The following is a 288,358-nucleotide window of genomic DNA, read 5'->3' as shown; positions in this document are numbered from 1 at the left end:
CTGTTTAATCAAATGAATGTTTCAATCATTTCCTTTCTTCATTGATATTCTCTTTTATAATTAAAAGGTGCACAAATATGGCTATTGTACAACATATTACTATATATTAGACAGGTTTTGTTCATATTCTAGCACTCTTTCCTTCCAGGAAAATAAGACACTAAAGTAGTTTCCCTTGCAAGTTCCCCTACAACCCAGGGAAGGGGAAGCTGTGTAGGAAACAGTGTACAATTGAAAAGTAAGTGAAATAAGAGCATCCCAAGACAAACCTGCCAGGTGGAATAAATATGAGGGAAAGGGAGAAAGCTCATGAGTGAGGAAGCTGCTATGGGGGCACAATCAAACATGTTGAGCCCATGAATATCTCTGCAGGGTGTACTATAGGGAAACTTTAACAAGGCCATTTTTTGCAGGAACCAGTGTCAGCTAAACCTATGTTGCCATGGTTGTGCAGGAGGTTTCAATTAATGTTTATTTTCTTGTTTGGACAGTAATTGAAAAGCCTTCAGACGAAAGGTCAGCTCCAATAAAGATATTCCTGTTTCTATAATCTCCAATGAAAACAAAAAGCAACCCCTTCTTCTTGCCTGAACTATTAACTGTCTTGTTACAAAAACCAACTAAGGGGGTGACTGAGCTTTTGGGGGACTGTTTACACACTGAGCCATGGTCAACCCTCCAAGGGATCATAAGTAAATGTGGAAATGGCTGGAGTGTAAAAGCTGGAGTGGCAAATGAAATTCAAGGACAAATTTGTGGGTAATGAGGGGTCACAAGAACCTTTAGGCATCACGACAGGTGCTAATAAGAGTAGTCAGATTTTTTAAATTATTATTTTAAAGGATAAACAGGAGAGTTGACAGCTGTAAAAAAAAAAAAAACCTTTAGGGATCATGGCACCACAGCAGGAGACCTATAGGAACCATCAATTTTTTTTTCTTCAAGTGACAAATGAGGGGTATTAGTAGACCACAAAAAAAACCTCTTGGGCTAACCACCTCTGAACTAGGGTATGGAAACTGGTAATTTGCTGAGAATTCACTACAACTCAACATTTCCCTTGATCTTAAAGCTTCCTATGAGTATTCCTTGCTTTTCTGCTGAACATACGAAGTTACACTACTGGGACAGGTATGCAGGAGCCCAGCAGACCCAATCAAATTTCCACCAATATATTCTGTTGTGGTTAAAAAAAATAATCATATTTGTGTGATGTAAATTAGGAAATTGCAAAGGCCTGCCCATGGCTAAACCTAAATAAGGAGCCCAGATCACTGAATCTATTCCATTTAATTAAAACAACAAATTAGTTACATGGAATAAAAATTGAATTATTACTTTATATTCCCCTAGCACTAATTAATAACTATGAGGGAAAAGCTTGTCAGAGAACTGCATAGGCTCCAATGTAGATAATTAAAAAAGATACATAAGTTCTTATTTATCAGTACAGAAGAAAAAGGCCTGAATAAAATGCATCTAAGACAAGACACAGTTTCTCTCAATTGTATATGTCTGTCCTACTGAATTCATTGAACTGGTGAGGATACAACTGGGTTCACTATTGCAGTCTTAAATGAAATAGCTACTGCTGTCACAAATGCTATCAACCTACTGTGCCATATGTTTCTATTTCTCAGCTTACTATTCCCATTTAGGAACTTTGCAGAGTAACAACATAGTGCCAGAGGTATGCTTGAATTGTAAATCAAGCTATTTAAAGTTTCTCATCTGATAGAATATCAGATCCTGTCCCATTACTTCACAATTACTGGTTTCACTATATACTATAGTGCCCCACAAATAGAAACCCAGGCTGCATCTAGACACATCAAAAAAGCAATTCAGTTAAACGTGTTGTAAACTTCATATAAGGAAAACTAGTTGGCATATGTTATAACGCATATAAAGCGCTTTATCTTTACAAATGTAGCTGAGTCCCCAAATTGAACTGAGAAGCTGCTTAGCCCTTTCAAAATCAGAAACGCATGGTGCATGCAGACCAACAGTTTTTCATGCACTCTGTTGTTCAGAAGATGGGCTAAAGCTCACACACATTTTGGTTTATGCCACTGTACAACCTTCCTCAATTTTTCCCTATAAAAAATATCATGCCTTTCATTAAAGAATCCATGGTTTTAAGCAGCTAGTCTGGATAGAACCATTGTGCTGTTTCTCCCCTAGCCAATGACTTCCCCTGTCCACCCAGGTTATTTCAAAGCCTGTAACATTGAAATTATGTACCAAACCATCTATACACTTTCTTAATTTATCACTGTAGGATCCCATTTGCTTTTCTTCTCAGCAAGGTGTATTTAGATCTAAGCAGGCACAAGTGCAAAATTCCATAGTCTGCATTTCTTAAAGAAACAGAAACCTGTAACTGTCAAAAAAACGAAAACACATATGCATAGTAATACATAACAATTAGGCATCGGAAATGAGGGACAAAATGAATTCTGATCGAAGCGAATGTACCTTAGAAATATTCTCAAGAAAGCCATCTTTGTCTGACAATACAGACAAATATGCTGCCTAAACGCATTACGACTGTTATGAAATCAAGTGTATTTCAATTAATTTTGACATAGGTGACCTGTATCTAATAAATGAGGGCTTTTTCTGCCAAAGAAAGGCAGAAAAAGGCCTCTCTGTCATTAACCAAATGCAGTATGCTGGAAGAAAAATTGATTCATTTTAGTCTGATAAACCTTTGGACTCCAGGTTGAGGAAATATTGTTGTGGTATCTTGTGCTTTTCTGAACCCTATAAACCTGCCTTTATTGTTTGCCTATCCCTCATAGCAGCATGTTTTAAAAATGGGGTGGATTTATTGTCAATTTAGGTTTGATTTAATCTCATGGTTTGGATCTGTCCGTTAATTTTTTTAAAAAAAAAATAGCCAAACAATCCTTCTAGGGACGCGGGTGGCGCTGTGGGTAAAACCTCAGTGCCTAGGACTTGCCGATCGCATGGTCGGCGGTTCGAATCCCTGCGGCGGGGTGAGTTCCCGTCGTTCGGTCCCAGCTCCTGCCCACCTAGCAGTTCGAAAGCACAATTAAGTGCAAGTAGATAAATAGGTACCGCTTCTAGCGGGCAGGTAAATGGCGTTCCATGTGCTGCTCTGGTGCTGGTTTGCCGGAGCAGCTTCGTCACGCTGGCCACGTGACCCGGAAGTGTCTGCAGACAGCGCTGGCTCCTGGCCTCTAGAGTGAGATGAGTGCACAACCCTAGAGTCTGTCAAGACTGGCCCCTACGGGCAGGGGTACCTTTACCTTTTTAAGCAATCCTTCTGTCAGTGTCAAAACTTTTAGCACCATTTTAAATTCAAGAAAAGCTAACATATGAGCGCTGTTAACTAGGGCTGCCACCCCACATGCTTCACTTGGCAACCCAGCCTACCCAACAACTCTTTTGCCAACTTCCCTTCTCCCACACCTAGCCAACCCCTCCTCACTTTGAACTTTGAATCTGACCCAAAACCAGCAACCTTCCCTTTATACCTCACCCATTCCTCCCCTCACAACTCACCCCAACCACTAGTCCCTTTTAAGAGAGGGAAGGCACTTTAGAGAGGGGTTTGCCAAACTACTCTTTGAAGTGACTCCCCTCTCCTCCATTAAACATCACTTGAGTCCTGGGAGGATTAAACATGGCTACTCCCAGATTTGGAACTCCCTTCCTTGAGAAGCTAGACTGGGTCTCTCCTTGCTCTCCTTCCACCAGCAAGTGAATACTTTCTTGTTCAAACTGCTTTTAATGAAAGTGCTGATGCTGTGCAGTTTTTATTGTAATTATCTGTCCAGTTTTAATACGGGTGGGGGAAGGATGTATGTAGATAGGTGGTTTTAATTCTATCAATGTTTAATTGTTTCTTAATGATTGGGGTTTTTCCTAAATTTTAGCTGCTCTTATCCGCCTTGAGTCCCTGTCAGGGGAAAGGTTTAAGTGTAGCTTGTGTTTATAGAAGACTAAAACGAGAATTCTGACCAAATGCAGCCCAGGAACTAAATTAATTAAAATGTATTTTTGCTCCCTGATAGAAAAACAGGTGGGAGTAACAGAAGATACATTAACTGATCAAACAGGGAGTTGATCATCCTACCATACTCGTCAGAGATATGATTGTAATAGAGCTTTGCAATGGAGCTGCATTTCCATTTTGTGTGTTATTATTATTTATTAAATGCATACAGCTGTCCATCATTAAACATTCCCTGGGTGACTTACAGCAAAATTATTAAAATATACAGCTATAATCAAAACCAACCATGAGTAATAACGGACAGCAAAGAAACTTCCTTGAATAGAGACAGCATAAAATAATTTTTAAAACAATAACTAAAGGAGCAATCACTGTTACGTATCATTCTATAACTGAGCCTCGAATAATTTAGGGTTCACATATTTTAAACTGCCCAAACCTTTCTCATGCCATCCTGGTATTTCTTGTCAGCTCTGAAGTGGGATCCATTAAACTTGTGTTCAGTTAAATAAGCATGTGGAAATGGGGCTTGTTTTTTTTAATTATTCCCTGAAATCTATTTTCACTTTTCTTGATGAGAAGAGTACTAATTGCGGGGGGCCACCAGGTGGCGCATTGGAAGATAACATCTCTCCGACCCACACGAGGTAATTAAGAGGCTGCTATGGGAAGTATGCAGTCTTCCTGACCCCCCAAGGAGATGGGGGAGACAGCCTTGCCAGCGGTGTCCACAATGCACCCCCGGATTTGTAAGAAAGGGGTGCCGGTCACTTGGCACAGCCCTCGGTGAGGTCGGCTCTTCCCAGACGCCGTCTCCAATCAGCGCGTGCTGGTTCGCTTTAGCTCGAAAATATAACTGGAAACATATAATTGGAAAAGAAGCTAAAGCACATGCATCAAGTGAAGTTCGGGTGATAAGACTGCTGATTAATGGATCTCTGTGACCGGAGCAACGAACAAGATAAATAAATCAAGTGAGGAATTACCATCAAGACACTGGTACGTTTGGACTGAAATGGAAGGGGGGTGGAGGAAAAAACTTTTCTTTTCTTTGCCTTATGTGATTATTAATAACCCTCCACCCCAGAAAGAAGTTTGTTGCATTTGCTAACCATAAGCAGGAATCTAAGAACTGTGTGGAATGAATTTCAAAGAAATTGGTAAACATTGGAGAACAAAGGAAAGATTTTATGACGCAGTTTAAAGTGGTGTTTCACTAAGACAGGCTTGTCTAAGAAAGACGGGAGGCGGAGGACCAGTACCATCGGAATGTGAATGATTGGAATGTGATCTGACTGGCAGAGCCTTTTGTGAGATACTTGGCAAGCCTGCGAAAATTAAAGGACAGACAGAGGATAATTTTTTTACGGAAGGTGGAATGGCGTCTGTCCCTATGTGATATGACTTTTGGGAGAGTCTAAAACCCACACAGAGGAATTTGTTTTCCAACCTGCTTGTGAGGATTATCAGAGATCACAAAGAAAGGATATATGATAACAACAAGAAGATGAAGAAAGTAATAAAGAGACTATCTGGACAGATCGGGATAGAATTTTCTAATTAAAGCAGCAATATAAGCGATGTTTGGATCACCGTTCAGAGCTTGATGTATGGGTACCCCCAACAAAATTTAAAAATTTGGCTGTATGATTTGGAATTAATGTGATTTGGAAATAATGTGATTTGATTGGCCTGTTAATAAAAATCATTTTTTTAAAAAAGAGAAGAGTACTAATTGCATTCCCTCTCTATGGATTTTTTAAACCACCAATTTATATAGCACTTCTATTTATATTCAGCAACTCAGAAAAACACTTAACTATCGCTTCCATTTTAAATATAGGGAACAGATAACATGAGATAGCAGCTTAAACAAGCTGGAACATGAACATTCAGTCCACCAAATTCCAATTTATCATCATTTAACCTTGCTGGCTCAGAAATGCTGACCTGGCCTGTCCTTTTTCTCCCCTTGAGGTAAAGAGGAGCATGCCATCTCCTGCTCCCCCTGCCACAGCCCACCACAGCTTCTGCCGCCATTAGAATGTCTCCCTTGCTGAAAGCTGGAACATTCCTCAAAGCATTGTTGCTTGTCTTCTCTGCCCTGGGGCAGGAAAGACAAGTGAGAATGACACACACAGGAATGCCCCTTCTAGCTGAACTCGGAGGAGAGGCAGAGCGTTTCCAAAATGAGAGGCATGTTCCAGCAGTAATGGAAGTGGTGGGAAGGGCAGGACGCCACCTCTTGCATTTTTGTTCCCTGTAGCAGTTGCTTCAATCTGCCTCATTGGTGTTTCCAACACTCTTTAATCAGTGTCATACTAACCAACACAAGTCCCAATTATAACACCTTTTATTGTAATCTTTAGCAGACCTATCATGGCCAATTTCAATCTGGCTGTTTGCCCAGGTTTAGCACTGAGATGGCTTTGCTCACTCTGGTTGATTACCTGTTCTGGGAAACAGGCAGGGGTAGTGCAATGTATTGTTTTTAAGGATGATTTTTGTTTTGCTGTTGCACAATGCCCTGGTGTTTGATGATATTATCAGTGAACAAATCTGCAAATGATACTGTACTCGGCTCTATTTTTCCACACCATCTGAACCAGATGAAGCTGTTTTGGCAAAGAAGTAGGACCTGTGGATAGTAAATGGGTTGAATGAGGACCAATACACGGAAACAGAATCTTGGCAAGACAGAGGCACTATGTTCCTATGTCACAGATTTGGGTGAATGGTCTGTTCTGCATGAAGCCACACTCACTCTGAAGGACTAGGTTCATAGTCCAGGGCAGGCTTCCTCAACCTCGGCCCTCCAGATGTTTTTGGCCTACAACTCCCATGACCCCTAGCTAGCAGGCCCAGTGGTCAGGCATGCTGGAAATTGTAGTCTCAAAACATCTGGAGGGTCGAGGTTGAGGAAGCCTGGTCTAGGGATACTCAGCACTGTTTCTTGAGGCCTAGCTAGTTTCAGTGGTGAGTAGTGTCTATTTCCAAATTCAGCTGGCATGCCAGCTATGCCTATTTCTGGAAGAAAAAAAGACTGGCCACAGTAAAGCATGCTCTGGTAATCTTCTGTTTAGATTACTGAAATGTGCTATATGCTGGACTTCCCTCAAAACTGAAGATGATGCAGAATGCAGCTACAAGAGCAAAGCCCGATGTCTGTCTGATGTCTGCCTATCATAACTATTTAGTGGAGTCTGAACTAGGCACATATATGGATCAAATTCAAGGTGATACAACTGATTAATAAAGCCCTGCATGGCCTGGGACTTCTCTCCCTATATCATCAAATCCAAAAATTGGGATCAGAAGAGATCCTTTTTAATGTCTAATTTTCAGCTGTTGCATTCAGGACCACAATGCAGGTCTGGGCTTTCTCTGCAATAGTTCCCCAGCTGTGGAATTCTTTCCACCTGAAGGTGAATAATATACACCAACACTAATGTGTTTTGACCTGTTTCTGGAATCCTATTTGTTCTCCTGAGCATTTGATGATTGAGGTTTAGGCTGTAATAGGTTTTAGAATACTGGTGATGGTCTTATAACCAATGGATGGTGGTGGTGGTGGTGGTGATTTTCCAGTGTGTTTTCTAATATTCTGGTAATCATTCTTTGACTCTTTGTAATGAAGTTTGGTCTAAAAATTCCATTAATAAATAAATGAGTTTAATTAATCTCATTAGAGTAGGATGTGGAAAGTGAAATAAAAAATATCTCTATGTTCTTGCAAAACATATTTTCTCCCCCCCCCCCGATAGTGACTCTTCTCCAGCTCCAAACACAGTGACACATAATCATTATTCTCACTCTAGATTCCATATAAAGTGACAGAGGAGCTGCTAGAGTATTCTCTCTCTGGTCTCTCTCTTTCTCTCTGCATTAGTAACCCCTTAGGCAAGCCCCAGGTACAATGGGCAACAGAAAAATGAGAAGAAAATTAAAATGACACTTCTATTCTCAATAAACGAAAGTATCAAAAATACCAATTCCACAAGCCTTTGGCTAAAGTAAGCTTTATTCACTTCAGTGGGCCGCCTTACTGTGAAGCCCATGTAGGATCAGGCTCAATTTTCAAGAAAAGTATTTGCAAAATCCACCATGTATCTTCTTAATCTACACTGTTGTTGACGCTCGCTGTTATAGAACAACCACTCAAAACAAGAACTAAGATTTCCATTCATGCTTATGGTCTAAAAGGATGTTACATTTAGATTTGGGAACGGGGTCATAAGAAGTTCCCGTATTCTAGTACTTTGGCAATGGCTTCCAAGATCTTGGGCAAAGTCTCTTCCAAGATCCCAGCTCTTCTAGTTAAGGTCCTTCTCAACTGGAAATACTGGGAATTGAACCCAATATGCAAAGCAGGTGATTTACCATGTGCTTTAACCATAACAGATTTAATAACAGATTGAACAGATTTAAGTCCTCAAACAGTTTTAACTAAATATAGCAAGGAAGTATAATGAAGGCTTTTGAGTAACCAAGACTGCAACCTGTACAGCTTTAAAAAAATGGCTAAAGCTGCAATCCTATACTTACCTGGAATTAAGCCCTACTGAACTCAATGGGACTTACTTCTGAGGACAAGTATATAGGATTGCACTGTTAGTATTCCAGCCTATGAATTTCTTTGCTTGGTCTGTGGGACTGTCCTCGGGAAGTGGCACAATGAATAATGCTCCATGATCCACGGATTCCATGAGGGGAATATGCTCAAATGTGAGCCCCAAATGAAGACAAGCTTGGCAAAAGCCTAGCTTTATTAGACTTTGGTCAATCTCACACTTACTTCCCCAGGCAATACAGTCCCAAATTCCCAGAGCATAGCAGAGCAATAACAGTTCCTTCTACTTTACTTTTTTCATGCTGGCATTTTACCCAGTGACATCAGCTATAGACAAGTGATCAGTCTGGTCTCAATGCACTTGGTTGCTAATAAGAGTCTCCCCACCTCATGGGGCCTGTGACATAGCCCCTTTCTTAGAGTTACGGGGCTTAGGGAGTGATAAGTGCAGCAGTTCTCTTGCCGGTTCCTTCTCAGAACACCCTAGGGTTACACCAAGTGGCCCAGTCCACAGTATCCTGTCAAGACCATCTCTTCCCCCTCCTTCATAAAATTTACCTTCTTTGCTCTTCTCCATGCTCTCCTGAAGGGACAGTCAAACATTCATCCATGTGACCATGTAACAACCGCAGTACATCACCTCCTATCAGGTAACCTATAATTGGGCGGGGGGGGGGAGGCAAACATTATGTGTTTTAGGATTAATCCAAGTGCAAAATCTGCAAATATCTACTTCCATTCAATTTCAAAGAATCTTGATAGTACTGGTTTTAAATCTGCACCCCTGTCTCCTAGTTTTTTTAGTTTTATTTGGTGTTAAAAGGGCTATAGTAAGAATAGAAGTAATGGATTCACTACTTACTAAGCCTGTGGGTGCCCTGTGCACATGCAAGGTTTTGCAGGCACTATCTGAAGTCATGTCTAGAATAATAAGTGCAGTAAGTGATCTGTTAAAAGATAGCATTCAGCGGTCTATGTGTCAAAAGTCAGACTTCCTGCTTTTTAACAAGGCTACTGGGGAAAGTAGCCATCTTTTAACGGCACTAATCAAGGTTTAAGCCTTGCATACTCTTGGAGAGAATAATCTGAAACACTATTGTGTTTACATTACATTATTGAAATGGAAATGTATGATAAAATCTATAAAGATTATTTGCTTTCAATAAAAGCTACTACCAGATCACGAACAAAAGAAAAATAAGAGTTTTTAACAGCATAATTATGATTCAGTGCAGACTTCATTAAATATAATCATAGTAAAAGCTATCTGACAAACCAGGAATCCATGGTTTCCCCAAGGTATTTTTACACACCAGTGAAATCAGATATATTGTAAGTCAGCACTAATGTGCACTCCCCCAGTACTGATTTTTGTGACATGTAAAAAAGCAGACACTAAGCAAGATGACGAACGAGTTGGGAGTGGGTGGCTAACAGAATGCCAGAAAAATCAAAAGCCAAGACGACCACCTGCCTATCATCCAGCGCATTCCCTCTCATTATTTATTCATTTTGCACATTATAAAATCAAGTGTCCTTGAGTAGGACTGATTTTATGACATGCAGCAGCACCATCTGTCTCACTTTCCTCCAATCCCTAAATAAAATAATATAAAGGTCCTGAAATACTTGTTCAATACAGCAATTATCTGCAGGCCATTATTATTGAAACAGCTAACTGATAGTACAATTAGCATTAGCATTATTATGTTATCAATATTACCTTGAGCTGCTTCACTTCCTGAACTGATGGGGGCTACACTCCACAGTGTCTGCTGGAAGGCTGCGTCAACTCGCAAGCTGCCATTACCATAAGACAAATGCTGCAAACATAGGAGAAAGAGAGAGCTAATTATTAAACTATACTACAAGAATATACAAGAACCTGTATTTATCAAATATCATGCGAGTAGATTTCAACATGTGCAACAAGACTTCCCCTTCCTCTCTTCTCCCTACCCATCTTGGTCACCACCCTCTGCACATGTTCCAGCTTCTCAATATCCTTCTTAAATTGTGGCACTCAGACTTAAAAGCCAAACCCTAGGGGCCAAAGTCCCTTCATCCCCCCCCATAAAATACTTGAGGGGACAGGGCCCCCCAGTTGATGAGAATTGCTGTTCAAATGGTGTGCATGCACCTTGTCATGTGATCAATTATCCAGGGCGGGGCTTACCTGGCCCCCACCCCCAGTATTTTGTGGTCTACTAAGCCCACAGTGGAAGACAGGAGTGCCTGGCGTGCTCTGGTCCATGAGGTCACGAAGAGTCGGACACGACTAAACAACTAAACAACAACAACTAAGCCCACTATTAATAATAATAATAATAATTTATTATTTGTACCCCGCCCACCTGGCTGGGTTTCCCCAGCCACTCTGGGCGGCTTCCATAGAAACCAAAAGATCACTTTCACATGTATTACTGGCAAGCCAGGTGTTCTCCATCTTATATTTGTGCATCTGGTTCTTCCTGCCTCAGGGGAGAACCTTACATTTGTTCCTATTGAAATTTATTTTGTTAGTTTGGGTCCAGTTCTCCAATCTGTTAAAGTCATATTGAATTCTGATTCTGAATTCTGCGGCATTGGCTACCCCTCCCAGTTTGGTGTCATCTGCAAATTTTATGAGCGTCCCCTCAATTCCTTCATCCAAACCACTTACAAAGATGTTGACCCTCCAGTTTGCAACTCTTGATACTGCTTTATTATTTTTATTACTGTGAATTTTATCTCACTATTCATATGCAGAAAGAAAAAAGCAGACTGTGAAATTAATAACAAACTGAAATTGATGAAAAAATCATTGGGGTTCCAATTAACCATGAACACATCAACAGTGCTATACAGTTCTCTACACTACTAGACAATCCTCTGCACAGGGAAGTTTCCTTACATATTGATAAGAACTGAACAATCCTGCTCACAAGGAGCTGTGTATAAACACCACAATCCCTCTCTGCATCCACACTGGAGTTTCTAAATTGAACCAACAACCTATGAAGCCAAAAGTCACTCAAATGTCTCTGCAGCAGCAAGTCACCTGCATTCAAGCTCAAACCTAATTTTCTTCAGCTCTCTGGCTTGATGCAACTGTCAGTGAATCAGAAAATACTGAGTAATCACTGAATTCATGCTGCAAGTAATAGCTTTCTGACGGCATTTTTCTTTGAAGCTGGGGTTACATGAATCAAAATTTCTGCTAAAAGACATGCTTTGCCCTAGGGAACTGATAGGAAGCACCAGATTCAGATTAATATTACTTCTCAACCATCCTCTGTTGATGCTAACTCTGTACACTTAGTGATGTGCAGGACTGACACACAAACTAACTGTGCCACTTATATCTTTCTGGCAACGAGGAATCAGCAATGTGTTTATTTTCCAGTTCAGAGGTCTTGATCAGCATTCAAAGTGCCAGCTCCCTGTCCTCTGTCTTACTGATGTCACTTCCATTTCCATGCCATGTCGGAAAGAAGTCAGGGTTCTTCCCTAGAAAAGCTGTCATAGTATGGTGCACCAAGTCGTTGAATATCAATCCAGTCTTGCCCATCATAACTCATGAGGCCCCCAGAAGTATAAGCAGACACCACTTGGAGCCCCTAGTGTTTTTCTGTATAGCCAGAAGCCAATTATCTTTCAATTTACCAGGGTGTACTATATTATTATTATTAATGGATGGCGGCTAACAGATTGAGGTTGAATCCTGACAAGACAGAAGTACTGTTTTTGGGGGACAGGGAGCGGGTTGGTGTGGGGGATTCCCTGGTCTTGAATGGGGTAACTGTGCCCCTGAAGGACCAGGTGCACAGCCTGGGAGTCATTTTGGACTCACAGCTGTCCATGGAGGCGCAGGTTAATTCTGTGTCCAGGGCAGCTGTCTACCAGCTCCACCTGGTACGCAGGCTAAGACCCTACCTGCCCGCGAACTGTCTCGCCAGAGTGGTGCATGCTCTAGTTATCTCACGCTTGGACTACTGCAACGCGCTCTACATGGGGCTACCTTTGAAGGTGACCCGGAAACTGCAATTAATCCAGAATGCAGCAGCTAGACTGGTGACCGGGAGTGGCCGCCGGGACCACATAACACCGGTTCTGAGAGATCTGCATTGGCTCCCAGTACGTTTCCGAGCACGATTCAAAGTGTTGGTGCTGACCTTTAAAGCCCTAAACGGCCTCGGTCCTGTATACCTGAAGGAGCGTCTCCACCCCCATCATTCAGCCCGGACACTGAGATCCAGCGCCGAGGGCCTTCTGGCGGTTCCCTCATTGCGAGAAGTGAGGCTACGGGGAACCAGACAGAGGGCCTTCTCGGTAGTGGCGCCCGCCCTGTGGAATGGCCTCCCATCAGATGTCAAAGAGATAAATAATTACCTGACATTCAGAAGACATCTTAAGGCAGCCCTGTTCAGGGAAGTTTTTAATATGTAACGCTGTACTGTTTTTAATACTGACTGGGAGCTGCCCAGAGTGGCTGGGGAAACTCAGCCAGATGGGCGGGGTATAAATAATAAATTATTATTATTATTATTATTATTATTATTATTATTATTATTAATAATAATAATAATATCATTGTCATCATCATCGTCATCGTCATCATCAATTGTCTACTCTTCAGTCTAAAGTCCCAGGTCGGGTTACAACAATTTAACAATTTAAATACAATGGTAAAAACAGTTTAAAACAAATTACAATACAAGAAATATGGTGGGTGGGTGGGTATGTATGTATGTATGTGTGTGTGTGTGTATGTATTTATGTATATGTGCAGATATAAGCCAGGACTATGCCTTTGCAACCTTCATTACTACTAAAATAGGCAACAGCTTTAAGCAGCTAGTATTTTGTACTAAAATCAGAATTCAGTGTAAATACTGATGAGACATTCTGAGTGCATTGTGAGAAGAATTTACTTCCTGTCCCATATGTTCCTGTTACACCCCCACCCCCTATGTAAAATAAACTCATGATCTGATTGGTGCGCAGAGACAAGGCTGGAGAATATATGTTTGTTTATAAATAAACCATGCTGTTTTAGCATCTGACCTAATGGTAATAGGTAACTGCATTATTTTCATCTGCCGTTGTGTTCTTTACTAAGAAGACAAGAGCCCCATTGGATCTGGCCAAAGGGCCACCTAGTGCAGCGTCCTGTTGTCACAGTGACAAACCACATGCCCATGGGAAACTGACAAGCAGGACATGAGTGCAGCAGTGTTCTCTGCACCTGCCATTCCCAGCAATGGGTATTTTAGAGGCATACCACCTCAAACATTGAAGGCAGAACACAGCAATGACGACCAGCAGCCGTTGATAACCTGAATCTTCATGAATTTGCCTAATCCTCTTTTAAAACCACCCAAGTTGGTGGTAACCACTATACACTGTTAAAGTGAATTCCATGGTTTAACTATGTGGTTTATGAAGAAGTGCTTTCTTTTGTCTGTCTTGAATCTTTCAACATTCAGCTTCATTGAATGTTCATGAGTTCTAGTGTTATGAGAGAGGGTGAAGAACTTCTACTTGCTCTGCACCACACATGTTGTAACCTTTCTCTATCAGGGAGTTCTTCATCTCCTTGATCATTTTGTTGGACTTTTATGGACCTTTTTCATCTCCACAATATCTTTTGAGGTGAGGTGACCAGAACTGTTTCTGTATATGGCACGATAGTGAGCTCCTCGCTAAGAGCCCACACATTTTCATGCCATATGAACCAGGTCAATGACTAACACGTCATAATAATAATTTTGATTATTTGTACTCCTCCCATCTGGCTGGGTTGCCCCAGCCACTGGGTGGCTTCCAGCATATACAAAAACACAATAAAACATTAAACATGTATGTATTGACTTTCAGATCCAATCACACATCAGAAACATGGTCTAAAAATTAGAGTCTGTCTCACTAAGCTTTGTTAAGTACCATGCAATTATTATACTCAAAACATACTTCACTTACCAAGTACCTTTCTGATGAGACACTAACTAGGATGAGATCATCCCCAACACGTACTTTCTCTCCTTCAGAACGCTGTTTGGAAGCTGGGTGTATTGTCCACCAGCATGCCTCACCTGCATTACCAGCAATTAATGGAAAAGATGAGCAGAAGAATGTAAAAAAACCACCTTGATATACATTGTTTCTATTTTTGCATCTAATTGTGGTTTTGGGATGCAGTGACTTGTTGTCATGATTTGGACATACTTTGCTGAAGAATGAACAAGGGATCGCAATTTTGTACTAATAAATATTATTTTAGTTCAATAGCTCCCCAAAAGTAAATGGCTAGCCTGCTGACAGTTTTAGTTATTTAAGTACATTTGTATCCTGCCTTTTTCCATCATGGAATCCAAGGCAGTATAACCGTGGTTCCCAGGTAATGATCAATCCAGGCACTGACCAGATGCAGACCTGCTCAGCTTCAGCAAGGTGTTGGTCTACTACACCTTTAGACCATACCCTGAGAAAAGTTCATATTAAAGACTCCATTGCTCCTCCACAGTTATTTTTCAGCTGTTACAATAACAATTAATTTTTGTCTCTGACCTCCTTTTAAAATTGTATTTTTGAGAATATGGAATACGGAGCCAGTTCTATGAAATGGTTAGGATGGGACTTCTATTCTATACTTGGTGGTAGTCCACACCATTTAAAGATTGCAGAAGTGTGATATCTGCATATAATCAAATGATTCCACATCTCCTGTCAACAAAAGAAGAGTCTGCAAAGCAAAAAATAGCAACTGCCACACTGTGAGTGTTAAATAAGAGTGTTAAACGAATAGTTCTAGAAAAGTTGCTGTTAAAATCAAACTGTGATAGGCACACACTCTCCTTTTCTGTAGAATGGATATAGTCTTTAAAATATGCATTCTCACAAAGCTGATAATAAGAAACATGCAACTAAATTCACCTTGGAGAGATGGTCTCCACTGCCCTATAAAATATTGAATGAATTAGCTTTAAAATTGCAAGCAGAACACTATCTGAACAGAAGAAAGTCAAAACCAGTCTCAGTTGAAAGATTCACTAGGGATTCCAAATAATAAATAACTTACAGTGTTTGTATGTTCACATATATTTTTAACAGGAAAGGAACTAGGCATTTGTGAGGTAAAAAAAAAGGGAACATAGAATATTCTAAAGTCTATTGGAACATACAAACAAATGCTGTCAGTTGTATAATACTGTAAGTTTCTGTTGGAAATTTAAACCCATTTCAACTTGCTGACATATAAAAGAATGTGCAGGTTTTTGCAAAACTTTTATTTACCTGTGGTATCTTCTTGCAAGCCTACATCAAATGCCAGTTTGTCCATTGATGTTCTTGAGGTGGAGAGACAACACAGGTACTAAGAAAGAAGGAAAAGAAAAACTAGTTTTATGCTCCTTATTCAATTTAGACATATAATTACTTTACTATATAATACTGTGAGGGAGATGGAGCAGCTGTAGATATGGGCTTGCCAGAAGGGAGCAAGGGCTATTCTAAGGGGACGTTTTTACATATGGAGTGCCAGCATAAACAGAGAGATAGACTCAGGACTCAAGACTGCTGTGTGTGAATAACAACTGCTATATGTGAGAGACATGGCAAAACCACAAAGCTTGAAAGCAGGAGAAAGTAGGAGAAAGAATGCTGCAAGAAAGCCCAAATGTGAGAAGACATTGCGTTTTTCTGAAGGAAGGGAACATGCTGCATTCTGAGGAAAACCCTTGTAAATTCCAGTTTAAAGGAAAACGCAAATGCTTACTTTCACAGTGTCAACTTGTTAAATAAAATAAGGCAACAACATTACACGTTACAAAAAAGGGAGATAGAGGCTGGCAATAAGAACAGAGCTGGTCCATCATCTTGCTCAAAGTGTTCCAACTGAGGTGACCTCTCTCTCTTCCTCCTAGGGCTACCTAAAACCACCTTGCACTGAGGGGAGGAGCTTGCAGTTTGCCTTGCTGTTTTTCTTCAACCATCTCAATTGATGCTTACTGTTTTAACATTTTTAATGTTTGCCTGCCTGAAAAGCAGCATATAAATATCAGAGATGTTATCCATGCATCCCCAAATTTCTAAGGTTGAGTACAGACTACAGATGAAGTATAATAGATTCCAAAGAAATAAACGATAGGAGTGAAATCTGATACCGTACTATTACAAATGTTCCATTTGCACAAGCGCATTAGCTTGCCAAATAAAATTATCCCCCCATCCCGTTCCCTCACCCCAGAGTTAATTTTGGGAGCACACCAAGGGAACAACCCCATTGCAAAAGTAGAAGACCTTGTGCATGGCTTCCACCAATAGGGTTCGTCAGGTGAATCTCATCCTCTGTATTTGTTATTTTTATTTACAAAAAAAAATATTGTATACCACTATTTCATTAAAAAATATCCATGTGGTTTACAACAATGAAACTATTATTGAAAGTGACTTGGTAACAACTGTGATAATCTCTTGGATGCAATTCTTCAGGATTTGATTTGTGCAGGTTTTTACTGACTTATTTAAAATATTTATCGATAGCCTACAATCACGTATCTCTACGTGATTTACAACAAAATAAAATACAGGATCTGTATCATACATAAAATAGTTGACTATCAAAAAGTGACGTGATAAAAAACCCCAGCATTCACAGGATGCTTGTTGAAATGAAAATATCTTCACAGCATGCTGAAATTCATACGCTGATATCTGCCTCACTTCCTCTGGGAATGTATTCATAATGCAGGGGGCATAATATCCAACACAGATGACTGCACTGGAACGGAATAGCCGCAGAATTCCCTGCTACCACACATACGGAGTATAATCTCTATGACAATTGCATATAGTTTTCCCCATCAACCATCAACTGCAGCCCTCTAATTTTGATGCCTTAAAAGAAGACGTTAACATCAGCATACATACCATACCACTGTATGAATGGCGCAGCAATATTGCATGTCCATAGAGGAGCGTTCGATGGCCACCACCTTGAGCAGTCTGCATGAATAAGAGGGATTCATTAGCATGTTGGCATGAAATTGTTATTTTCTATTATAAGGAAATCTTGATTCGCCCATTGCCCCTATTGTGGGGGGTCAAAATAGGTGTGTGTGTGTGTGTTAGGAACACACAAACATAGGATGTTGCCTTATACCAAATCATAGCATTGGTCTGTGTAGCTGAATATTCCCTACACTGATTGGCAGCAGCTCCCAGGGTTTCAGACAGAGGTCATTCTCAGCCATACCTGGAGACACTAAGTGTTGAAGCTGGGGTCTTCTGCATGCAGAACACATGCTCTACAACTTACAGCAAATGACTTGTAAAAAAAATAGATTTATCAAGCATTCAATATAAATTTTCTTAAATTTAGATTGTAAGATAGATGATAGATAGATAGACAGATAGACAGACAGACAGACAGACAGACAGACAGACAGAGATAGGGGTTTGTGTGGGTGTGTGACAGTATTGGCTCCATCTATTAAGATGTAAATATAATTGCCAGAAAATAACAGACAACAGCAAAGCCTGTTAGGCAAGAGACCTCCTTGCCAGTCTGTGTTCTTACTAAATTGTAGCACAACCATTCCACCCTTCTGGTAGGCTAGAATATGTAACAATTCTTGATGCACGATGGGCTTCTGAAGCAGCTGCTCTTCCATGACCTGACTACGCTATTCCATTACCATTTGTGCAACCGGAATGCCTATGCAGTCCACTGGACTGTAGTTCATTGTGTTGAAAGCCAAGAGTCAAACACCTATTTTTCATTTCCCCTACCCTCAGGTTTTGTATTGCGCATAGCCAGTGCTTTTTTTCTTAAAAACGTTTAGGGCTACTCTAATTTTCCTACTCATATTTAAATACTTCCCCTCAATGAGGCCAAACTTAGATTCACAAAATGTTTAGGGGTATGTTCACCCCTGCAACCCCCCAGAAAAAAGCACTGGGCATGGCACAATAACACACCCACGTTTGTGTGCTGCCCTAGTCACATTTAGGAGAGCGCAAGTAACTTTTAAAAAAAAAACTTATGGGAACCTCATTTCAGCAATATTTTATGATCTCTGCAATAAGCCCACAAAGGCAATGTACTTTTACAATGAAATGGCCTAGCCTTGGAATTTGCTGAACATCTCTTACCTAACATAGAAAAAAAAAATCCAGAATCCTATCAGTGCATGCCATAGAATGTCTACCCCATACATATACCTATACAGTATAAACAAACACACAACCATCTCAAGTAAAATAATTCAACACAGGGGGCAATAATTTAAAGCAATTTTGCGCTGGGCATCAGGATTCAGGATACTTTAAAAGTTGGTGATAAACGGACTTGTTCTCTCTGCTAAGATAACATTTAATAGGAGATGGAACTCTCAACAGTGGGTGACAGACAGTGTAAAAGCTAGGATGTATATGGAATCTGTCACCATCAACTATACATGCAAAACCAGGTGAGGGGAGAGGAAGAAGGGGGAACTGCTTTATAACTGTAGCTCATGCAAGCAAAATAAAGGCAAGGGAGGCCTTGAATAAATCATCTAAATGAGATGTCTGCATACATTTAATTAATAAGGGGATATTTTATAGCCTCTATTCCAGAGACTGAATTCATTGATAATCATCTCACAATCATTTATGGCAACACAATGATAAATGCTCCTGATTTTAAAGCTATTGATTTGCTGGCGAATGACTGAACATATAGCTAGAAGCATACTGTCAGGGAACTGCCATCGGAGCATCAGGTGGTGGAGGGACTCAGGGAGGAAGAAAGAGACTCAACAGCTGAAGCAGGGACCAGCAGGGGGAGGAGTGGGTCTCTGAGGGAATGCGAGCAGGAGGGAGGGCTCAGGGAAGCTTCCAGCGAGAACAGTGGGGAGGTATCTGAGTCTCCCATAGGGAGACCCACACCTCGCCGGAAACTGTCACGCCGTGAGTCCAGGAGACGCGTTTCCGTTAAGGAGCTCCTTTGCTGGAAACGCTTCCGCAGACAGCCACTGTCGGACTCTACTAGTGACTAGAGCAGACATGTCTGAGGAGCTCCGTCACACACGGAGGTTTGTGGGGTCGCACAAACTCTGAGGGAGCACATTTTTACGCACAAGCAGCTAATCAATCCCTAACAGCAGTCCGACAGTCTCTGTACGCTGCCTGTGCAAGAGAAAGCATCATGAGCGAACCAACCGGAACCGGAGGAGCGGGGGCTGGAGCTGGTCCAAGCTTGGAAGATAGATACCGAGCGTTGGAGGTCCAACTGGCGCTGCAGACGGCGAGGCTGGAGGAGAGAAGGGCTCAGGATGCAGACAAGAAGGGGAGAGCCACTCAATTCCCCAGAAAGGTACCAGGATTGGTGCAAAAATTTGGGGGGGACCCCAAGGATTACCATGCCTTTAGGACAGAGATGCAATATGCCATTAATGTGCAGTTCGATGAGTTCCCTGATGAGGAATCGCGAGTTGCTTTTGTAATTGGGCATCTTGAGAAAGGGGCGAGAGACTGGGTTCGACCCCTAATGGCAACGCACAATGACATACTAAAGGACACGAGGAAGTTCTTTCGTGCAATGGATATCATGTTTTCCAGCGATATTGAGGAAGGGGCGGTGCGCAGACAGCTAATGGCTTGTAAGCAGGGAAGTCGATCTGTCCGTGAGTACTGGACTGAGTTTACCATGCTGATTCACAGACTGAGTTGGGATTTATCGGCGGCACCCATTCAAATGCTATTTGAAGAAGGTCTTTCTTCGGCGGTGAAAGACGAGCTGTCACGGAGCCCCAGGGCGGAGTCTATGGATCAGCTGACCAAATCTGCGCTGACCATAGGAGCGCGGCAGGAGGCAAGAGCCTTGGAGAGGCGGGAAGGGAGAGGGGAACGTTGGAAGGAGTTCCGCATTCCAGACATTCCTGAGCCAGCTTTCCCGCCGGCAGAGCCGATGGAAATCGGAACAGCGCGCGCGCGCGCATTTTCAAAAACCAGCGAGGGGGCTAAGAAGGAGGGAAAGGGCCCCCGGAAATGCTATCTCTGCCAACAGCCAGGCCACTTTGCCAGAGTCTGCCCCCAGAGGAAGGAATGGCAAGGGATGGTGGGAGCTGTTGAGGGGGGAGAACAGGGGGGAACAGAGCAGGTAAAAGCCAACGCCTGGTTGCCACAATCGGGGCACTGCAGCCAGGCCAAAGAGCAGTGAAAGTGCCCGTGCCAGAAGCTCCTCGACCTGCTCTAGTGATTGAAGTGTCGCTAGAGCTGCAAAATGGGCACCCCCTAAAAATAAAGGCGCTATTGGACTCAGGCAGCTCCTGCAATTTTATGAGCAAGGAGTTTGCTGCTGAACACCAGATACAGACTATCCCTTTAAGCAACCCCCTGCAGGTGACCACGATTGATGGCAGGGAGTTGTTGGGAGGAGGAGTCAGCTTGCAGACTGTCCCAATGATAATGAGGGTGGCAAGGCACACAGAACTGATAGCGTTTAATGTGGCCACCCTGGGAGGCGCTCCCATTATTTTGGGAATGAGCTGGCTAGCTCTACATGATCCGCTGGTTGGCTGGCATCAAAGAGTGGTGTCCTTTGGTTCAGCACATTGCTTAGAACACTGCAAAGGGGAAAAGGGTTCAGCAGGGGCCCAAGCCACCCTAGCAGGGACTGAAGTAATGGAGAAGGTGAAGGTACCACCACAGTATGCAGATCTCAGCGACGTGTTCAGCGAGAAGGAAGCTGACCAACTACCACCTCATAGACCCTTTGATTGCCAGATCAATTTACTCCCTGGAGCACAGCTTCCCGTGGGCAAGTTGTATGCCATGTCAGACAGAGAAATGCAGGAGTTGCGAGGGTTTATTGACAAGAACCTGAAGAGAGGCTTCATCAGAGAGTCCAAAGCAGCAGGGGGTAGCCCAGTGTTCTTTGTGGACAAAAAAAAACGCGGACAAGCCGAGACTTGTATGCGATTTTAGGAGGTTAAATGCAGTGACTGAACCGGTGGCTTTCCCTATGCCCAGAATTGATGATATTTTGACCAGGGTGAGGAAGGGAAAGATTTTTACAAAGCTGGATCTAAGGGGGGGCGTACAACCTGATACGCATAAGGAAAGGGGATGAATGGAAAACCACCATGTTTACCCCTTTGGGGGCATTTGAATACCTCGTTATGCCATTTGGATTACAAGCAGGCTCAGCGTGTTTTCAATCTTTTATGAACCACGTACTGGGCCCTTTGCTCTACAAGAATTGCGTTGCTTTCCTAGATGATGTGTTGGTGTATTCGGAGAATGAGGAGCAACATGTGAGAGACGTCAGAGAAGTGTTGAGCAGACTGCAAGCCAACAGGCTGTGGGTCAAACTGGAGAAGTGTCGGTTCCATACCAAGGAGGTGGAATTCCTGGGGTACCGCCTGTCAGACAAGGGATTGGCCATGGATCCCGGCAAGGTACAGGCAGTGCTGGAATGGAAAACACCCAAAACCAAGAAGGATGTGCAGAGGTTCCTAGGGTTTGGAAACTTTTATCGTAAGTTCATCCGCAACTTCGCCCATCTGACGGCGCCCATCACTGACTGTCTCAGCAGTAAAAAGAAGTTTGTATGGACGGCGGAGGCGGAGCGAGCGTTTGAGGAGCTGAAAAGGGCCTTCGCCTCTGAAGAACAACTTCTGCATGTGGATTTACGAAAGAAGCTAAGGGTTGAAACAGACGCATCTGACAGAGCCATAGGGGCGGTGCTTCTTCTGCAGCCGGGGAAGGAGGAGTCAGAGTGGCGACCGTGTGCCTTCTTTTCGCGAAAGCTGAACAAATCCGAGAGGAACTACACGGTGTACGACCGAGAACTTCTTGCTATTCATGAGGCGTTCCGGAGATGGAGGCATCTGCTAGTTGGTGCACAACATAAGGTGCAAGTGTGCACGGACCATAAAAATCTAGAGTATTGGAGAACTGCGCGAGTGCTCAACCAAAGGCAGTTGAGATGGGCCCAGGAGTTCTCCAAATTTAACTTTGAGATTTGTTACGTGCCAGGCCCAGAGAATGTTAGGGCGGACGCTCTCTCACGCAAACCTGAATATTTGGAGGGGGAGGGAGCACCCGAAGAAACCCATATCATTCCAGAGGACCGCTGGGTGTGTGGGGCGACTTTGGTGGGGCAAAGGGAATTGGTAGAGGGTACGGTGCAGGATGCATACGCCCAGGACAAACTCAGGGATCTCAGGAGGGAGGAAGACAAATCCGGTGGTTTTGAGGAGAGAAACGGGGCATTGTATTATAAGGGAGCGTTATATATACCTGAAGGGGAATTGAGGGAGAAGGTACTCAAGCAGCTGCACGATAGCCCCACAGCAGGGCATTTTGGGCAACACAAGACCATGTGGCTGGTTACCAGGGAATTTTGGTGGCCCAAGGTCAGGGAAGATGTGCGGGAGTATGTGAGAGGGTGTGAACAATGCCAAAGAGCCAAGGGGGAGAGGCGGGCGCCGGCTGGTTTATTAGAACCACTGCCCACACCTGAAAGACCGTGGGAAGCAGTGGCAATAGATTTCATGACTGATCTGCCAAGGTCTAGAGGGAAAACAGCCATCATGGTTGTAGTAGACCTGTTAACTAAAATGGCCCACTTTATAGCCTGCTCACATGCGGTCACAGCAGAAGAAACAGCCAAATTGTTTGTAGAGAATGTGTTTCGGTTGCATGGCGCCCCCTTGAGGGTGGTTTCAGACCGAGGGAAACAATTTACTTCCAGGTTCTGGAGGAAGCTCATGAGCTTACTGCATGTAGAGGTTAATTTTTCAACGGCCCGTCATCCAGAAACCAACGGGCAGGCGGAAAGAGCAAATGGGGTTCTCCAACAATATTTGAGGTGTTATGTTAATGACAGAGAGAATGATTGGGTGGAGAAGCTGGCGTTGGCAGAATTTGCCTACAACAATGCAGAGAACGTGTCCACGGGGATGAGCCCCTTTTTGGCTAATCACGGGTGCCATCCCAGAGCCTTCCCAGGGGGGGAGGGGGAGAACTGGAGCGTTCCAGCTGCAGAACAGTTCGTTGAAGAAATGGAAGCGATCCATCGCCAGCTCCAACTCAACTTAAACAGGGCTAAGGAGGAATATAAGAGGCAGGCAGACAAAAACCGAAGGGAAGGTGAAAGCATCAGGGTGGGGGACCAGGTGTGGCTGTCAACCCAAGGGTTGCCGTTCAAAGGAGGTTGTAAGAAATTAAGACCCAAAAGGCTGGGTCCGTTTGAAGTCATGCAGCAGGTCAATCCAGTGGCTTTCAGGCTCTGGTTACCGAACCACATGAAGCTGCACCCAGTTTTTCACAGGTCGTTGCTGTCACCGTATAGAGGAGACAGTGAAGGGAGGGTCACTAGGGGACCAGCAATGGAGGAGAAGGAACACAGCTACCATGTAGCGGAGATCCTCGATTCCAGGTGGAAGGGAGATCAAGTAGAGTATTTGGTAATGTGGGAAGGGGAACCGGAGTCGGAAAACACCTGGGTTAGGGCAGAGGATGTCAATGACGAAGTTTTAATAGAGACTTTTCATCAGAGGTTCCCACGTAAACCTCAGCCTGTAGCGAGGTTCCGAAGGGAATACTTTGCCACCACCGACGAGGAAGAGGAGTTGGAGGGGTTCCCAGATTCTGAAGAGGAAGAGGATTCAGCGAGCCAGGACGACGATCGATGGAGGGAATTGTTCGAGACGTCGGAAGATGAGGAAGATTCGTTTCGGGGTTTTAGCCCTTCACCTCCCAGGGGAGAGGAAATGGGAGGGGGTGAGGGGGGCCCTGGAGGGGAGGTGGATGTCAGGGAACTGCCATCGGAGCATCAGGTGGTGGAGGGACTCAGGGAGGAAGAAAGAGACTCAACAGCTGAAGCAGGGACCAGCAGGGGGAGGAGTGGGTCTCTGAGGGAATGCGAGCAGGAGGGAGGGCTCAGGGAAGCTTCCAGCGAGAACAGTGGGGAGGTATCTGAGTCTCCCATAGGGAGACCCACACCTCGCCGGAAACTGTCACGCCGTGAGTCCAGGAGACGCGTTTCCGTTAAGGAGCTCCTTTGCTGGAAACGCTTCCGCAGACAGCCACTGTCGGACTCTACTAGTGACTAGAGCAGACATGTCTGAGGAGCTCCGTCACACACGGAGGTTTGTGGGGTCGCACAAACTCTGAGGGAGCACATTTTTACGCACAAGCAGCTAATCAATCCCTAACACATACTGAAGATGATAAATCAGGTATCTTGATTAACATATTCAACACAAAATATATGGTCTACTTTCCCAGCAACAGATAGCTTAGCATATATGCATTTTTTTTTAAAAAAAACCAGCAATTCCTCAATAAATTGGTAATACATTCCTGCATTGATACTGACAGTGTAGCCTTGAATATAAAATATAAATATTTATCTTTGCTGCTGAGACAGCATTTCTATCATCAACTGCTCTTTTCCATCACTTGCAAAAAATAAAAAAGTACAGTATTGGGCTTAATGGGGAGTGGGAATCATGCGATCAGGTGTAAAACATACAATGGAAGGTTTATAAAACATGTGATTTTAAAAGAACTCTCATCTACTTTCTTTCTTGCATTAACTACATTCGCTCTTGAACAGAGATTGCAGAAGGGACCCTCAAAGGCACTTAGTGTCTGCCTCCCATATCACCTTCATGATGTCACTTCTCTTGCTGACTTCAAATCCTTCTTCAAAACAAACCCTTTTCATGAAGCCTTTGGAACAACTTCCTTGTCCCCATGCCCTCCAGCAACTAAGCCTAAATACTGAAAAAAACAATATAGTATTCCCTTGCCTTCATTTACTTCCCCTTGCTATGATGCCTCCCCTATATCTGTTATCTAGATAGTAAGACCCTCAGGGTACAGACTTGCTCTTCATTCTTTTTCAAGCAGCATGTACATGGAGGGCACTATGCAAGTAACAAACTGTTTACCTATTCATTTAGTGCCATTCATGTGTATGGTACAAGAGACAGGTCCATAACAAAAACAACACCTGGAGGTGAAATATCCAGAGAGGCTGGACTGAGAGAAAAATCATGAAATGTTTCAAAAGTATTATTAGTCAGTGCTGATTTTGTCCTACAAAGCTTGATATAATCTGAGCACCCATATTACCAGGACTAACACTCTGAACAGAATTTTTCATGTCTGCTAAGATTCTGTGGAGAAGCCTTGGTCAAAGTCTCCTTCATAATGCACTAAATCAGGTCTGGTTAACTTTCCTCGGCCCAAACGCCACAATGAGTTGACCACCACTCCATAATCTGCATATCAGCAGAAGGCATGGCCAATACACTCCATTCACATGCGCGCGCACACATTCAACACACACACAAGCAGGCAGACACGCACACACACTCAACGGGAAGAGATAAACAAGCGTGTATGTGTGTGCATGCACACACACAATCGATAGGTAGAGAGGGAATGGGTCCTCTACACTGCACTACACTGAGCTACAAAGAGGGCTGACTAGATGACGAGGAGTGGTGGGAGGTACCAGCTGGGGAACCCCCAAGGGAACCCCCAAAAGAGAAAGGCTCAGAGCCCAAGGACTGGTGGTGGGACACCAAGGAGAAGTCAGGGGGAGAACGTAGGGAGGAATGGTTGGGTGCTGAAGAAGCAACAGGCTTTAGTGAGCAAGGAGAGCGTGTGACAGGGAGCAGCTCAGACTCAGAGGCTGAAGAAGATGAGAGGGGCACGAGGCTAGAGGAGAATCCCAGGAGTCTGCCCTCCTCCTGTGACAAGCTCGCCTCCCCACTTGACTCCAAGGACATGCAGGGTGATGCATAGGGCGAAACAGAGATTACAGGTGCCCGATATAGTTTGAGGCTGCGTGGGAAAGAGACCTACAGGTAGCAGAATGCAGGCACCATCAGTCCTGACGGGAAGTATTGCTGAGCTGCATGCCATTTTCTTGAAATAAAGAATCAACTGCACTGCCAAACTCTGCGTCTTGTGTGCTGACCTGCATCTGAACCAGCTCTGACAGGTATTCACTTCCAGAAGTAGCATCACAGGGAACATGCCAATTTTGAATACATTTGTATTTAATTTGCCTAAATTGCACATTGGCTACAAATTCATCTTCATCTTAGAAACCAGTCGCAAACAGGACACTCCCTCTGGCTGCATCACTGCTGCATAGTGGGACAAAGAGGGCAAAACACCAGAGGTGCAAATGTGCCCTCCACCAGGATGCTGGCACTGAACTGGCCTCACAACTGCCTCACCCCTCACTCTCAGTACACAGCAGAACACAGCCAGAAGGGTCTGGTGAACAGCACAGCCCCACCACACTGTCAGCTACTGTTAGATATGTGCTGAATTGCCACCAAGGTGGAATCTAGACACATATAAAAACTGTTCTGAAAATGCTTTGTTTTAAAAGCCTTTTTAAAAATACATTGAATTTTCCATAAGGCTCACCATTGCCATCTAGTGTCACCTTGTATATTGCACTTAAAACACACTTAAAATGTTTTATTTGCAGCTGTATAGCTGAGTCCCAAGAATGCCCTGTCTCAAACTTACGCAAACTGACTGTTGGAAGTGCAATGATTTTAAGGACATTATACAAAAAAATAGATAAATGCTGCTTATACAGCAAAATTAATGCATTAAACAAATAATGATTAAACATTAAACAAATAAACTTAACTGACAACACTGCACTTCTAATAGCTGGATGGAATTTAGAAAAGAGCACTCCAGGCAATCATCTCAGACGTAGCAAAAATGAAGTTAATCCTCCAAGATCCAATCAACATCTCACACAACACAGTAACAGATAGCAGTTTAATAAACCCTGTTAAAAACTAGACAACTTACATGGGTTACCGCATATTGAAAAGGCAAATCCTCAGATATTTTGGTGAAAAAAATAAACCACTAAAAGGCATGAATACTGAAGCTTAACAACAGAATGAGGAAAGTTATGACAAAGTTGAGGGACAGAAAAAAATCCCGAAAACTTTTGTAAAGTATCCAGTGGCATTTGGTACAGTTTAGTACCTCGAATGCATTACAGAATTTTATAGACATTATAGCCAGGTTCCATGTATTTGAGCTAAATTTCATAATTTTACCATAATATGAATAATTATTAAATCTGATCCTTAGCCACTATATAAACATGTTTGGCCAGGAAGAACAGTATAAATCTTCTTACAAATTTCCTTTGTGAATGCTGGGTGATCGGTATGTTATAGAAAGGCTATTTAACCAATTGGCTTTTTACAACTGTCTGGTTAATATATTTTTTTTTAATTGACTATTTAATTGACTTTTACTGTGATACAGAGTTTTGTATCTCTTCTGAACTGTTCTTGGTCGAGAAGAGATAAATTAATTAAACAACAGTTTTCAAGCTTACCTTCATCATAAATTTCTGGAGTACCATGAGGAAGAGGGAAAAGAGGAAAAACATTAAATATTATTGCTCATCAGCACTTCTGCAATAGGTTATTTTTTTCTCATTCTAAAAACAACTTTGGAAAGTAGCATTTCTAGCACTATACTGAGTACTAGGGGAAAATATTGACTTTTCAAATTTACCTGAACAGGAATGTCTTCCACAGTATCAAAGATATTAAAATCACACATACATACAATGATTAATATCATGGAAAGACAAATGCACAAAAATGCAGTGATCCAGAACACTAGTAGTTGGTCTGAACAGATTGTAAATATGCAAAAACAAAAGTAAGGAGATTTTAAAACGAATCACTAATAACTCATGCACAACAATTCCAAAAAAATTTATCAGTGCACACATGCAGCTCTCCAGTGGAGTTGTGTGTATCCTGAAAAATCTATTTTTTCATCTAGATTTTAAATATCACTGTATCAGAACATGTAAAATATTCTAAATTATTTGCAAAAATTCCGTAACTGATTTCTGTGAGTTATCATAGGAACCAGTGCATAAAATTAATTTACAGTGGTGCCCCGCAAGACGAATGCCTCGCAAGACGAAAAACTTGCTAGACGAAAGGGTTTTTCGGTTTTGCGTTGCTTCGCTAGACGAATTTCCCTATGGGCTTGCTTCGCAAGATGAAAACGTCTTGCGCTTTTTTCTTAAAGCCGCTTGAAGAGGCGCAGTTGCGACGGACCGTGCTTTGCAAGACAAAAAACATCGCAAGACGAAAAGACTCGCGGAACGAATTATTTTCGTCTTGCGAGGCACCACTGTATTTCAGAAGGTTTGTAAATATTCCTCGGCTCGTGGCTGCCACAAAACAGCAAACACAAGTCAGTGGACCTATTTTATTTTATAATTCATTGGTAATGTAATGATTGTGACACTCAACGGCCTGCCAAATTGCTTCCTATGATCAATGGGACATAATCATAAAATGAAAGAGGTGACCATCAAACTTATTTTGTTGCTTATCTAATACTTCTGATGCCAACAAAATAACACAGATAAAAATGTGCACTTACCCGTGAGGTTTGGATCTATCCTTTCCACAGGGCATGATCCAGCAGATGGCGCAAACTCAGCTGAGTCCTGCAGGCAGGACATCCAAAGCTGACTCACACCTTTTCCTTAACTAGGATAGGTTCCAAGCACTTGCCAGTATCCTCAGGTAGGAAGACAACTGGGAAATTGGGAGTATGAACCTCCCACTAGACCAGAGGTTCTCGATAATAAACTTTTGAAGTCCTGCCTACGGCATCCATCTGATAAGACACCTTTACTCTGTTGAACCATACACCTGGGGAGAGGATATGATAACTATTTTTGTATATGAAAGAATGTGACATGCTTAAAATAAGGAGGGAGGGGGTTCACCAAATACTATAAATTATGCTAATTCAAAAGCCATTGGGAGTTCAAGGAGAACCAACAAAGTCACACTATGCCTGTTTCTCTCCCTTGATCAAAGTTATCAGGGCTTTTTCGCTACTAAAACCTAGCCTGAAACAAGTCTAGATTAAGGTTACCAGATTTTTTCAATGAATCCGGGGACACTTTTCAACTTTGGTTGAAGGGGATGGATTTGGTCAGGGGACTGACCTGTAAACCTGGGGACTGTCCCCGGGAAATGGGGACATCTGGTAACCTTAGTCTAGATAGGCTGCTTCCTACGGCACACCTGCAGCTGATTAGCTACCACTGTCTTGATTACCTTGTGCAAAAAGGGAATAACAGAGATTGGACTGTTATTTTCTAAAAATTTCTGGACCCAGGGAAGACATATTTAAGAGTGGCTGCATCTCTTTCAAAGCAGCTAGTGTAACTTTCCTTATGTAGTGAAGCATTAACCATTCCCTGCACCCATATAGTCAATCCCTTCATCCTAGATTTTATCAGCCATGAAGGGCACAGATCTAAAGGACACAAATTAGCCTCACTGCTACAAAGGCCGTGTCCATATCCACAGGCTGCAACAATGTGAACTTATTCCACAGGCCATTACTAGATGATGCTTCAGGAACCTCTAACAGACCTGAACTAATTGTAGCATAAAGTTTGACACAACTGCCATTGGACCTGCCACAAGGAAAAGAATCTGTTTTTTCTCCACTCCCCCTGCCAGTTCTGTCACAGGTGAACTAAACTAAATGACACCTACATACATCAACACAAGGCCTGCTCCAGGAACAAAATAAAGGAACTTGGAAAATCCATTAAACTACTCAAAGAATCACACGCTCCATAACAACTCCAGAAAAATATGGAATACGGCTTATGTAGATGCTTTCGTATGTTTTACACCTCCCACCTTCCTGTAGTAAAGCCTAACAATACATGTGGCCACCTTATGTTATGGATGCTACAGCTGGCAGAAGGCACTGTTTTGTTACACTGCTTGCTCCCTTGATAACCAGATGAGACGTAAACAGCACAAAACACTGGTTGGAAGACCTGCATATGTATTTTGTTCTACACTTGGCACTCTCTCATTTGGACCTGCCAATGCTAAAGTTTTAGCAAGATTATTAAGGGCAGTCATCCTAAATTAGATGCAAATATGAAATGAGAAATGTTACGTAGGGATAAGAGGGTGCAGAGACAGTATGTAATTTGTTCTTTTAATTCTATATGTTTACAGTATCTAGAAAACACAGTTTTTCATTTCAATATTGTTGAACAATATAACTGTAGACTGCTCAGATCTCAAGCATATGGAAACATTTCAAAGAAATACCTATCATTGTGTTAATTTAATATTCACTGAATTAATGTACACAATAGTCATAAAATACAATATTAGAAATCAGAATATAGTCCTTTTCCAAAGAGAAGTTAATACCATTAAGAAGTATTTGGGTTCTGTCTAACTTAGTCCCATTGAGAGCAGACCCATTTAAATTGATGAATCTAAGTTAGTCTTGTCTATTATCACCAGGGGGTCTATTTAGGCCTAGCACTGGATACAACCCTAGGTTTCTAAATGAAAAGGAATTCAGTTGGGTATATAAGAGCCCGATACTCCTGCTACCTAATTTACACTGTGTAGTAAACAAGTTTTCTGGGTTGGATTACAGTGTGATCCTTATTTTGCTAGTCCATGACTTAGGACAGTTTAATTTTTAGTTACTCAAGTTTCTGAAAAGGGATACAAATATTTGGGGGGACATTTTTACCATATGGCTGGCAAAGCCACAGCTAAGGTGTTGAAATGTGTGAAATATAGTATAGTTCTTTCTTGAATTCTTGTAAAATCATATTATACTAATGCATTTACTTTTAAAATATGGGTTTATAACTCATTATAGAGAAGACAACGAAAGTAATTTGAGGGAAGAAACTAAAGACACAGCAATCCACACAATTAGCAAATAAAAATTAGAATCATGTAAACATGCAAACATAGACTTTTCAAAAGTAGATACCTCTGGAATAATGCAAATAGACTTTGAGTGCCAACATCTCACTATACAAAATCAAGTTAGACATGCTCAAGAGATTCTATACAAAGAAAATACATTACTTGCATGCCTAGATTTCTACATACAAATACGATATTAACACACACAAATGGAAGACATGTTGTCAAAGGTTTCCAACCCCAATAGCTCGCAGAAATTCATTACATATCAATGCACAGATTTAATTCAGAATTAGAAGAATAAAATGAGATTGGGCAAGATATATGTAGTGATTTGTTTTCTATAAATTCTCTGACATCTGTTCATTACCTTGAAAAGCTTAATACACACTATTTTATTAATAAAATATATCAGTTATAAACACAGAGGAAAAATTATGGTATTCACATGCATTATTCACTTAAGACATGTTCAGACAAATGTCACAAATAATGACAGATTTAAAGGACATACATTTACAGGATGAAATTGCAAGGCTCAAAACGACAAGGGAGAATCGCTTAAAAAAAAATTTTACTAAACAAGGATAAATTAGAATGTATTTTATTAGTCGTATTTTCAGAAGTTTGGGAACTATTTCAAGAACTCAACAGTCCCAGCTATCATTATTAAAGAAGTTTTTTAAAAAATGTTTTGAGCTAAGCAAATTAGTGTTGTGGTACAGACAGAATACAAAAAAACAGACAATTTAGACTCTGTGATAGACAAAGGATTATTTTGGGTCAAGAGACTCAAGCACATACCCATTTTTCCACATCAACTAGCTGTAAGGAGAAAAAACAAAACAAAACAAAAATGAGTTCCTTACTAAATATGGTATTTTGCAATTTAGCACTCACATTTTGATAGAAATACGATTAATTAATGGCATGGTTTCCAAACCCATTTCTCACAAATGCTTGTGGGGGGAATTAAACATTGCACTGAGATGATCATTCTGTCAGGGCAAATATTTTGACTTGCCAAGCAGGGTGATCACCCTTCCTCCTCCACACTCTGTTCCGGAGGGTTCTTCCAATCCCTCCAAAGCCAGGTTGAGGGCAGGAAAGGGGGCAAAGCCCCAGTGAAGAAGCAGAAGTCCTTCCACTCACAGACCCCTCATTAGTTTAATCCTGCCCAACATACATGCCAGAATACATATATTATTTGTACTGAAATTAAATGCATGTTCTTTTTCATTCTTTTATTTTAATAATTTACATGTTGATTAATATAACAAAATCTCTAAGCGCTTCCTACAAATCACAAGCAAAAAATCACAAGCAAAAAAGTCAGGACATGATTTCAAAATTCAATAAAAATCCAGCAAAACATTAAGCAAACATTTTTGCATCACTATCATCACTAAGCAGACTGGTTTGGTCAGTAATTGGTAACACAGTATAAACATAATATCAGTCCAGGCTGTGTCTTGTTGCGTTGTTGTTGTTGTTGCTGTTGTTGTTCTGGTTGTTGTTAAGTTTTAGTCAGAACTCTTTCTGCAAAAATTGGATCCACTTAAGGTTCAGACTTCATTATTAGTTGCATTCATTAGCTGTCACTCCATTGCAGTTCTGCAAATCTGTTTTAGCAGTAAGAAATATATTCTAAACTGTACACACTAAGCTGAACTCAAAATTCCTATTTTTTAAAAAATAGCGGTACTTAAAGTACTTTTGCCCACACACGCACCCAATTTTTCTTCTCACAATAAAGTTTGCATTCAAGAGGCCAAAGGAAATCCACACAGAAATGAGACTCTGAATGCAGTTTTGGCAGTATACAGCAGGAGCAGTGATATTTTTCAACCTGAGGTCTGCATTCCCTCATGAGGGGGCTGATTATCAGTGGTGGGCAGGGCCAGAGGCAAATGTGTCAAAAGGTTTCTAAACACACCCCTCAATTCTTTTTTCAGACATGCACTGTATCATCACAGTTAAAGGGCATATTCCTCTCAGATGCCACAGTATACAAATGCCTCAACGTTCAATGCATCTATCTAAACTGCCCTGATAGAACAATTATATTTTGGCTTTGCAATCATTTTTGCATGGCTTGTGTAGTAATCTTGCTCTCAAAGGGCTGCTCTAGCCTCCAACAGGTAATGCTCAGGACACTTTCACAGCAGTTTAATTTTGACAAGGAGGCACAACAAAGTAGCATTCCAGATCCGAGCAGTGCATATGCCCTAGAAGCTGCATCCTAAAATAGCCTTCCCATAGTCCATAACACTGCTGGGACGATAGCTACACAGGGGGCAGGGTGTACCTGCCTTTTCCAAGGATGCTTGGATACAGGTGTCACCCCTTCCCCATTAAGAAACTTCATGGCACAATAATGGCAACAACAGAATAGAACTTGATTTTCCCACCCCTAGAGTAAATATTTCATGTGTATACATACCAGGCTTATATATTTTCACTTTTTTTATTCATTTCCTATTATCTATTACAGATGCAATCTCAGGTGTAAAACCAAGTCTGGCAGCAAATTTTATATTGCAACTGAAAGATGTAGATCTGTTTACATAGCCTGAGGTTTTATTTTCTGTAATAGAGGCATGAAATTTATCTTTCCATTTATAAATAAAGTTCAGATCCAGCCATATTAAGATAGAGCCTATATTTTGCTTACAAAATATCCTAAAGACTCAGAAAGCTGCACATACTTTTTCAGCATCATATCCCACATACGAGGCACAGAAAAAGTTCTTGTCACCCTACAGCTTATTTTCCAAAACTTTAAGCATCATATATTATTTCCTTTGTTCAGTTCCTTCCATTATAACTCTTCCTCTCTTGAAAAACTGGCACTTCTTACAGGATAGTGGCTGAACCACAAAAAACAAAGGTGGGGATTGAGGAAACAAGACAAGGGACAATACTCTGTGTACTAATAAACCCTAAAAATGGGGTGGGTGAAGAGGAGACAAAGCTTCCAGCAGGAAATTGGACAAGGACATGGTTTCTTGCTTACTCTAATTAATAGTATTATTTATGATAGATTTGAAAAGGAAAGTGTCTTCATGGATTGTGCACATAAGCCATTTGCATTTAATCCTTTATATTAACTGAAGAATGCTTCTACAGCTGTGTGCAGTGTATTTTAGTACTTTATGTCAGCTTTGATCTAAACAAGGCCAGACGGTTGGATATACAAGCAACATGCTAAGGACAAGATTCTGGAACAAATCACAGAAGAACAGATTTATATAATTAAGTATGACAGGGTTTATGGCCAATCCATCATACAAATCTTTTCTGATTACATTTTGGTTATAAGATATTAAACAGAAACTATTTAGACTCCAAAATATTAGTTTAAAGAAAGATGAGATGATGCAGTTGCTGTCATGTGGTAGTTCACATGAGACAGAACAAGCGCAGGACTTTAAAGAGGTAACATTCCCATTTGCTTCTGCTGCAGCTGAGGAAATCCATCTTTTATCACAATTAGTATTAGAACACAGGGACGAGCTCTGAGCATGCTACACAAAGACACCCAAGACACTGTAGTAACCAGGACATCATAGTAAAAACAAACTGACAACTTGCTTTTCTATAACTGCATCTCAAAATCTGCAATTATATTTTTTTCTTTAAAAAAACAACAACAATGAACAAATAAGCCACCAATGGTAAAATAACAAAATCTTCCTGAAATATTTGAATCCCCTCCCCCAAACATGTGCTGCCTGCAAATGGGGTAGCAATGTGGGGAGGTCATATTTAATTAGCCCCATAGCAAAGTGCCTAGTGAAACTAGACACATATTCTCATCCTGTAATAGGCTCTCTGACTTTCACCATGAAGTCCTCCAAGCATCAGAATCTTAGCTCTTTCATACTTCTATTAATTTTCCTGGAGCGACTTTATTTTATTTTATTGAGGCACTTGTGATCTTTGTTCTCAATCCAGCTTTTAGATCAGTTTTAACAGATACTGAGTTATTATAATTAGGGATATCACTGAAGTTTGCCATGTGCAGTCCTAAAAGTTGGGCACTCCTATTGGCAGTGGGAGGGAGAAACATTCAAAACAGGATCCTCAAATATGTAAGCATCCTTCTTCAAATAACTACAAGAAGACTCTAGAATGGCACAGTTCATATCAAGCACGTCCTTTTACCTTTGTCTTGTAAGGTGGTTTTGTACATACACACACCTCTCTCTCTTCCATTCATGCAAACAAGAAGCATTATTAGGGTTTAACGGCACATTCTAGCCAAGCACAAACACTCAAGGGGTATGTGAAGAAGGTATTGGAGCAAGTATGACCTGAGCAAAGTCCCAAGGGTCAGATAGACAGCATTTGCACCCCAGAACTGTGGTTCTCCACCACTAAGATAAGGCAAATTCAGGCAAACAAAGTAGCACCCTGGACAGCTCAAGGTAAATATCAGACTAGTTAAGAGGCTAGAGCAGCTTCGAAATCGCCATGACACAGAGCTCCACAAGACCCATAGCTGATTGTGAAGCTTTGGGTCAGCTGTTCACCAAAGCTTTGCCCACACAGTTTGATTTAATTGATTTCAAGGCAAGTAAGGAACATTGACAACAAGTTAGATTTTATTTATAAACGATCTAAACAATTCTACCTATTTCAGCTATGAACTGTTCCTATAGGCACATACAGTGGTATCTCGGGTTAAGAACGTAATTCATTCTGGAGGTCTTTTCTTAACCTGAAACTGTTCGTAACCTGAAGCACTACTTTAGCTAATGGGGCCTCCTGCTGCCGCTGCGCTGCTCCATGATTTCTGTTCTCATCCTGAAGCAAGATTCTTAACCCGAGGTAATATTTCTGGGTTAGCGGAGTCTGTAACCTGAAGCGTCTGTAACCCGAAGCATTTGTAACCCAAGGTACCACTGTATTTCCTTCCTACTGCTTTTAATCTTACCTAGCATCCCCTAATTGGTTTTCATTTATGGCCACGTTCAATAAAGTGCTTATTTATTTATTGGGGACTCCTGAACAATGTTACCAGGAATTCAAGGTAGTTGTGACACTGCAAGAACTGAACTGCAGAAATTAATCAGACATCTGTACAAGAGGGTAAGTTTGAATAATACAATTCTTGTTGCAGAAGCAGGTTATTTCTTCTTGAAACCGAAGAAGATGAAATAGAAAGGAAGAAAGGCAAAAGCAGAAATCTATCAAGCACCAGCTAGCTTTATTATTGTGAAAGAATATATGTAAAACATCATTTAAAAAGTAGTTTAATACCATCATTATGCGGTACAGGAAAACCAGACTATATTTTGTATAATACACTAACTAATGTGTATTTTTTAAAAAAAAAAAATTAAAGTTATATATACTTCTAGATACAAACACCATATTGATTATATAACATTTATAAAATACAAAATGAGAAGACTAAAGATCAATATTCATTAGAAACTGATAAATGCATGATTAAAACTAGACATAAAGCACTCAAATTATATAAGCATATGCCTATCTGGTTTCCAAGACTGATATATACTCCATATTTTGTAATGGTCATGTGGAAAGTATTATGAAAACAAAATATTCATACATTTTTCTGGTTTGCAAGGATAATGACAGCTGGGGAAAACATTTTCATGTTTGGTTTTAAGTTTTCCATGGCTTTTGGTCATTCAAGTTTTCTGAGAATGTAAACTTCAATAAAATAAGGAGTGTAATAGGATTCCAAAAGCTGAGGTGTTAATAAAAAGCATCAAGGATAACAAGACACTTTATAGAATCCCAAAGCAATTACAAATTAATTAAAGGCGAAGACATTGCTGCTCACCCCTTCTGCTTTCTCCTCAGTGTTGGCCAGCATTTCCTGGAGGGCTCGCACGGACAAGGACTGTTCCAGCACAAAAGTGCAGATGGAGAGATCCGGAGGAACATTCTAGTTGAAAAAACACGATGAAGACAGCATTCAGCGAAGCACTGCTTATTATTTAGTTGTTGACAGATCATTCCTTACTTACAGGGCAATCCTAAGTGTGTTAACAGAAAAATAATTTCCTCTAAATTCAATGAGACTTACCCTCTAGAGTCTAGTAAATGTGTTTAGGATTGCAGCCTTAATTAACCCAAAGAGCCATCTGAAGAAAGGCAGGGGGAGCACATGAAAACTAATTTACTCAAATAAGCTATTCTAGGAAATTCACATTAATTAAATGAATCTGGGTAAAGATGGGATGGTGGCGACCTTACTAGTAGGAATGCATGTATACATGTAGAAAAAAGAGCCCCTACCAAGTAGTAAAGAAACCAGCCACCAGAACTTTGCTATTCAAGAGAGTAACAGATTGTCAATCACAATCAGGATTATACTGTAACATTATTTGAGATAAAATTCTACGGGCAGGAGAAGTCGTGACTGCATTTGACAGCAGAGTTGCAAAGTAAAATATAATGATTTTCAGTTTACAGCAGTGCTCCCACTATTATTTGATGTCTAGCACTCACTGGCTATGTTTGGATATATGTTATGCCATAGTTTATAATTATGGGAACAAGCTTTTGTGAGTCTCAGGTTTGCATGCTCTCTCTCCTCACCTCTTCTCGCACAGCCACGAGAAGACTAGAAACAGACAGCACCAGCTTATGAAGTGTTTCTGCCCCGGCTAACAAAGTGTCAAGGCAAGTTAAACAGCCAAATGAGTTTGGCATCAGGGCAAGAAGTCCAGGGTACACTGCTCTGCTCCTCCTTTCCTTGATCTAAACAAAACCCAAGCTTCCAATAAAGTAACTCAATAAACTACAAAAACAGTTACGCAGACAGAAAGTCAGAAGACACATGGGAGCTTTCCAGTGTATTGCGCAATCTGTCACATGTACAACTATCTGGCTGCCAGGCAGAACTTGTGGTTGTGTCTTCAGTGCAATGAGCTCTTGGATCTCCACAAACAATTTCATTTCCTTGAAGCCAAGGTGGCTGACTTGGAAAACCTGAGAGAGGAAGAGAGGTTTGTGGATGAGGTCTTCAGGGATGTTAGAGCTGTATTCCACTCACAGGATGACAGCTCCAATGTGCATACACGAGGGGAATTTCCTGCCTAGCATGATGGTTGCAAGTGTTGCCCCTCATCTAGATAGCCTAGGAGATAGTGCTGGGGTGGGGTCAATAGCCACAGTGCACATTGACATTAATGACATGGGGTAATGTAGCTGTAGGTCCTGGGAGCAAAATGGCATCAACCTGAGTGAGAGGTCTCAAATAACTCAAGCGTGAAATTATGAAGGACAATAGGATCACATGCCTAATTGTGATAAGTGAAGATTATCGACATAGAATAAAGATATCAAGAGTGACAGCAGAGGAACTTATGCAGGACAAAGGGAACAAATCTTCTGTGGCATAAAAATCACAGAGGAATAAAGTAGAAGTGAATTCACTCACATTCACATTCACATTCACACTCACACACACACTGATATATATATATATATATATATATATATATATATATATATATATATATATCAATTTACAAGTCATATATAAGCATGATAAATCACATTTTCTGGCTAACATGCATCTGGCCATCAAACAGACACGTGTATAATGTATTACTGTGATTAAATAGATTAGTGAAGGAAGCAACTCTTAAAAGCCAATAGAACTGCTAACCTAACAACTGTCTGCACAATCTTCATTGTTTTATATTGTTAGCTTTGCCTATTTTTAAGATTCCAGTTAATTAGTGTAAGTCTGTGTGTGTGTGCACCATAAAATTATACCTCAAAAATTGCGGTGGCTTAATGTTCCACTACAGTATACAAAGCCTAAGAACCAAGATTACCTAGAACCAAACATTCACATTCAAGAATCCAAAACCATAATCAGTACACAATCAACCCAACACTTCTGCCGTAAAGTTTTGCTTTTGAGAAGAATTTTGCTTTATTTAAATCTGGTTCAGAAAGGGATCTGATATATTTCCTTCTGCTATATAGAACAGAGAGAGAAATTTCTTCTGTCCATGCACTCACCATTCAGTTACTCATTTTCCAAAACCCAAAGATATGGAAATTTAGCTATCCTTTTAAAATCAAAACTAGGTGCTGAAATTTACTTGTCACATAAGTGACAGCAACCCAGAATGGTTTTTATAATGGAACATCTTTATGCTCCTTACCAGTCTGTTGGGGTGTGTTTTTTTTACTTAAAATGATTTGATATTTCTTTTATAGGATATGCAACATATTTATCTAACAGTTGCAGTTTTAAAGAAATAGTAAAAATCAGCCTCCCCCTGAACAGCAAATAATATTCACACTACTTTGCATAATAATGTACACATTATAAAGAAGCCAGCAACCATGACTGCATGACTTCACTGTTATCTGCTTGTGCTGCTAAATGCATTTTCCTGACATACCCACACCTCTCCTTTTCCTAACTGCAGCTCCTTGTTTTTCTTGGACTTGCAGTTAGATTCACAATTTAGATTCATAAAGCTTTTAACAAATATTATTATCCACTTTTGTGCTTTTACATTTTCTATCACAGTATTTTATTTATTGATGGAGCAGTTAAAATAGTATCAACTATAAAACTCTTGGGGAAACCAGTTCATTTATTTAGGACACACTCCTTTGTCTCTGGGAGACGAGGATTTGAATAAACAGCCATTATTGTTCTTATAATAAATTTAATTTAACTCCTTTCCTTCTACGTAAACCAGAGCCTCTAGGAATAAAGTATTTTTTTAACTATAGACAAATTGTTTCGAAATGTTTCACTGATTCTGTTTGTGATACTGTGTGCTTCACACTTGAAAAGGATCATTGCACCGAGTACAGAAGCTTCAATCAGCTAAATGATAAACAGCCCAAATGAGCTATTATAGGCAATTGAGTAATCTGAAGTAGTTTAAGGAAGCTGCAATTGCATATATACACACACAACAGCCTGAAGGATATTATGGTCGTGTTTATCATCTAATGCAAAAATAGGCCAGCTCTGGTGGTAAGTCACTGCTATCTTTTATCTTGTTTTTGACACCACACAAAAACTTTAAAGAAAAACTCCCAAGGGGATCGAATGTTTAATGTATTTCATGCTGGATTATGAAAACTGTATAGATCTTGACTGTAATGCTATTTTTATTCTGAATAGCTGCAGAAAAATTGTATTTGTTTTATTTATTGTATTTGATCTTATATAATATCTTATCTCTTTTCCTCCAAGGAGCTCAAAGTAGCACTCATGGTTCTCTCCCCCCCCCCCCAGTAACCACCCAACAACCCTGTGGCACCAGTTAGACTGAGAGTCAGTGGGAGGAATTCAATGTTGCGCTCTTCTGATTGTTGCATCAGTGCAAGTATTTTGGCTTGCAAATAGAACAAGCCCTACCTCTCCCTTCTCTATTTTCCAGGGTTTCTCCGAAGCCCCCTAAACCAATTTCAGGGGCATGGAAGGAGGTGGGGCAAAGAGAGGGGGAAAGACCCACAGCTGAATCCTGCCCAGTGATTGACCCAAGGTCACACAATGAGCTTCATGACAGAGTAATTTTAACCCTGGTCTTTCAGGTCCTAGTCTATATATCCCTCAACCTTATTCCACTTACTGGAAAGTAAAAAATGAATAAGCTGGAGGAGGGGGAATGACTCCCAAATGCATGGAAGCCCTTGTTAGCAGCCCTGTGTAGAACCTTTTAAGACTAAGGCTGCAATCCTGTACACATGGGACACGGGTGGTGCTGTGGGTTAAACCACAGAGCCTAGGACTTGCTGATCAGAAGGTCGGTGGTTCGAATCCCCACAACGGGGTGAGCTCCTGTTGCTCGGTCCCTGCTCCTGCCAACCTAGTTCGAAAGCATGTCAAAGTGCAAGTAGATAAATAGGTACCACACCAGCGGGAAGTGAAACAGCGTTTTCATGCGCTGCTCTGGTTCGCCAGAAGCAGCTTAGTCATGCTGGCCACATGACCTGGAAGCTGTACACCGGCTCCCTCAGCAAATAAAGCGAGATGAGCGCCACAACCCCAGAGTCGGCCACGACTGGACCTAATGGTCAGGGATCCCTTTACCTTTACCTAGGGCTTACTTCTATATGTGGTTATTGTACCACACCAGCCCATATAATAAGTGCTTATATGTTTAAGGTTAAGGTCAAGTGCTTATATGTTTAAGTATTTGCACAACTACAATGTTAAGCAGCAATGTTCTTTGTTGGGGGGGGGGAGAATGAGGGAGAGAACCACAACATGTGGAAGCCATACAACTCTTTGCCCGCCAGAGAGGCAATTGTAAGTACTTCTTGGTTTAATTAGGTGCTAAGTATTTGTACAACTGCAATACCTCAGTGTCCACAATATTGTTGCAAGGGAGGAGGATGGAGAGCAAATCAGAAGTTGTCCCCACACACATGATATCCTCAGGCCCTAAGATGTCTTACCAGGGCTGGATCTAGACACATCAAAGAAGTGTTTCAGTTCAACACGTTGTAAACTCATAAAAGGAAATCCGATTGGGAAAGACAGGACTCCACAGCGCCATCTGGTGTCACAGTGTTATACTGCATATACAATGCATTTAAAACACTTTTTCTTTACGAGTCCCAGGTCCAGAGTCCATCAGTCGCCGTGTGTGCCAGCTGCAGTTTACATGACTCAACCCAAATTAAAGCCCAAGACTTACTGCTCACCTGCCCCAGTTGCTCACTCTGCAAGATTATTTCTCCAGTAGTGCAGTGACTATGAAACCACTGCGACTTGTGAAGCATGAACAGCAGCAAGTCTCCATACAAGCAATGAAGCATTCCCTTCACAAAAAAGTATTCTCATCTTCTGCTTTTTTCTTCGGATAAAACGGCCTTGCTTGTCTTGGGTTGATATCTACCCAGTTTCCTTCTCCTTGTCATTTCTTTTATAAAGTCCTAGCTCCTATCCTCATTGTGCTTGTCCTTTAGCTCCTTTAGTTTTTGCATCTGACTTATGTGATAAAGCAGTTTCCATGCACTCTTCTTCCTCACCATCATCTTCTCCATTTTTACCCTACCCATCTTTTTGTTTTAACTCCATTGTCACTGTTTCTTTTCACTTCCTTTTCTCTCAGTGAGACCCCTTATACATGCTTTAAAAAGACTGCTCTTTCTTCAACCTTCCCTTTTTCTTATGCTTTCCCTTTCTACTGGGATAATCCCACCACTGAGGGCTAAAGCCAGACATACTGGAAAGAGCTGTAAATTATTGGCAGAAAAAACCCATAATGTCTCCACTTTATGTTGTACTTCTGAACTTAGAATTGGTTAGATCTGTCACCTGTTCTTTCCTATATTAATTTTTTACTAAATGCATCTTAGTTTTCTAGATGCCTGAGAAGCACCTGCTATTCTTAAATCTTTTAAAAGAAACCAACTAAAGAAAAAGAAATGGAAATATGATTACATGGACATCTTATTTATGGACCAACAGTGAAGTACTGGGGAGGATACATTTGCAGTTTAATTAAAATTTATTTGCTAAATAATATTTTATAAAACTATAGAATACTGAAGTTACCTATCCTTACATATTTTATTACTGGGAATTATTCAGTTACAAGTGAGCAGGACAGATGAAATCCTCAGAACCACTGCTATTATAATGAATCATTAATATTCCAATTAATTTTTTATAATGATGAATAATACATTCAAAATGATGACTGACTGAAAGTAAAACATTAGTCTGCACCACAGTGGAGATAATAAATTTAATTAAGGTTGTGCTGAAGGAATCTGTAGGCAGAAAAAAATAATAAAGGCCTTATATGCAAGATTATTTTAGTATATTTCCTTTACTTGCCAAAATTTAAAAATTTTATTCAAAACTAAATAAATAATGAACAACAGCCCACAGATAACTACTGCTGCTTACTTCCTTTTAACAAATTAAATTGTCAGAATTCACTGAATCCTTTTTTTGCCTCAACTGATTCCTATAATGCAGGGCTATCCAAGAGGTCGATCGTGATCTACTGGTGAATCGCGGGGTGCCCCTGCCAATGGCTTCCTTGAGAAAAGCTCAACAACTTTGATGAAGCTTTCCCAAAAATAGCTCAACAACTCTGGTCAGTCCAATGGATAGATCACTGCCAGTCTTTTTATAGTGGTTGTAGATTGTAGTCTCTTGGAAGATGGACAGCCCTGCTATAGTGGAACACAAAACATTTTAGGTACAAAATGTTTTTCTTCAAGAATCTTTGTCTGGCAGACTCCCATTTGATAGCACAGATCATGAAGATAGCCATGTGAGGAAAGGTGATTTCTGATAAGTCTCTGCTGTGTAGATCCTGGATCCATTTTCACCTACGACTGTCTCAAGAGCATGGGGATAGGGACCCTGATGTAGGTAGCACTTGCTTCAAGTACAGCTTGTGAAGATTGGAGGGTAACATCAGCACCAATGAGATTGACAATAGTCAGAAAAGGATTCTGCAGACAATTTAAAGACATACAAATCTCCATGATGCTTTGCACTAGTACCAACTGACTGGCAATGGCTGTCATATTAGCTGTTAATATGCTATGAAACTTGAAAAGGACAAATGTCACTTGGAAAAGATGTTATTTATTTAACCTCACTCTCCACACTGAACAACTTGCACTAGAAAATTTAAATTAGCATTCTTCCGAAAAAGGAAAGGCGGCAAATTAATCTAATTCATGTATTTTCTCCACATGCCCATCAATAAGACAACAATACACAAGCAATCTGTAATACATGGGCTGAAATCAACATCACATGAGCAAACTTCCACCTACAGCCCCTCCATCCTCAAAATTAGCTCTGGAGAGTCCAAAGTAGATTTTGGAGAAGTGGGGAAGAGCTGTAGGGTGAAGGAGAAGAAGGTCACACAGCCTTCCTCAAAGGTTTTTGTATGATAGTTGTTCAGGATTTAGTTTGTCATTATGTATATTAACATCAGGTTTATTTTGCTGGGTATAATATGTTGTGAATTATATAAGAAAAACATAACGTGCTGGAATGCAACTCAACTCTGCCTGCTGTAACACTTACTCTGCATCACAGAGGACAACATTTCAACAAGAAGAAAAGGTCTGTTATGTCGGTAATGTTCAACACTGCATTAGAACAAGACAGTTTACGGTACCTTAGAATTTGAAGTGGATTCCAAGAAGCAGAGCCTGTTGCCAAATCCTTCTGCGGCAAGGCACAATTTCTGTTGTTCTTTGTGAACAGTAGCAGTGCACTGCAGAACCACTTCATCATCCTATTGAAGGACAGAGACAAAAAAAAAAGAACATTGTTAGAACTCTTATGCTACAAAAACTTTGGGATGCATTTCCAAATACACACTGGTCAAGCGTGGACAGCAAAAATAAATGCCAGAGTAGTTTTTATTCATTTCATTGAGAGCATGGATGATTCAAAAGGAAAATCAGCAGCAATGTAGCGAAGTATTGTCCATGCCGAAAACCAATTCCCAAACCTAACTACTCCCGCAAGCCAAAACACTACGGAGTGATTATGTTGGTAACTCTTTCCATCTCACAATTCTAAAGCAAGACCAGAGCCTCCATAGAAGCAGAAGTCATGGCAACTGGAATGTTCACCCAGAGCATCCAGAATTCCTTTAAATCTCCAAGGGTAGACCAGCTCAGTGGGTCCCTTGGAGGTTTTTAAGCAGAGGTTGGATGGCCATCTGTCATGTATGATCTAGCTAAGATTCTTGCATTGCAGGGGGTTGGACTAGATGATCCTCGGGATCCCTTCCAACTCTACAATTCTATTATTCTATTACCTAATTTGGAAATGGCTGTTCCCACAGCACTTATTTTATTAATCTGTTTAGAGATTGTTGGTGCTGTGCAATAGGCTCTGTCTGGGAGCACTTACATACTATGGCTTAACTGATCATAGGGAATAAAGTTTAATTAATTTAAATATATTGAGACAAATGGAAAACTGAATTCTGAACACAGAGGATATTAGAGGGTTTAGATTTGTAATACAGATTAAAACCTTTATGTATATAGCAGCCCTGAGCTTGTCAAACATAAAGACATGTGGCTAAGGCATAAAATCATTACTATCATTTTGATCAAGAACAAGGTTACACAACAGCACAGAGATAATATAGGCTATGTGCATCAACATTGCACAAAATCGCCAAGTCTTGCCATTAATCTCATCTTTGCTGTCCTGATTCCGGAGTTGCCAGATTGAAATGAAGCACTGAGAGAATATTAATGTGCTCAGCAATGACAGCTTGGTATCAAAACCGTCTTTTGCATAGTCAGCAGAGCACTTCTACTTCAATCATGCAACTGAGTTAAAACTGACTATGCATTTATCTGCAATCATAACTGTAACCCTCAATTTGTTAAGTGACTTCCATGAATCCACAGTCTTTAGCAATACTTGAAAAGTGGATGGAAAGGTTTGTGGATGTGCCTCATATTATTGCTGTTTCTCACTTACCGTCTTAAATTCTCTATTGTGCCAAGTCACTATGAAACAATGTCAAATCGCTTTTAGCAGACAGTGGCATTAAGTATGTGCTCTTGATTGATTCCTAATAAAAAATGTTCATGCAACTGATCATATTTTCATTAGGGATGACTCATACTAATATTGTTGCTGATGTGTTTTTGAAGTTATAAGACCAAAAAAATCAAGTTGAGCTGTCAGATATGAACAGTAATTGCAGTATCTGCTTGAGGTATTGCTTAACAAGAGCAAGCCTGGTGGTTCTGAGTGGAGCTGCTCAGACTCTGATTCACTCTGAAGCTGGTTTAGCCCCACACACACAGAGTAGCTGTCAAAACCACATCTACCTAAGAGGGGGTGCTAGAAAGACCCTTACCATATGCTTTATCCCTGTTGTTCATCTATAGTATCTGAAGGTTAACATGAAACATCCCTAGTGACATATGTCCTCCAGATGTTACTAGATACAGTTCCCATCAACCCCAGGAAGCACAGCCAACGATTCGGAATGATAGTCACACTAGAAGTTTCAATAGATGGAGAACAATCCATAAAAGAACATTCTAATGCAGGACAATACTGGCCATAAACCAAAATACTACCCACAACTGAAATAAGCACCTCATGGTCTTAGGCAAGACACAACATTGTTACCTCAGCCTCAGGTCATCAAATAGAACACAGAGATGATGCTGAACTACTTTACGGAGCCATTGTAAAGATTACATATTAATGTGGCTTGATTTGAACACTCCAAAGCCTGCTGCAGAACAGGCAACATTTGCTGCTATCAACAACTGCAAACTCATTGATGGCTTGTGTCACCCAGCACAGGAAAGAGGTCGCAGGCTAACTACAGAGTGGTTATCCACTCGGAGGGCAAGGTTACTCAACTGAGCAGGTCCATCAGAGAGTTGTCATATCCAACCAAGAGCCTGTAGCTGTAGTGTGCACATTTTGATGGACTCGGGTGGTTAGAGTGTAGTGCTGATAATGCCAATGTCATGGGTTTGATCCTCATAAGGTTCATTTGCCTATTCCTGCATTGCAGTGGGAAGGACTAGATGACTCTCAGGGTCCCTTCCAACTCTACAATTCTATGGTTCTACGAATGTCATCCAAGTCCAGATTCATCATTTGTTTGCTCCAGACAAACCACAAGCTATAAGCCATAGAACAAACCATAATTACAGGTCGTGGTTTGTGTGGAGTGAAGCAAACTATGAGCTCAGCTTCAGATGGCAGTCTCTGCCATTCCACGGCTTAGCTCAGAGCAGCGCTGCTGCAGCAGGGCCAGAGAAGGAATGAAGCAGCTACAGCCTCCTCTCTGGGAACTCAAACGCTCATACATTCATGCTAAGTCATCGTTTGGTTTAGCATTACATTCAAACCAGGTCACTGCAGTATGGCTAATAACATAGAGTGATTTGTTTATGCACACATAAATTACTTGGAACATTAGGGTTATCACTACTGCAGATCATTCCGCCTGACCTGGCCACCTTCACTAGTGCTACAGTAAAGTATTTGGAGAATGCCACTTTAAAAGTGAAAAAGTTGATTTAAATTAAAAGTACATGATGAAATACAAATCTTCCGAGAATCTGGGTTGATGTGTTGCCTGCTTTCCTGGAAGAAACAATGTGGCTTTCATAAATGACATGGAATGGAAAACGGCCCAACATATTGAAACAATAGGGAGTCTTTCAAAATATATTACAGTACTATAAATTTCACTGGCACTCATTTATAATCCACATGATTACGTACAGGCTTAAATTCAAACTCTAATCATGTACGAGCAGAAAATTTGCCATCTATTTTTATAACACTTCAAAGGAAAATACTGCAGTGTATATATTCTACTCAGCTGCATCTACTAGCTTCAAAACTGTCATGTTTGAGCACATAACTCAAAACTTGCATATTGTCACGAGTGCCATGGAGGTGTTGTGGAGGGGGGGGGAGTGAGACCCTAAGAAGGTATAAGAGGATCTTGGAGAGTTAAAAGGGTCCCAGTGGTATGGGAGTAATGGATTCCAAACCCCAATAAATGCTAGATCCAGGAGAGGGTCCCAGGATAGCTGTCAACCTTCCCTTTTATTGCGGGAAATTCCCTTATTTTAGAGCTGTTTCCCGCTGCTTCCCGCTGCTATCCCGGATTGTTAGATATCCCGTAGACTGTCTCCGGGACAGGTAAGGCTGCTGATCCCTTCTTTTCAAATCTGAAAGTTGACAGCTATGCTGCTGATCCCTTCTTTTTGAGGCTGCTGATCCCTTATTTTCAAAACTGAAAGTTGACAGCTATGGGTCCCAGTGGGTTAGCGGGTGGAAATTTGCCCTCCAAAGAAGATTCAGGCAAACCCTCAGAAGGGCCTCCCATTAACTCCCTCCAAGAGATGCCTCCCTTAGCTTCTTCAGCCAAGGACCTGCCTGTTAAACAGGAGTCTCCCTGTTCATGGGACGCAGCTGGGAGTAAATCCAATGCTGATCTGGCTTGCCAGCACCAGCATGCAAAAACCTCACCTAGCCAGCCCACATTTGCAGTCAGCCTCAGGACTCCAGCCACATGCTGTGCCTGCCCCATCCTTCAGAAGGAAAGCATAGGGAATACAGTGGTAGCTCGGGTTACAAACGCTTCAGGTTACAGACTCCGTTAACCCAGAAATAGTACCTCGGGTTAAGAACTTTGCTTCAGGATGAGAACCCTGGCTCAGTCAAAGAACCCTGGCTCAGTCAAAGATAAGACAGCATAACTTGCTTATCCTGGCTCAGCGTTCCAGGGGATATTCTAAGGGCAGGACCAGAGCAGGAAGATTAGGCTAGATCCTAAGCCAGGCACAGGCAAACTCCGGCCCTCTAGATGTTTGGGACTACAATTCCCATCATCCCTAGCTAATAGGACTAGTGGTCAGGGATGATGGGAATTGTAGTCCCAAACATCTGGAGGGCCGGAGTTTGCCTATGCCTGTCTTAAGTCCATTCAGTGTGATCACGTAACCTGACAACCTGATGCCGGGCAATACTGAAAGGCTTGTTTTCCTTTGCTAGGCTTAGGTAGAGCAGCAGCTGAACAGGCTTTGGATCTGTTGTACCTTTATGGAAGCCTAATTTACACTGGCTTGCTTCTTGTACACAGGATTGCTCACCAAGTGATCAATGCTAGTAATAAGTGTGTGTGTTTAATTTTACCCACACTGGGAAACTGATTGGTGACTGTTTTCCAGTCGGTGTACATACATTTGTTACATATTACCATACATGCAGATTTTAAGCTTTATGCTGTGTGGATCGTTTTCTGTGCAGAAAAAGCACTGTTTGAGAGAAAGGTCTGAGATTACAACAAATGATGTGATAAAGTAGTTTTACACTGAATCAGAAATTGACAGCTAACACACCAACTACTACTGTATCACAGTAATTTGTTTTTAACAACAAAAACACCCTCCCTTACTTAAAAAAAATCCAAATCCTTAGCAGTTCCTGTTATATAAAGAAGGAAACGACAGCAAGCCTGAGATAATAAGACCTACATATTACTTACTGCAGTTATTAAAAATATATTTAATTTGGCTGATGGTTTTTCCCAAATTGCATGTTTAGAAATAACCAGCAAGTCAGTAAAACGAGAGGAGCTGCTTCATGTCCTTGCAGCCTGGAAGTGTCTGGGGAAATGTTGACAAACTAATTCTAAACACTAACAGGCGACACAGATTGAACCTTTGACCTAGTTGCCAAAGCATTTTGAGAAATGCAGCAATTTACTTACATCAGTGTTACTGCTGTTGCTAGCTCAATTATCAGGCCATGGAAGTATAAGAGCATTTTTTAGTAGCTCATTTATGGCATTTTTAAATCATATGTATCTTTAACCAAGATTAAGAACATTCTTCTGCACAAGCTAGTTTGGCTTCCAAGCCTATATTAAAATCTTCAATAGATTTTGACTCTAAATATATACTTCACTGTTAACATTTTCTCCTTGAATAGTCTCTATTGGTTCAAAATATTTTGACAGGTTTAAAAGAACTTTGTAACATTGCACAATATTGTATTTCGGTTTACTTGGATCTGTCATGTACTTATAGAATCTGAAGAAACATTGTGTTTTTGTGTAAGGTTTTTTGCATTAAAAAAAAATACCTGTTTCAAGTTGTTCCATGCAGCTACAATTTCTCTTTTCTCTAATCAGATCTCATAGCGCTATACTCCCGACACAAGAATGTTCAACCCCATTTTCTTTTCTGCCAGGTCTATTAAGCCTTCACACTCTCTATCTGTCATTTGCCCTATCTCTAACATAGCTTCCTTCAATAGTGAGTAAGATAATGTGGCAGATTCAAGAAGCCTCAGGGCATAAAGTCCCTTGGCTTTCCATCTCCTGGGACCTCTTCTGATTCAGCTTTAGTGTTCATTTCCTTAACTGCCCACACAACTCCTATTTTCCCTAGGGCCTGTGTGAGGGTTCACCCCAGGCAAATTGACCTTACACTTCTCTCTCAGATGCCTGCTTGTTTTCAGATAGTCCATTGTTCATGAATTCAGCTTCCTGTTAGAATTTTCATTAACATTTCATGAAACCACAGCAGTTTGGCTGCTCACTTCTATAAGCTTCATCATCACCACACCACACCACCATATCATTACTACTTTGAAACGTAGACTACAGGCATGCCGCCAAATATTTTAACTTTCAGCCTTCCTTTGCTTTGCAGCTCCTGGCTGTGCAAACATCTCCCTTTTGGCAATTCTATCTCCCAGTTTTCCTATGCCTTTCAGAATCTGCTTTTTTGGCCTTCTCCTGCATTCCATTAAATAAATCTAAGAAATACTGGAGGGTATGTAGCAAATATACAAACCACTTTCCAAATATACAGTAGATGTAGGGGGAAGTGACCATTCTGGGGGATTTCTTAAAACTACCATTTTAAGAAATTGTCCAATAGCACCTTAGAGACCAGCTAAGTAGTTCTGGGTATAAGCTATCATGTGCATGCACACTTCTTCAGAAGCACTGAAACAGAAGTCACCAGACCCTTATATATAGTGGGAGGGTGGGGTGCGTTATTTCTCAGAATATATATAAGGGTACATATATCAGAACTATATATAAGTGTCTGGTGACTTCTGTTTCAGTGTATCTGAAGAAGTGTGAATGCACACAAAAACTTATACCCGGAACTATATAGTTGGTCTCTAAGGTGCTATTGGACAATTTTTTAATTTATTTCGACTGCGTCAGACCTACCTGAATCTAGTACCATTTTAATGTGGAGCTTAAAAATCCTGTTCATGAGCACAGCAGTCTCTCATACTGCGCTGTATCTTGGCCCATGGATATTGTAATAATTTTGAAAGAGACGTGTCATTCAGTATTTTCTGCTACCTTCTCTAATTCACAATAGATTTTGAATAATGGTGTACACAGATGTAGAGTTGGTCCACAGGTGCCCTTCTAATTGGGGAGAGCACTGCAGGCACTGTCACTCCTCCCACGATCACCTCCAACCATACTAGCAATGGATTGTCATTGGCATGTAAAGGTAAAGGGACCCTTGACCATTAGGTCCAGTCGTGGACAACTCTGGGGTTGCGGCACTCATCTCGCTTTATTGGCCGAGGGAGCCGGCGTACAGCTTCCGGGTCATGTGGCCAGCATGACTAAGCCACTTCTGGTGAACCAGAGCAGTGCACGGAAACACCGTTTATCTTCCCAGCAGAGCGGTACCTATTTATCTACTTGCACTCTGACGTGCTTTCGAACTGCTAGGTTGGCAGGAGCAGGGTCCGAAAAACAGGAGCTCACCCTGTCACAGGGATTCAAACCACCGACCTTCTGATCGGCAAGCCCTAAGCTCTGTGGTTTAACCCACAGCACCACTCGTTGTTAAGGTCATTGGCATGAACTACTAACAAATAAGGAAAAATCATAGTATAGCTGGATTTGTTTGTGTGAAACCGGCAAAATTTTCACTTTAAGAATAAAGTCATGGACCTCAGAAAAGCTAATTAAAAATGTACCCTATAATAATGTTGGACTATATTTGTTAAGCATAACCTAAAACTTCATAAGGTATTTAAAACATTAATCTAAGCATATGTTATAGTTTAGGCAATTAATCTGCAGCTTCAGTTAGCCATTAATCTTAAAAATCAAGATTGTCTGGTGGCTGGATACATGTTGAATTTAATTTAAAACACATAATTCAAGGTGTGGGGGTGAGGGACTTAACCAAAATGATACATCAATTTAAAAAAAAATAATTTTATTTTATTTTTGCATAATAAAACTTCAGCTTCTAAAATAATTACAATGCATTTTCTTTGTGAATTCAAGGACCACTGACAGGCAGCCATAAATAATGCATAATTGATATAGCAAATATATATATAAAGAAAGAAATAATGAAATAAGGATTATATAACAATGCAGTCAAATCAGCTGTGCAGCACTGTACACAGAAGTTTGATTACCTAAATCCAAGCTGAATAAAGGACACTTATGAAAACTGGATTTTATTTTCTATACTTTCAGAATTGTTGATATTTCCAGCTACATTAAGATATATCATGAGAATGTTACGCTCCAGGAACATCAAACAGGTTATATTAATAACAAAAGTCATAAAATTAACTGCTACTAAGAAACCTTGAGGAAGCCACATATTTGCTCTTAGAAATGCCACATCTAGGTGTTTTATTTTACTCAGGAATATGGTTAGTTGGCAGCATCTGGGAAGCTTTAATTATATTCATGGATTTGCGTAAGTTATCTTCTAGAGCAGTGGTTTCCAACTAATGGTCTGTGGATCCCAGGGGGTCTGCATAACCCACAAAGGAGGTCTGTAGCACCATTCATGTAACAAAAATGACTGTACAAATATCAACATTTCCAAAAGTAAGGGGTCAATAGCTTGACTTTTAAAAAACAGGGGGTCTGCAGTACTTAAGCTAACTGGGAACCACTGTTCCAGAAATGATTGCTAAGTGTCTTCAAACACCACCAAGTTCAGTTACACTTCCTGGATATATTGAAACTGAAACTGATCAGCATTTTATGATGTCCCCACCACAGACAAGAAACGAACCAGAGCACGGCGAATTAAAATTTCAGTTGTCCCAGAAAATCTCTAAGATGCTGAGAAACCCTTCCTTGATCTCTGTGTGCAAGGGCTGCAACTCTGTTCTTACATTTGGGACTGTGCATTTTACTTATGAAAGTTGTGATATATTTTGGTTCGGGGGTTTTTAAACAAATATTTCAATATCCATATACTTGAAACATTGTAGTTATGTGTTTAGTACAGTAGGCAAAATTATTATTCTTATTGCATTTATATACCACCCTTCTTCTAAAGATCACAGGGCAATAAACTACATAAAAACACAAAATGCATAGCATAATAATAATATAAAAAACCATTTCCTTCCCCAGCCTGGCACAGTCACGTTTAAAAGGCCTTAGACTGTTTAATTAGCCAAAGGCCCAGTTGAAGGGGAAAGATTTTGCCTGGCAACTAAAGATATGTAACAAAGGTACCAGGCGAGCCTCCCTGGGGAGAGCATTCCACAATGGGGAGCCACCGCAGAAAAGGCCCATTCTCATGCTGCCACCCTCAGGCCTCTCATGGAGGACGGCCTCAGATGATGATCTCTGAGTTCTTGTAGGTTCATATGGGGAGAGGTGGTCCTTGAGATATTGTGGTCCTGAGCTGTTTAAGGCTTTAAACCCTAACCCTGAGCTGTTTAAGGCATTAAAACACAGCACTTTGAGCTGGACCTGGAAACTGATTGGCCAGGATTGGTGTTATATGCTCTAACCGTCTTGCCCCAGTGAGCACCCAAGCCAGCTGAAGTTTACAAACCATCTTTAGTGGTAGCCCCATGTATTGACTACCCATATCTTACTGGTCTCTGGGAAGGTCATGCAAGGCATATCCTTACCTTCCCAGAGCTCAGTAAGCAAGGTTGGAGGGCTTAAAAATTCTTTCTGTAACAGGAAAGCCTGGTGCAGAAAGAGCATTTTGTTTCCTGGGCTCTGGGAAGATCTTGTGGGACCTTCACGAGATCTGTCCACACAAGGTACTGGGTACAACCAAAAGAAATTCAAGACCAATGTGGGCTGGTTACACATCTTATTTAAATAAGAAAAAATGTGCCTTCAAAGGAACACTCACTGTTATCTCATGCAGTTTTATTTATAGAGTAGGTACAGCCAGAAGCAAAGCAGCTGGTAAGAATGGATTGTCTGCAGGCCGAGTGGCAAAAATTCCATAGATTTCCATGAAGCTCTGTGCTTATTCTACTCTAGTATACCACTTATGTTCATTTCCCTGGAACAAATACAGTACACACAAACCGCACAATAGTTCATCAGTTCATCGTGACTCCCCCAACCCAAATTACAAATGGCAGTGAAAGTAGAACTAGCATCACTTGTCAGAAATTTCCCAATTGAAGGTCTTCAGATCACATGGGGTCTGAAAAGGAGGGTCGGATAGCAGAGGGGCAAAGTAACCATGAACCACCTTAGATTCCTCTGGTCTGGTTACACCTGTACTCTCTATACAACAATGCAGCACCAATTCTTCCCCCAACATCTTGCTGCGCATACTATACAGTGGTACCTCGGTTTTTGAACAGCTTAGTTCATGAACAACTTGGAAATCAAACACCGCAAACCCGGAAGTAGGTGTTCCGGATTGTGAACTTTTTTCAGAATCCAAACTATTCCGTTTTTAGTGTTAAGCTTCCTTTTTCAGTGCCACACTTCCGTTTTGAGTGCCCCTGCTCCTGCTTGCACAGGAGTAGGAGCTGGATCGGGGCAGCTCAGCTGGGGAGCGCCTCTGCTTCCCAAATGAGAGATCCCCACCCCACTGCTGCTTGCATACAAAATACAAAACTACATGTTAATCAGTTGTGGGTGTAACCGCTATGCAATGAAAATACTGTAAGTGGTCCGGTTTGAAAAATCAAACAGCACCTCCTTGGCTTAAACCCCATATCAAAAACGCTTTGCAGTGATGGATATTCTGTCCAACAATAATCTGTGTAGGAAGTCATTGTGATAATACTTGTGATAATACCAAGAGTTCAAAAGCTATCAGTTTCTCCAGTTACCAGTGGCATTCCTTATTTCTGTGATCTATAATCTCTCTTCATTACATAGTTCTAAATGGAATGTTAATCCTATTAGGTAGCAGGAAACATCCAAACAAACACTACGGAGCTTACTAATTTACTTAAATGACACTTTGTCATACTAAAATCTAGTTTACGTCACGAACTAAAACTGATGGGTTTATAAGCAACAGTCTTAAATCTATCACTAGGGTCATAATTTTGTTCTTTTTTCCCATTCCAGCTCATTAATTTGGCAAGTCCAAGCACCAATTTTCAAACAAGAATAGAAATACTCTATAGCAGCTGTGTTCTCTTCTGGAAAAGGTACAAAGAGTTCTTCTTTGGCATGTTAAAAACTATAGTGAATGTGTAACATGAAGTGTCATTTACATCAATTAGGCAAAGTTTTTAGGTCTGCACATAGATAACCCTGCTTATAATGGGTTGGATTCCAAGGTGCCATTACTGGAATTCCACTCATGGCCCCATAGACACCACTGGAACCTGCTAATGGGAGAGAGAATTCTCACCAATTCTCCCTCCTCTATGCTTCTCTACATCTGCAGTGAATGATATCTGAAGCTATTAAAACAACTTAGTAAAAACTGAGCAAACCGTAACAATCAATTAAGGTTTACACATCTTCAACCAACCTTGAGGCACCTTACTAACAATTAAGCATCTTTACATGTTTTTTTCTGTTCTTGCCTACATGTGTCTGCCATACTGATCTCTGTGGTGGAGATGGAACCATTCTCTCTACTTCCTGAAAACCACTTTTTCTATAAAGACTTTCCTCAACTGCCTCACTTGTTCTACTGCAGCTAATGTTAGTAGTCATTGAAGCAATAGTACTTACATAGAAAGGCTCAGATAGAAGGTACATCTGTACTTCTATACTGTTATTTCATTTCAATGGCAAACCTTCTGAACTGAGACAATGTTGTTTATGCAATACAGTATTAACCTGCAAATTGTTTTTCCAAAGTAGCAATAACAATAATAAAAGGTTAGGATATAATTACTGAAGATTTAATACTGTAATATAAAACAAAATAGCAGTGATGAAAATTCTTTCTTTATTCAGACAAACCTTCCTGTAATGTTGCAACAGAACATTTTATTTATCATTGTCACGTGGTATATTTTTTCAGAGAAATAAATAAATTGGTAACTATTTCATTAGAAAAGGGGGGGGGGGGAATCCACAACTCTAGCTCATTCTTTCTATTATGATATCCTCCACAAAATCACTTTGAGATTTTTCTTTGTTTTTAGTCCGATGCACTACTGCACCTCTAATCCTACCTGCATTGGACATATAGTATATGTTCAGATATAATGCTAAATCATATTTTGGCATTATAAAAACAAGTGGAAGCTGTGGTTGAGTATAGAAAAGGAAGCCATTTAAAGTCTGACATTTGCTTTAGTTTTCAACTGTAGAATAATTTAAAACTCTTGAGTTCCAAAAAAGGGAGGGAAAGCCAAACTGAGATAATTAAAAGTTAATATAAACCATAGTCTTCATATTATCAACATATAAGCAAGACAGTTTATATGAATTACGTAAGCACAGGTATGGCATCACAAATTATATACAAGTCCTCAGATTCCATAAAGATGCATTTTTCTGCATGATTTCTTCTTTGAACTGCTGCAATTGAATTACACTCACCAACTGAGCAGAACATTCTGGAGTGTGACCCAAGAATTCAGGCTGCATCATCTACACGCCATTATCACTGCAACCTCTTGACACAAAGGCATTTAGATGCCAAACACTCACAGCATGCTTTGAAGGCAGTCACTAGACACTGCATAATACAAACTGGAGAGTGAGAATGAGGTTATATAAAGGAACAATTAGGAAAGCATGAACCAGGGAAGAGTACTACAGGAAATAAAGTAAACTGTCATTGTTACAACATATTACTTGGTATGTGTATCAGCTAGATTTAAGGTAATGTAGCAAACTGTACATTAATATAAGCTGCTTCATCCAATAGGCTTATGGTTGAAAAATAAATTTTCTTAAGCAATAACTCTACTTGTGAGTCCACAAGTAAAGATTAACATTAAGTTCTACTATTATGCCCTTTTTATTATCATAGTTAGCTGTCAGTAACTTATTGAACCAGCAACAAGAGTCATTGTATAATAGATTCAGTTGTCTTCATGGAGGCTATAAATTTACTGTTTCTGCTTTTGTTTAATGCACGTTGCAATGATAATGTTGATTAACTATATACTGCTTTTTGTCCCAAAGGTCCCAAAAGCAGTGATTATCATATTAATACCAAAAAATATGATAAAATCACGAAATACCAACACATACAGTGAATACATAACCATGAGCAGCATTCTTGCTTACACTAAATGCTTCTCCCCAACATTCCATCTTTCCCTTGAAAGCCAGATTAACTGTCACATGTGCACAAGTCCATCCACAATAAAGGGATAGTTGCCTCTGGTGTCTCTGCCCCTTCAGGGCTGCCCCACTGGAACTGCCCCACTGGCAGCAATCCCCCATCAACGGCTGCCTTCAAATAAACCTGTTTCTGTTTGGAAATCAGCTGCAGCCGTGGCTATATCAAAATGATTTTTTAAAAATCCAAAATACTGCACTACTTTAAACAGTTGCATGGGCCTTCCAGGCTCATTTTGAAGCGGTCAAAATGTTTAGTTTGCCATTACCCATGATTAGCACACTTATTGGACACTTCTGTCAAAGGACTTCCACATAGGTCATATATTTGTGAGGAAACTGCAAGAATGAAGGAAGAGTTGGATGGTATTTATTTAAGTTTATACTTTGCTTTTTCTAGATGTTCAAGCCAGCTCACAATGTAAGTTAAAACAACTGTCAAAACGTATACAAAGTTGTTGTTTCCATTTGGTTTATTAGCTGATGCCCTCTTTTATTTTATTTTTTTTAAAGGCAGATGATATTTCTCTCACTTTCAATTACTGCTGGTTCAGTAATTACAGTTTTACATGCTGGTCAAAAATTAATTAAACCACACAGAGCTAGCCCTACAGGGCATAAGTCTAACTGGATTGCAGTCTCTCTGTGTAGCATTTCAAATTTGGAACTAGAATTATATATAACCAAGTAGCTCCTAATAAAAAAATTCCTTCCTGTAGCACCTTAAAGACCAACTAAGTTAGTTCTTGGTATAAGCTTTCGTGTGCATGCACACTTCTTCAGATACACTGAAACAGAAGTTGCCAGATCCTTCTATATATAGAGAAGGTGGGGAGGGGTATTACTCAGAAGGGTGGTGGGAATCGGAGATTGGCAGATAGCTGAGATGAGCCTGATGAGCCTGTTGACGACTCTTAACGACTGTAATAGGTCTTACAGGAAAAGGCAAGGGGTGAGAAGGTGAGAAATGGCTTAGTCATGTATAATGAGATAAGAATCCAATGTCTCTGTTCAGACCAGGTCTCTCCATTGTTTTAAGTTTGGTAATGAGTTGCAATTCAGCAGCTTCTCTTTCCAGTCTATTTCTGAAATTCCTTTGTAGTAAAACAGCTACTTTGAGATCTTGTATAGAATGTCCTGGGAGATTGAAGTGTTCTCCTACTGGTTTCTCTGTTTTGTGATTCTTGATGTCAGATTTATGTCCGTTTATTCTTTGGCGTAAGGTTTGGCCTGTTTGTCCAATATAGAGAGCTGAAGGACACTGTTGGCATTTGATGGCATACACAATGTTAGACGATGAGCAATTAAATAGTCCCGAGATGGTATGTGTGATGTTGTTGGGGCCAGTAATGGTGTTGTCCGGGTGTATGTGGCAGCAAAGTTGGCATCTGGGTTTATTGCAGGCTCTGGTGCCAGTGTCCGTGTTAAGTCTGGTTGTAGTATTATTGTGGGTTAGGAGTTGTTTAAGATTGGGTGGCTGTCTGTAGGCAATGAAAGGTCTTCCTCCCAGAGCTTGAGAAAGAGAACTGTCATTGTAGCTCCTGTGTGAGGATTCTCAAAAGGTTTCCACCTACTTCTTTTTTACAACATTTGACCACATGTAATATAAGATGATAGTTAATTTCTAAGTATGTGTGAAACAGAATATAAGGTATAGCCAGTGCTTTTTTTCTGGGGGTACACAGGGGTACACATACCCCTAAACATTTTGTGAAACTAACTTTGGCCTCATTGAGGGACAGTATTTCAATATGAGTAGGAAATGAGAGTACCCTTAAATATTTTTTTAGGGAAAAAAGCACTCGGTATAGCCACTAGTTATGTGGACCAGTAATACCAGGGGGGAAATGAATATCTGCTTAAGGCTGTGCTCATTTAATCAACACTTCACAGACTGAATTCTGCCCAATGTTTTGACATGAATAAGGGAAGCACTCTTCATACAAACCTCCATGAGAGTAAGTACCTTGAAGCTTTGGATCATGACATGAACAGTTTAATTATGAAATGTTTAAACCATTTCCCCACGAGATCATAGCCCAAGTGGTTCATGAAAAGCAAATAAAATTGCTGAGGCTTGAAAACAGCCAAGCACAACAGAACACTTTAAAGCACAGAAACAGCCAAATCCACACATTCTTCATTTGCTGCAAGAAATTTAAAACAAAACAGTTTCAGTATTTTCACACAGTAATTTGAGAGCTTTAAGAAGCTATCAGATCAATCCTATGCCGACTATACACTGAGACCACAAATATGCTACCACTATGTCAGTGGAAAAGCTGCAGTGTTGTGCCTCTGAATACCAGTTTCTCTCTTCTGCAGTGACCAAAGGCAGATTCTCACATACTCCATATCAAGCCCATTTGTGTGCCGGCAACCAAGGAGTACCTGATTCAATGGACCACATTCTTTAGATTGCTCTTTACACAGCAGACCTCGCCTACTGATGCTGAGCAAAAGTTGGACCTCCACCTACAAATCCGAGAAGTCAAATGAGGTTTCTCCTGGCAGATTGGGACAAAGATATCACTGCCTTAGTAACTTCCTTTTTAGCCACAATTTCACCTGAAAGGTTTCCCAACGAACCATCCTTTTGGGGGACAGACATGGCGAAGCAGAATATCTAAGTGCACACGATCACAGTGTGACCTTATTACCCTGGACAGCTTCACCCTCGTCCTTTTAATTATCCCAGTGACTTGAAATGTTTTATATTGTGATGCCAATAAAGGTATTCAATTTGATCTGAATACCAGTTTCTGGAAATCGGAGGTGGGCAGAATGCTGTTGCACTCCTGTCCAGCTTGCAGGCTTCTGGTAAGCCACTGTGAGAACAGGACGCTCGACTAGATGGGCCAATGTATCTCAATTTAACAATTTCCGGAGGTGCCATCACAGACATAAACTGGTTCACTGCAACCCCAGTAAGATCCATAGCATGAAAACAAAATATAAGGATTCAATACTTAGACTAGTTATTTTCTTCAAAGTAGGTCAGTGCCCACTTAAATGGTAATAAAGCTTTTCAGACAGATTTGGTGCAAGCAGCTCCATTAAAAATGCCCCCAGGATTCCTAGCTCTGTACAAATTTTGGATACGAACTTCTTTGTAGATTAGGTATCTTGGTCTCAAACCTGACTTGAGAATTTACATTGGAAGAGAGGGCCAAGGATGCAGGCCATATATTAGTAAAGTGAAGAGGGGGTAATGTGTCAGGAGTCACCAGAGTTCGTAATAAAATGCACACAATTTACTATTTCAAAAGCTTGTTTATAATATCAGGATACACAATGGATTCTAAATCAGAATCAGTGCAGTATTCATGCAGTATGTTAATATGAGTGACCAATGCTCCTAGCCACTGTATTTTATAATATACGGTACTGCTCTTGGACCACAATTTTCATGTAGTTGTTAAGTACTAACTGTAACAGCCTGACCAAACTGCGGGAGGCAGTGGAAGACAGGAGTGCCTGGCGTGCTCTGGTCCATGGGGTCACGAAGAGTCGGACACGACTAAACGACTAAACAACAACAACAACTGTAACAGGGGCTTGTCCTGTACCCACTTATCTCTTTAAAATTGCTTGGTCTCCCCAGTCATCCATCATCTGTACCTAAGGAATTAAGTCCTTTTTTCTGCCAGAAGCTGAGGAAAGCCTGTATTTTGCAGCTTGACAGCTTCCATCTCTGGCCTACTACCACTTTGTTTCCAGTCTCTAGTCCCTGGGCACTTTCCTGGCTACACGACTGTCTTACGAGTGGCTTGTTAATTTCAACATGTCAATCAATGCTCACTTGGGTCCTGGTCTGTAAAGTTGGACTGTTGCCAAAAAGTCCTTTGTCCCTCAGCATCCCTCTTTTCTAGTTTGACCATCTATGTTCCTACGTGATGTGTGAGAAACCCTGAAGCCGATTGTAAGTAGCTGTAATAAGATACTTGTGGCTAAGATCGAGTGTAGTAAGTAGAAATAATAAGATAGACAGATGTGAACTAAAATGTTCTCTTTAAAAGTTTCTTGAAGCAACACCCTGCCTCATGGGTTGTCCTCTTACCATCATTTCTATTCTTAATAACTTCGTAAAACTGGTGTTGTGGTCTTGAGGGCTTCCCTGCCTCCTCCACCCAGTATGTGAACATTTTGAAAATACTGCTAATGCAAATGCAAACATCATCCTTCATTCATATATCCATATTGCCAGTGGGTGGGGTATTTAGTGTTTGGGGGGGGCTGTCAAATTCTACATGTGTTTGAGGGAAGTAGGCAGCGTTTACTCTCAAATCTCAGTCATGCAAAGAACACAAGTACCTTGGACAGCTCCAATGGACCCTGTTTCAATACCTACAGGAGAAGTTGTCTCTGCTGTGAGTCATAGACAAATGAAGCCTTATGTAACCAGGCCTGAGGTGCGGTAGGCTCTGCCTCCCTAGGAGGAGCTGGCTGGCTGGGTAAAGCCCCTTGCCTTATTTTATAACCTTTGGCTTCTATGAATCAGGGAAGACAAAGCTACTGTAAGGGATTCATTCTCCAAGTTAGGGTGGTAGGGCTGTGTCGAAATGGGATAAACCCATGTGTGATACAGTATATAATCTACATAGCTGCAGAAAGAGCTATTATTGATTAACTTACAGTGATATAGAGCTCTTAACACTTTAAAAATGCAATGGGGTAGCATTAGCATGCTGGAGTGAGGCAACTGGAATAAAACTATTGTTTTTGGCACAGTCACAATTTCTAATAAAACTGGAAATGCACAATCAAATTATTGTGATTAAAAGACCAAACTAAATCCCTATAATTTGTTTGATTTCCTGAAGCAGCAGCGGATCTATGGCCATTTTAATCAAACTAGCATAACTGCAGTGCTTAGTGAGTTTGGCTTGGGTCCTAAATTGCTCCCACAGGCAGGAGTATCCTATATCAATCTGAGAATCTCTCTTCATGATTCAGTGGCAAACCATCACCTTTCTTTTAATGCCAGTTACGTTATTTGACTTATTCGCAACTCACACCATTGACAAAGGAAAATTCCCAGGGCAGCATTTTCTTCTGTGCTAGTGATAGAAATGCACTACTCTTCCGTGTACTTTGTCTAATGACAGAGCTTTATTGGGCTGAAAAGGCTAGTACTGCAGATAACTGAGCAAGTAACCTTTTTTCTAAAGGAAAAGGACACTGAATGGAACAGTCATCTGGATCTCATGTTTCCATTTCAGAATACAAGAACTTGGCTGTTATAATTCTAAAGAAAGTCTTCAAAATGTGAGCCAACTAATCAAAGCACAGCTGCCTGCAGAATTCTACATTAGGTCATGAACTTACTTTTACAATGAATGCTTTACCAAGACACTCATTCCAACAGCAAAACATTTCATTATTTACCCCCTCCATGTCTGATACCCTCCTTAAATAAATTGAGTTGGATCCAAAGAAGCATGAGCCAACCAATTAAGCCATGTTCTTCTGCAAATTTGCACAGCCAATAAGTAGAACACTTTGTGCAACAAACTTCATCATGGCAGATGAAGGGATAGTGCAACTATATATCTGCATAGGACATGCATGTGGTTCCCCATTGCAAAGCCAAAACAGAAGACAGCAGGCACCCAAGCCATTAGGACTTACTTTACACATGTGTATAAAGATATAAACTATAAATGCCACATCCCACCCATTTTTGGCTCTGTCTCCACTCACCACTAGCTTGTGGCTCAGTACATCCATTTTAAAAAGTTGAACCAAAACCTGCTGCAACCACTTCATGCAAATATGCTTCAGTGCAGTAGAGCCGGACAATATCTGATTTTCAACTTCATGGTATATCACCAGCTAAATTATCACAGTATCTCAATATATCACTATATATCTACTGCAACGGAGGGCCTTACCGAGCCTCCTCACGGCAGCAGAGGTCCCGCCGTACCTCCCCGTGGCAGTGAAGGGTGCATCACACTTCCCCACAGCGGCAGAGGGTCCCGCCGTACCCACACACAAACAGTGGCGGATGCACCATGGTTCCCCGCAGCAGCAGAGGGCTTTGCCATGTTTCCCACGGCTGCAGAGGGTCCCACCGTACCTCCCCGCGGTAACAAGCCAAAAGATAGTCTCCTTTAAATAAATTAAACTAATTTTTAAAAACCCTTCCTTTTTGATATGGAGGAAAGCTATTTAGGGGAAACTAACAACATAAAAACCCTTCCTCCTGTTTTTTTCACGGGTGGGGGTGAGTGTGAGAAAAGAAATGAGCTTTCAAATTCTTTGTTTACCTTCTTTCTTTACTTTGCTGGTGGATCTTTGATTGTCCAGCCTGGGGGGGGGGGTTCCTCCTGGACTGTTAGCAGGCTCTGCATAATTAGCTGAGCCCTAAGTGGAAGGATACTGGTAAAGAGTTTGCTGGTTTGTGTAAGGGCTTATCATCACTTCTTATTGGTTAGGAGGGAAAACAAAGCTGAAGACACCATGCTTGCAAATTATCTGCAAAGTATCTGTAAAGTATCTGGTCAGCTGAGCGACCCCCTGGGAAACTGTTAAGTATCCACCTTTTGTTTACCTTGTTGAAACACTTTATCACAATGTTATTTCAAAACAGGTATTCAATGGTATGGCGATTTATCACACAGCCCTACAGTGTAATTCAGCTTTTCAGCAGGTTGTTGTTGTTGTGTCCGACTCTTCGTGACCTCATGGACCAGAGCACGCCAGGCACTTCTGTCTTCCACTGCCTCCCGCAGTTTGGTCAAACTCATGCTGGTAGATTCAAGAACACTATCCAACCATCACGTCCTCTGTCGTCCCCTTCTCCTTGTGCCCTCCATCTTTCCCAACATCAGGGTCTTTTCCAGGGAGTCTTCTCTTCTCATGAGGTGGCCAAAGTATTGGAGCCTCAGCTTCATGATCTGTCCTTCCAGTGAGCAGCAGGTACCATGTTACAAAAATTACATGTGAATAGGGTCAGGGCAGCAACTATTTTATCAGTCGGAATTTATAAGAATCTTAGATTATGGGATATCTAAAATGTTCTATGGCAATAAATATTATGGCATGGCCTCGAAGGAGGACTTTCAAACCCAAATATGCACATGTGAAAGTTAATCCTTATCCTTGTCATTATGCAATAAAGAAAGCAAGGTCATTATTTGTCATGCTTTTTAAATCAGTTAACAAGCCTGACAGAATTAAAAATTTGTCTGTAATCACCTTTTCATTTGCCCCAATGTCATAAACCATTGAGACAAGCTCCTTTCTAAATGCTGCTGAAAAATTAAGCATTCTGTGATACAAAAGGTCCAACTCCTCCATCTTAGCTAAATGTTAGTTAACTTAAAATAAAGCAAGCTAAAAAAAAGTGCAATTGCACAATTTATTTCTTTTACTTATAGCATGCCTGCTGTTACACATTCTTCTCAGCCAGCACTATGAAAACTACCAAAAGCCCACCTAATTCTTTCCATGTGTCAGAATTTAAATTTATATATTAATATGCAAGTGTCAGGTCACCCACACTATTTCATGATAAAACTGCAACCTAAAGGTTTTATCAGATGGTTGTTGTTGTTTTTCCAGCTCTTGACTGCACTGATTCGAGGTCAACACAGATCATGGTGAATCACCTCTAATCTAGATCACAGACTATGGGCATCATGATGTCCAAATAAGTGGTACAGTCATTACAGGGGAAGGATACAAAACCCCTACAAGTGCCACTTAATTTCTCATCCTTCTGTTAAGATAATCATAAACTGTACTGTAAGTAGTAACAGCAGATTATGATTCTCCTGAAACCAATAAAAACCCCCACATACATTACTATGATAGCCCAACACCTTTCATGTAGTAGCATCAGCTGTTATGTACTAGTTACTGTAAACACACAGTACAAAGTAACACTCTTCTCTCTATATCTTTTCCTGTCCCCCACAAGATTTTAATCAAGACCATCTTCAACGATTTAATTTACTGAGTGCTATTAAGGACTATTTTAGAAAACGTTTGTGCCACTATGACATATTTTGGATTAAACAGCGATACAGAATTCAGCTTGCCTTTTATCAGACGCTTGCTACCTTCTTTTCCTTGTAAATGACATTCAATGCACCTTCAACAGACTATTATTCTATTACCTTTTGTTGTTGCTGCGGGATTCTCTCTCATTAGTCATTTTGACTTCTAGCACACCACTGTCATGGAAAGTTCACTTAACAACTGAGATAACATTTCACAGCATATGTAGATAATGTCTTTTCTATCTGACAGCCTGGAAGCTGTCCAGAAGAGCTCTTGTTCTTTTTAAACACTGTTTAGATAATAGTGGGTATAAGATGGCAAAGCTATTAAGTTACCCGAGGAGTCTTTCCAGACTATTGCTTCCCTGTGCAATAAGTACACAGTTATTACCCAGTTGCTGATCGAGTGCCAAAAGTCTTTACCCAACCTAGTGCATCTATTATTGAAGTATTGTTTTTATCCAGCACTCAGTGCAACATTTTATATAAGATGCTTTTATTCCTAATGCATCAAAGAGTGCAATATTTTGTTTGAGGAACAATGCAGTTTCCCCATTCCAGTATAGCAGAGATTGCAAAAACAAGTGTTGTGTACTATGTTGTACACAGATAAGGCTATCAACGGTTATTAGCCATGATAGTTGCATACTACCTCCACTGTTGGAGGCAGTATGCTTCTGAATACCAGTTGCTTGGGAACACGAGGGGGAGAGTGGTGTTCTGCTCATTTCCTGCTTGCAGAGTTCCCATAGGCATCTGGTTGGCTTTTGTGGGAACAAGATGCTGGACTAAATGGGCCTCTGGTCTAATGTAGCGGGGCTCTTTTTCTTCTTCTTATGTACATCACTGTGGAATCTTCCAATGAAGGTGGTTAAGAAATGTTTTAAATAAGTAAATAAAATGTATCACTGTAAGTTAACCCTGAATCTCTTAACAACTAGAATCCCAAGTCTCCCTGGTATCTCCAGCAAAATAACCCTTTTGTGCTACCCCACATAGCTACAGACACACTTCTCTGCCCTCCATTATCATTACTGAAGTTTAGTACAGTGGTCTTGAAACTTATGTGATGGTTTGGTACTCAGGGTCCACGCACAAAAGCAAGAAACACATCCTATTATATCCTCTAATTTAATCCACTACTCAGTACTATACTTGGCAAGAGATAAAACCCACATGCGTTAAGCCAAACAGGTAAGCAGTTAATGGGCAACAGTTCTGAATGCACATTTGCAAACCAAACACAGAACCATGAAGGAAGGCTGTTATTCATGTGAGAGGCCGGGATTGAATAAACTGTCCAGCTATCTCAGTACTGTCAACACTCATTGGTTGTTCTTCTCTAGGGTTGCACGTTGGAGATTTTACCAGCCATACCAGGATCTTTGCATGCAAAGCATGTGCTCTTCCACTGACTTACAACCCTTCCCCTACTACCAAACAATGCATGGGAAAATGGGAGCATGCCAGCTGGTCCCACTAGGTACTTTAAGCATGCAGCATATTGTACAAGCATAGGCTCTGTATGTGCAGCCAGGGACCCTGGTCTCCCTGACCTCTAGAACACAGCTACAGTTTCGCACATGTGTAGGGTGTTTTTTTTCCAGAAGTGATGCTGTACAAGCCTTTGTGCAATTAAGAACACACAAAAATACATGAGAGCAGTTTAATTTCATACACATTTCTGGGTAGCAGACACCATAAATACAATTGATACTGCACTTTACGACCGCAAAACATGAATTATAGCAGAGCACAATGCCCCAAGGTCATCAACTGAAGCACTAAGAGCACTTGGCAAAGATGGAGCCACAATCAAATATTCTGCACTCATTTGTAATGGCAACCTTCATTTTGCTGATCTCGCTATGGTCTGTGAATAATCAAGAGTTTGTTTTGTTTTCTCATTTACCAATGAGATAGCTTGAGGACACATGTTTTCAGTTCCCAACACTCTTTCTACTACTCCTCTCACAAGGAAAACAGAAATCTGAGCAGAGTTATAGGTATCATTTGAATTTTGTACAATGCATTTTTGTAGAAACAATGCTCCAACAAGCATTTCCCTCTGAAGTGATGACTTCCTTATTTCACCCAAGCAACTTTTTCCACACAAACAACCCCCCCACACACACACAAATATGTGGTGCTAAAATCACAGAAAGCATTCTCCAACCCCAAAATGAAGCCATCAAGAATGAGCCCAATTCAGCCTCAACATTGTGTACAATGGAAAAGCCGCTTTCCTTTGCCTGTGTTCAAGCAAGACTGTAAAATCACAAAATACATCCATTTAATACAACAATGAATAATAAAACCACAAATTAAAAATCTTGAACCTCTGAGAAGTGCAGCCCTCCACCTAGCTCCTTCCATCCCACATAGTTATTAAATTTTCCACCCCAGATACAGTTGTTAAATCCAGGCCACACATCACAAATATTGAGGGAACAGAGTGGAACAGAGAGGCAGCTGTTAAATTGCTGCATACCTGTCCTGGAGAGAGGAGGTGGGGAGGGAAGGAAAATAATGGCTGTCAAATATGTTATAGCATTAAATTATCCCAAGCAGCAGGGCCCTTGCGTAATAGTGCTATACTTCAGAGATTACTCCCATTTCACTAGTAGATTGAGCTAAGTTTTTGTTATATGCTAGTTTGAGCCATTATTATGTACCGAGCTCATCACTCTAAGTCAAATCCTAGCCTGCTTTAAGACATTTAATGAAATAGCAGGGTTTCTCATGTGCTGCTCTGGAGGAGACCGAATTCTAAAGGGGTCATTTTCTTCCTTTTACTATTTAATGCTTATTTCCCTCTCCCACTCTAGATCTCACCAGAATTTCAACTGCTGCAATCCCCCAAAAAGGCAGCCTACTCAATACTGCCAGCAGTGATTCAGCTGGAACTGTACTGCAGTGATCTGCAGTCTGTTTCATCAAATATTCAATAAAAGCAAGCTCTCAAAGCCAAATACAGATCTTATTTGATTTGAAGCTCCCCCCCTCCCCCGCACACATATACACCGGCTATCTCCCATTTCTTTATTCGTAATATCAACTTAAAATTCCAGTACTAGTTTTCTTTTAAGCCAGGGGACAGGTGGAGACAACACCTGTAAACACACATTTTTGTAACTAAAGCTATATCCCACTGCAAGCCAGTTTTCATTCAACCCCATCAGACAGAATAAAGTCTGGACGTGAGAAACTCAAAAACTTTAATTCACTAGTGATTCCTTACTGCAAAACAGAAAAGCAGCAGAATTTGTATGAGCTAATGCTTGCTTCTGCATTGCAGCTGAATTCAGCTGATATTGGCCTTAGTGAAGATTTATTAGGGGGATGCTGCCTGGAATAATAAACCAAAAAAGCAAACAGTATCAAATTTAGTCTGACTTAATAATTGACACATTTAGGTTGTGAAAAAGAGAAAGCAAGTATTTAAAGTTGTGGGCAGCAATGCCTTCACCCAATGATTTCTTACCCCATGCTGATCTCCAAGGCAGTGAAGCCATCATCTGCATACAAACATGAGAACGGGCCTTTTCTGTGGTGGCTCCTGCTCTTCCCAGGGAGGCTCATCTGGCACCTTCATTACATATATTTAGGCACAAGGCAGAAACATTCCTCTTCTCCCACGTCTTAGGCTAATTAAAAAATCTATGGCCTTTTAAACTTCGGGGGGGGAGTAGTATTGATTTTGTTTGTTACTATGGTATGTATTTTCATGCTTTTATATTGTAAACCACCCCATGATCCTTGGACTGATGATGATGATGATGATGATAATAATAATAATAATAATAATAATAATAATAATAATAATAATACAAACAGCAGCAGCTTCTGCACAAAAGCTGCCTGAACTATTTCTGCCACAAAAGAACCATGGCTTCTGATTGCAAATCACAAGCTGGTTTGAGAAAAGCTCATCAAAGAGGAGTAATTTCATGTGAACCTGGCTTTAAAAAACCAATAGTGGGAGTGTGCAGGAGAACTAAGAGAAATATAAATCTCAGAGTAATAACCCATGTTTGTACTTCTCTTTTCAGTTTACGGCTCATAATGATACATATTCAGCATTCTGGATAGAACATTTTTCCATAAAATGGTTTTAATTTCTATAAATGCATTGTTTCATAAATTTGAGTAGTAACATAGAGGCCACATTCAAACACATTGCTAAAAAGCCCCTCAATGGGTGAAGGAAGTGCCTGACCCCCACCAAAAAAATAAAAAATCATTATTGTCACAGCCGCTCTCACCTTCTCATCTTGCATTTTTTGACACCAACTCAAAAACAAATTAATTCAGTCTGCCAGTTTAACACTGAGAATTGCTAAAGCAAAGGGGAGGGAGCCCAGAAAACATCCATACTACTGGCTGTTCTGCATCTCAGCCCAAAAGTGTATAATGTAATGCAGTGTTTCCATTCTGTTAATTATAGGCTCAAGCATATTATTAATTACTCTCAGTTTTTCTGGACTTGGTCTATAGAACCTGGACAAAACTACACCCCAACCAACAAAGCTTTCCTCCCCCTGCCTTTTCAGTTTAAGGATTTCGTGGACTCGTAGGTTCCTGTACTGGTAGCACACATCTTGGGCAACACCGAAAACCAGACTCCAACATGCATACTAAACAGCTTGGAACCAGTTTACTTAATTAACACCTTCAAACCATTTACTTACAAGATTGCCTTCCTCATATGTGCCCACTTAAATATTTCAATCTGTGGAACTGGCACTGCTGGAGGTGCCACATGATGCTCGTTCCGCACTTGTAAGAAATCAAGTCTTTTGTGTGGCAGTGCCTACACTTTGGAACTCCCTGCCTATTAACACCAGGCAGGTGCCTTCATTGTAACCTTTTCAGTGGCTGCTTAAAACACTTTCGCATAAGCAAGTCTATTCAGAACCTAAGCAGAGCCTGCTGGATCAGACCAATGGCCCATCTAGTCCAGCATCCTGTTCTCACAGTAGCAAACCATATGCCTGTGGGAAACCCACAAGCAAGACCTAAGCAGTTTCCAGCAACCTGCATTCAGAAACATTATGTCACCATAGCTAGTAGCCATTGATAGCCTTATCCTCCATGAACGTTAACGAGCTTTGATCTCTTTCCTCCTGCAGATTCCAGCAACTCTGTGTTGGGATACTGCCAGGGAGATAAAGTCCATCATGGCCCCAAGCTGGCTGCCGGACGATCCATCGACCTCCCGTAGACACGCAGTATCAGCAATTAGCGACATGAGCTCCAGAGCATTCTAGAGCCGATGCACACTCTTTATCAGCAGATAATGCACAGCCAAAAGTTGCACTCAGGAGAGCATTATTTACAAGTTTTATTCAGCGTTGATCAGAACAAAGAAAGCCATGACTGCCTGCATCAGTGTCTCCGACACAGAGAGAGACAAAAGCAAAGACACAACAGAAACATCCTGTGAAAACAGGAAATACGCAGACTCTGTGACTCACAGCCTGCTCCCTTTTAAGGTGGAACGGAAATATCCTAACACTCTGACCCCTTCAGCAGAAGCTTCTGCTTTTGTAGCTGGAGTAAGTCAGCACACACCCACACCCCAATATTGAGGGGGTAAAATCTATGGGGGAAACTCTCCAAAACAGCCCGAAGAGGATAAGCATGCTCAGTGGGTACTCATTTATTGAAATGTGAACTGCTACTACCAAAAGTAGGTAAAATTACTGCAACGCTGTCTCTTTGTCACCCTGACAACTGTGCAAGCCTGGCTAGAGCAGAGAAAGTATTGCATGGCCCACCCTGACCTACTGTTTTGCCTCCTCCCTTGGAGAGAGCTGCTTTGTGATGCAGACAATGAATTCCCATCTGACACATCTAAGGTCCCAGATTCTCTATACCAGCCTTTATCAACCTGTGGGTCCCCAGATGTTGCTGAACTACAACTCTCATCACCCCTAGTTAGCAAGGCCAGAGCTCAGGGATGATGGGAGTTGTAGTCTAACAACATCTGGGTACCCACAGGTTGAGAACCGCTGCGAGTCTAGACAAACCGTGGGCTTGAATCCTGACATCTATGAATGTCCAGCCATAATCCTATCCAGCTGGTTGCCTTATAAAATGGTAATTTTTGCTCGTATGGTACTTGTGTTAAGATCTGACTGCTGCTTCTTTGTGGTGTCGCTCAGTAGGAGTAAGTACTGCCTCCAATGTCAGAGGCAGTGTATTGGGTATCAATTGTGGGGAGAATGCCATTGTGCTCATAGCAGGCTTGCAGGCTGCCCATGAGCATCAGGTTGGCCACTGTGGGACAGAATGCTGACCTGGAAGTGGCTTTGGTCTGATCCAGCATAGTTCTTAAGTTCTCAAAGCAGGCCTGTATTGTCCATTTTTTAGAATGCAATGTAAACTGTGCCACTGCTGAGTAACGGGGGAGGGGGAGAGGATGGAGACATTTACACTTTATATCACACATAATTTGTATGTGCATGTTTTCCACTTTCGTTTCTTACTTCCATAATGAAAAGTGACGTTTAATTTCTGTATTATCTAGCTTCGCATGGCAAAAGCCCATCTCTTCAATCCATGGAAGTCAGCTGATTAAATAACTCAACTATATTTCCTCTATTTATGATGCTTTGATCACACTGAGACTTCATTATCAATAGGCAACTTCTGGGAATGAAATCTACAAGTGCAAATCCTGAGGGGGGAGGGAATAGTTGAAGTTTGTGCTTTGTTTTATTCGGAGGCAAATTAAATAAGCTTCAAAACAAAGATGGTAAGATGCATTCTGTAAAATTTAAGGAGCAAACCTGACACGCTAATATATAAGGTGAAACCCCAACATTCTCCATTTGTGAAAAGCACCCTGAGGAGCCTACAGTTTCTGAGCAAAACAATAGCAGGGAGAAGGATGCTTAATCCTACAAAATCCCTACAAAATCTCCCCATTTCTCTAAATATCACGGTGTCCCAAAATTGTAATTACTTTCTAGAACATCATCAACAGAAGAGTAGAAGCTGTTGAGGCTTTGTTACATGCCTGTGTGTCCTACATGTAGTTAGGCTCTTTAAGAGGAAGCAAACATTGCCTTCCCTCCTCAGGAAGGAAAATTGGAAGATAAAACTCTCAAGTATGTTTTCATAAACATTTACATACATTTCAACTTCAATATTTCAATCATCCACACTGTAACTTTGTTATGCAATGTTGTAGCACAATTAGAAAACACGTGTTGCTCTTAATACGGTGGCAGATGAGGACAGTAGCAGGCACCTCCCTGTTCCAGCTGGACGACCCATTCTTCCACCACAGGGCCACCCAACATCAACTGCCCTGTGAGTGCTCCTGCCCTACAGGATCTCTTTTGTGTGTGTGTATTTTAAGTGCATGGTTCTTAGAGCATCTGTTGTTTGTTATCCTGCTAGCCGCTTTGAAACTGCAGTCTGAAAAGCAGAATACAAATCTACTCAATAAATATATGATACACACAACTGACCAAACACAGAACTGACCAAAATGGAAAAAGCTTTCTTTCTGTTTTGCTCCTTCCTAAGCTCTAAAGTGCGACTTTGTAACATATTCATTATATATATTCATATATTCATTCATTCAATCAGTTCGTTCGTTGTTTCTAGTCTGAATATGCTTGACCCTAATACTTTGCTTCACATTGCTTCCACTTTGCCTTTTCTAAAATGCTGGAGAGCTGTCACCAGTCAATGAGGTCAATACACTGCAGATGTTGTTGGCCAACTTTTATCAACCCTGACCAATGGCCATGCTAGCTGGGGCTGATGGGATTTATTTTTTAAAAAAAAAATGATAGGGAAGCATAAATGTTGCTGCCATCTCATAACTGAAAATTTTGTATTTTTAAATGGTGTGGTTCACAATTTGTAATTCACCAAGCCAAAAACATTCTACCAGCAAGGTACTAGAGACCACAGTAGACATTCTGTTTTTCCTACCAGAGTCAAGTGCTTGGCAAGGCATAATACAAGACTGGTACGCTGTGTGCAACATGTTGGATCATATGTTGTAAAGGTCTGCTGTATGCTAATCATTTTGTCTGCTTCTTTAGAAGCAGTAAACCTCTCACTCACTCACACACACACACACACACACACACACACACACTAGCCCAGACAGCTTTTAAGATAGGATTTTATTATTGAGCTCATGAAATTCTAGCAAGTGGTAGGTGGTCACTTGAAATTCAAGGCAAAAAGTTCAGTCAATTGGAGATACCAAAGTGAAAAACCAAACAGACGTGAGAGATCCATACTCAGATCTCTAGACACATGCACACATTTGGAAGCAGCAAATCAATGCGTCCACTTTTGGTAGCTATCAAGGACTCCACTATTTACTCAGTGAAATCCCCTCAGAAACACAAACATACACAAATGCTCTTAGTCCTGGAAAAAGACATCAAGTGAGCAATCATTTATCCCAGCAGAGCTAATTGTTTTTAAGAAGAGGACTTCTATCAGAGAAATGACATGGAGAAACAGGTCAAACAGCCTGTCCTCTAGCACTGGTGTGACAATCAAAATTAGACATGCCATCCTACAAGCTATTTAAAAGTGGAGAGGGGGGATGCTAACTATTTTGGCCATGAAATATGTACATACGAAGTTACATAATAGTCCTCCTTGCCCGCTAGGGAGATATAATAGATGTACTAAATGGCCTTTAGATGTACTAAATGGCCATTAGTTTCCTTAACACTGTCCTTTATGTAAGTTACACATAATATTGCAATAAGGTTTTAAAACAGACTGTAGATAATATTGTTTTAGACTAAATCAGTGAATTCTTGCTAAAAACACATGGTTAAGGTAACTGTAGCCTATTCCACTTTACACATGAAACACGTTGACAGACAGTGCTTATTATAAAGTCTCTATATAACAACCCTATGAAAAGCCAGCTTTTGACTGAAAACAAATGCAGTGTCTGGGAGCAGCAAGCAAGGACTCTTAACGAGAGACATCAAAAGTAGAAAGATTTGTTATTTGTTTGTTCCACTGTGCCCAAGGGCACTTGCAAACTGTCACTATTTCTGAGTGGGATTCAATCATATACTGGCAAATTCAGGTTGCACAATTAAAGCTGGATTGGAGCTCTGGAGCAAGAAACTCACTACAACAAAAGAGCAGACTTTTTGCAATAAGGAAAGTGAGAAGAAAATACACTGGGAGGTGTGGAAGAATATTTGCGGGGTTGCAAATATGTTAAAATAATATATAGAAAACATGGAAGTCAGCTTTAGCTGACAAAAATGGGAGGAGATTCACAAAATTGTACTGAAGGACAGAGGTGATCAAACTCTGCTAAGCATTCCCATCTCCCAGAGAAGAAGGCATAACAGACCCACCTGCCAATCTGTTCTCTACTGCTTATCTCAGTACTTTGTAAATTTGCAATTGACTTTCCCTGGATGTTCATCGTACAATTTTCCATCCACACAAGTGGGCATACAGCATCTGAGCAGGATTAGGAGTAAAAAATTCTGAGCAAGCCTTTAAAACATGTTAAGTAATTTATTCAGTGCTAAGCATTTCTTTAAGCAGGATTGTCTGTCACTACCCATCTCTCTCTCTCTCTCTCTCTATATATATATATATTTGGATGGAAAGTATAGGTTGAAAGTATTTAATCAGAAAAAACACAGATACATTTTCTAAAATCTTTTTTGTAGCCTATTTAAGATGTTTCTCTTCCAAAAAGCATCCCAAATAGATATATTTATCTCGGCTGGTATCTGCACTAGATTTCAATTAATTTTAAGAGCGTAAGAAAAGCCTGCTGGATCAGGCCAATGGCCCAGCACCCTGATCTCACAGGGGGCAACCAGGTGCCTGTGGGAGACCCACAAGCAGGACTGAAGCACAAGAGTGCTCTCCCTGCCCTGGCATTCCCTGCCTCTGGGTCGAGGTAGAACATAGCCATCATGGCCAGGAGCCATTAATAACTTTATCCTCCATGAATTTGTCTAATCTGCTGTTCACAGAATTGTAGAGTTGTAAGGGGACCACAAGGGTCATCTAATTCAACCCCCTGCAATGCAAGAATCTTTTGCCCAGCACGAGGCTCAAACACATGACCCTGAGATTAAGAGTCTCATGCTCTACCAACTGATCTATCCAGCTCAGTCATCCAAATTGGTTGCCATCACACCACTGGGATTGAGTTCCATAGTTTAACCATATGTTGTGTGAACAAGTGCTTATTTTTACCTGTCCCAAATCTACCAACCTCCAACTTCATTGGCTGCCCACTTCTTCTGGTGTTATCTTCTCTTATGCACTTTCTCCATGCAATGCATAATTCCATGAACTTCTATCATGTCACCTCTTACTTGCCCCTAATGCTGCGATCTTTCTTCATAGGGGACTTGTTCTATCCCGTTGATCATTTTGGCTGACATCTACTGAACCTTTCCCAACTCTACAACATCCGTTTTGAGGTGAGGCAACCAAAACTGAACACAGCATTCCAAATGTGGTCATAGATTTGTATAATGGCATTATGATACCAGCAGATTTGTGTATGTACTGTTGTTGTTTTAAACTGTTTTAATATCTACAACTCTGTATCATGTATGTATGTTGTAAATTATTTCAGGTTTCCTCATGGGAAGCAACAACCACAGTGCCTGGAAACAGTCAATCTGTGTATCCACAGCAGTGACCAGAGGAGAAATGACCAGTGGGAGGAGCAGAGAGACAGAAACCACTATGGTGCACATGTAGTAGCAAAACTGGATGCCTTCATTTGCCCCAGCTGCAATAAAACATGTCTCTCCCATATTGGTCTCTACAGCCACAGCAGGCACTGTAACTCTCCAGTGGTTTGACTTTATTCTTCCATTGTCACTCAAGACAGATGGATGCTAACAACATATATGCAACTCTGCATCATGCCTGTATGTTGGGAATCACTTTGGGATGCCTCATGGAATAATAATAGCATCAAATTTGGCAACTGAGAAGGGGGTTTTTGTTTGGGTGTTTTCAGACAGATATTGCAAACAGTTGCAGGGGGTTTTTACTTACTGGATTTTTCCTGGAAAAGGTAAGTCTAGATTAAATGGGGAGGGGAAGGAATGCAGCCTGGTATTTTGAGGCCAGCTATGTCAGGTGAATGCTGCAATAGGTTTGCATGCACAAGGACCACTCATCCCACAAAAAGTACCTGTTTTGAAATACCTAATATTTTTTGAAAAATTACATGATAGCACTAGTTTTCTAAAAATTAGATAAAAGATAGCCACAAAGGTATTTGGGGTTTTTTTAAATTAAAAAATATGGTTATAAAATGGTGCTCATAGTAAATGTGTACTGATCTGTAATAGGTTGTCCTACCAAAGCACGCCACCTAAAAAAGGCAGAAGACTAGCACTAAGACTTTCTACGCATATGGAGATTATGCAACTCTGACCTCAGAAAAGTTGGATTTACTATGGTAAGAAAAATGAGGGAAGCAGTACTAAGAAACACGAGAGGATTACAAATGGATGGCATCACGTGGAACACTTGTAGCATGTGAGCAAATGAAGCATGGTGTTTCCACACTAAAATTCTGTTTGAAGGCCATCCATTATCTGCAATCCAATGAACTAGGAGGCAAGTGGCTTTGAACATCAGGGAACTTACTTGTAAACAAACATGCATGAAACTGCACTGTTGAATACCTTTAATCCACCAGAATATCATGAAGTTCATCCTTAACAAGAACTGTAATTACAGATAGGTAGCCATGTTGGTCTGCCATAGTCAAAATAAAAAAATTCCTTAAAGACCAACTAAGTTAGTTCTTGGTATGAGCTTTCGTGTGCATGCACACTTCTTCAGATACACAGAACTGTAATGTTGGCTTCCTTTCAATATGAGCTACCATAAATCATAAAATATGTCCTGATCAAAGCAATAGGTTTTTTGAAACTTATTAAATGTTAAACACACCAGCTGAACGGCTGCTGCAAGTGTTCCACTGAAACATTAACCACCACTTCTGTGAACATGGAAGTAGATCATTAAAGAACAACAGACTGACCTCAAAGAAATCAGTTATTTGCCTGTAAACAACAGCTATTTATAGAAAAGCACAAATGAATGCTATACTTAAGATGGTTCTTATTTTCCTTTCATTCCCTTTAATTACAGTATCAACATTTAAGTTTCCTCTTACAATGAACTTTGAAACCCTTAATTGTTATCCTCCCTGGTAGTTCCAAGGCTCTGGAGTCTGAGGAAGGAATACACTCCTGAAGCAGCTGATTTTTCTTTCCCTTCCAGCCAAGATGCTGGTGGATTGAATGCTTCCTGGCAAAGGACCCTCAGCTGATCTTCACTGAATTTGTAATTGGTGGCTGCACCCATACTGCCCTATCCTTCCAGAAAGACAGCACGGCTCCCCCTCCCCATATTATTTGAATACAAGTAGATCCAATTCCTGAAAAGGAATTGTTTTAAACCTCAAACTCCAATAATAATAATAATAATAATAATAATAATAATAATAATAATAATAATTTATTATTTATACCCCGCCCATCTGGCTGAGTTTCCCCAGCCACTCTGGGCGGCTCCCAATCAGTGTTAAAAACAGTACAGCGTTACATATTAAAAACTTCCCTGAACAGGGCTGCCTTAAGATGTCTTCTGAATGTCAGGTAATTATTTATCTCTTTGACATCTGATGGGAGGGTGTTCCACATGGCGGGTGCCACTACCGAGAAGGCCCTCTGCCTGGTTCCCTGTAGCTTTGCTTCTCGCAATGAGGGAACCGCCAGAAGGCCCTCGGCGCTGGATCTCAGTGTCCGGGCTGAACGATGGGGGTGGAGACGCTCCTTCAGGTATACAGGACCAAGGCCGTTTAGGGCTTTAAAGGTCAGCACCAACACTTTGAATCGTGCTCGGAAACGTACACCATTGCTCCACTTAAAAGAAGTCACCTCTAGACTACTTGCACTTAAAACATGTAAACTAAAAAGTAAAAAGCTTTCTTGCACAAACAAACATGTACACCAACAATAACTCTTCCCTGTCAGTTCCTGAAGATTTGAAAATTACATGCAGTATTAACCGTATTATCATACAGGATTAGAGAGTTTACAAACACAGATGCCTCTAATCACCAGGGGACATAAATCTTCCCACCTATATGCTGTGTAGTTCTTCTCCAGTCAGTAATAGTTATAATAAACTTTTTAAAATACACAAAATATATCACAATGGTATGGGCATTTACTGAAATCTAGCCTACTGGGATTCATCATCCCCACCAGTAATATTTTAAAGTGACTGAATAAACAGTATAAATACATAAATATAGGGAATTAGCTACCATGTTTGTTTAATTGATGAAGCAAGGAAGGTCTACAAAACAAATGAATAAAAATTTAGGGTTCAGAAATATAAACATCATTATTTTATTAATTTATGAATCATCTTCCATACCAGCCTCATGGCAATTTACATAAAGACAATTACAAATAGCTTTAAAGAAGTAAAAAAAAAAGAGAGAGAACATAAAATAGGTTTAAAAACAGTGCAAAATACCACCAAAGGAAACCTGGCTGAGAAAGCTTGCAGAAACAAGGTCTTCAATTGTTCCTGGAAAGTATAAATTGTGAGCACCAGTCCTATCTTGACAGAGATGCTGTTTCACTAAACAGGGGCAGCCATAGTGAAGTCCCTGCTCGGAGTTACTGTAGAGCAGACTTCTAATAGTCTAGGGCAGGCTTCCTCAACCCTCCAGATGTTTTTGGCCTACAACTCCCATTGGCGGTTCGAATCCCCACGACAGAGTGAGTTCCCGTTGCTCGGTCCCAGCTCCTGCCAACCTAGCAGTTCTCAAGCACGTCAAAGTGCAAGTAGATAATTAGGTACCGCTCCGGTGGGAAGGTAAACGGCATTTCCGTGCGCTGCTCTGGTTCGCCAGAAGCGGCTTAGTCATGCTGGCCACATGACCCGGAAGCTGTCTGCAGACAAACGCCGTCTCCCTCGGCCTATAGAGCAAGATGAGCGTGAAAACCCCAGAGTCATTCACAACTGGACTTAACTGTCAGGGGTCCTTTACCTTTATTATGAAGGCAGAGTTTACATCCCGAGAAGAGCTTGCCCTCCCCAGCAGTGCAGCACTGGATTCGGAGACATCCTAAGCATCATCCCCATCTGTCTGTCTCTGTAACAGCTTCTCCAGCCAGCAAGTGTGGGCTGCCCTTCAGTCCCCACATGGGGTTCTGCCCACTTCCTGCTCCTTCTTTCCACAAATCCTTGCTCCCAAAACCTCTGTTGTAAGAGGACACCCTCTCTTCCTGTGGTGACATCACGCCTCTCTGTTACCCTGGCAACCTCACTGGGCCTGGCGGAGCCTTGTGCCTGGTTGATGACTTCCATTGAGGGGCTAATGACTGGCCATCAGCACCATTGTTTCTTCAACAACCCACCAACACAATTTCTGTTCCTTGAATAAGCCATGGCTTTTGTTTTCAGATACAAACAATTACAAACAACCAAAACTATATTTTAAAGAAAACATATTATAAAAATACTGTGAACTAAGACACACTCCTCCATGGACTGCTGGGAGTAATAAACACATCCCAATGCAAAAATCAATGCATTTCTGCAGTATGTTATTCCTCAGGTTTTTGGGTTCCGGAAGGAAGATGGTAAGTGGTAACTGGCTAAAATTTGGGAACATAGTACAGGTGACAATTTGTGACAATGTACTAGAAGGACCAACTTCTAGGTGTACCTGTATGAAAAGTGCACAATGAAAAGTTTTTCACCCCAGAAAACTGGATGAAGGTTAAGGTTAACACAGCTAGAAGGTGTTTTTGTTTTGCTTTTTAATGAACCTTAATTCTCAAATTCTTACACAAACAGGAATAAATAAATAAGGGTTCTATGAGGTCATAGCAGTTTCTCAGCTAATGTTTTCTTTTCTACTGCACAAGCTAAGTTGGACACACTATTTACCAAGTGGCAAACCCAGTTATTTTACATTTTTACATCAATAACAGTTTAAGATAACCCAACTCTCTGGGCTACAGTCTGATATTTAAACTTCAACAATATACAAAGAAACAATTTAGATTTATCTTCCACATGGCCGGAATCAAAGTAAAATGCACCTTAGGACAGTTCACTTTCTCCAGCATCGCTGTACTAGGAGATCATCAGATAAACCACATAGATAATCCCTTCAGCAGTGTCACAGTAAAGGGCACACTATATTGGCAGCTTGAGGGTCTTTCCAAAGATTTGTGCAGTATTTTCCAGAAGGTTACATTTAGAGAATAATAAGTACCCACAAGCACAAGCTTTGCTTGTAAATTAGCCTGTAGGCAGCTTTTCATATGTAGCAGAACCTCACTACCTCATACCAATAGAAATATATACCACTAATTTTACAAAATGGAAGGCAACATAAACCTTACACTGAATTATTGGAGGACATTGGCTGCTTTTTATTAGTTGAGGAAGGGGTTTTGTTGTTGTTTTGTATAAGTATACTAGATGTGAATCCTGCATCTGCTATGAGAAAACAAATCTTTGGATGCTGTGGGGCTAGAGTATCATTTCCTTCCCCTGTACTCTTATCAAAAGAAACTCAGCTATTCAACAAATTAAACGGAATATAGTGCAGTTCTATATATGTCTACACAGAAGCAAATTCAATGAAATTCAATGGGCGCCAGGATTTCAGCCTCCAAGTTACACCTTACCGATGAATGGAAATTTACAATGTATAAGCATAAAGAAAATTCCATACAGATATAGCCATTCGAATCATGTTCCCAAAACAAGTCAAAAATGGAAAAGCCTCTGCTTTAAGAATGAGAGAACACATTTTTATAAAATTCACGCAGCCAGTTTATATAAGACATGGCTTCCTGCAATCTTGTTCAAAACATACCAAGCAAGCACACTAAAAAAAACCCCAAAACGTATGAGTAGAAATGTTTATAATGTAGAGAAAAGAGTATAGAAAAAACATGCTTAGGAAGGAGGTGTTATTGCTTAATAGATTGCCCCATTTATTTCAATAGAATTCACTTCTATATAATCTTGTAGCCTCAGTCATTTCAAAACATTCTAAAAATGATAGTCCTATAAAATATAAATTACAATGATCTAAATTAGAAAAATTTCACTGCAACTCAAGCTAACACATTTTTATTCGTAAGATTTATTCACAAATGATAGTTTCGAATCATAAGCAAAATACAGGGCATCCCATGTATGACCTGTTACATCATGACACCATTTTATCCTTTTGACATGGAGGCTTTTCTGAATTTCCCCCTCAAATGTTTCAGTCCAAATAGGTCTGGCTCTCCAGATAACTCTCCAGATATGTTTATACAGAACAGAAGATTAGCAGGGTGTACTTTTTAGTTTTGTCTGCTAAGTTCAATGAGCTTGTTAAATGAGATTTCCATCAATTTAGGGAAGGGATTCCCAAACTCTTATTCATGGGCCACCAGTGGCCTACAACTTTCATTCCAGTATTCCATGAAGATGGGCACATCCATCACACAGAATATTCATACTGATTCCTAATTTTGTTCTGATTGCTTGTTTTATTTATTATTTATATTGTATTACACACTGGTTTCTATGGAACTACAATTGCTATGACAGGCAGGAAAAAAAATCATTAAGTGGTCCACCAAGACACTCAGCCATTTTCAAGTGGTCATGAGGGGCAGAGAGTTTGAGAACCACTGATTCCAGGTATTTTCCCTGGAGATTTTTGGAGAATTTCTCCTCAAAATCCCCCCTCCCCCCCCAAAAAATGAGATTCAAATATTCTGGAAACCCCTTATCACTGACATGTTTCGATGTAATGCTTGAACCACGGTTTAGCATCACAAGAACAAGCCATTGCCACCACTAGGCCTGTAAGCTCCACCCGTCTTCTTCCAGGGTGACTGCAAAGAAGAGACTGCAGTTTGGGACACATCCAAAGCCACACAGTGAATCAACAGGTGAGATGGCATTTAAACCCAGGATCATTAACCATAACTATGCTGAAGGTATAAAAAAAATGCATCTGGAACAGCTTGAAAAATTATACAATAGGATTTACGTCATAGGAAAATGTGTTTATGCCATTGCAGTGCTGCTACGTGCCATTTTAATACTACTAGAGCATCATGGCACAACAAATGTGTTATTTTCGTGCTGTAGTTAAACTGATCCATGGCACAAACAAATAAATAGTGAGATTAAAGAAGGGAACAAAGGGAGCCCTCATTTTCTATTAGGAATTCACATTTTACCCAGGCCTCTGGGAATCCTACATTAAAATCTTCCTACTGCTTGTATTTGTCCCCTTGAAGGTCATTAATGTTACCAATGAAACATTCTGAGGATTTTAAAAAGATAATCCCTGGCTGGGATTTCCAGATCTTTAGTTCCAGCTCAACACATATAACCAGAAGAGTGGTTTTACGTAATGCGCTTTTGCTGTCAAGTGCTGTTGCTTGAACATTACTTTATATGTCCATAGACATAAGCATGCACGTTACTAGTTTCTCCCTGTTAAGTATTCAACTCCATGGTTTTCACTCAGGTTTAAACCTGCAACAAACCTGTAATTGCATAAGCCTTCCAGAATATTTGGGCCAATGAGAACAGTGGGAAATAAAACACCATCCCCTACGTAAATCCTTTATTTGTTTTTGATTACTAAGCTTTCATCAAGTATCTTATAAACAGACATGTTTAGAAAACAAAAAGTTTCTTGTTTTATTTTTGCACCGTCAACATTCATAATAACTAAACTGATGGTGCTGGAACATAAATATTCATTTACAGAACAGGCGTGCAAGGAATCCCTCAATGAGGATATACCAAAACAAAAAATTCCAAATCAGCACCTCTAATTTCTGTAACATTGTGAGAGCCAGAACAAAATATCAGTAACATGGGTTGCATCTCCTTATTTTTCACAGTTTCGCGCATGCCACTGTTTTCAATACCAACCAGATTATATAAAAATGAAACCAATGCAACATTGCACCCTTTCCAATGTCTGTAAATATCTAGAACTAAATCAGGTTATTCCCAAAACTATATAAATGCATTTGCAAAAGCATCTATTTGCAAAAACCCTGCTTAGGCTTGTGTGCCTAAAAATCACTTGGGACATCTTAGCAAAAACAGTTATTATCCAGAGACCTATTCGCACACCCAAAAAACAACAACCCATAACTGCAGTCTTAACACAAGACCATATACAGGAAAGTAATGGTTCAGCAGTTTGAAATGCTTTCAATTTAAGAACATGGGCTGCTGCCACCAACACATGATCACTAACAATTCTTCAGAGACAAGAGCTGGATGCCTCTCCAGTCCATCCATCCCTCCCTCCTGCCCGCCCCTCTCGCTTGCTTTTGCCAGGAAATAATACTGTTGCAGCTTTCTGGCTGAGCAACGTTGCTTGGTGGCATATCTGCAGTACCCAGAAGCAGATCAGAGGGAGGGAGGGAGGAACGAGTGTGGGCAGGGCAAGGGGGGGAGAGAAGGGTGTTCACTCGGGAGTCCCCATAACCTGCCCCTGATCACTTGCTAGCAGCAGATCATACCCAAGGGGAGGGTTCCTCATGCCCAAGGGGTGAGTGGGGGGGCGGGAGAGAGAAAGAAAGAGACAAACACACCAAAAGCGCCTGACTACGACTCATTCCCTCGTCACCGCAGAGTAAGCACGGGGGGGGACCTTGCTCCCCGTCCGCCCCAAACAGCACCCTGCTCGCCACCCCGACAGGCCCACACATAGGTCGGTGGGGCACATTTCCACGGCCACCCGAGCCGTCACCTCAGCCTACTGCTCCTCTTGTAGGAAAGAGGGCAGTAAACCGGGGCTATCCCTCATTCCAGAACCCACAGACTTCTCCTTGATGAAACTTCCCACGAAACACCCCCCCCCCCGCAGAACGCAGGTGCTGCGGCAGGTTTATTTGCTGAAAAACTGCCCCGAGACGACACCCCCACCCAGCCCAGGCACAGGTGAGGCGGGCGAAACTCCTCCGCCCGGTTCCCGCCACAGCCCCCTCCCACCTCCGAGACAGGCGCGAGGGGAGGGGGCGCCCTCAGGTACTCGGGATGCCCGTCACGCAAAGCTTGTCTACTCGCGAAACGCCTGTCCGTGGGTCCTCCCTCCCTCCCGCCGGACCCCACCATTCTCTCCCCCCCCGCCCCCGTCGCAGCCCCACGAGGCTCCCGCCTCGACGCCCTCCCGCCGCCCTGAGGTGAGGGTGGGGGAAGGCAAGGCAAGCGAGGCGCTTACAGTTCGCAGGAACTGGATCTCGTCCTCGCCTTCGCCCGCTTCAGCCATAGCGCTCCGCCGCCGCCGCTCTCGCTCGCCTTCCGGGCGCTGCTGCCTCCGTTGCCCGGGGTCGGCAGGTGGTGCGACGGCAGTAGCAGGAGGCGGCGGCACTGCCGCGGGGGAAGGAGGGAGAAGGGCTGCCAACTGAGCAAGAAGAGGCTCCCACGCCGAGCTGGTGCTGGAGAGGGGGGGAAGGAAAGTGAGACGGGACCGCCCGGAGCCCAGCCGGCGCCGCTTCTGACGACCGGGCGCCGCTTTTCTCTCTGCAGCAGATGGGCAGCTCAGCCTCAGTTCCCTTCCGCGCGAGCGCGTGGAGGGGAGAAGGGGGGGGGAGCTGTGATTAACAGGGGCAGCGGGGGAGGAGCTCCTCGGCGGCTCCCCCGCTACTGCAGGTGATGCTGCAGCCGGCTGGCTCCCTCCGCAAAGGAAACCTGAGGCGCAGCGCCGCCCTCTGGCGGCCCGCGCGCGCAGCCAGGCAAGCAATCAAGGGGCGGGCGGCCGGGCGCGTTCCCGCGGCCTCTCCCTCCTCCACCCCGTGCGCGGGGGAGGCGGGGAGGACGGGCCCGCCCGGCGCAGAGAAGAGCTGCATGTCGACGTGCAGCAGCAGCGAGCGAGAGGGACAAGCAGGCGGCAAGCGGGGCTTGTTAGAACCAGGGAAGCCCAGTTAGCGGGGAAAGGAGACAGATGCATGTATGTCTGTGTATGCGCGCGCGTGCACGCCTGGCTACCCGGCTTTCCCGCTCTCCCTGCTTCTGTCGGGGCGCCTGCGTCTTCCGCAGGCAGAAAACCAGCAGGAGAGGCTGCACTGGTTGCAGTGGGGCCAGCCTGTTGTTTGTTTGGCTTCTGAGCACGCCGCTCTTAAATGCACAAAAGGTCGTCTTCGGGGAATCTTGCCAGGCAGGGGAGGGAAGAGCCGTCTCAAGAAGTCTAGGGTGTGTTGTACGCGCCGACTGCATGGTCATGTACATTCAGTGCTGGGTGCACGCGCCTTTTGGGCGTGCTGTAAGCTGGACGTCCTCCTTGCCCGACGCTGTTTGTCACAGCCGATGTGCATCCTGCAGGAACGACTTTTTGTGCGGAGAATGCCCTTCTCAAGTACTTGCTGCATACACGTGTACACAGAGAGCGCTTTCCCGTTTGGCGCAGGCCGGCTGACGTTCCAGGGCTGTGCCACTCCCCCTCGCCGTCCTTGTCTATGAATGAAGGAGGCAAAACAGGCAGCGGCACAGGAACTTAGCCGCCTCTGCAAGCTGATATAAATATCCTCTGTATACCAGTGTATCAACACACCCGTTTGCAACACCTCTAGAAAGATTGCATCACACACATACATGCATTGGGAGAATTTCTCCCACTGGCTCCTGTCTATAAGAGGAAACTGAAGTTTTGTTCTGAGTTTTACTCATTTTCAAAGTGGTGGAAATCACTACCACCATTTCAAATAGGACAGGGATATGGGACCTGTGGCCAGATGTTGGATTCCAACTCTCATCAGTCCTGGAGCAAAGGTTCGCAGATGGTGAGAGTTGTAGTCCAGGAACATCTGGAGATACACAAGTTTCTCCATCCCTTAAATCAGGGGATTGCAAATGGGTGGAGGAATTAATATGAAGTGGGTGGGGAGACCAAAGAAAGGATCTCACACCCCCTCCATCAATTATATCATTCATATTTGTTTTTCTGTCCAGTGTAACATACGCACATGTGAATGCAAGCATGCATGAATATGTGTCAGAAGTTAAGTGTCTGAGAGAACAGGTGCCAGTTGTTCACAGTCTCCACTTCTGCTTCTCCACCACAATTGGTCCGATATCTCCACTTGTAAACTTGAACTTGTATCCACAGTCAACAGAAACTGCAGGAATTTACAACAAAGTGCTATGCAGAGTTCAACAGAACAATGAATGTTTGTGTTATCCACGTTTGTAGAGCTGCTTGAAATGTAATTGCTAAATGCTATTAGTATTATGTGGCTGCAATCCTATACCTACTTACCTGGAATTAAGGCCCACTGAAATCACCAGGACTTGCTTCTGAGAAAATATGTACATAGCTGTGCTGGGTAAAACCTGCTATGTTTCATGTTGCACATTCAAGGGCATTTGGGGGGCAGGGATTAGACGTCCATCTGCTGAAACCAGTGAAACATCATCAGTTCACGTCAGGGATGGACAACCTGTTCAGCCTCAAGAGACACCTTGGAAACGTGTCATGAACCAGATGGCTGCTGCAGTAAGAAGGTTTGTGTTTGTTTTAAAGTCATATAATTAACTTAATGTGCATGTATTCACCTTCACACATACAAGTTCAAAAGTTTCTACTTTCAGTTTTAAACTTCTCAGTTCCATGATACGTTTGACTTCAAGCAGCTGTGGTTTGTTCTGTGGTTAGTTAAAAACAAGCCAGGATATTAAATTCGATAGAGTTTGATTCAAAAGTGAAAGTGTAATCTCTTGATCTTTCCCCCTTTTCCTTCATATGAGGACTGGGCATGTTTGCCCAAGGCTTGGGAATATTTGTTTGCATAATGACAAATCATGGGTTTATCATTTACATCTTAAGCCAGCTTACTGGAGCTCAGACATCTAGCTTTTTTCTTGTTTTTGTGTTTGCTCTTTATCAACCTTGTAATTTGCTATAACAATATATGCCTAATTCTCTTGTGTGCCTTTATTGCTCTATGTGAATCTTTGTCTGTTCCACACATTTAACTGCTTTTAATCTCATTAGATTTCTGTTTGTTTGGGGGGATGGGAGAGGCATTATAATTCTCATGGGAAATTAATTATAAGGAATCACTGGAGGCTGATTCTGACCTTAGTACTTATTTCTTCATTTGTTACCAATTCTATTAAACCAATAGGATATGCTGTGGTGTAAAATCCAAGCAGCACTTCATGCTTAGCCCTTGTTATTTAAAAACTCTCTGTATTTATTTTCAGTTGTTTCTATAGCTATCCTACACCATTTCTCAGATTCATTTTCAGCTATTTTAAACTATTTGACTAAAAAATAAAATATGAAGGAGATGTAGGAGATCAGGTGTAATTTAGTTATGTGTAATGGTTTCGTTTTACACTTCTTGGCTGAAGTAATCTTGATTGGTTCCGGGGGATTTTCTAAAGGAAACACAGTGAGGATGTAATGTTGCTGTCTGCTAAGATGAGACAACTAACCAGCAATTGAGATGTGGGAGTAAAATAAAGTGCTAGAATGCAGACAAACATAGTCACCCTGATTCAACCATATATTCTCTGTGGGAGTAGCAACATTTGAGTGGAGTAGCCCAATCTTTGATGGCTTTCCTATTAATTTAAATTAAGGAAACCAGTCCGTTCACACATTTCTTTAATTATGCAGTGATATGATACTTGCTGTCATCATCTTCCCCCTGTACATCTAGGAAGAGCTATTCTTGGGCAGCAGTGACCGGTCAGAAAGGGAGACCACTCGTACCCATTAGGGTTGCAGAAAATGTAAACCCTACAGTGGTAGCACAATCCTATGCATGTTGATTCAGAAGTCTATTCCTGGTAAACAGGACAAACACACAAGGCTATGGCAGACTTAGGATCCTGCTTTAGCCATAGCAGCACAGTCTTTGGCTTCCCCCTTGAGAGAAAAAAATGATTTATTCCATTAAGCTGCAGTGCATCCTTAGGCACTTAAATGGCACTTAGTTCAGCCGAAATTAATGAAGCTTATATAAGGCCTTTTTCAGCTCTTACCACAAGGAAGGGTGTGTGTGTATGTGGCTAAAATTGCCTGAATTACCTGGGAACCACTTCACACAAAAGGCTTTCCACATGGGACAGTATTCATGCAGTTTTCCTTCCCCAGCTGCCAGTGCAATATATGTACTAAAATCAGGCCTTACCTCCAAGTAACTTGTTCTGGAATTGAATGTGTAAGGCTATGGAGCTAGGAAATTTGTTACAGCGTAAGATTTCCTGGACCTCAAACTACTTCATAAGATGCATCTGGATGAAACAGGCTTCCACAAAAAAATATGCCAAAATAAAATAGGTACCACAAGACTCGTTGTTGTTGTTGCAACAGACCAAACACAGTTACCATGGAGTGTTTAGGATTGTGATGCATCCTTTTCCCACTTGAAATGTAAATCATTTATCTTTGATACAGATTATAAGTGGGCAAATGTAAAACCCACAAATTTGTAGCACTACCCAAACCAAGTCCCACTATCATTTAACCGAATGGGAGTTTTGTCAGTCTTCAAGAGGGTTCTCTAAAATTATCTGATGTTTGTTGACTGTGATCATGCTCTTTCAGAATCTGCTAGACCTATTAAACGGTACTCACATGAATAAGAACACATTTATTTAATGAACAGCAGCATTTCAATCACATTATCAGCCTCTCTGTTTTTCCATCAGCTGTTTTACATATTGAAGCTTCTGATTTTTTATTTTTTTTACAAACCCAAAACTCCCACTAAAATCATTAGTTTTCCACTCTAAAGGAAATTATATTTACTTTACTGATGATGCAATTTTTTGTTACACAGAAATATTTATAGCACAATTCTGTGCATGTTTACTTAGGAGTAAGTCCTGCTGAGCACGTCACAGGGTATGCGGACATCATGTGCACCTGGCGTATGGCACCGTCCCCCTCAATTGTGCACGAGTAATGATTCCAATTACCGTATTTTTCGCTCTATAACACGCACCCGACCATAACACGCCACTCGTAGGCATTCCCTCCATAACACGCACAGACATTTCCCCTTACTTTTTAGTGAGTGTTATGGTGCAAAAAATACGGTATGCTAAATAGGTAGGTGCATACTGTTCTCCCAATGTTGCTGAACTACAACTCCCATCAACCCTAGTAAGCATGGCCAGTGGTCAAGGATGATGGCAACTGTAGTTCAGCAACATTTTGCTAGCCAAAGGCTCCCTATACTTGCTGTATTGGATTGCAGTCTTAGCAGCTTCATAGAAGTAGAATGAAATAAAAGTTTATCATTTGTAGTACAGTATAAGGCTTTCCTATTTGATCATTGGATTCAGTTTAATATTTCTTCCTATGTGCTATTGACTAATGCCTTGAAAATCGCATCTATGCTTAGTAATCTCAATATAAAGTTTTAAATTTTTGGTAACATTAAAAGTTTATAAACTCGATAAAGTATGCAGACCTTGGGGCTCAGCTAAATAGGTTCTAGATAGAACGTAGTTGTGTAACTTCTGACTGCTGAGATTTCTGCAAAGAACAGTAAGATCAAAATTAAAAATAAATCTTTTATGAAGTATGCGCATTTTAAGGATTCCGCCTCTGGCAGACGTTCCCATTGTGTCACACCCACATATCATAGTAAAGGACATCAAAGTTTTGATGACAGAAGACTTCTTTTATGAAAATTCCAGAAATTCTGGTATGAATTTCTAAAAATGTTAGTCGGAATCCATAATTTTGACCCATTGTAATACTGTAAGTTTATTGGTCACTTTGGTAGCAATATACAAAATAATAAAGTTATTATTATCCGGTGGCGGATAACTCATTCTGAAGCTGACCGGACACAGATTAGAGCTCAATGTCAAGCCTACCAAGTGGCGGTAGCGACGGTGAAGAAGACTTTCTTCACTGCCTCTATTGCATCTGCAGAAAACAGCAGCAGGAGACTCAGGTGGTTCGCAATTTAGCGGAACCACCTGCTACATCGGGGCCCAGTACGGGCCACATGATCTCCTGCAATGATTTTGCAAAGTTTTTTGAAGATGGTCGCTCAGATTCGGGAAGAGGTAGACTCCACCATGGGAGCAGGGCTGGGGTGGGAGAGTGCTAGAGTCCTGTCTAGCCAAATTGCGTGGGATCAATTCCAATCTCTTACCTCCGAGGATGTGGACAGGCTGCTTGGACGAGTGAAGCCAACCACCTGGCTCCTTGATCCTTGCCCATCCTGGCTTATAAAAGCTAGCCGGGAAGGGCTGGGCGATGGGCTTCACAGGGTGGTGAATGCTTCTGTCTGTGAGGGAGCTTTCCCAGACCAGCTGAAAGAGGCAGTTATCAAACCGCTTCTTAAAAAACCATCTTTAGATGCGGCCAGTACAGTGGTACCTCGCAAGACGAATGCCTCGCAAGATGAAAAACGCGCAAGACGAAAGAGTTTTCCATTTTTTGAGCCGTTCCGCAAGACGAATTTCCCTATGGGCATGCTTCGCAAGACGAAACTTCTTGCGAGTTTGTTTCCTTTTTCTTAAAGCCGCTAAGCCGTTAATAGCCGCTAAGCCGCTAATAGCCGTGCTTCGCAAGACGAAGAGACTCACGGAACGGATTAATTTCGTCTTGCGAGGCACCACTGTATGGCCAATTATCGCCCAGTCTCAAATCTTCTATTCTTGGGCAAGGTGATTGAGCGAGTGGTTGCTGAACAACTCCAGGCATGCCTGGAAGAAGTGGACCATTTGGATCCCTTCCAGTCGGGATTCAGGACTCATCATGGGACTGAAACTGCCTTGGTCGCACTGGTCAATGATCTCTGGTGGGCTAGGGACAAAGGTGAGAGCTGTTTCCTAGTTCTGCTGGATCTCTCAGTGGCTTTTGACACCATCGACAATAACATCCTTCTAGACCGTCTATGGGAGCTGGGGGCACTGTTATACAGTGGTTCCGCTCCTTCCTCCTGGGCCGTGTTCAGAAAGTGGGGGGGATGAGTGTTCAGACCCCTGGGCTCTCACTTGTGGGGAGCCTCAGGATTCTGTTCTCTCCCCTATCTCCCCTTTTCAACATCTACATGCAGCCACTGGGAGAAATCATCAGGGAGTTAGGGCTGGGTGTTCATCAGTATGCCGATGATACCCAGCTCTACCTCTCTTTCAAATCAGAACCAGTGAAGGTGATGAAGGTCCTGTGTGAGTGTCTGGAGGTGGTTGGAGGATGGATTGAATCCTGACAAGATTCAGATTGAGGTTGAATCCTGACAAGACAGAAGTACTGTTTTGGGGGGATAGGAGGTGGGCAGCTGTGGAGGATTCCCTGGTCCTGAATGGGGTAACTGTGCCCCTGAAGGACCAGGTGCGCAGCCTGGGAGTCATGTTGGACTCGCAGCTGTCCATAGAGACACAGGTCAGTTCTGTGTCCAGGGCAGCTGTTTACCAGCTCCATCTGGTACGCAGGCTGAGGCCCTATCTGCTTGCGGATTGCCTTGCCAGTGGTGCATGCTCTGGTTATCTCCTGCTTGGACTACTGCAATGCGCTCTACGTGGGGCTACCTTTGAAGGTGACCCGGAAACTACAACTAATACAGAATGCGGCAGCTAGACTGGTGACTGGGAGCGGCCATCGAGACCACATAATACCGGTCTTGAAAGACCTACACTGGCTCCCAGTACATTTCCAAGCACAAATGAAAGTGTTGATGCTGACCTTTAAAGCTCTAAATGGCCTCAGTCCAGTATACCTGAAGGAGCATCTCCACCCCCATTGTTTTGCCCGGACACTAAGGTCCAGCGCAGAGGCCCTTCTGGCGGTTCCCTCGCTGCGAGAAGCCAAGTTACAGGGAACCGGGCAGAGGGCCTTCTCGGTAGTGGCGCCCTCTCTGTGGAACACCCTCCCACCAGATGTCAAAGAGAAAAACAACTACCAGACTTTTAGAAGACATCTGAAGGCAGCCCTGTTTAACGAAGCTTTTAATGTTTAATAGACTATTGTATTTTAATATTCTCTTGAAAGCTGCCCAGAGATGATGATGATGCTGTTGTTGTTGTTGTTGTTGTATTATTATTATCTGCTGCAAACCTTGATTTTCCTAATTGACATTCATAACTCTTCAATGTTGTTACAGAAAAAATAGATAGATGATAGTTTAATTATTATTCATCGGGAGTCTTACCTCATAGAGTTTCAATGTTTATTATTTATGGGATGTGATTAATCACCAAGTACCATTTCTGCTTCCTGTCAAAACCAGAAGGCTGTGTATTGTTAGTAATTGCCTGTAATTCTAAATGAGAATCCAAGTACATGTGCCAAAATTGTCCCTGGAAAAAACTGTTTTCTTCACAAATGTTCAGGAGAACAAAAGCATACATGATAATCCTAGTGGTTTGATATAGTTACTTCAAGACAATGATCAAGAAGGAAACTGTCTCTGCTGATTTAATGGGTGTGTTCTAACATTTTCCTCCCCTCTTTGTAATTTTTGAGAAATTGAAACTAGACCTAAATTACAGTTCTCTTTCAATTTCACCTCGGTGCTCAGCTCTAGCAAACCACTATTCCTCCTATTTTGGAAGTTCAAAGATGAGTATAGATCCTTACACAGCCAAAAAGGCATCATACATACAAGAGGGAGGGGGAGGTATCAGCAGGCTTGGGGGAACCTCAAAGTTTGCAGAAGAACAGGAAAAAAGGGAGAGGACCCAAAGGAGGACAATCTAGTAAGCTTTGCACATGCTTAGAGAGTATGCAATTCTGACTTACTGGGGGTGGGCGGGGGTGGAATGGAGTATTGCGGAGGAAGATAGCGTTGGCTGACCAAAACACTGAACTGCAGCACTCTAGACAGCACTACACATTTTGTTGCAGGTTCCACTTGTTAACAAATAAATGATGGACAAAGAAGATGTTTCCTTGACTCAAAGGTCACAAGATCGTTCAGTTGCTTCCCTCCAACCAAAATAATACTGGACATGCAAAATTCATATATGAACCAAGTTATCTGGTTTACAAACTGCCACTCAAGCCACTTTGGGAACTCTTCTTAGCATAGTCATCTTAGCATTAAGGTGACTGTGCCAGCCTCAAATGGATCAGACTGTACAACTATGGGTTTACAAACATGCCTTGATATAAAGGTAGTATGAATCTTCAAGTATGTTTTGAGCACTGTATGTATCAGTTACCATCATTTTATGTCTTATGGAATTATGGGAAACCTTTGATTCCAGTCAAGAGAAAAGTAATAATTGTTCTTGAATTTGACCCTAATGGAAGAAGTCCCATTGATTTAAATGGACTTTCAGCCTTTAAGCACTCTCTCTGGTTGGAAGTTTCTTTAGGTTTCCATTCTTTTCCACTCATTTTGCCCATCCTGAAGTGATCCCTCTCCCCTGAAGCTTGACAAAGGAGAGGTGAGTAGAGAAGAGAAGAGAAGAAAAGAAAATAAAATAAAATAAAAAAGAGGAGAAGAGAAGAGAAGAGAAGAGTATATATTTCAGATGTCTAGGGACAGAATGTAACTTGCTACTGGTGTTAAGACACTCCTCAGTAAGCATTTCATAATAAAAGTATTTTATTATGGCAGCTCAAATGGAATATCTATGATGTGTTTTAATGACCAGGAAAAATCAGTATTTTAAAACATATTTTTGTTTTTAAGGGTCACTGCTGCCACATGTCCAGACTTTCCATACATGATGGCTTACACTTTAAAAAAAGTTTTTTTTCACTTTAGGGTTCAGAAAATCACCAAAATATTTGGCTATTCTCCATATACAATATTGTTTGCTTCTGTCCCCCTTGTTTGATGTACTCCATCTGACCTTTGAAAATCAAGGGTGACCTTTTCCTCCTCCTTTGCACTGAGTTAAGAGAGCTGTAGTCATTGATAGAACACATGTTTTCTATTTACAACAGCACCTATCTCTGCTATCATTAGCTCAAGAGTGTCTTGGACTATAGGACTAGGAAAGAATGCTACATGACAGCAACTGTCAGAGAGGACTGACAATCCTTAATGAGATGGATTACTCTATAAGGCTGTGGCTAGCAAAATGTAAATTCTTAATGACTTATGCAAGTGGTGTGCATATAGGGAATCTCTGTGCTAATACTACATTAAATGTTTGACAGTCTCACATATTTTAATATAAATGGCATATTTTATTCCTAATTTTCTCCAAATAAATATTTATAGAATGATCATAATGCCTTGATGTTTAAAGCATTAATAACTTGCACTTCAATCCAAATCATAGTTACTCAGAAGTAAGTCCCACTTATGCAATGGGTCTTTTTTTCTAGTAAATGTGTTTAGGATTTCCGCCTTGAGCAACCCAAAATGACAGTATTCAGGTACAAATTGGGCAGCTTTTCTTTTGCATTATCAAGGTTTGCAGTTTGCAGACAGGATTGTTTTTGTGAAATTTACCCATATGCAAGCAGTAGGAGACCAAAAAAAAAAAAAAAGGTACCCAAGCAACCAGCTTCCTGGGTGAGTCTTGCTAGATATTTCAGACAGTCACCCGTGAGTGCTACTCACCCAAAGTTAACCTGGGTTTCTCAGGTGAGTGTGCTTGGAATCATAGAATTGTAGAGTTGGAAGGGGCTCCAAGGATCATCTAGTCTATCTTGGTTAAGATCCTATTGAATGAGAAATGTATCTTTCACAAGCTATACAAAAGTTTATGACTTCAGTAATTAGTGGGTTCCAAAAACAGCACCAACATGATAACATTTTCATACCTCAGGATAATGCCCAAACAGAGATACATACATGGGAATACTGACCTTTACAAGGTGCACTGAAAATTATTGAGATAATTTGTCTGAAACAATTTGAAATGAGTTATATAAATTGTTGTTGCTTTTATACCATTAAGGGACCCCTGACCATTAAGTCCAGTCATAGATGACTCTGGGGTTGTCGTGCTCATCTCGCTTTACTGGCCGAGGGAGCCGGCGTACAGCTTCTGGGTCATGTGGCCAGCATGACTAAGCCGCTTCTGGCGAACCAGAGCAGCACATGGAAACGCCGTTTACCTTCTCGCCGGAGCGGTACCTATTTATGTACTTGCACTTTGACGTGCTTGAGAACTGCTAGGTTGGCAGGAGCTGGGACTGAGCAACAGGAGTTCACCCCGTCGTGGGGATTCAAACCACCACCTTCTGATCGGCAAGCCCTAGGCTCTGTGGTTTAACCCACAGCGCCACCCGCATCCCTTTTATACCATTATAAGCACACAAATATAGATTCCATGGTACTTCTACCTCAGGCATAGGCAAACTCCGGCCCTCCAGATGTTTTGGAACTACAATTCCCATCATCCCTAGCTAACAGGACCAGTGGTCAGGGATGATGGGAATTGTAGTCTCAAAACATCTGGAGGGCCAGAGTTTGCCTATGCCTGTCCTACTTTATTTGCTGCACTAGTATTTTATATGCTGATGGGGCTACCAATTAAAATATTATTGCTACATGCGCACAGAAACTAGTACCAGTTTTTGTTTGAGACAACAGCGCTTCTTAATAGGGTAGCAAATGGAAATGTGCTACATTTGCTAGGCAATATTTGTTGGTACAATCCGGTGTACAAATATGTGAATTACAGCTGACCAATGAGTCTGAAGTGCATAACTCTGTCCTGAGTCTTGGCCATAGATACTATACAGCAAATATATCACATTCCCACTTGATGACCTACTAAGAAGAGCTGTATGTCAGATTACAATTGTTGATGTTTTCTACAGGCATACATTACTACGGCTACTGCTTACATAATCCACTTTTTGTACTGGGCAGAAATCGCATTGTACAGTACTTTACTGAGGATGGTTTGACACTCCTGTATACTTGTATAGCAATGAACAGAGCTACAACAAATTCTAGCTCCAAAGCGGAAAAAGCAGGAAAATCAATGAGGATTATACCCAACAGGAAAAAAGAAACACAATTTAATGGAAGATGGGGATTATATAACCTCAGTAATTACCTTGTCAACCAAAACAGATTGGGTTTTTCCCTACTGAATGATACTTTCCATTGATTATCTCTAATTTAAATGGAATTAGGGTCTTTCAGACAATCAGACTCAGTAGAATTTTGTTCACACCTCAGTGGAAAACAAATCGCCCTAATTAACCAGAGTTCCTTTCTGACTTGAAGTTGTTTTGTCTGTGGTTTTCAGCACACACCAGGATATATAGTGAAAAGATACAAAATCCCAACAGAGCATGTAAATACTTATATATTGTATTATCTATGCACATGAAGTGTATAGCATGCAAAAGTAATACACTTTAGGGCAATTGATTTTCACTATACATTTAAAAAATATCCATGCTTCATAACCTTGATTTTGAAAAATTAATTATGAAAAATTAATATATTCAGTATATTATTCAGCAGAATAATATCAAAGGTATTTGAAGCATGTTGACGCATCCTTCTTAAATTTACATTTATGCATAGAGCTCAAAATAAAAACAGAATATAATACCTTAGCTTTCTCTGGTGAACTGAATGAGGCTTAACAAGGCTTTCAAATTTTAATATTGTATACAATCAAGTACAGGGGAAGATAGGAGACAGAAGTAAGATGCTAATAATTACCATACCTGTCCTAAAGAAGGCAAGCAATCTCCTGAGCTTAACCGTGTCCTGCAGTAGCACAGTTGCAGCTGGGTCTGGGTTTTCTGGAAATGATTCAAAAAGCAGGTGATCGGCCCTTTTTAAATAAACAGAGACAGCTTGCATATTGCCTCTGCTTTCTTGAAGAACATCAAACAGATTCAGTGAGGATAAGATGGATCTCGAGCCAAGTTGAGCTCTCACACTTGATTCCTTAAAACAATTCAGATAAAGTTCCAAAAAACCCCAACATTTCCTTTAATCCGGACTAATTCAAGGAAAATAACAAACACCACTGATATTCAGGGAGATGGGAAGAGGAGGCAAGGAAAGGGGATCTATGAAGGTTGAAGAAGTTTTGCTCCTGCAGGAACCCACAAAGTTGGTGAGCAGCTTCCTGGATGATTCCAAAAAGCTGAATGGTTTGGAGATCTATAAGGTGTCCAGTTACAAGTAAGAAGTTCCTTGTGAGCATAAGTATATGCCCACAAATAGAGAGCTCATTAAGGACAGCACTGGACAGAAATGAAATCCATTGACAGAAGATGCAGGGGAGTGTAAGCAGGTATTGAAATACAGTTTTTCCACTACATGGTGGCATGCATCATGCTCCTGAGCCCATTGGAGCATGATTTCAGGTGACTGGCATGTCCACTGCGGGAAAGGTGGAGATATTTGCTCAGGGAATACAAAAGAGTACATTATCAGTGGAAGGTACTTCCACAGGAAAACCTTCTGAACAAACTAATGGTTATCTAAGGGTGCCCACTTTCATTCGATGTTGTTATATGGCAAAGGTTCTGGGGCCTATGAGACGTGTACTTATATGGTAGTCCATGTGAAGATTTAGTCGCATGCACAACCACTGCAGTGTGACAATAGACAGCTTACACCAACGTCGCTTTTCTGGTGCCTTACAGTGGCCCTGTGCTCATTGCACAGAACACACTTAGAAAAGGCACATGGTTCCAGGGGATCTGCAGCGTTCCACGTGAACTGAGCTCCTTGGTAACAATATCTAATTGGGCAATCGGTTTTAAATAATTCATATTAATAGACTCTTGCATTTTATTCATAAATGTAACATGATGTGTGAAATACTGCTACAATTTTGTCAAGGGAAATACACAATCGAACCTGTTAGAATGTTTACCGCACTCTGCCAGTAAATACAGTTCACTGACTTTTATTTATCTGGCTTTATTGATTTCCCTGTAGTGACAGTTCAGCCCTCTTCATGCTGTTGCTTAGCCCTTTCATATACAGAAAATTTCAACACAGACCTTTGCACAAGAGGTTAAACCCAAGACAGTACTATTGAATGTCTCAGTGGCATAAATGCATTTTTTCCTCTTCACAGGTGCTCATTTTGCATTTGATGCATTTAACATTCAGTAGGAGTGCTAAGCTAATTATACTCTTATTAACATATGTTGACTTGACATTACACCATAAAAATCTGATTTTTGCCACGGCTTCAGTCTCTAGAGACCATTAAATTATAAGGTTTTCTAGTCACTTAAATAAGAAAGTGTAACATCTCAATGTTTAAAATGTCTAGCATAATGCAACAAAGCAAGTTTGTTCTTCATGGGGGGGGGGAGACAGAATCACATGTGACTTATGCCAATTTATGCATACAGCTGTTTTCTGACACACCTTGCACCAGACAAGAGATTGGTAGGTATTACTAGCTACCATAGAAAATCCAAGAGAGGCTGGGGAAATATTAGCTATTCTCAATATTAAAGGGGTGAAGGAAATAAAATAGGTGAAGGGCACATCTTTTGTGAAGCATTTTCACGTTCCACAAAGTGGACTAGAGTGGGGTGTGATCTAAACACAAATGGGCAAAGTTTGATTAGTATGAAACAGCTGGGGAAATAGAATGAAAAGCAGAATGACTTCTTCAAGGCAAAGGAGAGCATCAGATGTCAAAATCTGCCTGGGGCTAGAATTCTAATTTTCCTCCCTGATGGACTGAATGCAACATTTTGAAGTGGGCATATGTGTGTTTCAGAAAAAGTGAAATGAGCTAAGATTTCGAGACCAAATCTTGGGAAGGACTCCACACAGAAACATAGAATTCTGTCACAAGTTATTTGCTGCCACTGTTGCATAGATTTTCTGCAGCATTCATATGTAAAAAGCACTTCAGATAACAACCTGTCACATGACTTTTTGAGCTACCTTGCTGGGGAAAGCACTCTAAATTCTATTAACTAGTCTTATACAAAGTGGTTATCATATACATTAGAGTATTGTGAATTCTAAAATTCACCATTGGAAGGAGAATAGCATTGCATTCCCCCCCCAACCCCCAAAGCAGAAATTTCTCCCAATTATTTGGAGACTTGCAGAAGCCACAACCGGTGGAAAAACAACTAGGGTTGGGTCATGGGAAGAGTAGCAGGGGGAAGTGGTGGCTACATGACAGGTCTTAAGTCCCACCAGCCATTTCCGCCCTGAAAATAATTCTCTTCCAGTATGACTTTGGATTGGAGAAGAGGCTGCTGGAGGCTGGGAAGTGTGACCTGACTGTGTAATGTGCAGTGCCAGCCTAATACATAAAGATGATTTGGGGGGGAAATCTCACCACTAATGGGAAATAAGAAGTGTGCATAATTGCAACAGAGGTAGCGATGAACTATTATGTAAATCATGGAACGTCATGACAATACCCCCAAACTCAAAAGCTTTTTTTTTTAATAAAAAAAATGGAAAATTCTATGACTTTCTAATTGGATGGCTTTTGCTTAGAATCCAGTAAATAGTTAACAGAAAAACGACAATATGTAAGCTTGAAATTCTGGCTGTTGTGTTTGCGTTCAGAAAGAAAAGCCACTCCCTTTATGCTGAAATACTTGTTATGTGTTGAATCAGGAGGCTGCTACACCTTCATCAATCAGGCTGCAGCCCAAATCAATAGCTGTGCTGCTAGGTTTTGTGAGGTGATTACTCTTAATTTTTCTTGAATGCTTTGAAAAGATTGCATCAAGCCATTAGCTGAAAAATCACATCTGTGGCAGACATGATAGGGTAGTATTTTCTGCCAGGAAAAGGGTTACGTACAAGGGGGAGGTATTTATATGTGCTTCATCCTTTGGCTATCATTACACAGAACTGTAGATGTGATGTTCAGCGGCACCATGGAGGCAAAAGAATCAAACTAGATGTGATGTCAGTTGCATTGAAGGAATGACTGTGGCAGAGCCCAAGCAAGATTGGGATTGCAGCAGGCAGGACAGGAGTTAAGACTTTGCTTTGCCATAGTCTTGATGACCACTGCTGGTAAGTCTCAGGAGGGAAGCTTTCGCTCCTTGCATGTCAGAGTTCAAGCTCTGCTTTGGCCCCATCTCTTCCTTTTTATTAGGCATTACTTGGCTAAGAAGAATGGCATGCTAATGCCAATTTGCCCAATACTGACAGCTGTAGACTACTCAATCCATTGTGTTGACTACTGATACAAACAACCAATGGGGCAACCTCTGTCATTTGCAGGTGTTTCAAATACTACACTTGCTGCTGCATTTTGCACTAGCTGTGGAATGTCTTCAAATACAACCCCACATAGAGCGCACCCCAATAGTCTAACCTGTAGGTTACCTGGGAATGTGTAACAGTAGCCAGGCTATCCCCATCCAGGAAAAGCCATAGTTGGTGCATCAGCCAAAGCCACACATGGGAACTCCTAGCCACCAAGTCTACCTGAGCCTCTAGTGACCACGATGGTTTCAGGAATACCCAACTATTTACTTGCTCCTCCAAGGGGAGTGAAATGCTGTCTAGAACAGGGAGTTTTACCAATTCCTATATATGAGAATTGTTCACACACAACAGATTCATCTTGCTTGGATTCAATTTCAATTTATTGGCCCACATTAAGCCCATTACTGCCTGTAACCACTTGTTAAAGATTCGAACTGCATCTCTTGATAGCAATGAAACACAGAGAGAGAGAGGGACAGACAGACTGCATATTGATGATACCGCTACAACTCTTCATATAAGTCTTCATATCAATATTAAACAGCATGGGTAGGTTTGTATAGGATTGCAGTCCAAATCCCTGTGGCTTTCCTAATATATTGTTATCAGCTTTTGGGGTGGGTTAAGCTGAATGCCTGGGTTTTCTTCTAATTCTTGGACTAGCCAGGCTAGTTTCCTAGTGAGGTAATGGGTCATTAAGGGAACAAAGGAAGGGGCTCTGTATGAGACAGCAAATGGGTGGAGCCCCTTCCGGCAATTCACAGGTAATTAGAAAGACAAAGCGGAGAGCAGGGTGTTTTTGGAGTGATGTGAGCTTGAAGCAAAGCAACAAGCTGGGAAGATAGAGCGATGTTTGATTTCTGCTTGACTCCAAGGTTGCAGCTCTGGGGGATGCAAGACCCTCTTGGGGTGTTAATGCTGTAAAGCTGATCAGGTTTTATATATAAACCATAAATGATAAAGACACTGCAGTCTTGGGTAAGCACTTGGAACCCCTGAAATCTCGTACAGCTCAGAGTTTGGGATGGTGTGCAACAATATTGTAACTTTGACCTAAGGGAAAAGAGAGTGGTTAAGTCAGTCTTAGCCCTTGGATGTATGAGGCTTGGACAAGTGCCTTTTGGAGCTATGATCTTTTATGCAGGTTATCCAAACGCAAAGCCAATGTTTCTGACAACCGTCCTCCACTGTGAGAAATACGGGGGGGGGGGAATACTCCATTTGGCCTATGATGGAATGAAACCCATCTAGAACAGAATAATGGTTGCAAAGACTTTTATAGGATTTAAAAGCTTGCCACTTTAGGATTAGTTCTCATTAAACCAGTAAAGCTGTACCTGGGCTCAATAATCCTCCCAACAAGCAACAGAGTTCACACAGATAATAAAAGAAAATAGTCAGGGAGAAAGGTTCTCATACGGAGCCCCTATAGCATCTGGAGGATTTCTTTGCATTGAATTATGAATTGAATTATGTGCATCTCAACTTGTAGTCTGAGGCAGTCCAGTCCAGACAATGGTGTACCACCTAATTCAAAACTAGACCTTTGAGACAAGTTACGTCCTGAATTCCAAACTACTTAGCACAAGCAGTCCTGAAAAGTGCTAGTAAAAGGGCAGCGTAATTTATAATAACTAGAGTACAATTTGTACCAACATGTATCTAAAGCGCAGTTTGTTAAATGAGCCCCGTGATCAATAAGACATCTATCTCAGTGCTTGCTGCCAACCAGCCTCCCCCCCAAATAGCTGATGGATTTTCTCGCAAGGTCACAACTGTCACATAAGTGCATAAAGGGTGTCGACTAGATCAGGTTCATGCTTTTTTTTAATAAAAAAAAACACTGAATAGCAGCATTAGGCTCAAGTACTTTGCAGCTCAAAACAAACTTCAGCATTAGCAACACAGTATCCAACAGATACTGCACATGGTGTCTGCTGAAATGAATCATTTCCTGTATTAAAGCACACACGGAGAGGAATTTTGGTTTAATTCGCAGGGAGATAAACACCGACAGACCACTGCAGAGGTTTGTACAAGACACACTGAAATTCAGCTTAATGGCATAAAGCATTCACAAGCCAGCCCATATGTGAAAAGTGCACCGGGGAAGTCTCCAGAGGAGTAGGAGGCTGCAGTGGCAACCAGCTAGCAGGATGATCAAGAAAGTGGGCGAAAGCAGCTGGAACAATGTGATTTCTGGGAACCTCTGGATCCCCAGGAAGTAGTAGACTTATTGCCACTTGCCAGGCACATGTGCTTCCCTAGGGAACAGGTTACAGATAAGTAACCTGCAAGACCTATTGCAGTCGTTAAGAGTCGTCAACAGGCTCATCTCAGCTAACTGCCAATCACCCATTCCCACCACCCTTCTGAGTAATACCCCTCCCCACCTTCTCACTATATAGAAGAATCTGGCAACTTCTGTTTCAGTGTATCTGAAGAAGTGTGCATGCACATGAAAGCTCATACCAAGAACTAACTTAGTTGGTCTTTAAGGTGCTACTGGAAGGAACTTTTTTATTTTGACTAGGGAACAGGGTTAGCTAAGGTCAGCAGGAAGGAGCTAGTGGTAGACTTGCAAGGGCAAAACCCTATAATACTCTTTATTAGTGCCCAAATTAAAGTTACATAGGGGAGGGACAAATGTGGGAAGGGAAAACTTCTAAGTGATGCTTTGTGGTAATCTTTGCAGCCACACTGTTACCAAAGGACTCACTTCAGTTGGCACTCTGTGAATGCCCTTGAACGTTCAACCTGCAGGCGACACAACTCCCATGAGTGCAGATTCTTTCCAAGCGCAACAGAGAAAGCAAACCTGGGTGTACCCTGGCTGCCCTCATCAGAATGAGACTACTTGCTTCTCTTGGGCTTGAGATATATGCTAATACCTAACTCAGCACCTGATCAATTTATCAACTGCCATGAGCCAAATATGGCATGCTGTCTTGATGGGCTCACGATCCTTACCTTTGCTCCCTGAAAATGCTCGGTCGTACAGTGGTGGGAAAATTGTACTGTTGTACGTCTACAAATTTTTGTCTTGAAGGAAACTTTCCTCTAGCCTCTCCCTCAATATAATTACATATTTTTCCTCAGGTAACCTTACTTTAAACCACCTTCTAAGTCCTTTATGGTTTGTCCCCAAGAAACCACTTTCTAAAATCTTTATGGATCCTCACCCAAACTGTTCCAAGCATTTGCTTACTCAAACCACAAAGCAATTACACATTCAAATTTTAGTTCTGTAAATAAGCATTTTTCTCTTCAAACCCACATCGGTGGTCCTTGCTAATTCCTCAAAATAATTCGGGTAACTGAAGTTACTGTGCAATCTTCATGTGCAACGATTCTGGATAAAAGATCTCAAAATATCTGTCTACAGAATCAACTTCAGGTTATGCGACTCCATAGATGATCTCTCAAAGAACATCAGTTATATGTAAGCAACCTGCTATTTTTCCTTGAGGCCTCTGTGTAGTTACACATATGCAGGACTTGGTAAATGCAACTGTACTTAGGAAAACAGGAAGTGGAAGACTGCCAAATGCCAGCTTTTGTGTGCACAACCAATAGGGACACGGGTGGCGCTGTGGTCTAACCCACTGAGCCTCTTGGGTTTGCAGATCAGAAGGTTGGCGGTTCGAATTCCCGTGATGGGGTGAGCTCCCATTGCTCAGTCCCAGATCCTGCCAACCTAGCAGTTCGAAAGCACGCCAGTGCAAGTAGATAAAGAGGTACCGCTCTGGCAGGAAGGTAAATGGTGTTTCCGTGCACTGCTCTGGTTTCGGTGTTCTGTTGTGCCATAAGCGGCTTAGTCATGCTGGCCATATGACCGGAAAGATGTCTGTGAACAAACGCAGGCTCCCTTGGCCTGAAAGCGAGATGAGCGCCGCAACCCCATAGTCGCCTTTGACTGGACTTAACTGTCCAGGGGTCCTTTACCTTTACCTTGCACAACCAATGCACAATACTTTATGGTGGAAGGGGTGGGTAAAGTTGGAGCGCTGCATTGGTCGGTGATGGAAATACGTATTGAAAGGACAAGGGATGCAGCCTTTTCTCTAGCAGAAGGAAACAAAAAAGGAAAATGTCCCATCATAGTTGAAAGTCAGATCTTTTGGCTGGATTACAGTACAACATTGTCTGTATGCATAAGAAGAAAATATGGATCATCACAGACACCATGTAAGTCACTGGCCTCCATATTGAGAACACAAGACTCCAAACTGGCATAGCTGGTTTTATAGATGGATACAGATTTAACAGAAGGGTTTTTGAGCTCTTGAAGATTCTTGAGATCTAGAAGGGGACCTAAAGAACCAAAGGAGCAAGGATAAAGATAGCCCCTTGCTGATGCTGACCCTGATGCTAAAGGCATCTGGATGGAAGTTTGGAGTAACACGTCGGTATTAACAACAACAAACAACAACAACAACAACAACAACAACAACAACAACAACAACAACAACAACAACAACAAAATCATACCACCATTCACCCAAAGATTACAGTACTCACCTCTTGGAAGATGCCCTTGAGTCAGGGTGGGAAACTCTGGCAGGCCTAAGACCAAAGGCAGCTCACAGCCAGAGGCTCCATGGGTTGATTAGAAGCAATGGCTGGCGATGATACAGTTTCTTTTGGAAGCTGAGGCTGGAATTCCAGCCACCCCCACCTCCATCCATCATAAATAACTCTTGTTGCTTTTTCTTTCAGTCTTACCCCTGAAAACTTACATTCATTTAATAAAAGAGAAACAAAAATGGACAAGGCTATCTTTGACTGAATCAAAATTTAATGGCAAACTTTTGAAACTCAGTCTCAATATGCATTTATAATACAAAACATTATGCAAGTCAGAATAATGTACCGTTACATAAAGCACGCAGACAAGCTTTGACTATTTAAACATCCATTTTCATATTTCCTGCTGCGCTTCACAATGCTCTGAATCTGTTCTATTGTTTGGCAGTTTAATAATCAAAGTTCTTGTTTTTATTGACATCAGCTGCTAAGCAAGTTGCATTGCAGATGCATCAACACCTAAAGGCAGCTTTGCTGGACTAGGTAACTGAAAAACAAACTTTCAGGAAGCAAGCAGCAGATTTTCCATTCACAGGCCTGGTTCACATGTCAAAGAGCCAGACTATGGCTTAGTGTGAACACACAAGCATCAGATTAGATCATTGTGGCTTACTTCTCTGCCATTCTGATGCTCCATTGAGCTAAGTCATGGTTTGGCATGTTTCTCTTAATAGTTTATGGTTAGTGATTGGTCCAGGAGAGCAAAACTATGATCCCCTGACACACTCAGGTAAACAATGGTGTAGCTCAGTGCAGTGGTAGGACTACTGAGGACAAGAAAAATGGCCAAATTCTCTTCTTTGGAAGCCTGTTTATTTGTGCTAAGCCATGTTTTGGCTTAATGTGACAACGGCGTGCAAACCAGGTCACTGTCTTATCTATGCAGCTAGTATAACGTTGATCCTTTTGTGAACTTGTCCTTCTGTAGTCAAAAGAAATCCACCCCGAGATATATTTCTGTTTCCTCTGTGCAAATTGCCCCCCTGATAGCCTTATCTGACTCTCAGTCATATTATAGGCAAGGATTTCGTAAAGGGGATCAACCGGCTGCATTTTGATTTTACCCAAGTGCTTTGGGTAAAATCAGAAGTCCAAGATCATTGGAGGGAGGGAGGGGAATCACAGTAATGCAGCTTTCCATTCCAGCATGGAAACAGGGGCAATGCTCTAGTGCAGTGGTGAGGAACATCCTAGTCCTCCAGATGTTGTTGGATTGCAACTCCCGTCTATCTCAAACAGTATGACCAATGGTCAGAGACAACAGAAGTTTTAATGCAGTAGCACCCGAAAGGCTAAAAGCCCTGGGGCTATCTAAGTTATTCAAGGAGTATGAGAAGAAGCCATGCTGCAGCAGCTTCCATGATACTTGGATAATGGAACCAGGGTACTCAAACAACTTTTCCTCAAGCAGTACTGAATACACTTATTTCAGCTCAGCTCAGCACATCACACGTTGACTGGCAGTCTGAACCACTGGGGACATATCCATATGTCCATTCATCAAGAACAACCTGTTAAGAATTGTCCATCACATTTCAACTGTTCTTGAAAGGATACATTTGACCTTTCAAGAATGTCAAACTTAGTCCTGTTTTTTACCTTGTTTTCTGGAGTCAGCTCTAATCTATTGGTCCTGGGACAGGATCTTGTCAAGTATAACAAAATTAGATGCTTCTTTGTAGCTTAAGAAATGTAAACTGTTTACTTTCACTTTATTGAGGCTCTGAGCAGAACCTATCAAGACCTGTTTATAAATGATATTTATGCTTCTTTGAATAAGAGTGCTATTCTCATGCTACAAGATGAAATGCATAAAATTCTATTGTGGAAGTCTAATCTCTCAAACTGAGAAAATTCAAAGAATTGCACAGGTCTTCAAAAATGCAATTGGGTGGGGAATTTCAGTGGAGATTTCAAGCGACCGACCTTATTATGGCAGCGGGTAAGCTAGTGTGGTGCCACACTTTAAGAAGTAAACACCTAAAGACTTAGAGCCTAATACTGTGGCAAATGTTGGTATATAACAAAAAAGACAGGCAAAGAAACTTTCCCCAGTAGTAACAGAACAAAAAGCTTAACTACCTGTGAATATAAGTAGAAATTAAAAAATTCAAAGAATTACGTGATTTTCCTGAGTCTACCAGATAGTTGAGCTACAGTGAACAATCGGGTAAGCTTATTTAGAAAGACAAAGGCTGAAAAGAGAATTTATTGTGGAAATCAGAATCAAGGCACTTATAATCTCTGTCAGATTTCTGACTCTATTTGCCATTATATATACACACAGTCCAATCAAAGATCAGTGTCCTGTGATTATATTCATATTCCTGGGCAGTGGAACATATCAGTGCAAATATTTGTCTTAACATAATTTTTTATGGCTACAAATAAATAATAATGGCTGTGCTCAACCCAGTAACAATATTCGCACAGGGAGATAATTATGGGTTATGGGCTCTGTGTAGCGTTTCATTAGTGCTCCTCTAACAGCACATTTAAATACTAAACTTTTCTGATTAAAAGCCGCAACATCTTAGCAAGTCAGGAGCATTTCATGTATATATTAATCTCTTTTACATCGGGCCCCAAAAATCAAGTGGGAGGACCTTTTAATTAGAAACATGATACATGCGAACCTGTATCTGTATATTAAATGGTCACCACATGTTGGCCATTTTAACTGATTTTCTATGGTGACCAAAACTAAAAGATTTACTGCATTGCCAAGATTTTTTTAGCTTTTGCTGTGGCAGACACTGTGGCTTGTTGGGGGCGGGGATGAGGTGGTTGCCTCCATATGGTACCTGTTTCTTGTGCATGAGTCGTAAGCTTTGCCTTTTCTTCTCATTTGTATCTCTCAAGACAAAAGCCCTAACGCACCCCCCACCCTCAATGCACATACAGTTATTCTGGATCATATCCAAGAATGGGCCCCAGCCATTTTTCCACGTCTGCCACAGGCATCTTTTTCCTTAAGGCATAATCTTCAACCTGCAGAATGAACCAAGAGAGGGATAATTTAGCATTTTAAGAGCTGAGACTTCAACTTCTCTGTGCAATCAAAGTATCTGAGAAATTAAGTCTCACCACCTCTGCTCTCTACACTTGCATCCTTTTTTATTTAAAAAAAAATGCATTTCTACATATAAAGTATAAAAACACATAAAATAAGACAAAAAACTAGACAAACTACAAAGACTTCCAAACTACTGCAACAAACACAAAACGTTCAAATTAGAATGTCAAAAATTGCAGATCCAAATTGGACATTAAAAAAATGATCCCAATGTATCTGCTTCTCCCCAAATAAACTGACTTGGACTCTGCAATCATCATCTGAGGCCCTTCTTTGTGTGCCTCCTCCATGCGAGGTCTCTCCGCGGAGGGTGGCAGCACAAGAACGGCCTTTTCTGTGGTGGCTTTCCGTCTGTAGAATGCTCTCCCCAGGGAGGCTTCCCTGGCGCCTTCATTACATATCTTTAGGCGCCAGGAAAAAAATGTTTCTCTGTAACCAGGCCCTTGGCTCATTAAACAATCGATGGCCCTTTAAATGTGTTTGTTGGTTCATTCCAGTGAAACAACAGGTCCAGGGCTAGTTGGTGTGACTGCAGTCCTGCTTAACGCGTGTCTGCAGAGGCTGAAATGGAATACAGGGCAACTCATCAGCTTTGCCAAGAGACCAAATCCACTTGGCTCCACCATGCCCTGAACTGTTTCTATTCCACATGGTATTTATAAGTATTGCTATGTAATTTTGAGAGTTTCTTCTTCCCTTCTCATCCCCTTTTTTTAGGCCATAGTATGCCTTTTAGATTGCCATGTCTTTTAGACAGTCCCAGCCCATCAGTTTAACAATCTTGAGTTTTTTTATTCATCTTATGTAAGTTACTCTGAAAGCCTTTTCTGCTAAGGAGCTAGAGAGTGTGGGCCTTTTTTTAAAAAAAAAAAGTGTTTGTGATACTTCTTTTGGGATAGAAATCTTTAAAGACACAAAAGGTCTAAGGGAGTTCATGTCAGAAAGATCTTGTTTACAGATCTAAGAACTATTTTCAAAAGGTTTGTGGTTTTTACAGCACCCATCACATTTAAAAGAAATGGCCCTTATCAGATTGAAATATATAGTACTGGGAAGGCAAGAAAGGATGTCAAACAACTGCTAGAGGTGCTCAGGCCTTACCTGATCTTTCAATATTTTCCCAACAGCAAAGTACTTGGATTCAGGGTTGGAAAAGTAGAGACCTGACACTGCTGAAGCAGGCAGCATGGCTAAGGATTCTGTCAGCTGAATACCTGCAAGCATCAATGGAAAACATTTGTAGTTTATTACTTAGAAGAGTGTGTTGTGGCTGGAGAATGAGCTGTGTGATGTGCTTTGATTCAAATCCCACCTCAGCGAGGAACTCACAGCATGGCAAGCTACAGCGCTAGCCCATGTTACCCAATGTATAATATGGATGTTACGACACTGGCGTGCCTCACCTGAGGGTTAACAAGATAATTAACGTGAATCATTTCAAGCACTTAAAGAGGTACTGCTTTGGAAATAGGTACTTATGCTAATAACCCAATTTAAGGGCCATGGATCAGTGGCCTGTTAGCTGGGGGTTGATGGGAGTTGTAGTACAAAACAGCTGGCAGGCAGCAGGATGGAGGAGGCTGCCCCACAGCATTCTTATACAACATTATTTGGTTATACCTTACTGATTACAAAAAAGTATATTCTGTGAATGAGCTATTGTCATGGACTGGCTGGATGCAGAGAAGTGGTGGGAGGCACCCCCCCCCCCAAAGGGAAGAAGGCTCAGAGCCAGGGGATTGGTGGTGGGATTACAGTGAGTGGTCAGAAGGAGAAGAGGGAGAAGAGTGGGGGGAGGAGGTGTCGGACGCTGAAGAGCTAACAGGGTTTAGTGAGGAGGGAGAGTCCGTGGCAGAGAGCAGTCCAGAATCAGAGGCAGAAGCAGAGGCTGGAGAAGAAGGGGTCAAGAGGCAGAGATAAGGCAGGCTGCTGAAGCCGCCAGGAGGTCCCCGTCCTGCTGCAACCAGGTCTCTTCTGTGGTAAAAATTCGCTTCTACACCACTTGTTTGTAATCCAGGTGAGAGTCCTTCTAACTAGCAGCAGAGCAGTGGGTTGGCAAGGCTGTCCTATTGCAACAGTTTTAATTAACGCTGGGCCGCTCCTGGATGCTGGGCTTGAGTTTACTTCCTTGGTTCCATGTTTTATTTAATGTTCCCTCACCTGAGTATGAGCAAGGTGGTGGTGTAGAAGTTAATTCTTATCACACCTCCCCCCGGTCTCCCAGAACCAAAAGAGGATGGAGTAAAGACAGGCAAGGTGACAGAGTATCAGATTGCTTGGGAAGGACCCAGGGAATGAGGAGACTTAGGGAGGTGCTGGAAGGCCAAAAAAGAGAAAATAATAAATAAAATAATAATAATAATAAATTTTATTTATATCCCGCCCTCCCCAGCCGAAGCCGAGCTCAGGGCGGCTAACAACAATAAAACAGTACAAAAGTACAGCATAAACAACATTCTAAAATCATTCACTATAAAATTAATTATGAATAATGAAAAAGGTTATTTAAAAACAAAAAAAGTAAGTTTAAAATCAGACGTCAGCTAAAGTACCTGTTGCCTCCTCAATGTTTGCAAGTCTCCACATGGTGAGTTTTTCCAGGTGGTCAGGTTGACAGGGATACCCAGGGGCAGGACGAATCCCCTCATATCTGATTCTACGCAGGTCTGAAAATTCCAGCTGTTCACCCTCAGAGTAAGCCCAAAATTCTTTCCGGACCCTTTCATGCAGCTCCTCGGCAAATGCCTTGGAACAAAGCAGAAGCAAGTTGCAGTCTGAATCCAAGTACTTAACACACAGTTATTTTTATCTGTCACTTAAATGTGTTTCAGTATACTTTACCCATGACTTCAATTCATTACAGACAAGAGCGTTGAAGAAACCAGGTTATTTCCTACATCTCCTTATTTATAGTGAAATGTTTACATAAAAATAAGCTGGGCCATTATTTCTACACTTTTAACATATCCTTTAAAAATTCAGAACAGCTAAGCTGTGGAAAGACACAAACCCTGCTCCTTTGGCCTCCTGATATTCATATATTTGGGAGAGTATGAAAAACTATCTCAGCAAATTAGATTTTCCAAAAGCCTGCTGAAACAGGAAAATTGGTATACTTTTATTTATTACTATGTTTATAAGAAATATGACTCCACAGGGACTCTGGAACAATATGCTCTTTTTTTGGCCCTTTCAGATGCATGTAAGTGGCAAGTCGGATGATTCCCTCGCAAAAAAATAAAAATCTTCAAGAAAGTGTACTTATTTGGTTTTTTTCTGTCCATGAAACCAGTTTTAAATTGCTTATCATGTTTGCTTCATTGTTTTCAATTAGAAAAACCTGAATTAAAAATACAATCTTCATTCAAAATTAATAAGATAGGAAAAACTTAAAACAAAAGCTCAAATCCAGGCATTTTTTTAAAAAAAAATCTCACAACACAGCCAGCTCAAATAAAAAAAATTGTCATTGTAACAATCCAGCGAGAATTCTCTTAACTGACAATATAGATCACAAAATTACTAGGAGCGAAGGCAATGTGTGCAAAAGTTGTAAGGTGAAAGGTTTCAGAAACAGGGAGAACTAAGAGGGTTTATGTTGCAAGTTCACAAAATTATGGATGACTATGGTATAGCAATGTTTCCTCAGAGCAATAAAAGCTACCAGCTTAATTGGTCTACCAACAACTAGTAGTCATAATAATAAAGAGGCGGCCCTTCCACATTCTCTCGTGTTCACAGCAACATACCTTGTTGGGGAAATCCCAGTGCGAATTTGATGTCTGATTTGAAATTGGAAGATTTGTTTACCTGCATCCTTCCTTTCTACTTGTTTACCAGACAGAAGTCCAGAACGCCTGGCAACTCCCCATTCAATCTACTCTAAAGAAAACACAGCTTGGGGCTGGACTAGGGCACGCCTCCCACCAGCTCTTTAATCTCTCTTGTCAATTAATTCACCTAGATCTCAGTCGCCTAGAAAACTGTTACATGAAACTTAACAGAAGTATAATTACCTCTGCTAAGCGATCTCCCAGTGCTTTCACCATTATGATATTGTAATCGTCAGACTGCTTCTCATATTCTGTGCATAGCTCATCTACTCCAAAGCATGCCACAGCGAAAAGACCCAAATAGTCAGGTATACCTGACTCCAGAGGGGATATGAAATCAGACAAGCAGTAATAGGGATCAGTAGAAGAAGAGTCTTTCTCAGCCTGCAATAATAAATGAAAGTCTAGTTGTATTTCTCCCCCCAATATGTTCAAACATATATGAAAACTTTTATGAGGTTATATTAAGATGGTGCATAATGCCAAAAGGCTGCACAAGATAAACAGAAACTCACAATTCTTCTTCCAAAATTAAATATATAAAAATAGAACACGTATCAAAAGACTATGATATACCACTTACAGCCATATGAACTATAATAAACTCATCATCCTATATACAATTCAAAAGTTAATTTGATGGTGTTTAAATATTTATTGAAAAGAATTATAAACAGATCTTTAACTTACAAGCCAAGCCAAAGCAAAGCAAAGCAAACACACACACGCACACACGCACACTGAGAACCCCAAGGTCCAACAACCAGATGCAGGTGCAAAATAGTGGCTCAGGCAGGTGTACATACACTAAGAATTAAAGAAAAGGGTCCTCTGAGCACATATTCAGTCCAAGAATGTGTGACCAGTACCAAAAACTAGGAACCAAACTCTCAAGTCCTTTCACATGAAAATCCACTCCAGATTTCCCCTGCCAAGTGCTCCTTTCCAGTAACTTAATTTAGCATGGAGCTTTTTAGTTGTGGCTACTGTTAGAAAACTGGATGTCAAAAACCGTTACAGATATCCTGGCAGATCACCCAGATTTCTACCACTGGGTCCAAATACGTCAACCTCTGGTTTACCTGAATGAACATGAATTATACAAACTCCAAAACTACTTCGGGCACACAAGTCAACATACTTTTGATGTTAAGTAGAAGAGTTTTACATCCTACCTGTTGCCTTAACCCACAGAATTTAGCTATTGGTTCTGAAGACTGCACTTCCTCTTCTGTGGCATATAAATAAATGTCATCTTGAACACTCCGAGCTGGCCAGAATCCAACCAGACCTTTAGCTTTAAATCTGTTTTGCATAATCAAAGTTTTCAGCAAATTCTGCGCATCATTATAAACTTTTTTTGCCTCTTCCCCTAATAAAGGAAAAAGAATCCTTAAGCACATACGAAAAAATTAACTTAAAAAACGGTTGGGTGATCATTTTTCATTGTTTTGCAGCTATATCATAAAGTTCACTTCCTTTATTTTCACTGTTATAGTCTATTAATGACAACACATGGACAAGACTAAATACAGTATGAACCTGGGCTAGCATCAAATGTTTCAGAGCAAAACAAAATTACTGCAAACATAGTAAATGTAAACAGAACAGCATTGTAACCAAGTCTTCCATAAAAGCTACTAGGCCGCAACATTTTATTACACACTAGTCTATCAACACATGCCTGCGTTAATAAAATGTGGCCTTTTTTTAATTAAGTCAAATACTGCCTGGTCTTCTGAAAGTGATTCATAATCACCACAAGCAACTAGCTGAGTTGTTTATTCACAAACCTTTCATAAAATCTATTTGCTTTAAAGCAAGGTTGGGGATCCTTTGGCCTGGGGAGCAAATGAGGCCTGCAAGCCTTGATCCAGCCCTTAAGACTCTTTTTGAGCCATGCCTCCACCTGAACGCCACACCCTTCACTGCTCTATATGTGCTTTAGGCTGTCTGGAACGTGTTCTCCAGGTGGGATAAGAAGCCTTTTTGCTTGTCCGGAAGGAACAACGTGTGTTGGGATATAGAAAGTCACATCCATTGCCCTCCACTTTTGTCCTGCCACCACAGCAGTGTGGCTCCCAGAAGATTTGTCATGTGTCTACCCTAAAATTAATGGGGTATGGGTGGGATGGTGAATTCTTTGCTTTCGCCTGCTCCTGACAGTTTACAGCTGATGTTTCATTAGCTGTCACAATTTTCCTACTGCACCAGCACATTAGTGAGCTTCAAAATGACCGACCAATCTCTCTCTAATTAACATGGCTCTCATGTGTACTGTTGTGCATATTCACACAATTTGAAGATACAGTGGTACCTCGGGTTACAAATGCTTCAGGTTACAGACTCCACTAACCCGGAAGTAGTACCTCGGGTTAAGAACTTTACCTCAGGATGAGAACAGAAATCGTGCAGCAGCAGCAGCGGGAAGCCCCATTAGCTAAAGTGGTACCTCAGGTTAAGAACAGTTTCAGGTTAAGAACGGACCTCTGGAACGTATTAAGTTCTTAACCAGAGGTACCACTGTACTCTATCTACCTTTTAGATTCTCCACCACAGAACACTACTGTGTTACTCACCCACTGTTTTATCGTTGAAGATTTTAGGAAATCCCCGGTTGGGATATTTGCCTCTGAGCTGCCAGACATCAAAAAAGGGCTTCCAGTCAATGTATTCCACCAGCTTCTGCACATCATAATCTTCAAAGACTCTAGTGCCGAGGAACAGCGGTTTAACTGTAAAAAGCGCAATGTGCAGATTTTGTAATTTGGAACATACTATGTGGGCTGCATCCACATCTGATGCACAGTGCATACCACTGCAGGTATTTAAAGCCTTAATACTATGGCAACTAAAATACAATATTGAACTAGACAGGCAGGTTTACAGAAAATGTCTGCCTCTTTGGAAGGATGGAGAAATAAGAGTGTGTGGGATATCCAATGAGTCCAAGTTATAGGACAACCACTGGTTTTAAGTTTGACTCCCTTATACCACTTGATCTGTTTAAATATTACCAGCTAAAATTCCAAGCGTAAGCTGTGCCGCTCTGCAGCAAGGGTGGAAAAACAATTAATTTTATGGAATAATTTGTTTATGATGGCTTGAGATTTTGTAAAAAAGAATTTGCTCCAACAGATGATTAAGCCATTGTTATGTGAAAAATCATGCCAGAATAAAGCCATTGGTCACTTGGGTAGCCCCCCTTACATGCTGTATTCGGCAGTGCTCAACTGCAGACTGTCGTGGAACGTTCCCAATGTGCTAAATAATCATACAAGCCTCTCTACATGTCCATATTTGAAAGGACAATCTTGCTTTGATGCAAGGCTGCTCACAGCTCCCATTTGCTGATTGTCACTTCACCCTGGACCCTGAATCTGCGTTGAGGAGGAAAAATGCAGACTTGGCTCTACAGTATGTCCAAAACTAGTACTATTCCTAAATCAGGTCATACCCTCATGTCAGTATCACACAGCTAAGTTTTCAATAACTATACAGTACATCCAAATCTTCTCTTAAGAAGAAAAGGGGCTCCAGCCTGGAGTTAGCAAAACTGCTCCCTCGATACAGTTATGTACTGTGAAGAAAACCGGACAAAGAGAGACTCAAAACGTCTGCCTTTGCTACAGGTATTCTGTAGTGATATCTAGAATCTACCTGCCAATTGTATCTATAAGGAACTAGAACCATGTTGTCCTTTCTGTTTCATTAACAAATTAGGGACATAAGAAGCTGTCTTATACTGAGTCAGACCACTGGGCCATCTAGCTTGTCTACCGTCATACCTCATGTTACGTCCATTTCATGTTACGTTCTTTCAGGTTCTTCCTGCGGCGACCCGGAAGTACTGGAAAGGGTTACTTCTGGGTTTTGCCGCTCACGCATGCACAGAAGCGCAAAATGACGTTATGCACAGAAGCGGCGAATCACAACCCACGTGTGCACAGACGCGCTGCTGCGGGTTGCGTTCTTTTCATGTTTGGAACGGGCCTCCGGAATGGATTCCGTTTGCAACCAGAGGTACCACTGTACACTATACTACCTACACTGACTGGCAGCAGCTCCCCTGGGTTCAGGCAAGGAATGTTTCCCAGCCTGACTTGGGAGATGCCGGAATTGAACCCGGGACCTTCTTATATGAAAAGCAGATGCTCAAGCACTGAGCTATGGTCCTTACCAAGCGCTCTCTCTGTATGAATAGGCCTAACGTAAGCAAAACTATGTTCTGATGCAAACAGATTTTAATGATTTTTACTTTCCCTTTTCAGCCATTACTGATAAAAGTGTATGGTAAACCTTTAGGGAAGCTGGCACTTAGTAGCTCAATTAGATCTCCAAGCTGAGGAAGTCATCCACTCTTCAAAACATGCAGGAGCCGTACTAGTCTTGAAACTTAGTAGGAGATAGAGTAGGACAGAACTTCTAGCCCAGGAGCGGGGAATCTCGGGCCTGGAAGCTGCTTATGGTACTCCAGGCCTCTCTATGCGATCCCAGGAACTCTCTCTAGGCTCTATTCTGCATCCTCCTAGTGTTTCTTGTCTTGCTGGAATGTGTCCTTGCCTGGCTGGATGATACACAAGGTTATACGGACGTGTGTAGAAACTAGCATATTGTACAAAAGGTAAAATTTACATACATATGACATGTGGCCCCCAGAAAATGGTCCAGAAGGGAATATATAGCCTATAGGCTGAAAAGGGTTCTCCATCTTATCCAAATCACCAAGTGACTCCTTAGGGAGGGAGGATAAGGGGAGGGTAAGGAGAGGGTGAGAACCCTCCAGACGATCCCAGGTTTGTGGCATAGGAATTTGGCTTCCACCCGTAACTTAAAATAATTATTTTTAACATTTTGTGACAAAAAGCTAAAATCCGAAGAAATACTCAGATTAACTGAAGTCAAGATTGGTTTTCAAATCGCTGTTAGTCCTCCTGAAAAGAATAAATCTTCTGTAATCTTATAAGGCAGAAAATGGTTTCTTAAAAGGCAAACTAACCTGGTTTAGATTCAGTTAGCCAATCGTAATAAAAGCCCTTATTCCTCGCCTGCTCTAGTGATAAATATCTCCTTTCCTGTGTAGGGAAAAAAAGACAGGTCTTCAGTTCTGAGCAAGCAACTATATCAGTTGATTTATCTGTTTTTTAAAAAATAAATGGCATGAAAGAAAAGCTAGTAATGACTAATGACTAGTACACTTGACATTAAGAAGGTCTGTTAGTGCTCTTTACCTTGAGAGAATCATAGTGGTCCTGTCTAATGTCTTCATATTCCTCTTGTATTTCTTCAAAGAAGTCATCCTTTAGATTCTCATCTAAAAGCTGAGAGCACTGAAATGAACACAGCATGCTGATTAGACTTGAGGGTGATGTAATGCAACTCAATACCTCTCCATCTCTCTCCGTCAGGCACTTAAATTCCCTCATGAAGTTATCAAGTCCATAAGAATATGGCTAATAACGCCCACCCCCAGCCGAAAAAATAAAAATGGAAGTTAAACTGCCAGGGAAAATATGATTGATTTGAAGTGCTTCTGGGTATGGTTCCTCTTTATCTTTTCTCAAGAGGGCTATTTAACACACAAAGCTTGCATGTGAAGGCGCTGGAGCTCACACAGAGACTTAAAAAATAAACATGTGACTGAGTTCCGACAGTAAGACTGAAAGGGAGGGAGTGGGATGAGGGGGGAGGTTTATCTTTAAGCTTTTTCTACTATAAACTCAAGTTTATATGAAGGCAAAACGTCACTTATTCTTGTCCCATTAAAAAACCTTTAAATAGGCCCAGGTGCCTTCTTACTGCCACTTAAAAAGGACCGAAGGCTATAGATTCCATTTACAGAGCAGTAAGGAGTGTCAATATTTCCCTCCACAGAACTGGAAAACCATTTAACTCTATACAGAGGCAGCAGAAGCCATTTTAAATCCTAGTGACACGGTTTAGAGGACTTGTGTCTCATCTGTAAGAGGGAAGAGTCTGAAAATGCAGTAGCTGAAACATAAGCCTTAGCAAAGCATATCAAATATATTTCCAAGTCACAGGCAAGCCACTTCTGAGATTTCTATTATTCATTAAGCAAGCTGTTATAGTCAGATTTAATTAAACCCTTGACTGCCTTAAGCATTCAAAAACAGCGCCCCAAACAGAAAAACACGGTATGATATACAGAAGTCTTTACAAATGCAGGATTTGTTTGGTAATATCTTACATTTTCTCGTGTAAATTGAGACATTCTTAAAATAGTTATGACCAATTGTATAATAAGAGTTCAGTTTCATGGATACTGCAAGTACCAACTGTTACAAACTAAAACAAAGCTTCAAACCACTGTCTGCCTCAAGAAGGCAAAGGCAGGGGCCTGTATTCAATTGCCCTGTTGGGAAAAAAAATCCCGAAGCATAATGATTTGGTCACTGATGGAAATATAATGCTATACTGAATGAGCTAAATCTGGTCCACTAGAATTAATCTTATCTTTGAAAAATACATTACAAACAGTAACCATTTTGTGTGGGGGTTCCGTTCCTGCCCCCCCTTCCATGTGTCATGTGGGGCGCACATAAGCCTGCATCACCCTACCCTTCCGGGTCCAAAATGACCCGCACATTAGCCATCACACATTAGTTGGACTTGCAGAAAATGTTCACCGCCTATACTAAAGATGGGACTAGAAATCACAACTTACAACCACCACACTCTTGGAGGCATCTAGGACGTGGACAACAGGAGCACTGTATCGTGGAGCAATTTTTACAGCTGTATGTGTCCTGAAATGACAGAAAAGACATATAGAAAAGCAACAGTATGAACACATATAGACTCAGCATCAAGCATTTTTGTGCCCCAATGGGAATGCTATAACATAAATCGCGCAAAACTCTCCCGTTCTCCGTTTAATGGAAATGATAGTCCATCTGCATGGGTAAAGGGGCACACTCCACACTATTTACAAGATCTTCAAGGACCTGTACTGTTTTGCTAATTCCTAACAGGGTACACGGCAATCACAACATGTCAAGATTGGGGAGCAGAGGTTATCTTAAGATGTCCCTATCCCTCTGGCAGGCCTTCAATCCTTAAAAGAGTGTCAGAGTTTCATTTGTGAATATATATATTTTTAAAAACCACTGGTTCTTTCGGAATGATTTTCTTAGGGAGAAGTGTCCGCTGCAAATGAAAGCAATTTTACACTGCTGCATTTCCTCTTTTTTGGCATCATTCTTTAGCTGTGCCTACAGACACTCCAGATTTTACTTAGGGGGTGGAGGTTGCTAAGCTCTACCTTCCCCTCCAGCACATAATGTTGTACTGTGCACGACAATGGAGTGGGAGGGAAAATTTGTGCCTAACTGTTCTCAGCCAACATCTTCAGCTGTCACGTTCATCTAAGTCTCTCTTCTGACAGCATATCCCCTTCAGAGCAACCTTTTTTCCCAGTCTTCTAAATGCATTCCCCTAGGCTTGGATAAAGCTCCTTTTTGACAGTCCATTGAGCCCGTCATGCCAGGATTTAGAATCCTGACATGCAAAATCCTGAGAATGCCAACTTTAATTTATTTTTGAACCATGAATTAATTTCCGTGGCTGCAGCAGCAGCAAGAGTGAATGGCAGCAAGTATTTCTAGCACGGGATTCAGGATAGAATAAGTTGTCCCAACTTCACATTCATAAATTGCTATCTGGACTACAATGCAACTGGAAGAAACTATTTGGAAACTTTGATGCACAGGTATATTTGCTGTTTCCATCAAGCCCAGCTTTCCTCATTCAATAACATATTGGGTAGGATCTAGACTTCACAAACTTCTATTGAAAGAAGGGACAAAGATCCAGTGGAGCCTCCCACTAGAGGAAGGGAAAGAAAACACTTATTGCCTGAATTCCCCTTCTGCCTACAGCACCACCTGCCAGATCCTTCAGAGCAGGTTTTCAAAAATAGCCTCTCATTTTCCTCCAGTAGAGTACCCCATGGGTAGAGTCTGGATCAAGCCCATTATATTGGTTAATAAATTATCTTCTGTTCTTAATGTTTATATTTCATTATTTCTAAATGTATAGGGTGTTTATTTCTTTTAACTGTTTTTGAAGTCTTAATTTTGCTACAGCAAATCTGTACTTCTGAAAAAAGAAAAAAATCACACTATATATCTCATAAGTCCTCCACTTAATCCCCTTGAAACATCAGCTTCAACATTACTTTTTTATTTTAAAAAACCTCACATTTTTCTTTACTTCACTTTAAACACACTAGAGCACTAGTACCTGAATGCATTTTAATTTAAATAATGTTAATTATCCAAAAGTTACATTTAAAAGGTTAAATTAAGAATAATACGGCCTCTATTAGATGCCTAACATTCTGGAGAACAACGTATTGCATATTTACATTTGCTTCTCCGTTGGGCACACCAAAAAGGACCCAACTTACCTGGAAGTAGTTGCTCCTCCAATCAGCAAAGGAATCTTGATTTCTAATCTCTCCATCTCCTTGGCAACAAATATCATCTCATCCAAAGAGGGTGTGATGAGGCCAGACAAACCAATGATATCTAAAAAATAAATGGTTAGAACTACTTTCATCCACAAGGTTCAATAGCCATTTCAGACAACAGCAACAAGAAGCAACCAGCCAACTGTGCGGTGAGCTCATGGCCTTGTCTAGATGTTTCCACTAACATTTCATTGCCCTAGACATAGTTCTAGGACAGTGGTAGGAAAACCACTGTCCCTCCAGATGTTGTAAGAGCCCAACTCCCAACAGGCTTATGCAGGGCTGGAAGAAGGGACTGTGACAATGCCCCCCACTACCCCATCCTACACAGTGGCACACTCCACCTCTTCCTCATCCTGTTCCCCACTGCCTTGGTTTGTTTTTTGCATTGCCACATGATAACATCAGAGGGAGTGTTAGGGCACACCATTTTGCTTTCCCAAACAGTTGAGAAAATTGCTCCATTCCACCTCATGACTGGGCCAGTGCTGACCCCAGCCAGCATGGCCAACAGCCAGGGATTGTGGGAATTGTAGTCCACAATTTATGGAGAGACACACGTTTCCAATCCTGCTCTCAGCACTCTTATTAATCTGTGAAAGGGGTATCAATGAAATATACAACATCCAGAATATCTGCCTGGCACCAGCAATGTTATGCTTTTGCTGCCAAGCAAATATACTTTTATTCCTCCAAGATTTTGATGTAACATGATGTAACTTTCTTGTAACGTTGATTTCTGTACGGTGGTACATAAAACACAACTGTAGTGTGTAACATTTTAGGAGGTAAAAGGATTCAGTACACCTCTGAATTAAAAGGTATTAAGACCAGAAAAAACACAAACTCCAATAGATCCAGATCAACCCATTATTTGTTACTCAAAGTCACAGCACGCCTGTTTTTTCCAACCTCCTAAAGGCATCTTAGTAATTGAAGTTCAAACAAACCAGAGATTGTACTGATCTATCTGCTCAGAATTCCCCAAGATTACTGAAAATTAACCTTTCAAGATGCAAATTCAAGATCATAATTTCAATGTGTGGGTTTTTTGTTTTGTTTTTTAAGATTGATGAATGGTGATGAAGCTCTCATACCTGCTTTGTTCTCAAGAGCAGCTCTGAGTATCTTGTCACATGGCGTCATGACTCCCAAATCAATAACTCTGGAGGGGGAGGGAAAATGGTACTTTGCTAGTCATCATGTGCATGTGCTTAATTAATCCATTTCTGCTATAAGGTATTATGAAGATCACTTATCCTGTTAGGAAGGCCAAAGGGAACAGCATTTGGCTTTTAATCTTTCCAGACAGCTGAGCAGCCAGACATCAGCCTTTCCCCAGCACTTTATTGCCCAACCACTCCATCAACCCCCCTCCCCATTCTGAGCTGCTACCACATTTGCTCAAGCATATCTGGCCTGCATCTGAACCTGATCCCATAGCCTGCAACTTCTTCCCTTGGAAACAACAGATATGACTGGGGAAATACTGTGGTACCAGGGGGAACCAATTCCCTCTGCAACACCTGGTTCTGTTTAGGACAAATTGCTCATCTGTCAAGCACAGCTGACTCAGAGAACTAGCAGCTTAGTCAAAATGTTGTACAACCCACTCGAAGAAGGTGACTCTAATATTGCCAGTGACAATACAAAGCAAGCACGGGGGGCAGGGGACGGGACCCACAAGGGCACGAGGTCTAGTCTAATTACCTGAAATTATTGCATCCCAGAACAACTCCCACAATGTTCTTGCCAATGTCATGCACGTCACCTTTCACAGTAGCTAAAACAATTGTGCCATGGTAGGGGTCCTGCAAGAGTTAAAACAAAATCTGCAGGATTTATGAATATTTCCCATCTGAGCAACCTGCACAGTATAAATGGCTGGTTTATTGAAGCAGCTGTTATTACCAGCTTTTTTAAAGGCAGAAACAAATATTTATGAATCACATAGCATAGTTGTTTTTTTTGTATACAAATATATGTCTTCCTTATGGGCTTCTCATAGGCATCTATTCTAGATGGCCACTCCATCAACAGAATGCTGAACTAAGTAGGCCTTTGGTCTGATACAGCTATTACTGTACTATTACTGTACACATAACTTAACTAATCACAGGATGGAAGGCATAACAGAAAGAATGAGCATGGCTTCAACAAATAACCCATTTGGAGAGCTCCCTCATTGGTCACTGAAAATGTGTTCATTGAGGAGAAGTAGCTGCTAATACTTTATAGCATTCCTGTGGGGTCATCTACAGGGTTCCTTCTTTCTCTACTGTAATATCCGAGGGACAGCCAAGGATGTACCCTCCAGATGTTGTTGGCTACAACTCCCATGGCCCCCAACCATTGGCCTTGCTGGCTAGAGTTTATGCGAGTAGTCCCTACATCTGGAGAACACCGGCACTGACTACTTCTGATTTAGGCTTTCAAAAATCCAATGGTTGGGGGCACAGAGAGGGGTAGGAATTGGGAAGTTCTGACAATGTGGCTTATTTGCCCCATAATCCAGGATGTGCCTGAACCCTTTTTGTTGTGCATCCATTGTGCTTTCCAAATCTGTGCCTCTAGCCCAAGTTTTCTACATGGCTGAAACACACCTGGGCTCAAAACAAACAGATCTGGAGCCATGATGTGCAATCTTGGCCTTCAAAATATTTTACATCACATATAATCTTTAATAAACAAAGAACAGCAACAACAACAGCAACCACAACAATAATCTTTGATGCCTGAGAAACATTGTATTTACTACAATGATTAATCTCCTCTGTCTTCCTAAAATGTAGAGGTTTGGGGAGAATTGAACATTCGAGACTATGCCAAGTGACTGCACCATCCAGGATCATTCTGCACTGTATTCATGAACATTCAAAAGCCTGCACAGCTGGGGCAGAAAGGCACATTCATTTAATCAAGCTGAAAGAAAACAAGTAAGTATAGTGGACTGGTCCAGCAATGATTGCAGATCTAATTGGTGATGGAAATCCTACAAACAAACAGGAACGAAGTGCTGAAGGAGAAGGGGGGAAATCACCCAACCGCAGACAGTGCTGCAATGTGGACCAGGACATGCGTTTGATTTAAAGATGTCTTCTACGTAAAAACAAGACCATTTCAAGCATTAAATGAATTGGAGCATTCTAATACTGGGCAGAGAACCAAATAGCTTTCCTTTTCGATCCTGGCACAAGCCTGCAGGCACAGCCATTCATTCTAAAACATAATAACCAGTGCTCTGTATTTGCTGATGTTCTGGCACTACGGTTACTGCTCTGGGGGTAACTGCACTCCAGAGAGAAGCCATGCCAGCAGATATGTATATTATTTTAATGCAGGACAGCAGTGTTTTCTCATTGTTAATGCACACCATTTAGGGGCTAACAGAAAATCTCTCTCTTATTGTTTGCTAGCAATAGCATCCAGAATTTTCTGTAGCACCAACCAAGCAATAATACAGGATTGGCCAAATTCTGTAAACATATACAATTTCCCCATTTAAATACCAATATGCCTATAAGATAAAGACACACACCCCTGTAGAACTCCTAAGCTAGCTATCGATTGTTTTAAATGTTTCCCAAAGCCTTTTTCTTTTTGGTCTTAGCTCATTCTGGTTTCTTACCCAAATGTCAAAGACAGCATAACTGTCTCAGTTTGTTCCCAAATCCAATACAACCTTCACAACAATTGGAACTACAAGAACAATTGCTGTCATTTAATTTTCACGCTTGTTAGGAATGAAAAATCCTGCTATAGCAACAATCCTCAGGTTCTTTCGAGCCCTATGATTATTTCCAATATGGGAGCAACTAAACACCAGTTTGACATATGCTTCCCAAGGAGTCACAGATCTGTAGGTAAAAACAGGAGGCGTTCCATTCTGGAGAGCATTTCACCATGTTGCTGTCATGTGATCAGTCTCCTCTTGGGAATCAACCTCAAGGGGGGGAAATGGTGCCAGTCCAAGGCAGATGAAGCTGTGCAAATGGCTCGGCCCTTGTGGTGCCAAAAAGCACCCTCCCCACAGTAATTTTTCAGCTTAAAAACAAACAATTGTGCTGTGTGTGTGTGTGTGTGTGTGTTTAATAAATCAGCCTCTTGTAAATTGGTGAATGTGCAATCGTACAAATAGCTCTTCAAAACAACATACGCCATAAAAAGGCAGACACCAACCAGAAGCATAGGAGAACAGGCAAAACGGACAAGGAGATCAGGTTTTGCTATGGGAGGTGTGTGTAGCATTTGAAGAGGAAAGATGGAGGGAAGCTGGGCTCACCCCACTGAGACAAAAAGCCATGCTTTTATATCAGTCTGCACACGCTCCAAGGTATTTGGTGAAAGTGCATGCAATGTCTAGGACAATTAGGTGCAGAGTTTATCATGATGGATCTCTGTGCAGCATTGGCTACCGTTACTTACTGGGCATCTGTTTTTACTGAGGAAAGTGTCAAAAGGCAACTTTTATATGTTACAACCAACCACTTGTTTCCAAAAGCAAATCTACTTGTCTGTTTTAAGAAGAAGAAGAGTTTGGATTTGATATCCCGCCTTTCACTCCCCTTCAGGAGTCTCAAAGCGGCTAACATTCTTCTTTCCCTTCCTCCCCCACAACAAACACTCTGTGAGGTGAGTGGGGCTGAGAGACTTCAAAGAAGTGTGATTGGCCCAAGGTCACCCAGCAGCTGCATGTGGAGGAGCGGAGACATGAACCCGGTTCCCCAGATTACGAGACTACCGCTCTTAACCACTACACCACACTGGCTCTCTGTGATTTACAGTGATTGCTGCAACCAGCATTATATGAATACATGCCTCACAATAAACTTTGCTATAACCTGCAAGGCTCTAACACAACCATGGAAAAAATTCATTAAAGAGAACCAAACAATGTAGTGTGCAAACTTGCCTCTTCTTCTGTGGAACCTGACAATGCACGCATTTCCTCTCTTTCCTTTTCCATGAAGGGAATCAGATGACCAACAGCCTTCTTCATAACACGAGCAGATTTGATAACCTGGATGCCCAGATTCAAGGGAAGAACCAATTACAGCTATGTGTTTAGCTAAGAGTTCATTTTTAAAACAACAACCACCTCGATCCATCATGCAAATTAAACCGGACTATCAATAACCTCCAATTAAAAACACACTTTAGTATCTTCCCTATTCTCTACTGCCTAGATACTCCTGCACTGATCATATTAACATGCCTCCATGCTGCTTAGCCCATTCACAGATCCATCTCTACGGGCTTGTTCAATCATTTGTGTTGGGCTGTTGGCCAAGAAATGTGAATCAATATCTGGATTAATGGAGTGCCACTGGACAACTGTCTGCAAATGTAAGGAGAGCCCACATCAGCTAAACTGGCCCTACTGTGAGGCACAAGTGCTTTTGAGGAACTTGTAGATGAAACTAGAAATAAATAAACAAAAAATAAATAAACAACTCTGTGAACACATTACCACCATACTAAGAGTGAATACCAAGAAAAGGAATAGACAAATTAAAAGAATTATGTTGCAGGCTGGCCTGCCAACATATAGTAGTGGATTACAGCATATCCAGAAAGCTACTAGTCTAGAAGGAATTGTTGCTCATCCTGGAAGGCTGAATATAGGAATGCCCGTAGCTATTAGGGAAGATGAAAACAGCATCCATTTCACTGTTTAGGGTATGCCTAGCTTCTTGAACTGTGGAATGGTGGAGGGACCATTGATCAGTGGTATAGCACACTCTTTGCATGCAGGAGATGCCAAGTTCATTCTCTGGCATCTCTAGTTAAAATGGGCTCAGTTAGCAGGTGACAGGAGAGTCACTGCCAGAAATATAGACAATGCTGTTTTGTTTTACTGCTCCACCCTGGGAGCCACCCAGAGTGGCTGGGGAAACCCAACTAGATGGGTGGGATATAAATAATTCAATTCAATTCAATCAGTGCTTTTTTCTAGGGGGAAACAGGGATACGCATACCCCTAAACATTTTGTGAATCTAAGTTTGGCCTCGTTGAGGGGCAATACAGTGGTACCTTGGGTTAAGAACTTAATTCATTCTGGAGGTCTGTTCTTAACCTGAAACTGTTCTTAACCTGAAGCACCACTTTAGCTAATGGGGCCTCCTGCTGCCGCCACGCAGCCGCCGCGTGATTTCTGTTCTCATCCTGAAGCAAAGTTCTTAACCCGAGGTACTATTTCTGGGTTAGCGGAGTCTGTAACCTGAAACGTATATAACCCAAGGTACCACTGTATTTCAATATGAGTAGGAAAATGCGACTATCCATAAACATTTTTTAAAGAAAATAAGCACTGAATACAATACAATGCAATACAATACTAATACTGATACTAATGATGATGATGTAGTCTGATCTGGTATAAAACAACTTCTGTGTTCTACTGGTACAATTCAGATGAAGCCACTGTCTGAGGCACACCCTAGGTGGAAAAGGCTATTGGTCTGGTAATTAAATTATCTATAAATCATTCATTTTCACAGATAAGTTATTAATGGTTAATAGAAAATTCTCATCATTCTTCTTTACCTGTGGTAGAAACATCTTGCCAGCTCCAAAAAGATCACCAACTGTTTTCATGCCATTCATCAGAGGCCCCTCAATTATATTCAGAGGTCTGGGATACTTTTCTTTGTTTAATCTAGCTTCTTCTGTGTCTTCAATCACATACTTCTCAATACCCTGGGGGCGGGGAGAGAGAGAGACATAGTATTAGTGTGCTCATGCACTGCTAAAATAAGCATAATCATATTACATTAACCAGAGTGGGGAGCTGAAGAGTCTCCAAAAAACGAGGAAAGGACAGGGAAAGCAGAGAGAGGAAAGTCTCCCTCCTCTTTATCTACAGCTGCTTTTTTTGCTGGAAGTCTGCAGGGGGAAGGACTGGGTCTTCACCAGCAGACAAAAACACAGCCCACCTCTATGAAGGAGCGTTACAGAGCGTCACATGGCAGAGAACAAATATAAAGTCAAAGAAAGTCATCAACGAGTAAAACAAATCAGCAACAGAAACCAAACATTATACAAGCAACATCAAATCAAGTTGAAAGCAGCAGAAAACTTTTTCAGGAGTGAGTCTGACAAAACAGGAAATGAGAAGGCCACTCATAGGTATCCCAGGAGCAAGGTGGCCCTGTTCTTAATTGCCTCGGTTCAAAAGCAAGGGAGCACTTCAAGCAAGGCTTCTGAAGGAAGTTTTAAAGAGTGACAGATGGTTCTTCAGTTCTTCTGCTGATACCACATCCCTCTTCACACTTGTAGCCAGAGGTACGCCCAGTAAGGCCAAGTGGGGAAAAAACCAGTTAAGCCAAAATGAGCTTAGTCGGTTGCTTTCAACCTCAGTTTAAAATCTGTACCACTTTCTCTCCTCCTTGAGCATAAGTCTAGATTGATATTTAAGATAATTAAAAATAAAGTTGGGAAATTAGATTTTTGTTATTATAATAATAAATGACTTCTTTAAAAAAGAAAGACAGACATCTGTTACACCTTTGGTGATTTTTCTCATAGACTGATTTATGTTTTAATATCAGCTTTTCATTTTATATGTTATATAGCAAGAGTTGACTTGCGGCTGATACAGCCTTAGAATAACATAATCTGCAAAAACACCCATGGTAGGAGTCAGTAATCAATACATTTACAATCACCATGATTGTAAGTTGTTGCAAGGTTATCTCAGGTGAGCAGATTTTCCAGATTTCATTACCTGTGAATTACAAGGTTGTGTGTCTTGGAAAGCTGGCTTGTGCAGTTTTGTAACGTTGTGAAGTACATGGGTTGCATCTAACATTAGTTCTGCACAGAATGGACCCACTGAAATTAACGGACATGACTAACTCAGGTCTTTTAATTTCAGTGGATCTATCATAGTGTAACTTGGTACAACCCTATGTCTGTAAGAAGTGGCTAATACTCACTCATTTCCATTCATTAAGTCCTGCCAAACACGTTTCTACCTGAATTCTATCTGTATTCCTCCTTCCATCACAAAGAAATCCTGGGAGGATTTAAGTTGGACAGGCTAAGAATATTACACTGACACCTTCCAACAACCTTCTCCTCAAATCATTCTTCAATCAAGGAAATCTACTCTTTAGAGGTTCAAAGTGCTTGGTAATAAGGAAGTATACAAAATTATAATTTAAGTAGAGTCTGTTTGAAGAGAACAGACACTGGCTTTGATATGGAAAAACACATAAAAAATCACCTTGACAAGGGCATACTCCAGTCTTTCCTCCACAGAGCCATTTCTCCATTCATCTGTCTGTACCACTTTCTTTCCTCCTTGAGCATGAGTCTGGATTGATATTTAAGGTAATTAAAAATAAAGTTGGGAAATTAGATTTTTGTTGTTGTGATAATAATAAATAATAATAATAATAATAATAATAATAATAATAATAATAATAATAAATGACTTCTTTTAAAAAGAAAAAGAAAAACTTGAAAGCATTTGCCATTTCGAATCATACAACTTGAATCCCCTCTCAAGTGGAGACTTCTGGCTCAAGAAACGTTACAAACTAAAAGTCTTTTTTTCCAGCATTCCAGATACCTTCTGTAGATGGAAGGCTGATTGGGTGAGGACTTAAGTAGGTGGTGAATGTGCAGTCTTTCATACATTGTTAAATTACAACTCACATCATCCCTGATCATTTGTATGCCATCTTAGCTGTGAGTCCTAGTAGACCTGCTCCCTGCCTTGCGCATCTTTTTCCACCTAGCCCAGGAGGGTGGGGTCCTGACTGACTCCAACTACAAAAACTGAGGCTGCCGAACAAGATTCTTGGGCTGACTACTTTTGTTACTGTTTGCAGTTACCTAATTCTTTTCATGCTGTAAGCCACCTTGAGCATGGCTTGAGCTATGGAAAGGGAGCATACAAATAAAATGATTGATTGTATTTTCATTCAAATGAATCTCAAAGCGGCTTACAAACAAAATAACAACAACATTCTAGAACCTAAAAGATCATAAGTACAGCTGAAAACATATAAAATAATTAACAAATCATCTGTAAAACAATTATAAAACACTATTAACAAAGCAGCAACTAAAACAATAAGCTAAACATCACAACTACAGCAAAAGTCATATGATATTATTAACTAAAGAATGCAGCATTTACAACCCATAAAACAATATTAACATTAGCTAAATACCAACTAAAAAAACCAAGCTAAGCACTGTTTAGTTCATACACACTCCAAGTCCCTAAGACTCATAATAGTTCACTCTATTCCATTCATTGGCTCTGCCCCTGCATGCATTCAGGATAAGGGCTGAAGTGCATACAAACTATACAGTGGTACCTCAGGTTAAGTACTTAATTCGTTCCGGAGGTCCGTACTTAACCTGAAACTATTCTTAACATGAAGCACCACTTTAGCTAATGGGGCTTCCTGCTGCCGCCGCGCCGCTGGAGCCCGATTTCTGTTCTTATCCTGAAGCAAAGTTCTTAACCTGAAGCACTATTTCTGGCTTAGTGGAGTGTGTAACCTGAAGCGTATGTAACCTGAAGCGTATGTAACCCGAGGTACCACTGTATATGCAAGTCTCCATCTGGATGACTGAGAAGGCTCAGAATACGAGTATTCCTGATCACATGCTCAGAGCCAAGGTGCGTAGAGCAGCAAGGAGGAACCTCCAGCCTAGGGGCCAGATCTGGCCTACCAGCCCTCTCCATACGGCTTGCTAGGCCTCTGCTGTCATGCTGTGCCTATTTTGATCCTGAATAAAGCCTTTTCTCTGTGCGTGCTGAAAAAAGACTTCCCTTTCCCAACACCAAAGAGAAAATGCTGCAAATCTGGCTATGTAGGAACCCTCTTGCATGCTCAATTTGCTTAAATGAGAGAAAGAGAACGAGGTGTGCATGTCTGAAAATGTGATGCACGTGAGTGAGAGAGAGGGAGAGGGAATGTGATATCTGTTTATGTGAGAAAGGATTGCATGTTCTGGCTGTGCCCACTTTGTGTTCGAGCACCACCCACTTTGAGCATGTTGTTTCTGACTATTTCCTCTCAAGGAAATGTGACCCTCAGGAAGGTAAAAGGCTTCCCACTCCTAGCATACGGACCCTTTCAGACCTTGCACTGAATGTGTGTGGAGGGTTGGGATCAGCAGGCGAATTATTCAGTTGCCTTATGTGGCTCTCCTATACCTGACACCTGAACAGATGATTCACACACACACACACACACACACACACACACACACACACACACCAGCCAGACACTGGGAAACCTGGATCCCTGCCTTCCAGCCGCTAACTTGTGCTCAGGATATTTTAATGTAGATGTTTTTGAACGCATGTAAACAGACAAGGCTAAAGATTGCTTTACACTAACCATTTGAAGGTATTTCCTTCTGAAGAGGCAAGACATCGAACCATAAGTGGCTCATCAATAGAAAAAGAGATGCCTCAAGGATTGAAATTTTGGATTTTTATTTCTGGGAAGTTAATTTAAATTAACTTTATCCCTGGCCAACCTAACAATTTTATTTCATTAACCTAACAAATTAATTTGGCTTTGCTACAGTTCCTGTTGGCTATAGTTTATGTTCTGTCACGTAATGGATCACTAATGAATCAAAGTCTGTACTTCATCAGCTTAAGAAAGCACCTCATTCTAAATCCCCTTCAACCTCGCATTACCTAAGGCACCTTCAGAGAGAAGCCAGGGAACTTTGGGAGGCTGTTTGGTGCCAGCAAGTACTTCAAACGGGGTGTTGGGGGGAGGCAGGGTACAAGAGAGGGGTATAACCTGTTGTGGCCAGATGGGCCCACGATGACACTCCTCATGGGGGAGTTGCTCCAACCCCCTTAATCACCCTGGTTGCTTGTTGTGAGCCTTTCAAGTTCTGTAATACCCATTACGAGGTGAGGCGAACAGAACGTACACAGTATGCCAAGTGAGGTCCCAACATACTGTAATGCATTATGGTATCAGCCGTTTTATTTTCAATAAGTTTCCTATTTATCCCTAACATGGACGTTTGTGTTTTCACAGCTGCCACACACTGGGTCAACATCTCCATTGAGCTATTCACCGCAACTCCCAAAGCCTCATTGCTGGGCCAGTCATTGCCACTCCAGAGCCCATTAACATATATATTAGAAATCTCTATCAGCCCTCTTAGGCTGGACTGAGGGGAACTGAAACTGTTCCCCTTATAGCCGGCAGAAATTAGGGTCTTTATAGTGTCCAAAACTCCAGGCACATCTCTAACAGGAGAAAAAGCAGCTTGGAAGAAGTCTGAGCTGTTTTCTCATTAAATAGGCTGGGGTTTACCAGCAGTAATTTTATTCCCTCCTTTGAGAGCTTCTAATCATAATTATTCTTGCCTTGGGGGGGAAATGCTCATTTAACAAGGTACAAAATATTTACATCAAAACACACGTTCAGAAGAATCCTATGGTATAGTCTTCCTGAGTCTATACCACTTGAGAATGATGTGGGGAAATTGCATGACTGAATGCTCAAAACCTCCCTGCCTGTGGGTAGCTATACTATCAAGGAAACAGATACTAGTTTAGAAAGTTAGAAGAAAAAGGCATAGTATTACTTAGGGTAATATTCAAATCATACTTGCACACACACACACACACACACACACACACACACACACACACAGCATTCTGAAATTGTATTGTCACTATGGGCTAGACATTGAGATTCTTCAGAATGTGTACCTTGGTTCTTAATAACATTGAATGTACTATAAACAAGCATGTATACACTTGCATATTAAAACAGAATGCTTTAATATAACAACAGTGAGCACAGAACACAGAGACTGCATAACTATCAAATATGGTTTTCTCTAGGTATTTCTTGCTATGCTTATATCTCGCTCTTCCTTTGGAAAAATTTCCACAGGGCTGCCAGACAACTTTCCCTCCAGGCTCAGACCTGCTTATCTTTGACATATAACATTATCATGTGCCCTCAGAATATTCCCTCCACCCCCACCTCCCAAAGTTATTTTGCATCTTGGCAGAAAAAATGCACCACTCACCAAGGAAGACAAATACATAAAGCATTTTTTTAAATCCCCAAGGTTCAATGTTTGAATGCCACAGCTTGCATTTTAAAAAAAGAAAGCAGGCAAAATATAAAAATTACCTGGGCGTAACGCAGAAGCTTCTCTGTGGCCTCTGGATCCTTATTCCAAATCAAATCTTCACACAACTGCAACAGCTCCTTGTGGATATCATCATACACAGGCAAGTTTCCCGCATTCACAATCCCCATGTCCAATCCATACTGACGATACAGGAATAGGAGAGGGAAGATAATGAACACTACAAGATATGCATTCTGATCAGAAGCTGTTTTGTCAAAATGCTCACATTACCTTAATGGCATGGTACAGAAAAACTCCATGCATCGCTTCTCGAATAGCTTCCATTCCCCGAAAGGAAAAAGACAGATTGGAAAGGCCTCCACTTATTTTGGCTCCAGGCAGAGTTTCCTGACGACAATAGGATAAGCAGCAAGCTCATGATAAAAACCTATTTTCATATCAGAGGCCTAAGGGCCATCAGTGAATTAATGAAGCACATCTTTGTGGTCTAAAGGACAGTAAGCTACCCAGGCACACAGCAGTGTCTGGGCACCATAGAAACAGCAGGTGAAAAACAGCTATCACTCCAGGCAAGATTTCTCTCAAAACATAGTCTATCCCACATTCAAGGCTGTGCGTTGTCCCACTTGGATTATTTTAACATTCTATTTGCTATTCCTCATGGATAAGGTGTGAAAATCATGGAAAACAGGAGCTGGTCAGTCTACAGATTACCGTAGATAACTTGCTCATTTATTTCCCTTAAGTTAACCTTACATTCATTAAACTAAGGAATTTCACCTCTGACTTTAAATGGCCATATTAGAGCCAGGTGTATCTGCATGACTATGAGAAATATTAATCCAGTAGATAGAAGACTGTAACTAGACAGTGGAAATATGAGTTAAGAGTCCCATCTCAAGGCTCCTTCACTACAAAATTCCTAAGATGATTAATTCACAGGCTGCAGAGACAGAGGGACAGAGATCCCAACATGCTATCATACACAGATGGAAATCACTGCACATGTGCCTGCAGAGGAGCTGCAATTAGCTTACTAGCACATGCAAACAAAGCTATTTATATGAACATTGACTCCTCACATGTTAAGTTACTGTGTGCGTTTATATTGCAAAGAATTTCTACCCAGCCATTGTTGCTTGTGAAGCACAAGCTGGCCAACCTGAGCTCCTTCAGAAGGAAGGGTGAGATAAATCAAATAAATAATAGTAACAGTGGTTGCCTTTTTGGGAGATCATACTCCTTTGTCCTATATCATGATCTATCAAATCATAATACTGGCCTACCTCACAGGGGTGGTGCAGAGATAAATAAAGGAATTCTTATCCTTGCTTTTACACACACACCCCAGCTTTAGAAAGAAGGTGGGTTATAAATCCACACCAATAAAGATGGTAATAGGTAATTACTATATTTTTGCCCTTTATTTACAGGTAACATACGCACACACAAATTTATAATCAAGTATTTGAAGGAGATCCTGTTCAGAGTACAATCAAACTAGAGACAGAATACACTGCAATAATGGAGCCTGTGCTAATTAAATGAGGCAGCTTTCACATAGCTTGTCAAAGACCTTTTGACTAATCTGCCAACATTTTGCTAAAATTGCCCCATTTAATTACTATAAGTATATTTACACTACAGATAATTGTCTGGGATATTTTTAGACTGATATATAATTTATAATATCTTTGCTATCCGAAGCAGGGCTGAGGAGCTAGTACAGTACAAAAAGAGCTGCATCATTCCACACAGGCCATTGCTTATTTTCTGGTGTGCTCCCCTTCTCCCTCCACCACAATACTAATACTAATAATAATAATAATAATAATAATAATAATAATAATCAAACCCCACCCCACCCCACCCTCCATTAAAGAACTCGCCAGACTCACTTTTATGGTTTTAGTCGCATTGATAAAGTTAATTGCATACAGATTGTGTTCCTCCATTCCAGTACCTATGGTAAGAATGTTGGGATCAAAAATGATATCGTTCGGATTAAAGCCCACTTTGTTCACTAGGAGGTTGTAGGCTCTGGTGCAGATCGCAATTTTTTCATCAGATTCAGTGGCCTGAAAAAGGGGGGGGGGACAAAAAGTGAGAAGGAAAGGCAAGTTTCCTGTCTGCAAGGTTTGACCAGTGAATCTCATATTTTCCATGAGTTACACCAAGGCACCAATGAGCTTATTATCTGAGTGGATGATTATTCTGTTAGTTCCTCATTTCCTGTTGGTTTGATTCCCAGATGGCATACATACCATATATTTAAAGCTCATCACTTCCCCCACTTTCCTGGGAAATGCAGTTTGTTAAGGGTGCTGAGAATTGCAGCTCTGTGAGGAGTAAATGACAGTTCAAATATTTTTCGGGGGAAAGACATGCTCTTTCAGTGTGCAGTAAATGTGTGATGTGTATGCTGCCCCCCCACCCCCCGCTCCTTTACTACTCCGGATTCTGGATATAACAAAAATATTTTGGGACCTTCCTCAAAGCCAGTAAGGTATGTTCAAGTGGTACTGACCTGACCCACTTCATCAAAAGCCATAACCACCACAGCTGCTCCATATCTCTTTATCTTTCTCGCTTTTGCCAGGAAGTCTTCTTCGCCTTCCTTCAAACTGATGCTATTCACTATGCATTTACCTTGGCAGCACTTCAACCCAGCCTCTATCACTGCGAAATTTGAAGAATCGATACAGAGTGGCACCTGATACCGGGGAGTGCAAATTGACAAGTTAGCATAGCTAAGTAGCTACTTTTTTCTTTGTCAACAACTAAAACATCAACAGGAAAATGTCACAACAGTGTTGATGTTTTCTAACCTGTTATGTAGTTATGCATATAAAAATAATGTTAAAAATCCAAAGTTAAAAGAAACACGAAGGAACTTGCAAGCAACTGCCAACAGTGTGGTTTATCATCCCACTTTGTTTCCCCTAAACCAGGGGTCTGCAACCCGCGGCTCCGGAGCCGCATGTGGCTCTTTTACACCTTTGCCGCGGCTCCGGGGCGGATACTAGCGAGGGGAGGAGGCGCATTGTGCGCCCCGACACTCCCCACTGTGGCGGGCGCTATACTGGCTGTGACGTCGCATGGGGGCGGTGTGTGCGTTAGTCACGCACCGTCCCGACGTCACCTTCCCGCCAGCTGTCAGATTAAGGTAAGAAACAATATATGCAGTGTTATATTTGTTTTAAATGTCGCAATGGTTTGGTGGCTCCCAGTTTTTTTTTCTTCGGAAACGGGTCCAAGTGGCTCTTTTTGTCTTAAAGGTTGCAGACCCCTGCCCTAAACCATAGATCAGACTAGCTAGAGTTTCAGGTTTGAATATAACACTTTGCTTTTCATTTATGTAGTACCTTGGATCCCGAATGCCTTGCAAGTCGAACGTTTTGGCTCCTGAACACCACAAACCCGGAAGTGAGTGTTCCAGTTTGCAAACGTTCTTTGGAACCCGAACGTCTGATGGGGCTTCCGATTGGCTGCAGGAGGTTCTTGCAGCCAGTGAGAAGCCACACTTTGGTTTCTGAACGTTTTGGAGGTTGAACAGATTTCCGGAACGAATTCTGTTCAACTTCCTAGGTACGACTGAATCTTCATGGTGAGCCATCTGCATTTCAAACTGTTGCAGTCCTTCAAAAGAAGAAAAGCAATAATCCTCCTCACCATTAATAACCCAGCACTTTGAAATGTTTCCTTGCAATACGGCAGCTGTTTTTCTGCATGGGCTCATCCCACAGCATTACTGCAACATTTAAGTACTCTGCATCACCACATGAGCAGAGCGAATTGCACAGGCTCTGACCACACCATGGTCACCTTGCTAGGATCAGGGGTAACGTTTGAGTGGTTGAGAACCCTTGTACATCTTGGTGGGACCTCTAGCATTACTGCAGTGCCATAGGATGAACTTTCAGGAAAGTGGCAAGTCAGTAGAAACGCAGTCACTAAATACTGTCTGTAGAATTAAAAGATTATTCCTAATACTGTGTACGCCCCTCCCCCAATCTGCAGCTCTATCTGAAAGAACATCTGTTTTAATCTGACATCAGAAGTTGTGCATACAACCTTGGCAATGTCAGGTTCTGAAGCAATGAAGTTGCAGAATCTGGCCATAGCACATGGCCCATCTAGCATCCCGTCGTCCATATTGAGATCCAAAATTTGAGCTCCCATCTCAACCTGGGCCTTGGCTACACTCAGGGCATCCTAAAAAGGGATCACAAAATATATATATATATTTGTAAAAAATATAGTAAATGCCTAAGTTGGGCCTAGCATTAGCGAGTCCTTTTTATATTCCTCTTTGTTGGTGATCATCTCCAATTCTGAATTACATCAAACAGCTCCCCACTCCCTTAAAACAAAACATTAATATAAACATCTCCCATCCTCTCTTGTCTTACGCAGATTCCTCTTCTCTTTGTTAAGGGTTTGGCTTCACACAGCATATTGGACTGAAATTAGTTTCTTGGGCCGAAACAGAGCCCCATTTGCACATAACCATAGGAGTTTGGAAGCTTCTTTCCTGCAACTTATTCCCACACTGCCCTAGTAATGTATCAATTCAGAAACCCTGCAGGCAGAAGCAACAGTGTGGAACCTGTGTGGAAGTCAGGAATTCATGACTCCACTTCTCTCTTTCAGCTGTCCAAGCACAGCTGAAGAAATTCAAATGCTTGAGCACTGTGATGCCTATTAACAAAAATGCTTCCATGCTAGGCCTTTCACCTTTACAAGAGAAGTGCCTCGACACTTTTTTTCATGCTGAACCAAATTAGTACACTTCCACCAACTGCATGGAAAAAAAGTTCCCTGCCAATAACTTATCTACTACAGACTGAATATGCAAACTCTTAAAATATGGTAAGTCAGAGACAAACTAAGTTGAATGCTTACTTCATAATTGCCGGCCATGATGAGTTTGGCAAACCTCCGTGATCCTGCAACATTGCAGCGTTCACCAATGTTCACAAAGTTGGTGTACTGCCCAATCCTGAAGGGTTCCAAGCCTTGAAAGGAAAAAACAACGACAACAATCAACACAGGTTAAAAAGCAGAACATACAACCTACTCTCAATTCACATAAAGCCCCTGTATAGCAGATGTAGCTCATATGCAAAGCCTAATGAGCTATGCTTTAGATTTACAAGAATATACAGGCAACTCCCATTTTCCGAGTGTTTGATGCACATGCAACCATGCACATGCATGCTGTGTTGAGCACCAGAAGAGGGTGGAACAGGGCAGGCTGACACATGCATGGTGACCCAGAATGTAACCCGCACATGAACGGAGGGTTGCCTGAACTCTTCTTTATATTTATGCGACTAATGAAACAACTCTGTCCTCTACATGGATGGGGAAAAGCGCTTATTCCCCTTGCAACTACAGAACACAGTATGACTAGTGTACCAAAGTTTACTATTTATTGATAAAAAATACTTGTAATGTATTTTGATTTTTTTTAAATGAAATAGCGGTATACAACAGTTATATAAAGACCACATAAAAAGTTAAAATCACAGGTCATCTGCTAACTATTACAATGTTTTCATAATTGTCTGCATAACTTGGCAGCATAGAAAGGTTTTCAACAAATAGTTTGAAGACTGAAACAGAAGGTGCCTGTTGAATCGCTATCGACAAAGCACTCCACAGGACTGGGCCAATGGCAATTAGGGCTTCGGTTTTGTGCCAATATCAAATGAGCCTCTCCAACTCAGGGGTCAGAAAATGATGCTCCTACATGTGATCTCAGTGGTCAAGCTGGCATACAAGGGCTCAAGTGGTCCCTATGCTAAGCCCGGCTTGGTAGTAAATGGACAGCCAGAGTTGATGTTCTAACAATGCTGTTGCATGTTGTCAGCCATGTGCCCCCATCAGCAGTTTGGCTGCTGCATTCTGCACAAACAGCAGCTTCCAGAGTAGGTCCAAAGGCAGCCCCACATAGAGTGCATTGAACTAATCCAGCCTTAAGTTTACCAACCCATTGATTACAGTGGTCAGACATTATCTAACTACATCCATCCATCTCTCTCTCTTGGTTTTGTAAACCCTCTCAATTTAATAGCTAGTCTATAATGACATAAATGACATATGCATTCCCAGTAAAATATAGATATCTCAAGGTAAATCAGCAAATAGAGGCATTCTAAAATATACTTTAACAGAATGCAAATCAGGGCAGCTGGATACATCAGTCTTTCTCACCTGAGAGCAGCATGTAGCCTTCTGAAAAAGAGGAGGTAGGAATGCGAGGCTTGCATGTCTTTACTGCTTCAGCTATCGCCCTGCATTACAAAACAGCAAAACACAAAACATCATCATCATCATCATCATTTTTAATAACAGCAGCTCAGGGCTATACAAGTATGGATTATGTTCAACTGGAACATGTTAAGAGACCAATACATATTTGCTTATTGCAGTCCCCTCTCACTTCTCCTCTAAGGAGCTCACAGGAATGTACTAGATTGATAGATAGATAATGCAACTCTTAGTAAAAATAGTAATTAACATACTAACCTTTGAACACCACCCAAGAAATACTGAAGAGTGCCCAAAATTGCCTGTATAATTAATTTTCGTGACAAGAAGGCATTGCTTGCAATACCTGACATGCAGAAGTTAACTGCTCCAGATAAAATGATTATATAAGCTGGCTCTTAATCAGGCAGAAGTTATTAACAATGAAAAGCTATGTGCCCTGCATTAACACCCATTCTCTTCAGTTTTCCACCATATTTTAATTTTATTGACATCCTATGAGAATCCAGGCATACACAGTAATACAAAATGCTTGTGGTCACTTATGACCTCAAGTACTGCCTCACGTACTACCTCCCATTTCCTCATGAAGCCTTAAAATTCAGCTCCATCACTTTTTATTACAAGGGAAAGATGGCTAAACTCTTGCCATCAGGGAAGAAATAGAGAGGTTTTCCAATTAACTTTATAAGGAGATTGCTGAAAAACATTTTACCAAAGTAGCTATAGCTGAACAAATATTTAATTTAATTAACTTAATTAGCAGTGGTTTCATGCATCATTCAATCAACATTTTCTGCAATTGGCGCACAAGTCCTTTAAATCCCGAAGGGGAAAGAAAAAGATTGCTTAGCCTGAAGGACAATGAATGTAAATTTCCCCCAAATGGTTGTCACCACACATCTGCAGCCTGAAACTCCTGGTTCTGGAATATATCTGGGGGCTGTTCCTCTTCTTAGAACATGAATCACGAATGTGTGACCCTCCAGATGTTGTTGGGCTCCAACTCCTATCAGCCCCAGCCAGCATAACCAATGGTCAGCATTGTTGAGAGTTGTAGTCTAACAACATCTAGAGGGCCACACATTCCCTACCCCTAGATCCCTCATACGTTGATGATTTCCCCGGTCCACCCATCAGGTGGACTGCATGAAGAAACCTCAGTGCCTCATGAACCTCCACACAAATTCCAGATTAGCCCAGATCAGGGTAGACACAATGTACAACATTGATCAGAACCAAAGACATGGGCCAGTCCATCAGAAGATTCCTCTGCAAGAGGCCCCATGAAGGAACTTGCTGAGATACATAGTAGTTGCTGTCACCAACACACTTGGCGAATAGCCTTCCAAGGACATGCCTGCTAGCTGTGACTAGTCTCTCCAAGCCACCTTTTTATCAGGGCAACCACAAGGAATGCAGTGACTACTATTGACGAAGTGCTCAGCCAGGGATATCCCAAGGCTGATTTGCCCATAATAAACACACCATTGTGGTGGTTGCTATGTGAGGAAAACAGAATCAGCTTTCCTTCATTTTCCAGCAAACCTGGAATGTGTCTAGGACCCCTAAACTGTGCAGCAACCCACTACCCCACCCTCCAAACAGCTTCTTTGGTTGTCTGCATAGATGGCTGAAGGTGATGTTAATATATCAAGTTACCGGATATGCGCTGGAGTGGTTCCACAGCAGCCACCAACTATGTTCACCAAACCATCTAAGGCAAAATCCTGCAGATAAGGAAAAACAGTATTTCGATATAATTGAAGTAGGGGAGCTGGTGGGGATGAATTAACAGTAATATAAAAATAGCATGTCACATATTACTGGTATGAGCCCAATTAGTGCAGTAGGACCTTCAACTGATTCCTGCTAGCTAACAAGAATATAGCTGGAGCTGCCCACACAACCACATTTGGAAAGAATTTTCTCATCTTCACAGTTTCATTCACCCTTCCCCCCCCCCCCCCAGTGTGTGTTTGAAATATAAATCTATATGATTTCCGGGAAGCCTGCCTCAAGTTCTGCTTGCTTAAGAACTCTACTTCCTTCCTAGTCACCAATGTAGCACTTCAGGATTGGAGATGAATTACTACGCTGGCAACACTATCCTGAACCAAGTCACTCTTTTGCATAGGTACCTCCTTGTCTTTTACACAGCCCATATCCTTCAGCACAATCAAAGCAAAGCCCCACAATGCTATTATAAAGCAGCTGTCTGGGTCATGTGAGGCTCCTATAAACCGTTTCCATCTGTCCTTCTTGTGAGTCCACATGTCTACCAACATGTCTTCCGTAATCTGAGATCAACAGGGACAAACTTGAGATCCTGAGCCAGCAGCCCCATTCCATAAGGCTGCAATCCTATAAAATTTATTTACCTATGAGTAAGCCCCATCAAACACTATATTACTTACTTCTGAGTAGACAAATACAGGCTTTGATTTACATGCAAATATTTCCCCCCTCTACATTTGGAAGAAATACACACACAATAAATATTATCCCCTACCTTTAGGTGCTTGGCAGTCATTTCAGGTGTTTCATCATAACCACCAAAGGTGTTAGGAAGACCTGAAGAAATATAAGAAAGTGCTTGAACCTCACGTGATCTATACGTAACTTTTCACGTGATCTATAGGTAACTATAGGGGAGTTTTGTTTCCATTTATTATTTCAGCTGGATAATACAATTTATAATTTGCTCGATAACACACATCCATATGCATCTGGCACATCCATATACATAAATCTTGGGAAGTTTTTCTTCTGAGAGGTTTGGTAAAAGGTCTTAACTTCTAAAGCTTTGATCTGCTTAGAAAGAAAAAAAACATCACTGCAGCTGTAGTTTTCAATGGGATTAATGAGTATGTGCTACATTGCTAATAAATAAAAAACTCATTAGTCTTTTCTTAATTAGATTTTCCCAGGCAACAACCTGCCTTAGCTTTAAAATATTAGCTTTTCAAGGTTATTTATTATTTCCAGGTTTTCCCTCCCTTTCTTTCTAAAAACAAATGTCCTTTTTTACTAAAACATCAGCAAATGCATTAGCAGAATGGAGAAGCAGTTGTTTCAGTGTTTAAATGGTAGGCACCAATTTAAGTGTCATCCAAAGATTCATTCACATCTTTTTCCACAGAAAATGTTTGCTTACCGCAGAAAATAATAGCATGTAACCACTTATACATCAAAATTAGCGCTTCAAATTTCAAGCATACAGACTTCAGTGGAAGACATCACAATACCAAGGAAGCATTACAAGACCGGGCTCAAAATGTTTATTCATATCAACTCACCTAACCTACCATCAAGAGTTTTTATCAAGGTTCTTTTGATCATAAATCTGCCTCACTTGGAGGTTTAATATCTGTCATGAGCTTCTAGACCGAAGTCACTTCCATTCAGATACTGGCAAGGCGAAGTGGAAATAGGGTCCCTAATCTGAGCAACATTATACTCCATTTTCCAGTTCTGGCTGCTGACATCATACTCTCCAGTGCTCATACACACACAAACATAGAGAAACAAAGATCTTGGATAAACCATATACAAACTGGAGCCAGTATGGGGCAGACTATTTTAATACTGATTGTGCTACCTTGGATATTTTATAAAAAAGCAGGACATAAATCTTGGTTGGCTGATATATTAAAAAGAACCAGCGTGTCAAAATAGAACAGGCAAATCCACACAACCGTGAATTTCACTGGGGAACCACAAAAATGATAGACTACGCAGAATTGGACAGAATGACAGGAAGGATCCGAAACCGGCAAGATCAAAGATTCACAGAAGATTGGGAAAAAATTATTAAATATTTGCAAAAATTAAGTGATAATCAGATTACGTTTGTAAGTTTTAATGAAGCATTGTGATGGGAAATAAGTATTAAAATGGGATAAAGTTCACAGTAATAATATAAACAATAAAATAGAAATGTGTTTAAAGTTAAAATATGAAGGATTCGCAGACAAGTTGAGGGAAGTCGAAAAAAGAGAAATAAGATGTAGCTAAGATGCATGGAGTGTATAATTTTGTTTTGTATTTGAATATATATATATATATATATATATATATATATATATATATATAAAGAATTTCACTGGGGAACCTTGTGCCAGTCACGGTATCCCAGCCTAATCTACAGTGGATACAAGGGCAATGTATAGAAAATCCATTCATAAGTCCTAAATCACATCAGGTCTCTTCTGTAGAAGAAAATTCCTAGAGCTGCCCATCTATGCCCCTGAGCTTGTGTGCAATGCTTATTCAAAAGGATCCAGGATAGTTTTTATAAGGGGATGAACACACATGTAGTAGTGGTGGAAAAGGGGGGGGCATTCCATCAGTTCTGCTTTAAGACCAGCTTCTTCTGTCCCTGAATGGTTTCCATTCCAGTTGGTCATTGCAAAAACCCCCCACAAAACTGTTTAATTTTAAGAACTGGTGCCAGTTTGTTTTGCCCCCTCTTCCCTTTACATCTCTTTCTCCTTTTGTGTCATGTGGTTTGGATTGCAAGTCAGCAGGCAGGGTCTGTCTTTATTTTAAGTAAACTACTCTGGGGATCTCTTCAGCTGAGAAGCAGGGTAAAAAAGACTCTAAAATAAATAAAGAGCAGGGGTAAACAAATTGCAAGGCAAGAGTTTTCACTCTGCGTGAGCTCCGATTTACAACCTTCAAATGTATCACTGTATCCCATTTTGCGCCTTGCCTATAATCTAGATTTCCTAAATGGAAAGATCTATGAAGAATGTGGCTGCATAATGGACAATCTAATAGCACCTAGTCTTCATACAGCTAAGACACAGCCACTGCTCATCTATCCCATCAAGACGTAACCAGACAGTGGAGAGACAGAAAGGTATCAACCAGCAGCTGACAGAGCAGGCCCCCTCCAAGGGTGCTTCCACATGTTCAAACCATAATAATTGTCTTGAATTTGGCAGGGTTTTATCATGCAGCTTCATTTGCATAACAATTAAGTTGACTGTAGATAACATAATTATGAAGTAAGCTGTTGCAGCTGTGTTAGAAATGCACACCATGTTGATTTACAAGATTTATCACTTAATGATAAGCAAAAACAGAAAATTCCCACAGATCTGTCCATACCTGCATTGGGATAGCAAATAACGTAGGCTGTTGTACACTTCCCAATAGTTTCAATGAAGGGCCTCATTTCCACTGCCCCCAAGGCACAGTTTAGTCCGATGCTAGAAAGACCAATATAGATTATAGGTATGTAGGTAGATATATTATTTGTTTTGATTGAGACACACACAAAAAACTCCACTGAAAATACTAGTTTGTTAGCTTGTTACAAACAAACTGCTGTTAAAAAAAAGAACCATTCAGACACCCACAAAGTCCCAGGTTGTGATCTGAGGGCACATGATGCACCCACCTTGCTGAACCTAAGCAGGTCTGTCTGGTCAGTAGCTGGAGGAGACCACTTGAGACCACCACATATATGAGGTCGAAGTCACAAAAGCCTGCTATCAAATCACCTACCTGGTTATTTTCCTGCTTTTGATAATATTTTTAAACCAGGGAAGAACTTGAGTGTACATCTGCCTAGTATGCCTAGGGATAGTGTTAAGATTGTGTAATTGAATTATTCACCTTTGATTCTTTTGAGGCTGATTTATTTTATTTTTTACACAGAAAGAGCCTCAGCAGCCTCTCGCCAGGTTATTAGTGTAAACATCTGCATCAGAAATATGAACAAAGTCAGGTCTTAAGCTCAAATTCTAAGCAGAGGTTCTCTCCTCAGATCTCAAATACAGTTGAATAAAAATATTTTTCCTGTGGTCATTTGTTTCATCCTATCAAACTAAGGAAGCCAACAATTAAGTACCAACACCAGAACTAGAAAAATTCTTAGGCCCCATATGAACTATATGTTTAAAGTAGTATTGTATCACTTTAAACAGTCCTTGCTTCCCCTAAATAATCCTGGTAATTGTAGTTTATTATAGTTGCTGAGAGTTCTTATTAGACCGCTATTCCCCTCACAGAGCTACAGTTTCAGAGTGGTTTAACAATCAATTCCTCTTGCCAGGAAACTCTGAAAAGATTAATGATGAAAACAAGCAGCTCGTAAGTCTGACAAATTGTGCATCTAGCCCATGAGTGGCAATATGTTTGTTTGTTTGTTTGCTTGCTTGCTTGCTTGTTTGTTTATTGAAATGTTTATAAACTACTATTCATTAAAATAATCAGAGCTGTTTACTATTATACATAAGACAGTACAATAAAGTCCATATAAAAAAGTTAAAATCAGAAATCAGCTAAGGTGTATTCTTAATTGCCTGCATAAGCTTAATGGAATAGAAGAGTTTTCAGATTAAAGTAGAAGGGTTACTGGAGACCACAAACTGAGTAATTACTGAATACTTGCTACACAAGATTCTGGAGTTCAAATTCAGGAGTTCAGATAGGCAATATGTAAACTCTTCCACTAACAAGCATCTTTTCTGTTCTGAAAGCCAACAACAACAGCAAAATCCTTCCTGGGGCCACGCTGGAAGGAACCAACAGTAAATAAGAATCCTGAGGTCTGTGTGCCAAATGAATAGCTCTCTGCAGTGTTAGCATACTCATTCCTCTTTCCCAGTAAGGCATTATGATGTCTCTGAGCACCAGAGACCACGTGGTCTAAAGATGCCCAGTGTAGTTCCTTCTCTGAAGCTAGGCACATTTGATCCTGGACCTGGCTAGTACCTACACTGTTAAGGAACCCCTGGCCTACTGCAGAGCAGCTTCTTCTGAAAGCTCTGCAGTAGCTTCTCTGCAATAGGTGGAAGCTTCTTCAGCCCACACTGTCCAAGATAAGAGGATGTATGTGGTTATCAGCTTAGCAAGATCACTAACAACATTTCTGACCTCTTTGGCTTGACCCACAAGCAAACAGCTGACATATTTTAAACTAATCAAATAGTTTAAAAAGTGGTTTTATGCAATTACTTGTAAAATAGGTCTTCACACAGCTCTGCGCGTACACACACACACACACACACACACACTTATAACATTGCTTAGAAAGGCTGTCCAAAAAAAAAGAAAAATGAACAAGAAAGGGAGGCCATTTAAAACAAAAACAAAAACCCCTGAATTTAACTTATAGACCCATTACTCAACAAATGCTGGAGCACAGATAAGGATAGCTAATGCTGTCATCCTTATCAAACCACAGATAAATACCATTTCACTCTATGCTGCTAAGTCATGGTTGATTTATAAGCTTCCGCCTTCTTTCTCTTTGGCTCAGGCTCCTTTTTCACCTTAAGCTGCTGAATTTCTCTCTGCGTCGTTTCACCACCATCTGTCTCTGTCTGTCTCTACAAGCCTCATCTGGTGATCTCCCTGAAGCTCCAGGGTGGCAAGAGTAAGGTAAGGAGGAAGGCAGGCCCCAGAATGACTCAAGAATGCTTATATTCTCACTGTGCATCGTGTACCTAGTCTGCAATTCCCACTGGAAGTTATAAAAGGTTGCACTTAAAAAACAACAACAAATCAGTGCATTGGTCCTGAGCACTGGCGGAAGGAATGAACAAACATTTTGCCCCCAAAGGACACACACGGGGCAGTGGGTGGGCAGTTGGAAGCCCCATGTCAGCAGATGTGGTCAGAGCGGGTCACATACTCACACTCACGTAGGATTTACAAATGGAGAATGACACATGGGAGTGACCTGCCTACACGTTCATCCTCCACAACCATCTCACACTTCCACCTAGCCCAGCAAACAGCTATTTGGCAGGCTGGATGCAGCATGATTTATATGGGGAGAAAGAAGAGTAGGGATGACCCTCCCTGCATGCCGTTCTCCACATCACAATGGCATGACAGGCTAAAAACACTCAGTAGGTGGAGAGATTTGGCAGAGGAGAGGGAAAGGCTGGCTTGACAATCCAAAATGGGATGCACTGAAGGTCGCTGAGGGCCAAAGACTGCCAATATGCAATGACAGCGACAAGTGGACAACTGATTGGCAAGGGCAGGAAATAGGTTGATGCTCTGCCTCCTGCCCATCAAGATGCACACCAGGAGAGAGCTGTGAGTGACTTAGGTCTACATGTCCCTAAGGAGGCTGTCTATACACTTTGAAAATCAGTGCTTTGAAAAGCAGAACAGATGGATACATTAGACTGGGGTCCAAACATTGTCCGCACAATCCTACCGCAACCCCCATTCATCTGAATCGATTTTAGAAAAACTGGCACAGAGCCTATCAATACTGCATAGCTTTATTGTAAGTAAATTTACTTCTCTCACCAAAGTGGGTCACAATGAGATATACTGATGACGAAAGCTTCCCCAGTCTGGCCAGAGAGAGTGCGGCCGCTTTTATCGACAATGGTTCCCGATACCTAAACACCACAAGGGAAGCAGCGAGAGAGAGAGAGACAAAAAAAAAACCCTTGTATGAAGACGGCTGCAACAGCAGATCCGAAATGAACAATGCCTGATTAAAAATTAACAAGAGGCAATCAGAATGATGAAGGTTCTGTGCAACAACCTCTGCAAACAATGTTTTAGCTGTCACAAAGATTGATCTGTAAATGAATAGCTCCCTTCTCCATTTGAAGACAAAGGAAGGGAGGGAGGAAGAAACTTTTATCTGAATTTGCACTTGGGATGTTAGGAAATTGTACAGAGAACACAAATATGCTAAAAAATTAACCAGATTTTTGAGATTCTGCTCAGACGATCAGCTTCCCACCCCTCCTTTAAGAGGAATACTCACCTATTCTGTAACAAGGCAAAGAACGGAAGAAAAAACCTCCTCCCCCTCCCCCATAACCCTATAATTTGGCATTTGAGGCATTCATTTTCACATTCTTTTGAACACCACAGGTCCTCAACCCTTCCCTTATTTAATACTATGCTTCCAACGTTGCCTATAACTAGAATCTGATGGTTCCAATGTTCTCATTATGGAACAAACTCCAAAACCACAAAGGATTTCCATGGAAACAATAATGCATTACACAACTGATGCTAGCAGCAACATAACTGCAAAATACTAGCCTTTTTAATTACACGATGGTCACATCTGCACGTCACAATAACCCAGGGTTGCTGGCTTATTATGGTTTATTGGGTACAAGCAGCATGCTGGTGCACACTCTGCCTGATCATTCCTACTTCGCTCCTCTCCTGGCACAAGTAGGGGGAATAAACTAGGAAGACACAATTAAGCTGAGTTTCCCATGACTACTGAACTGAGGATGGTTTTTCTCCAACAAGCCAAGATTCGTAAGCCAACAATAAGAAATAGTTTATGGCATGCTAGTGATCCTGGCTTATTAGGTAGTAACAAACCACGATTCTGGGTTCAGACTGTGACTTCCTAATTTGTTTCAACCATCCAAGCCAGAAATTATTGTGCACTGTGCCCCAGCATGCTGTTAAAACATAGTAAGCAGGCAAACTAGGATCATGACATATGAATGCAGTCAATAAACCTGTAGTTCAATCAATTATAACTCCTCCATGTTGCAGCCTTAAGATGCTGTAAGTGTGACAGACAAAATACAATGGTACCTCGGGTTACATATGCTTCAGGTTACATACGCTTCAGGTTACAGACTCCACTAACCCAGAAATAGTACCTCGGGTTAAGAACTTTGCTTCAGGATGAGAACAGAAATTGTGCGGTGGTGGTGCAACGGCAGAGGGAGGCCCCATTAGCTAAAGTGATGCTTCAGGTTAAGAACAGTTTCAGGTTAAGAACGGACCTCCGGAACAAATTAAGGCAGCCCTGTTCAGGGAAGTTTTTAATATGTGACATTTTAGTGTATTTTTCATCTTTGTTGGAAGCCGCCCAGAGTGGCTGGGGAAACCCAGCCAGATGGGCGGGGTACAAATAATAAATTATTATTATTATATTATTATTACTTAACCCAAGGTACCACTTATAACCCGAGGTATAAGGTATCTTTTACTGAACCAGGCTGATGCATTTCCTAACACCCTGATCTAATGGAAGCTCTCATGCGTGCTTCTAATGAATAAGAACCGCAGTACAGCTTTTGGTATCTGAGATACTGAGAGACATTAGAGTGAACCAGTATGTTAGATATATATTATTTAAACCACATAAGTAGTGGTAGCTGAACCACATAAGTAGTGGAAGTTAACCCAATGGTCTATCTCAGCTTGGATCTCAAGGGATAGCTGTCCAAAGTGATAAGGCGTTCATGTGACAAGAGAAGCACAATGGTTGTTTCCCACCTTCCTGTCACAGTGGGCAGAAGGCTTCCCACAGGACTCTATGACAAACTTCTTCCCCCCTGCCAGCTGCTCCCATGTGTGCCCTTCTCAGCATGCTGCAATCTGCAGGGTCCATTCAACAGCACATTTTACTGTCCGCTCTTGTCCCAGGCACGCAGGCTTCTCCCAGCAGGAGCAGACAGTTGTGCATGGGGGCCATATGGAAGAGCTGGCAAAAAAATGCTGTTGGTTAAAGACACAGGAGGCCTTCAGCTGCTATTGAAGTATGCCCAGGAGAATCTTAGCACACTTGGAAGAGCAAACGTGACAGCAGATGGCACGGAAAGACAGAGTCCAGTGAGAGTCACTCTGTGAACAGGGAGTGCAGAATTGCACACTAGAAGTTTGCACATTTACATATATACACATACACAGCAGAACCAGAGGGGTTCCTGGCAGTATATTTTGACTAACATATTTTAAACTCAAAGAACAGCCAAATGGGGAAAGGTAGTATAGCTTCTGAAACTACAGCTTTTCGGCTATTGCTGCTGTACTGTGGAAGGCCCTTTTCTCTGCAATATATGAAGAAGCAACCATTAGTTGCTTCAGACATCTTTCAATGACCTCCTTTTTGGCCTCAGCTTTCTCCAGCCGGCAAGATAGGACCCTGCTTTTATTTGTTCACAGTCTCTGAATTCCTATTTTTGTTTTTATAATACTGTTTTACTGGCTCCACGTTGCATTTTTTATTTTAATTACATTGTTGTTGCTTATTTTGTATACCACTGAAGAGACGTTTTAAATATTAAGCGGTTTCTAAATGCCAACGCATATTTATTTATAATTATCATAAGAGGATACCGATGCTCTAGAACATAGGTCGGGAACTTTAATGAAAGGAATCTCGAAGTGCAAGGTAACATACAAGACCGTATAGTTTGTAAAACGAAGTGTTCATTTCTTAGATGGTTAAGCATTAACTAATGAATTACAGAGATGCGGTTACTCTTTCAGTTATTATACTTACAAACAATGGTCTGGGGTCATACTCTTCCTCAAGCAACTTCTGGAGCGCAAAGAGAGCTGCCTGTGCAATGAAAACATCACAAAAATTAAGGGTGGGTGATATGCCTTCCTTCCACTTTGGAGTTTTCAAACATCTTACACATTTTTAGGTTTTGTTTTGTTGTAGGGAGGGAAGGATTAGACCAGCACCAACAGCTTTTTCTTTAGAGGAGACCAATGACCCCCAAAATAAAAACAAGACCAACAACAAAGGAGCCACAATATAGTCTCTCATGTGGCTCTGTGACTGCAGGAAAAGTTGCCCAACAGGAATTTCACAGTGAGAAGAAATCCAGGCCAGACTGCATGAATCTATGGCAGGTGCGGGAAACCTTTTTCAGCCTGAGGTCCACACTGCCTCTAACCTTCCAGTCAGTTCATGTCAGTGGTGGGTGAGGCCCATTCAAAAGGTTGGTGGGAACACCCCACTCTTTCTCATCCACATCCACACACATATATATTCAAACACATCCACACACATATATATTCATACAAACACACGAACATATACGTCCATTCTTGCACAAAGCACACACATAAAACAGCCATGCGTGTGTGTGTATACACTGCCTCTAGAATCAGAGGAAGAATGCTGGTTGCTGGGGATCCCATTGAAGAAAATGCTACCACACTGCTGTCCTTGTTGTGAGTTCCCTAAAAGCATCAGGTTGGCCACTGAGAGAACCAAATGCTGGACTACAGAGGCCTTTAGACTGATCCAGCAGCATTCTTCTTATCTCCAGCCTCTAACTCAGGGCTTCAGCAAGCCTGGAGGAGTCATGTAGTCCTGTTCAGGCTTTACCAAGGGGAAGGAAAGGACACTTCTCTCATTCTACATCCACCCAAAACACTGCCCCTCTGTGCTATGTAATGCTAAAGGGCTCGGATTTGGAGCACTGTTGTTTAATTATCAAGAGAAAGGTCTCCATAAAGTGGGGGAAAGGGCTCGTTTTTCTCCTTTCCTCTTTCCTGAAGCTTCCCCATCCAGTGCAAGGAAGAAGAGATTCTTAGCTTCATGTCATACATGGCATCCCTTTCCAGGAAATTTTAACCATCCCATCCAGAATACTACAAGCTATTAAGGACTCCAGCAGAACAGTTCCAGCGGCCCCCCCCCCCAATCGTTCCTTGTTTAATGCACTTGTACAAAGAGAATCAATATTATCATTTTAAATAAAATGAGTTTTATCTGCTTTTGACTTGTGTCATCTAACTTTGTGATCAATTACATTATAGTTCACATGGGGTGGGGTGGGGTTTGTTTGTTTTTTAAAAAATGGCACTTTCAAGAGTTTGCTTTGAATTCTCACCTTGGCATTGGCTGTATCAAATATGGTTTCAACTAACATGATATCTGCTCCACCATCAAGAAGTCCTTTGGCTTGTTCGGTGTATGCTTCCACGAGCTCATCAAAAGCTGCAACACAATAATAACAGATTCCCTTTTATGCTAGAAGTGACAATGAAACACCTATTCCGACAACAAATGTGGTTCTCATATCCTCCGCAACTGGTGGACATGCAAGAAGGTAACTTTGCACTGAAATTCCTTATCATTTGGTGCAATGTACAGCGGAATGAGATTAGTTATTAGGCTCTCAAATAATTCTAATTAGCTTCCTCAAAGATATTGTGGACACCACTAATATGGAATTAGAAATAGCTTTATGAACCACAACAAAAACATGAACTAGCATCAAAATTGGAAGTCTCTGGACTCACCAAAAAACATGTTAATGGGTCAGCCTATATTATAAAAGTGGTGTTGGTGTTAAAACTGATAGAAACAGAAAAAGCAAAATAAATAATATTTGCCCTCAGTCTTTGGAATAACAATCTAAATACTTACTGACATTTCTGTAATCTGGCTTTTCCACTGAAGGGGAGACAGAAAGGGTCTTGTTTGTGGGACCCATTGCACCAGCAACATATCTTTTCCTTCCTTTACAAAGAAGAGACATAATATTTGAGAAACAGGCTTTGGATGATGGGGTAGAGACACAGCAGTGTTTCATCATGTGCTATCCAGACCAATTGAAAAAAGTACGGCACTGCACTTGGGAACAATTATGAGAGGGGCAAAACCTGCCTGCCATGCCGATGGTGAGTGGCACAATCCGGCAGCAAGGAACTTCAAAGGATCCAGTAGGGGAGAGTTCCAAAGTACCAATATAGGAAATACATTTAAAAAATAATAATACAAAAACTATTTAGCATTGTAGTGATAATACAGTTTAGATGAGCAGGTGTTGTATTTTGGCATAGTTCAGCTGCTCGAGGAATACAACTGTTTGCAGTCCAGCTCCAATGTGGGGAAGGGAAGTAATCATTTTGGCAGGAATCAAAACAGCATCCAGCATATGGATGACAACTGGGAAGAAGTCTCAGAGAAACAAAAGAGCCTAAAGGAAAAGTTAGTGGAGAATATAGCTTGAATTAGGCTAATCAGAGAAGCGGTTCTGACTAAACTTTGTGATGCTATTTGTTATGGGTGGAGAGAAGGAAAAAGTAGATAGACAGGCTGTCAAGAGACAGGGTAGCTAAAGGAAGTGGGAAACAGCAGAAAGTGATCGGAAATGCACAGAACTGAGGAAACAACAGGTGGTGAACAGGCAGAGTTGGGGGAAAAGGAGGAGCCAAAAAGAATATAGGGCTGGACAAAACTATACATAGGGACAAAGGGACTTGTGGGGTATTGGCAGGAAGGGCAAGTAGATAGGCAGATGATACAAGGTAAGCCTCTTCACTCTACGCTTTTCAGCACCTGCTAAAAGCATTATTATTTAGATAAGCCTATCCAGATATGTAGAATGTTGACATGTGTTTCAATCTGTTTTTAGCCTATTGTTGATTTTAATCATTTTTGTGGCTTCTATTGTCACAACAAGCCTCAAGGGGCAACAAGGGCAGAAAGCCCAAATTTCACATATTGACAAACTTAGCAATCAGTGTTTGGCTGAAGGCTTCTAGAATAAGAACCAAGATTCTAATTAGAAAGACTGGTTAGATACTCCAAGATCAAAATGTGCAGTAGATTCTGGAGATTTTTTTTAAATAGTCTCATAGGTGAGCTAAACTGTAGAGATCTCTCTTTAACTATTACTGGTCTCTTCTAGTCTTGATTTTGAGAAAAAAAACACCTTCTCTTTAAAGCTATTAAGAGTCTACATCTCCTTCTTGAAACTAGATATTAGGTTTTTGCTGGAATTTAAGAAAACCATGTTTTCCAGTCAACACTTGAGTTGCCTATTGCTGGAATCGGCAAGAAACTAACGCCAGTTTACTTGCACTTTAGGTAATTTTGTATAAATAAGAAACCAAGTTTGCAAGCTGCAATGTTTTGGGAATAGCACTGACTGACACTAACATCTGGAATCTAAGCAGAATTTGGAACCCACAAGAGCCCCTAATGAATAGTGCCTATTTTATTATGCATTATTATGTTTCACTGAAGGACACCTCCAGCAATTACATCCTCCAGCCTAATGAGAAACAGTGATCCTAGGCTAATGTGTGAACTAATTGGAAGCCAGTAGGTTAGAAATATTGGAATGTTATTTACCTGTCTCAGCAGTGACCTCATCGGCTGCTTTTCGGGCTACCTGTGCTGATATTTTGTTTAACCGATAAGCCTGGGCAGCACAGGGGTAGGAGAAAGTGGAGGAGACATCAAAACAAACAAGCATCCAGAAAAAGACATTATATTCAAAGTTTAACTAACTCTATTTTGAACTGCATTTTAGAGTGTTCATTTGCAATGCATTTTATAGCCAATTCACAAGTCATGGTATAAAAAACATCAACACCCACCACAGCATGTTTCCAAAGAGCTGGCCTCCATTTTGGATCCCTAAACTATCAACTTGGCTCAAAAGTCTCCACCTTGCTAGAAATGTTAGCTGGCAAGGGCTAACACTATGAAAGGATTTTTTTTGCAGCTCTCGTCAACACCCTCTACTGAAATGTGAAAGAGGAAGAACTCTAGAAGACACAAAAGCCTAATCTCACCCCTCCCCACCAAATTCAACCAAGGCAATGCTGTACCAATGGGTTACTGAGAGTGCCCAGTTAGTATGTGATCCTCCAGTCAGGATCAACATACATCCAGCCTGGAGTCAAGCATCCTCCCCTTGGTCATTAGGAAGAATGTACGCTCATCTTCCTTTTTCGTGCACTAGCAGATATTTCTTCCAGTTTTCATTCTGACCTTGTTAGTCTTGTCTTTCTAAGACAGCAGAGAACTTCAGCCTGTGGGTCAACACAGGCCCCTCCAAGATCATCAGAGGCCCTCTTCTGATTGCCCTTTTGACACAAGCTTTAAGGGTAGCAACGAGGGAGAGGTTTTTTTCAGTGGTGCGCCCTCACATTTGGGGAATGCTCTCCCCAAGGACATTTGCCTAGTTGCCTACATCAACACATTTTTGGTACCAAAGACTTTCCTCTTCTCCCATGCATCTAATGATTAACATTTCTGTGGGTGCTTTAGCTGGCTCATTTTTTGATGATCACAATCATGTGCATGTGGTTGGGAAGAGGTGAATGTTTCCATCTGTTGCTTTTAGAATTAAGCCTGTGGTTATTTAAGTGCCCAGTAAAGTGTAAAGTATGGTACTTTTTGTACTGTAAGTTGCCTCAGAATTTTTTTGTAGTAGGCTTCCAACAAATGATTGTTTAGTGTTACGTACAGAAACCTTAGGCTGTGGGCTATCATTTTCTTTTCTTCTGATATTGCCACGTGGAGTAGATTGAAAACTGAAGTAAAAGCTTCCAATTAACCATGGTTTATTGTTGCATCTGAACCTAGAACTGCAGTTAATCTTATGTTTAGGGAAACAAACCAGAATCAGCAACCACAGTTTTGAGTTGGATAGTTTCCCTAAACCATAGTTAAGGTTTAAGGTTGTTTATTTAAAAACAACAACACAGACATCATAGGTAAACAAAGTTAGCTGGAAATTCTCACTTTTGTTTTCAATCTCCTACTAATATTGGAAGGCAGTGGGGAGCTCAGATGTCCTTGTCCATTCACATAAAGCTATGCCACAGTTTAGCTTTATGCCTGAATGTAATCAGTGTTACAAATTTACTTACCTCAAGAACTAGGGAAAGGATTTCAAATGTCACAAGACAGCATAAATCAGTCATGACTATCCACATTTATTAATTTATTTTAAAGTGTGTATTTAGAGCCCAGTTGAAACCGAGCCACAGGATACTAAAAGTGTCACGGTCTTGCTATGAAGCAAGTGTTCTCCATTAGAGAACAATTATTCAAAAAGTACTCGTTTGAGAAATTAATGTCCCTCAAACCCACATTGATAAGTCTAAATAAGCCCCTCATGCCACATTGCACCAATGATGAGGGAACTCCTTTATCCCCTTTAACAGAATAAAAAGAACCGAAGCGAGGCACTCTTGTTTCACTGATCCTTTAAGGATCCTTTGATGAGTAGCCAAACAGTGCATGGGCATGTTTGATTTTGATCCAGAATGTATGCTAACGCAAGAATGCATTACAAGAGATCATCCAGCCTTATAATTAGGCACTGGCTTGGCTGCCTAGTAAAACTGCTTCCAGGGGATCAGGCATGCCCCCTTAACACTACTGCCTGCAAACTTTTCTTCTCTCAGCAGAAACACGGGACTGCAGCTGCTGACCTTGAGTTGCAAACATACAATGGAGTACTGTGGCTGCTAATCCTTGCACGTTCTCTCTCCTACTCATTCAATCTTCATTTGCTAGGCTGGGACTGGGATAATCTTTCATCAGAAAGAAGCAAATAAAAACGTTACCTATAACGTCTCAGACAAATGTTGCCATTTTTAATATAGTGCCATGATTGTACATGGCACAGTGCAGAATAAAATAAGCAAAAGGGGCAGGCATATGCCCCATCTAAATTTCAACAGGGGGTGGCGAGACAGCCACGTGAAGGAGAAGAGTAAATGTGAACAAGCTAGAAAACCCAACCTTGATTAACAAGAAATTCAAAATTCTTACCAGATGTTCAAGGCCATAGTCAGCTTGTGCTATTCTGGTGCTGCTGAAAGTGTTTGTCTCAATGATATCAGCACCAGACATCAAGTATTCCTGCAAGAAAAAGAGAATGATTAGGGGGTTTCTTTGGGGGGGGGGGAGAGAACAAGTTGCTTTTCAAATGCAAGTTAAGCCTCTTTACAAATGTCAAACAAGGAATTTAAGCACTTCTACAGTCCTTCACAGTAGAAGCCCATCTGCTCTCTGTATTTAAAGTAGTGCCATACCGCTTTAAACAGTCCTGACTTCCTCCGAAGAATCCTGGGAACTATAGTTTGTTAAGGGTGCTGAGGGTTGTTCAGAGACCCCTATTCTCTTCACAGAGCTAAAATTCCTCGAGTGGTTTAACAACCAATCCCTTTTCCACACAGAACTCTAGGAACTGTAGTTCTGTGAGGGGAACAGGTTTGCCTACCACTCTCAGTAAGTAACCAGGTGTAAAACAGGGCTTTCTCTCATCACTTTTAATTCTGCAATTAATCTTAAGAGATTAGAGGGAAAGCTTAAAAAGTCCTACCATCTGCAAAGTCAGCTAGTGCCTTTTCATTATTTGAACAGCAGGAGATGAAAATCTACCATATATTATGTAATTAAATTATAATTATAACTGAAAGTGGCAATAGCAGTAATTCCTCTTGGGTACTCACGCTGTTCCCCAAAATGAAGACACTTCAGTTCCTTAAAGAAATGTGCATACTTCTTTCTAGACTTGGAAGTACTGATGTGACTGTTTAGAATATCAATATAATGATGTGGTACGGTTTAAACCCTTGAGATTTTCCTCAGTGAAAAATAAAAATAAATGAGGACAAGGGTAATTAAAGCCAATTATATTTTAATCAAAATGCTAGAAGAGAAATTCCCAGCTCAGATTTTCAAGGAAACTTATTGATAAGTGACAAGGTTTCTCTAGACGCAAACACACTTTTCAAAAACTAAGGTTTAACTTGCATGATTATTTATGACAGGAAATGACACAAAGAGGGTTGGGAGACAGATTGACCTCCCTTCTCTGGTAATAACTTTTTTTCTTTTATTTTTTGCAAATGCATCCCATGCACTTCAATATTTGAACAGATGCTTACCCTACAGCAGATGAAACCTTGCCTGTCAACTGGGAGCCAGTAACATATATAGATTTGCAAGTGGGCCTTGAATTTGCTGCTTGTCTACCCCTTTCCCACCCCTGAGGTGGCTGGATTGTCCAGGTGAGACCACTCTCAGAGGCTTCAGCACACATTTCACATGCAGTGAGAGGGTGCAGAGAACACTATTGTGCAGGGGCAGCACTACATCAAGGCTACACAAGCGGTTACCTGGGAAGCCTAACTTTGGCAGGGTGCCATCATCACCTGCACCAACACACACAAGACAGGAAGCTTCTCTGTCATAGCTTCGAGGTCTCTCTTTTGGATATTCCCCCCGCATTTGCATTGGTTTCTCCTCTGCTGGACTGAATAGTAGCAGCAGACCCCATTCAGTTTCAGCATTTGTCAACAATAGTAGAAGCAGCAAATGAGAGGTAGGGCATGGAGATATTTTTCCATTTTTTCAGTAAGTGATGGTGTCAGAAGGGATGGGGACGATGGGAATTTGATGTTGCAGAGCTTAAGTTTCCTTCTCCCCCCCTTATTGTTTTTTTTTTAAACACAAACACCAAGTTGCACTGTAACATATAACACATTTATCCAACACATATTCCCCCATGTCCTTATCGCAAGTGATTGGAGTGCAGCTGGAGGATGGATGGCGGTTAACAGACTGAGGTTGAATCCTGACAAGTACTGTTTTTGTGGAACAGGGGCCGGGGCAGGTGTGGGGGTCTCTCTGGTCCAGAATGGGGTAACTATGCCCCAGGAGGACTAGGTGTGCAGCCTGGGAGTCATTTTGGACTCACAGCTGTCCATGGAGGCACAGGTCAATTCTGTGTCTAGCGCATCTTCTACCAGATCCATCTGGTACACAGGCTGAGACCCCACCTGCCTGTGCACTGTCTTGCCAGAGTGGTACATGCTCTGGTTATCTCCTGCTTGGACTACTGCAATGCGCTCTACATGGGGCTACCTTTGAAGGTGACCTGGAAACTACAACTAATCCAGAATGCAGCAGCTAGACTGGTAGCCAGGAGTGGCTGTCAGGATCATAGAACTCTGGTCCTAAAGGATCTTCATTGGCTCCCAGTACATTTCCAAGCGCAATTCAAAGTGTTGGTGCTGAGCTTAAAAGCCCTAAACGGCCTTGGCTCAGTATACCTGAAGGAGTGTCTCCACCCCCATCGCTCAGCCTCCATCACTGAGGTCCTCCTCCAAAGGTCTTCTGGAGGTTCCCTCACTGCAAGAAGTGAGGTTACAGGGAACCAGGGACAGGGCCTTCTTGGTAGTGGCACCCTCCCTGTGGAACACCCTTCCTTCAGATGTCAATGAAATAAACAACTATCTGATTTTCAGAAAACATCTGAAGGCCGCCCTGTTTAGGGAAGTTTTTAATATTTGATATTTTATCATGTTTTTACTATGCTGCTGGGAGCCGCCCAAAGTGGCTAGGGAAACCCATCAGATGGGTGGTGTATAAATAATAACATTAGTAGTAGTAGTAGTAGTAGTAGTAGTACTAAACTTAACAGGAAAAATAAATTAACTCTATTCTCAGAGGTGCCATACATTGTTTCCCTATGTTCTTAGCTATTAAGCAGCTCAAATCCCTAGTTTTCAACCTTTTCAGCTTTCCCAATTCACCCCCAACACACATTTTCCCTGCCTTTCAACCTGCCACTGTGCTGCAGATCTTTCCATCACCTGTTTTTTCTTATAATGAGCCAAATCCTCTTTTCTCTTCTCATGTCTGCTTAGCTTCCCCCCTCTACCTAGCGATGCTTCTAAACTGGAGGCTCCTAGCAGTATCCAATCAAGGCTCTTCCATGGTAAACTGCATGTGAAATTGAAACTGAGTGGAGAAGCAGGTACTGCACTTTGTCTGCATGTAAACCTCTCAATATTCCACCCACACAAATGGGCTGACATAAGTGTGTAGGTGGGGGAAATTCAATTCACTCAAGCACGCCATTTCCAAAGCACTTACTCTATCACCTTTTAAAATGTACACTCAAATATTTTTGTATTTACTGCTATTGAACCATTACGTAAGTAGCTTTTTTAGGAGTTGAAAGTATTTTATTGCTAATTATAGAGCAGGGGGGATAAAAAACTGTGCTAAAATGGAAGACAGCATATGTTTCATTTTAATAATCTAAAAACATTACAGGGAACCAGGCAGTGGGTCTTCTTGGTAGTGGCGCCCACCCTGTGGAACGCCCTCCCAGCAGATGTCAAAGAAATAAACAACTATCTTACTTTTAAAAGACATCTGAAGGCAGCCCTGTTTAGGGAAGTTTTTAATGTTTGATGCTTTATGGTGTTTTTAATATACCATTGGGAGCTGTCTAGAGTGGCTGAGGGAACCCAGTCAGATGGGCTGAGTATATAATAATAATAATAATAATAATAATAATAATAATAATAATAATAGACATAAGAAGATCCTGCTGGATCAGGCCAATGGCACATGAAGTCCAGGATCCAACCAGGCAACTGTGGGAAGTCCACAGTGTGCAATAAAATGTTTTGTTTTGTTTTATTAAAGCATCAAATACTTTAAGAATTTCTTTTGAAGGTGAAAAGATTAAGAGAATTTTAAAAAATCAATGAAAAATAAAATAGATACAATGATAGAATGATACCAAGAGACCAGGCAATACTGCAAGTGATTCAAGGTAGAGATGCATGGTAAAAGAGTTATATGCCAAACCACATCTCATTAAAAAAAAAAAAAAAAGACAGAAGGGTACTGCTAAGATGGGTAGCACCTGCAGAAGTTGCACTACCCTATCATTCTTTCCACTGGAAACTTCCAGGCTGAACTACTGCAATGCATTCTACATGGGGCTGCTCTTGAGAAACTCCAGTTGCTGCAAAATGCACTAGCTCAACTGCTTGCCAGGGCAGGGTATTGCAAATATGCTGCCCTGCTGCTGAAAAAATTGCACCGGCTGCCAATTAGCTACTGGACTTAGCTCAAGGTGATGGTTTTGGTGCATAAATACAGCTTGAGACCATGATATTTGAAAAATCATCTCACTCCAACCAATTACACTACTATGTTCTGCAGGTGAGGGCCTCCTCCTGCAGATACCATCTTCATAGGAGGTCTGTTACACACAATATAGGAATTAGGCTTTTAGTGATGTGGCACCTACACTTTGGAATGCTCTCCCCTGGAATATTAGACAGGTGCCATCTCTGTTGTTGTTTTGGTGCCTAGTGTGAAGACCTTACTCTTCCAACACGCATTCCTAGTCTACCTCTGTACTGTAAATGTTTTAAATTGTTTTCTCACTTGTTCTTTGCCACCCAGGGCTCCTTCAGGAGGAAGGGCAGGATATAAATTTATTCAGTAAATAAAAAACAACAAAACAATTCTGTAAAGAATATTCAGTGAAATCACAGTCCATTCAAACTGATAAAAGTTTTTCAGTCCAATGCAGTGGGGTCTTATTGGCTGTTACAATTATCAAGTTTTTACTAAAGAAAGAGAAAGTATGCAACATACTCAGCAATTACCTCTACATACATTATAATTCACACAAGTTTTTCAGCAAAAGGAACCATGATAATTATTGTCATCTAAGTTATCTGCATATGCCTTTGCAAATAATCAGTATTCTCCCAGTGAAATCCTCATAAAACAAACTATACTGACCTTGTGAATTTTGTAGATTATGTCGGGCTGAGTTATGCTTAAAAGATCATTGTTTCCCTTTAGCGGTTTCATATGATCCTTAAATTCTTCACCTTGAAATTGCTCTTCTGTTAAGTTATGTTGCTGGATCATGGTCCCCATGCCTCCATCCAAAACCATAATGCGTTCCCGCAAAACCATTTCAATTTCATCTTTCAGGCTTTTCTTCGTAGCTGTGTTAGGAACAGGGTCAAGTGAGAAATGCATATTCAAAGCCAGGATGGATAAAAATCAATGATTTTAAAATAATAATAATCTTTTTTTTTTTATTTAAATCGGATTTTTAAAATCAGGATTTAAGTTTTTCATGTGTGCTAAAACTGAGTAAGTTTTTTTAAAAAAACAATTGTTTAACCACATCAGTTAACAAACATGGATACATATGATATAACGTTATTGTTTTAGTTCAATAAATTGTTTAAATTGTTATTAAGGAAATGATTGTTTTCCTTCTTCGAATAAAGTACAGCAGAAAAAGTATCCAAATATAAACAATTAACTTATTAAACTTCACAATAATTTCATAATTATCTATCTATGTATTTCTAATAGTATAACCAAATCAGTAATTTTTGATATAACTGTAAAAACTACTCCAAAAATTAATTATTCCAAAAATGAATCCTTCATCTGGTTGTAAATATTAAGGTTGTACCTGCAAGAATGAGTCTTTCTGTAAATAACTGATTAAATCAAGTCTTCTTGACTAGTGATTTAAATCAATTTGATTTAAATCAAATCCACCCTGTTCAAAGCAATCAGCAGTATCCTCTATTGCAAATATCATACCCTCTCCTTTAAAGAATTGTACAGTAGAACCTTGGGTTGCGGAAGTAATCCGTAACGGAGGCACGTCCGCAACCCACAGTGTTCGCATCCTGAAGCGCAGCGTCTGCGCAGGCACAATTTGGCCCATTCCGGTACTTCCGGGTTTCCCATGGTCCACAACCCAAAAACACATAACCTGAAGTGTCTGTAACACTGTATGACTGTATACTATAGAGCTAGATGTAGAACCAGCTCCTAACTCAGCAGCAATGCTTCTCCCTGTGCTCTTGCAAGCCTGTAGATTTTAGGGCTTGTTTGGTTGAAGACTAACAGTGCAGCTCTACCATGCTGTGATATATCCAATGTTAGTCATACTCAGAGTGGACTTTTTGAAGTCATTTTCAATTTCTTTCAATGGGTCTACTTTGAGTATAATCCTCTTTATCACCCATGGAGTGGAAAGAAAGCATAAGTTTCTTATTACAGTAGTAGGTAGGCATTTTTGCACATGCTCTGTCACACTGTCAAGACATTCAGGAGAGATTACCAACAATTGTGAGCTGTTACGGACACGACTAAACAACTAAACAACAACAACAACACACAGCACACAGGCCATGCCTACCCACATGATTTTTAAGCTACACCAGTCCTTCTAAAAAATAAATCAGCTTCCTATTGAGCAAATGGCATTAAGAGGTTAGGTCACCACACAAGAGCAATCACTGATAGCTCTATCCCAACAATGTTCACTCTGAAGTCCCACCAAGTCCCACAGGTAATTTCAGTGAGATAAAACAGTGAGATAAAACAGAAGCTTAGAAAACCACACTGTATCCAAACTGGAATACAGTTTTACCCTGCACCTAGAAAAGATGCTTGGCACATTGTGTCCCATGTTAATTTAAGAGAAGGACAGCACAACTATACAGGGATTTCTTCAGCTCCCATTAAGAAAGCATCACCATAAGACAGAGGTAAAATATGGCACAGAACCTATCACCAGCATTGCACACATTCAAAACAATGCAAAACACGGGGGGAAATGTGATTTTCACTGAACTAACCTTGGTGAGTCTTAAAACATTCAGGGTTTTGAGTCATTTGGGCCCCTTCAAGCGGCAAATTTTAAAGAGAATGAACTTTTACGTATACAAGGAATAAAACATTAAATGCAAAAACCCTACTCACTTTCTTGAACTTACTGAGGGTTACTTCTAAATAAACATGCACACTACAGATTTTTGGACAACCTTCAGTAACACTGTGGACTATTAAGAAACCTTGGGATTCATTTTAATTCCCAAATGTGTATCTCTATGATTACACCTAAGGGGCAAGTTCTATGAACACTTGCAAGCCTGCTCTGTTTTACTCTTTAAGGCGTATATAGATTTAGTGGTATATATGAAGCATGGACCAAAACATTTACATAGCTATGTCCTAAAAGATGTTAAGTCTGCTGGTCCTGCTTTTTTATATTTCTTCCGTGCCTCCCAAAGGTCCTTTAAAATACTGCAAGATAAAATAAAAAAATTCCTTCCAGTAGCACCTTAAAGACCAACTAAGTTAGTTCTTGGTATAAGCTTTCGTGTGCATGCACACTTGACTATGGCAGACCAACACGGCTACCTATCTGCAAGATAAAGTTCTCTTTCGAAACCCAAGTCATGTCAATCTACCACATTTCATTTAAAGAAAATAAAAGCAAGTCGCGACTACAGTACATGTGGTTCCCAAGTGTGTTGATGTATTTTTTCCTGCTGCCAAACACACAGACATATTTAGAAGGCAAGTTACTGTGCCTCTTAATAATGTCTCACAGAGTACTAATGAATACAGAAGATCCATTTATTGCCTACTATCCATTGTCCAGCTCAACACAGCCAAAGGTTATTCAATCCACATACTTCATTGCATCATGTTCTGTCCACCACGACAGCTACTAAAGAGAAGAAAGTTATTTAAAAAAACCACACACACTAATAAGTCTAACTAGGGGGAAAAATTAGGAGTGGAAGGCAACTAACTTTACCCTCCGACACCTACTGAAATGAAGGGACCGAACTTTGTCGCGCTCCTTAATTTCAACAGGTCTGCTATGAGGCAAAGTTAGCTGGAAAGAGTTACCCCCCTAACTTCTTGTTCTGCACCCAGAAACCGCATGAACTATCATCCATTACGTTCTCAGCAAAAAATATCCTCTCTCCCGACACACCGTTAAAGCCTGCCTCAGCGACTACTCTCTTCCCTTAAGTGGGAAATAAAACTTTGCTGCACCAGCTGCAGCGGGACACGCGCGCGCGCGCGCGCGCGCTCCAACCCCCCAGACCCAGCGGGAAGAACGCGAGGCCAGGACCCAAGCTGCGCACCGCGTGACCTGGCGGCTCCCGGCAAACAAACACGCACCGTCCGACTGCTGGCCGCCGGGCTGATGAGGCGGCTCGTGGATGGCGGGCGACATCCCGCTCCGCACTCGCCTTCCGACACCGCAAATGGGAGAAGAGCCCCAATTCGCTGGCTGGGGAGGCCGTAGGCAGGGCAGGGCGGAGAAGGCGCCTGCGCGTCATCCGGGTATTGTACAGGGCTTCCCTTCTTCGCTCGCTGGTGAGCTCCTGTTTTCGCCGCCTCAGCTGTGAGGAGAGGCGGAGCTGAGCGGGTGGACGGCGTCTCTGTGTTTGGTTTCTCTGTCTATTAAAGGCGCCCTCTTTCCCCAATGGCTATTGGTTTTATTCTTCTCTCCCTTCCCCGAAACCACGTACAGTACACAGATTTAATAAATGAATCAGTGCAGGATTTATGTATAAGCTAAACAAGCTATAGCTTAGGGCCCCGCTCTCATGGGGCCCACCAAAAAAATTAAAGGAAAAAATCCCTGGATGTACATTTCCAAAATATAAGAGAAAAAAACAAATAAAATAAAACCTACATACAGCAACAGTGTTTTGTGTTGTGTAGGCTCCTATGGTGTAAGTAATGGGCCCTGCCTGCTAGCCTGCTCCCTAAAATATCACTGGTTTGCTCATTTCTATATACAGTGGTACCTTGGTTCTCAAACTTAATACATTCAGAAGTCTGTTCCATATAGCATATATTCAACACAAAAACAGCGACAATTTGTTGACAGAGGACGGCTGGACATATAAAGGGCCCCATTACCTTCAGTGACTTAGGGCCTCATCAAACCTAAATCCGGCCCTGGTTCAAGGACAGGTTCCCAGAAGAGGCACCATGGCCTCGATCTGAATTAGGGAGGAAGGCAACGCTAGACCTCTTTTGCAAAGGATGCAGAAATGTCGAAAGGGCGCCGTGGCCTAGTTCGGCTTCCAGCACTCGCTCCACACACTGCGCTCCAAAAGAGTGTGCCATGTAGTGGTTAGAGTGTCGGGACAGGACCTGGGCTAGCAGCGTTCAAATTCTAGCCGGCCGTGAAGCTCCCTGGGTGACCCTGAGCCAGTCGCTGCCTCTCAGCCTAAGCTACCCCACTGGGTTGTTGTGGGGTTTAAATGAGGAGGACTGCCTTGAGCTTCTTGGAGGAAAGGTGGGGCACAAAATAAATAAAATGAAGTGTAGCATCTTGCTTACGAAAGCTCATGCCCCCCAAATTTAATATGTTGTAGGGCTGCGTTTTTACACTACTGATAAGTGCATTTTAAAATGTAGAGCTTATACTTAGGTATATAACTCTTGCTGGGCTGAGAATTGCTGTGGTCATTTTCCATCCCATCTACTTACCATTTTTTCTCTTTTGCTTTAGTGCTCTGAATGCTGGATTCTTTTTATTTCTTCCAGGAATTATTTTGTAGAACTGTCCTTGCCAGTTTCCTAATACTGGATGGATGGATGGACTGACTGACAGGTCAGACTGCTGGAAGCAAAGGTGGATCTAGGGAAGCACAACCGTTGGGTTGCACCAGGTGCAGAGCTTCTGGGGTGCTGCAACAGGTGCCACAACTATGAAGTCCAATGGAAGGTGGGGGGGACAGATTTTGGCATTGCACAGGGCACCACTGAACTTTGAGATGCCATGGTCCACCACTCCTGGAAGATGGGAGCCAGTTTGCTTCGTACTAAGCAGCTGTACTGCCTGCACATTTCCCCCTACACCTCTGTGCATAAAAGTTTAGGTAAGCAAGAAGCATCTCAGTTCAAGGACACATTCCAGCCTGCCAGAAACACTCAAGGGGAATACAAAGCAGGGCTGGTAAGTGGTGTGGAAAGTCCCAAGGGCAAGATATCTCACATCCCTGGTTTAAACTAATGTGCAAAGCGGGCCTAATTCAGTTTCATGTCCTGTGCATATCTACTGTAAGATGCATGACAACTCAAGCAGGCCTCTTGTTCGTAAGTCAACACAATCTCTTAATAAATTAAGTAAGTTTGCTGGAAGGCTGTCATTTGATGAGTAGCAAATTGAGAGAGTCATTAGCTCTCCCATGTAAAATCTTGGCTTCTTGCATTCACTGTGAACTTGTATCATGGTTCTGGTTAACCTATCTGTTAATTATGAAAGTATCAAGTTGTTATTTACTCTGAAGAGCAAGATCTTTCTTGGCACACCCCCAGACCTCACCCCAGATCACTGAGGCACAACCTACCATATGGGCAGTTTTTGAGAATAAGGGGTAACTGTTCCACAGAAACTCATTTTGTATGTGAATCTCATGTTACTGAGTAATCAGCTACTTGGCAGTGGCTTACAGCTTAAGTAAAGCTTCACAGGTTTCATGACCTGATCTTTGTCACTGATAAGGGTGCATATATTTGAAGCTATTTGAACACTTCTTGATCAATGGGTGGGAGTTTTCACTTATTGGGAGCAAGTCAAACTAAAATTATTACAGGTAGGTAGCTGTGTTGGTCTGATGCAGTCGAAATATATATATATAAATAAAAAAATTGTCCAGTAGCACCTTAGAGATCAATTAAGTTTGTTCTTGGTATAAGTTTTCATGTACATGCACACTTCTTCAGATACGAAGGGGAGATACGGGGAGAGGTATCTGAAGAAGTGTACATGCACACGAAAGCTTATACTAAGAACAAACTTAGTTGGTCTCTAAGGTGCTACTGGAATATATATATATATATATATATATATATATATATATATATATATAATTACATTTATATTTGTTATAATGATTCCATATTCTAATGATATACACACAACACACACACACGTATTTGCAAATTTGGGCCTTCGATGATACAGAAAATAACAATATATTAAAACACTTTGCTAAGGTTAAATGACAAGGAACTCTCCCTAAATAGTATTGGTATTTGGTAACCAAAGATTTATTCACCTACAAAATCATTTATATCTGTTATGAGTTTCGGGGAGAGGGATCCAGCAAGTGTTAAAATATAAGCCAAGCTAGCTTCTGTGTTGAGGTGATAGCCTGGGTGATGAGGCATTAAGGGAAACAAAGGAATGTGGATCCGTGTAAGATGACTGTCTACTGGCTGGTACCGGTAGTTAGAAAAAACAAAGGCAAAAGTTGAGTGGTAGTGGTATGACCTGGAAGTAGAGCAGCAAGCTGGAGAGAGAGATCAGATGCTTGAGAGCAATGTTTTATTCCTGTTGGAATCCAAGGCTGCGATTATGGCAGAAACAAGACTGTTTCTGATGTCCATGCTGTGAGCCCCTCCATCGCAGGCTCAGATTGTATACGTATATGTAAATAAACCATTTATCATAAAGACACCACAATCTCTGCTGTGACTAATTCCCAAAGGAAACATTAACCCAGGGTAAGTGCCTGGAACCCCTGGAATTTCGCACTGTTCAGAGATTGGGGTGGCATGCAACATATCTATATAAGAGAAGGACAAACAACAGGAGATCTTGTAGTAGATAAATATTCTCTTTCAATAAAGGCTTGAGGTTTTCCATTTATTTAGATTCCAAAAGAAATTGTATCAAAGAAAGCACTCAAATCTTATTTATTTCTATGTGATTTTTAAATATAGTAAACTTACAATCTCCAAAACATTAAAAACAGGGCCGGAAAGATTAAAAATGTGGGAGGGCTCTTTTATCTTTTCTCTGCCCCTTAATTTACCACCGCATCTCCTTCCCCTTGCCTTTTATTCTCAGCTGTCTCAGAAGCTGAACATAAGTCTAGGTGAAAGAGAAAAAGGCCTAGAGGAGAGAAAGAATCAGCGTGTGGCAGACTGGTTGAGCATTCTTCTCCTGCCTTCTCATTCGCCTTTGCAGACGTCCTCCCCAGGCAAGTTGAAAGTTATGTCAAAGGAAATATGTGTGTTCGATGGCATCATATGTAGTTTTACAGTAAAAAATATGCAAGACACAGCAAGACGATGAGCATCCCATTGCAGGAGAGAGCGCAGCATTAAATCTCTGCTTGTGTTTTTAGTGTAGAACACCAGCTGTCATTTGCCCTGCAGTCTTCTTTGGGGATTAGAAATCTCCTTCATGGATCAGAAATCACATGTCAAAGGTCGTTTTCTGTTGGTGTTGGCAGGCTTGCCACTTTGGGCGAGGATGTTGGATGGATCAATCATCCTGTGGGAATAATTCCAGGAGAGGGAGGCAGGTAGGCAAAGATCAAGTTACAGGGAACCAGGCAGAGGGCCTTCTCGGTAGTGGCGCCTTCCCTGTGGAACACCCTCCCACCAGATGTCAAAGAGAACAACAACTACCAGGCTTTTAGAAGACATCTGAAGGCAGCCCTGTTTCGGGAAGCTTTTAATGTTTGATGTATTATAGTATCTTAATATTCTTTTGGAAGCCGCCCAGAGTGGCTGGGGAAGCCCAGCCAGATGGGCGGGGTATAAATAATAAATTATTATTATTATTATTATTATTATTATTATTATTATTATTATTAATTATTATTATCACCTCAGGGCTTGCTCTCTGGCCAGACTTTTTTCTCCCCACCCTGAGTGATCTGCCATCAACTGCTCTGGGGAAAGGGTTTTAGTATGTTAAAATTGCTTATTGTGTTTTTAAAATATGCAACTTAATTATAATCTGCCTTGGAAGAATTTGTATCCTGAAAGATGGGATACAAATAATCGTAACAAATAAATGGAAAACGGAAAATCAGTTTGGCAATATCTTCTTCAGGGGGGTAGTTTTTAAAACAAGACAAAACTATCATGGTTTCTGGAGCAACCCTTAGCTCTGAGTAGCTCGCTAGAGTGATGTGGAATGGACAATTTTCCAGTGCTTTATTTTTCCATGGAAACTCTTCCTTAAGTTCATCAGGAATGACAACTGGATGTCAACTGCAAATACAGTATTAGACTAGTTTCAACATTTTTAGCTTCATTAACTAAATACAAGTAAAATAAACTTGCTAAATTAGATAACTGTCTAGAGCAGGGTGGTCCAATGTGCAGCCCAAGGGCCACACACGACCCTCAGTGCCTCTTTTGGCAGCCCTCAGCAACATTTGACACCCCTCCAGCCCTTGTACTGCCTTCTGAAAGCTGAGTAAGCAAAGCACTGGCCTTTGGGAAGGAGGCATGAGGGCTCTAACAGAGTCCTAGAGTCCTTTCACCTCCTTTCCAAAGCCTGGTTAGCGCTTTCCCAACTTTGGGGAGGAGGTGGGAGGGTTCCAGGACCCTGCCAGAGCCTCCCTTAGCAGGCTTTGGGAAGGCAACCCTTTTCCAGAAAACCCACAACAGTAACTCATTATTATGTTAATTAAAAGACATTGAACTGTCTTTGTGTTAACAAGCCCAAGCATGTTTTATGCTTATATGCAGTTGGACAATTCAGTTCTTATGGGCTTAAAAGTTACCAGTTATACACCTGCAAAATGGGAGCCAAATTGATCTTTGTGTCAAGGCTGGGCTGTTATATGCAAATAGTTCATTCTGTAGAACTCCACATATTCCTTTGCAATGGAGGCTAGTGACACTAAATGCAGGTGGTGTGGACAGGGCCCAAAACCTTTTTGAGGGCTGTTGTAATGACTTACCTGTGTCTGCAGAAGGTCTTAAAGGGGAGCTCAAATCCATCCACTCTATAGTGATAATTTTGATTGACTAAGAGCTGGCTCTCACAAAGTAATTTCCACCATGTAATGGATGGTGGTGGACCTGCCACTATGCCATTCTCTGATGGAGACTCTGTGTGTGTAAACTGGTACCTCTGTGTGGTGATCTTTCAAGCAGTGCCAGTTTGTACAGTACCTCACATTTGTCAAATGTGAATAAGTTGTCAATATAGTGTGGATAAGGAACACATACTGTAGTATTTGCCATTGACTGCATACTCAACATGATTCCAAAGATGTAGCCTGAACAGAATAATAATAGGCATAGCATGGTTGAACTTGATATATTTTAACAAATATACTGTCTTCCCAGTTGTTGTTTAGTCGTGTCTGACTCTTCGTGACCCCATGGACCAGAGCACGCCAGGCACTTCTGTCCTCCACTGCCTCCCGCAGTTTGATCAAACTCATGCTGGTAGCTTAAAGAACACCATCCAACCATCTCATCCTCTGTCGTCCCCTTCTCCTTGTGCCCTCTTCCCAGTAGCTACAAGTAAAAACCCCTACCCCACAGCATTCTTTAGAGATGGAGTATTGAGGATGAACTGGAGGCATTTTATTCTAAGCTGGGTGTGAAGAATTTCCTGCTGATAACTGCAGACACCTGTACACTTAGATTGTGTTTCAAACACAAACAGGTGCACCATATCATGTGTGTAACAGATGCTAGACTCAGATACCTCTCTTGGCACCCACCACCCTGCCCTTTTAAACATTTTTAAAATGTCAATGAGTTTTTCCAAATGTGCCCCAACTTCCCAAAACGCTGGAGACCATGTGCTGCTTCATGATAAAAACAATGTGTAGGGTTTACCCAACTCTCCTGAGTCAACACCTTTGTTGAGAAGGAGTTTGCCACCGCTCCTTATGCTCAAATTATTACTTATAAGCATAGTTAACATTTTCTATGTAAAAGAAATAAAAGGTGGTCAAGTGGCTTGCTAAGTAGAGTTCTCCAAAGGAAATCAACTAAATTGGGAGAAAAGTATATCTAGTTGCGCACTGTTTGGAAGGTATACTGAATGAATCTCCATAACTAAATCCATTTTTAAGGTTTGAAAAGCAGGCTTTATTTAACAGGCACATTTTAAGAATACAGGGCTGTATGGTGTTCTTTGCCACTTGCTGATACTTCTAAGTGCTTGCATTGCATCCCCCCCATGACTGCTTCAAGTAAAAAAGTTTATTGCTCTATATAGGCTTCTAAGATGACAAATGGTTACTAATAACCTGCCATACAATTGCTGTACTAAGGTAAAAAAAAACCTGATTAAAAACTGACATTCAGCATTAATCAAGAAAAAATGCAGCAGAACAATGAACACAGCATAAAGAAAAACAGTTTAACACAAACATGTTGAGCTTCTTTATATTATCCTGTTAATTTTGTGCCCTTTCAGCTGCCCAGGTAAAAGCCAGGTATTAGGTGATAACCAATATTAGTCATACTCCAGAGCCATTGAAATAAACAGACTTCCATAACTTGTCTGCTGATTTTAATGGCTGTGCTCTGAATATGACTTAGCTGAATATAATCTATTGCTTTTAAGGTTAAGGCTATAACTTATCATCCATCTATTGACATAGAACTCCTGAGGCTCTGTGACTTTTATGCCAACAGAAAGCCAAACCAAAATTAAAAACAGAGTTACACATTAAAATAAATTAATTAATTAGAGTTCCGTATATTAGGTAGTATGTTCTTGGTTTGATTAATTCCCTTGTTTCTCTCGTATATGCAACTCTCCCTGCAGAAGCGTGCCAAATCTGGTCTCCACAGATGAGAGCACTACTTCAGCATGAAAGTAAAAAAAACAGGCACCTGGAGGGAGACTGTGAAAGACTCGTATAAAACGTGGATAATTCTTAAGGAAAACATTTCATGAATTTTAATGTTTTAATGGGTTAAACTTTCAAAAGGTTTCAATATTTTATCTTTTTCCTGAGGCTTCCTAACTTGACACTGAGAGAAATACTTCCTACAGGCTTTGTTTTTTTACTTTAAATTACAACCAGGTAAGGCGTTAGGCAAATGCAGTGGGTAACTATATAAGGCTGACAAACTACATATGAACGATGTAAAAAACTATCAATGCTGCACACTTTATTTGATATACTGGTTACTCACTGAATGTACCTGCTAAACTTATTTTGAAGTCAGCTTGCCACACTTTTCAATGAGCAAACTGGAGGGTAATACATATATATTCACTTAACATGCCTAAGGTGACTGCTGCTCATTACAGGTCACTTTCGCCATACAATGCTGATGAAAATGAGGTATAATCCAGAGCTCCAGGGACACCACCTGGACCTTTGTAGGCAGGCATTCTTTTGATGCAGTACTGAGCTTGTTCGGGTGGCAGTTCTCGAAGCAGCTCCTCAGCAAGAATATAAGGCTGCAAAGATTTATAAAAAGGAATTTCTTCAGAGGTTTTCCTGTAACTTCTCAACATCAGAAAAAATAATAATATATGAAATATTTATTGTTTGTACCCTACAGTGGCAATTCTATAAGGGCTGGTCAGAAGCCCAGAGAAACTGTGGTATGCCATAAATATATCATACTGCGTTCTCATAGATTTTCCTACCAGTTACGCTAGGGCATTTCTACATATTTTACAGGCCTCTGATACAATTGATTCACACAAGCCACATGACACCCATGTGTAGCTCCTCTGATCCTTGGCATTTTTCACTGCAAGCTAGGATTGTGCAGCAACCTGCCTGGACAAAATTGTGCTTTCCTCATTAGAAAATTTGAGCTTGTGTGTACTTTTTAATTTCAGCTGCAGAATTTGGGGCCTGTAGAATTTGTAAAATTTAGGTCAAGTTTCTTTAGAATTGCCACAAGCAGACTTGTCACTCTGGTTTGCCAAAACCATACTGCTGCTATCCTTTATTTAAGCCATGTGAGTATTATTTAACCTGCTGTTTTTAACCTAGGTTATAGAACGTTTTGTTCAGCTTTTCTAGCATTTGGGTACCTGCATGAGCTGAGGAAAATGGAAAATCCCACCATCTGCAGACAAAAACACTGACCTTATCTGAAGCCAGGATCTTGAAAGAAGCAATAACTTGTTCAGCAGTGTCAGTGTCTGCAGTCTCTCTGGTCATGAAGTCAATAAAAGATTGGAAGGAGACTGTTCCCTGACCGTTGGGATCAACTAAGGACATGATTCGGGCAAACTCAGCTTCACCCTTGGATAGGATTCAAAATCAGTCATGGTAGAGGGAAAAATCAGAAAGAATTATATAAGCAAATATATACAACCTCACAGTTTTGCTTTTTAAAATACAAAATTCACTTGTGTGTCCAAATTGTCATTATTTTTATGTACGCAAAAAATTCTTTTAAGTATTTTCAGATAGGAAGGGGTTATTTCATAGCAATGGGTCACAAAGAGAGGTAAGCAGGCTTAAGCCCACTGAAATCTGGTGCTTTATTCAATTGTGGTCTTGAAGCATAGCACAAATACCAAAGCTAAGCATAATAAACCAGAGGTGGAATCAAAAGTTGTGCTATTACGATAGTTTGGTCAGCACAAGCGTTTCTGCTTGCCATATGGAACAATCTCCCCTCTTCTGGGGGTTCGCCTGACCACCCAAAGCAGGTGGGGGCATGCAGAGGAGGAGACCGGGGAAGTCTCATTGCAACTCATTGTGCTGGCTCCTGTTCACACAAATGTTCAGTTGAATCAGGTCTCATGAAATTTTAAACAATCAGTTTATGGAGCTGCTTGGTTTTATTAAAAAAAATAATTAAAGGATTTACTTTATCCAGAAAAGAAATAGAATATATTCTGGTGTATTTGTATGCCTTTGTGAACATAAAATTTATCTGTGGATAAATAATGTTTAAGTTAATGTCTATGTCCACAAAGGCATACAGATACATTTGTACATGGCTATAGGGGTGAAGAAACAAGTTTCGTAAACTAAGATTTTGAGTAACTTGAGTTTGGCTGTGGGTGTTCTATGAAAGCATCCATAATTATGCTAGGGCACCTGTAGTGTAAAATGCTGTACAGTGGTACCTCGCAAGACGAATGCCTCGCAAGACGAAAAACGTGCAAGACGAAAGAGTTTTCCGTTTTTTGAGTTGTTCCGCAAGACGAATTTCCCTATGGGCTTGCTTCGCAAGACGAAACGTCTTGCGAGTTCTTGCGAGTTTGTTTCCTTTTTCTTAAAGCCGCTAATCCGTTAATAGCCGCTAAGCCGTTAATAGCCGCTAAGCCGCTAATAGCCGTGCTTCGCAAGACGAAAAAACCGCAAGACGAAGAGACTCGCAGAACGGATTAATTTCATCTTGCGAGGCACCACTGTATCTGTAGCTCATGGAACACTTTAACAAATCAACTATATCTTAAAATTCATACCAGATCATAGCCCATGGAAATTAAGCAGGCTCTGAAGTCATCATGGTCCATAAGCCCATTCTTCTTCTGTTGATGGGAAGAAGTACATAGAACATAGCAAGAAAGGTGTCACAAATCACAAGCAAAAAGTTCATCAGGATCCCCATGAAGTTAAAATAACCCCACCATCAATTGCATGATACACAGCGTGTTTTTTTGATGGACCAGTCCAACCATCAGTTGAAGGGAGGAAGAAGTAGATTACATGAAAGCAAATATCACCAGAAATGTCAGAAAAGGGCCAATGAAATGCAGCAAACAGAATAAAAGAAGACAAAGTGGCAATGGGAAAGGAAAGTTTAACACTGGAGTGGTATACATTTAATTGTTTTTAACATTAGTGTTGTAACATCTGTCAAGAATTACAGTGCTTTTAAAGAATGTAATATAGGCATTGTTGGCATGTTCCCCCAAAACTGATTTTTTGAGCAGAAAGTACTTATTTGTGGGACTTGGAATTATTTTATAGCTTTATTTGTTGGAGTGATGGTTTGCTTTGCATCCAATTATTGGATTCCTTTGCCTGGGATCAGGATAAGTGGAACTAAAAAGTTGCATGTTTTACCCTGTGGTGGTTTTTTTAAGCTCCACTGGAAGGCAATTAGATTAATTAAAGTAAGACTATTAACTGCCGAGATCTAACTTTTAAATGAGACATTGATGTGGAGGTTACTTGAACTGATTGCCATAGTTTATTTTACTATTTAGTTTGTTTTCCTGTATTCTTTCCATCTTTCCTAAACTGCAGAAGCAAGCTTTATTCCATGGGAGGGGTAGTAGTAGTAGTAGTAGTAGTAGTAGTAGTAGTAGTAATAATAATAATAATAATAATAATAATAATAATATATTATTATTTACATCCCACCCATCTGGCTGGGTTTCCCCAGCCACTCTGGGCGGCTTCCAACAAAATATTAAAATACAGTAGTTCATCAAACATTAAAAGCTTCCCTAAACAGGGTACCTATGACCTCCAGGTCTTGTTGGACTACAGCTTCTAACATCCCTGACCGTTGGCCAAGCTAGCTGGGGCTGAGTTCAACAACATCTGGAAAGACCCAAATCTCTCATATTTGCTTTAACTGCACTGGTACCCAAGCTGCCAGATTGTCATGTCATGCAGAGGAACCACAGAAGAGAAGAAGGTACACAAAAAATTAATTTGGGCTATTAAATCAGACCACTGATCTATCTAGCTCAGTACTATCAACACTGACTTTCAACAGTGTTTCAGATGCGACATTCCCAGCCCTATCTGAAGATGCCAGGGATTGAACCTGGGATGTTCTGCATGCAAAATGATCCCCTGCCACTGAACTAGAGGCCTTCCTTTACTGACCCAGAGAGAAGTGAGAGCGGTTAACACATTCTGCTTACCAACGGAAATCACTTGCCTCCCCCATAACTGTTCATCCAGAAGGACAAACCTGGGTACCATATAGATAGATGATGGTAGGGGAAGAGGTGTTCCTTGTTATGCTAAGGGCCAGATGGAACACCTGCGGAAGTTCCATCAGGGAAGGACTGAGGTCTCTGACCACCAGTTGCTTATCCCTATCAAATATAAGCATGTAACAAAAATGAACTCAAAACAACTCTACTCTCCAATAGAAGGGTCCAATGGCATCTAGGGAATGGGGAGTTCTGATGCTCATTGCTTCGTGTCACAAGCAATCTATTCCAAAGGGGCTCAAAAAACACAAACAACTTTCCACAAGGTAATTTCAGTTGTAATGGCTGTTGTATGTGGGGAAGAATTAGATTTCTATCCAAATTAGATAGAACTTATTTAACAATCATTAAATTATACACCAATGTCAAAATTATTGCCATAAGAAAAGGTATTTGGACAAATTACTAGCTAACAAAAGCACATTTATTGTCTGAATAAACAATGGTGTGAAAAGGTCTGTTCTCTGCAACAAACACACATGCATCCCTTCCAGCTATTATCACCTAATTTAAGTGGAATAATCCCTAGAAAATCAGATCAAGGACATTAATAATTGGATCCAATATGCGCCAGCATTTAAACCATATTTATCAGGCAGGATCTTAATTTTATGGATCTTTACTGATTGTTCTTCACTGAATTAAACACAGCATTTCCTTTTATTTTTCTGCTTAAGTACATCATCCAATCAAAAGCACTTTTAGAAACAACAGAATTAATTAGCTCAAAAGCAATTTTCTTTTGCAGCTGTTTCTAAACAGGAAGAGTAATACATTCTAGGAGCTGCTTTTTTTTTTTGCCAGGCATGAATAAGCACATGCATAAGAATGTTATAGAACTATGTCTGAGAAATGTGAGCCAGCTAGCCAAACGCCACTTAATAATCTAACCCAGTGGTTTTCAACTAGTTTGTCATGGCACGCTGGGCTGCCTTGAAGGATGGTCAGGGGTGTGCAAGCAACACTGGCCTCTGTTCCTCTTTCCTTCCCTCCCTCTTCTGATGCCCTCTCATGTCTCTGCCTCCCAAAGGCTTGTGTGGCTGTTTGTTGCAGCTACAAGCTCCCCAGGCAAATGGTGCCTCTGGGGATGGCCAGGGAGTGCTGGTTGCCAGGAGCTGAGGTGGCCTCAGAGTAAGCAAGCAAGCAGGTGAGGGAGTCCAGCCAGCCAGTCCGCCAGCCCTTCCTGTTGGGAATGGATAGACAAGTGGGAGGCTGGGCAGGCAGGCAGATGCTGCACTGGCCTTCCTTGGGCTTGCTGTGTGCAAGGCCTGCCTGGGGCTGAAGGGGAGCCTTTCCACCATGCATGCCTGGCAGCGCTCCTTGCTGACACTGCTGCCTACTAAGGTAAGATGCTAGCCTCACGTTCACCTTTGGCCAGTCTCCATTGGGTCACTAAGGCTGGGGGCATCCTCTTCCCAGGCCCTTGTGGGGCAATGTGAGGAGGCACCTCTTTTGGGGGCAGTGGGTGGGAGTTCAGAGAACAGGGGCAGTGGCAGTGGCTGCCCGGAGAACTCCCAAGAAGAGTAGCTGATGGAACACTCCACAAGAGAGGGTGTTCAAGAAAGGGTGAGAGGCTGCTAGCTATACAGGCAAGGGGTGACGTGACAGGGTTCCTGAGCCCCACAGGTGTGTCGCAGAAAGAATGGTGGTTGGTCAAGGAAGCCATGGACTCAAAAAGGTTGAAAACCTCTGATCTAACCTATTAATATGTGCAATTTCTGCTTGATTGGCCTTAGAGACAGGTGTCAATTACTTCAACCATCAATCAATCCCTTGGCATATTTCACATTATGCTTTGTGCAGCACCTAAACATGTGGTTGGTGGAAAGCATAAGTGAAGTCGTACAAAAGGTAATAGGGTGCTGTCTGAAATTATGGATGAGTTCTAGGGGTGGTTGTTGCTGAGTTGTTGGAAGGTATTTAACAGTTCAGGAAGCTGGTATGGAACACTGGAACAGGAAGTACAGGAAATCGATACAGAGAAGACGACCTTTGATTCAACTGGATTACAGACCCAGACCAAGCACTTCAAGGATGGGAATGGATGCTTAGATTATGTCAGATAGATATCTAATATCTGGAAATACCTTAAATCTAAACAGTCTATATTATTGAGGTCACTAGTATTTTGATTAGTTGGAAACTGGGAGTGAAAGTTACTTCCAGTTTCAAAGCCTGCAGAGGACTGGGGCTCTTTTTCAAATACAAATCCCAACATTGTTGTTCCCCGTACTTCTCCTCTGCCTCCCTGACTCAATTTGTATGCATTTTACCAATTTATGCTTCAACATTTCAGCCTTCACTTCTTGATAAGGGAGTATAGGATCACACACACAAAGTATTCATCCACATCCCAAAATACTGAGATATAAAGTGGATTTCTTCAATAATCCTGACTAAACCGGGTCATGCACACCCTTCATTCTTTGGAAGTATGTTTGAAGGTTTTGTGGGGTTATGCTGCATAGACCTGCCCCTGCAGCCACCACATTCTCCAACCATGTTCTGGCCAAGATCATGTGGAAGAACACTATGTACATACATATGTTAGTCTGCATATAGAACCCAGGCCCAGCCCAACCCAAAATACAGCTGGAGGGGACATGACTGGCATGAGCAGGGCTATGCAAAGCAGTCCCACTCACACATTATTTTGATGCACACAAGGGATTTGAATTAACCTTTTTTCACAGAAATGGGGATGAGTGGGGTGGAGAAAGAAGACAGTGACTTGAGTACAAGGACAGGAATACTGCCAGGAAACAGGAGAGACGAGAACTATATCAAGGCTGTGTGGAGACATTTCTGGAATGTTTATGCTTCTCTGGATGAGAAGCTCTGGTTGGCCAGGAGTAAGGTAAAGGTAAAGGGACCCCTGACCATTAGGTCCAGTCGTGGCCGACTCTGGGGTTGCAACGCTCATCTCGCTTTATTGGCCGAGGGAGCCAGCGTACAGCTTCCGGGTTATGTGGCCAGGAGTAAGACATTCCAAATAGATTTGGGGATGCCCTGAGTGGGCACTTTTTGGGTAGAAAAGAAGATGTGAATGGCAGGTAGGGGCTTTGGGGAGGACTAAAGGAAGGCTTAATAAACAAACATTAAGACAGAAGCAGAGAAGCACACACATGCTTTCTGGCACACCAGTTTCAGGTTGAAAAAAGAAAGGAAATGGGCTACTGTACCCTGTCAAAGTGATTAAACGATGCTCTAAATTCATTCATTTGTTGCTGGGTGATTCCTTTGGCATCTCTTGTAAGAATCTGATTCTCAACTTCATTGATAGTTCGGGCAATGGTGGTCAGTAACAGCTCCCATCCAACACGAATATGCTGTGGCAGAGAAACCGGGATGCTTTAAAGACAGCCCAAGAGAAAACCGACTGGCAGATTGATTGAAACTATTGATAAGTAGAACTGCTACCAAATACATAAAAGAATGATAGGTCAGAGGAAACCTACTCACTTAAACCAATTTGTATTCTGGTTTTCTATTTATCTGCATTGTTCAATTAGCAACTGAATTTCAGACAATGTTTTGACAAGCTTATTTATAAAACACCAGTTACTGGCTAATAAATATTGTAGAAATATTGCCGTAAACAACATTTCAGGATGAGGACTAACCTGGCAGATTCGGAAAGGCTATGATGGGTGACTGCTGGAGAGATCCACTGCTAGGAATATTTGGGTTTGACTGTGAATAGACCTGCCTATTATTGTGGTGTAGCAGAAGTGACACAATCCCTAGATTATATGATCAGAGGTGGAGTCAACGGGGGGGGGGGGGCACTACGACAATAACACAGTGACCAAGGCTAATCATGGGGGTATATAAAGCGAGATTCAGCATTTTATAGTATAGGGAGGTACAAGGTGTGCCTCAGGTAAGCAAATCCTCAGCTACAACAAGCCAATCCCCAACTTCATTATCGGTGAAATACAAGCCAGGTGTGCTCTTCCTATGCCTTATTTTCAGCTGCAAGATGGAGGTTGAGGACAGGAGGGTGGGGACAAAGAGGAGGGTGGGAGTCAGAAGTGAAAACAGGCTTGTGTGTGTGTTAAGTGTATGTGTGTTTGTGGTGTGTGCACTGAGGGTGTGCTGTGGGTGTTCATGTGATGTGTATGTGTGCGCACAAGAGAGTATGGGTTACCACAATCGTTTGTTTTGGCCACACCCACTTTTGCTTTGGCCACACCCACTTTTGCTTTGGCCACACACTCCACGAACACGTTGAGGACTGGCCAAGGGACAATGTAGCCCTCAAGCCCTAGTCTAGAAGGAATGGGGCGCCATCCCTGCATTTTTCCAGATCATGGGCAATGCTAGGGACTACTTTTCACAACTTCATTTGGTAAGGAAGCTATGCCTCAGGTTTGGATGTAGCAAATGCCATTCCTCCCATCGCAACTTTTGATATTCCGTCTTGCAGTGTGCCTGAGGTTTTCTAGAAGATGGGAGATGGTACCCAGCTTGGTGCTCATCTACATGATGGAGAAGAGTCTCTGGAAGCAAGTATAGCAGTACTCTAGCATCTGCACTGGTTTCATGTGGCTTTTAGGGAACAATTTAAGAGAACTGGGCGTCCTCCAAATGACTGCTAAGGGGAGAAAGAGAAGTATTCTTAATGGCTGCCTATTTCTCAGCTCTGCTACTGCCTTCCTCTGGGAGTCTGTGACAAAACAGTAGCATCTTCTGAAGGCAGCTAAGCCCATTCTATTTTGCAAGCATTTAGTGGAGATAAATAGAGGGTTATTTTAGCTGTTATTTTTCTACAAGACACAATCTTTTACGATCCCATTTCATAAATCCTGTTTTATTGTTGTTGTTTCCCGACGTGAGCCCTGAGGGATATTGGGTGAGATATAAATCAAATAAACAAATGATTTGTTGGGCTGTCTTTCTATTGTGAAATGCAAGAGCAAGTTCATGGTTCATTTTTTAAAATGCCACCCATTTAAAGAGTGAAGGGGTGAATGCATTCCATTGCTATTTTTCCTGTGCAACTATCTACATTTAAGATCAGAAGATGCCAAGGTACACAGCAACTTAATCTTCTTAAGCGGCTTGCAATAGGACAGATGTCTTATAGCAGAATTAAAAAAACGTAAGGGGCTTTCTATAGCAGAAAGCATTCCATAGCTGAACCAGCTTTAGAACTGAGGCAGCAAAAAAGCTACATGTTAAAGCTATGAGACAGGCATTTGCCATGAACTGACAAGATGGGCTTAGGCTAGGCACACTTCAGTCTCAGGTGTGCAGGATGGTGACAGAGTTGAGCATTTAAATGTAGATCTGCCTCAATTACCAAAAGAGCGGCAGGTGCCTGTTTTTAATAGGGACATGAGTTTGAGAAAAAGGACTGGGGAATAGTAAAGAGGCTGAGAGTTCTTCTCTGGGAGCCCACTCTGGGCTTAGTATGCTGTGTGAACCAAGCCACTATCTGTGAAGCTCACTGAACAGTCTAAAACATTATATAAACACTAAGTATTGTTATATTGCAATGCACATTTTCCTGTTCTAGAACTGAATGAAAACACCCTTGATTTCTCATTTGAATTCACACAAGAATGCACCATAAAGTTGTGACTATCACCTTGAAAATCATGCAAACAGCAGCGATGCTGCATATAGGATCCATAACTAAAGAATGTGCTATATAACTAAATGACATAGAAAGAACTCAGTGGCTACCTCCATTGTATAATTGGTGTGCTTATTATCGAACACCAGGGCTTCTTGAATCAGTTGATGGTCTCCTTCTAGTTTGTCAATATTAAGTTTGTAATTTATGATATTGTGCTCAAACTGCTTTAATTGGTTCATCTGGTCCTCTAATGGCCCTGCTATGTCAACAGAGCTCCGGGCAATTTCCTGCCAAAGGGGAGAGTGAGAGAGAGAGGAAAAAATGTTAGTTTGCAAAATATATTTCTTCATGGTAAATACATTTTAAAGCAGCAGTAAACTTCACTTACAAAATTCGCAAAGGGAGGTAGGAACACTCATATTTGTGCATTGGCATAGATAGGTATCTGTATATAATAATCAGATGTGTGGGGAAATTTTGGTCCTCCAGATGTCATTGGGCGATAGGCCATGCTAGGTGGGCTGATGGGAGTTGGAGTCCAACAACATCTGGAGAGCCACAGGTGCCCCACCCTTGATGCTTGTGGTTGTTACAGAAGATGGCTTACTGCCTAGTTCCTATTAGCTGAAAACCATACTGTCCAACTCAAAGAGGGGAAAGGAAGGATTTGACACTGTGATCATGGTCCTGCTCACCCACTCTAGTAGCAATCAGCATGGAGATCACCCACAGATCTGGAACACAGAACACTTGCAAAACCCTTCATCTGGAAACACCCCAAATTGTGCATGCTCTACTTAGAAAGCAATTCCAAAACGTTTCTCCGCCTGCACCACCTTCTTTGATGGTATGAAAGTGTTCACTTTTTTTTTTACTGTGAGGATGAGTCGTAACACTGTTATGACCTCAAGCGGTGTGTAAAACATATATAGACCTTTCTGCCTCTGTTTGCGCTCCACATCTTCTCTTATGTATCTTGTCATTGTCTCTGTTCTGCATGTCACATCCCCCTTGGTCTCCTTCTTTCAATCCTGTCTCCATGGTCACATCCACACCATGCATTTAAAGCACTCTAAAACCATTTAAACAGGCATGGTTTCCCTCAAAGAATCCTGAGAAGGGTGATTGTAACTGTAGCTCTACAAAGGGTTGCCTAACAACTTTCAGGACCATAAACAAACTACAGTTCCCAGAATTCTTTGAGGGAAGCCACAACTATGTTTGGAACTGTATCCCCACCATTCAGTTGGGCTATGTACCTTTCCTTATGGAGGCGCTCCTCAGTAGCAAAATTGCTCTGCATCAACCACACTAGTATCTTCTTCGCTGGACCTCCAGTACAACAAGATTCTCCCCATAATGCCATTGTCAAATTCCCAGTTTTCTTGCTTTACCCCTCTGACTTACATTGCCAGACTCACCCACCCCTGACAAGGAGTATCCATTTTCTGTTGTGTATTTTCTGGCACTTAAAAAAAGATAGTAAGATATAACTGATAGCGAGATAAAGTAACTGTTCGTTAGTTTAGCACCTGTGGAGTGATGGAGCCTTTGACATTCTGCATACACCTCTAAGGAAACAGTAAAAGCTGCACATCTTAGTCAGAATTACCTCCATCTTGGTTTGGATCCAGGGTCCAATGACATTGGCCTGAGCAGCAAACTGGCGACGCAGGCGTTCATTTGCGTGCTGGCGGGCCAGCTCCTCTTGCAGTGATTGATCCCTTACTGGGACAAGCTGTTTTACCTGCCAATGTGCAAAACTGAGTTGGTATGTAGGAAGTCAGATGCTGAAACATAGGAGGATTAGGGGCAGCAGGAGGCTACAAATGCATGTGGCTGATCGTATTGAAATCGCTGACCTCGCTAAAACCGTATCAATGTCAACCCTGAAATCCTCTTGGTGCTACCCTTTGATCAGTGGTTCCCAACCTGTTTTTGGCCATGCCCCACCCAAGCATCTCTAAAATCCTGATGCCCCCCACCCCCCGTGACATATAATTCTTATTTTTCAAAAAGTGAACTCCTGTTCACGGGGAGGAAGCCTAAAAGGCCATTAACTGTTAACAACTCACTATCGAATCCCCCCCCCCCCGTGGGGCGTGTGCCCCACATTGGGAACCACAGCCTTAGATATTTTCACGCATGAAGAAAGTAGTTTTAAGAAAGAACGGCCCTTTCCACCCTTTCTTTCTTTTTTTTAATGTCATACAGAGAAAAAGGGAAATGGGATTTCTGGAATCTGCTGCCTAAACTGACAGCTTCACCTTGTCTTATCACTTTCACTCCTCCCACTGAATGCTTTGCACCAACTGCAGCCATAGTAGGTGTGGTGGCAGCAGCCTATCGTTGAGGACCATTTAGCACGGTCGATTTTTAATTAAATAAATGCTTCTACCATCTGTTATCCAAGTCCAGAAGTCTGGCTTTCACATTTTGCTTCAGTAGCCCAAATGTAATATTTTACTTCAAGGAAAAAATTTCTACCGTGAGCATATTGCAATTACCATGTGAAATGCAGGTGCAAACAAATATTGGCTTGCATCTACGATATTTTTGGTGACAGCAGTCCAACCTCTCACTACCACTGCTGTTTTGTGAATTCTTACTTTTAATTCCCCCCCTTTTTTTAATTTCCTTAGTGTGTTATTCTCTCAGTATTAGGTTTTTTTAAGTTTTGAAAAGCAGCAAGAGCAGTCTTTGCTCCGATACTTCCCTGCCATTTCAAGCCCTTTTCTTGAGATGTTTTTAAAACCAATATCAGAAACACTAATCGTAATCTGGCTGTGGGTCTCACTGCTGTCCCTCCTTACCTGCAAAGCCATCCCCACAACAGACACCCACAATTATTTAAAAGAGCAAACAGCTTCATACATAGCTATAATACCCACTCCAATCCTTTTTACTAGCTTCAGACCAACACTAAAAGTACAAAATTCCATTTTCAGGGTGGAATATTACCCCACCTGTATGGATCCGTTTGTAAAGTGTTAAAAATAATGGCAAATTCTAGAAAGGAGACATTTTCACTACACTTCCATTAATTGTAAACTAAATTATTTTCCTGCTTACAGTACCTTATCCCATTTGGTACGGATCTCATCCAGAGTGACAGTGGAGTAAGGGTTGTTAGGACTTATCCTGAGGCTGTAACTGTTAATCACTTTTTCCACTTCATTATGGATTGATACAATAGCTTGCCTTTCACCATCTGCCTCAGGCAAAGTGGCCTTAAACTGTTCGTGGGCAGTGATCAAACTCTGAAATCAGAAACAGAGGAGTAAATGAAAGGATACATACAGTTGCATTGCCAGCTGTATGGCCCTGTGTCATATTCCCTCTCCCATCTTAGTATGTATGCAAATATAAGCAAGGTTGCATAGCTGATAAATTCCACAGACTCAATTTAAAGCCACCACTTCATCATTATTGGTAGACAGACAAGAGGAGGCCCAGAGCTGAACACTGAGGGGTTAACTACATGTTACACAGAAATGCATGTAACAGAGTCCTGATTTCTCCCTTGTAAGAGGAAAAGCAGCTTGGAGGAGATTCTGGGTAGAGTTGTTTAAAACACATGTTCTGAACCTTCCAAGGTGAAAATAATTATTGGGAAACTACCTGAAGTAAAAACAAACAACAACAACAAAACAGCAGGCAGGGAAAGTGTTAAGAATCCCTGAAATTGGGAGCACTTCTGTTGAATAGGGTTGTCATATTTCAAACAGTAAAAATCCATACAGAAAAGTTGAGCTTTTCTTAGTTTTGTCCAAATTTGGCAAATTAGCATGTTGTTGAGCTATTTTTAAAGAAAACCACCAAAGACATTGCGATACATCTGGATTTTCCCATATTCTGGCTATGTCTGGGAAACACGTTTGTGCATAACATTTAGTTAGCACATCAGTACACTGGTGTATGGAAACTACTGTATGGGCATGAATTTAAGGGAGTTACTTGTGGCCATGATGGTTTGTTCTAGGCTATTCATCTCAAACTAAGTTCTGCAGAAAATATTTTCAAGGGAAGGTTAACTGACCTACCCAGAGCTCTCAAAAAGATAGACCTAGCAATTAGTAAAAAAAATAATAATAATCACATGATGTGGTGTTTGCCCATTCTTTGGGGATATGTTTGTATTGGGGGAGAGAAAGGGTTAATAGGCTGACCAATAAGAAAGCCCGTAGGCGGAGCCTCCCTGATTTTGAGGCTCAGTTCAGAGGTTTTGACAGTTGGTTCGGGTGGTTCTTTTTTTGGGGGGGGGAGATAGAGGAGTCAGAGTGAGTTAGAGACAGGGACAAGACTGAGAGGGAATAGAGTGACGGCATTTCGAATATATTTTAAAACTTGTTTGTATTTGAAATAAACTTTAATCTTCATTTTTAACTCTACCTGACTGAGACTCAATACTTCACCAGGGAAGCCAGGGGTTTTTTGACAAAATTGGTGGCAGCGGAAGAATAAAGTAGTGGTATACAGGTCAATAGTCCGTGAAACTACCGGGGGCTCTGTACGAACGCCGCACATATCCATTACTGGTAATGGGGGTGGCCTTGTCAGGAAGCTGTAACACCCCACACCCCAGCAGAGGGACCACTGAGACCCAAGAGCCTCTTTCTCCTTGCATGCTGCTTGTGAGCATGCAAGCGGTGGCAAGAATGAGGAGATGGAGCAGTGTCCCACACTGTTCCTCTGAGCATTTGTGTGGATTAGGCCAAAGGGAGAGGGTCAAAAAATGTACAGTGGATGCAGTTTCATTCAGAGAGGGAGGCCGGCTGACGCCCAAAAATCTGGAGCTGGTGTTAGACGGAGTTCTCTCCCAAACGCCGAAAGGCCAGCCAAATGGCACACTTAGCTGATGATTAGGTCTGTGCTGATCTCACAGTCTGTGCTGGCTCCATGCACAGAAGAAAAGAGGACGTCCTGTACTAAACATTATATTGAGGCTTGCCTGATTTCAGAAGCGCTGCATTTACAAATTTGGAAATGGTCCCTCCACTCAGTTTCAATGACCTCCCCCTGGGCAGAGAAGGATGGGGATATATCTGTGCAACATGGGAAATAATGAAATGAGCAGGACTGAATTCAAGTCTCCCTGATCCAAGTCTGGCAGCCTAGTCATTCCAAAATAGTATCTCTTGCCTCTCCGCACCCCATCACCACCATAAGATCCTGAAGATGTACGTGTCAGGATGAATGTGCCTAGTCTTTACACATTTATAAAATTCATGACTCGGGATTTATTTTTTCTTCTAACACACAAATAAGGACAAGCAATATTTGATGTGTCTTTTAATAGGGCTGCAATAGTATAGGCACTTCACAGTGAAAAGGGAACATCTTCACTTCTCTAGGCTCACAATGAAAAATAAGAATAATATTATTACCTGGATCTCCTCTATGCTATGAACAATAAACATGTCTTGCAAGTCTTCCATTGCACCTTCCATCCAGTTGTTGAACGGAGCAGCTCTCTTAGCAAACTCCAGGTGAAGCTGGTCAATTGTTTCCAACAATTTCTCTGTCCTCTGTGAAGTAAACATACAGAAACGGACAAAGTGAGTCTTGCTTTTAGAAGCATGCACTCACTTTGGCTTACAGTTTGGATAGGGTCTGCAACCCTTTAAAAAACGCTACCAAAGTTAAAGGAAGTTCTGAGTGTACACAGGTAAAGGAAAGCAAAAGAGATTCCTGGGGACAGGCACTTGGGAGGTCATTGCTGGCTGTGTCACCACCAGTGCAACTGGATTTGGCTGCGCTGTGTGCTGTGATTCAGAGGTTTGCACTGGAAGCATGTTCACATCATTCTGAGTTCACTGACTCCTTCTACGTATCAGCATTGCCACTTGCCCTTCTCCTCACTGGTGACCTTGGCTATGTTCCCAGAGATGCTGGAGGCATGTCTCTTTCTTTTTAAGGTTTTCTTTTCGTTTGTGTGTTGTGTGCTTTCTCCTCCATTCCTATGCTGAGTAGGCATGGATGTGGCAGCCATTCCCCCACTCCCCCAGCACAAGGGGCATATAGGATTGGGAAGAGCCATAGCTCAGCGGCAGAATACATGTTCTGCTTTGCATGCAAACGGATCCAGTTTCAATCCCCAGCATCTCCTGGTCGGACTGGAAATGGCCCTCTTCTGAAAACCCAGAGAACCACTGTGAGTCAGTGCAGAGAATACAGAGCAAGATGCACCAATTGTCTGACTCGATATATTGAATGACTGAATTTTAGTGTTGGAAGGTACCATATGGGTCATGTAATATGGGGATCTTTTGCCCAACGTGGGGTTCAAACCTACAACCCTGATGTTAATGTTCTCAGGCTCTATCAACTGAGTGGTGACAGCTGCCTGCATTCCTGTACTAATATGCAGTTGATTTTTGAGGCGTGTTGATTCTATGTTTTCATTGTACTCTGAAAATTATCATTAGCAGCTTTGTGATCCAGAAATGGCGGGGGGAAAGGATACAGATTAGTTAAACTAACTCAGTCGTGAATTGTAAAAAGAAATTCGCACCATGCCATGCACCAGCTTTCCAAAGGGTGGTGCTAGAAACATCCCCTCAACTCTAACATCCACTTGCGTATTTTCTTTTGGCAGTAATGCGGGGACAAGTCTTTTATAAGCAAGTCAGCCTTTTTTTTTTTTTTTTTACACATACACAACCAAAGAAGAAGAAGAAGTTAAGGGTAATGGAGCACCATAGAAAATGTTCACTCCGCATCACTCAGCAGTCTGCCACAATCTGTTAAAAACCCTCAGCCAGCCTGAGAAATCCGAGCTGCTCCTTGATGTCAGGTTTACCTCCAATGCTTCTCTCCTCTTCTGAGTGAGTGTTCCCAGCCTGTCCCACTGATCACATATCTTCTGGCACCGATCATTGACACTTGCAGCATCATGGTAGTCCAGTTCACTAAAAGAAAAGGACCGCAGTCATTAGGAACCAACAAAAGTAGGGAATGTGGTGGTGGTGACCACGCACCAAGACATGACCACACATTCTTCTTCTTATCCTTACTACTACTACTACAGTGATACCTTGGTTTACAACCATAATCCATTCCGGAGGTCTGGTTGTAAACCAAAACAGGTTGTAGCCCAAGGTGCGCTTTCACCAATGGGGCCTCCTAAAAAAAATTGGTTGTAATCCAAAAAAAGGGACACACACTTCAGGGTTTGACGTGGTTGTAATCCAAAACGGTTGCAAACCAAGGAACCACTGTACTAATGATTAGATTGATACCCTGCACTTTCCTCCAAAGAAACCCTTGGTGCCATGACATACCACCTGCCACAAGCTTCCACAGAAGCAGTGGACGCAGATGTATAACATGTTACATTTACTTTTCTGGTTTTTCACAGTAGGGAAAACTGGATCAAAGGGGGGGGGACCTGGCATGGGTTGACACTGCAATGATGACGTTAACGTCCAGCGGACGTTGCAAAAAACTTGTGAGCATGAGCAGCACCAGTTCCACCATCATCTCCCGTCTAGAATAGTGCTTTTGAAACCCGTTTGCCTTGGAGGTCTGTCGTTTGAGAAAGTGGGGGAAGAGTCTAAAGCCCCTGGAGCTCATGGAACGAGTTTCATGGTTCCTTGGATCCTACCCCTGATTTCTGAAGTTTGAGACAAGACTTTATCTAGACCAGTTTTCTGCCAGATTAGCTGAGCGATTCTAGTGAGAGCCAATACATGCACTTTATCCTCAAGCTAGTTGACTTTTATGACTGGCTCATCATATGCTGCATTTAGCTTTTGGCTGCTTCCAGCATGCTCTCTGCATGCCATTATCTAACACAGACATTGTTATGGTGTGAGTACATCCATACCAATTTGAAATTTAATCTAACAGGAGAACACCCTTTAAAATCCAGACAAGGAAAGGGGTGTTTGATTTCCTACACCTGAAAGCGGGAATTCTTAAGCTATATTACAATGAGCTTTAAGTCAGGGCAAAGAGTTTCATGTGAATAAACAATAAAAACAAGAACTGGCTGGACTTCTGCTTGTGCAATGGGACTTCACCTTCCTCTCCTACCTCTGTCAGCTCCCCCAAAACTGTGAACCCCAAAAACTTTCTCTGGAAGGTTCCTCAGCCACTTGGATCATATTTTGAGGGTGCACAGAAGGCTGCAGAAGGGGGGAGGGTATAAAGTCCATTGCATGAGCAGAAGTCTATTCTGCTCACATATAGATAGCATTGGATACAACCCATTGTGCCTTGCATTGATTTTTACTGGCATCTTAAAGGGACAGAACTTGTTAAAATAAGTCACTGATTCCCAGTATCATTAATCAAATGAAAGGAGCCACTATTTCACCTGTGTTGAACACACTAATGGAAGACACTACTAGTAGGGGTCAAAGCAAACATTTACCTTCTCTATATGAGAACATTGGACCAGTATAATTTTATTTTGATGTGAGTGGAAAGAGATGTCCTAGCAGTATTCAGAATATGATAAATGTGTAAGCAAATACTATATGAGATAAATTCCAAAGGGAGCATATGCAAACCCTTACAACAAATAAGCAGTGCTTAGGACTATGAGTCAATTGGCTATTAGTATTCAATGTATTAGTATTCAGTTGGTTTAGGTTATAAATGGGGAATCCATTGCTTCATCCCTTCACGATTTTGAATGGCTTTGCATATTTAGTCTTGTCACTCACACACTGTCTACTATTTCTGGGACTATACACTCTGGCAGTCAATAGCGGTTGTGAGTTGAAGCAGTCTTGCTCACATACACATGCATGCAGGATGTAGCCAGACACCCATCGGTCAACAAGCCTTTAAGAACTTTAACCTTTATGCTCTTAGCAGCTCTCAGCTGCTAAGAGAAAATGGTCGAGCTGACACTGAACTGTAACCAGTGTAGCTCAAGGTCACACACTCCAATTGTTCTCCAAAAATAGCAACCCTGCACTGCCAAGAGATGAAGACCAGAAAATATGGAGCTATGCCGACCCAGAAAGCAGAAAGGGAATAATTATCTCTCCAAAGGCCTGATTCAGTAACCAGCAGAGCTAACTGAAAAGCTATAATCAACATCATGTCCCAAGTTTCTTAGACAACCCATCTTTCTAAGGACAATTTCCAGAGAGGAAGACTTACTTTTTATATCTCTAATCTGCTATTCTGTGGAAACTGTTTTGGGAAATGATAAAAAGGCTAGTTTAAGTGGAACTAAATTCTTGTAGCAATGACTGATTTGCCACTGATATTTAGTACTGCTCAACTTACCATCACATGGGGAAAGAAGCGCTAATTCAGGTTGCAATATCATATTCACTTACTTGAAATTAAGACCCACTGAAATCAGCAGCAATGATTAACTCTGATGAATTGTGCTATTCTTCCCAAGTACTATTTGTCTGTTTGTCTATATGCAGATGGAATGAATAAACGATTGAATGGTAACAGGAACCATGGCACAATTCAAAACAACTGTAATGGGTCCATTTCCCTTGAAAAGCATTCAGAATCTTAAATTAGTGCAAAATGCCGGAGCTAGGAGCTTGATGTTTTGAATTCATCGTGATTTGCACTGGCTGCCAATTAGTTTCCAGGCTCAATTCAAGGTGTTGGTCTTAAGCTTTAAAGCCCTTACTGGTTTAGGACCTGGCTATGTTAGGATCTGTCTTTTCCTATATTTTTCTCCCCACACCATCTTATAATCTTGGGCCCTGCCCCAAATCCTCTGACCTCGGGACGTGAAGCTGATGTCAGCTGTGGATCGGGCCTTGTGCCATGAAGTTCACCAGCCCTATCACTAGAATGCTTCAGGCAGTTGATGAAAGGCCTTTGGCTAACTCTGCCATTTTTTCTGCATCGGTTCTATATTACTTATTGTGCTGCTGGAACTGGTTAAAGCAGATTGGATATTGTTTATTTATAAATTTAAATATGCATTGGGATGTTTTAGGGATTGTGGTCGCTTTACTTTGTGTTCATTACCACCTGCAAGTCAACCATCTTCAGTTTCCTTGGAGAAATAGTTGATGCAGACATTTTTAAAATAAAAAAGTGAATTCAACCTTTCTAAGTCCCAGTGACCTTTGAAATCAGAATGTGTTAAAAATGTTTCTTGTTGAAATCAATGGGGCATAACACAAGTGTAACAAGTGATGAAAAAGAGCAAACGAACACAAAAATAAAAATTAATATGCACAACCTGTATTAATGATCAACAAGACCAAAAAAAAAAAAACATGTCCTAATCAAAGAACTCCATTATTAATTTACATAGGTTTGCAGATTGACACTGTAGGTGGTATTCAACTTAGATTTGCTCACAATAGACCACTTTAATTTAATGGACCTCCTATAGTCATGGTCATTATTTTAAATAGGTGTACTCTGAGTAAAATTAAGTTGAATACTTCTCTGTGCTTTTCTGACGACCTTATTGATTTACAGCTCCCTATATCACATCAAAAGTGGCATTTTATATTTGTGCAAGCTTGACGATGACATAGGAGAGAGAAATTTGGGGGTGCCAGGGCCATGGCATTAAAAAGGGCATTGATTATGTCGACAAACCTATTTGACAGCAAGGGATCTCTTTGCAAACAAGACATTATTTTTAAATTTGTATATCTATATTTAACATTGCTACACGCACATAAAGCAACAAACCTCTTTCAAACTTCTGTATGGCTCTTTCTCCCTTTGGCATCCCTCAAGCAAAAAATGTAAAATCAGAAATGACATCTCACATGTCAGAGTTACTGATGAGGAAGAGGACAGAAAAGAAGGTTTGTTATTTGCCTTTGCCCTGCAAAGGCTTTTATTTTTAGTTTGGGAAGAAATAAGAAAGGTTTTCAATGAGGAGGCCAAGATAATAACACTTACAAAGCTATCTGTGGAATTCTTACATTGTACCTATGACACTATCGAATTTATTGGAAAGAGTTTATCGGGTAAATGTCAGCAGCTGCGTGCCTCTAAATGGAACATACTTCAGCTCTTGGGCTATGGCAGCGATCTGTTCCACTCTGTCCTGGTGAGCAGCCAAGTCACTCTCAAAAGCCTCATGTTTCCTCAACAAAGCACGGATCTCTGTCAGAGTCGCAGCTTCATAATCCTTTTGCTGCAGAATCTGCTCTTTGCCTGGCAGGAGGAAAGAAAATCCAAAACCATTTATGTTTCTCATTAGGAAAGCTGATTGCTAATGGCTCAAGTACACAGAGAAGCAGACCTTTGAAATCTGCTCTTCTTTGAATTTTGCAATGCAGTTTTCCAACCAAATAAAGTGTAAATAATGTATATGGGGAAGCTTGCATAAAAATGCATAGATTGGTGAAAATAGCATTAAAAATACATTATATAGTTTGTAAAAATGTGTAATTTAGGGGACATTGTACATAAATCTTCATGAGGGCCATTTCGTTAAAAAATAAATAAATCACAGGCTGATGCAGAAATGTGGAAAACCTAAGAGAAGGAGAAATGAGAAGCTTAAGAGAATCCCAAACTGCTAGATTTCTCCATCTCTATATGTCTTGTGAATGATCCAACTGAACACATCTTACCAGTCATGTTTGAAAAGGTGCTTGATAAACTTTCTGTTTCTCTGGCTTCTACAAAAATCAGGAGGAATATCAAACCAAATATATGCCTAGCAGGCTGCACCCCACCCCCCTTGACAGGTCAAAGTTTTCACAGGCCAGACACACATGGAAATGTTGCCTCACCAGCACCTTTTAACATCTTCCATCCTTAGTTTGGTAGCATCAACTTGCAAAAGTGGGTACTTTCTGCAGACTTGCAAAATAGCTCTTGCTCTCTAGGACTGCTTTGAACATGCAATATATGGAAAAACTGGGGGCTTTGGATAATGTCACTGTTTGTCTAGGAAAAGGTGGGAAGAGGTAAAAAGTCCTGAATTTTAAGGCACACTATTCCAGGATAAGAACATTCACAGTATGAAATTTTCCTGTCCTCTCCCCCACGTCATACAGAAAAGCCTCTCCAAAGGGTTAGCTGAACAATGTGTGATGGGACACCAGGAACCTGTTGAGTGAGGAGGAGATCTGTCCAGTTCTGGGTGTTTCTGAACTCCCCAGGTTGCAGGTATTCCACACAGGATAAAAATGAGAATAGCATAATAACATTTTTAAAATACTGGGATTTCTTCTTGTTGCACATACAAATTATATTTAATTGAAAGGTTTCTTTCAATGCCTATGGAGGCCATATAAATCTCTCTGGCCCATTTAGCCATGTTTTTGACCCCTCCTACCAAAAAAGTTTTAAAACGTTGTAAAACTTATTCCTTCTCAGCAGGGCTATATAAGAACATAAAGAGAGGCCAGTGTGGTGTAGTGGTTAGAGTGTTGGACTAGGACCTGGAAGACCAGGGTTCTAATCTTCACTTGGCCCTAAACCTCACTGGGTGTCCTTGGGCCAGTCACCACCTCTCAGCCTAACCTACCTCACAGGGTTTTTGTGTGGCTTTATTGAGAAAGAAGGGAGAAAACCACGTATGCCACCTTGAGCCCCTTGGAGAAAAAGGTGGTATATAAATGCAATGAAGAAACAAACAAACGAGAAGAAGAAAAAGAGGAGGAGGAGGAGGAGGAGGAGGAGGAGGAGTTTGGATTTGATATCCTGCTTTATCACTACCCTAAGGAGTCTCAAAGTGGCTAACATTACCCTTTCCCTTCCTCTCCCACAACAAACACTCTGTGAGGTGAGTGGGGCTGACAGACTTCAAAGAAGTGTGACTAGCCTAGGGTCACCCAGCAGCTGCATGTGGAGGAGTGGAGACGCGAACCCAGTTCACCAGATTACGAGACTACCGCTCTTAACCACTACACCACACTGGCTCTCAGCAGGCGGCCTACTTTAGACCAGCAATCCATCTAGTCCAGCATCCTTTTCCCCACAGTGGGCAAGCAGCTGCTTCTACAAAACCCACCAACCAGAGCCTGAAGGCAGCCGCCCCCCTCCCTTCTCTAGGAAATGGTATTCAGAAGCATAAAGCTTTCAAAACCAGTAATTCCATACAGCCATCGCATAGGCGCCGACTCCATGGGGCCTGAGGGGGCCCGAGCCCCCTCAAAAATTCGTTTGGGGGGGCTCCGCCCCCCAATAATCTCAGGCGCCCCTCCAGCAGAGCGCCACCGCCACCCCTCCCCCAGCCCAAAATGCACAGGGTCGGGCTGCATGCCTCCTGCCCTCCCTCCCGAGCAAAAGCTCCACCCAATTTCCTTCGGAGCTGATTAATAGGCGCAGCACGCTCTCCCCTATTCGCTCCCGAGGAGGCGGCGCCACTTTATCTGCATATTCATTAGCTTATTTATTATTCATGAGCTTTCGCGGGCTCCCCCAATATTTTTTATAAGTCGGCGCCCCTGAGCCATCGTAACAAGAGGATGTGAAATTGGGTGGATATTGTAGCTAACAACAAGCTTCTAGCTTACCATAAGCCCAGGTTTCATGCGAAGAAGCCTTTTGCCTAAATTTGGCAGCCAAATGTTCAAGTCGCTCAAGCCTTCGAATTTCATTCAGCAACCATTCCTCATAGCCTTTCTCTGCCTGCTCAAGTCTTTGCCAAGCGCTAGCAATGTCCTAGGAGAGGAATGCAAACAGAACACCTTTAATTGGTTAAATTGTGTGTCTCAAGATTTCCTTCTGTGCATCTCCCTTGACTCTACTGTAATTCCCAGTGTAAAAATTTGGATTGCAATATGCTTGGGTCAATCACCTATCTTTTTTGCTATCTTAACTCTGTAAAGCACCATGCATATGCTGTTTCCAGGCTTAATGGACCATTCTAGAACCAACAAGGAAGATTCATAGGCCCCTTTACTTACCGAAACCATCTTCCCTTCTGATGGCATGAAAGCTGGCCTATTGCTGATCCTCAGTTTTGTCTGCAATGTATTGAAATTGATCTCCAGCTGACATTTTTCTTGGACTTTGGGAGGCTTGTGTTTACGGCGATAATCTCTGAAGTCCTCTAACTTCTTCTGCATAGCCGCCATAGTATTCTCTGGGGTCCTGTTTTCCAGCCAAGGAGTTGTGCGACGAATCCATTCTAAAAGCTGTTTTGCACGTACATAAAATTACAAACAAATGATAAAAAAGATAATTAGAAGTGGCTTCTTCTTCTTTGCGTGCTATAGAGAAACATACTGTACTCCCATAGCTTCTGAAATTAGTGCTATTGGAACCCAACAGACAAAGAAGAGTGATTTCTTGATGCCTGAAACAGAATGAAATATTGTTAGCAGGGCTGAGGCTACCTTTAGCTGTAGTTGAGCCAATCTTGGCTTCCACCTATTGTCTGCATGGAGAGGAACAAACCCCATGCCAGGTTCATGCAATACAACAAGTCAGAGTCTAGCTCATTTCTGGTTTGTTTCCTCCATGTATGGAACAGTTGGGAGCAGGAGAAGAGCAAAGCACTTGTGTGTGTTTATCCATAGATTACTTTAAATCAGGCTTCCTCAACCTCGGCCCTCCAGATGTTTTGAGACTACAATTCCCATCATCCCTGACCACTGGTCCTTCCAGCTAGGGATCATGGGAGTTGTAGGCCAGAAACATCTGGAGGGCTGAGGTTGAGGAAGCCTGCTTTAAACCATGTTTTATCATGCTGTCATGAATCCTATTGAGTTGTCTCAGAGGGACCGGTTGTCTCATGAGGAGGAATGGGAGGAACCCAGGCAGTTCCTAGCAAAATGTGGGTGAGTGGAACTGGGATCCCAGAGAGGAGACCAGTAGTCTAGGGACTGGAGAGCTGGACCCAGAGGAAAGACCAAGCAGGTTGGCAGTGCAGAATTCTGCTGCTGTGACACAGGACACCCCTAGGGACACCTCCTGCTGTGGAACCACCCAGCGCCATCTCCTGCCAGTGTGAAGCCTTCTCTGAAGCAGGTAAAGGTAATGGAAAGTAATGTGTATGCTGACCCAGCACCAACCTCACCTCCAACTCCAGGGACACAGAGACGCCAGTGTCAACAAACATCGCAAGCCCAACACACATGAAAGAGTGCCCATTTGCTTGCCCAATCCCAGGACTTGCTAGGTGAAGTGCTATGGCCACCCTGTCCTTCAAAAGGATGGTGAAAGAGATAGGTCACATACTGGATCAGCATTTGAGCTTATACTTAGCTACGAATCTATACCTCCTATGAATCTGATGTACCTTGTAAGCTGCAGCTTGCCTTTGTACTGCTCTGAATTATGGGTATTAAAAACCAGTGGAAACCAAACTGGGAATTAAAGTTCTTCATCCAGCAGTGAGGGGCAGAACAGCTGCAGACAAACCAGGCCATTATCTCCTAGTGGTCTTGATCCTCAAACAGTGTGATGCTGGCTGGCCAGTGGACAGGACATGCTGGAGCAGACTAAATACTGCTTCATTTTGGCCTGCCTCTCAGCCCCTCCACAGATCTAGCTGTGGCCTCTCAGAAGTGATGCCCAAGAGCTATCACTTCCCCGAGAACTCTGAAGTTGTGCTTGGTGGTTTTCCATATGTGAGTGGGATTGCTTGGGATCTCATCACTACCTCAGGCAAGAAATAAAGGCTGTCTTGCCTATATCACTTCCCTATGACTGCAAGAACTCCCTCTCTGTTTGGCCTAGAAACCAAAGCCAAGCCTAGCCTCGTAGTCTGTATCTGCAAATTATTATAATTTAGGAATCATCAGTGTGAGTGACTGAAATCCTAAAGCTCATTCACGATGCGGTAGCAATTGTATATGGAAGCTGCAATCAAGGAAGAACTTCTAGTCCAAATTAAGCTGCAAGCATAGGAAATCTCCACTGCATTTAACATCAAGAACATGCACTTTACAACACTGGATAAAAAGGCAGCAAATATATTTTCAATTAAAATACAGATCATGTTAAATGAAATGGAGCTTTCCTCTCCTCATTTAATGACTATGTTTGAATAAAAAGAGCCTCAGCAGTAGATAACAGCTTTGGGTAAATGTTCTTATTAAATTGCTTATTCAAGCCATCCATGCTTTATTATCAGAATAATTATTTCACTATTGTGTCGGTTTCCTTTACCTCACTTGCTAGCCTTTCATATTCTTCCATCAACTTTTCATTTTCTTGGTTCACAGCAAGTACCTTACAAATCCGATTTGCTGCTGTTTCCGCCTGAAAAACACAGAACATAAACAGTGTGGATATAGCATTGCATTCTTAGACTGACGCAAACTAAAGAATGACCATATATTGGCTTCTGAAAAGTAAAGAGTGGGCATGCCCACTGAAAGGGCTTCAGCCAGAATTGTCATACTGGTTTCAATGAGGGTTAACATAAGGCTAGCTCTGCTGGATCAGGTCCAGCATCCAGTGGGCAACCAGATGCCTGTGATTGCTTACTCTCTAGTAGCTTATACACACTTTCCTTGGAATAAGATCATTTAACTCATTGGGACTCACTTCTTACATAGGCTTGCACTGTGAATTTATTAATCTTAAAGGTGCCTTTCCCTATTAACTTGCTTTTTAACTAATTTATCTTAAACATTAGCAAAAGACTTGTGGGGAACTTGTGGAGTTATTACCTACAACGACACTGCAATATATTTGATGAATTACTCATTTTCTGTAAGGGCTATTTTGGTTTTCATCTGTGTCAAAGTTGATATAGATGATATGTTGGCTCAGCATGCTGTGATAGTCCGACAAGATGATGCTAACTCAAGGTAACTCTAATGATGCTACCATCTGGGCACTGCCAGAAAAATAGTGAAATGTAAGGGAAGGGGATGCAAAAAACAATGACTAACATATTTGTTAAAAAACCCCAAAACAATAGCACAGCGCCAAATTTTTACCTAGGAAAATTGTAGAATAGAAGGGACATAGTGGGGGGGAGGGGGGGAGTTAATGATGGCCCACTTTTAAACTTTTTTGTGCAGTTTTAAGCTGCTCTCTCCTAGTTCCAATCTGCAACTTTAGTGTTGTGGCTTTTTTTGTTTTTTAAAAAACAGCTTCTTCCTGAGGAAATCCTAGTCAGGAATCACTTAGGCAACCTGATGATATGATGTCATCAAATGTCAATCTGATTTGGCTGCCTGATGATATCAGAAGTCGAATCAGGATGCCCTTCATCTGGTCAGACTTCATGTTGATACCACATAACCAATTAGATGGGACAATGCGATGCCATCGCGAAGCCAAAATACAGTGAGGCTAACATTTCTTACCATCTTATCTTCACCAGTGAGGGTCAACTGTCCTGTTTCACAGTTCCCCATACATTTACTGAAATAGAGGTTTATTTCATGCAGAGCAAAGTTCTTCCTAAATGCCCACCATTTCAATCCAACCCTTCAAAAGAGATTTCATTGCTATAGTGTTGTTACCTTCCATCTTTTCACAAATAGACACATGGTTCAATACCATACAGAACAATAATTTAAGTAGCTACATTTAAGTTTATTCCTTCAGTTGTCCCTACCATTTAAGGGAGAGGGGGATCAACCTGTTTCTCTGCCATTTAATAGACGTTTGCAGGCAAAATATGAGATTTTTCCTGGTATAAAGTGGTGTAAGAACTTCACCTACTTACTTTCTAGGTGTCAACTTGCTTTTAAGAATATTAAGACTGGGATAGCATCAATCTGGCAACCTCAGTCCATACTGATTTCAATAGTGCAGTATCCTTTAAACCCAAGTGGTCTCTTAATCAGTTTTTCAAAATGTTTATGTTCAGGGAATTCATTTCCTGTCTAAATTGCCTGCCAATTAACTGTTGTACATATGCCAGGGAACCGCTGCACATTTCAGAGGATTCTGGACGTCAGTCACTGCCATAGCTACAGGGTTTTTTGCCCTGGGTGAAGCCTCCAGAGGGAGGCTATTGAGGCTCCCAGCCTGTGTGTGTGGTTGTACGCAAATGTGTGTAGGGGTGGTGCCAAACTGGGTCTTTGACACAGGTAAAATTCACCCCTGCAGTCGGTTCACACAAGGTGCTGGACACAAGCTTGCTGGGCTTCCAAGAACACCTTGTAGCATACCAAACACTCCCTTATCGCTACACATTTGTGAGACATTTTGCAGCAAGGGGCAAACAGGCTTTCAGGGAAGCATGTTTGCCATCACAGCTTTTATCATTTAAGAAGCCCTGGTAAGCTTCGAAAGGGACCCCAAGGTTTCCTGGAACATAGTAGTGGCTGTTGTCCATTGGGCCTGGTGGGGTGGAACAGAGAGAAGCCAGCAGTAGGTAGAGCCGATGAGAGGCAGAGCCAATGAATTCTAGTTTTTGTCTCCATCCTCATCCCTGCCGAGTTGTACACAGGCAGTGCTTTTTTCCTGGGGGTATGCAGACCCCTAAACATTTTGTGAATCTAAGTTTGGCCTCTTTGAGGGGCAGTATTTCAACATGAGGAGGAAAATGACAGTACCCCTAAACCTTTTTTAAAGAAAAAAAGCACTGTACACAGGTAAGGCTGAGAAGGAAGACGCTGACAGGCAGTGTCATTCTCTGGACTGGTTGTAAAAAAGAAGGCAGGCAGGTGGGAGATGTCAGAGAGGAAATGGAGGATGATGAGGCAGAGCCCCATCTGCTCTTATGGAGCAGGTTTGACCACAGTTTGAAAAATACTGCCATACAAAACATCTGTATGGAGCCTGACCCTCTCGTAAGACCCTATTAGAGCAGGTGGAATAATATTTTGTTCACTTCCCTGAAAACTATCATTTTAGGTCAGATAATGTTGCTTCTCGTTATGAAGGGCTGTGGTGAGGAAATGAAGCCTTTCTAAAATGGATTGAATGCTCAGTGCAGTTATATTTATTTACGTAATAGGAACTAAAGATTGCTGCAGTGCCTGTAATGCCAATAGGATCAAAAGCAGATTCTGATTAAAACACACAGACCGAGCACGCTCACTTAACATATATTTGTCCATGTTAATCAAAGAACAAAGAAACTGCAGGGCAAATGATAAACCCAATGGGAACCTGAAACACACAGAGCAACATTCAGAACTGCAGTCCGAAGGGGACAGATGATGAATACCTGCTCTGCTCCAGCAAAAGCATGGTAGAAACAGGAAACATAAGTCATGATAGCTCTCTCATCAGGCTTGGGGGTGTTCACAATATCTGCAAGGGAAGAAGAAACAAAACAAACACAAGGAGTGGAAAACTGCTGCCATTCTGCTTTGCTTTCTGTACGCAAGGCAGGTGCTGGTCTGCCAGGCTTCAACAAGCTGAAATTAATCATCTGCTATGTTAATACATGCCGGCTGGAAAGGCAAAATATTGAAACTCAAACTGAGATCCTGGGGCACAGAGGGGACTTGGAACAATTCCACTGCTTTTATGAATAATGTTTGCAAGGAAACATAATCACTGTTCACTGGAGCAATCCCTGATTCAAGGCAAGCTATCTTTACCTATACAGTAAGATGGCTTAAATGAGTCATGTTGGCATGAGTGAACCATCATGCATGAGGTTCAAATGAAGCTCATCTCGAAATGTGTATGTGTAACTTTCCATCTGACAAAGGTCTTCCCTGAAAAAGGCTGTGCTTAATATCTTCACAGTGTTGTGTAATTTTTAAAAACGAGATAGCACATTTTGAAATGCTCTCTTAGCAACACTTGTATTGTTCTTTTTCTTTTATTATAAAATCATCTTCCTGGAATACATATCCAAATGTCAATGCTATTATGTTTTATTACCGCATCATGGAGGTTTCTCAGTATTGAGACAACTACAAATAGCAATTAAAATGTAGGGTTTTTTATATATAGGAGATCTATACTATATACTATGAAACTAAACAGAACATGCTGTTGCATTTTTAAGGAAGCACTGAAAACTACTGGTGCATGTTCTCCAGAAGAAAATTCAATCCTCTAAAATGTTCCCAAAATAGTCATATAAGATCAGACTGGGAGGAAAGCTACAAAATATCATGGAAAGTAAAGAGCAAAAATTAAGCTCAGAACTTTACCTTCTGAGCACCAGCAAATACACGGTAATAAGAGGAAGCATAAATCATAAAAACTATTGAATTGGATCTGGCAGCTTGAAGCTGCTATTTAAATCAAGCAACTTGGAGCTGCTATTTAAATTTCTTACAATTTCCCAGAACAATTCCCTATGGTGGGGGAGCATTGTGGGAAATGAAAATGGTGGCTCCCAGATCCAGCTGCCTAATGCGGGACTTCAGAGCAGGATCCAATACAGTAGTCAGTCATGTCAGGCTGTTGTGTTGCCAACAGCGGAAGAGACTGAAGGACAAAGTTCAGAATGACTGCTCCCCACATCAAAGGGGGGGGGCACCTTTTGCGTGGTCACGTGCAGCCCCCCGGGTCCCAGTGCAGCTCCCGGTAGTACGGGCTGGCTTCGTCCCCTCCGCAGCTCCCCAGGCTGGTTACCTGAAGGTCTCCACCTACCTCAGCCAATCGCCCAATCCTGCCTGGCTAGGCGTTGCCAAGGGATTGGCCAGGTAGGGGGAGGGACCGCCCTGCCCACACAACAGAAGGTGAATCCTACCTGCGAAGCATCAATTGGCTCCAGAGCTTATCCCACCCTGCCCTCCCTCAGTTAGGCCTTCTTTTGCAGCTTAACCTCTTCTTCACAGGTACGCAGGCGCTGCTACGTCATGGTCGCTGTTGAAGGGCCGGAAAGGAATTTTCCTGCATTGGCAGGTTTTGCCTTTCCTGTAGCACAGTGTTTCCCAAACTTTTTTGGGCAACGGCACACCTGTCTACTGAAAAAAAATCTCGCGGCACACCACCATTAAAGCCCCGCCCCGTGACGTCAGCGCGCAGCGTCACGCCGGGAGGGACGCACGAAAGTGAAAGTTTTTTCCCTCCCCCCTCAGTCCCTCGCTCGGAATTCAGCTCGTTTGGGGCATCGCTCCGGCTGCTCCCTCTCCCGCCGCGCAGGAGCGATGCCTCTCTCTGGCTCTCCCTCCGCGCAGGCTGAGGGAGGGAGGGAGGTGCGCGTGTGACCCGTCTCTGCTGGGAGACCAAACCCAGCGAGGCAGAGTCGCGCGGAGGCGCCCAGGCAGCGCTGCCGGCTGCGAGGAGGAGCGCCAGGCAGCAGCAGGAGGCGCGGCCTCTCCTCGCCGCCGCCGCCCCGCCTCTCGCCGCCCGACTCGCCCGCCTCCCTCCAGGCATCTCGCGGCACACCAGCCGATGTCTCACGGCACACTCGTGTGCCGCGGAACACCGGTTGGGAAACACTGCTGTAGCAAAACGTCACAACTTTGGCAGTTTCAGGCCTTGGGCGGAATCCTTTAGTCTACCTTCCCTAAATGGGTGGGAAGGGGTGTGAAGTGGTGACCCACGCCCCACTTGCGGAGGTGATCCCAGGGTTCTCCATTCAAGGGGTCTTGAGGGGAGGCATTGACCATACGCCAAAAGGTTGTCATTGCTCTCCCCTGTGACAGTCATGGCAGTCTCTTTGCTTGAACATATGTTCTCCAGAGCCAGCCCAACCCCCACACATTCTGGATAACCCTGATGCCCCCCAGATCCCTGGCTGGGGACTGGGAAGGATAAACACCCAAACACTTGCCTGAGCCAAGGTCTCCCTACATCTGCAACTTAATAAAGTTGTGGCCAATTTTAAACCAATAGCACATTATTAAAGTTGTGGTCAGTTTTAATCCCATAGTACATTGTCTTGAGTCATTATTCCACTTGGGAGTCAACTGGGGTTGGGGGGAGTCCGCCTGTCCATGCAAATGCCTGGCTCAGGACTTCCCAAACTATGTGCTGAGGCAAACCACTCATAGCCTGTGATGTGGATATTAGTTAAATCAAAATATATTTTGCATATGCCAGTATATATAGGACCTGAAAACTGAAGTACTGTTTCATAGACAACTACCGGTATGTGAAAAGCTATCCTTTTGAATTCATGTACGGAAACAAAAGATGTTGAAAGGTTCACTGCTTCTTAAAAGGATGTTAGCTCCCACCTTCTGCGTCCAACATCTTTGGGATATCCAAATGCTTTTCAGCAACTTCCATGGCAAGATTTATATTCCGCAGTGGGTCATCCTGCATGAAAGAAGAGCACAAATTATAATTAATCATGAATAAATCTATGAAGCATTATACAATCAGAACCAAAGGACAGGATATTTGAGATTGTTGGGGGTTTTTTACTGAAAGGTAGCAAATAAGTTTTTTAAAGTTGCCACAAACTTCCAACTGTAGTTTCAAAGCAAATCCTACATAAATATCAACAGCCTGCCACTTTTTTTTACTCACAAGAAAGTGACACATGGTTCAATGGAACTTAATCCAAAACAAGTTCATCGCAGGATTGAAACTCTAGCATTTCTAGGGAACTATTTCAAATTACTGATGATGATTTTGCAGTTATCATTTGATATAATAAAGGCACCATGAGATTTACTTACCACGTGAGCAGATTTATGGTCAGACAAATGCCAGAAGCCATCACACAGAGGCATATTCACCATAAATATTCAACTTATTACTACGGCACAGAAAAATCATCATGTGATGACCATACCATATTTAAATCAGACCTCATAGAACAGCAATGGAAATCGCCATAGGAGGTACAGAATATAAAATAAACTGACCACATTGATTATAGTCCAATTCCTAGACTATTCAAATTTGATTTAGTGCCACTGAATTCAGTGGGATTAAATCAACTTAAATCCTATGGCTGCAATCCTATGCACACATTTTGCTTTAATGGTCGTATGGTTTACTGTTTCAAACCAAACCAGTTCAAAACCATTTTGAGGGTCCCTTTTGATGAAAAGGTTGTGTGTGTGTGTGTGTGTGCGCGCGCGCGTACGCGCATATACATTTATATTCATATTCATTCATTCATACCATTGAAGTCAATGTGATTTACTTCTGAATAAACATGTATAGAATTGCACAGTATTCAGTTTAACTGGGCTTTGAATTGGATTGTTATTCAGAGCTTTGCTTGTTAAAGTCACAACGACCCATTCACACATCACATTAGACCATAGTTTAAAACAAATAAGGTAAGCCAAGAACAAACTTTGGTTACTCTTTGAGATTTGTTTGGCAAAAACAAACCACAAGCCTTGGTTCAGGTGGCACAACAACACAGACTCTAGCTTGTTTTATTCATGGCGCAGAAGGAGCAAAGGAACTTCTGAGCAGCGTGCACAAGCACACAGCTTGTTCAAATTCACCCACAGTTTTAAACTATGGTTCAGTGTAATGTGTGAATCAGGCCAGTGTTTCCAACATAGATTATTCAAAGCTGCAGATCTCCTGCAGAGATACACAGTTAAAGTGTCGTAAGGAAAACCGGCCATGCCAACCGGTGTTGAAGAATTTTAATGGCAAGGCTATTATTCCTGGTGCAACACAAAAGCCAGGAAAGGCATGCAGGAAGTAAAACCACACAACACACTCAAAAAGGACACAACAAAACGTTTGTCAAGAGATTCAAAAAACAAAAGAGGAAAACAGAAGGAAAGCATCTGTTGTGTTCAACGCATGGTTAATATGTTAACCACCCTGGGTTCTTCGGATAAAGGGTGGTATATAGATTGATTGATTGATTGATTGATTGATTGAATGAATAAATAAATAAATAAATAAGTTGTTATTGATCATCAGAGGTGATATGTCCCACTTCACTGCTGGAGTCAAAATGGGAAGTGCTGCCCCACCCTGCCGCTGCTGCCACCGCCACCAACACTGCCATACCTTTCACTGCCGCTTCTGCACTACCACCTCCGGCATCAGTACTGATTTTAGGTAAGATCTCGCCAATTTTCCAAAGCCAGCAGAGGGCAGTGGCCTCACCTGCCTAACAGCTGGGCCGGCCCTGTTGATTACTGCAGCTCCTTACAAAGTAACTGTCATGTGCTCTCAGGTAGCTTTAAACATGTTTCACACACACAGTCCAGCAAATATTCAGCTGTGATACAAGCCCCACTGAAATCAGTGGGACTTTAAGAGGGTGGAGAGAGAGTTTGCACTGGGCTTTCCTGTGAAAAGAGTGGTATAAACTGGCAGATGCCTCCAAATGGTGGTATATTTTCGTGGCATACTTCGGCTCCCATCATGGCGCACATTTGGGAATCACTGGTGTAATGAGACTATATATACGTAAGCAGCTTGAAACGCAGCAAGGTTCCCTCATCCTGCCCTGCATTTCAAGTCACACTTGCTGTATACACCTGAGGGAGGAGCAGACGTCTTCATCCGAAGCACATTACCTGATTTTATTTCCCATGCCTGCAACCCTTCCCCACAAAAAACTATTCAAAGAAGTTGTCATTGTGCATGCACAATGGTTGTCTGAACTGTACAAACCTCATCTTAACTACAACTTGCATTTTCAAAACGGATGGAAGTTAGTTTGAAAGAAAACGATAAAACAGCAGTATTTCTTTAAAAACTACAGGATGCATATGGATTGTGGCTGACGTAATGTGTACAGTGGTACCTCTAGTTACGAACTTAATTCGTTCCGGAGGTCCGATCTTAACCTGAAACTGTTCTTAACTAGAGGCGTGCTTTTGCTAATGGGGCGTCGTGCTGCCGCCGGCACATGATTTCTGTTCTCATCCGGGGGCAAAGTTCTCAACTTGAGGTAACTCTTCCAGGTTAGCGGAGTTTGTAACCTGAAGCATTTGTAACCTGAGGCATTTGTAACTCGAGGTACCACTGTATTCGGCTTTCAACACCAGCAGTGGGAACACATTGGGGCTGGAGTAAATGGTGTACACAGCCTAACTTAGGATCATGTATTGCCTCATCTATATTTGTTGGGCCCTGGGACGTGGGTGGCACTGTAGGTAAAAGCCTCAGCGCCTAGGGCTTGCCGATCAAAAGGTCGGCGGTTCGAATCCCCGCAGCGGGGTGCGCACCCGTTGTTCGGTTCCAGCGCCTGCCAACCTAGCAGTTCGAAAGCACTCCCGGGTGCAAGTAGATAAATAGGGACCGCTTACTAGCAGGAAGGTAAACGGCGTTTCCATGTGCGGCTCTGGCTCGCCAGAGCAGCGATGTCACGCTGGCCACGTGACCCGGAAGTGTCTCCGGACAGCGCTGGCCCCCGGCCTCTTGAGTGAGATGGGCGCACAATCCTAGAGTCTGTCAAGACTGGCCCGTACGGGCAGGGGTACCTTTACCTTTATATTTGTTGGGCAGGAGCCAGGAAGGAAAGCCACTTCGTATTACTAAACATACCCCAGTTTACCATTAAGGAGACATGCTTAGCATGCAGGAAGTGAGCCAAATCACTGCAAATCACCATGCTCTTTCACTCAGATGGATGACCTTAGATAGCTTGGAGTAGTCAATAAGATCAGGTCGATGTCTATGGATAAGCGCACAGAGGGCAAGGCCGTCTTTCCAGCTTTACAACAAGCAACCAAAAATAAAATGAATAGATGTTAATGAAATAATGACAACTGATCCTAGCAGCTCAAGGTCTGAAAACATACAGAAGCTACACAATGTACCCAGTAATTATGTCATCGTCAAATTTGCTACAATTCCAACGCTTGCTGTGTTTTGTTTTGCAAAACCTCATTTAATGCTCAAAAGCACATTGAGAAGATCAAAGCATGAATTTGTGAATCTGGTAATCAAATGGGGTTTATTCTGCTTTTGGCACATAGTGAAAATGCCCAAATATTTTGAATGACATTTCACATCTACTTTGGGACTCTGGGATGTATCAGACTAAGTTATACTCAGAGCAGACCCATTGTAATTAATAGATATGACTAACTTAGGTCCATTCATTTCAATGGGTAGAGTAGAACTTAGTTAGATACACTCCATTGATTTTAATGGGTCTACTCGAAATATGACTTAGTACAACCTCATGTTATAGAAGACCAGTTTCCTAAACAGTGGCCACTTCTGTGTAGGAAGGAACCTAGATAAATTGCATGCATTACGAATGATGAATGGATATCTGTTTAACTTTGGCAAGAAGCTCTAATTGGTAGTAGTAAGACACTTGGCTGAATGGACTGTTGCTTTTACCCTGCAATTTGTCTGTCTTTAGATGTATGTGGTACTCTTAAGGTGGCTCAGAAAACTATACCAATGCTAAAAGATTAAACCAGCAATAAGAGAACAGAATACTGACACTTCTTCTTGGTATGTACCAGTAACTTGAAGAACTGGAGTGAATCGTGTATACAAGCATTCATTGCTTTTGAAACACAATACAGTGTTTAAAATCAACACTGAAAACTATTCATTACAACTGTCTGTAAAAACCTAACAAAAAATGCTAGATATTTGATAAAATGAAAATATTTTCAGTCACCTGAAATCCACTTTGTAAATAGTTTGTTATCCATAATGCATATGTTTTCTGCTCTGTTAATGGTCTATTACTAGCAATGCAGACTTTTCAGTCCCTTGAATCTTAATTTGCTCTCTCTAGATCCAGAATTCTGCTGCATTTCCATTCTATCTCATCAAGAGTTCTGTGATGTTTGAAAACTTGCATACTCAACCTAATTAAATAACCTACTGTATTAAAGTACAACAAAAAAATCTAAGTTGCCTATCCTATGGACATTTACCAGGGAGAAAACCTCACTGAACCCACTAGGTCTTGCTTCTGGGTAAACATACATAGGATTGTACTGTTACACAGCAAGCACTGGAGGGGGGGGATCATTAATTGTTCCATAAATGCTCCCATTTTATCCTGTTTATGCTATGGTACCTCTGCAACTGTAATGAGCCTCTGCAGCGAATCTTAGTTCCAGTGTTTATGGGAGCGTTGCCGTGAAGTTCATGCTGGCAATGCTAATTAATTTACGAGAATCCACATACTGTATATTCATTTCATGCAGACTGGGGCCATGATAAGAAAGAAATATGCAGAGAGCCTTGGGGTTGATTCTTACATTGCAAGAGCAGTGCGGCTGCCAGCTCCCTTTGGCTCCGCCCTATGTTACAATATGGAGTGCTGGCATGTGAGTGAACACATAGTTGGCCCCTCCCAACAATGGTCTTGCTGTCTTAATGGCCAGAGTAATGTGGGAAGCATGGAGAGGAATAACAATCATGCCACCCAAGCAAGTTAAGAACCAGCCCTTTCATCAAGCTGGAAGGGCCAAGGGATGCTCTCCATTCCATCGTTGAAATGGATGGCATAACTCAGGCACAAAATGGCTGTTACCTCAGATGGAAGTTCTGAATGTTCACATTTCTATACGGTGCTGTTTTCCTCTGGCACCACAGCAGTAGTCCTTCTTTGGCAGATGTCTCTGGAAAGGAGATGTATGAGGGAGGTAATGCAGCTTCGGGTCAAGATCACTTTATGGTGGTTTTTAAGTGAGTTGTGTTGAAACTGTTTAGAAGCCTCTCCAAGACTGGGAATCTTGTGCTTAGAAGTCCCCTTCTGACCTTGCCATTCCATGCAGGAAGGTCAGGGTGGGGTGGAGCCAGAACATTCACAGATATGGACTTGCACTCTTAAATCACCCCTGCATGAGTTGTTTGAACACAGAATAACACCTGACTGTTTTGTGTTTGATATAACTGAATCTCTGTTTCAAAACATTGTGGTGTATTTCTATGAATGGGGGGGATGACTGAGAGATTCTGATCACGTAAATTCAGGGAGACTTCCCTCATCATGTAAGTATCCATGACTTATTCTTCTAATATTTATATTTGTCTTCATTAGCTCAGCACAGGTTTCTAGGGCTGAATATATACTGGATGCACAGACATCCCCCTTCTATGCTGCTTTGGGAATGATATTTTAGTGGAACTGTGACTTTAAGCACCAAACCGTCAAGCCTCTAGGTTTGTGCCTTCTAATATTTACTGATCAATGTTCTCTCTTGGAAACCTGCAAAAGCATAATTCATATTCAGAGAGGATAGATCAGAAATGCTTGATAGATTTCTTTTCCACTGTATGGTTTAATTGCTACAGTACAATCAAGGTAAAATAAATTTGTCAAGAATAATTATTCTCTAAATCAACAAATGAGGTGGAGGAAACAGTTAATTTGTTACATATTGTACTGCATAATGAAGGACATCTGCTTGCTCAAGCAAACAATGCATAGCTGGAAATGAATCTACAGCTGCCCGAGTTCTTCATTTAAATATTTTATAGGTTGTTCTTTTTTATATATATAAAAAACACTTGTTGCTAAGAGGCAAAAATAAATCTTTAAAATGTAATAGAGTCTGCAACAGAAATCGTTTAAGAAATAACTTTCTAATTTCAACACCTAATGCTTACATATCCTATTTTTTCCAAACAATTGACAGATTTAAATTGTTTAATTTGATCAAAACACGTACTTGCAAGGCTCGACAGCCCAACAGCAAGTGCTTTTCTGTTTCAGTGAATGTAAATCTCAACCAAATGCAAAAGGTTTCTTAGGATTTTATCAGTGTCCCTTCTGAACATTCCTTTTCATGTGCACCTGATGCTTCCTATTATGCTTACAAGATGGCTGGTCATCCATTAGGAAATAGAAAGCCCATTCCAGGCATTGTCAAACTATCTGACTGGCTGAGCTACATACCAAATTCTTATGTTTCAGAGGTGCCTTAGAACTGTTAATGCTTCTAATTTGTCTGAATGGAGATTTTAATCTACCTACCTACCTACCTACCTATCTATCTATAGCTATCATCTATCTATATCATTTATTTTTATACTGCCCTTCATTTATCGATCTCAGGGCAGTTCACAACATAAAAATGTTTGTAGGTATAGAAACCTCTAATTTTTGTACAGCTGGAATGTAGTCAGCTGTAGAAAGGTATGAGAAAATGTATCTATTTCTTTTGAAGTGAAACTGTTCCAGGAGGGTTGTATCACACAAGTCTTCTTAATGTTTTTGAATGGGTGGTGATATTGAATATAAAGAGAACACAGATCTGAGGCTTCAGAGTAGTTAGTTCCCTTACCCTTCCCATCAATAAACAGTTGCCATTTAAGTTCACATTTTTTAAAAAATATATCCTCTGTCTGTTTCTTATGAGAGCTTCCCCTTGCCACAGGGCAGTACTGTGGAGCATAGTCTTACCTTCTACTGAAATATCTTGAATTGCAAAACGAAGGATGATTGTCCAGATCATGCCCAGGGTCATTTTCACATTGCCATCTACAATTTCTGGTGTGAAACAGAATTGAAATTTTAAGCGATATGCTGTGATCAAAGAGTACATGCCTGCTATGATTTAAGTTTTGTGATTTTATTCATTCAGTACGTGTTTATTTCCCAGCAGTTGCTTCCAAATTGTTCCTTCTGAAGATGTCTTAAACCAGTCTCACCTAACATGTTATTAAAGGACACAGCAGCAAAGAATTGCTTTTGATAGTTCCGTAGTCTTGTTCACTCCTTGAAATGCCCATAATTCATTTTTATTAAGGCTGTTGTCTCACAACTTTCACAGAATTCTGCAAATAGCTATACCTAAGGTATAGAAACTAATCATAACTGTATTGAATGTACTGAACATGAATAGGAACTGAACATCCAAAGATGTTGTTAATAAAAGAAACAAATTTGGAACACACAAATGCACGCACGCGCGCACACACACACAGTATTGGTCCTGATTTCCTAGTTGAGTTTATATGGCGGTTCCATATAAACCTTTATTTCCACCTTCATTGCTCTTTCCCATCCACAGCAGACAATCTCCCCTTTAGGTTTGTTTCCCAATTTTTATTAAAATTGTTGAACTGATTCATGTTCCCTAAATGACCAAACTCCAAGACAATGAATGAAACATGGTTCCAGGCTTGTTTAAAAATACTACAACCAATCCCAAATTTATTCACAGAGTGTTCTATGCAGCTGCCTGTTGTTTAAACCAGAGCTCTTTGCCTATGTATGAAACATTAATAAGCGCACAACTGAACCGTGTTCTGATGGCCCAGTTCACAAAATGCCTCACAGGTAAAGTCCTTGTTGTTACATGATCTGCATCACATTTAAAGCTAACTTAAGCCCAAACTCTGTGTTTTCCTACATTTTTCTTTCCAACATCTAGTTTTATGCAGCTGATCACAGAGAGGAAATTATAACTAGTGCAGAGGCTATGCTGTGAGTTTTCTTTTAGGTGAAACGTATTAAATTCACAACCGTGGCTGATAAGGTGTAAAATAGTCAGTCTGACATGGAGTGGTGACAGTTTGAGAGAAGACAGAAATGAATGTTCCAAAATGCCCTTTGCCATAGACTGAATCAAACCAGCTCTCAGAACTGTAATACATCATGGCTGAAAGCCAAGTCATGTTGTTGCTATCTTCTACATACCTTCTGCACCAATCGAGACAAGTTTGACACCTTTGCTAGCTATAAAATCCAGGGCTTTGTTGACATTTGCAATTTTATGGAAACGCATCTTTCCTCTGTCTGGCTTTGGAAGTCTTTCTCCTGCAGGGAAGCAAATCAGATATATTTATTGACATTGACATGTGGCTCCAGGCACAGGCTAGCGACTAGACTGGTGAAGGGAGCATGCTGTCGCTGTAAACTATCTAAAACCATACACCAACCCGCATTACAGGTCTGTCTTATCTCCCGAGCCCATTCTCCCCTCCCTAAAGGCAAGTATAAAAGCGACTCAGTTTGGAGATTTTTTTTGTGTAGGAGCAAAAATCCCCAGGCCAAATTGTTTTATCTGTCCAAAATATGTCAAATAAACTGTGTGCTCCCTTTTCAGCTTATTTTTTTGTTAGCACTTCAGCGTTTGGGAGTGTTTTACTATTAATAATAAAGCACTGAAGTCCTAATTCACAGCTCATCCTATCATTGTGCTCTAAGGATCCAGAAGGGCATCAAGCCCATCCTGGCTACACCATTCTAAGGAATAAGAACAGAGCTATGCTGGATCATGCCCAAGCCCCATCGAGTTCAGCATTCTGTTCCCATGGTAGCCAACCAGATGGCTATTTGAAGCCCACAAGCCAAGGCTCACTGGCAACTGATATTCACAGTTATATTGCCTCTGTCCTGTAGGTTAGATATACCCAAAACGCGTAGTAACCTTTGATAGCCTTATTCTCCATTAATTTATCCTGCCCCCTTTTAAAAATCCAGGTATGCAGCTTTTAAAGCCATTTTTTGTCTTGTAATTTTTGTCATTACATGAAATGGTTCAATAAAAAGTGGGCCAACTCTCTCCACACACACAATAGACATATGCAAATAAACAAAACAAAGTTAAAAAATAGGAACAAAACTCAACAGCGTCTTTAGTTTAAATTACTCTTTCAGTTCATAGTATCAGTATAGTATCAGACAGACCCTTTAAAAAATGTATTCTTCTCCAGCCAAGTAATATGTACAAAAATGCATATACTAATGTACAGCAAGCACAAAACACATATATTGGTGAAAATAACATAAAAATGCATGACATTAGGGAAAGTTGCTTTGTGTCACAACTCATAGGCTAACTGCCTATTGAAATCAGAGACGTAGAGAGCTTCTTCCATTTACTTTATTTAAATTAACAGAATACACAGAGAGACCATGAATTATGCTCCCCACATCCTCAAGATGTGGCTCATAGTACCTGCTCTACCCACCCCCTTGTGGTACTTCCTAGCTTCCAACCCCCTCCTTGCTGCCTACAGTAGCAGGCAATGGAATCTTTCTGTCTCTGTTCAGCCTTCTGCTCTAAGGTGCAAAGGAATCACTTGATCCTCAGAGAAGGAGGCGGTTCTACCAGGTTTTCAAGTGACGTAGTGTCCACTGGCTGCTGTACTGTTTCTCCCATTTCTGAGTCCTGTCTCTGTTCAGGTCTAGAGCATCTGCTAGCTTCCTCCTGCTCCTCATCCTCCATTATTTCCCAGCTCTTTGCTTCTTCTTCTAGAGCGTGTCCTGTTCGCCACCACCAACAACTTGGGTCCATACTATCATCATCTTCCTCCTGCCTGGAAGTGTCTTGGGGTGGAAGTCTCCACCAATGCTCCTCATCTGCCCAGTCCTGACACTTTGCTAAAATGTGTGTCTTAAGCAAAAGTGCATTAAGCAATGGGCATATGGTGAGAAATTCACAGTAAAATACTGGTGAATTTTCATGACAACTTTTAAAAACACACATGCACATGCCACAAACTGATGTGAAAATGTGAAGAACTGAATTTAATACTGGAAAAAATGAGAAACTGGGAGAAACTAAAAGGAATAGATTCACCTGCCTCTTAAAGCGATGGCGAAATACGTTTTGACAAGACACATATCATTTGCTGCCTTCTAAAACTAACCTGAAATGACCTCCAAGAGCAACATCAGTTTAAGGCCATTCCTGAAATCCTCTTCAATGTTCTCGATCTGTGTGCCTGCTTTCCGTAGGTGGGAATTGCACCATGCTGTAAATGTCTGCAATCACAGATTAAGTATGTTAGGAAAAGATGGTAAACAGCTATTAACAGGAAATCTTAGAGCCTTCGATAATTTTTTTAAGGAAACTTAGTTTCAAAGCAATAATACAGCTTAAGTGAAGATACTGACATTCCAGAATGTTTAGCTTTGCTGTTGACAAATGCATGAAATATATGTCTTGTGTATTTATCAATAGCAAGGCCATTTATGGTATTTTACCATTCTTATGTACATAATAAACATCACATCACACATTATGCTGTGTGTCTCCACTGGATACCTTGTATTGCCCTCATAGCACACATATGAAATCAACACACATTATCTGCCTCACCTGTTGCAGTACATCCTATAGATTACATGTGGTGTACACACTAGTGGCACAACAATCCTATAAATGTCTAGTTGGAATTAAGTCCCATGGATTTCGTTGGGGCTTACAGCAAAGAAAGCATGTATAGAATTGCACCCTAAATTTGTGACATGTGAAGTGGCCTTAAAGTGGGCCAACAGAGGCCTGGTGATGTGGTGAGATGCTTATAACGGGCAGGGTCTCCTTCCACTGAGAGACCTCCAAAACCACAACATGGTGGAACAGAAGTGGTTTGCATGGTGGGGCAGCTTCCTGGGAGGTGGGTCACTATTGCTTACCAGGAGGGACAGTGGCAGGGGCAATGCAGAGCAAGCCAATTCTGTGATGGGAGTTTGAAAAGAGTAGGCTATCAAGTGATAATTTCAGTCACCTAGTACCATAAGAATTAGTGCTGCTATTAAAAGCAGGGCAGACCCCAAATATTGTGCACGTATTAGCAAAAATGACGTACACAAATTTATTACATTTGGAGAAATTGCCTGGCAGGGATGTGTAATTAGGGGGGAAACACACTAAAATGCTGAGGAGTTTTCATGAGGACTTAAATAAAAATCTGGAAACATGGGAAATGAAATTCGTAAAAGGCCCAACAAGCCAAATGTGCAGAACTGAGGAAATTCCATTGCTTTTTGTGCTATGTAGTCCTCTTTCTTGAGCCTTTCATAGAATCATAGAGTTGTAGAGTTGTAAGGGATCACAAGAGTCATCTAGTTCAACCCCCTGCGATGCAGGAATCTTTTGTCCAACGTGGGGCTCAAACCCACAACCCTGAGATTAAGACCTTCATACTCTACCAACTGAGCTATCCCTTTATTCTGTTTCCATGTGCTGGGACTGGGAGCATGAGCTGCTGTCTCTGACTAATCTATTCTATTAATAGTCATTGCACAACTATTCAAAATATGCTCAGGTCTTAGCGATCAAGCTGTGGCCAATATCTAGCACTATGCCCTGCACATTTTTAATCCTTTAGGATTTGAAAAGGTATTGCATTAATTAGACAGAACAAATGCCCCTCCCTCACTGCTCAACACATAGAAGCAGAGCAGGGTATCAGATGGAAGTGAAACACCAGGTGGAACTTGGAAGTCCATGTAGCAACCATGCTGCAAGCAAATACAAGGAAAACTCAATTTTTGCACATAGTCTCACGAAGATCCCCCCATTCAAGCTAAACGCACCTGAGCACATCTTTAAAAGTGTTGTACCAACAGAAGGCACAGGAAAAGCCAAAGTGTTATGTACTGAGTTGAATAGGATCCAAACTGCAGTAGTCTGATTGGTCCTAGAACAATAGGATCCAAAATGCAGCAGTCTGATTGGTCCTAGAACAATAGGATTCAGAATGCAGCAGTCTGATTGGTCCTAGAACAATGCAGCAGTATGATTGGTTGGCAGGAACCACCCAATCATGCTGCAGATAGAAGTGAATCCACAACCTGATTGGCCTACAGGAGAATTCCAGAATTAGCCAATCATGTGCAGCCCATTGTGTAAATAATGTATATAAGCAGATACTTTGAGGGGACTTTCATTCTTCCTCCTCACCACTATGAGCTGAATAAAGAGCATGAAATCACTTTGCGACTCTGAGTATATTTCACAAAGCCTTTCTAGGATATCAGGATATACCACAACAGTTTTAAGTTTCTTTTCTTTTTTCAGTCTAAGGGCCACATTCCCTTGTGAGAAACCTTTCAGGGGCCACATGCATGCCAGAACAAAAGGTACAGCTCTTACGTTCTAGAGTAAGATACAATGCAGTCATACAAATGTCAGAGCTGTCCAAAGGCATACACATCTCTCCAATCGGGCAAGAAAAATGCATTATCATAGGATATATTCCACCAAGGAGGGGGGGACACCCCAAGAGGGTTTGGAGCAGGGCCAGAAAGGAGTGTGGCTTCATGAGGGGATGTGGCCTATCAAATACCCTGAGGGCCAGATAAAGAAGATTGCAGGGCCACATTCAGCCCTGGGCCTGAGGTCTCACACCTTTGACTTGGGGGCTAAGATCCCCTCTTTTTCACCACCAAACAATGAGTATGGGTTATGACCCTCCAATGCAAGCCAGCACAACCAGTAACACAGCCCAAATAACCAAGTGTTATTCCTCCCAGGGGCTTGTCAAGCCATCTCTTTTAGCACCCAGGCAGCAAAAGAAGAGGCTTATCTAGCCCCTAGCAGGCAACAACACATGGCCTGGATCACAAGTTGTGCAGGGCTGTTCTGTTAGAAACATATTGTCTGGTCTAATACTGACTTTTTTTTAACAGGTTCAATTGTAAAGGAAAATTGCCAGCAAAATACAAACAATCCACAGAGAAGGAAAGTAAAACGAAATACAATATTGACTTGACATATCAGGAATGGTTTGCTTATTCTGTTGTTGTTTTTTCCATACTACAGAATCCACAGGTGTGATGCTTTATTAGAATTTAGAGAGCAAAAATAAAAGAAAAAACTTGATTCCTTTTCATATCTGCAAACAGACTACTTGAATACAGATGAGGACACTTTATCATTCACACAGAATCTAGTAACGTTTGTGCCCAATTTCTACTTTCTATTTTTAATCTGTCACAAAGATTCCACCCTTCATTCAGCACCATGAACTTCCTGGTTTGTTTTTTTAGTGTCTTGGTTTTGCTGTCTGTTTTGGGGTGTATGTAGGTGTTTTGCTTGTGGCTTGGGGGTTCTAAGCATTGTCACTTTTCCTTCTGTGAAATGAGTACAGTGGTACCTCTAGTTAAGAACTTAATTCGTTCTGGAGGTCCATTCTTAACCTGAAACTGTTCTTAACCTGAGGTACCACTTTAACTAATGGGGCCTCCCACCACTGCTGCCACGCGATTTCTGTTCTCATCCTGAGGTAAAGTTATTAGCCCGAGGTACTACTTCCGGGTTAGCGGAGTCTGAAACCTGAAGCATTTGTAACCCAAAGCATTTGTAACTTGAGGTACCACTGTATTTTGAGATACCCACACCACTCTTTTAGATTTCCGAATGTGTTTGAAGGCCTAAAAAAGTATGGGACCCCTGCACTAGAAAGCAGTCTGTGGCTCCATTTATCAAAAAAAGTGGTCCAAACATGTAAACTCTCAGTGTGTTTGCAAACTATTAATAGACTATTCTATACATTCCCAATGCTCAGAAGCCATAGCACTGCAAGCACAACTGGAATTCCCTGGAAAAGGATCAGATTCAGGCAGCTGCTGCTGACAGAAGCTTTGCAGAAGGGATAGTGATCTTGTAACCAAGGGGACCCGGCCTAAACCCTTCCTGGTGGATGTACCAGGGGCAAGTGTGCCTGCTTGAAAAGAGAACTGCTTAAAAAAGAGGATGAAAAACTACCGCTCAGTTGCAAATACACCCTTTGGGCAGACTTCTTCTTGCACACTAGAACTTCCCCTTCCTCTCCTTCCCCTGGCAGCCTCTTCTGCTCACTAAATCTACTCTGGACCAGATTCTGCAGGTGGTTGGAAGCCGCAGGGAGGAGGCAGAGGAGGCCTGTTGTGCAAACAAAAGTTCAACCCACTCACATACAGGCACTATTGGATTTCACCCATATAAATTAGTACATGCAATATTGTGCAAATCTGCATCCTTTGCAAAAAATAAAATAAAATTGCAATGTCTAAGTGGCCACACTAGCATCTTTAGTGCAGACAATGCAGCTGAATGCACATTTGGAACTGTGTTGATTTGCACTTGCGGTTCCCAGTAAACATATTCTAACATATGATAAGGTGGTGGTGTGAATCAACCCTATGGATGAATTCAAATAAATCACTATATCAAAGAGTGGCTGAATCTAACTTTAATTGATCTGATTTTCATTAACTTGTTTTATACATCAAACAATGACTTTCATATACAGGGACGGTTTTATTAAATCTGCCATCATTCTTAACTTTAGTTTCTTTCTGTTTCCCACCTACTCCCCTGACACCCTATGCAGCACCCTGCATGTGCAAACCACATTTATAGAAAACTTTGAAACCGAGAATTCCCCAGCACAGGGTCTAAATTATTGCAGACCATGAGACCCTATGAGATGGAGTTATAATTAGGCGTCACGTCCATTGTAATCCTAAGGACGTCATCATGTGTAACCAGCAACTGTTGACAGATCTCATACCATGCATATCCTGAAATGGCAAGTCTGGAGAGTGCAGCCCACAATAGAAACAATGGCATTTATTTTTGTCCTGTTCCAAGATTGTCTCATAGAACATGCATGCTAGCCAACTGCCAGGCTTGCTTGAAGATCACCGTTCAATATTATATTACTCGTTTGAACAAAGCTCAACAACCAGGCAGCTACAGTCTTCTCGTTGTATATACGGACATCAGGAATGTACTTTGTGGAGCTTATTTTAGCACTATGGAGAAGAGTCTGACACCCTCAGAACTTTTCAAATCCATCAATCCTACTGAGAGAGGATGTTGTTCAGACTGATCTCCAAGCCATGGAAAAAAGAATGCCTTCTATCAGATACTATTTATAGACATGTGCATCCATTTAACATTTGTTTCAAAGGTTCAGGACAATGGAAAGTAATAATGGTTGCAATCTGCTAACACTACTGCTGCACAGCCTCCATTCACATCTGTGGGACTTGCCAAGATAGGGCTGCCATATTTCAAAAATCAGGACAGAAAAGTTGTTGAGGTGTTTTGTTTTTTTTGCAAAATCACAAAGAAATTGGGCATTTCTAAGCTCTTTTTTTTTTTTAAGGAAAATCAGCAAAAATGACACTGCTGACATCAGTTACTTTACGTCCGAATTTTCCCAGACATTTAACTGATTTCTCCCAGGACACTGCTTTCGGATACAGTATTCCATGTATGTCCAGGATATTCCAGACGTATGGCAAACATAGAATATGTTCCCTTGAAATTAATGGGTGGCTTCTTCAACTGCATCCTGAAATACTGTCTAATTATTAGTGTTAATACCACAATGTTTTCACGAAACATTAGGATTATAAAAGCAAATGACATGTTCCCTTGGGCCAATAGCATCTTTTCAGGCTATTGAAATTCTTTTGGATCACGCAAGTAGGTTGTGTGTGTGTGTGTGTGTGTGTGTGTGTGTGTGTGTGTTTTAAAAAATCCATGCTTGGTTTTCAGAAAATCAAAATAATAAATAAGTGTAAATTATTCTGCTGGGAATCCAGGTAGATAAGGCTGCAATCCTAAGAAAATCAGCCATGCTTTACACTACTGAAACAAATGGGAAATTTATTTAGGCATGATAAACTTTATTGTGGGCCAATAAATGTTTGTATTCAAAGTCTGAAGCAAAAGTTACAAAAAAACTTGTCATTTGTTCTCTTTTATGGGGCCACACAACCTTCAGTTTCAGGTGAGAAGACCATTTGTTTGAGAAGTTTTATTGCTGCAAATCAACTGTATAATCAGAACCAACCCTTGATTAGTCCAGATTATAATAATTTCTCATTCCTATAAGAGGGAACCAATAGATTTCACAACAAATTTGTCACACTGCTTTTGAAAATATTTTATATCCTATCAGCTTGCTAGCCTTATACAACTTAAGATATTTTTAGTATCTGACTGGAAGCATGTAAATTCAAAGATTGTGTCTTGAAAGATCAATGGGGCAGGTAGGACCCTGACTTTGGAATGCCCTCCCTAAAGACATAGGCCTAGTGCTAGCTGAACCATCCTTTTAGCATCAGGTTAAGACACTTTTATTTACTCATTAATTTTAATGTGTATAGTTCCTGCATCTGCCTAGTTCTTTTTTAAAAAAAAAATTATTTTCCTTTCTCTGACGGTGGTTGCCTTTTGCTAGCGTTTCACTTCATTTTGTATTACCTTTGAATCAATTTATTATCTATATTGTTGTTTTGATGAAGGAAGAAGGGCTGTAGAGAAACATTTAAAAGAAAAAATCTGGCTCAAATTAAATTAAAAACAAACAAACAAAAACCCCACTTCATCAGCCTTCCCTAACTTGGCGCTCTCCAAATGTTTCGGGCTACAACTCCCATCAGGTGATAATGGGAGACGTAGTCCAAAGTATTTGAAGGGTGCCAGGTTGGGAATGCCTGTAGAGTGGTACCTCGGGTTACAGACGCTTCAGGTTACAGACGCTTCAGGTTACAGATTCTGCTAACCCAGAAATAGTACCTCAGGTTAAGAACTTTGCTTCAGGATGAGAACAGAAATCGTGCAGTGGCGGCGCAGTGGGAGTGGGAGGCCCCATTAGCTAAAGTGGTACCTCAGGTTAAGAACAGTTTCAGGTTAAGAACAGACCTCCAGAACGAATTAAGTTCTTAACCCGAGGTACCCCTGTACTACTTTTTACATTAAATATTTAATTATGTTTAATAAGTCGCTTTTGTTCTATTTGGTTGGGATCCAACTCATGAGTTTCATCAGTGGAAGCCTGATTCTGCTTGTACAATAGAACTTCCCCCCTTTTCTCCTCCTGTGTCCCCCTGAAACTGGCTTGGGGACAGGGAGGGACACGAACCCCTCCCCAAACAGCACACACGCAGGGGGGAATCATTCCATCAGGCAAGCCAAAATGCTTGGCCTGGTGGAACTATCACTTTAGCGTGACATTGAATTCCTCCCTTTATTTCATTTCATTTAAACAATGCTACAGTAGGCATTCTCAAGTTTGTGATTTTGCTGTTATCGTCACCAATTGTAGCTTCCCTCCCACAGCAAATTATTCTCCAGGCACCATCCACAGTGCCAATCCTAAGCACCCCTTCCTCACGGCTGCCATTTAAAACAACACAATGGAATAGAATCATATAATCAAAGTGTAGAGTTGGAAGGGACTACAAGGATCATCTAGTCCAACCCCCTGCAAACCAGGAATATTTTGCCCAACATGGGGCTCAAACCCACAACCCTGAGATTAAGAGTTTCATGCTCTACCAATTGAGCTATCCCTCATCACCCATTGAACAAAACATGCACAAAAGTGTACAGGCTCCTTGAACAAGTGAAGATGAAACTTCACCCGTTTGGTATCTCTGGGGACCAGTTTACATTTCTCAGTTTAACCTACCTCACAGGGTTGTTGTGAGTATATAATTGGGAAAGGGAAGAGTCATGTACACCACCCTTAGTTCCTTGGAAGAAAGATGGGATATACTGTAAATCCAGTGAATAAGTAAAGAATATTTCCTGACCTTTCTTTGCTGTTTCTCCCATGCGGGGTCCAGGAGCAAGTCCCTGTCCCATTCTTCCTCTTGGTTCATATACTCGTCCTCTTCATACTCATAGTTGTAATGTATGCTAGTGTCTATGTGGGTTGTCATGTTGTTTTAAGAATCAGGTGGCTTTTCACACCTGCAGAGGTTTCTTGGCTCTTAATAAGAAGTTCTCAGAAATAAATTGATCTGGCAGGCAGGCAGGCAGGCAGGCAATTCTGTCTTCTTTTATTTTCTTTCTTCTGCAGGAAAGTCTTGCTGGTGTGTGAGAGAGGGAAGTTTTCAGGTTGCAGGTTAAGAGCTTGCCTTCACTTTCTTCCTGTCTTTCTTTCTGCCCCTGGACTGCTGCTGTGATTCTCCGAAAGGAAGCCTGGCTCGTGCCGAAGGCTGATTCCGATTCTGCCTCTTATCCCCTTGCCTTGTCACGTGTCTCTGCACTGCCTCCCACATCCATCCCCCTCCCCTCTTTTCCCAAGTCCCTCCTTAGATGCTTGCAAGCCGGATTTTAACAGGCTGAACAATCCCACCCCACCCCCGCCTTAAAAAGTGGATAAAATAGACGTGTGTATTTTCAGTCTTAGAAAAAGGACGATAGGCCTGCCATGCCCTATTGTCCTTTTTCTAAGGATCTTCAGGAGAGAGAGTTGCAAGAGGAGAGAGGATGCTTTAGAGATAAAGTCTCTGAACCTCTGGGTTTCTCCACACAAGAGCGCTGGATTTAGGAAGGCAGTTCCCCTTGGATTCTACCTTCTAGCTCACACACCTCAACTCTGGCCTTTGTCTTTCTAACAGACAGTTGAGAGAGGGGTGCCACCCATTTGCTTTCTAGCACAGAACCACTTCCTTAGTTACCTTAATGACTCATACATAGGCTGTTACAAAGAAACTTGCCTGGCTATTCCCATCAACTGCCCACCCCCCAAACTCACAGCAATACAGATGCTAAGTATCAGGAAAAGGCTTAGTTGGAAAATATGGGAAGTTCAAAAAACAACACACCTCTACAATGAAATTAGATTGGTCCATAATTAGTAATGTATTTTGAAATGTTAATTTCTACATAGAAAAGCTTGGAAATAAACATGTGATTTGTACCAAAAAAACACACCAAAAAACACATGGGGGAATTATTCACAGGTGACCAACACCCTAAATTGTAAACATACTCTTTGAAATAATCATTTTTATTTCAATGGAGCTAATTTTCATGCAAGCACATTTAGCATTGCTGCCTTATTCTGGCAGTCTTATTAAATTTTTAAAAGGTTACCCCAAAATGATCTGTGAATCAATCTTTCTCCCTGTCTGTTAAGGCACTAGAACTGAAGAAACACCATCCAGGCTTACAATGTAATACACACGGTGACAGGTGGAAAACTACAAATAGTGCTGGCATAAGGTTGGAAAAAATGGTGCGACACATCCAGGATTTTAAAAATGGTTCTACAAAGGGAATGCAAGGGGAGGGAGTGTGGAGCAGAGAGGGAGAGAAAGGGAGGGCAGGACGGGGTTTAGAATAACCTATTACAAGCTTTCAGACAGTCATGTGTACTCAGCTGCATTTCTGTTTCACATTAGCTCGTGAAATTTCCAGAATAATAAGCAAAGGGCAAAAAAACTGGATTTCTAGTGCCAGTCTGAAGTCTGGAATATATACAGTAGTTAGTAAAATATCCCCCCCCCCCACCCTGCAGTGCTTTCACTATTTTGAAATATGTGCCACACTCTTCAACACTGCTTTAGACTCAATCTCTACAGTACAAATTTAGCAGACTGGCTGGTTGCTGACTCCATCACATTGACATCCCTACTGAACCCATCCTGCCCAAGGCTGCCCAACCCCACCTAGACTTCACACTACCTGTTCCAAAAAATGCTGTGCCCTTACCTAGCATCTTTATCAGAAGCACCAGCTGGCCACAAAAGGGTTCTCGCCCTCAGCCCTGGTATCCTTGTCCAGAAGAGGGGTTGGCTCAAGACAGCAGCCAGGAATCTTGAAGCCAACCATGATGCTGACATGAATCACAATCTGCTTCAGTATTTTAAGTTCCTGTGTGTTTTAACGTATTGTAATTGTAGTTATTGCCTTATTTTACAGTTTTATCTTTTTGTAAAGTGATGACTATAATTTTCATGAAATTGTAAGTAATTAAATAAATGTCCCCCTACCCCTAGGAAAACAAGCTGGTTAGGCCTCATCTTGATCTAAAACAAGGGTGAGGAACTTTTATCTTTCCCCCATCCTGACAGACCTGCTTTGAGAGGTCGGCAGAACCATCCAAGCAGAACTGAACGATCTGCACTTTAGCTGGACTTAGATGTCCCTCAGGGTCCCTTCCCACTCTATAATTCTGTGATTCTATTAGTTCCAGCCTGCTTTCTGCAGTCACATCTCTACCTGCCCCACAGCTTACAATAAATAAGTTGTCAGGTGTGTGTGGTTCGGGGAAACAGCTCCACAGGCCAGATGAGGAGGTGTGGTGTGCCAAGTTTGGCCCAAGGACTATAGGTTCCCAACCCCTGATCTAGTGAGTCCAATCAGGCCCTAGTCAGTCTGAGAAGTTGATGCCAGTAAATTACACCACCGTTTGACCATGTGGCCAAAACTGGAATCAATTTGTTGGCTTTGTTTATAGCAATCTCTCATTTAAATACAGTACATTCAAATAATTTATGCAGGATAGTATCCCAAAGGTTGCTCACTGAGGACTGTATTCAGCTAAATAATGGTGCCAAGTGAGAAGACTTCTACTTACCCAATGGGACTTTCTCCCCTCCTTGAGTCATCCCCAGATCTGCTTCAGAGGATGGGGGAATCCCTAGAGCATATTTAAGGGACACAGGCCAGGAGGAGAGTGGCAGGATGTTTTACTGTGCAAGGAGAAAATGGAACTTTGCACTATGTTGAATTCTACCCTGAAGCATTTTCAGGGCTTACTTTCCAATGCAGCCCCACATGTGCTCGAAGGAGGGACCTTTGAGGACTGTGAACCCCTCTGAAGTAATATTCACTGTATCACTGGGATGCAGCTAGAAGGGGAAATCTGTGGAGGTAGAAAACAGATCAGACCCACAGGCGCCCAGATCCGCCAGCGGGAGAATTTAGCAGAGTTAAAAACACTTTCAGCATTAACTAGTGTGGCATCTGAATATGGACTGCATTTTTAATCAAGGCATATATTGGCTTATATCTTGATCAGGTTCCTAAATTAAAGAGAGAGTTTAAAGATTTTCAAAAGCTTCATGCCAGGCAAGAAGGCCAGCTGTTTAAAGGACACAGGCAATGTTTTTCCTCCTAGACAAGGGCCCCCCCCTTTGATTGATAGCAGAAAACAATTCTCAAAGTCGTAAAAGCTGGAATTACAGGCTGAAGACCAAGGTTACACAGACCCTACATAATTAAGAGTTTGGTAAACAGTAAAATAAAACCATGTGCCTTAAACTTGAGCCTAAGGTCAAAAGGCCAAGAGCACATGGAAAACAAACCGGCTGGAGAAGGGGGGAAGTGTGAACAGGGGAAGAGGCTTTTTTTCCTATTTTATTTTGAGGCTGTAAACTGTTCCTTCCTTGTTACTTTTAGGAAGTTTATCCTTCTAAAAAGCTATCTATGATAATGTATGAAATATCCTGGCTTAAATGTAATTATGCAAAGGATCTAGAAAGAAAGAAATGTTAAATTCTTATTTCATAGAGTCATATTGCTGTAGGAGACCAGGGGGGCAGATGAGCCTAGCCCCCTGTCAGACAAGAGACGCCAATCGAGCACTTATGACAAATGGCTGTCAGACCTTTGTTTAAAGACCTCCAAAAGGAGATATTTCATTGATGATGCATGAGAATATGAACCCAAGGTCTCTGACATCTGTTCAAGATAAAAATTTAAAATTATTAACCATCTGTTTTGGAGGGCAAGGAAGGCAAGAGGTGAGCTGGTAATTAAGATTCCTTGTTGAGACACATGTAAGATATATTACTACTTATTTGTCATTTATAGATGTAACAATATATAGCTCTTTGTGTTCCATATAAGGACAGGAGAATATGGGTGTATCTTTTAGAATTGGATATAGCAATCAGCCAATAGGAAATTCAAGCAGGCTGATTGAACAGAGGCAGCCAAAGGAGGAGCAAAGGGGGCTGGATTAAGGAAATATAAGTGCTGGCCATTATGGCAGGAGGCCAGGCCAGAGCTTGGTAACCATATACCACTGTGCCTCTTATTTATTTGTCTGACAAATAAATTATTTTTTTAATTTCTCTGTTGCTGCGTTGAATATTTCATTCCAGCTAAGCGTTAACCACAAGCAGGGTGCTACATTTTATGGTGCCTGCGACTCGGATAAGTGGTCTGCTGGAACGCAGCCCCTTCGCCTCACTGAGCGGGGTACAAGAGAGAGGACAACTGTGCCTACCCAGCGCGCACTGGAAAAATTTTTCCAGGGGAACGCAGCAGTCTCGTCTGTCTGATACCCTGCCCACTGACGGCGACGGACCGGGGGGACCAGAGAAATAAACAGGGAACCAGCTAAGGGTAAGTGCACTAAGGGGTTTTGGCCCTCCAATTAATTGGGAGGAAGAGAAGTCCTGATCAAACTTCTGCGTCTCAGTAAAGGGGAACTGAGTACGCTAGGTGGCTGGGTATATCAGATGGTGGTCTGGTGGGGGAAAAGGGAAGATTGGGAGGTAGAGTATGGTTGAAGTATCTGGCGCATTGCATGTGTGAGAAAGTACAATGTGTAGCTGACCTAAGTGTGGAGTGAGTACTACTTCGTTTCCCAGTAAGGTGTGTGTGTGAGTGACTGAGTGGATACTTCACAGGGCCATACAATGGGAGTTGGGGGTTCAAAGGGGGGGAAATACACCTTTTGAATGTATGTTAAATAATTTTAAGAAAGCCTTCTCAGGGGCATATGGAGTCAAAATGACGCCAGAACGCTTGAGAACGTTATGTGAACTAGAATGGCCAAAACAAAATATTGGATGGCCATCTCAAGGAACCTTTGATATAAATTTAGTAAGCAAACTTTGGTCTAACATCGCCAAAGAAACTGGAGGGTGCCCAGAACAATTTTCATATATAGATTCTTGGCTGAGCACATTAAATAAAAATCCTCCATGGATAAGGGAATGCAAAGTCCAACGATGCAAATTATTGGCTGTAAAAGCCGAAGCTAGGAAAGGAATCTTGCCAAATAAACTCAAACCCATTTTTGAGGGACCAGAGGAAGAGGTGTTTCCACCTCCACCCTATGCTCCACATCGAAGGGAGCCTAATTCAAACCCTCCACCAGTTGTAACCCCAAGGCAAGAAAGTGGAATGAATAATGGGGGTGGAGTCACAGAACTTGATTCCTTGATAGATTATGAAAAATATCTTCAGGAGGCATTGGAGTCCTATAATGAAGCCCAAGCAGAAGTGGTTATTCCACCTGTGAGTCCCAGTAGAACTCCATCTACAGTCTCCTTTAGTGGAACAACTAATTGCCCACCCCAAACCCCTGTACATCCAAGTCCTAGAGAATTATTACAGAAGTTACAGGGAGACCTTAATCGGTCAGCAAGCAATACAGCCAGGCGTATAAAGCTGCTAAAAGAACGCCTTGGGACAAATACCATCCCCTATGATTTGAGGCCCCTAGAGCAAAGCGAAGAGAAAGGTCACGTAGTAGCCCCTCTTAGAAGAGTATTTGATGCACTTGAGGAGCCTGTGCTGGTTAATGGGCAACCCGGACCACGGCCACCTCAAACTTCGACCCTGCAATATATTCCATTCACGACTACGGATCTGATGAATTGGAAAACACCCCATCTTTCGCAGAAAAACCTCAGGCTATGATGGACTTGGTGACTTCAATAGTAAATACTAACAGTCCTACTTGGACAGGTTGTCGCCAGCTCCTGAATACTCTCTTCACCACTGAGGAAAGGAGAGACATAATTGAAAAGGCACAGATATATTTGCGTGAGCAGGCCAGAGTGGGAAATATTTATAATATTGACCGTCATCTCCAGGACAACTTTCCCTTGGAAGATCCTAATTGGGATCCAAACAATGCAATTCACCTGGCCAGGCTTACCACCTATCGCCAGACGCTTGTGCAAGGTATCTGCAGGGCATGCCAGAAGCCCACTAATATGTCTAAAGTCTCAGGAGGGTAGACGTGTTACCCATAACACTGTTTCGTGTTCGGTGCACACCCACAAAAAGACTTAAGTTGTCACCTTTTGAGCTCCTGTATGGGAGGCCGCCCTCCTTTGTTCAGGATATTCCAACTGACCTCAAACAAATAGGAGACCATGTGACACAGGGATAAGTGCAATCTCTCTCCCGTGTTTTTGTCTCTCTCCCGTGTTTGTTTGTTTTTTTTTATCTTAACAGGTGGGCCCTCGAGCGCACGCCGTGCAGCATTGCCAAGCCGATTCATCAGCTCCAGGCTGGCATAGCATATGGGTGAAAGAGTGGAAACGTGATCCACTTGCACCTAAGTGGCGTGGACCTTACACCGTCTTGCTCTTTACTCCAACAGCGGTGAAGGTAGCTGAGGTGACCCCCTGGATTCATCACTCCCGTTTGAAGAAGTCCGAAGGCAGTTGGACGTGCAAAGGTGACCCCTCTAATCCTTTAAAATTGACTCTCTCCAAAAACCCCTGTATCTAGCCCTACGGGGAACGGGCTAGGTCACGGGCAACATTAGACGACCGGCCTGCTGCAGCCACAAACCTGGAAGCTGGCTGACCTGCGCACGCCTGAAGCTTGAGGAGCGTCTGAACCAGCGCTGTGAAAGGGAAGATTCTCTTATACAATTGATTGACTGCCCCCTTGTGGAACAATTATCAGAGATATTACACATTGGGGATCCTCGGGATATATGTTTTGGTCTTGGTGGTTCCCCATTTCTGTCACTGGGGGAATTATATTGGGACTAATAGTTTTATGCTAACACAATAAGGTAATTTTTTGTGGAAGGAATGCATATGCTAGACATCAACATGATTTTATTATTAATCCTGATCCCTTGGGAAGGGGAAGGGTCCTTGAATTTGACCAAATTTGCTAAATATGGATTCCGCTATGACCACAATATGTGGGTAGGTTTAGCTGAAATGGTAGCCAGTGTTGCAAATAGGACCAATTGCCTTGTTTGCTCTCTTGGGCCAGATGATTCAGAGGGAGGTATGCCCTTATTACCAATACCATTAAATGCCATTGGTATGGTAAGCGAAATGCTACACCAAACAGAAGTACAGAATTTCCCCGGATGGAACTCAACTAAACCATTACGAGTTATACCTGTACAAGGGGAATTCTGTGTACATAAATCATCAGATGCAGCTGATTCTCCCATGATAGGCTCTTCTCATTGTCACTATACTTGGGATAATATTAAGAATACCTGGGCACACGGTACTACCTATCGAACTCGGAATACCTTGCCCTGTGCACTTCCTTTTATTCATGCATGGAAAGTGGTATGGAACATAACTGTGACAGAAGAAAGGCAATCTAACATACTGCACTGTGAACTCTATACCCCTTGTGATATTTCGCCTTATGCACTCCACATACCAAAACCCTCAGACCCGATGGTTGTGGTGGATATGTGGAGAATGGGCATACAAGAAACTCCCTTCCAAATGGAGTGGGACTTGTTTCCTGGGATGGGTATTACCACCAATGTGAATTATGCCCACTAATTTGGCCAAGCGTACACGAAGAAACGCTGATATTTCTCATATAGCAGGAGGAAGTACCCAAAGTTGGAGCGATACTGATGATTGGCCACCAGAGCGCATTATAGCCTATTATGATCCTGCCTCCTGGAATCCTGGTGAGCTCATACAAGGGGCACGGGATCCTATTTATAATCTAAACAGAATAATTCGATTGCAAGCAGTAGTGGAACTCGTAACCAATGCAACGGCCCAGAGTTTGAGACTTATTGCACAACAGTTGGATGAAAGTAGAGCCACCATTTTGCAGCTGAAAATGGGAATGGATTATGTACTTGCCAGGCAGGGAGGCCTGTGTGGAGTCTTGAACTTGACAGGGAATGCCTGTTGCTTTAACATTTCTGATAATGGTGAGGCAATCCGTGTGTTGGCCACAAAGATGGAGAATATAGCACATGTCCCAGTACAAACATGGGAAGGATGGGATATGGGATGGTTACCCAATGTCACAGGACTCAAAGGGATACTATTGTCTTGCTTGTTTTTCTTGACGGTAGTAGTAATGGTTTTATGTATGATGCCATGTATCATCTCATGTTTTAGAAGTACAATTAGCAAGATGATTTCGAATGAAACTCTACCTCATATCATGGCCCTATACAGAGCTTTAACTCAGGAAGATCAAGCTATCAAGGACGCTTGGTAGCAAGGTCCTTGAGCTTGAAAGGGGGGATTGTGGCATCTGAATATGGACTGCATTTTTAATCAAGGCATATATTGGCTTATATCTTGATCAGGTTCCTAAATTAAAGAGAGAGTTTAAAGATTTTCAAAAGCTTCATGCCAGGCAAGAAGGCCAGCTGTTTAAAGGACACAGGCAATGTTTTTCCTCCTAGACAAGGGCCCCCCCCCCTTTGATTGATAGCAGAAAACAATTCTCAAAGTCGTAAAAGCTGGAATTACAGGCTGAAGACCAAGGTTACACAGACCCTACATAATTAAGAGTTTGGTAAACAGTAAAATAAAACCATGTGCCTTAAACTTGAGCCTAAGGTCAAAAGGCCAAGAGCACATGGAAAACAAACCGGCTGGAGAAGGGGGGAAGTGTGAACAGGGGAAGAGGCTTTTTTTCCTATTTTATTTTGAGGCTGTAAACTGTTCCTTCCTTGTTACTTTTAGGAAGTTTATCCTTCTAAAAAGCTATCTATGATAATGTATGAAATATCCTGGCTTAAATGTAATTATGCAAAGGATCTAGAAAGAAAGAAATGTTAAATTCTTATTTCATAGAGTCATATTGCTGTAGGAGACCAGGGGGGCAGATGAGCCTAGCCCCCTGTCAGACAAGAGACGCCAATCGAGCACTTATGACAAATGGCTGTCAGACCTTTGTTTAAAGACCTCCAAAAGGAGATATTTCATTGATGATGCATGAGAATATGAACCCAAGGTCTCTGACATCTGTTCAAGATAAAAATTTAAAATTATTAACCATCTGTTTTGGAGGGCAAGGAAGGCAAGAGGTGAGCTGGTAATTAAGATTCCTTGTTGAGACACATGTAAGATATATTACTACTTATTTGTCATTTATAGATGTAACAATATATAGCTCTTTGTGTTCCATATAAGGACAGGAGAATATGGGTGTATCTTTTAGAATTGGATATAGCAATCAGCCAATAGGAAATTCAAGCAGGCTGATTGAACAGAGGCAGCCAAAGGAGGAGCAAAGGGGGCTGGATTAAGGAAATATAAGTGCTGGCCATTATGGCAGGAGGCCAGGCCAGAGCTTGGTAACCATATACCACTGTGCCTCTTATTTATTTGTCTGACAAATAAATTATTTTTTTAATTTCTCTGTTGCTGCGTTGAATATTTCATTCCAGCTAAGCGTTAACCACAAGCAGGGTGCTACACTAGTAGTACAGCATGGAATATATGTTGTTAAACCCAGTGCTTTTTTTCTGGGAGTATGCAGGGGTACGCATACCCCTAAACATTTTGTGAATCTAAGTTTGGCCTCATTGAGGGGCAGTATTTCAATGTGAGTAGGAAAATGTGAGAACCCCTAAACATTTTTTTTTAGAAAAAAGCACTGGTTAAACCTTTTTGCATATCCCATTTAGTCTGTCTTAAAAACGCTTGCCCCTCTCTGTCTGCCTCTCTAGTGATGAACAGACCATACACAGCAGTATTTTTAGGAGCACCAGTGAAGTGGTTTGTGATCCTAGGATTCTGTATCCTAGGATTTGGAGAGGAACCACAGCTCAGTGGCAGAGTACATGCTTTGCATACAGGTTTAATCCGTGCTATCTCTAGTTAAAAGGAGCAAGCGTCTGGTAATGAGAAAAGATATCTGACTGAAATGGTAGCTGCTGCCAGTCAGAGTTGGCCATAATGGACTAAAGGAAAGAAATTGGCACAGGGCAGTTTCTTATGTTTCCATTATCATTAGCAATGTTGCGGAGAATGCTGGAATGTCACTCATGGACACATGATACAACCACTTAATGTGGGCAGAATGATGTGGGCTCATCTCCTTGTCTTCTGTGCACTGCAGTATCCTGCCTTCCATTACACCTTCATTCTGGTGAAATCCTCACCTAGGAATCTGCTCTCTCATTTATCACTTTTTCTTATTATCCAGCGCCCGCCATTCCCTTCATCTAGAATTTCTTCACTGAACACAGAAAATGTGTCACCTCTGTCTCTTAAATTTACAAGCCATGCATTTTCACAGTAAATTACATTTAAAATGATCAGGCGGCAGCCTTGTTCTATTCAGAAAAAGATGCACAATAATATAGATGTGTTGTTAGGAAGTGTGTTGATGTGCTGTGTTGTTGGCGTCACAGCATGCAAAATGATTTATGGGGTAATCCCAAGGTTAAAACAAGTGGGAGGCACAGTGTGAATTACCCTCTAAATCATCGCAGCAATACAAGCCAACATCTGTGCCTGGGGATTCAATGCTTCTCATTCTTCCTGTGAAAGATGGCACATAAGTTTAATTTGTATTTTAATAATGCCTCCTTCCTTGCAGTACTGTGCAAACATAGGATCCAATCCTCCCCTAGGTGGGTTGAGTGAATGTGATGGCAGAATCTCCATAAGGTGTAAAGAGCCCTCTTTCCTTCTCTCCCCCAGTTCAAGCATGCATGAGTTCACATGGGGAATGGGAGGCATCTGATTCCCATATCCATCCCCCCTTATTCCACTTGGTTAGGGAGCACATGCCGAGTGCGAGAGATTGGATGTGGATGCAAGAAGTGTGCATAGACCTGCCATTTTCTATAATTGCCTAATGAAGTGACCTGCATGTGTGCTCATGGCAGGGAGGAGAGCAAGTAGCTGTTATGGGGATCTCTCTCTGTGAGTAGAGAAAACCAAATTGCGCAGTTTTCCCGTTTCTTTGAGTTTAATCTGGCAATCCTGCAATCCTATGGGTTTTTACTAAACTATGTCCTACAGTTCAGTGGAGCTTATTCCCTAGTTCAGAGATGGCTAGTCCCTTGTTCCGGGGCCTAATCCGGTCCCTCAAGTAGTTTTTTCACCCTTCCTCAAAAAAACCCTACCCTTTTTTGGCAGCAAAAAGAATAAAAATGACAGTAGGCGAAGCACGGTGGTGGGCTAAGCCCAGCAACTCTGATAGGTTTTACCGACTGAAGCAAATGAGATGTTTCAAACACACACACATACAAAAAAACTTCCTCTGCCAAATGAAAACGGTATACCAATGTTGTCTTTCAGATTTCACGTTAACTATGGATAATAAATAAATAAGCAAGCGGAGTCCCCAAACAAAGCTGAATTTATTGCGCATCCCCTTGATTAATTCCTCCCTTCTCAGTAGCGTCAGTCGGCCACGTGGCGGCCGGACGCCTCGCGGGGGCAGCAGAGAGCAAAGACCGGGTGGGAGGAAGGGAAAGACGCCGGCTCCGTTACCCTTGCCATTACCCTCTAACGACGGAAGTGGAAGCACGCTTCCCCCGCTCTCGCTTCCGGGTCATAGGTGAAACACCTGGTGGACCTCCCCACGTGGAGGGAAAAGAAAAAGAAGCACCGTGGGAACCAGCAGCATCCCAGGTTAGTCCTTTCCGCTCGAGATCTTGCCTTCTCTCAGCGCGAAGCTCTGTCGGAACAGGCAGCGACTTCAGATACCGTGAAGAGTTGAGCTCCTTTCTTCCCGGGTCTCCCATTGCCTTTCGAAGCTCAGCTGCTCGTGCAGCACTGCAACATTTGATCAGTCGCTGAAGAGTTACGACTGAGTCTTGATTCATTATATTAATTGCAGGCCCACTTTCATTATTGACTATGGAATATTTGTCATTCATTTGCATTTTGCTGTGCTCTTAGTATCTGCCATTTTTCACGGCCAGTTTTTTCTTTGCAGTCCATCTTTCTCAAGCCCCAACTCTGGCTTCATAGCATAGGAAGAAGGGGTTGGGGAGAAGGATGCAATACATATGGACAGAGAGTGTGTCCTTTTAGTGGTTATAGGTCATGTAAGGGGCATGGGTGGCGCTGTGGTCTAAGTCACTGAGCTTCTTGGGCTTGCTGATCAGAAGGTCGGTGGTTCAAATCACCGCGATGGGGTGAGCTCCTCTTGCTCTGTCCCAGCTCCTGCCAATCTAGCAGTTCAAAAGCACGCCAGTGCAAGTAGATAAATAGGTACTGCTGCGGTGGGAAAATAAATGGTGTTTCTGTGCGCTCTGGTTTCCGTCACGGTGTTCCGTTGCACCAGAAGTGGTTTAGTCATGCTGGCCGCATGACCCAGAAAGCTGTCTGTGGACAAACGCAAGCTCCCTCAGCCTGAAAGCGAGATGAGCGCTGCAACCCCAGAGTCGCCTTTGATTGGACTTAACCGTCCAGGGGTCCTTTACCTTATAGGTCATGTACAGAGCGTAGCCGATGGTTGTAGGTCTGGAAAGGTGTGAACACCGCAGACTGTGGTGGAAGGTATAGCCTGGTCCTATGCTTGTTTAACTTGAATTAAGAGCTGAAGGTGGTGTTCAATAGGGCTTGATTCCTTGTAAGTGCGGGATGGGGAGGTTCACAAACACATTCGTGCATGACTACCCATCAAGTGATGTTTCCTCACTCAGGAAAGAAGCTAGACTTGTAAGCTGTCCCCATTTTAAAGTATTGTACAGTAATTATGTTCCTCTATCGCATTTCCCCGTGATGACAATCTCGTGTGCGTATAACCGATGAACATGTATGTATGAGTTCATACTTAGTGGCAATGTGCATGGCAATAAGGATAGAGAATCTCTTGTTGGGAGGCCTCGTGCCAACAGCTGTAGCCAGCATGGCTGATGATCAGGGATGATGGACGCTGTAGTCCAATAAACATCAGAAGGGCCACAATTTCCATGTACCTGGTTTAGCTAACCTTGACCATTATCTCAGTAATATTTGCAATAATGCTGCAAGGTAAGTTGGAAGTGCCTTTATTACAAATATGGAAACAGGGTGAGGTGACGGAAATGGAGAGTTAGTGTCTTGCTGAAATCACCCAGTGAGTTAATGACTGAGCCAAGGTTTGAATATTTTGACAACTTCAATTCATGACAGGTGTTCTTAACTCCTATGCTGCTTCACTGTTGTTGTTGTTGTTGTTTAGCAGGCTCCTATGCCCTTCTGTAGCTAGCTATTAATGTAGATTTCATGGTGGCTTTTAGCATCGGCCAAAATTGGTGCAACCTACTTATGATTTTGCTAGGAGGCAAATTGGTACAAAACTATAGATTCTTTTGATAGATTTTGGTTTATCTAATACTTCCTAGATCTGTTAAAACCTTTGACTTCCCTCCCCACAGGGTTAAAAAATGACATCCCTCGCTCACCAGCTGAAGCGCCTTGCGCTCCCTCAGAATGACCCCAGTCTCTTGTCTCGAAGTGAAGTAGCATCACTACTGTTTGACTGTAAGGAAGCTGCCAATATTGACAGGGATACATTTTTTGCAATAGGTAAGTGAGGGGCTTAAGAACACAGTCTTGTATGATGCCTGAGGGGTCAATAAATTTGGCTGGCCTATGCAACCAGCCAAAATTTGCCCCATGTGGCTTCATCGCCAGGGATCCTTTGCATAGAATGATTTGTCACTGACTGGACAGGTTTGTAAAACTGTGTGATGTACTGAAAGTATTCCAATATCTTTCCTAGGGTGCACTGGGCTAGATGAGCTGATGGGGATTGATCCTTCCTTTGAGATTTTTCAGCCAACACTTTTCAGTCAAAAGTCCAAAGGTTTGGAACGCAGTGTCCAAACAAAGGCAGTAAACCAGCAGCTGGATGAAAATATTTCATTGTTCCTGATTCACTTGTCTCCTTACTTCATGCTCAAACCAGCGCAGAAGTGCCTGGAGTGGCTGATTCACAGGTAATCCATTCATGCACCCCTAAACCATGTTTATAGTAAACTGCCCACATCTTCGGGACAGTTACAACAAGCATTGTCCCAAGAGGGCAATATTCCAGGGCAATTCAGGGAACAGAGGTTATAGCATTAGTCGAGATGTGTAATCAACTTTCACTTTATATTGTGTGAGGCTGGAACTTGTGTTCTGCAATTTGCAAATCAGTCTCAAGCACTGCTCCATGCTAGACGGGCAATACTGTGATTGGTAGGAGGTATTGTGAAATAAATTTATTTGACACAGAAACTCCTATGTCTCATCATGTGGTTGTGTTATGTCTGTTTGTTAGGTTTCATATCCATCTGTACAACCAGGACAGTTTGATTGGCTGTGTATTGCCCTATCATGAGACGAAGTTGTTTGTGCGTGTTATCCAGCTTCTGAAAATTAGTGACCCAACTCAAAGGTGGCATTGGCTGTATCCGATTCAGGTGAAGTAGCAAAAGATAAATATATGTGGTTGTATTTCTACTACTGTTACAGTGGAACCTCTACTCATGACCACAATCCGTTCCGGAGACCCATCCTTATGGTGAAACGGGTCGCTGGGAGAGGCACCATTGTGCACAGGTGGCAATTGCCCACTTCTTCACATGTGCAAATGGCGACCGCCACTTCTGCACAGGTGTGAATGGCGATCGCCGCTCCAGCACAAACCTGCTGATTACTTCCGGGTTTGCCGTGGTTGCAACTTGGAACGTCTGCGAGTGGAGGCGTTTGTAAGTAGAGGTTCTACTGTATTATCCCTGGTTGTCTGCAGCATAACCTTATCAGTGGTTTTGACACTTGGAACTTCATGGGGAGCTCATACCTTTGTTTATCTGTCTTCTTTGCATGTTGGTTGTGGGCCTGCTCAGAGTCGACTTACTAAATTGAATGGCTTGCTTTTTTGGCCCCATACTTACAGTTCCCTTTTGACTATGTTCATTTTTCTCTGTATGCCACGGACTGGGAAGCTGTGGCCTGCAGATATTATTGGACTCAAAATCCAATCAAGCCTAGCCAGCATGGGCAATGGACGAAATATGACATCTGATGTCCCAGCCAGCGTGTTTGGTGGTCTGGGATTATGGGAGTTGTAGTCCAACAACACCCCTAGTGCCACAGATTACCTATTTCTGCTGTATACTTTCACTGCTTTTTAAGTTTTGCTTTTTCCATGTTGTTGACTATACCTTTCAAGACATTAAACAGAATAAACCAGGATTTTTATTATGCCTGTTCAGTCTTCCACTGATTTACTTATTTGTCGCTAGCAACACAATTTCATGAATGTCTACTGGTGTGGGCTGCAGTCTTGTACAAAATTACTTGAAAATAATTCCTACTGAATTGCAGGGAGTAAACATCATATTAATTTATAATACGTTTCCCCATCTTTCCTCCAAGGAGCTCAGAACAGCTTACATAATCACTCACCTTCTGCCCTGCCCCCCCCCCAATTTATAATCACAACAAACTTTTGTGTAGTTTAGAATTAAAGTGATTGGTTCAGCAACGCTGCTGGGAGTTCCCAGATGCATAGCCACCCAGAGTGCTGGGGCAGTCCAGTCAAATGAGTGGCATATAAATAATAAAATTATTATTATAGGTTTAGCCACATGGCTGCACACATATAACTAGTGGCATGTTTGCAAATACCATGGGCATCAGTGGTACATAGATTCATGTAACTAGATACAGGATTATTCTCTATGATGTAGAGTGCCTTGAATTTATGATAATGGGAACTACTTATTGTTTTCTGAATTTTCTGTCTGAATTTTAATTAACAATTTTTTGTCTTTCTCTTCTGATCCTTTCTTTTTTGCCTCAATTGCAGAAACCAGGAGTCCCTCTTGCAAGGGGAACTTTGATCACACACTGCTACAAAGACCTGGGTTTCATGGATTTCATATGCAGTCTAGTGACAAAATCTTTAAAGGTTGGTGTGCTGTTCCGGGGCAGTGTCAATTTGATGTTCTCCACATTTGTTTAAATACCACTTCAGTGAAACACTGAAAGGAAAGAGAAATTGTTTAGAAATGTTAAATAGCCGTTATTGTGTTGCAGCCCACTAATGCTGGGCAGACCTGAACAATGGCTGCGTTTACCAAATATCACACTATAAAATTATTGGATCCATTTAGCTGATCCTTCATGATTTATTTATTTTTCTTCTAATGAAGGATATTTCCCTGGCAAATGCATTCTTTTAAGTAGGAGTTTGGCATTCCTCAATGGGAAATAACTATTATCTTGTTAGGAATTGGGATTTCCTGGGGTCCATTTGCATGCTTATCAACAAGTGATCTGGTACATGTGCTTGAGGGTAGTGAGCTTCTCCCTGTTTGGAAGGAATCCCAGGGGTCATCTAGTCCACCCCCGGCAATCCTGGAATGTCGGCTAAAACATGTGTGACTTGTATAGGATCTCTGTCTGGCAAGTACGTGAGCTAGCCCAACCTTTCTTAATACAGTATGGAAAGCAAATGATGCCATACAAGTGTTGTTTTTGCCTTTGTTTTATCATTATCCTAAATACACTTCTCACTTCTCTCTCTAGGCCTTTTCACTATATCCAGGGAACTTATCACAACTGAGAGTCCTGTTTACTTTTTATGCCTCTACAATTGTGTCTGCTCTTGGGGCTGCAGCAAGTATAAGAGACTCTCTAGTTTCCAGGCTGCTTCCTTATATCCAAAAGGTACAGTTTTCCAGAAGTGATTAATTTTGCTCTTTCAATTTACAGTTTTGGTTTGTGGGCATGTATTTTGCAGTAGATAAACAGAGACTTCCTTTTTTTAACTAGCCGCATGTTGAATGTTGGCTTTGAAGGGAAAGCCTGTTGATGTTGTCATGGTTTCCAGATGCACCAGCATTAGATGAGAATGATACTTAATGATTCTCAGTCTCTCAAGTTCTCTCAGCTATTACTTTTTCCACCTGTATTTGAATTGTACAGTATTATATATTGGGGTGGGCGTGTTGTTATCACCTGAGAGCACAAGGCTGTTTATAATCCTCATCCCTGGTGTTCCCAGGTCACCAATGGGACTTCAGTGTTAAATCAATGTTGTAGCCCCTGGTAGTGAGAAATTTTACTGTATTTATTGGCAATAGCCCAGTTCTGGGATTGCTTTTCAGAAGCAGGAGCTGCCTTGTTTGTGAAGTGGATATTATTTAATTTATGGAGTAAGGTATTAATGTTTTTGTAGATGTGAGTCCTCCAAAATACTTTGTTAAATACTCCTCCCAAAGACCTGCCCTGTTTCTCTGTCAAATTGTCAAAAATATTTTGGATTGCTTTTCTCACCCTAGGGTTTGAAGTCGACCTTGGTGGATTACAGAGCAGCAACCTACATGATCATAAGCCAGTTGGCTGTGAAGATGACAATGGAAGTTTCTCTGGTTCGTTCCTTGGCGTTGCAAATCAGCAAGACTTTGACCAAAACGCCCTCTCTTATCAAAGAGGGTTTAGGCTGCCTCATCATCCTGCTACAGAGTCAGAAGGAGGAAGGGCTTGGGAAAAAGTAAGTTGAGCTCTCTGTTTCCAGGAGACCCCAACATACAAGATGCACTGATCAAGTAGTTAAGAGGAGTGGCTAGCATTGCCCAGCTGGTAAGCGAAGTTGTAAGAATTGGCAAGAGCAGGACAGTCAAATGGGACTGCCTACCAGCAAGCGGCCAGGCTGCTTGCATGCTGTTGCGTATCTCCCAGGATTTTGCAAAGAAGCGGCACCTCAAGCTGATCGGAGCAATCCAGTTTAACTGCTTGGCCTGAGTGAATGCTTCCTACCGTGTGCAGAAGAACAAGAGCAGCTAATTTCCTGGCTCATCAAAGATAACCAGCTGCCCTGAGTCCACAGCTTAGTCACCTTAATAACAAGTGACTGACAGATGAAACCTCTTCAAACTGTTAAGAGCGCACACATGTTTATGGTTGCTTTTGGTGTTTTCTCTTTTGTGCAGGCCGTTTACCTATCTGTGTAATGTTCCCAATGTGATTGCCATCCTTCATGAAATTTCAGCAGCTCACGATGTCAGTCCAATTTTGCATTACCTCTTGCCACACCTAGTTCAATCGGTTATTTATGGAAAAACAGGTATGTCAATGGATTCCTGGCGGTTGCTTTTGTGAATGAGCTATAGGAGCTCAGGTGTTTGATTTCCCCTTAGAAGCATAATTATTTTGGGGTCAGCCAGCCTCCCAGTGATGGCCAAACTTGGCCCTCCAGCTGTTTTGGGACTACAATTCCCATCATCCCTAACCACTGGTCCTGTTAGCTAGAGATGATGCGAGTTGTAGTCCCAAAAAAGCTGGAGGGCCAAGTTTGGCCATCACTGTGAAACAAGATATTTCTTAAAGCGGGATAGAACCAACATAGGACAGAAAATACTACATTCTGCTGTTCTGCAGAATTTTATTTGTGCTCCAGTATAGTTTAAACATACGGAACTTTTCAATGTGAATGTATTTCTTTCTTAAAAAATTGTTACAATGTATTTATCCTATCTACCTTTTTCAGAAATGGAAGAGAAATCTGACTTGGTTGGTTATGAAACCTCCATAAAACGTCTAGAAGCGATAGTTACAAGTATACCTTTAGAAAAAGATTTGGATCGTTTATTGGCCTGGTAAGCTAGCCTCTGTTGAGTGAGTTTATTTCTTGTCCTTGGTGATCTGGAGAGCATCAGGTAGATTTTGACTCATTTTCATCTTGCAGTGTGACTTTCTAGAATATATCGGTTGCCTGTTCTAGACACAAGCAGAGATCCATAACTTGGAAAATGAAAACATTCATATTTTAAGTTCCATTGCATTTATGTGAATAAAAATAATTGTATAATGCATTCAGGTTTGGCACTGAGAGAGAAAAGTCCTTTGCATGTAGGCTTGCTATTAAAACGAAGAAGCTCACAAGGGAAATAAAATCTAATTACTAGCTTTTGAAATGAATTGAGAACTGTCAAAATGTAAATGGCTTGTTATATTTCTGTAAGGTGATAATTTATTCATTTTCTTACCGCTTCAGTAAATTTCTGGAAGGGTATATTTCGTATGGTGTAGAGAGTGACTCTGATCCTGGCAAAATGGCCGAGATGAATAAGCAGCTGCTTCCTCTAATCAGGCTTTTTGAAAGAAAGTAAGTGGAGAGAGATGTGTTACCTGTTAAAATCAATATGTCTGTTGTCAGTATTCTGGGGTCATAGGGCAGTGAAGGTCAATGTGCTCCCCTCCAGATGTTCTTGGACTTTACAACTCCCATCATCCCTAGCCAGTGTGGCCAACAGTCAGGAATGATTGGTCCAACATCTGGAGGGGGCATCAGACTGGTTGCTGCGGTCATGGGGCATGGAAAGTATACATGAGCCTTGAATTTGTAACCTTACTGTGTGGGTACTTTACATTTTATGCCCTTGTGCACTCTCACAAATGTTAGGGGGAGGTTCATTGTCCCAAATCTCTCCTCAACAGGAAGGTTTTAGCTACCCTATGTATAAGGCTTCAAGGTGGATGCAAAACAATACTCCTTTGGGAGAGAATTTAAAAGCCTAGGTGCAGCCACTGAGTACGTTCTAATGCTCTAAAAGTATTAGGGACTTAATAGCTCGATAACAGATTAGTTTCTGATTTACAGTAAGCATCTCTTCGGTGTTTTAGATGTTTATAACTTATTGCCCTAAATTAAGTGTTTAATACAGGATAATAGATGGTTTCCAATGCACTCGTTCCATTAGCACAAGGATTTTCCCCCCTACATGCATCCCACAGCATTCCCCAATTTGCTTTGGGTGACTGGGGGAACCCCTGGAGCAGAGGAGAGGGAGAGGAAGTTCTGTTGGCAGCCAAAAGTCCTTACGCTGAGGGATCAAGTTTGTTGAATACTGCTCGGTGTCTTTATAATAGCTTGAAAATAATTTTTACCTTCCCTGAAACTCAGGAGAATAGACTGCCCTAAAATGTTCTCTGGAAAACATTTTCTTCTTCTTCTTCTTCTGCCTCTGACAGATATTCTGCAACACTAGATTTGGTACTGGAGGAATATCTGAAAGATGTTAGAAATCAGAAGGAGCAGGATCTCTTCCACCAGTTTATTTCTCTTTCCATGAGTGGTGGTAAATACCAGGTAAGTCAAAGATCCTCAAGATTTCTTCTTTTTAAATGTGTTTCTGTACCAGCATTATAATCAGTGAGTGTGGTAAAAAAAAAATCCTTGTAAAATAAAAGATGACTGCATTGTTATGGCATCTTATCAGTATTGATGAAATCAAGGCATTTTCAGAATTATTATGAATAATATATACATTGCTAACACAGTAACCACTCAGTCCTTTGTATGTCTACACAGAAGTAGATCCCATTGAGTTCAGTGGGCCTTACTTGTTGTTAAGTGGGTACAGGATTGCAGCTCAAGTAATCTTCATTTGTATCTCTAGTTTCTAGAAGATTCCAATACGTCTCTGCTGCTTAGCCTGAATCATCCGCAGCCAGCAGTCAGAGTTCTGGCTGTTCAGCAATTGAAAGAAATCATTCAAGCATCAAAGGTTTGTTTGCCTTTTGGGTCGTTCCCCCTTTGTTGCACTTTTAAAAATTAGGATGTGAACTGATTTAGCAAGCAGTGTGCCGGTGGCAACAGAAAAATGTACCTTTACAATAACCAAAGGTAAATTCCCAGTATTTATATCTCATTGACTCTTCATTTTATCATTTAACATTAAGGGACAGTCAAATCTCTGTTTTCTTCATGTCAGTAAAAAGGTGAAACTGGCTTAATTGGATCCAGAGTGTCCATTTCACAAACAAAAGGGCTCTATTCCTTCACAGAAGGGACTATGATGCAAGGGGAGCTTGAGGAAATTCATAGAATCATAGAATTGTAGATGACCTGAAGGGTCATCTAGTCCAACCCCCTGCAATGCAGAAATCTCCATGACAGATGGCCATCCAACCTCTGCTTAAAAACCTCCAGTTCTGTGGGAGGCAATTTTCACTGATCTCTTTCTCCTGAAGCCACCTGTCCTACTGCTCCATATGGTTCCCCAACCCCTGAAGCAAATCTTCATGGCACTGCATTAGGAAGGAGGGGTCATTGACATTCATTCTCCCATCCTACCTTCCTCTTCTGAGTGCAAGCCTGGATCCAACCCATCATTGTCAACAACTACTGGGATGGGTGATTAGAACATAAGAAGCTGCTTTATGCTGTGTCAGACTATTGGTCCATCCAGCTCAGTGTTGTCTATGCTGACCAGAAACAGCCCTCCCAGGTTTCAGGCAGCATCTTCTGAAGACATACCTGGAGATTTCAGGGATTGAACCTGCATGTTTGCAACCCACACTGCGGGTTGCGATTCGGCGCTTATGCACAAAGCGTGATTTAGTGCTTCTGCGCATGCGTGACTGCCGAAACCCCAAAGTATCCGGTTCCGGTACTTCCATGTTTCGGCGGTCTGTAACCTGAAAAAACACAACCTGAAGCAGCTGTAACCCAAGGTATGACTGTAGCTCTTCCCCAATCAGACTTCTTCCTTCTTTTGTTATTGTTTTACAACATGCAAGCTACTTCCTAATTTAGCCTCTGAACATGAGCAGTCAACTGTTCTCTCACCACTCCTCATGGGCCTAGTATTTTGGAGAGGGGCAGAGTTTCTATTATGATTTACTCTTTCTGATTATTGTGTGTTGAGCATGATGTACAGTCAACACTGCGAGGCTGATCATGGGAATACAGAAAAGCCTTTGGCTAATTATAGTTTGTGATTATGTCATTAGACACAGTCTGTTGCCATATGAATTCTACAACTGTGATTCTATAGACCATCTGTCTTGCAGCTTACTGTCATAAGTAATGTGTAATTGTCTAAATAATATTGTGTCTGCTTCTGAACTGGAATTGGCGTTTTACTGAAAGTATTAGTCCACGTCTTTTGAATGTAATTGAATTGTATGATGATTTCTCGCCCTTCCTCTCTTTTCAGGAAGGCTTTGACGACTCCTTTATAGAAGAAGCAATTTTAGCCCGCCTTAAGGATGATAATCTGGATGTGATTATGTCATCTCTTGGTACATTGGAGGTACACCTTCATCTCTTCAAGGGCCCAGAAATTCTTAGTATTTATTATCATTTGTGATTGCCTGACTTACGATGGCATGCATTTCTGGAAAAGCATTCTTTTTTCGGTATCGGCCATGCATTAAGATAAATATCATACTAAAGTATGTTTGATAGTTCTCAGTTTCATCGCTTATTCTTAGGTTGCAGTCCTATCACAATGCATTTGAGAGAGAACGTAGGCAGTTCTTACGCTCAGGAGTTAAAGTGTTTAGTTAATCATTCCAGGTTGTGGGTGTAGATATCCTCTTAATATGTTATGGCTTTGTTCACTTAGTTTTAGTGGAGACCAATGTTCTGTCTTGCCACTAAATTAACATGAAAATTCAAGAGATTTCCTTTTCTCTCCCTTGAAAGAGAGGAGTTTAATAACAGTATTCACAGAGCAATCTAGAAAATCCCTAGGTTTTTTCTTCAAAAGCAGTTTCCCGTGAATATAAAATGCACTTATTGAAAAATATTTTTAGTAAATCTGAAATTTTGCTTTAGACCGACACAATTGCTTCTAGTTTTTGTCCATGCATATGTTGGGGGGTTTACACTGGTTCCTTTTTTCTAGACCTGGTTGCTTAATTCAAAGACTTTTGATGAACAAATTGGCTTCAGTCTGTTGTGTCTTTTTGAAAGAGCTGACCTCTCAAAGGATGAAAAATGGTAAGTGTTTATTTCTACAGCTCCCTTTTGGATTCTTTAAAGGCAACCTTTGCTAAGGGTCTCTTCATGCCTTCTCAGAATTTTAGTTATTTTACAAATTTCATTTCATTTCTTGTCTGCGGATCAAGTTATACAATACACTTTGCTGATTTAGTGGCATATTGTTACTTCCTTATTCTGGAATCATTGTGTGTTGAAGGAATATGAATTCACTGGTTCCCATCCGACAGAGACTTCTTCTGGCATTTGCTGATTTGCCCCTTCCCTCTGCAGCATCTTCTTCAGAGGGAAACTCCAGAATAGTGTGGCAGGTGGCACTGGGGAATTGACAAATATCTCCTCCCCCTTTCTTCCACTGGATTGGAGCCAAGGATTCAGTTACTCAGAAAGAGGCAGTGGCAGGTTTCCTAGCAATAAACAAAGGGTTAAATATATAGCATCTTCCATATCTTCAAGCATATAACACAAGAAACTGGGATTTGTGTTTTAGAGCATAACGTTTCTCCAAACAATACAAAACTTGTGTTAATAAGCTCTGCTAGTAGATGCTCTTCAGCAATGCAGTCATCAGCTTCCATCATATTAAATAACATGCCAATATGAAAATATTTTAGGAAGGGGAACTGTGTTGCAAAAGTTGATTTTGGAGATGTGGTCTAAAAATATCCATTGTTCTTCCTTCCATGTGTGTGCTAGGTGCAAGATCTTGGAGACTGCAATACACCTTTTAATCAAAGAAGAGATTCTTAAAGAGAATAAAGAGCTCTTAAACCAATTAGTCCTAAAGGCGCTGCCATTTATAGTCATAACCAGCAGTAATTCTAACTCTGCCAAATGGAAAGTGGCACGTTGTGTAGCAGATTCTGGTCTTTGCTCCCTACATCCTTTGCTGAAAGGCTGGCCAGAAGGTAAGCTGCTAAAAATAATAAGATGGGTTCCTAAAATAAGTGACACAGGTTTTTTGGTAGCATTATTCACAGTGGTAGCATTATTCACAAGATAACAAACTTACATTTTTCTTTTAAAAATGCCCAAAAAATGTGGCTCCAAAAGAAGCAAGATGTTTTCATTTTAGTTATTTTTTTATTGTTCAGAAACATTTTATCGGTAAAAACTTAGGTTATAGTCAAACAAAATTTACAATAGCATTTTCTGCATTCAGGGAATATAAAATTTTATTTTTAAAGTGTGCATGATACAAAGAAGAAAGGCTTTGGCAATGTGGAATAACTTCCTACAGTAAGAAAAAGGCAGGGGTAAATGTACAGTTGATATGACTTTAGAAAAACATCAATGACATTGCATTTTTGAACATGAAGTGAAGAAGACTATGCAAAAGGCAAAGGTTTTGCAGAATTTAGGCAGTCTGCCATTGTCTTTAACCATATTGTTTTTTGATGTTGTGTCTGATATATTAATGCTATTTTTTGCTTTTTGGTGAAATAGCTTTCAAAAAGGTGGTTAAAGATTCTAAGTTAGGAGACGTGATAGCTGCATCTAATGCAAAACTGATCAGCCTCTTGTCAGAGAACCTAAATTCAGAGGATTCTTCCTTCACTTTACAAATGGTATGTGTGTAATTGACGATATTCTTTTAAATAAAAAGCTGTTATTTAAGTTGTATGACCAGTAGATATAAAAGATGCTTGATTACAGGCATTATCACAACGAAGCAACTCATGGATCAGGAAGATGCAAACTGTAGTTTTTGAAACCCAGATTAAATGATGGACACAGAATGCTTACTTTGCACAATTTGCACTGCCTCACATTGAAGGAAATATGCAGAACGAGCATATACGAAGCTCCCTTGAGCAAAATTATTGTCCCTGATATGGTCTGTTCTGACCAGCAGCAACACCCCATGATCCCTCGGGCCATTTATTTATTTTAAAAAATTATACCACCTCTTATTTTAAAAGCTCTAAGCAGTTTCTACAAAAACGAAAGCAACAAAAATCCAACAACGTTCAGTAACATTCCCTTAAGAAAGCAAAATGCCAGTTGTATCTCACAAATAAAATTGAGCAGTGTACAAAGACATGTTAAAAATTAAGAGTTACATTCCAGGGAAACTTTGTAAACAGATACCTTTTTAAGAGAGATTATCACTGTTTGCCTCATGAATTACCCAAGAGAGCATGTTCCGGAGATTGGTTACTAATGATATGAGCGATGGCCACCAACTTGGAGGACTTTAAAAGAGAATTAGACAAATTGATGGAGGGGAAAGGATACTAGCCATCATGGCTGTGCTCTGCGTTCGTAGTCAGAGACAGTAACACTTCTGAGCACCAGTAGCTGAGAACCTCAGGAGAGGAGAGTGTTTAGGTCCTGCTTGCCACAGGCATCTGTGAGAACAGGATGCTGGGACACTGGCCTGAACCAGCAGGCTATTCTTTATGCTCTTAAAACACCTTCCTATCTCTGTAGCTCAGTTTATATGTTAAAACCAGGTTCTGTATATGGCATGTGGGTAGGGGAAATACACAGAGAAGCCAAAACGCAGATATTGGCCAACCTTCTTTCTACAGAACTAATGTTACCATTGAAAATGTAAATGTGTTTTCATTCCCTTTCAAGGTGGAAGGTCTCATCAGTATTGCTGAGGAGTCTCATTCAGGGCTACAGAAGATAACCGCTCACATTATCAGCTCTGTTCTTGTCCAGTCCTGCTGCAGTCGTTCGCAAGCAGAAGAGCTTCGTTTGCCACTGGCTTTGAAGGTCTTCTATCTTTTGAGGAGAAAAGTACAAAAATTTGAAGATACTTACCATGCGGAGGTGAGGACTCCTGAGTTTGTAAGCTTGACTGAAAGAAACTGAGTATTAGGCAGGAAACAGAAGGGATGTTAGTTCTGTGGTAGATACTTCTAAAATCTGTTGTATAGTAGTAGGCAGCTTCATTAAGACTTACCTGTATCACTTCAGCTTGCAATCAGAAGTGTTTTTGGTTTCTTTCCAGTACAGCTCTAAACTTGCACTGGTGTACGGTTATGATGGTTGAAACTAATCTAAAACAACCAGGTTTTAGCAAGGTGCTCCTTGGGCAGTGAGAAGGAAGACCTGTGCCTAGCAAAAAGGGGAAGGGGAAATTGTAGGCTAGAGGAGCATACTGAGGTCCTTTCCTGAAAGTCAGATGTTGCATGTTCAGGGAAAGAAGCACACAGTGGAATTGGAACCAGGCTGCCAGACAGGAATAGAAATGGATAAAGCAAATGGAAGGCATTGGTGAGCTTCACATGCTTTACATAAAGCCAGGTAAGGCAGTGATCAGTCATAGTGGAAATGGGTGGAGCAAAGCATAGATCAAGTGAAGCTATTAGCACCCCAGGAAGCCTATATTTTTTTTCAGATGCAGTCGCTCGGGGACTAGTATTCCAGCCCATCCCCTCCTTCACTAGGCATTGCAATCCCCAAACATGCATTAAATTTTTAGGAGAACTAACTCGAGGTTTATTTTGAATAGCAACATTCATTTGGGGCTTCTGAATTTAAAGACAGGTTTTTGTGGTATGCATTGCTCTTTAAAAAAAATGAAGGCAGCGGGAGAACTGCTACATATAAAGAGCGGTGTTTTCATTTTCAGGCATTTCTCTGCGATTTCGCATCTCACAGTGACCTGCTCTTAGAGGCATTAACAACATATGTACAAAAGTTAAATGCTGGAGAAGCTGTGGCCGTAGAAGATTCTGTCTTGCTCATCGTTTGGCTCAGAAGCTTTATTCAAGGCCTGCTGCCTCCAGATTCCTTTTTGAAAGGTGACTTTTCGGTTGCAAAATGATACTTTTTTTAAAAGTCCTGTTGTAATTGCTATGCTCATTGCAGCACTGCACATCGTTTTCTAAAGAATGTGGATCGTGGAATGGTGACCAGTGCTAGATTTGTGGCCTTCAGAAAGCCTTGTTCTGTTCTGATCAGTCTTTGCTCCCTTTTTCTGTGCATTCATACAGATGAGTTGTGGTGGAACCCTGAAACTTTAAGTGAAGCGAGCAAAAACTACTTACACCTGCTGTTGGAGCTCTTTGACATTCTGGTCCGTGGAGCCAGTGAGGGAATCTATGCTGATCATTTTCGTGCAATGATGAAACTTCTGTTTCAGGTACCTTGTCCCTTCCTCCACCACCCACACCCTCCAGCTGATTTAAATCCATATATCTTAGAACTTTTTTTCTGGTTTTTAGTCTAATTCATGCACTTTCAATACATTTATTTAAAATACAGTGGTACCTCAGGTTACATACGCATCAGGTTACAGACTCCGCTAACCCAGAAATAGTACCTCAGGTTAAGAGTTTTGCTTCAGGATGAGAACAGAAATTGTGCTCTGGCGGCGCGGCAGCAGCAGGAGGCCCCATTAACTAAAGTGGTGCTTCAGGTTAAGAACAGTTTCAGGTTAAGAACAGACCTCCGGAACGAATTAGGTACTTAACCCAAGGTACCACTGTACTCATTTGGTCGAAGTTTTGCTGTAAGTTAGTTCCAGTAAAATGAAATGTAGGCATTCGCCCTGTCAAAACCAGAAGAAAGCAACAAACGATTGGTGGGTTTATGTGTGTGTGCGCGCACACACCTGCGCACATTCAGGACTTTCCTTTTTTAATTTGAAGGTACATTTGAAAAATCCAGAGCATGAATTCAGATTCCTCTCAGTCTTATGGACGTACAGTTACAACCTTTCAAATCAGCTGAACGTCGTGATGGATGCCGTGCAACAGACCCGGGCTTTGTACATTGGGCACGCCATGCTTGCATCGCAGTCTGTGCAGAGGAAAAGACAACTGGCATCAGCAAACTCCCCAGGTACTGCGCGCTGCTCTTTTTGTCATATTTTGCAAGACTTCCTCCCCTGTTAGATGGGTGATTTAGGGGGACAAACATGGCACATAGAAACAGAGGGAACCTGGAAGGTGGGCATTGACAAGGAGATGTAAATTAGTCTGTGGAGGACAATTATCTGCAAGGACCTTCATGCAAACCTAGCCTGTGCACTTAATTCAGTAAATGTGCTGACTCTAAAATCCTGAACAAAGGCAACACCCTTGTGTTACTTGCCTATTTATTTACAACTGTTCATCAGGATGCTAACAGAAAGATGGGGGTAGAATGTTTCTGAAATGCAGCAATTGGCTAGATAAATGAGATTTCTAATGGAAAGTTTGTTAGCAAGTTGTTGTTGTTGTTTTAACAATTGTTAACCATCATTTTTTTAACTGTTTCCTTTTCTCCCTTTCCAGTGGTCATAGCTTTGCTGGTCAATTTGGGAAGTCCTGTGAGAGAAGTACGAAGAGCTGCTGTAAACTGCCTTCATTCCTTAAGTGGAATAAAAGAATCTGCATTTCATCAAATCATTCATAATTTAGTGCAGAAAGCTGAGGAGATAATATCTGACCAAAATTACATAATCCAGGTAAGCCTTGATGGCAAAATACTGTGTTACCTGTTTTGAATCTGACATTCACCATACTTGTTTGTCTCCCAGTGATTCTGGCACTGGATGATATTACCATCTTCAGGAGACAAGTTTTTCAAGAAAACTTCGGACAAGGGTTTGACTAGGAGGCACCACCCAACTTCCTCTCTAGAGCCATCCTTTTTCCTGCGTTGGTTAGAGAAGGTTATAGATGACAGTAGCCACATTTGAATGATCAAATAAGATGAGATGTGTGAGGTTTTTTGCATCCACATTTGGGCCTCTTGCTTCTGCTATGAGAGTCAAGCCAGGAAGCTGCAGCTAGCCATAGGTGACAGTTGCATCCAAAATAGGAAACTACAGTTATTGGCTTTCAGACAGCTAGAATAAGAAGTGATGGTTTAAAGTTGGCTTCCACTTTGTGCTTAAGAAGTGGAAACAATGGTTAACAGGAGCTTCCTCACTTCCTCACATGAAGGGAGGAGTGAAGTGGGAGTAACGGGATTGCATTGAGGGTTCATAAAGATGGTACATGTCTCAGCTTATTAAGCTAAGATTTGATTGTCCAAGTAATGTGAGTAGTGTCTGACTTTCTCATTGGGGAGTTTAATGCTTTTATCCAGCATTCCTACAGAGGCACTGGTCTCTGAGCCCCCAGTGAGCTCCATCTAGTTGCTGACCCAGATCAGCTCACTGGTATCCTGAGGAACTGAGGATGATGAAATGGCAAAATAGGCATCTAGGGTTCAGATGGCAGAAAACACATAATGACTCACTGAACGCTGGTGTGAGCCCATTTGCAGTCTTATTCTGTGGCAGCATTGTCAGCTACAACAATATACTTCTCTATCACCATTCCATCTGCTCAGTAGCATCTGATGGTGAAGGGGTCTTGGGAAAAGTGCTTCCCGGTCTCAAACATTCCATTTTGGGGCAAGGGGGTGGTGTCCAGGCTACTCAGAACTGTGTTGGATGATACTGATTATACAGCTATTGTGCTGAATAGCTCCTGAATGCCTCCCCCCCTTTTGTTTTATAATTTAGTGCCTTCATAATTTTTTTGAAGTACAACAAACTCAACACAAGCAAAAGACGCAGCAGCAGAAGTTGTCAGGAGCACTGGAAGCATTACTTAAGTGTGTGCAAACCACCAAATGTCCTTCATACGTTGCAAGGAACCTGATGAAAATTCTTCATGAAGTCAATGGCCAGGTGTGTGGAATGCATTGTGTCAAGCTTTTGAAAATGTGCTTGCCCATCTGGAAGCATTTTGTTGTGAACCTTGCTGTTCCTAAACTAGATCATGCCTTAGATTATTTTGTTCCACAAAGCCAATTTAGATGTGCACATTTCAGCTACAGTCAAACCTTGGTTCCCAAATGGCTCCATTTTCAAACGTTTCGGCTCCCTAACGCCGAAAACCCGGAAGTAAATGCTCCAGTTTTCGAATGTTTTTTGGGAGCCGAATGTCCAACACGGCTTCCGCTTGAGTGCAGGAAGCTCTTGCACCTCGGTTGTGGAACATTTTGGGAGCTGAACAGACTTCCGGAACGGATTGTGTTCAACAACCAGGGTTTGACTGTAAATGCAAATTTTGCATTCTAAACTAAGATGTAGAAATATGGGGAGGCGGGGAGCTAAGATTTGTTCTGTCTGTTCCTGCAACTGCTGTATTACTACCTCAAATCACTGTGTGGCAAACTGTGATGCTTCTTTGGAGGTGCCCTTTACATTGCAAATTTAAAAAGTATGGAAATTAGGCTCTGTGTGTGTGCTTCTAATTTTTCCAACAGTTTGCCAGATATGTCAAACTGAAGCATATGTAGCAAGGGAATAACACATGTGTAACTCCTTTGGGATCAGCCAAGCTTGACCCTCTTCTGAACTTTTCTCTTAGGAGTCTACATCTGGGGTCACCAGCATGGCACCCCTGGACCCATATGTGAACTCAGAGACTTCTCTTATGCCCACAGGGTCCCCTCCACCTGCTGAAATAAGCCTTGAAAGAAACATTCTTTTGTTGCCAATATAATAGGTTGAGTGGGGTGGGTGAAAAGGTGTTCATGGCAGTTTCTTCATTTTGAGGATGTTTCCATGGGCCCCAAAGGGTTGGTGACCCATAAATATTTTGAATATTTTGCCTTTCGGGTACTTCTGTTGCACGACTCTATGCCCTTTGAATGTAAAATATATATTTCTGAATGCTTGTTAAAGAGAGAGTTGATCTTGAACACCTTTTCTACTTTCAGGTGGTGCTTTCTCACCTGCTGCCTGTCCTGGATCGATTATTGGAGAAAGCTCTTAAGGGGTCGGAGGGGATGTTAAAAGATGAAGCTCTTCTTCTGCATCTCATCCTTGGGAAGTACAATGAGCATTCGGCTGCCCTCCTTTGCACAAATCAGCGCTGTCTGGATTTGTTCATCAAAGCTCTGCACGTCTCACAGGAAGTCTACAAAGGATTGACTTTCCAGATTAGAGCTCTTGGGCAGGTGAGAGAGGGGCCGATTGAGAGTCCCTGTAGTTCTTCCCAGTGGAATTCAGTATGTTGAACCTTTAAAAACAGGAAGTTCCTCTTCACCTTTAAAGTTCGTCTTCACCCGCCCCCATTTACCAACAAAAGGTACCCGCATCTGTAAAGCAGGAATAGCACTGATCCTTTTCTTTCAGGATATGAGCAAAATGAATACAAAGGAATGTTTTTACACAAATTATGCTCTTTCTGTCATTTCTAGATTACAAAACCATTCTTTGCTGCGTTGCCAGATGGGAAGGTTCAACAAAAGATATTGGGAGTTTTGTTTGATTTACTGCTAAATTGCAAAAATCCACTTTGTGCACAGACCATCGGCAGTGTTTTTAAAGGGGTAAGGTGGTCTTAATCTCTTGGGATGATGAGCGTATCCTCTTGCTATTTGGAATTAGTCTATATACAATCATGATAGGATGATTGTGTTTACCCTGTATAAATTGCATATTGCGTTGCTCTCAACTTGGTGCTCCATGAAAACTAACTAATGCATGAGTGCTAAATTATGAGATTAAAAGCATGGAACAGTTATTAGAACAATAGTCCAGAAATAGTCTTGCATATTTGAGTGTGTGCATATGTGTCATTGTAAAGCAAAAAAAAAATATTGCGGGGAAGTTTTTCATAGCAGTTTCTCCTTTCAAAGCAAATGAATATAAATGTATTTAACAAAGTTGCTGTTTCCATATAAGTATGGCGTTCTTTGGTTGTCTTTGAGTTGTGCTCAAAGAGCAAATCTTTTTTCCTTTTTTTAAAAAACATGCTTTTAACTAATTTTCAAAAAGAACATAAAAATATATTCCCCACCTCTATAACAAGTGCCTTCCTCCCTGCCTCCCTTCCCCAAAATGCAAAATCTTACAGGGGAACATTATTCTAAAGCTGTAAGTGTGAGTCCGGTGGATGCCACTGTACTTTGTGTTCTGTTGAGTATGTGATGAAGGGATACCATGTCTCTATAAAATCATCCAAATATTTCTTTCTTGTATAATATTTAGATTTCAGTTGATGCTGAGCAAGTTAGTGTGGAATTGGAACCTTTACCGAAAATTAAGAATGTGGCTACTGTTCACCAGACAAGAAGGCAGAAGATGCAGCAGCAGAGGTACAAGGCAATAGAACACGTAAAAGACATTTGCAAATCTGTGTGCATTCATGAATTAACATGATTAATATTAAGAATAATTTATTAATCTCCTTCTACACAGTTATCTCAAGGCAGTGTGCGATACAAGCAGCAAAAAACAGCTAAACTAAAACAAAATAGACACTCATGGCTATGATCCATTTATCTAGCAAGGAAAGCCCATTGGAACAAAAATGTCTTCTCTTGTTTCTGGAAACAGGCAGTAGGTGCCTCCCAAATCTCAGCAGGATTGGGAACATTGGGCCAAGATTGATGGAGATCCTACTCATTGAGGTGGTCCTTGCATCGATTCGGAGGTTGCTCTGTGTCTTGCCTCTCCTATCCAAATAGCCCCATAAAAGCAGCTGATGCTAACTCCATGCAAGCGGGACAGTCCTAAAACTGAAAAATAGCACATATATCCAGGGATATTTATGCAGCCAATCAGAAGCCGCGCTTTGGTTTCCGAACATTTTGGAAGTTGAATAGACTTACGGAATGCATTCTGTTTGAGAATCAACGACTGTACATTGAACTGGCAAGATTGTCCAGTTGCCTTTCTTCCCATTTGTGACCCATCTACTTTTTGAGTTTATTGACATTGCTCACTTAAGATTCATTTAATAATGTATAAATGATGGGAATCTGGGCAGAACCTTCGCTGTAGTGTCCCCAACCTAAGAGGACCGATTAACAATTTTTAGATACTGTGAACACTTTTGTATCATGTAGGCATCCAGTCCAGTCTCGATTACAATGAAGTTTCGCTCTGGTGTGCTAGTTCTTCATGGACCATTGTTGTATTTTATATGGGTTTTTATTCAGAGAAACATTTTCTTTTAGAATTGATGGGCTAAGCTTCTATAAATGGAATTAAATCTCTTCTTTTTCTCCATCCTTCAGAAAAGTTCAGGACCAGGAATGTGGACAAGAAGAAAGCAGTCTGAACTGGCACAGAGTCACGCTTATCCTGGAATTGCTGCAACACAAGAAGAAGCTCAAACACCCACAAGCACTGATACCTACTCTGTTCAGCTTGCTGGCTAGGTAATGATGTTTTACTTTAGAGGGTGGCAGAACCATAAAGGGGGACCATCCAGCCCTTACATGTGAGGGCCTCATAGCACCAGAGCATCCCTGTGGAGACTGGTCAGAAAAATAAAGGGACCTGATGGAGATTCTCTACCTCGCCCCCTGTCATGGATGTGTCCCAAACCCGTATATATGTACCTGGTGACTCAGCAGTTGCCAAATAGCCACCTTCTGATTGCTACCCTACAAAGACTGTTTTTCTCCAGCATTGCTTTTTAACTGTCTTTCTGAATTACCAGATGCCTGGAACCTTCCGCAGAACATGAAAATCTGGAATACACAAAGCAGCTAGTACTTGGTGGTCTGTTGAACATTTGCCAGAAACTGTCCCCAGATGGTACCAGGATAAAAGCAGGTAAAGAAAAAAAAAGTTTAGTTTTGGATCCCATGTATGAAAGCTTGCCCCAGGCTTTATATACATTTATGCCTTTAAAAAATAAAAAAGGTGGTTAGTATGAAAACAGGATATATTGGCATGCGAATATAAGTATAACAAGGCTTGTTTCTAATATTGAATTAAGCCTGGCTGTGCTTTCAGTCTTTGCTTTGCTTTTCAAGGTATCCTTGATGAAGAGAAGTTCAATGTCGAGCTGGTAGTCCAGTGCATCCGGGTTTCAGAGATGCCTCAGACCCATCACCATGCTTTGCTCTTGCTGGGTGCAGCTGCAGGAATGTTTCCTGTGAGTACAGGCTCTGCCTTTTTCCTCCTCCTCCTCATGGCTGTTATCAGGGAATGGAATTGAAACTGGTTTCTAAGAAGAAGCAAGACTCTCACCCCTCTACTCCCTTTTTTTTTTAAAAAAGATAGTCTTCTGGTGTTCCTTTGTGCATTGATTCTAAATCTGATCTCTTTCCTGAGCCATTCCTATGCTTGAAACAGCTTCCCATTTTTGCTTTTCAAGTTGCCTCCTTCAAATCTGATGATGTCACTGTCACAGCCTTCTTTGGACCACTCTGACCCCCCCAAACCTCACTCTCCTCTACCCCCGTACTCCATCAATCCCTGAATTCTCCCAGAACCATTGTTTTTGTTTCTGGACACAGACTTGTCACTTCTCTGTTCTGAATGGCACTTGCCTCCTAATGATGCAGTGTTGAAGAGCTACTTTTGCTTTCTTCTGCTTCATAAGAAATGCTGTCCTCCTCTCACAGCAGCAAGAAACTCAGCAAGCCTTGTATTGGTAGATGGAAGGGCCTATCTCTATGCCACATATTTCTGTGTTTACCCAGCAGGACCTATGGTGTTTTTTAAAAAAAGAAATGCAGAGACTTTTGCTGCCAAGATAGGTTCACTGTCTTGCTATGGGGTTAGAGTGTGATGGATTGTAGGAAAAGATGGCCAATTCTCATAAAGCCATTTGGAACCACTCACTTAATTTTTCAGTAGAAAGGAAGGAGTATCGGGTCATGAGAAGGGGTTAATTTCCTTCATGAGCATAAATCACCCATGGATGAGCTAATCGCAGGTGCAAGGTCAGTTGGTCTAGTTGCTACGGTAAATAGCCTAGTGCCCTGACTATATCTGTGATTAATGTATGTCAGCTCAGTAGTGTTCGTTCCTGTGAGTTGGAGTCTGTTTCTTGTTATGTCTTGAGTTGCTGGGGTTTATTTGGAGCAAGTGATACTTTGTACTTGTATATATCTGCATCTGTGAAAGCCCACAAACTGTATATGGCTACATCCATAACTGGTTTACTTAGCCTTATCTTCCTCAACAGTAAACTATCTGAACCTTTCTCTCCTTTCATGTGGTGACTGGTACCGGGAGCAACTTCCACTGCGTGTCTCTCTCACCTAAGATTCCCACAAAAGTGCATTGCAGGATTGAATACTTGAAAAAACAACACCCAATTCTAATGTGTTGTGTGAGTGACTGATTTCTCTTCTCCAGGGTAAAGTGCTGCACAACATCATGCCCATTTTCACCTTCATGGGGGCAAATGTCATGCGACTGGATGATGCTTACAGTTTCCAAGTGATTAATAAGACAGTGAAGATGGTCATTCCTGCTCTTATACAGGTGAGCTAATTCAAATCTGGGAATGGGTCACTGAAAAATACCTTAAGAAATACCTTGCTGGCTAACATTCCATTAAAAATTATTTAGTGCAGTTTTCCATATTTGATAGAGACCCCCCCCCAACCCATTTTCGATAGAATCAGTAAAAAGAAAATATGGTGCTGAATGGACTTTTCGTGTTTAAGTTTTCTATGGTAGTCAACCCAGAATAAAATTTTACATGGTACAAGAATGGAGGAGGGTAGAGGGTAGATTATTCTTGATAAAAAGGATAGTGGTGGTTAAATAGCACAGGGCAAGTAACTTCAGGAAAACAATACATTGCAGTGTTCATATTAGAACTTTCTTTCCAGTGATTCTTTCTTTGTCTTTAAGTGACTACCTAGTCTAACTTAATCCAAACATCTTGCAAAAGTGGAACTCAAAAAATAACTGTTACTAGAAAACCATCTTCTGGCTTGAAATTGTACTGAGCCTTATGCCCTGCAAGTCCTCTCTGAAGGTTCTGTATTTTCCCAGTGCAAGATAAACATTACGGGGAGTCAATGTGGTGCCCTGTGGGTGTTGTGAGTGGTCAGGGATGATGAGAATTGTAGACCAACTGATCTGGAGGGCAAGACCAAGTTGGCTAGGCTTGTACAGTCAAGTGCACCTGGGTATTCAACAAGTTACGCTGTTCTCTCGAGTCTTGGATCAGGCCTGACTTCCCTTCTCCTACTGGCTTCTTGCCTCCAGGACTCACCATTAGCACACACAAACGCACTGATGCCTTTTTAAAATGAATAATCCCTACTTCAGGTCTTTTTGAACATGATCATATATTGACGTATTCCTGCTGCAATTGCAACTTGGGGTTTTCCTTTGTGTTTGGGGAAGGCCTGTTTTTTCTATGGCCTACAGCAAAATGCTGTTCAGGTTGCAGTTTGTATGTACATCATGTTAATTCTTTAAATGTTTCCTTTGTAGGCCGAGGAGGATGGCGGTTCTTCAGAAACTCCAGGGAATGTGGAAGGGGTGGTGGTTAAAATAATCCGCGTGTTTGTGGATGCTTTGCCTCACGTGCCTGAGCATCGGCGCCTCCCAATCCTAGAGCAGCTGATAAGCACTTTGGGAGGGGAGCGGTTTCTCTGGATTCTTCTTGTGTTGTTGTTTGAACAGCATGTGACAAAATCTGTGGCTGCAGTAGCCAATGGGGAGAAGGTAAGAGGTGTCTTCTGTTGCACATTCCTTGTTTAAAACCTTGATCGTCTGAAGGGGTGGTACTGGTGGCCCCTTGTGCTGAGCCTTTAGTGTGACAGTCTCTTACCTGTGGAACTCCTTGCCAGTAGAAATCTGGCAGCAGGTCATCCCTGCTTTCTTTTAGACATTGTGCAATTCTGCTGTTCCGAACAGGCCTTCAGAACTTGGGGGGGGGGGGAATATAAGCCAGTTTTGTTGATATGCTATTGTTGCTTTTGCTGACATGATTATTGTAGAAGGCTTATGTTTTTGTGTCGTATATACTGTGTGGGGTTTTTTTTAGTGAAAGTGTGGTGTGGGTGGCTAATTCCTTCTTTGAAATAATGCAAGTTTCTCCCTTACTAATCATCTCCTATCCAAATTTTTCTTACTTACACAGGACGCTGTTTTGGAGACTGATACGGAATTCTGGATTTCTGTATGCTGCGAATTTAGCGTAATCCAACAGTTACAGAGTTTGATGAAAGTCCTGGGCTATTTAACAAAGCTGCCAGAGAACAAAGAAGGTAATTGCAAGCCCCCCCCTCCACGCCTCTTGCCTAAATACAATCCAGTTGGGCAGAACCATTGGATTGAAACCAGATGCAAGTATTCCTACTGACACTGTTCATAATCATAAACTCACAGTGCAGTCTTATGGAGTGGTGAGATTGACTCTGTTGTCCACCACATCCAAAGCTCTGTCTGCTCATACTGCTGCCGCCACCCTGTACTTTACAAAGAACCCTCACCGTTCCAGTGTACACCCAGATAAGAGTTAAGCAAATAAAACATACGTACCTCAATTTTCAGAATTAATTCATTTTACAAAACAGCTTTTCAAGTTGCACATCTCCCCCCCAAAAAAGTGTAAGACTCTATGCCCTGCCTCCTAGTGAGATCTTTTAATCTAGAATTTATAGGGATGTTAAAACTCATTGTCTTGTTTTGGAAAATCAATGCTATTTGCTGGATACTTTCACAGAGGACCCTGGGCAAAAGAAATCAAGGCTCCCCAAGAAAAAACCACAGAGGCAGGAAACGGAGCTCTTTGATGTGGAGTCTCACTCTGGCAAACAGCTGAGGCACTTCAAATTCCTGTCCATCTCCTTCATGTCACAGCTCCTGGCTTCACAAAGTTTTGTGAAAATGGTAAGTCATGCAGATCTTTCAAAGGGCTTTCTTTGGTTCCTTTTCCAGTTGTGGATTTGCATGTAATCAATATCATTTTCTGTGAAATGCACAGAAATGTTTTCCCCCCTCTTGACTGCAGCTTCAAATTCAGCGTTTGCTGGTAGGAACTGGAAGTGTACCTTGGACATTGTGCACAAAATAAATTCAGTAGTTATGCCTTACTTGGCTGTAAGCAAGGACAGCCAACCTAGCAGTTCGAAAGCATGTCAAAGTACAAGTAGATAAATAGGTACCACTCCGGCGGGAAGGTAAACGGCGTTTCCGTGAACTGCTCTGGTTTGCCAGAAGCGGCTTAGTCATGCTGGCCACATGACATGGAAGCTGTATGCTGGCTCCCTCAGCCAATAAAGCGAGATGAGTGCCGCAGCCCCAGAGTCGGTCGCAACCGGACCTAATGGTCAGGGGTCCCTTTACCTTTACCTAAGGACTGCTTACATAAACAGAAAACTACAATAATAGGGGGGTTTCTGGCTGGGTGTCTTGGGAAGGGAGGTCAGGAACCCAAGCAAGGCACATATAGTGGGGAAGAATTCAATGTAGCACTGTGGCAGTTGTTCCATTGCATTTCAGCTTGCTAGATGAAACAATCCCCCTTCTTCCCCACTCCCAACAAGCTGTTCTAGAGGTTCTGCAGACACACATCCTTACCAATTTGGGGAGCGTGCAGAGAGGAGACATCCTTGCACAGGTTTCTGCTAGCAGGACTCATTCATTGATTCTGACCCAGTGGTCTTCCCCTCTGATTTTATATTGTGAAATAGCTCAGAGGGAACCTCATTATAATGGCTTGTGCAGCAGATCTGTTTTATTTCCACTAGCATGTTGATAATTTTCCTCCCTTCTTTATCACCTAGGTGGTTGAATGTGAAGACGCTGAGGAGTTAAAGTTCTTTGAGCAAAGGTACATTTTGTTTTCCCTTTGGGTGCAAATATAACCCCAGATGTATAAAAGTAGGCAACTCTTAAGTGAGTTTTTGACTGTGATACGGTTAACATTACTATCTCTAGGCCTCCTCCTTTCCCAGGCCCATATATGCATCTACTAAATGACCTGAAACTATAGTTGGTTGGGTAATGGAACATGGAATGACTCTTGTGCCACAGTTAGGAGAATAATAAATATGGAAATTTTATTTTTAATGTTGTGTAATGAGTACATTTTAAAAAACTGTTAGCATGGTATTCAACTTTTTCTCTTCAGCCATGAAGGACTGGAAGCTTTAAAAAAAATGCTGTGATTGTCCTTTGGTTTTCATAGTATATATAATTAACCACCATAATTCAGTTCTGCTGCCTTTCTCCTATAAGGGGAGCTGAAACAGCAAAAGCCCCAGCTGAATTTCCTTCCTCCAAATGAAGAGATTGCATTTGCTCATGGTGGTCACTGTTGTTGTTTATCCAGACTGTTGGAAGAAGTTCTTTGCTACATCAATGCTGTGGCACAATCAGTGGAAAAAAATGCCGACACACAAACAGCAAAATTCTGGAGGGCTCTGCTCAATAAGTCCTATGATGTACTGGATAAGGTAAGTTTCTTTTTTTAAAAAAAGATATTTATTAAAGTTTCCAATTTTTTACAAACAAAAAGAAAAAAAAACAGACATAAAAAGAAAAAAGTTAAAAACACATAAATTTCACAACTTATTTTCTCATAACATATTTCCCTGACCTCCTCATACCTCCCCTTCTTGTATATCCAGTTCAAATTATTTGTGCAGCAAATCCATATCTCAAAGCATTACAGCTTTAAAACAAGAAAATACCTTATTTTCTCTCCAACATCTTAGGCTATTAAAACCTTAAATTCTTACTCATAAAAAGAAAACCATTTTATCATATTCCTTTGTACCATTACAGAGAAAAGCCTCTGGTTTCTTCGAGAAGGTATATTTAAATACCTTTTTCAATTCATTATAAATCATTTCCCAGAAATTTCACCAGAGGTGAAAAAATGTACCTTCATTTTCTTTACATTTCCAACATTTGTTATCGGGCAAATGGTAAATTTTTGCAAGCTTGACTAGGGTCATGTACCACCTATATATCATTTTCATAATATTTTCTCTTAAGGCATTGCATGCCGTAAATGTCATCCCGGTGGTCCACAACTGTTCCCAGTCAGCAAACATAATATTATGTCCAACATCTTGTGCCCATTTAATCATAACAGATTTAACCGTCTCATCCTGAGTGTTCCATTTCAACAGCAAGTTATACATCTTTGACAAAATCTTGGTTTTGGGTTCTAACAGTTCTGTTTCCAATTTAGATTTTTCCACCTGGAAGCCAATTTTCTTGTCCAAATTATATGCCTCCATTATCTGATAATAATGAAGCCAATCTCGCACTTTATTTTTTAGTTTTTCAAAACTCTGCAATTTCAATCTGTCTCCCTCTTGTTCCAAAATTTCCCAATATTTCGGCCATTTGGCCTCCATATTGAGCTTTTTCTGAGCCTTTGCTTCCATCGGTGACAACCACCTTGGGGTTTTATTTTCAAGTAAGTCTTTATATCTTGTCCAAACATTAAACAATGCTCTTCTGACAATATGGTTTTTAAAAGCTTTATGTGCTTTAACCTTGTCATACCACAAATATGCATGCCACCCAAAAACGTTATTAAAGCCTTCTAAATCCAAAATGTCTGTGTTCTCAAGAAGCAGCCATTCTTTCAGCCAGCAAAAAGCCGCTGATTCATAATAGAGTTTAAGGTCTGGCAGGGCAAATCCACCTCTGTCCTTTGCATCAGTTAATATTTTAAATTTTATTCTGGGCTTCTTGCCCTGCCAGACAAATCTAGAAATGTCTCTCTGCCACTTCTTGAAACAGTCCATTTTGTCCAAGATGGATAAGGTAAGTTTCTTTGGTTGACGATGATGCTGATGTGAGCTGTCATGCAAACCAAGCAAACATCATCATGCTATCTGATTCCTCTGTCTGTTGATCTCAGGGTGGCAGGTTCTGCAGCACTTAAAAAGTAAGGAGGAACCCTGTTTTTCCTAGTTTTTTTCCGTAAGGAAAGCAGTCCCGACACCTGTGGGAACCTCCCTTTTTTTGGCATGGTACATTTCACTGCTACTTTCTTTCCAGGTCAATGCCTTGATGCCAACGGAAACCTTCATCCCCGTCATCCAAGGCCTGATGGCCAACCCGCTGCCTTCTGTGAGACGTAAAGCCATGGACCTCTTGAACAATAAGCTGCAACAACGCACACAATGGCAGCAATCACAAGTAACCCCATTCTTCTCACTGATTCTTTTCCCGCTTACCATAGGAATTTGCTGTCTCAAATAACCAAATCCGCTCCCTACCCCTTTGTTTTTAAAAATGGCACAAAGGGGAAGAGGGTCACGGATTCTGAGAAAAGCATTTCACAGGCCTTGTAAGGGAAAGAAAATACGTTTAGGTATAGCGTGACTTTGTGTTTGGCTTTGAAAATGGGTTGTTTACATTGCCAGTCCATCCTTTATCTGTGCCTTTGGAGCAATGATACCTTACTTGGCACTGAAATCCTAGTCAATATTGATTTGCCTGCTTAATTCTGTTTTTCAGGTTGAGTTGCTGTTAGAATTGGTTCCCCATCTCCTCGCAGTTGTGCGCCATGATACAAGTGAGGCCAGCGGGGAGCCAGAGCAGGCCATCAACAGGCAGACGGCATTGTTCAGCCTGAAGCTGCTGTGCAAGTGTTTCGGCCCAGAAAGGCACGAGCCATTTGTGCCTGTGCTGAAAACTGCCATTGATGTGATTTCTTCAGAAAGGAAAGAAAGAAACCTTGCAGGAAGTGCTTTGCTCTGCGCAGCTGAGGTCACCTGTGTGCTTAAAGCACAGGCCATACCTCACCTACCAAGGTAGCACTTTGAACTTGTACAGTAAATAATGCATCTAGCGTTTACATAGGACTTTAGAATATTCAAAGGGACGCGGGTGGCGCCGTGGGTTAAACCACAGAGCCTAGGACTTGCCGATCAGAAGGTCGGCGGTTCGAATCCCCGTGACGGGGTTAGCTCCCGTTGCTCGGTCCCTGCTCCTGCCAACCTAGCAGTTCGAAAGCACGTCAAAGTGCAAGTAGATAAATAGGTACCGCTCCGGCGGGAAGGTAAAACAGTGTTTCTGTGAACTGCTCTGGTTCGCCAGAAGCGGCTTAGTCATGCTGGCCACATGACCCGGAAGCTGTACTCCGGCTCCCTCGGCCAATAAAGCGAGATGAGCGCCGCAGCCCCAGAGTCAGTCACGACTGGACCTAATGGTCAGGGGTCCCTTTACCTTAGAATATTCAAAGCATATTATGTCCATTGTTTCAGTAATATTTGAAGGAGCCCTGCAAGGTAGGCCATGGAATAACTCTGCTTTTAAAACAGCCTGTGGAGAAATATATTTGAGCTGAAAACTGTAGAAAGATAGTAAACATTTTTCAGGAGAGCGACCTGTTTGGAAATGAGTGAATTAATCTTCTCTATATGTTACTTACAGGCTAATGCCAGCATTGCTGAAAATACTAAAACACAAAAAGGAGTTGGTTGCCAGTGAAATTTACTTGCTTAGCTCAGTGACAGCTCTATTGAAGGTTGTAGAAACCTTGCCATGCTTTCTCAGTCCGTATCTCCAGGATATTTTGCTGCAGGTGGGTCTTATGTCTTTCTTCAGTTTATGATTAATTATGAACTGCTCAAGCAACATCATCTGTGCTGCTTCTCTGGCAGCTAATTAGATCTGCACCCTTGCTGCCTTTTAGGTGGTTCGTTTGGAAAGAATTGCCGTTGAAATGGGCCCTTCATCTCCTGTTAATCTACGTGTGACGTCTCTGAAAAACACCCTGGCAACGACCCTTCCACCGAGAGTTCTTCTGCCAGCAGTTACGAAATGTTATGATGAAATTGCAATTGTTTCTAAGGTTAGATGTGTTCTGCTTCTTCACTTAAGTAAATGGTGGTGGTGGTGATTTATTAAATTTATATGCCCCTTCATCCGTAAATCTCAGGGCAGTTCACAACATAAAACTTACAAACGTAGACATATTTTATATTAAACCAAAAAACTGTTTTATAGTGCAGTTTTGAAACCAAGTGACTTCATGTTTAAGGAGGGGAAATTCTATCTGCGAAGATCTGGTTTTACTTTCCAGAGGCTCTAGCTGTAATTTATATATTTCACTTGTGCTCTAACACTCTCTCATATTTGGCCAGTGGCTCCTGGTTGTTGTTTTTAAATGCCAACTTAAAGGACTATGAAAGCAGATGGACCACCATTATCTTGAATAAGGGCAAACATTTCATAATTGCTAGCCGCCTAAGAAGCCTCTGGTTCTAACATTTTCATACTGAATGCTCCTATACTGATGAAACCATGTTCCAGAAAGAAAATGCCTTTTCCATGTTTGTTTATTTCTATTATCTTAGAAAATAGGTTTTGTCCTGATTTAAATATATGTCTATCATATACTTGGTTTTGTTTTGTTTTCTAGAACAATCTAGGTGCACTTATGGATATTCTGAAGGAGCATATCGTAATTCTGGAAAAAGACTCACTAGCTGCCCATCAGTCTGAGCTAACAGCGTTTTTCTTGAAGGCCTTAGACTTCAGAGCTGAGCATTCTCAGGTGGTGTATGGAAGGTCTTTGGAGAACATGCAAAACTATAATAATTGCCCATTACATGATGTATTCAGCTTATTTTTTGATTGCTCTGGCCACAGTTCTGCACCCAGGCTGAGTAACTAATTTAAGAAGCCAAACTGTGTGCAGGATTGCACCCACTGATTCTCCATTTTTAGAGATGGTCACATGTTGGCCAATTATTGCTATTGGTTTGTTTTTTTAAAGTGTGTACTTAATATTAAGTATAGTAAAGACACAAGATGAGATCCAGTTGTGGCAGTCTGCTTGCACAATGGAAATTCATTTAAGCAACAGGCCTTGCTGTCCCTTCCAGCCTCCTGAGGTGATCCAGAGGGTCCTGCAACTCTCTGGTAAAGATTTGGTAATTTTTTGGAGGTGGGGAGCAGAGAAAAGATAAGCCCTGTTGCATGATTGGTAGCCCACACTCACTATGTTGTATCTCACCAATAGACTATTAAGTGAGTATTGTAGTGTTGATTGGCACTGTCGGTTTTCACCTAGGACGACCTGGAGAACATTGGGAAGACGGAGGCTCATATTATTAAGTGCTTAATCAGCATGGTTATGAAGCTTTCTGAAATGTCTTTTAGACCATTCTTCTTCAAGGTGGGTGTTCTGTCCTATTTCTGTCTTAGCCATTTACAAGCTGCCCAGGCTATTATTTTTATTATTACACAGAAACTAAAATTCCTCTCTCCGTTTCAGCTCTTTGACTGGGCCAAAACGGAGGGTGCCTCCCGGGAGAGGCAGCTGACTTTCTGCCGACTGGCAGATTGCATTGCCGAGCAGCTAAAAGGACTCTTCACTCTCTTTGCTGGCCATTTAGTGAAGCCATTTGCTGACACACTGAACCAGATCAATACTTCCCAAACAGGTAGGAAGAAGACACTCTGGAATGCAGTAAATAAAATACCGCTCATTTTAATTCGTTTTTGTATTTCTCGCTTCTTCTTTTTGCTGCGCTCACACTCAGTAGTTTTTTTGCAAGTTGAAAACCAGGATTTCTCAGCCTGGAAAGTCAAAATTATTGAAGCAGAATACATCACAGGAATTACAAAAGCTATGCAAATGTTAGATGATCTGCCTTGTATTTCGCAGTGCCACTTCTACTATTTTAAACACCTTGTCGTAATTTTCATATATATCACTGGAATGAAACTCACAAGATATTGCCAAATGGTCTAGAAAGATATTACTGAGGACTCGGATCTGTAGGGATGGATAGGAAGCTGTGGAGAATTGAAATAATATTCCTTTCCTGGCCATTCCCCAACCTACTGAGTCTTGAGGAGACCTTGCTCTCTAAAGCCAGCCTTAAGCACTAGAAACGTGCACATTTTCGAAAGTAATGCTTATGCTCAAAAGGAAGAGAAGACCACATCTGCTTTGAGCAAAGGCAGAAAGAACTAGAAGAGAGAAAGCACATTTAAATCCTATCTACCTGCCGTGGTTGAATCAGAGGATACAGTCCCTCTAAGTAGATGTCTCCTGTCCCATGGCAACCTGAGAAGTGTGCTTTTTCTAAGTTACTGTTGTAATTTCCAGGAACTTGATGCACTGGATAATATACTAGAAGCTAACCACAACACTGGCACGCTGTATCACGCACTGTGGGTCACAATATTCTTGCCATAACGAGTCATCAGCTAATGTCATGTGATGTTCTCCTAATGTGGCTTGTGCAAATTGTAGCCCCTGCAAGCGTTACTTTGGTGGTTAAGCAATGCCAATGGTGCCTCATTTCGATCACTTGTTATTTTTTGCAGATGCAGAGGAAGCTTTCTTTGACTCTGAGAACAACACTGAAAAGAGCTGTTTATTGCTACAGTTCATCCTTGATTGTCTCCACAAAATCTTCCTCTTTGATTCCCATCATTTTGTGAGCAAAGAGAGAGCAGAAACATTGATGATGCCTTTGGTCAATCAGGTATTGATAAACGTATTTTCACTTAACTGTTGGGCTTAACTGTTGGGCACTGCAGACATTTTTGTTGGGTACCTTTAAATGTCTTCCCTTTTATACATCATACACTTCATTATTGTTCAACTAACAGACGTATGGACATGAAGGAGGGGGGGTGACCTTGGCTGCTTCATAATTTTCCATTGTTGTCAAAGCACTATACCAAGTTTAAGCCATGCCCATAGCACCCATCACAGGAATTTGCCGGTCAGTAATCACAGAGGGACGTGGATGGCTCTGTGGGTTAAACCACAGAGCCTAGGACTTGCCGATCAGAAGGTCAGCGGTTTGAATCCCTGCGACGGGGTGAGCTCCCGTTGCTTGGTCCCTGCTCCTGCCCACCTAGCAGTTCGAAGCACCTCAAAGTGCAAGTAGGTAAATAGGTACCGCTCCGACGGGAAGGTAAACGGCGTTTCTTTGCACTGCTCTGGTTCACCAGAAGTGGCTTAGTCATGCTGGCCACATGACATGGAAGCTGTACACTGGCTCCCTCGGCCAATAAATCGAGATGAGCGCCGCAACCCCAGAGTCAGTCACGACTGGACCTAATGGTCAGGGGTCCCTTTACCTTTACCTAATCACACAGTTCAGAGATGGCATTAATTCTTTATTATCAAAAACACAACCTCCACAGACTTGGTTGTGTCATGCCTAATGAGCAGAGCAACTCATTCCCGGTAGTCTTCCTCCATGAAGATAAGTTGCTGAGACTGAAAGTCCCCACCTCCTCACCAGAGCTTTCCCTAAGCAATCAGAGACTGTGCCTGCGTGTAGCCAAACTTTTCTGCACCCTTTTCATGCCTCCTCTGGTTCTGGTTACAGCAGCGGTCTGTGCCTCTTCACCAACTGGACTCATCTATGCCTCTTAGCCTCCCGCATCCCACTCTCCCACTTCAGCTTCTGCCTCCAATTCGGGACTTCTCTCTGCCACAAACTCCCAGCTCACTAAGCCATTACCCCTTCAGTTTCTGACACCTCCTCTTCCCAGTCCTCTCCCTCTGTCCACTCATTGTTGTCCAACCACCACTCCCCCCCCCCCCCGGCTCTGGTGGTTGTCCAACCACCACACCCCCCTCTTCCCTTGGGGGTTCCCCAGCTGGTTCCTCCCACCATTCCTCTGCGTTCAACCAATCCATGACAGCGTTCTTGCTTAGTCCCATTTTTTTCTTCCTATTAAATGCAGCCAGGGGTGGTGCATTAGTGGACACAGATTTCAAGGAAGAGGTGTCAAAGGATTCTAGAAACTGTAGGTGACTGGCAAGGAATCTAGGGAAGCTAGCTATCACAATATTGTAACTGTCTGAAACAAAAAAGGAAATAAATTATTTCACTTTCATGTGCATGTGATTTGTTTTCTCCAAATAGCTGGAAAATATGCTTGGGGGAGAAGAGAGGTTCCAGGAGAGAGTGACAGCTCACTTGATCCCGTGCATAGCTCAGTTTGCAGTTGCAATGGCAGATGACTCTCTGTGGAAGCCACTGAACTATCAGATTTTGCTGAAGATGAGGCATGCATCACCCAAGGTATGTGGCGGAGTTGGGTCATAAAATACCATATTTTTCACTACCTAATTTTTGGAGGAGGAAAACAAGAAAAAAAATATTCTGAATCTCAGAAGCCAGAACAGCAAGAGGGATCGCTGTGCAGTGAAAGCAGCAATCCCTCTTGCTGTTCTGGCTTCTGGGATAGCTGTGCAGCCTGCATTCGCTCCATAAGATGCACACACATTTCCCCTTACTTTTTAGGAAGGAAAAAGTGAGTCTTATAGAGCAAAAAATACGGTAATATTGCATTTAAGTCACCCTGATGTGACTAAGGTGGCAGATAACTGTCAGTGGTATACAACTGTTATATAACCTGATTTCGGACAGTTCCCTGCTTGCACTGCAGCGCCATGCAACAGTTTACACAGTCTGTAGATGCCTTTCATGTGGCAAGACTTAAGGGCATGTAGAGGGAAGTATTGCTACTGCAAACTGCTTTCTGCTGCTTCTTGCACAACCATTAAGATACAGCTTTGTAGGTTTAACTTGAACTGCCAGTGGGACACATTTAGTAAAACATGTTACTAAAGTAAGGAAGCAGACTGGTGGATGATAACTTCAGCAAAGCTGTGATTCTGAATTTGTGCACAGAAACTTGTTATGCTTAGCATTTCCTCTTGAGAAGTTTGGTATTCAAATGTCCCACTGTGATACTACTGGCTGCTCTTTTTCCTTTAGGTTCGATTTGCTGCCTTGTTAACTTTGCTAGAACTTGCACAAAAAATAAGAGAGAACTACATGGTGCTACTTCCCGAGTCTATTCCTTTCTTGGCAGAGCTTATGGAAGGTAACGTAGCATATATTATTGTTACTGTGAGAATTTCTACTTGGGAGTCTACTTTAAATGAAGCCGTTGCTGCACTTTTCACACCCTTCCTCAGTAGGGTTCAGGATAGTCCATATGCCCTAATAGAAAATGCTCGAGTCTTTTGCACATTGAGGTTCCACAAGCACTTCCACAGTTGCTTGTGCCGTGACTTGGTGGCCTGTTTTCCTTCACCTCACTAATGCTAGGAATAAATGAACCACAATCCCTGGCTTAGCATTCGTCAACTTGTGCATATCTAACTTGCCAAGCGCATGAAGTTTTCATTGTGTAACTGGCCAGCTGCAGTTGCATAAATTAAACACACCCTTAACAGGCTTCCAGAACCTCTTTCATTGGGGAGGGAAGTTAATGGCTCCCAGTTCCCATCTGCCCCAACCAACATGGCCAATGGTCAGGAATGATAGAAGTAGCAGTCCAACAGCACTTGGGAGGGCCAGAGATAGCTGCTCACTCCTGTTTTAATGTTTCATAGTGGATGAAACTACTGAGTTCCTTTTTGCCAGTGACTTCATAGTTACCATGTTGTTGTTTGTCTGTCCCCCCTCCTCCCCAGATGAATGTGAAGAAGTGGAACACCAGTGCCAGAAGACAATTCAGCAGCTTGAGGTCATTCTTGGAGAACCATTGCAGAGTTACTTCTAAGACTATCCATGGTCTCTTTCTTTTCATCATTCTCAATAATATTTAAACATAAGCGGTGAACATTTTTTTAATGTTAAACAAGAATTTTAATTGTATACATTTTTTTCCACTCTGAATTGTGATATTAAAAAACACTCATTTATAAACGGTTGGGACACTTGGCATTTATCCTTTCTCTGGCTTGCGTAAACTGGATGCGTTCTTCACATTAGGAAAGTGTGAGGTAAAAACACATCACCCAACTTTGTGCCTGAAGCAAAAACTCTTCTGTATCACATCCTACTGCTGACAGGCAGCTGTGACAGCTGATACTTCATCTAAATTCTGCAGTAAATCTAGCTCTTGCCTCAATGAGGCAAACTAACACTGTCCTGGCCTAGCTGTTTAAATAAAATCTTCTGCCAACTTGGTGGAGCTGAAGAGGAAACTTCACTCACTACTTGGATTTATCTCTGTGTCGTAATCTCTGCTGGTGGAATTGTTAAATAAAAGGTTTCAGGTAGACCAGGGAAGGGGCACCCATGGGCCTCCACTTGCTTGACTATACCTCCTCATTCCTATTGGCCATGATGCCTTGAGATGAAGTCCAACAACAGCTGGGAGGGCCACAGTTTCCCAGCAGGTCATTATAGTTCATTTTTTTAAAAAGATAAAGAATGTTGGAAGTCATTGTATCTAATTTTCTCTACATAGCTTCACAGAAGTAAAATTTTAATTCTGCGCCCTTCAGAGCTATTCAGCTGAGAGAGAGAAAATGAACCCTTTGTCTCTAATCCCTAGCCCTAAACCCCAAACACTTATCTGGTACAACAAAATAGGAACTTCTCTATTTTAGTCATGTTTTTGTGAAGAAAGACACCTCTAACAATTGAGACTACTAATGGTGCCCTCCATGAGAATATGTATTTTCCAGTACAGTGCAACCAGTTGAGAGTATATACTGGTTATAATTTCTAGAAATGTTCTAAAAGCATGAGAAAGGTAAGAACATAAGAGTTCTTTTGAATCTGCTGTACCTTCCATTACCAGCAGCAGACTTAGCTTAACAATATAGTCTTCAAATTCACTAGTTGAATTTAACATACACAATTTTAGTAACAGCAGCTGGCAACTATTTATAACTTAATATTACACTGTGACTCAACAGTGTGTTTATTCTGCAAGCTATGGTTAGTTTTTAGATATTATGTCAGTTGATTTCCATGGACAAATACAGAAAGGTTTTTGTAAGCAACCTGCATCCAGTATATATGCATTTTTTGCTGCGGTAGATGGATCAAGTTTAATGCTGCTCAGTGTCCTCAAGATTAGAGGAAGGGATTCAAGGAGACCTTTCTAAAATCACTTTGAGAGTAACACACAAGTAGTGCATCACGGTTACCAGCTCCTCACATCCAGCAGTCGAAGGTCCCCACGGATTTCCAGGATGCTGATCTTTCCAAGTTGCTTGAACCGGTGTTTGTACTCTATGGCATGCACACCGTTGATCGCAACGTTGTACTGATGGGCCTTGCAGAGTATTATCAACTGAAAGTTAAAGACATTTGACATCCTTAGTTAAATTAAAACCATTCAAAGTTATGGGGTGCGTAAGATAGGAGCATCTGCAAGGGGAAGGCTACAACCTACCCAACAACTAAGGATGGCCATGTTTGAGGAATCATTTACAAGGTAGGACAGTTCGCAACCGTAATATTCAAATAGTTTCGGAACATGTTTAGAAATAGAAACTTTTAAGGCTATAGGATGCTGTGTGCTGAAGCTACAACCTCTCCTTGTGCTGCACCTGTGAGCTACCTAGCAGCCTTGCAGGCAAGAGGAAGGGAATATGCGACAAAGGTCCTATCTACCACACTGCTTTAACTGCTGTGACGTAAACAGCTGTTTGTGCTGTATTAAGTTGATGCATAGACCGAGGCTGGCAGAAATCGGTGGTGAGAGTCTAGTCATCCCATCATAGGTCAGTCCTTACAAAAATATTCCATGATCCAGGCAAAGGAGGTATAGATTCCAAAACATCACCATTCTTGCCTGAGCCACTGGGCATAGTGTATTTCTACTTAAATCATCCTGCGACGTCAAACATGTTCCTGCCATCTATGATAATCAGCTACCAAATTCTGCATGTACATGGTACATGCTCCAGAGAAATAAATATGGCAGAAAGTACTCATAACTGTCTAGAACTGTTGGGATTCCAGCTCCCGTCAGCCGCCACCAACAGGATGGTCACTGATGATGGGAGTTTAAATCCAAAAACATTTCAGAGGGCCAGTGTTTAGTCTCTGTGGGAGAACTAATGTTACACCATATTCTCCTCTACCCAGTCCAACACTATTTTTTCATCCCCTGCAAACATCTGCATTGCACATATTGCAGCAGATCACTACTGGTCTGTATTTGTTTAATTAGTTACCTCAAAGTACATTCCTGGAGCGAAAGGAAAATGAGGGATCTGCTTTTCTTCTTCTCCCCAGCTGCCTTCCAGGTAGGAATTTCTCACAAAAGCTTTATCTCTTATTCGGGGATTCAGATGCAGAGCAATGTCATCTGAGTCACTGGCTTTAAGGTTAATGGCAAAGCTGCGAAAAAAATAGTCATGTTAAACTACTGCAGCATCGCTATCATACTGGACAGTGGTGGGAATTGCTGAAAGAAGTCAGAAAGTACCACTATTATGGTTTACAACAATCTGATAACAAAGGTTCTGATTAGAACTTGCAATTTTTGTTTATGACTTTTATTTACACCCACAACAAAAACATTTTCAAAAGCAAAATAAATCAGAAATACAGTGAAAGGGTTCCAAGGCGGTTGCTATGTTTTATCCAGAGCATGTAGGTTTCTGATTCTTAATACTTCCGAGAAGAACTTAGTCATGATACTTTGGATTATGCGATTAATTTATTCTAAATACACACAAAGAAAGAGACTAAAAACAGCAGCAAGTTAAAACAGCCTAAGAAAAATGACAAATGCCACTCTGATTTTACTAACCTATTTGCTTTTTCATTAATTTCTCCTTTTACGACAATTGTTCGCCCAGGCTCAAGAGGAGAATGAAGTCGTGCAATGTAAGGAACTACCTGAAAATGTAACCATGCTTAGAATTAGTATTCCAAAATTAATGGACTGAAATGTTTCTCTCGAAACATGAATCCTGTGATCAGTTAGTTTTTACACCTGCCTCACTGTTCATTCCATTTTTGGATGACAAGCAAACATAAAACAGGTACGGAAATCATTTGGACTTCCCCTCTTTATTTTGACAATACATTTATCCTTTTACTAATTCCTCAGCTTTCCCTCTCATTACCTGTTATATACTGCTTAGTCTACAAAACCCTCCAAGTGGTTTACACCAAACCTTACGTTCACTGGTGTTTTTAATGAGGTACTCTCCTACAAGATTTATTCAAACTTTAAGTGGCAATCACAGTTCCATCAGGTGCAACTGTAGCTCCCACAGTAAACATGGGAAGAGGAATGTAGAGTGGGAAATTGCAGCCAAACAGTGCTTCCCGTCACAGTGAGAAAGACACACATATTGCATTTTACTGCAGGAAATCAACTGGGGTAGCCATGGAAAAACACAGTTGCATAACATGGCTTGAAGAATAAGGATAAATTTATCAAGTGTACACTCTCTCATTAATACCCTAGCAAATAGTGAAGGGATGAAGAGACAAGACTTTACCTTACAAAAATTATTTCAAAATGAATGACCACAAGCAAGAATGATGCTACACAATTCTGCATCAAGGAGTCATGTGAAAAAGCTCATCTGTGCCCACTCCCTAATAACACTTGCATTGTGTTTCAAATGTGGTTTACATGCCAACTGATACTTACAAACTGTGACGCATCAGGGACTTCTTCCTGCTGGAAAGAGAAAGAGAGACTTTGCTATAACCTAAGAAGAACAAAGCTGTGAACCTAGCCAGATAAGAAGAATACCTACATTTCCTGCGTTTGTCTTTGTTGCCCCTAGCAAGGATGGCTGAGAGCCTTGCAAAGACTGCAGAGAAAAGACAGGTTGAGAGATCAACACTCACAGGTCACAGAAAACTCACATAATGAACTGCCATCTCTGAATATCTTTCTAACTGTGAATGTTTCATCAGCAAGCTGTTGAAGAAGGGATGGTTTTCCATTGCTTTAAAACCAGGGTGGGAACCTGCGACCCTCTAGAAGTTGTTGGATTAAACCTCCTACATCCCTGACCACCAGCCATGCTGGCTGGGGCTGATGGGAGCTGGAGTTCAGCAATATCTAGATCAGGCAGAGGCAAACTCGGCCCTTCAGATGTTTTTTCAGACTACAACTCCCATCATCCCTGACCACTGGTCCTGTTAGCTAGGGATGATGGGAGTTGTAGTCCCAAAACATCTGGAGGGCCGAGTTTGCCTATGCCTGATCTAGAGGGTCACAGATTTCCCACCCCTGCTTTATTAAGATGGTCCTCAAACACATTAGCAAGGCAGTGATGATCCAGCAAGGGCAGATCGCACAACTTCTTCTATAGGAGGTCACCACAGAGGCACAAAGTCAAATGAGGTAGACTGACTAATGCATTGCAAAGATATCTGCCACTTCAGTGATACACCAATTTGTGTGGAGAGAATGTGGAATCACTTCCTTAAAAGCAAAACAGGCTCTTCATTATTTCTGTACTCTCCATAGACAATATGAGGACATCATGCCAACACATTAGGCCCCAAACTGTTCATGTTAGTAGTTATATAAATACTGTGCTCAGGGTACAATATTTCTCACTGCCCAAGTCACTGGGCAATTCTTCTGTCAAAAATCACACACTGCTGCTGAAGGCAATATTTTCTCCCCTTCCTAGCTGGGAGTGAAGCACACCATCAGATCTATTCTGACCTATCCATAGCTGCTCTTTACGTGTTCCACCGCAGCATGAAACTGTAAGCAGCAGAAAAATGTCTGTAATATAGACCGGCAATGTGGAGCCACTTTGATGCAGTGGTAGAGTATTGGAGTGAATTTGGGGAGACTCATGTTCAGATGCACACTTGGCCATGAAGCTCACCAAATGACATTAGGCCAATCACTAGCTTTCAACCCAACCTACTTAACAGAGTTGTGACGGGGGAAAATGGGGGTGGGAAATAAATAATATATATCACCTTGGAGGAAGGATAAGATAAGCTTAATACTATCTATCTATTTATCTATCTATGCATGCACCCCTAAATAAGTTGCTGCGTTATTTAATAACTTACCGCATTTGACACAAATCCTATCATATTGACTTGCACATTTCCATATATTCCAATTGTATCTATTTTTTCAAGGTTAAGCCTATGCTTGTAGATCAACAAGTGCTTTCCATTTACAGATACCTAGGAAAAAATAGAAACAAAAACACACAGCTATTTCACACAGTTGTGATGAAAATATGCTATCATCCAAACTTTATAGTTATTCATGCAAATGCATCTTAGTTTAAGTTCTTTTGGCATGCAACTGGCTTCCAACAAAGATGTTGGCAGTTTCTCATTTTCACATTTCTGAAAACAAATAAGGCGCCTAGATGCAATTTTCCACAATATTCTCTTATTCAACTGCCTCAAAATGGTTGGTCTGCATGCTCTGGAAGCCTGGCATGTAAGTTATTGAGCTGTCAGCAGTGAGTCCCAAGGACAACACAAACCCAAAAGCTGGAAGGACAATCTGTCTTCTAAAATTGTGCCCGCACACAACTAGTATCTTTCCATATACTAATTGCACAAGGTGGAAGCGCAATAAATCAGCACTGTATCCCCCAGGTTTTGAGCTTCGTGTCCTGATTTTGTCATGGAATGACATCTATCTTACTGCAGCTCTGCAAAGGTCTGCTGTTATTTTCAGCTAACGAAAATTGTCCATTTCTCTTTTTGGCTGCTTCCTTTGCTATTGGCACTTTTCTCTTTCTTTGTAATCCCCACCCGAGCTTGAGAATATCACCACTGCACCCATTCACCCAAACAGCTTATGAATTACAACTGCCAGCAAAAGCTAAAACCCTGGTTACTTCACAAAACTCAGACACTACAGACACTTTATCATCTTCACATTTTCTCCCTCCCTTTTGGTAGTATACCACATCCAATTTATCAGGCAGATGTATGGGCGCCACTGCAGCATTGTTAATGTTAACAAAAAACCCTGATCATGCAGTTTTTAAGAGAAGGAATTATGCGTTCATGAAAAATGGGTGAACAATTTCTTCAATACTGCCTTTAAAATAAAAAAGGGACAGGTATGCTGGTAAGAAGACAGCTAATGGCAAATTGTGAGAATATGAGACACATTGTGAGCAGAAATATTTGTCGTTAGTTGCATTCAGCTCCAAATATAGTTTTTTGATGCCTGAATACAATCTTAATAGCAAGTGTTGGTTCATTAACCATTGCTGCCTCCCACTTCTTGTCTCTCTGGTTTACTGGAACCTATGCACTACTATTAAACCAGTAGTTTTCTACATGTAAGACGGGAAAGAGTAGATCCTTGCAGGAAATGGAAAACCTCTTCCTCCTAGCTGCATGCTTCTTAGACCAACAGGTAAGAGTGCCATCCTGACCTATTCTGTACCATGCAACTAGTCTGCATGGCTTACCCCTTGTCAAGAAACAGTGATACCACCCTCTTTTTCTATCATGTTTTACAACTCTATAATTCACCATGACAGTATGTTTTAGTCACATCAACACAACTTCATCTAGAAGCAAAACAAAAACAAAAATTAAACTGCAATGGCTATAAAGAGCAGTGATCCACAAAAACTCAAGTTGTTTGAAATGGAACAATTCAGGCAAAATTAAGCACTTCTTAAGTTCTACTAATTTCAGTGGGAGAATTAAGCTCTTAAATCCTGTTGAAACCAGTGTGACGTCAATGCCTGATTTTGGCTGGATTGCACCCTCTGTGCTTTTGGGTATGACAGATTGGCTAAGTAAGTAAGTAAGTAATCAGCTTCTAATAACTCACCTGGAATTTATCATGCAGAACCATAAAAACAATCTCAAATGGCTTTCCTTTTCCAAAAGGCATTGCGTGAGTTATCTCTTCCCAGCCCCATCTTTCATTCTGTAGGGTATTGCAAACGATGCAACCAGATTTTTTGAAGCGGGGGTTGAAATGAAAGGCTACATCAGCCCGAGGCTTTGTGCTACTGCCACACTGGAAGTCTATCTGGAACCTAGCAGTAAATTGAAACACATCGGTCAATTCAACCCTCCCATAAGCAACATGCAACAACTATCTATGGCAGGAGAGGTCAACTGCATAATTGCTACCTGTGAGAATAGGATGCTTGCTCTATATTCCATGTCTGCTATATGAATCCAGAAAATTGCGCTGGATAATAGGAGCACCAAACTCTTAGTTTGGCTCATGCTCATGGCAACAGTCACATTGGCAGAGGGCTTAGCCATAGCTTGGTTACTGGACTCACAGCTGAAGATACCAAACTACTCTCAGCAAGATGAGACCACAAGCATCAGTTCCACTTTTCAACTTCTGATACTAAAGATGGTGTATGAAACACAGAAAGGCTCTTCGTAGTCTATATATGTCCATGTCATAGATGTAATGAAAGCCACTATTACTATTATTTTTTAAGTGGGTATGTTCATGGCTATGGCACAGGTCACTAGCAATTACAGTGGTACCTCTAGATACGAACAGGATCCATTCCGGAGCCCCGTTCGCATCTAGAATTAAACGTAGCTAGTGATGGTGCGTCTGCGCACGTCGCTTTTCGCCGCTTCTGCGCATGCGCGTGGTGTCATTTTGAGCGTCTGCGCATGCGCAAGCGGCGAAACCCAGAAGTAACGCACTCCGTTACTTCCAGGTTGCCAAGGAGCGCAACTTGAACACACTCAACTCGAAGCGTATTCAACCCGAGGTATGACTGTACCAGAAATACTCCCCCCATCCCCCCCAAAATCTAGTGAACATTTTAAAACATTATTTAATATACGCATATGTCAGGGGTTTAGGAGCAGAGGCACGGGCAAGGGAGGAAACAGAGAGCGAAGGGGAGGAGGCAGAAGAAAAGATGAGTGATGACGACGACCCGAGATCTCCTAGTCTTTCCAGTGAATCAGAGGATTCACAGAAAGGAGCACCAGTGGCCAGGGCAAGGGGGGAGTCTAGGGGGGCACCCCAGGAAGATAGAGCCAGAGGGGACTCAGGGGGGAGCAGCTGGAAATCGGGACCAGCGTCACCGCCAGGAAGCAGGGAAGAGGAAGGGAGCCAGGGGGGAAGCGCTGGCAGCTCACCACAGGAGGGAGGGCATGAGTCAGGAGTGGCCACACCTCCATCGGGGAGCGAAGAAACGGTTAAGAGGAAAGTGGAAGGTTGGGCGCGCGCGCCAAGTTCAAATGCAGAGGAAGGCGGCGCAGTAAGCAGCCCCGAAAGGGAACCAGGTCCTAAAGCCCGGCGCAAGGAGGCAGGAGGGTCCGGGTCAGCGTCAGAAGAATCCCGGAAGGAAGAAGCCCCGGGGGGTAGAGGGACCCAGAGGAGGACAGTCAGGCGGAAAAGGTGGAGCAAGGCTAGGATATTAAGTTGGTGCACACGGGGCGGAGACTCAGACGGAGCTTCGCCGACCTAGCTACTAGACGTAGAGTTGCGCGCAGCAGCGTGAGAATGGAAACTGTAATTCAATAAAGACTTTTACTTAATGATCGCTGGCTAGCGTGATCCTCTGTGAGCTAGGATCTTCAAGCAGCTCTGACAGTAAGCTCCGTCTCCCTCTTGTGGGCATCTACAGCCTCGAGGAGGGGAGAGAAACAGGTGCCTACTAGCGAGCTCACGAACGGCAGACGACATGACGGCTGAGCAGCAGATAGAGGAACTCAGAAACGCAGTGGCACAACTGAACGCCGAGGCTCTCGCATCCAGGAAGAGAGAGGAGGAGGCAGCTGCCGCCTGCAGGGATCTCCAGGTCAGGTTAGACGTGCTGACAAAGCAGACACCCCGGCAGGAGGGAATTGGGTTGGCGAGACGGACAGGCGGGCTGGTCTCTCACTTCGATGGGAACCTGCAACAGTATCCCAACTTTAGAGCCGACGTACTGTGCGCACTGCAACTGCTGCATAAAGACTTTAGAGATGAACAAGAGAGAGTGGGGTTCATCATGTCCCATTTGCATGGGGATGCGAAAGCATGGCTACGCAATTTATGGAGAGATAAGGATCCGGCGCTCCAGAATGCAGATGCCTTTATTAAAGCGATGGATGGGTGTTTTTTATCAAGTATTGACGTGGATCTTGCACGGAAGGAGGTGCATGGGCTGAGACAAGGGAGGGCCAGCGTCAGGCAGTATCATGCCCGCTTTTTCGCCTTGGTCAGTGCCCTGGAATGGGACAGAGATTCGGCTCCTGTAAGAGACCTCTTTTGGGAGGGGCTGCACAACTCGATTAAAGATGAGATCGCGAGGGGGGAGAGACCCCGAACCACCCAGGAGGTCGTTCAGAGGGCACTGGCAGTGGGGGTGAGGCTGGAAGGACGTCCGTGGAGCAGGGACGAAGGGCGTGGAGGGCGCGAACCAGCCGGGGGCCCCTCCTTCCTTCCCAGAGAAGCAGCGCGGGCGCAATCCACGCCTCCGCCAGGAGGAGGAGCCGAACCTATGGAGGTTGGAGGTGCAAGGGCTCAGTCAGCAACCAGAGCCCTAGCACCGGCAGCAGTGAAAGCGAAGCCTCCTAGAGGGAACAGGAAGTGTTACGTCTGTGAGGAGCCAGGGCATATGGCAAAAGAGTGTCCCCAGAGGCCCCACAAGCTCACTGCAGCCTCAGCAATGGTGACTGCAGCAACGCAGCAAGGAGGACCACAGCAGGGAAACGACGCTGTCTGGCTGGAGGAAGAGGCACTGGGGCCCAGCCAGACGTGTTAGTGACGCAGTCCCCAGAGATTTTACAGCCCGTGAACCCCCTCCCGCCCAAACCAGTAGTGAGGCTCACAGCATCTCTCCAGATGCCCAATGGAATCACCATGGACGTGCCAATCACCATTGACTCAGGCAGCAATGCGGACTTTATAGGGCAGGACTTTGTCGACAGGCACGCTGTGCAGTTGCTGCCGGCCACACTGCCCCTGCAGGTTGTCACGGTGGATGGCAGGGAGCTGCTCGGGGGGCAAGTGGTGAAGCAGACGCCACCAATGGTGATGCGACTTGGGAATCACAGAGAAATCATCAGCTTCAACGTCACTCAACTATCTGACACGCCCATTGTATTGGGCATGAGTTGGCTGGACAAGCACAGCCCAACGATGGCTTGGTACCAGAGGCAGCTGACCTTCGGCTCTTCCTTTTGTGCTGAACACTGCATCGTGCCCAGGCAGGAAGGAGAGGAAGAGGAGTCACAGCTGTTGCTAGGCACGCTGCAAGCGATTCCCCACAAGTACGCTGAATTTTTGGAAGTTTTCTGCGAGAAGGAGGCAGACAGGCTACCCCCTCACAGACCATATGACTGCAAAATTGACCTGCTGCCGGGGGCGGCGCTGCCTAAAGGGAAACTGTATTCCATGTCAGAGGACGAACTGCAAGAACTCAAGGAGTTCATTGATCATAATTTGCAGCACGGCTTCATCCGGGAGTCCAGGGCAGTGGGGGGCAGTCCCGTATTCTTTGTTAAGAAGCGGGACACGCCCCAAAAGAGACTCGTAGTGGATTACAGGATTTTGAACAGTGTGACTAGGCCATCGGACTTCCCCATGCCCCGAATTGACGACCTCCTCGCAAAGGTACGGAAGGGCAGAGTGTTCACCAAGTTGGACCTGCGGGGGGCGTACAACCTCATTCGCATGCGGGAGGGTGATGAGTGGAAGACAGCCATGTTCACGCCACTGGGGACCTACGAATATAGAGTTATGCCTTTTGGATTGCAAAATGGCTCCCACGTTTTTCAAGCGTTTATGCATCACGTGTTGGCGGGACTTCTCTACAAGACGTGCGTCTGTTTCTTAGATGACATCCTGATCTTTTCGGAGTCGCAGCAGGAGCATGACAAACACGTCAAGGAAGTGCTGAGCAGGCTAAAGCAACATAGGCTCTACGCCAAGCTGGAGAAGTGCCAATTTGACGTGCCGGAGGTGGATTTTCTGGGCTACAAGCTGTCTGACAAGGGGCTCGCCATGGACAGCGCCAAGGTTCGAGCGGTGTTGGATTGGAAGAGCCCGCGCAACCGGAAGGAGGTCCAACGGTTTGTCGGCTTTGCGAACTTCTATCGCAAGTTTATCAAGGGCTTCGCGATGCAGACGGCGGCCATCACTGACACGCTTAGCTCCAAAAAAAAGAAGTTCATTTGGACAGAGCAGGCGGAGCAGTCCTTTCAGGCACTCAAGCGTCTCTTCGCGTCGGAAGAGCAGCTGCTTCATGTCAACCCCAGCAAGCCGATGAGGGTGGAGACAGACGCCTCGGACAGAGCCGTGGGGGCGGTCCTGCTGCAGAAAGACCCGCAGGGGGTGTGGCGACCGGGAGCGTTTTACTCCAGGAAGCTCAGCAAGTCCGAGCAGAACTACACCATATGGGACAGGGAGTTGCTGGCCATTCACGCAGCGTTCAAGGCGTGGAGGCACTTTCTGATCGGCGCCAAGCACACGGTGCAGGTTTGCACGGACCACAAGAATCTAGAGCACTGGCGCACGGCACAGTTCCTGAACCAGAGGCAGATACGTTGGGCTGAGTTCTTTGCGAACTTCGACTTCCGAATAGAGTATGTCCCGGGGGACACCAACATCATGGCAGACGCTCTCTCCCGTAAGCCACAGTATCTGGAGGACGCAACACCAGCGGCCGCCATGCACATCTTCGCACCAACAGTGTGGGCGTGCGCCGCGGCGACCGTGGACCTAGAGGCGGTGCGACGAGCGTTGCAGGGGGACTCCTTCGCACAAGCAAAGATGGCAGAGGTGCAAAGGGGCAAGGCAGCGGCCGACGGTTTCCAGCTAAGAGATGGATTGCTCATCCGTAAAGGGGCCATCTACGTGCCGGGAGACGAACTTCGAGCCAAGGTGCTGCAGCAGCTGCACGACGCGCCCACGGCCGGGCACTTTGGCAAGGAGAAGACGGTGGAATTAGTAGCCAGGGATTTCTGGTGGCCTGGAATGAGAGGGGAGGTCGCAGACTACGTGGCGAGGTGTGACACCTGCCAGAGGGCCAAACCAGTGCACAAACCGCCGGCCGGACTGTTGGAACCGCTGCAAACTCCGGTCGAACCTTGGGAAAGGGTGGCCCTGGACTTTGTCACGGATCTGCCCAGCTCAAGGGGCAAGACGGCAGTGCTGGTGGTGGTGGACCTGTTTTCCAAGATGGCGCATTTCATTCCGTGTGCTAAGGTGGCCACGGCGGAGCAAACCGCCAAACTGTTCATAGACCACGTGTTCAAGGTTCACGGTCTGCCACGGTCTATTCTGTCCGACCGGGGGCGGCAGTTCATCTCGAATTTCTGGCAGAAGCTGATGGGCTTCCTGAACGTCAAGATCAACCTGGCGTCGGCGAGACACCCGCAGACCAACGGGCAAGCGGAACGGGTCAATGCCATCATGCAGCAGTACCTGAGATGTTATGCAAATCAACAGCCTGCGACGTGGGTGGATTACCTGCCGCTTGCCGAGTTCGCCTACAACAACACGAAGCACGTGTCCACGGGGGTCACGCCGTTCTTCGCCAACAACGGGAGGCACCCCAGAACCTTCCCGGGACTGGAAAGAATGGGGGAGGGGGAGCCGCAGACAGCAGATGCGTTCGCGTCGGAGCTGCAGGAAGTCCACGATCAGCTGAGGCGCCACCTGGAGCTGGCCAAGCACGCATACAAGGTACAAGCAGACAAGCACAGAAGGGTTGGAGAAGAGCTCCACGTGGGAGACTGGGTTTGGTTAGCAGCCCACGCAGTGCCGGCCAGGTCGTTGGCCAAGAAGAAACTAGGGCATAAACAACTGGGGCCCTACCAAGTCGAAGAGCAGGTCAACCCGGTAGCTTTCAGACTGGCACTTCCGGAGGGTTCCAGAATGCATCCGGTATTCCACAGATCGGTGCTCACTCCCTACAAGGCACCGCACAGGTTCCAGGAACCCGGAACGGCGCCGAGTCCGGCCAGAGACAGAACAGGGCACGCGGGAGTGGCACAGAAGGAGCGCATCAACGAAGTCACGGAGATTTTGGACTCCAGATGGGGGGAAGAGGGGGTAGAATACTTTCTCGCCAAGGAGGGCACCCCGGCCAGTGCGAACAGCTGGGTGCCGGGCTACGCCTTAGACGAACCTCTGCTCAAAGACGAGTTTCATGCCCTCTTCCCACATAGACCTATGCCAGCAGACTTTTTCGACGACTGGCTTTTCACGCCCACGCTTTCGGCCAGCACGTTCCGGGGGTTCGACTCGGACGAGGAACCGACACGAGACGTCCGTTCCCCGGAGGGGTCACCCTCGGGATCTGCCTCAGAACCCTCGTATTGGTGGGACGATAGGCCAGAGGAGCAGTTCCGCAGAAAGTGGCTGGAATGCTCAGGACGAGCAACGCCGCCAGGAGGAAGTGAGGGAGAGACGGACATGGACATTTTCGGGGACGACCCTGGTTTCGAGCACGGCGGCACAGAGATGGAAGCGGAGGTGACCGTCGTCGACGAGAGCAGGGAGGAAGACCCGGGAGAGTTCAGATGGAGGCCCGCCACGGGAAGCGACCGATATCCGACGTTCGTCCCTTTGCAACAGCAGCCCCCAGCTCCAGCACCGGAAGGAGGGGAGGGGGGAATGGGGGGCTTCGAGGGGGGGATGGATGTCAGGGGTTTAGGAGCAGAGGCACGGGCAAGGGAGGAAACAGAGAGCGAAGGGGAGGAGGCAGAAGAAAAGATGAGTGATGACGACGACCCGAGATCTCCTAGTCTTTCCAGTGAATCAGAGGATTCACAGAAAGGAGCACCAGTGGCCAGGGCAAGGGGGGAGTCTAGGGGGGCACCCCAGGAAGATAGAGCCAGAGGGGACTCAGGGGGGAGCAGCTGGAAATCGGGACCAGCGTCACCGCCAGGAAGCAGGGAAGAGGAAGGGAGCCAGGGGGGAAGCGCTGGCAGCTCACCACAGGAGGGAGGGCATGAGTCAGGAGTGGCCACACCTCCATCGGGGAGCGAAGAAACGGTTAAGAGGAAAGTGGAAGGTTGGGCGCGCGCGCCAAGTTCAAATGCAGAGGAAGGCAGCGCAGTAAGCAGCCCCGAAAGGGAACCAGGTCCTAAAGCCCGGCGCAAGGAGGCAGGAGGGTCCGGGTCAGCGTCAGAAGAATCCCGGAAGGAAGAAGCCCCGGGGGGTAGAGGGACCCAGAGGAGGACAGTCAGGCGGAAAAGGTGGAGCAAGGCTAGGATATTAAGTTGGTGCACACGGGGCGGAGACTCAGACGGAGCTTCGCCGACCTAGCTACTAGACGTAGAGTTGCGCGCAGCAGCGTGAGAATGGAAACTGTAATTCAATAAAGACTTTTACTTAATGATCGCTGGCTAGCGTGATCCTCTGTGAGCTAGGATCTTCAAGCAGCTCTGACAGCATACATTTCAGTCATTGCATAAGCCAGACTTCTTGCATATTCACTTTATCATGACCTTCATTTAATGTTCAGATCTTAGGAGCAGAAGCCAATTACTTTCCCAAGCCGTGCATTATTTGAAATTATTTCTGGGGAGTAATTTCACAACACTATCGCTTCCACCAGAAAACCTATGATGCGGAAGCAGCAAGAGCTTTCAGCAATTTGTAACACTTCTCAAAAGCTTTAATTTCATACAGATTTGATGCAACCATTTCAATATGTGAGGGAACGTGTTCTGCTGTCATCTCTTTGTGTGCTTGTCTTCAACCATCACCTACCAGAGGACTATTTCTAAATATCTTATTTGAACACTTACCTTTCTGCACCTTCTGGGACGGACCCACGTATGACCACAAGCTCTCCAGGCAAAAGACCCCCAATAATAGTCCCAGCATATGGAATACTCTAGAAAAAGAAGAGGGAAATGGAATTATTATGCTTCAGGCTTGAGAAGAATAAAAATGAAATTTATACATAGTTTATTTACATTATTAACCTTTCCTGTATTTCACTAACTAGGACTCAACAAAAGCAAGTTTTGAACAGTTTTTATTTGGAGGGGGGGGACGGGGGTCAAAATTAGCAAGATCTACTAGTTTTGCCAGCCGGGACCCGGGTGGCGCTGTGGGTAAAAACCTCAGCGCCTAGGACTTGCCGATCGCATGGTCGGCGGTTCGAATCCCCACGGCGGGGTGCGCTCCCGTTGCTCAGTCCCAGCGCCTGCCAACCTAGCAGTTCGAAAGCACCCCTGGGTGCAAGTAGATAAATAGGGACCGCTTACTAGCGGGAAGGTAAACGGCGTTTCCGTGTGCTGCTCTTGCTCGCCAGAGCAGCTTCGTCACGCTGGCCACGTGACCCGGAAGTGTCTGCAGACAGCGCTGGCTCCCGGCCTCTAGAGATGAGCGCACAACCCTAGAGTCTGTCAAGACTGGCCCGTACGGGCAGGGGTACCTTTACCTTTACCTTTACTAGTTTTGCCAATTCAGAGAAACTCTTTGCTGGGACACAGTCTAAGGCGGCTGGCATACTTATTTATTTGAACTGACCGGTGTAAAACAAGAAATCACTTCTAGGAACTGGTGGGTGCATTATCCATATACAACAGGGGTGGCCAACTCCCAAGAGTCTGTGATCTGCTCACAGAATTAAAAACTGGCAGTGATCTACCCCCTTTTTGGGAGTTCAGCTACAACTTGTTGAGCTTTTTTTAGGTAGGAAGAAAGCACAGATTTTTGTGAATTCAAGCCTAAATTCTAGGGAGAAAGAGTTTACTTGCTGAGTAATCCCCGTCTTCCGTTCTGCAGATCATGTAACAATGGAGGGCGGGACCGGATTCTATTTTACCAACACTAAGGAAAGGGAAGGGACCTAGCGATTGACCAAGATCTACCAAGACCTCCCAGGGATCTACCAATAGATCACAATCGACCTGTTGGACATCTCTGATATACAACATGGGCTTGGGACCTAGAGCAGTCCCAGGACAAAGAGGTGCCATCAAATTAATTTGGACTAGATTCCTAATCCTCACCTATGTGCCTTTATTCTCCAAAAAGATAGATGTACACACAGAGCTCCGAGAACTACTTGTCCACACTCCTCCAGCTGCTTCTCTCAGGCTGCAAGCTTAAATACTAGGAAGTAACTTTGAACCCATGGGGCTTCCTTCTAATTAAACTCACTGCTTTCAGACTTCCCCCACACCCTGGCCATTAGCTTCTCCTCTCAGCCCACAATCACATGGGACACTATACTTCTGCCAGCCCTTCTTTCTCTTCATCCACTTTGTCTTTGGCCTAATTCTCTAAATTTTTGCTTCACTTTTACTGTAAAACAAGCTTTCTTTAAGGTGAAATGACAAAATCTACAGGCGTCAAAAGGAATGATGATGAACAGGAGATTGTTACCGGGTTCTGGACTGTCTTTTGAAAATTGTCCAGGGACATCATTTTTCCGTCCTCTAATCGAAGGAAGTCTTCAGGCTCTGTAGAACCCACTGTGTGGGTCTTGAATGGCAATAAACAGCTCCTGAAACTAAAACCATAGAGCTTTGGTATAACTGAACACAAGTTAAGAGAAAAATGGGTGCAAAAAGAATATTTTTGGAGATAGCATTTCATAATTGGAGCACCATAACAGAAAAGGCCCTGTACTCTCTTGAACATGGGAGGTACGAGGATAAGGTCTCAGCTGTCAATCTCAGTATATGCACAGGTTATAGGGTAGTAGGCCATCCTTCAGAGGCCTGAAATGCCCAGTAACCAGGGGTATCTTATTGATCCAGCACAAGGATTCAGATGTGTTCAGGAGAAATCCCATGCCCATTTAAATCAACAAGCTTCCGAATGGCTACCATGGTCAACTGTCTAAATAGAGGAATGACCAACATTCCATTGTGTACGTATATTGCACAATGTCCTATGTGCACCATATTACCCTTTTATATATGTTCCTTGAGTACAATATAGTACAGTGGTACCTCGGGTTACATATGCTTCAGGTTACATACGCTTCAGGTTACACACTCCGCTAACCCAGAAATAGTGCTTCAGGTTAAGAACTTTGCTTCAGGATGAGAACAGAAATCGTGCTCCAGTGGCGCAGCAGCAGCAGGAGGCCCCATTAGCTAAAGTGGTGCTTCAGGTCAAGAACGGTTTCAGGTTAAGTTTGGACCTCCAGAACGAATTAAGCACTTAACCCAAGGTACCACTGTACTTTTCATACTTTGGGTCTTTCTGATGTCTATATAGGGACCATAACTGAAGTCTGTACTCTCCCTAATGGCCATTTCACACATTACATAGATACTGTTTGGCTATGAAACAGCGAAGCAGTATATATCATTCCAGTGGAAACTGCAGAAGCCGTTTTAGGAAGTAATGGTAGGAAGTAACATATCACAAGGCATGCACATCATTCTCAGGGAAAGAAGATGAAAGGTCAAAGTCCAACTCGCGAATATTGAGAAGGGGAGTTCAGGGCAGAGCCATTCCAACCTTTAGCGGGGCAAGTGAGGTGCGCTAATCATCCTTTGCTAATTGCAGCCTCCAGTTGTGGGTGTCTTTGGCTACATAGTTTATAGTACAACAAGCTGCATCCAATAATAGCTTCCTGACAAGTATGCCTGTATGATGCACATTTGCAAATCCTTATTTATCTTATTCACACCATCAGTTTTAAGCAAACACTTTGAAATGCAGAGGTAGCCGAAACACAAATATATCTTTATTGTACTTCTGCATCTTTTCTGGAAGAGGATTACCAGGACGGCAAAACATAATGTAGCTCAAGTCATGGATGAGCAGTCTAATACTGTACTGTATCTTGTTACCAGCAAAAGTTCTCCTTTAGCTTGAACAGATCAAATCAGCACAGTTACACAGAAAAACATTTATTCAGAATTAGGCTTCACTGAAATCAATAGCTGTAATGAGGATACTAAAATAGTGTAAAGTCAACCATCCAATGGCAGAAATGCTACCACAGCATTTATGAGTGGCTTTTGAATTGCACCCTATCAACTCTATCCTGAATGTCCTCGGAAGAAAGTTCAACATATTTCAATGGAGCTTTTATCAACAAATGTATATTTAAGATCTAGAAGCTTCAGATAAAACAACAGGGTTTCAGCTTGAGAAATATATTGGAGAGTAACTGCAAAAGTAATGTGTAAATGAACTCCTTAGAAGTAAAAAGTAAATAAATTGCAGCACTTCCTAGAGACACGGATTTAACTTTTGCTGGATTTTAGGTACGCTTTTAAGGCACACACTCAAGTTTTAGAAACATACAAAAATCTCCCACCAAAAAATATAATATCTCGTTTCCACAACACTACGCGCAGCTCTATAATGTTTGGAGGGAATACTCTCAGTTTCCTCACTTTACTTGGGATTATGTGCATCTTCCTCTTACCTTTATAAACCCGTATCCATCGGAAGCGCCCGGCTCTTGATGTTGTTCACGCCATTGAAACTCCTCGCACTGTTTAAAATGGTTCCTCGGGATTCTTCTATTTCCTGGATCACATACACCAGCATAATGACGTCAGCCACTTAGCTCCTCCTCCCCTTAAAGGACCATCGTCTCATTAAACTTCGGGGGGGGGGCAGTGGGCTTCTCTGTTTTGACCCGGAGTGGTCGAATGATTAGAGAGGGTCTTTAACTAAATCCCCAAGACTCCCGACTCTCACCCGCTTTTAGCCAATCGTGTCATCCCTTATATTCAGGCATGGCCAAACTTGGCCCTCCAGCTGTTTTATAATCTTCTACTACGACTAGTTATAGGGACTGTTAGAAAAGTGTGGCTGCACCTCTCCGCCTTCCCCAAATCCCCCCCCCCCCCGACAGCAATTCCAGCACGGTTGATTTCCTTCAGTTGACTACCATCAGGCTAATATTTGTGTATTATTGACTTTGTTTTCATGCCTGTCTGTGTCGTATTAATGACGGTGCGACGGGAGAAGGGGGAGGGTGGAACACGCCCTAAACTGCATCTACTAGATTTCAGTTCTTGGAGAAAAAATATTATAACTTCTTATATGACTGTATTTTCATCCCATTCAAGCTCCTGTTCCGTTTTAATGGGATTATGCAGGAAAA

General features: G+C 42.0%; 5 protein-coding genes and 2 long non-coding RNA genes across 36 annotated transcripts in view; 3 read left to right on the top strand and 4 right to left on the bottom strand.

Moving 5' to 3' along the window:
• The window catches only part of RYR2 (ryanodine receptor 2), a 243,937-nt gene extending 158,832 nt beyond the window's left edge, over positions 1 to 85,105 (bottom strand). For 4 of the 19 annotated variants that reach the window (XM_083496695.1, XM_083496708.1, XM_083496706.1 and 1 more), the window contains exons 1-11: positions 84,658 to 85,105; positions 44,461 to 44,580; positions 37,155 to 37,259; positions 32,141 to 32,161; positions 27,928 to 27,942; positions 17,466 to 17,540; positions 15,831 to 15,909; positions 15,471 to 15,494; positions 14,517 to 14,629; positions 10,279 to 10,378; positions 9,114 to 9,210 (exon numbers count right to left, since the gene is read on the bottom strand). In XM_083496695.1, coding sequence (XP_083352821.1) covers positions 9,114 to 9,210; positions 10,279 to 10,378; positions 14,517 to 14,629; positions 15,471 to 15,494; positions 15,831 to 15,909; positions 17,466 to 17,540; positions 27,928 to 27,942; positions 32,141 to 32,161; positions 37,155 to 37,259; positions 44,461 to 44,580; positions 84,658 to 84,705 — 797 coding nt within the window. In that variant the 5' untranslated portion in view covers positions 84,706 to 85,105. The remainder of the gene's footprint in view (positions 1 to 9,113; positions 9,211 to 10,278; positions 10,379 to 14,516; positions 14,630 to 15,470; positions 15,495 to 15,830; positions 15,910 to 17,465; positions 17,541 to 27,927; positions 27,943 to 32,140; positions 32,162 to 37,154; positions 37,260 to 44,460; positions 44,581 to 84,657) is intronic. The other 15 variants (XM_083496697.1, XM_083496700.1, XM_083496704.1 and 12 more) reach the window with 8 other exon arrangements.
• LOC310704056 lies at positions 56,689 to 62,754 on the top strand. Of its 2 annotated transcripts, none has more exons than XR_014524533.1 (4): positions 56,689 to 56,862; positions 57,658 to 57,772; positions 59,245 to 59,309; positions 62,574 to 62,754. It is a non-coding gene; the product is annotated as an uncharacterized lncRNA (long non-coding RNA). The 2 variants fall into 2 exon arrangements; XR_014524534.1 differs by lacking the exon at positions 62,574 to 62,754 and adding an exon at positions 59,677 to 60,165.
• A 20,179-nt stretch (positions 85,106 to 105,284) lies between the features above and the next one.
• MTR (5-methyltetrahydrofolate-homocysteine methyltransferase) lies at positions 105,285 to 164,360 on the bottom strand. Of its 5 annotated transcripts, none has more exons than XM_083496799.1 (33): positions 164,174 to 164,360; positions 160,958 to 161,169; positions 156,167 to 156,256; positions 153,728 to 153,797; positions 152,015 to 152,107; positions 151,476 to 151,582; positions 150,128 to 150,187; positions 147,157 to 147,251; positions 143,992 to 144,092; positions 141,389 to 141,450; positions 140,539 to 140,606; positions 138,820 to 138,899; positions 137,506 to 137,618; positions 136,675 to 136,815; positions 135,128 to 135,313; positions 134,499 to 134,678; positions 132,871 to 132,987; positions 132,639 to 132,779; positions 128,720 to 128,809; positions 127,039 to 127,191; positions 125,404 to 125,511; positions 122,202 to 122,302; positions 121,589 to 121,656; positions 120,429 to 120,549; positions 118,686 to 118,767; positions 117,232 to 117,330; positions 117,000 to 117,075; positions 114,580 to 114,735; positions 113,176 to 113,372; positions 112,184 to 112,384; positions 110,720 to 110,912; positions 109,269 to 109,381; positions 105,285 to 108,082 (listed from the first exon to the last, which is right to left on the bottom strand). In XM_083496799.1, exons 1-33 carry the CDS (start codon positions 164,226 to 164,228, stop codon positions 107,996 to 107,998), a joined length of 3,816 nt encoding a protein of 1,271 aa, XP_083352925.1. In that variant the 5' UTR covers positions 164,229 to 164,360; the 3' UTR covers positions 105,285 to 107,995. The 5 variants fall into 5 exon arrangements, with proteins under 5 accessions (XP_083352925.1, XP_083352926.1, XP_083352927.1 ...); XM_083496800.1 differs by lacking the exon at positions 164,174 to 164,360 and adding an exon at positions 162,832 to 162,946; XM_083496801.1 differs by lacking the exons at positions 150,128 to 150,187; positions 151,476 to 151,582; positions 152,015 to 152,107; ... (2 more) ...; positions 160,958 to 161,169; positions 164,174 to 164,360 and adding an exon at positions 147,629 to 147,765.
• A 1,240-nt stretch (positions 164,361 to 165,600) lies between these two features.
• Positions 165,601 to 172,910, top strand: LOC310704052. Of its 2 annotated transcripts, none has more exons than XR_014524528.1 (3): positions 165,601 to 165,737; positions 167,868 to 168,000; positions 172,747 to 172,910. It is a non-coding gene; the product is annotated as an uncharacterized lncRNA (long non-coding RNA). The 2 variants fall into 2 exon arrangements; XR_014524529.1 differs by lacking the exon at positions 165,601 to 165,737 and adding an exon at positions 165,746 to 165,968.
• On the bottom strand, positions 170,846 to 224,282 carry ACTN2 (actinin alpha 2). Of its 2 annotated transcripts, none has more exons than XM_083496820.1 (21): positions 221,129 to 224,282; positions 213,457 to 213,571; positions 211,499 to 211,618; positions 210,260 to 210,346; positions 208,385 to 208,472; positions 206,512 to 206,590; positions 203,178 to 203,259; positions 200,255 to 200,340; positions 197,287 to 197,379; positions 195,078 to 195,308; positions 194,685 to 194,832; positions 192,219 to 192,369; positions 188,057 to 188,165; positions 186,642 to 186,782; positions 184,332 to 184,514; positions 182,867 to 183,001; positions 181,362 to 181,541; positions 178,853 to 178,999; positions 174,180 to 174,245; positions 172,843 to 173,001; positions 170,846 to 172,199 (listed from the first exon to the last, which is right to left on the bottom strand). In XM_083496820.1, exons 1-21 carry the CDS (start codon positions 221,255 to 221,257, stop codon positions 172,041 to 172,043), a joined length of 2,688 nt encoding a protein of 895 aa, XP_083352946.1. In that variant the 5' UTR covers positions 221,258 to 224,282; the 3' UTR covers positions 170,846 to 172,040. The 2 variants fall into 2 exon arrangements, with proteins under 2 accessions (XP_083352946.1, XP_083352947.1); XM_083496821.1 differs by having other exon boundaries at positions 200,255 to 201,909; positions 202,438 to 203,259; positions 221,129 to 221,543.
• Positions 224,283 to 232,742: 8,460 nt separating this feature from the next.
• HEATR1 (HEAT repeat containing 1) lies at positions 232,743 to 269,318 on the top strand. The gene is made up of 45 exons (XM_083497023.1): positions 232,743 to 232,906; positions 234,643 to 234,793; positions 234,990 to 235,206; positions 235,533 to 235,674; positions 237,066 to 237,167; positions 237,788 to 237,928; positions 238,543 to 238,754; positions 239,194 to 239,327; positions 239,751 to 239,859; positions 240,258 to 240,368; positions 241,235 to 241,352; positions 241,663 to 241,770; positions 243,205 to 243,300; positions 243,898 to 243,992; positions 244,689 to 244,900; positions 245,439 to 245,560; positions 246,576 to 246,773; positions 247,579 to 247,750; positions 247,943 to 248,091; positions 248,600 to 248,792; positions 249,227 to 249,399; positions 250,447 to 250,614; positions 251,652 to 251,891; positions 252,135 to 252,266; positions 252,928 to 253,034; positions 253,959 to 254,102; positions 254,387 to 254,502; positions 254,706 to 254,827; positions 256,039 to 256,167; positions 257,134 to 257,367; positions 257,786 to 257,912; positions 258,371 to 258,537; positions 259,434 to 259,480; positions 259,982 to 260,105; positions 261,670 to 261,810; positions 262,132 to 262,427; positions 263,050 to 263,200; positions 263,312 to 263,470; positions 264,041 to 264,175; positions 264,695 to 264,799; positions 264,899 to 265,067; positions 265,960 to 266,120; positions 267,522 to 267,680; positions 268,380 to 268,488; positions 269,084 to 269,318. Exons 2-45 carry the CDS (start codon positions 234,652 to 234,654, stop codon positions 269,170 to 269,172), a joined length of 6,477 nt encoding a protein of 2,158 aa, XP_083353149.1. The 5' UTR covers positions 232,743 to 232,906; positions 234,643 to 234,651; the 3' UTR covers positions 269,173 to 269,318.
• LGALS8 (galectin 8) lies at positions 269,235 to 287,792 on the bottom strand. 5 transcript variants are annotated; one of them, XM_083496941.1, is made up of 10 exons: positions 287,672 to 287,792; positions 285,664 to 285,790; positions 284,073 to 284,161; positions 276,169 to 276,379; positions 274,422 to 274,541; positions 273,134 to 273,190; positions 273,025 to 273,054; positions 272,170 to 272,258; positions 271,589 to 271,754; positions 269,235 to 270,699 (listed from the first exon to the last, which is right to left on the bottom strand). In XM_083496941.1, exons 2-10 carry the CDS (start codon positions 285,703 to 285,705, stop codon positions 270,550 to 270,552), a joined length of 954 nt encoding a protein of 317 aa, XP_083353067.1. In that variant the 5' UTR covers positions 285,706 to 285,790; positions 287,672 to 287,792; the 3' UTR covers positions 269,235 to 270,549. The 5 variants fall into 5 exon arrangements, with proteins under 5 accessions (XP_083353067.1, XP_083353069.1, XP_083353068.1 ...); XM_083496943.1 differs by having other exon boundaries at positions 273,025 to 273,051; XM_083496942.1 differs by having other exon boundaries at positions 285,664 to 285,784; positions 287,672 to 287,791.
• Between the last annotated feature and the right edge of the window lie 566 nt (positions 287,793 to 288,358).

The sequence above is a fragment of the Podarcis liolepis genome (assembly GCF_965112155.1).
Source record: "Podarcis liolepis genome assembly, chromosome: 3".
Classification (NCBI taxonomy): domain Eukaryota; kingdom Metazoa; phylum Chordata; class Lepidosauria; order Squamata; family Lacertidae; genus Podarcis; species Podarcis liolepis.
Note: the sequence above shows the minus strand (reverse complement) of the source record. Positions and strands in the feature narration are given on the sequence as shown.

What these genes read in the sequence shown, in the direction of transcription:
- ACTN2 (XM_083496820.1), bottom strand. Translation starts at nt 221,257, where the DNA reads ATGACAACCCACATAGACACTAGCATACATTACAACTATGAGTATGAA. An exon ending in ACTACTCCAAGCTATCTAAG is followed by an intron (nt 203,260 to 206,511) that starts GTCATCCATCTG and finishes TCTTTCATGCAG; the next exon opens with GATGACCCACTGCGGAATAT. An exon ending in GCATGAAACCTGGGCTTATG is followed by an intron (nt 192,370 to 194,684) that starts GTAAGCTAGAAG and finishes TCCTCCTGCCAG; the next exon opens with GCAAAGAGCAGATTCTGCAG.
- MTR (XM_083496799.1), bottom strand. Translation starts at nt 164,228, where the DNA reads ATGTCGCCCGCCATCCACGAGCCGCCTCATCAGCCCGGCGGCCAGCAG. An exon ending in CAGGTTCCACAGAAGAAGAG is followed by an intron (nt 122,303 to 125,403) that starts GCAAGTTTGCAC and finishes TAACTCTTGCAG; the next exon opens with GACCCCTACCATGGCACAAT. An exon ending in GCTAACTGAATCTAAACCAG is followed by an intron (nt 114,736 to 116,999) that starts GTTAGTTTGCCT and finishes CGCTTTTTACAG; the next exon opens with TTAAACCGCTGTTCCTCGGC.
- LGALS8 (XM_083496941.1), bottom strand. Translation starts at nt 285,705, where the DNA reads ATGATGTCCCTGGACAATTTTCAAAAGACAGTCCAGAACCCG. An exon ending in TAGGATTTGTGTCAAATGCG is followed by an intron (nt 273,191 to 274,421) that starts GTAAGTTATTAA and finishes TTTTCTCTGCAG; the next exon opens with TCTTTGCAAGGCTCTCAGCC. An exon ending in ATTAATGAAAAAGCAAATAG is followed by an intron (nt 271,755 to 272,169) that starts GTTAGTAAAATC and finishes TTTTTTTCGCAG; the next exon opens with CTTTGCCATTAACCTTAAAG.
- HEATR1 (XM_083497023.1), top strand. Translation starts at nt 234,652, where the DNA reads ATGACATCCCTCGCTCACCAGCTGAAGCGCCTTGCGCTCCCTCAGAAT. An exon ending in TCCAGATTCCTTTTTGAAAG is followed by an intron (nt 247,751 to 247,942) that starts GTGACTTTTCGG and finishes GCATTCATACAG; the next exon opens with ATGAGTTGTGGTGGAACCCT. An exon ending in CAGTAGCCAATGGGGAGAAG is followed by an intron (nt 257,368 to 257,785) that starts GTAAGAGGTGTC and finishes TTACTTACACAG; the next exon opens with GACGCTGTTTTGGAGACTGA.